The sequence below is a fragment of the Dermacentor andersoni genome, chromosome 4 (assembly GCF_023375885.2).
Source record: "Dermacentor andersoni chromosome 4, qqDerAnde1_hic_scaffold, whole genome shotgun sequence".
In the NCBI taxonomy this organism is placed as follows: Eukaryota; Metazoa; Arthropoda; class Arachnida; order Ixodida; family Ixodidae; genus Dermacentor; species Dermacentor andersoni.
Genome location: NC_092817.1, coordinates 69,356,102 through 69,628,626, shown reverse-complemented (window position 1 = coordinate 69,628,626; position 272,525 = coordinate 69,356,102). Strand labels below are relative to the sequence as shown.

The window sequence follows — 272,525 nt, the reverse complement described above, 5'->3', positions numbered from 1 at the left end:
AGTGAAAGCAACATTAACATCATATCTACTTGCAACTTTTTTAAGCCTGTGCGACACTGAATGAATGTACGGAATAGCCACTACTCTTTTTTTGCTATTACTGCTTTCTGTAATCACGTCCGTCCCCCTCGAAACCTACTTCTTTAGGCGCTCAGCCACAGTGCCCACTGCTACACTAGGATAACCTGCCTCTAATAGGCGCCGGACCTGCGCATTAAGACTGGCGCTCATGTTGTGCATGCAGGATCTGGTGAGAGAAGACTTAAGGCATGACATGGCAATTCCGTTTTAGCACAGTTGCTACATTCCGGTAGCACAGTTGCTACATGACGTTTCGCCAATGAGCTAGAGGTCCCGGGTTCAATCCTGACCACGGCAGCCGCTATCGGATATGGGCAGAAAGCAGAAACCTTCGTGTACCGAGCGTTGGGTGCATGTTCAAGAAACCCAGGCGGTCAAAATCAACTCGGAGTCCATCACTACGGCGTGCTTCATAATCAGATCGTGGTTCTGATACGTAAAGTCTCAGCTTACTTTTCTTTTATATATAGACAGCTTCGAACCGTATTAGTCGAACGTATTCGGAACAGTTGACCCCTCCTCACGTCGAAAAGAAAGAAGTTAGAAGTGAGAGGCACGTATTATTCCTATTTTTATAAACACGTTGTGTGTGCGAACCTACGAAAAAATACAAGAGCATAAGAAAGCCTGACTACGCCTTTTTGTTCTCAGGCGACCTTCCGGTCGTTTTCAAGCATTATACTCAGCCTTCATCGTGTTTTGACAGCAAATTAGCCTGCATTGTTTTTGCCTTCGATGCTGTCTCCGCAAACACGTCTTTTCCACCGGCTTCGTCAGAATGGGACCAGTCTTAAGATGGCCGCTGTGCGCTTAGCTCTGTAATCAATCGTCTACGGCGAGTATTGAAACGCAGCCTACATCAACACAAGCGCGAGTCTTAGTGTCTCAAGGTTCACATGACTTCAGTACTGACAAAACGGAGTTGTGTTTCCCACGTATGTGCGCGAATCTCGACACAAAAAGGCGGCAATTTTGCATATAGTAGGTCAGAATGCAGATCCTATTACGAGCCACAGAAAAGGCGCACTCTAGCGACACATGAGCGCCCGCCTACACAGAGTCACCGACAAAGGGATCTCCAACCGTGAGAGACCGGGTGACTTCATTCGAATAGTGTGCGGCTGCTCGAAAAAAAAGTACAAGGAAAAGGCAGAAGAAGAGGGAATGAAAGTATAGCAGTTTCGGTTAAATCCGGGAAAGTCGGAAATTTTCGAGCGTTCAGATTCACTTTTCACGGTCGTTGACAATGCGTGTTTCACGGGGTACTCAGCCCAAAAGGGGAGAGAGAAGGCAAGAGAGGGGGGAGGGTCATGCGCAACCAGTGCCATTGCGCAAACAAAGCCAAGCAAAACAAAAAGAGAGAAGGAGTGACATAGAGGTAAGTATCACGGGAGCGAAAGGAGCGAGCCCCCACATTTACGCTTGCACGCATTTTCAGTCGTCTCTGTTCAACGACTTTCTTCCTTTCTCTCGTTATTTATTGCTTTGTTTATTTCCTCGATTCTTTCTTTCTTTCGTGCAGTTATATTTTGGGGCCCTGAAGCTCAATTCTGCCTACTTCGTTGACGTGGAAAGTGAGAAAGGCGTGAGTGGTAGGGGAAAGAGAGTAAAATGATGTCACTGTATGTGCGCGTTCTCTCTCCTTTTTTTTTTTTTTCTCGCTTCCTTCGGTCGTGATTTTCGAGGGGACAACAAGGATACGCTTGAAAGAAGAAAGCGCTGAAATGCCCTTCAATGCGTTTTTTTCCCTCTCTCTTCTTTTCCCTTTGTTATGCACGCGGAGCGCTGACTGTGTGTGACCGGATGGTGCATCGTCATTACTATACGTGCCAAGTTCAGGGCGATAGCGCTCCACTGCCCCTTGAGTTCGCGAAAGTAGGCGCACACCAGCGGAAGTGGAACGATTTGGCCACTTCCGGTCGAGTGGACCCTGCGGTTCCGCTGAATGCCCCCGTGGTCTCTCCTTCTTCGTGAGTCATCGTGCGTGCGACTGGGAAATGCAAGAAATTTGATGTCCTCCAGCAGTGTTACTCGGAAGTGAAGCTTCATGTACTTTTTTTTCTTTTTTTCTGAGAACGTTACTCCTTCCATGCCATGCCTTCTAAGAGCAAAACGCAAGTGGCACATTGCGAATAAACAGCTTACAGACACAGGGACCAAGAAAGGAGAAAAACACCTCGCTGGTGTCTCATGAGCGTAGCACTAGTGTCATGAGGCTAGTGTTCCGCTAGTGACGCACTAGTGTCACGTTCGACTGGTCTTTCGGGAACTCTGTCGCAGCACTGCATGCGTGCGTCCGCGTGCCATTGCCCACGCACGCATGCATTAGCTGCTAAGCCCAAGTTGGGGAATAGAAGTCATTTCATGGTGGAGGCCACACGTGCAAATGACCAAATCTCCATATTTAGACCTCGAGATTGCTTCGAGACTTCTCTTGCAGTCAAGAGACGTGAACTTACATGCTACGGGCGACCTCAGGTGATGCAAAGCGGAAACCCTTGCAGGGAGAGGCCGCTGCAACTGTGGGTTTATGCTCCTTATCGGGAACTTGCATAAAGCCGTCAACGGTGTGCTGCGATTAGGTGACACTCCGGCTGGCATTGTGATGGACGGGACCAGGCCATCCAGGACCAGAATCACGGCCAGGCTTTACTAGCCAGCCGTATGCCCAGCCGCCTTTCTTTTTGTACGTTTTCTTCTGTCCCTCCAGCCTTCCTTTCGACATTCCGACTTACTGTAGCGCGGTGCTTTGCAAGCGATGCGACTATGTGGCCAGCTCCGGCCGTAAGGTATACAGGTATAGGCACTTGTCTAGAATGGGCTCCCGATGGCCAAAGCAGCAGCTAGAGCACGAGGCCACCAGCAGGGAGAGAAGAAGCACAAGATATCTTGTAAATGTAACCACACGTGCTTACGTCCAGCCGGTCTTGCATCAGGTGTTACCGCAAGATGTCGCCAGCGCCTTCCCGAGCACGTGACGCTACACAAATGTCTTGACCTCTGTACATAAGTGCGCTTAATTATGACCCACTCGCCTGCAATACTGTGAATTATGTGTTTTCACGGATAATTTATTTATTTATTCAAAGATGCCTTGCAGTCCCCTAGATGCATTCTTTAAGGGGGAAGTGCAATTAAAGATTATAACTTTCTATAATTAGCATGCATATGTGAATATATATACAAAATATACAGGGAATAAAATGGGCTAATGTACAGTAATATGGTATCATAATATGTACAAAAAACAAACCGAACACTTTTGAATGCAACAGCTCATTCAACAATAAAATTTCACACAGTAAAATATAATCAATAAATTTACCGAGTGAGCGGGATATCATAACGCTGTAACAAATGATTATTTAACTCCTAGTTGCACATAACACGAAACGCAATGATAAAATTAACACGTTAGGATATGTAGAGTTTGAAAAATGCGTTGTTAGAAGAAACCAGAAATTTTCTCGGTCACTCTCCTGTGCTATGGTGTTAGGAAGGTCGTTGCAAAGGTGAATGGCTCTTGGAAGAGCGAGTAGATAAATGAATTAGTCCTGCCGTAGATGCGCATAAAATCGAACTGACTGTACAACCGTTGTGACCTGCAATGAGTTCCAAAAGGCAGAGCTGATGGCGCTGCATTATGGACCTACTTATAAAATAATGATAGCATGGCTATAATATGACGACAATCATGCAAGGGCAGTTGGGAAAGGTCAAGTTTAAATTGTGTAATGCTCTTGTTATAGCCATAACAACGTGGAATAAAACGCGCAGCCCTATTCTAAATAGATTCGAGTTTTTCGATCAAATATTTCTGGTAGGGAGACAACACGGGTGCACATGAGGTCGAACAAGTGTTAGGTAAGCTAGTAAGCACGTTACTGCAAGAGAATCTATTTTAGGAGCAGATAATTCCAAAATCAAACAGCAATGGGGTACAATGTCAAACGCTTTTGAAAAGTCTAGAAAAAGTGCTATCAGTTTGTAGATCTTCCATGTTAGTATGTAAATCAGTTATTCATTCGAATAATTGCGTCTCACATGAGAAGTTTCTCCGAAATCAGCGTTGATTAGAAAAGAAAAATTTGTTGGCTTCCAGGTGGCTGTAGACATTTGATGCAATTACATGTTCTAGCATTTTACAGCATATAGATGCTAATGATATTGGACGGTAGTTTTCCAGTGCGTATTTATTACCTGACTTAATTATGCGCATTACCTTTGCTATCTTCCAGGCTGAGGGCAGCGCGCCAGTCTGTTATGATTGCCAGAAGAAGTGAGACATCATTTTACTAGATACTATGATGGTGCTTTTCATAATTTTAGAGTTAATGTCTTCAACGCCACAGGATGTGGTTAGCTTGAGGTTATTTATCAGACATGCGACACCTTCAACTGTTATTTCGACACGTGACATATATCGGCATTTTAGTTCCGATACATCCGGCAGATAAGGATGATCTTCTGTGGTGAATATAAAAGAAAAATTACTGTTGAAAGTAGAAGCACCGTGAATATCTGGAAGGGAAGTGTTGTTATTGTTGTGCAAAGAAATGATATTGTTGTCCTGATCTGGGTTCATAATCGGCCAGGACCTTCCGGGGTTAGATTTCAGAAGTGATGGTAAGTCATAAATGAAGTATTTGTTTTCAAGCACTTCTATTTATTTATGGAAGTGCGCGTGCTTTTACACGCTTGTACATGCTTGTACGTTTTCTTCGGTGGATTCCTGGACTAGTGAGCATAATTTTATATGAGGCGCTGCTTGACTGCATTCAGTGTTCTGCGGCGCTTTCTGTGATTTCGTTATATTTTGCATGCGACGAAGAGTATCCGATGCCACCCAAAGGTGCTAACCTCACCAATAATATCACGGTATTAATTTTTCTTTTCAATACACCGAGTTTTAAATCGGCCGCTGAAGGCCGTACTCACCGTTCGACTTGTATTTCACCCTAACTGTGACAGTTAAGTGCAGCCGCTTTGATTCATCAGTTACTCAGCATACTTACCCAGCATGATTCCGTACAGTGCACGCATGGCCAGTTATGCGTTTTTCGCACGCTACAACACCGTCGTTGAGAGCTGCATTCCCCCCATATAGCAGTGCAGGTGAGTGCAGTCATGCTTCTTCAGCCAAGTACGAGATGTCAGGGAAACAGTGGCTGTGACAAGCTGACCCAACTGCATATGGACGAATACTCAAGCGTTTACGAGGCCACACTTTAGCCGCGCTAAATGACCACAGGGGATCGCTGCAGCAATACACAAGTTATCGCCGTATGCTGCGCATACTAGTTTGCTTTCCTCTTTTTCGTGCAGCTTTATTGGAATCCAGAATGACGTAAGCCTCAACGAAGGAATAGCTCCTGCAGGCCTCGCCCCGTCGCCGCTCTCGAGTTGTATAGTGTACAGTCAACCGCACTGTTGTGCTCGTAGGTGCGGGAATATGCCAGAATATTCCACCCATCACGTTGCGGGCAACCAAGAATGCGTTTGCAGGGTCGTATGTTATGCAGTGAACAGGCTCAGTTTATGTGAGAACACTGCAGCAATTGTTTGTACGCGTGCGTCCTGTGCGGGCGCCTATCCCTTGCTATGGTGGGGCTAACCCAATTTTGCCTTGTGTGCGCGTGCGGTTGTTAACATTATACAAGAGGTGCTGCTTTCATGAAAATTTGTTGCGATGAATAAAATGGCCGTACCAGAGCTTTTCTGCAGCCTTTATAAGACCATTTCTGTAGGGGCTGGTATGCACCGAAACTGGACCTTCCGCCGCACAGTGGGCCCTATTTCTTTTCGCTTTGCTCGCTGTTCGTATTTTTACACATCACGTAAATATTAGAACTACACAATACTGCTTGAGCAGCCACCCTTGAAGGCTAGTGTAAGGTGTGTGCCATAATTTGCTAACATTAGAGTTGACAACGCAGTTTGAATTGCAACATGACAACCATTAGCAAAGGGAGAGAGAGAGAGAAAGGCAGGGAGGTTAACCAGAGGTAGGTCCGGTTGGCTACCCTGCACGGGGGGAGGGTTAAGGGGGATAAAAAGAGAAAGAGAGTAGAATGGGGAGATAGAGAGAAAGAGAGACGAGCACGAACAAAGCGCGTACACTGTAGAGGGGTAGGGGGCGGCGTTCTTAAAGTCTATCGTGAAGCCCTGTAAACCGCAGGAACTTTAATAACGCTAGTCAGGCCTTCAACGTGGATGTTCTTTCGGAGCACTCACCTAAAGCTTTGAGTTCTGATAGTGAACGATTGTCCAACTGGTCCAGTACTCTGCACATCACTTGTCTCTGGGCACTATATCGCGGGCAGACACAGATAGTATGTGCGAGCGTCTCATCGCTGTTGCATGTGTCGCACGTGGGGCTGTTGGCCATTCCAATAAGGAAAGCATACGAGTGCGCAAAGGCAACGCCTAGCCACCATTAGCAAAAGTTTATTAACGTTGTCCCAGTATTCCTGTCTTATAGTGCAGACACTGTCTGTCAGTTTTTAATGCTTCACTTGCGTTTAGCTCTGTAGTACCTGTGTGATAATAGCTCTTTCAGGCATTGACGTCCTACGATGGTTTCGGTATATGCACTGCCTGAAGAGATAAACCCGGTCACGAATGCGGTGCCTTCAACACTTTTGACAAAACTGTACATCATGTTCAACATGTGTGTCATGCAAAGCCGGATCTGTCAGGTCGCTTGAGAATGAAAGGAAAAATATTTCGGGGCGTGAACCCGGTTCATTAAACTTCGTCTTGTCAAGAGAGCGAAGCAGTCCTATGCAGCGACGATGCTCAGACACGTCTCGATTTACCGACTCCCGCTGAAGCTCGAGATACAAAGAAAAAACGTATACATAAAAAACCACACCTAAAGAAAAGCACATACGCGACTGTTGTAAACACGCGTGTGGCGAACATATTAAGACGCGCTTTCTCGGAGCCGCTCTATCTGCATGGGCGCCGGCGACGACAGAAGAGGAAACGGCGTTGCACGCCGTTGTCGCGTCCCACGTCGAGCGCGGCATCTGCTCGCGCGCCGCAGCCCAGCCCACGCCCAAACCATCACCGACGTCACGCCGAGGCGAGCAAGCGCGCTGCAGAACACAATCCGAGCAACCACCGGCACCGCTGGCCCATGGTGCTGCTGGTGGTGACAGGGCCGCTCCCTCAATCGTGTCGCCACCGAAAAAGAAAGAGTGAAACGCCGAAGCCAGCAGTGGCGTATGAAGAGAGCGCAAGGGGCCATCGAGCCGGCCGAGCCCCAGCATGGATCAACTAAGAGAGAGAGAGAGAGAAGAAAGAATGGTGCGTGGACGTTACCGCAATAAGCCTCCGCTGCACACGCGCAGCGGGACGAGATACGGTTCGCCTCGTGAGCACTTTCCCTCGCGCTCGGCAACATCTGGCTTTAATTGTGAGAATTTGCGGTCGCCTGTGTCTCGTACGCTCTCGTCTTGTGTCCAGTTCACTTCTGAGCGCGCGCGCGGCTTGGCTATATTCGTGTGTATCGAGCGTGGTCGTGCGGGGTTCGTTCTCCATTGTCAGAGCGGGGAGAGCAGTGGAGGGGTGGGGGGAGGGGGGTAAGCGTACAACGCGTGCTCCGGTAGGCCTCGTCCGGCAGCGGGGATGCGTGCGTGCGTGAGCTCGGTGGCCAAGCTGGCCGTAGAGCACGGCGGCGGAAGCGAGACCGTCGTACTCCAGCGTGAATGCATGGTTGACTCCGTTAAAATAGGACCGCCGCAACGTAATCGCCGCGACGCCCGGCGGCTGCCTGCCTTACCGACTGGGTGGGCAGGTGTGCCGCAGCCTTCCGCTCTTGCCTTCTTTCCCTCGCACTTTTTTATACGTATATATGCGTGTGTGTGTGTGTGTGTGTGTGTGCCTCTTTTCAATTTCGATTATTATTCGAGCAGTTGAATACGCACGACTTTCGCGCTGCTTGTAGAACGCGTGGAAAAACGCCGCTTTTCGCTTCCACATTGAAACAGTGATATATTTAGAACTGCTTACTTTGCTGGAAGCCGGTTCACGCTTCGTGTTCCCCACCCCTTCTTTTTTTTCGAGTTTATGAATAACGCTCTGCGGAAACGGCAAATGGTAACGTCGATGTTACTGTGATCCTTTAGTGACAGATGACTCGGCGCTTATACGCTGAGCTGATGAAACTTCACCCGGAACGATACATGCGCGTTATATTCGCCAACCTGCTCCTCAATCTCTTATTATACTTGCCACAGCCAGGAAACAAAAGAAGCACTGATATATCGTTTCGCTCTCGCTACATTGTCTAGCCAAGGAGGGATCGTGCGGCATATGTTTACGGAAGGTGCAGCAGTGTATAGCATTGATTTCCCACATACCAGTATGGCAAGCTTATCAAGGCAGCTTTCGTGCACCATAAACAGCAACGTCGTTTTTTTTATTTTGTGTAGTTTGAGGCTGCTAGTAGATATTGTTATGTTCATTGTTTGTGCGTACGCACAAACACCAAACATGAGTACGTGCGTACTCCTCACAACATTCCTTTAATCACAAATGTCTGAAATAAAGAGCTAAATGAATTCACGAAAGATTCGTCAGCGCTATGCATATGTTGGAAATGCTTGGCCTGAAGAATTTGGCTACAGAGGGGACTAATAATGAGCGATTAACATTTCGCGCAGTAAGTTGCAATTGAGATGTGAAATGATATGTTGCGCCCATAGGCCTGAAGACAGCCGAACGGTGCAAATCGATGGCTCTTGGAAACTAATAACTACTGTCCAGCAAACAACTTCTACTAGGACAGGTTCATTTAATAAAAGCGATGAAGTGAGCAGGACGTTCCAAGCCGTTTTATTAGATGGAACGAAAACTGCACGTTTGCTAAAAGTAAGCTGGAATGGCAGGGGAAATACGACTACACGATAGTTAAGATTAGTTTCTAATTTATCCTAATAGATAACCCATTCATGAGCAGCTCGTTAAAAATTGCAGTGTTGGACGCTGTATCCCCCACAGTAAACATTCGCAGTGGGCTCGCCAAGAATCTGTGCATTTGTGACCGTCTCACATGACAGTAAATTTTGGGAGCACATCCGTAATGTCCCAGCTTAAGTGAGAGTATCCCATACAAACCCGCGGATCGGATCATGGGCTTCCAGGTCGGCGCGGGTTCGCGTGGAGGCGAATGATTGTGAGCGCGTCAGTGAGTATGAGCAAGTCTGAGGTAAATACCAGACGCGAGAAACGTTAATCTCATTGTTATTATTTGCGACTGCAGAAAGGCGGGCACGTATGTCGTATTTCTAGAGCAAATAAATTGGCAAAGATTGTTGAAAATAGAATAGAAATAGAATAAAAATAGAAGACCAGACTTGCAGTTCCCGATTTTTCGATTTTACAGCTTCCGAGTTCATTCTTTAATTCCTCTAAAATAAAGATATGTCCATCTTTATGGCTAATAAGAATCACCAAGCCTGAGCAGGCGCCTTCAATTTCAATGATGTCACGGTGAACTCAGGAGGTGGCCACCGGTCTCTTGCTTATGCGTCTTTTCTAGCTTACCAAGCTTTCTCTCACAGTATGAATTACTTTTGTGTTTTGTTTTTCTCGGTATTGTAGAATAGTGATCGATGCTAATGCATCTCAAATAATTTTTCCCTTTAGTGTGCTTTAAGATAAAGAGTACCTATTACCTTTCAAATGAAATAATCATGAATGTGTGCTTTATGAAGGTTTCAGTAGAGTGTATAGGGAGAGCTCGGCAGTCGGAGGTGCTCGTGAGCGGTTTCGATTGCGCTACAAGTTGGTGTACGCCCTTTGCACCTGCGATGCAGCTTTGAGCCGTTAGATAACGGGCACGTGCCTACGTTGCTGTTGCTCGGTGCACTCGGGATTGTTCACCTATCGAGAGAAAGGGCCCATCTTCTCCGCAAGTGGATATGCCACGCTTGTTAGCCTTCGTGGCTTCCTTTTCTTATTGGTGCCTTCTATTTCTATGGGAATCGCAGGCTGAGAACGGCAGCGATATCCGGTTGTTCAAAGATTTAAAAAAAAGGAAGAAGAAAGTGTTGTACAGCTTGCCTCATTGCACAGGCAGAAAATGAGTGAGAGAGAGAAACAAAGGATAAGTCTGTAGTATAAGCTGCACAAGCACGCCGAAATAACCGAAAGCACAACACGAGAGTCCCCCTTTTGGTTCGTAGCTTATAAGTTAGCCCTATGACGTATCGCAGTCCCCCTTTTGGTTGGTAGCTTATCGTTGGTGACGTATAGCAGCCATTACTCAGAGGTAAAAAAATGATTGAGTACCACAACTACGCTTTCGAGCACCCCTCCTGCAGTACCACACACATCATCAGAGAGCGCGGAAATACAGACGCATCGTGGCACCATCCTGTTTTGTTTTACGGGTTTGCACGACAAATGACCATCTCTCGGATGACCTACATCCCCGACTGACAGCTTGGTGGCACACAGAACAGAGCACCAGTACGAGGAACAATGTCACAGTGCAACATGTGTTAAAGGCGTTTCATACACATTACGGGGCGTCCTTCGCCCCTGTCATCATGTTATGTTAAGTACTTCTGGAACTTACGGCATCGAATCGGCAAAACACTTCATAAAGATGTACAATAGTAGCAGTTCATGATTAAACTATTACTACACCATCCCGCATATCGCAGGGGACTTGCGGACCTATATTGCGCGGCCGGATGTTTCGGCTTGGCAGATCCGCACTTCTGAGCAGTAGATCTGTTGCGTACGTTCGCGCCAGGGTTTTTCTTTTTTCCATACGTTCTTGTCCCCATCTCTATTTATAGCAGTTATTTCGCCTATAAGAAAAGAAGACGGTCTCAAAGGGCACAACGAGATAATACAAGTCCAAGGTGATAGCAGCTGCCACACGAAACTAGCTGGAGCCAGTTCGGACAGATAAGGTATCGATGAGTCGCACTTCTCAATGACTCGTTCCATTGCTGTCGACCGCATCGGCCGCAAAGCATAGATAACTCTTGCTGGTTCAAAGTACACGCACTGAGTTGGAGGCCCAAAGGACGTAACCGAAGGTGGCTGCGGGCTTCGATGTTTTTCTTTGTGGACAGAGTGGCCCACGAGTGGGTGTATAACGGGGGCAGCAACATAAGACAGATGGATTGTATGCTTATATACAGAATGAGTGAATAGATTTATTGCTTCTTTTGCTTAGCCTTAATTTGCATATAAGCATTAGCTCGAGTCCTTGCACAGGTAACGAAAGCGCAGCTTACGACCACGGTCATACGGACGCTGAGTCCGCGGTGTAGTGTCTTGGATCTTGCCTTTGTGGTTGAAAGTGACACTACCATATGTATTAATTAAATGGGCTCTTTTGTACAGAGGCATATTGATGTCAATGCTGCAACCCAACTTTAGCTTTCGTGGGATAAAAGCAGCGAAATATCACAACATCCATAGGGTCTGAACTTGTAGCCCTCCGTAGCTCAGCGCTTCATGTACATCCACAGTTACTAAATCACTGGTCTATATTCTGTGACTCAAAGGAAGCCCTGCAATCACTCTCATCAGCTTTGTGTCGCGGCCCAAACGAACAACTGGTGGCAAAGATACGATAACGCTACCATCAAGCGGTGGACAAAGGCCTCGACATAGTACTATTTCAGTGGCTGCCTGGGCACTGCAGAATCACTGGCAGTAAAGGTGCCGACAAAGCGGCCCGTGAGGCACATGAAGAATGGGAAAGCACCTGAATACCATTGTCGAGCCCGGATGCAGAGAGGAATCTCAGTGGTCTTGCCCATGTTATCAGTCTAAGAAAACGGAATACAGGTGTAGACCAGAAATCATGAAACTGCACCTATATGCCATGGACCCACGTAGGACATTACAACTTTTACCCTGTTGTACTCGACAAGAAGAAGCGTTACTGGGCCGCGTGCAACTAAGAATTTCTTACATGATTGCCTACTCATTCCTAATTGGAATGCCAGACAATGCCAGTTGCAGTACATATGGTGTAGAGGGAACGATCGAATATCTCCTGTGTGTGTGATTGCTCATCAAACGAATATGAGAGGATTGCACTTCGGAAAGCTTTAGGGCACTTAGATGACAGGCCTTTCACAGAAGAGATCTTGGGACTGTGGCCTCGTGCGCTTTTCTATGTACGAAGCTACAAAAGCGCTGCTGCGTTTCTTGAAATGCACCAGCCTATATATGTTATGTCCACCGGTGATTCACTCAACGACGAAACTTTGATTGTGTGTGTACCAGTGCAATTTGTGAAATCCTCAATTCCTTCTCATCTTTCAATTCCTTTTCCCCAGTGCAGGGTTGCCTGCCGGACATAGCTAGGTTCACCTCTCTCTCTCTCTCTCTCTGTCTCTCTCTTTGTTTTTTCTTTTTGCACCTGTATTCGTTGTTTCTTGACGATGCAATGACGTGTTTTTTTCGCACGATACCTCTGTCAGCGTGAAAAATAAAGAATTTTTTCGGGAAGTATCCCATAAGAATTTTGGCATTACCAAACACACACCCGATTTACACGATGTAGTTATTTTCTTTCTAGTATAATTCAAAGAAAATATCATGGAAAATAATAAACACGCTAGAAAAACGCCTATTTTCATGCTATATTTGATCTTCCCGGTTGAAATTGTTCATTATGCATTTTGAACGGCTTCACGCAAACATATATGTTTCTCTCTCTTCCACCTTTCTGAAGAATAGGCAGGCGTTGTGCCGCTTCTGGTGGCAATTGCCAGCCTGCTCCTCGCTGTTCCCTTTCCTCCCATGTCCTTATATATATTTTCAAAACAAATAATAATAATAATAATAATAATAATAATAATAATAATAATAATAATAATAAAAATAATCAGAGGACTATGACGGACTTCGAATATCGTCATAGCGGAATGTTTGCAAGAAGAGTCGGTAAACAGAAAGAAACACGCGTTCGAGTACTTTTTACACTGCACATGATTGAATAATGGAATGGTGCGTATAGCCATTTCGATGAATATGCGACGTTGAAGAATCTCTAGCCTGAAAGCATTACTGAACAGAGATGAAAATAGCAGCCACCTATAAAACCGGTGCATTTCGCGCGCGCTATAGCTTGAAGGCTTCTTTCGACGCTTATCGCGCATGAGAATAAAGTTGTTTTTGAGCCTTTATATCTTATATTTGTTGCTTGCTCTGATTCTACGGCTCCTACCAAGGTCTGAAATGTAGTTCGACATTGATATGAGGATTAGCGGGTAACCTGCTCTTTAAAAGCAGGTCTACAGCAGAAAAAGTATGCCATCGCGTTGCAGTACGTGTCGCAGACCCCGCCACGAGCAGTGTCGCGTCACTTGTTTGTATTTAATCAGTAATACTTCGCACTTTAATATACAAAAAATTAGGCCTGCGAGATGTCAGAGTGCCATTTCTTTTTCTATACGTTCTCTACTCTTGTAGTTATTTTTGCCGCCTAGCACTTTCTTTTTCCTCGTGGTTTACAATAACCCACGCCTGGCGCATTGGAAGCGTTGTTCCCTATAAAATTAGGCGAAGCGAGCGGTAGCATGTAGGTTGCGTACACTACCTTTGATTCGCTACGAGTTTAGCTCCATACACATCATTCCTGATAGGATATAGTGTTGTTTGTAAAGGATTGAACAGGGGGAATTGAGTGCCAAGGCTTGCTGCTGCGTTAGTTGGTTCACGGTATATGGGAAAACTACACAAGCGCAAAGAAAGAATACGGAGAAGATTGAACAACACTTGTGTTGTTCGGTGCTTGCGTTGTTCAGTCTCGTCCGCGTCCGTTCTTGCGCTCATTAAGTTTCACTGTAGAGTATTGAATATGATTGCGCAAGATTGCCATGGTAAAACAGCTATTTGCTGAGCGTGAACCTCATTTCCAATATTGTGCACACTTACGTCTTACAGCGGAGCTGTCTATGGCTAGGACCTGGCGGATCGCGTCCGCGCGTAGACCAACAAATTTTCATACGTGGCCCTATCCCGAAGATAGTGCAATACCGGGCCGACCCGCGGCGGAGGTGAAGCAGGCGTTAAGCACTCCCTATTACTATTTATTATTATTATTTTCTTATTTTTATTATTTGCAAATATTGTTGCCTCTCTTTCGAAACCTAGCAGGAGTGGGTACAAATTTTAGAACATACTAGTAAAGAACAAATCAACAGGTGATATGATTGGGCGTCGTATAGCAGGAGTGGGTCCCATCCCGGAGATAGTGCAATGCCGGGCCGACCCGTGGCGGAGGTGAAGCAGGCGTTAAGCATAATCCATACGTGAACTGATGCCGAAGGTAGTGCAATGCCGGGCCGACCCGCGGCGAAGGTGCAGTTCGCCATAGGGGACCCACATATACAGCTTCGCTCGTCATCCATCTTCACAGAGTGGAAGGGCACCGTTCGTTTTTTTTTTTTTTTTGTGAGCTATATACAAACAGAGCGAAGATCGCTAACGACTAAAGTGTAAGTGCGCTACTGAAAATCATTCTGAACATTGTGGAACATATACTTGAAATTTCAATCCAAGTAAAAAGTTCATTATGCTTGTCAATTTTATATAGTGCCATGGGTGAGCCGAACCCCGCCATAAGCTGGCGGAAAGCAACGATAATACTGAGGACCAGCGCACGGGGCTTCCTAAACTTGCTCGAGGTAGTGGAGGGGATGGGGGAACGCTTTCGCGTATGAACACCGACGCAAAGGGCAGTTTCTGCGAATCGTGATCAACCCCGCGTCGAATACTAATTTGTGATTAGCAGTCATGTATGTATTAACGCGATAGCGTTAAGTGTCCCGTGTCGCAGAAACTCAGTTGTCGACGTCGGACGTCGTTTAGCGAAAAACCATTCCAAACCACAGCCACGCAGCCCCGCCGCGTGGCGCAGAGGCGTTACTAAACTAACTGAATTCCTCAAAGTAAAACGCACCAGAAAAATCGTAAAGTGCGACTTAAACACAAGCTACAGACGTGATAGCGTCGGAGCATAATTTGAATATACGAGAAAACATAATTCTGTTATGCGGAAACTCATTTTCCAGCGTTTCTACCATTCATAGAGCGGAACGGCGCGCTCGGTTCCTTGGAGCAACGCCATTGCGCTCGCCTCCGCGCATCTGCAAGAAAGCTGCGGTTGCCAGGAAGCGTGACAAGCTGTCAGGGATCTTTGAATGCTATCAGCGTTCTACTCTTAAAGGCGAAGCTTAAGCGTACTCCGAATTTTTGGCTATAACGACGATAAACTGTGACACGGCGTTTAATCACGAACCATTCTTCGTTGTTAAAACGTTCGGCTGAATTCCTCTCACGATTACTGTAAACGGTGATGCCTTTAGCATTGAATCAATACAGCGACCCTACGTATTGCCGCCGTCGAAAGAGTTATGTACGAGGCTAGTACTGCAGCGGGACTCCTCTTTCGCGCTTCGATGATGATGATGGTGATTTATTGACATCCCCTTTGAAATGGGGCGGTGACAAATAGTCACCTAGCCTAGCTGCTTGATTTAATCAGGTAAGCTATACATGTTTTTCATCCTAGCATCCCCAGTGTAGGGTAGCAAACCGGAGACTGATATTTGGTTAACCTGCCTGCCTTTCCTCTTCATCTCTCTCTCTCTCTCATCCTAGGATTTTTGATGCAACTCCTTAATGTCTTCTTTCTCCCTCAATGCTTCTCTATCTACCTTATGGCGCTACCGATGCCGGTAAATTATCCAGTCATATCAATCTCTTCCCTACTTTTTTTTTTCACCAATCCGCTAAACCTCGACTGCTGACCGGTTGATGCTTCCGTCAACTGTAAATCCAAGTACTTCCGCAAGGTGTACGTTGCGTGCTGGTCTCGCTGGCTCTCCCTTCGCATGCTATTACGATGTGCTCACTAGTCTCGGGATTTTTTTCTGCAGCATGCACATGCCTCGTCTAATTGCGACTCTCTGCTGTGGTATCTTTTTTGTCCTTAAGCGACCAGCTGGAGCTTCAAATAGCAAGACACTTCCGTTCGTGCTATCGTACAAATTTTCCTAATTTCTTCCTTCCCTATGAACACTCGGCGACCCGCCGTGGTTGCTTAGTGGCTATGGTGTTGGGCTGCTAAGCACAAGGTCGCGGAATCGAATACCGGCCACGGCGGCCGCATTTCGATGGGGGCGAAATGCCAAAACACCCGTGTACTTAGATTTAGGTGCACGTTAAAGAACCCCAGGTGTTCTAAATTTCCGGAGTCCCCCACTACGGCGTGCCTCATAATCATAAAGTGCTTTCGGCACGTAAAACCCCATAGTTTTTTTTTAACACTCGGCGCCATCTAGCGCTACCGCCGCGAAGCTTGCGCGTGTCCTCCAAAATGCATGGCGCACCGATGTGTGCGAACGCTTAGAAACGCGTCATGCACCAACCGGCTTATTCACTCGCGCTTCTTCCTGTCGCTGATGTCGCTGTCGCTGAGTGGCGCTGCCGAGAAGCCCCCGCTGGCTTCTGAGACGAGAACGCGAACGCTGCGAATTGTTTCCTCGCTTACCGCACACCCAGTGTCCCATACACAATAACCAAAGTTGACGAGAATTACGTTGAAGAGCGGCACACACACCTGGTGCATTCACGACGCAGTTCACTAAAGTGTTGGCTTGAAAAACGTTCATTGAAAAGCGGGACATAGCCATTGAATTTAGCATCGGGTTGCTGTCCTTGAGGAACCCTTGTGACGTGGGTTCGAGTCCGCGCAGCATCAGAGAAATGTAAGGGATGTTTTTCATCATTGTAAAAGCGGCACATTCCCAGTGGCACATTTTAGTTACCCAAGTTGGTGCCGATGCTGTTGCTGCTACAGGTTCGTTGTAAAGCGGTAATTACCCAGTCCCACATCTACAGTGAGCAATGTCGGCGTGAAAATTTTGCTGAAGAGCGGCAGAAATATACACACTGCCCCATATTCAGTGACCCAAGTTGATCCGACAGTTGGTGTTGAACCCTGTTCCCTCCTCCCGATGCGCTGCCTATTCGGCCCAGGGACCCAGGTAGGCGGGAAAAGTTACATACATACATACATACATACACACATACATACATACATACATGCATACATACATACATACATACATACATACATACATACATACATACATACATACATACATACATACATACATACATACATACATACATACATACATACATACATACATACATAGCCCCCGGAAAGTGCGTGAAGTACCGTAAGAATGCTAACGCATTAAAAACGTGAGCATATTCGGCAATCTCAGCGTAACTCGTATACAAGTATGCATTTTCGCATTTTAATGTCTAATTGGCGCTCGGTGCCGCAAATGCAGCTAATATATATGAGGCATAACTTCTACATGAAGCAGTGTTAAATTTATAGAAACCAGAAATATCAAAATGCGAATCCAAATTACATGTTACGGCATGCAGAACACGACACATGGCACTGAAGCTAAGTTTATGTTGGCGCTGCAAACTTTAGTAACATCGAGGCTATCACTCAGGTGCATCGAAAAACAACCAAAGCAAGGCAGCACACACAACTCTTTCGGGGCTGCGCTTAGATATTTCGGCTACTTTTTCGACAGGGTGAAGACCCCCCCGCCTACCTATCAAGCAATGAACCCGTCCACCTTTATAAAGGTTATCGTATTTCAAGTTCAGCTCCAGTTTCCAGTCTCTGCTGACGCAACGCACAGAAAAAACAAGCATGTAACGACGCCGCGCCACGCAGCGACACCCGCAGAGAGCGCGCGCGCTCACGCACGACGGGACGCACCGCCGTAAGAAGCAACGAGCGGCCGTATAGTCAAACCCCACAACTAGTTCGAGAGAAGATACGCAAGAATATGCCCGCGAAAACCAGAAGGTGGCAGCAGCAAGGAGCACGCCGTAATGGCCGGGAACTGCTTCTACATGCTCAGCTGCTGCCGACGCCGGTTGGTCGTCGTCGTCGATAAGAGCAAATATTTTCGCCCTGATTGAGGTCAAGGCCGCGTTACAGTAACCTTGATACCTTTCCTTCTCCCTTTTTTTTTTTTTATTTCTCCACTGCGTGTCTCTGCTGCAAACGCTCGCCTTCGAAGGACGGCGGCGACGCGGTTTCGTAAGGTGTCGTCGCCTCTCTCTTTCGGCTCGGCCTCCATCTCACTCTCCGCCTCAAGGCCGCGCGGCCGGGACGGTCCGTTTCTCGGAACACGTTACGACGACGCCCCAAAGCGGCAACTCGCTGGTCGGGCCGCCACAGTCTTGTCCCCCCCCCCTCACCCCTTCCCCGTTCGTTTCTTGATCTTAGTGCCGCGATCCGCCGAGGAATTGCTCGATATGCGTTTTGTCGCACTAGTACCGTGCACTGCTAGAAGCAAGTGCTGATGGCAGCTAATTGGACCAAGGACGGTTGGGAATTCCCGGGCCGGGGACTGATTTTGAGTAGCATATCGTAGAGAGATAAATTTCATTCCACGTATGAAAAGTAATATGAAAGGATCAGAAAAAATGATTATAACGAAGAAGAGAACAGAAACGACTGCCAGAATGTACAAGCAACTCCTTAAACAGCCAATTAACTTATCATACTCTGTTGCGCAAAGAGGGGGCGCAATATACTAATTTTCAACTATGGTAGAAAAATCCATGCAGCTGCTGCCTAAACCTAGAATGTTCTATCGATGGGGAAATGTTGAAACACGTTCGAAATATTAATAATTGCAAGAACTTAAACGCGAACTGGACAGTTCAACTAGTGCGTGTAGAGTGAGAGAGAGAAAAACATAAATACCATTGTTTTGTTTGTGGATCTTACGCAAATATATCATATGTACTCTTGTACAAGGAACGGCATATCGCACACTGAAGTTCTAATCAAGCATTCCAACATCAAACCCTTACTTCAAGCGCGGTCTGACTTGTTGCCGTTTCGATTTGGCATTTTACGTTAACAGCACGTTCTTGGAATGCTCTCGCTCACATGCAATGGGAAAACAAGTGCGATGGAGAGGTCGGCCGGACGAGCTTTGTATGCTAATACGCGAGAAGTGTTCAAACCTGTCAACTAGGCTTGCGAATATGGTTTCTCATGAACATGCATACGCCAGCATTGTCTTACATGGCATTGCACCGATTTACTGAAACAGTCCGAGGTTTCCGTGTGGCGCCACTGTGGGGAGGCGGCAAGGGCGCGAGCGCGTCGCGTAATAGGCACCAAAAGAGCCGAGTGCATCATCGAGGAAGCACGCGACCGGACTTGAAGAGCGGTTGCCGCGCCGCGTATGACGAAGGTGTTGGCCTGGCGCCTTCGCAGTCTGGCGGCCTCGAGCGTACGGCGAATTAGACTGAGCGAATTGAGAACACTAGAGAGCTTGTGTTTTTTTCTTCATATCTGCTTTCTTTTTCTCTCTTATATTTATTTTCTTCGCTGCTACTGCTAGCTGGGAGTACGCAGGTGCGCCGGCCATTTCCACGTAAGAATCCCAGAAACGATAGCGGTGCGCTCGTGCCTTGAGAGTCCCGCGCAAGTCTAAAGGACCAATCGTAATCGCTCGCGCACTCGAAAACGTGATTAAACGCATGTATCTGTGGATCGCGCACACTTTCAGTATTTTTGTTCACATGGCAAAGGTATCACGAAATATCTGGCAGGGCGCTTGCGGGAGCCCGGGCTGCGTATGGCCTGCGTGTTGGCGCATAACGTGCTGTCAGCTGGCTAACAAATCTCGGGGATACAAGTTAGCGTGAAAAGAAGTTGTCATCGTCACAATACGGCGACCAGTTCTCCTACTGGTGACCGTATGTTGATTTCAAATAAATGAAGAAAAAGAAGAAGAAAGAAAGAAAGGAATCAAGTTCAGATGTAGGTTCGCAGTGCCACCACAGGTTTCCATGAGCCACCCAGTCAGTTTGAGATTAGGGACTTGACCTTGCTGTTATTTTGTGGCCCAGTTTAGGCGACTACAGCAAAGCGCAGGACGAGCTCACACCTGCTGTATCGGCCAATAACCGGAAATGCGGCACGAAGGTGGTTGTGCTATTGGTTACAGTGATGTGAACTCGCATGTGTGATTGGCTGCTTTGCAACTCCTTTGTACAAATGAGGGCTTAAAAAGTCATGTTTGGTTGTGTGGAAAGAGAGCGGAGCTTCGGGTTTGGACTCGGACAGACGCCTCGGCGTTTGAATAAAACGTCACTTCGTCGGACAACGGCTCTTCCTTCGCGCTGACACCGTTCACTCGAATCATCGAGGGGCGCCGACTTCGGACCTTCAACACCTTCCCTCCTTGACTAGCGTTGAAGCTACCAGAGGACAAAGGGAAAGGAAATTACCTCACCCATTGCACTTACCTTATGCCGAAGAATAGAAGGCACAGTCAAAAGCGCGTATGGAACGATAAAAAAAAATCAATTAAAGCAATGATCGGTTAGGAGACGACGGAAAATATCGTGTATTAAGGCGCTATCGGTCACGCGACTAGTGAGTGAGTGAGTGAATAAACTGTTATTGGATCCAACAAAACGCGATAAAACGCGCACCTGGTTAATTCCAGGACGGGACTGACAGGTCTAGCCTGCCGGCCCGATAACCGGCTTGCTTGACGGCCAGGATTTGGTCTTCGAAGACGGGACTTCTCAGAAGCGCGTCCCACTTTTCCTTGGTGAACTTTGGGTCCAACAACCCGCACTTCCAGGGCATGTGAGACAATGTAGCAGCCTCACCACAGGCCACGCAAGAACAATTCGGGTAAATCTAAGGAAATACGCTGTTAAGGGACGCCGGATTTGGGTAGGAGAAGTAGTTTGCAAGAGTCTGAGCGTGACTGCCTGCGGCCTGCTTAGTTTGGAACGAGGCGGCAGAAAAACCCTTGTCTTTAAGTAAAAAAATGTAGTGTTTTCACTGTGCGTGATGGGAGTGTCTCTGTGTCCGGGGAAAGAGTCGCCCGATCCGAGGGTAGCGCGGTCGGTAAAGCCAGGCGCAGCCTCGTGGGCAGACTCATTGAGGTTCAGAGGAACACTCTCAATCGCCCCGACGTGGGCAGGGAACCAAAGGATGGAGTGTATGGAGCTGTCGCCGTGTTTGGCGCCTTTCAGAATTTGAACTACTTACCGGGCTACCCGGCCTTCCTGGAATGCCCTGATGGCCGCTTTCGAATTGCTATACACCCTGTCTCGCCGATCGTCTTGCATGGCGAGTGCAATAGCCCCTTGGTCGGCCACCTCGGGGTCCGTCGTCCGGACCGAGGCTCATTTGATGACTTTGCCCAGCGTGTCCACGACGGAAACCGCAAAAGCCCTGCCGTCTCGGTACACGGCGGCGTCCACGAAGCTTGCTTCGATCTTGTCTTTGTATATTTGCTTCCGTATATTCGATGCTCTTGCCGTGTGACGACCTGCGTTGTGAACGGGATGAACGTTGCGGGGCAACGGGGCGACGACAATCTTCTACCCTATTTCTGTGAGGATTTGGGTGTTGTCAGCCAAGTTCTTGGTGGGGGCTAGTCCGATCTCCTCGAGGATACGCCTGCCGGCCGGCGTGGTGGACAGCCGAGTTAGCTGGGCCCGTTCCTGAGCCTCGGCTCAGGCTGGAGGAGACTCCACGGAGGAGACTCCATGGTGTATTGTATGCAGAGCCGGAGGAGGTTGTCGGTATGCGTTCTGACGGGCAGCCCGAGGGCTGTCTTGATGAATTTTCTAACGAGGGCATTGAGCTTGTCTCGCTCAGCTCTGAGCCAGTTGTACATGGCCACCATGTAGGGGAAGTGACACAGCACAAAGGCGTTGATGAGCCGAAGCAGGTTGTCCTCCTTGAGGCCACGATGTCTGTTTGTGACCCTACGTATGAGGCGAAAATGGTTATCGGTCTTCGCAATGTTCTTGCGCAACGCAGTGCCGTTGCCGGTACCCGATTCGATAAACGCACCCAGGGCTACCGATGGTGTCGACCCTGGGTATTGGGTCGCCGCTCCGAGTGAACAAGTGAATCTCACTTTTCGAGACCGGCTTCCAGCCCTTGGGTCTGCCCCCTCTTTGTTTTCTCTAAAGCAGAAACTCGGATTTGGTCGGTGAGCACCTGAGTCCGGTTGGTAGCAGGTGCTGCTCCGTGATGTCTATGACCTCTTTCCACTTGCCCTTCGCTACCGCCGGTGCAGCAGATCGTGATGTTGTCGGCGTATATGGTGTGTTTGATACCTTTAACTTGGGCCATGGAGGAATCGAAGGCCTAGTTGCGGTGGTGAAACCTGATCGAAAGCAGGTGTAATAATCCGAAATCGTAGTACAAAATGATGCCTGCGGCCTGGCCCAATTTGAAGGAAGTTTTCACAACAACAGGCTGCACAACCTAGACTCTTCTCTACGTCATTGCATTCCAGCTAGACTCTGCCGCCGCGAAGCTACCCTGCTTTGTCGAATATGGCTAGGGGTGGCGTTCATAAAGTCTCTTGCTTTCCGAATCGGATGGGCCGACGACGCCTCGTGTGATGACTGCGGTAACGAGGAGACTCTTCAGCCCCTTCTCTGTGACTGTCATCGCTATAATTTACGGAGACGATCACTCGCAACCGCGATAGCGTGCTTTGACCGAAGACCTCTAACAGAGGAACTTACTTTAAAATGCCGTCATCACAAGCCATCGCAGCAGAGGGCGACGAGGGCATTGTTGCAGTTTTTAAAGGGAAGCTGAAGAGTCTGTCGAATTCAATAAGACGCTCATATACGGATGCGGGAACCTTATAAACCATGTAGGTAAAATTTGGGGGTTTTTTTTTTCAATTAGGAGCGACGTAATCGTCGGTTGAAATTGCGCTGTAGCACCGCCCCCCGTCGAATGCCGCGCGCTGCTGCTGACGCTGACGATGCGAGCGCAGACCGGAAACCGCGGTGTTGTGACGTCAACTCTAGTGTTTCGTTCCTTCGCAGCGTCCGCGACCGTGCCTGACCGCGCTTGTTTCTGCGTGCGTGCCATCGTAATCTGCTTCGATCGAGACTGCATTCGTTTGTTGGTGCGTCTTCGTGTATGTAGAGTGGTAGTCAACGTGCGGGGTAGTCAACGTGAGTGGTAATCAACGTGAGTGGTAGTCAACGTGGTAGTCAACAGATGAAGGTCACTACACGTACTGCATGAACCGGGAAACTTTTCACGCGTTTAAACCGTCTTTGTAGATTGCCGACAGCTTTGGACAGCGCACAAATGCCGACGATCGCATCCCCGCTTACGTTCCACGAGGAGGCATGCAGGAACACAACACTACAGTTGTTTGACCGGAAACGAGCTCACTAGATCGGCGAAAGATCGGCGAGATCACTAGATCGCTTTGCAAAAAACATACTCACCAAAGAGCATTTCCAACACGAGGAAATCCCAAGACTTCGCTTTCGTTCTCGTCGAAAGCACTGCTCGCACCAGCATCGTTTGCTTCTTCGAGAGGCCGGCTCTTCGCAATCGGCTCGTACATGTAGGGAGTAACGCCGAACTCCTCAGAAAAACGCAGTCTCTCTAAATTTTCCATTACCGTCTCAGAAAAACAGCACCAAACTACCTGGCACCGCGCTTCATGTGTAGCGGCAGCGGTCGGTTACTAGAGTTGACGTCACGAGGCGCCCGACCAGTCACAGGCGGAAACGAGACGCGCGAGCTGGGCGTGTCCGCTGCTGCACTTTTCGTCGAAATAAAATATATTTGCGCTTTCTTTCGCTCAATTTCGATACGATATTCGAATTCGGAGGGTTGAAAACCATTATGTACAGATGTTCGCTCATTTTTTCTGGAAAACCTTTCAGCTTCCCTATAAGGGCAACATAATTGGACAAGCGGCTGCAGCCTGAACAGATGTCGAAAGTGCTGCAAGTGTTACTGTGCTGTGCGGTGACAGTATGCGGTGACAGTGACCGATTGTGATTGTGTGTCTATACTCCTTTCTTTCTTTATCTCTACTTTCTTATCACTTTACCTCCCTTCCCCTCTTTCCCCAGCGTTGGGTAGCAAACCGGATCTTCCCCTCTGGTTAACCTCCCTGCCTTTCCCCTTTCCTCTGTCTCCTTCTCTCTTTTTTCAACTTGGGCCAGCTACCTCGAGAAACCAACCATGCAGGTGTTGAAGAGGGTGGGCGGAATGACCGAGCCTTGCGACGTGCCCCGCGGTCCCAGGACGTCGAAGACAAATTCGCCGATCCGCAGCTTCGCTTTCCTCCCCGTCAGGAACGAACGGACGTAGTAATACAGTCTGGGGCCCAGCTCGAGGTCCGCGACGGAGGCCAGGATGTATTCGTGGCGAAGGTTGTCAAACGCCTTCTCGAGGTCTAGTCCGAGTAGGGCCCTAGTGACCCTGGTACTGCCGTCGATGATTTGATGTTAGATCATCTTCATGGCGTACCCGTGACGCGATGCCAGCACGGAAGTAATCATGTTGTGAGTATACACGTTGTTGTCTTCAAGATATCTGCTTAGTCTGTTGAGGACGACGTGCTCCGCCACCTTCCCGGTTTTTTGGATTGATGAAGTAGTCTAGAATATTGCTAAACCCTAATGCCGTCTTAAACGAGTCAAAATGAGGGCATGACTTTTACAAGCTCCAATCAGGTGCCGAATGTCGAAAGTTTTAGATCTCTTGAGCAACCGAAACAACCTAAAATCTCCGTCTGCAAGACCAAATATTTTACTATCAACATGTCGAAAAATGCAACTTTGCAAATTCAATAAAACGAGGTATGCTGTATGCAAGTAATTATTAGCTTGAAGTGGTAGCAGCACTGTGATATTCTGCTCACGGCCTCGTCGCCCTCTGGACACATTAGAATAAAGTGTCAATTTGACGATTTGATGTCGCACTTCAACTGGAAAGTGTTACTTATCGGAACACATGTGCCGCCAACCAAAAAAATCAACGAAACACGAAATCTGAGTAAAGCTGAAGCCTCACACCGCAGCCTATCATTCGCATTTACAGCCTCTACTACGTTCACAACATTGCGATGTTCGATTTTAGTGACTACTTTTACAGACTGCTTGGAAATTGAACGTATTCTCTGATCCCGTGGTCCGTAAACTTTTGGGGTTGACTGTACGATGCATGCAACGACACGAGCTGCACAGGTTTGAAACGCGCTTAGCAAGCAAGCACCATTTCCTTTATACCTGCCGTATCGTTCGCACTGTGATTCGACAAGTGAGACTTGTCCGATTTGTGGTTCTTTCACTGCGAATGCAGGCAAAGTTTACAGAGAGGCTTGTCGCTGATGTTCGAATAACATTTCCTCGCGCATTGTTTCGGAATGTTCACGAGCGAATTTCGCGCTTTGTTTGCCCACTGAGAACGTATACCGAGGCTGTCATTCTGAGCAATCGGAAATGATTGTGTGCTGTCTTTTTGAGAGCACAACAGCGGGAACGCTGCAGGGTGCCAAGTTTAACACTGCTTCGAAGCACGCTTTCGCCATTCTCTAATAAAGCTAAGAATGAAGGATGTTAGGTATAGTTAATTCCCAGAAATAACAATAGGAAAACGTACACACCATATAAGCAGTTAGAAAACCAAGGCAATAAATTCAAATAAAAGAGATTTGAGGCAACATCTGGAAATTGGTCACGGAGCTTTATGGATGCAAGCCATATTTTTTACTCAGTGAGCGGTGCTTATAACGAAAACGCTGGTCCGGCCATAGGCTCATAGTGCCATTTTTATAATAACGTAGTGGCTATTGCACTAGGGCGGATTCTGCCCGCGTTCTTAAGGGTTAACAGTCCTGTGAGCTTCATTTTCCGACTGCGAGGCTACTGGAACTGCGACGCTATACTATAACACGACCCATTTGGTAGAGTGCTTTCTGTTAACCTAGATTAACTTATAGAACCGCGTATATCAGTAGCAGGGCCATTTCCTAAGGGAGTAGAAGTTATGCACAAGCACAACGTTAAGAAAACGAGCGCTGACAAAGATGCCGGCGTTATACAGTCCTATAGAGGCGTTGGTCCGAGTCACTTTAATGCCTTTGATACACTCCTTGCATGGCACCAGAAAGTTCGCGCTCGCAAGCTTCTTCCTGGCGCCCTAGGAGCCAAAGAATCACCGCAATGCAGCCACAAGACGAGGGAAGAGAAACCGCTGCGCGAGACCTTCCCCTTCCTTACTCTTTCGCAATGCATTAGCCAGCACTGTACTACAAGCTCCCCCCCCCCCCCCCCCCCCCATTTTCTTTACACCGGAGCGATATCACAGCGCATGTACGGCGCACTGGTGAATCCCGGCAGCTGATCACGCTTGCGGTTGACCAAGAGGGTGAACGCGAGATCGCGCGAGCCAATCGGACGCCTGCGGACCGTAAACGGGGGTAGGGGGAACCCACAGAAACGTACAGCGTGTCGAGAGATATAAAAGGAGTGAGCGGGAAGAAGCAAAGGCGGGAAAAAAAGAAGATGCCGAGACGTGGCGTGCCATCGAGGTGGAGCGCGCGGCCGCTCGCTCGCTCGCCTGCTGTCGGCGCCCGACGCCGTCTTCCACCGAGGGGAGCTTTCTCTCCCTTTGTGCGCCGCACCGCGGCCTAGACGGGGCCACGACGACTTTCAGGCGTCGCCTCTTTTACACGTGAAAGGAATGTAAATATGGAACCGAGACTGTTCCTTCCCCGTCCTCCTCACTCGGCCTCCCGCCGCTCTTCTGCTCTCGGGACAGGGCGTGTCTGTCTGTACACACCGTGCGCAGAGCGTCGAGCCATTGTGCCGGTGGTGGTCGTGGCGGAAGGCTCAGCGCGAATCTCGGAGCGAAAATTACGAAAACAGAGAGAGAGAGAAAGGGCATGGGCGTACTGAGGCTCCCCGCTTGTCTGGCATCGCGGATGAAATAGTGTCCCCTATTCTTTCGCCTCGCCCGCATAACGCAGCCGGAGGTCGGCCGCTTTTACTCTGTAGGCATGCAGATCATCTGAAACACTCCTCTCTCTAGCAACGTCAGCCCTCCGCATCTTTCGGTCCTTCCTTCCATCGTCGGAACTCGAGGAACAGGTGGCGGCGTCGGCATCATGCGATGCCGTCTTCTCTCGGCGGCGGCGGCGGCGGCAGCTCACTCTCCTTCTATCCACTCCTGCCTACTTTGCTTCGGCCGCGTGCGTCTTGTGGAAGACGCGGAGAAAAAAAAAGAGAGAGCCTCCTGGCCAGGTCTTCCCCCCGCTGTGCGTCGTCGCCGTTGTGTGCCGCCGCTTCCATCGGAGGGGTGTTGAGTAACTCAGGAAAGCGCGACTTGTAAGCGACGCGTGCAAAGAATGTGCCAGTTCCACTCCCTTCACCCCTCTGATGGCGACCTCCGCCTTCTCTCCACGAGTCTTCCTTGTGTCTTGCCCAGTTGCCGCCTCCCTGCTTCCTCCCCCTCCCCCCCGCACACGCGAGCGCGGCGTACTCGTTCTTTGCCGCCCTGTCGGCTGTAAATACGCGCACTCGGCCTCTCAGCGCGAAGCATGCAGTCGTACGCGTATGCTGATCTGCCCTGCCTCGGATGCCGTCAGTGGGCTGCGGCGCTGGCGTGCTGTTATTAGGCGACATTCGGGAGTTGTTTGTCACAGGCATTCCTTCCATGTTCTACCTACCCCCTCAGTCGGTACCCCCCAACTCCTGTCGCGGAGCCATCTTTCTTGCTCCACCTTATTCGGAGTTGAATGCGTCTTTAGACCCGCATGTATGTATATAGGCTTGAGGTCATTTACAAGGCGGCGCATCTGCAGGTGTTCCTAGCGGCGGCGCGTTCGGGTGGAAGTTACGGAACGACCTATAATGAACCGATGTTTTATGCTTGTTTTCGTTCTTTTTGTGTAGCTTGCGGCTGAGGGACAGCTCGATATATATAAGCAAAAGTAAGAAAACTGAGGGGACCGATTATTATTATTATTATTATTATTATTATTATTATTATTATTATTATTAGTAGTAGTAGTAGTAGTAGTAATAGTAGTAGTAGTAGTAGTAGTAGTAGTAGTAGTAGTAGTAGTAGTAGTAGTTATTGTTAGTATTACTCAAATTACAAAAAACGAGCAATATATGACAATAAGGGCAGCATAGGCGAACTTGTCTGTACTCCTAATTGAATTAAAGAAACGATAAATAAATGAAATTAAAGTGGATGAAAAGAACAACTGGCTGCAGGTGTGCTACGAACCAGCATCTTCGCATTCCTGGGGCGTTTTCGCAACCACTTTCTAGGCATCTGGTTATATAGATTTACCTTTGAATTTTGATGATAAATGTCTACCCGCCGTGGTTTGACGGCGGGTAGTGATTTGACTGCCGATTTTCTCGCAATACGTTTCAGTAATTCTTAGTAATGAGCTAACACTCTCCCTATCTTCAGCAAATAGGGCAACCGTCATCGGCATAAGCCAGAACACATACTTTACACGATTGTATCTTAAACCCCCTGATTTCTATACTATTAACTATTTTTCTGCAGAGCGACTGCAAAAATAAAGCAAAATCAATAAGCAAAAACGTTTTGGTCTCTGGCATGGCCATTGGAATGCCACGCCCGGTGTTTTTGAAGATATCCAGTGGTTCACAACACCTATACTTACCTGGGGGTACCTTTGGATAAGTATCATGAGAACGAGTTACTCTGGTTCGAAAAAACGGATGAAATTCGTGCGATGGCGGAAGCATGGGGTGGCCGTGAATTGTCTATTTTTGCACGTGCCACTATTTCTAACGTTTTTCTCGCTGCGAAAATTATGTATCGTCTGCAGGCAATGTGTTGCACACGTAAGCACATTCTAAAATTTCACGGAATCTTTTCTTGTATAATTGGCTGAGAAGAGGCGAGGAGCATGCTCAAGTGGATAGAGTTTCGATGGGGCCGAGCCAGCGCAGTGAAAGGAGGGTGGTGCCGAAGTCTGTGATTGGTCCGCTTCCCCTTAGCTTTCGGTGGCTGGTCGGAAATCGCGGCGGCGTGCAACGGAACGTTCAAAATGCTGCCAGAACGGATCTTCAGCAAAGAAGATTGGCAAATTGATGTGGTATACGTGCCGAAACGGCTCGATAACGTTGTACTGCCACGAAAAATGTTTACTATGCGCAAATAAATGCATTCTCCCCGGCCGCTCCGAGTAGCTATGCCGGAACATTCGGTGGGCAGCCTTCTTCTATTTCTTTCGGAACGGAGCAGTCTTGGCTATTCAGAGAGAACATTCAGTTTTGTTCGGCATATCAATGCGCCTTTAACGCGTACACGTCCCTTTGACGTGGTGAATTTTCGGGGTTTTGTGACGTCGCGTGACAGACAGGTAAAGTGGGCGTAACCCGGAAACGTTTGACAAATAGCAATTCGTCAAACCACGCCGTTTTTCGCTAATGGTGAGAAAGACGTCGAATCAGAAATAATTATTTTTCTTTCGTTCGGTCTAATCATGCATGATCAGTGCGCGCAAATCATATCAGATAGGGCGTTCTTGCGGTTTTCGTGACGTCGCGTGACAAACAGGCGCAGTGGATGGTGGCTCGAAAATTGTTTGACCAATCGTGGAGTGCTGATGGCAGAATTGGAATAAGAATGTTTGGAATAGCTTTACGTTGTAGCGCCCATACATCTACAATGAAACTTCGTCCTCCACATAGCCGGCCCCGACGACCTGGAGGGAGCCGAACCCATAGCTCTGGCGCTTGACTTCTGTCCAAGAGTAGAAGCGTAGAAGATCGCGCGATATCATTTCAACGCTGTCATGCAGAGCTTTCGATGTGTACGAAGGGCTTAAGTCGTTGCAGTGCGATTGTCGCGGCACACGTGTTGCAATTGATACGGACGGACGGACGGGCAAAGGCCCGGTTTCCTAGTTCGTAAGTGGTGTCGCAATAAGAAGGACTGGAATGCACTGCAAGGTTTGATTTACTGCAAGTCTAAAACACCATTTATCATCGGTAAAGACTAAGAGTGGTCTTGTATTTAAGTAAATACGGGGCGAATGTTGATATCATAGTAAGATGAGTGTCATAGTGGTGTGTACTCTAGCAAACATGCTAGATGATGATTATCTAAGAGAAGCCAAATTTTCATTCGCGGTTCATGTACGATTGAATAAGAGACCCCCTGACTCCCACATTCGCGTTGTAGACCTCATGCATGCAAAGCAGCGCAGTGAGAGCGAAGAGAAAAACATTTGGCATAGAGTCCCTTCAGCTAACAAGCAATTGTCAGTGAGGCAAATTAATTGTAATATCAAATAACTGTCTTCGCGATTGAGAATAAATTCGAGGTTAACTCTCAACTAGTTGTAAAAACTCCACAGCTCCGCATGCAATCTCCTGGCTACCACCTATGGGGCTGTTATGATCGACCTGTCGGGTCTGAGAGTCGTTCAGGCGGGCTTCCCCACGCCGACATGATTGCCCTCTTCTCCGAATCGACGACACGCTCTCCGAGTTGACACAAAAGAATGCAAGGCAAACCAAAAAGTCAACAAGGCGCCCTTCCGCTCTCCGAGCTAAACAAGAGGTTGTAGGGCAAACCAAAAAGGCAACAAGGCGCACCCCCCCCCCCTCCCTCCGCTCTCCACAAGCTGACACAAAAGGGTGGACGCCTAAAAGCACTACAACTCCACAGGCTCCGGAAGAAGACGGCGGCGACAACGGGACCGCCAGTGGTTATTTAAGGCCGAGCTGGCCCACGTGTAGAGATACCGCTCGAGACTTAGATGAGAGTCACATCCATGTACTAATGAAGTGAATACAACATTTACTACTTTTTTCATCCTCACTATGCCCGGCTTTGTCGTCATTTCCTGATTCCTGCGGTAAAGGCCCACCTCACCCGGTCGAGAACATATCAGGGCATCGATACTTGCTCCTTGACTTCCTTTAAGAAAGATTGCGCTGCCGTTCTACATTCTTCGGACGTTTGCTCGTGAGTAGTGGACCAGTAAAGCATAATAAAATTCACGTTCTGCTTTTTTTGGGGTCATTTTAAAGAAAGGCTATCTGTTCAGTCTTAAGTGCGCTCCGCTTCGAAAAACTATTGCGAAGTTCACGGGTATAGCGACATGCGCACCGATAAAGTGCCATCTAGCACCAAATAGAAATTTTGAAGTAGTTACCCACTCGGGTCTTACCTCCTCCTGTCGTACATATCTCCGCCCTAGCGTGTTAAGCCTGCGAGTACTGCGCTCGTTATTACCCGGGGAATTAAAGATGACGCCATAGCTGACACTTTCGGATTGGCCCAGGCCATAGAGCTATAAGTGCAGCTGTAGGAATTGCTGTGTGGTTTGATTTATCATCGGCCCAATGATTAAACTCACCAGACAACACTGCAAGCACTAGTAGTTCACTTGATGCGTCGGCGGACAGACATTTTCATTTTTCTTCTTCTTTTATTACGATACGAATTATGCAAGCGCTCGAGGAGAATTCACGCCGTCGACGCCGCCGCCGACGTTGTCGTCCTGCCTGGCTGACGTCGTACGCGCGGATCGTGCGCGGCAGGTGAGATGGCCTCTAGAGACGCGGAGCGTGTTTGGCTGCGAAAAGGATGACGCGAAGTGGACACACCATCAGCGGTTCGCTAAATCGCCTCAGGGATGGAGTCAGGACAGGCGTTCTGCCTTGCGCGGCGGGCGCGAGATGCGTGCGCAACCCCACTTTAAGCACACTATATTGTTCTTGCTGAGCTGTTGCGTGTGGTCTCAGCAGAAAACGTCAGTATTTTCCACACAATAGACAGCGAAGAGACGCAATGATTACTAGACGAGAAAAACGTTCGAGTAGCACGTGGTGGTGGAACAGGCAAACTAAGCCCAGTGTCTTAAGTTCCTTAGTATCGGCGGTTAATCGCACGAACGTGCTGTAATACTTTAACATTACCTTAATACCTTCATGCCTTAACTTTAATACCTTAACTTAATACCTTAAGACCTTAGCGTTAGTGAGCTCACAATGAGACATCCGCGACGCATGGGTAATTAGCACTGACGTCTTCAGGCAGTCGCTTGCCGTCTAATTTATATAAACAGCAATATACGTAAACAGCAAAACGCGAAAACGTCCCGCCAGCGTGCCAGAGTTGTAAACTGTTTCAATCAATGGCTACATTGCCTTCAGAAAGGGTAGCGCACGTACTGATTAAGCTGTCGGCTTTTAATAAAGAGCTCGCGCTCACTCTCTCAACTTCATCTTTCTGCGTGGCCATGACTCTGGTTCCCTAAATGTGTGCAGGCTGCTGTTAGAAATCTTCTTTCGTTGCCAAATTCGTTTCGAAAGAAGTGTGGTTACCCTCCGTTGGTGTTTTAGTGTCTATGGCGTGGCGCTGCTAAGCACGAGGTCGTGGGTTCGATACCCGGTCGCGACGGCCGCATTTTCGCACAATTTTGGTGCAAGAAAAACGTAATAACGCTCGTGCACCTTGTATAGCGTGCACCTGAAGGAACCCTGAGTAGTAGAAATAAATGCGGAGTCTCCCGCTACGGCATGCCCCACAATTATTCCAAACGCGTAGACACACAGGCGAGTCGACATCATGCACAGTCTAGCGCAGGTGGAACGCACAGATCAACAAAAAGACGGATACATGGCTCAGATCGTGGTTGTGCCACGTAATACACCATACCTTTTTTAATTTTATTTTCCGAGCAGGTGCGCTAAAAAGATTTCGAATAAACAGTGCTGCTCAGGCACAACGCGACACCGAGGTAGCAGCTGCCAATGACACGTGCGGAATTGATTTCTGCGTTAAAAGTAGAAAGGAACACATCTACTCTTCGGTATGCATTAGTTCAATTTTGGATCCCCGCATCTATGCTCCTCTGTATTGTATGGCTGGCTTCCTGTCACCATGACTGCGCCGACGCGCATTGCAGTTGACATTGACGTCACAACAGCACGTGCGTGATGAGCGTACGCCATAGCGTGGTCTTCGTGCCCTACTTGCCACCATTCACCACATGTGTACTCGAAAAATAACAGCTCCTGGTAAGTGTATACGTAATTGAAGAAACCTACGTCGAAAAACACAACAAATCTATTTTCGACGGGTGTGTGTATGTAGAGTGAGAAACAGGGAGAAAGAGTTCTTATCATTTATTCAAATTTTCTGGTAAATTAGGACCGGTATTCAGGAAGCTTCCCTTTGGTAAGTGCAGTCCAGAATCGACCAACATCGTGGTGGTCATCTCGTCCTCATGCCGATTGCTATCCTGAGTGGAGGGCGCAGCAACGCCGGCGAATATATGGAAACGATCCTACGGAAGAAAACTTCTTTGCTAAGGGCGGAGGGAACAGCAGACAGCAAAAATTGTTACGCGAATAGTGGCTGAATTCCCGACGCTTGGTACGTACAGTGTCGTAGTAAATATCCGCTGAAACAACCACCAGAAGAGAAAAAAAGAGCAAAGGAAAAGAAAGGCATGGAATTTGACTAGACCTTCTTCAGTTTGCTACCCTACACTTGTGCAGGAGGATAGAGAAGTGTGAGGGAAAATTATTGTTGGTAACAGCACAAGTTTTTTTCAGGGATACAGTTGTCGTCGTCGTCGTTGTCGTAGTTGTCGTTGTCATTGCTACCTTCGCAGTAGAAATTCTCACCAAAACAAACTCTGCTAGCGGAGTGAAATAAACAGCATGCACACTTGCTCGTCTTATTCTGTGCTCGTGCAGCACAACTCAATGGATTGATTCACGATTTCTGAATATAAGGGAATTAACCTAAAGGCCCGTTGTCTCGTAGACAACGGGCCTTTAGCGTAGACAAGGCTAGTATATAGTAGCGTAGACAAGGCTAGTATATATATCCTCAGACATATTTAACCTGGAAGTAGTTTTGCCCTCCACCTATAAAAATTTAGGTGGGATGATCTCGCAGGTCACCACGCTATAAGGTACAGTTTCTAATTATGGGCATTCTTCTCGATTGGGCCTGACATTAAATGTTGCTATAGGTTTGTTTGCTTGACGTTGGAGGGCTGCGGTGAAAGGTTGAGAATCTTGATTAAGCGGCGGCCACATGACACGTACGTGTTTTTAATATATTTTCGTCGCGATGTCAACGCGTCGGTTTTGTCAGCGTCATGCCGACGCGCCGATGGCTGTTGATTTAATAGCGTTTTGTTTGACAGCGGCTTGTAACCACATTAGGCGCCATTCAAATGTGACTCGCGCACATTGACGACGCACACATTGACGATGCGGCGTCGCTGCTCTGAAGATATGCTTGAAATATGCTCTATATGGTTGCCTCTCCAAACAAAGAAAGAGGAGAGCTGTAGGCTGTAGCTCTTGTTGCGTACTTCCCGTTGACCTTTCGCAAACGACGTCTTGCTGGTTAAGCAACAAAGTAGCCTAACCGGCCAGCCGAATGTAAAACAAGGAAGAACAAACGGCAGACTTCGTCTCGACGCTCAAGTGAAATTTGCCTGGCTCCCGAAAGAGCGCCCATAAACAAGCGCGGCCACTTGCTCGCCGGCAGCCTTTGTGACAAGAGGAGTCGACTTCAGAGGGCGTTGCGTTCGCTACCTCCCCGACCCTCACCCGCTTCAAAACAAATCCTAAAAAGACCACACTCGACGACCAGGCTCGGCCAGGGCTCGTTAAAATTCGACGACACGCCGGCTCCCTGCTGGCTGTCTTCGGAGTCACGCGCGCCGTTCCGTCTCGGTCGCACCCACTGCCGTGACAGCGACGCACGCGAAGTCACCAAAGCGGCCAAGCCAAGCCCCAGGCTTGCGAGTACACTAGAGGAGAAGACGGCGCGTTTCTACTGCTCACTGCGGCTTAGTGTCTCGGGAAGAGGTGGAGCGGGAGAGGAGATATGAAGGGGGAGTGATACTGTGTTGTTGCAAACGGCGGCACGAAGAACTTCCTCCAGTGTAGATCACTGTCACGGCCCAGCCCGGCGATGGCAGCACTCAGTGGTGTAAGCTGCTAACTTCTTAGAATGCAGAGGGGCTTTAGCGCGAGATACGGTGGCGGCGCAACAGGCGGCGGCAGTGCCAGTACACGGCAACGCAACGGCAGTTCATCCCTGCGCCGAAACACCGCGCTGTCGTGAATCAGGAGGCCAAGCTAAGCACCGCACCTCCCCCCCCCCCCTCTTCCCTTGCTTCCTCTCCCTTCGGCGTTGCACGGTGGCTAGAGAACCGGTCGACCTAGCTTGGGCGTGTAGTCTCGTTGGTTCCCTTTTATTTTTCTGTGCCTCGATGCGTCCACTCGTGCTCCGATAAGAGCGAAAGAGCTTGCAGAAATGAAGGGCTACGTGCATGAGAATGTGGTGCACGCGATCTCGTCGCCGTGAGTTATAGCGGTACTAGAAAAGCGGACATTAAACAAACCTGACAGTTTCAAAGAGCCTGCTGGCGAAAAGGAAAAAAAAAAAGTATTTCGGAAAGCCCCTTGTGAGTGCCAAATCGCGCAAGACTTAGGCCCGGGCTGGATGAAAACAGAGTAATATCTATAGTAAGGTGTGCTGCGGTTGTATTAGCGCGAAACAAACATAGGAGATGCTTGAGAGTAATATAGGCTTTGATTGGCAGGGTTTTGTTGAGCTGGGATTTGATGGGCCGTGAGTCGATCTTTCAATGTGTCATGTTTTGCTTCCAAATAAAATAGAGAGAGAGAGAGAGAGAACGACACCGCAGGAGCCTTAAAGGTACACTGAAGTAAATTATTATGTTGAGCGGTATCAGTAATTTACACTTATGCAATAGCAAGGCGGTCACCCTTGCTGCCAGGGTAGCCTTGCATGGTAAGCCAGAACAGGCACGAACATTAAACAGGAGTAAAATATGAAATTCGCACTAACATCGATGGAATTCATGGTCACCCTTTGTCATCAGAGAAAAGAGATCGTTGTGAATCGTAGCAAGAACAGTTAAAAGGTTCTGCTTTCTTTATTACCCCTATTACGCAATGTATAGCATGCTAATGCGTGAAGGGACACGGCAAGCAAACCGCATTGGCTTGCTGCATTGGAAAGCTACAACTGCCTGCCCCAATGAGTGCGAGTCCACAAGCGAATAACGTTACGTTCTTTCGTTAAAAGTCCGGGGACCCTTAAGCACTTCTTATGAGTTGTGAATGCGAAGGCATTAATGTCTGACTGAACGCTGCTGAGCGATCCTTCGAGTTGTCAACTTCTCCCGAGCAAGCGAGCGCGTTGAGATGCTTGGTAACAAGTTTTGGTTCAACCAACATAATGTCATAAAGCAGAGTGCAGATACGGTCCAGCGCCTCCTGCTATCTAGGAGGCGCTGGTTTAGCTTAGTGGGTAAGACACACAGCTTCAAAGCGTGGGGTCGTAGGTTCGAAACTCGCTAAAGCTAACGTTTTTCCTTTTGAATTTATTCTGTCTTTGTTCTGTTATACATTGATTTCATTACAGCGATTACCGAGGCGAAGTAAAACAAGCGAGAGCTTGCGCTTACAATGAACGCACGGATAACACAGGTTTCAGAGAGCGAGGATGACGTGGCGTCGCGGGTACGGAATCTCCCCTCACGCAACACCTGGTGCGCCAGCGCGGCAGCAAGTGTTCCCTTTCACCCGGCCTGCTCCGTCGAGGCGCGCACGTGGCGCGGCGTCGCTGCCAATGCGAATTTAGGAGCCGTTTCGCCGCTACACGCAGCGGCTTTTTTGTTCAATGAGCCATTTCATACTTTCACATCAATACGCTTTTGTGGTTCAAAGGCGGTAGAAATACCACAGCTACTTCACATCGATATGCTGTACAGCAGAAAATAATTGTATATTCGTACATGTATCATGCCAACTGCTGCCTGGTGGAGTCGTTGGTCGGCGGTGCGGCGAAAGCAGTCGTCCTTATATCAAACCGACAAACCGCCGTGGTTGCTTAGTGGCTTTGGCGTGTCGCTGCTAAGCACGAAGTCACCGTAACGAATCCCGGCTGCGGCGGCCTCATTTCGACGGGGCCGAAATACAAACACGCTCGTGTATCGTACATTGAGGACAAGTTAACGAACCCGTGGCGGTCCAAATTAGTTCGGAGTCCCCGCTACTGCGTGCCTCATGATGATATCGTGGTTTTGACTCGTAAAACCCCAGAACCTAATTTTAATTTTTATGCGAAATTGACTGCCGTGGGTGATTAAGCGTGGAAAGAAATCTTCCGTGACGAATACTGGCCTGGGCATTGTTGCGTTCTCCAGGGTAGCGTACCTCACCGCTGCCGACCAGTTGTTGCGACGCCTGGTTCTTCAACCTCGACCGGCGTTGTTATTGGGTAGCGTGGCATTGTCGGCAGGCTGCAGGCGTCCAGCAGACCATGGCGATCAGGCAGGGACGAGACGACTTCTAGTGCGAAACTTGCACGGTTTATTCAATGGCTGGTGAAAATTGAGAAGAAGAGAATGAATGAAAAAGTACATTGCGGGGCCCTTTAAGTAGGCCAACTAAAGTCGTAGGCGGTATCGTGCTCACGCCAACATCACGTGAGAGGCACTGAGTCTGGTTGTGAACGGGCAATTGATCTGTTCTCCCAGTTGACGTCTTCACGGAAGTTCTCCTCTAGAGCTTGACAGTTCGTGGAAAAGATCCCTCTAAAGTCGCACACACACAAATGGGCCTGTAAGCACTGCGGGGCGCCAGCCATACCGGCAACAGCTCGAGACAACCACAACAAATTGGGAATTCACCCATCGTTTCGATGAGGCGTGGTGGTCGAGTATCCTTTTTGTACGGGGTGCTACACGCCAACCGTAACAGCATGCGCGGATTGAGCACAGCGCACATCCCTTGTAGAGGCACAGGCGACGCTCGCACTTTCTCTCGCTAGTATAGCACGCACCGATGTATACCCCGAAGCATCGAATCAATAAAAGCAGTAAATGCTTGTTACATATTGTTTAAGCAATTTTGCTGAATGTTACCAAAATATGCACACTTGCGTTCGCCCGCTCGTCTGCAAAACTTTTAACTTCCATACGTGTTCTGTATCTAAGTACCTTTATTTATTTACGTGACTGCGCATGTTTAAATCCTGTGGCTTCCTTCTGTGGCTTGCTATAGTAGTCCTTCCTGGACCCGTGTGCAGAATGTTGTATGTGTTCACGCTCTCTGACTGTATTCAGTGTCTTTCTGTGCTTTTTGTTATCTCATTTTGCTTGCCATGCGACCAGTAGTAGCCGTTGCCATCTTAAGGCGTTAAGAACTCCTTTGAAGTTACACACAAAAAAGAAAGAAAGGTGAAATGTTTTCTTCTGATTAACAATGACCAAATGTGTAAGTGAGGAGCGGTGGCAGCCGAGGCACAAGTGTGGTTCCTTGCATGCTAGAATAATCTATCCTCCAAAACTACAATATAGCGTCGAGCTTCATCGTCCTAACTGGAGCTAGTTAAATTGGCATTGCTTATAGAAGCGTAGCACTCGGTATTGAGAAGGAATGTCACAGCAGTGGACAATGGCCGTAGGAGGTAGCTTTCTTCGGACCTAAATCGCGGTGACGATTTGTTTTCTTACAAGGACAGTAAAAGTGTTAATTTTGGTTTCTGCTGCTTACGTCGCGAAAACAGCGGATGTATAAGTACTATAAGTACTCAAAGAGCATATCGTAATATATTATCTATGACCACCCAGTTATATTGTTCTGGAGTCACGGAACAGCTAGTGCAAGAGACGCATCAACAGGTCGATCGCATTGGTAAACGAATCAATATTTATTCAAGCAATTGAAAGGAAAAACGTTCTCCCCATAATCTTAGTCAAGGAGGCCCACAGCGCAAAGCCGTAAGTCAGTTTCTATTTAATTGTGGGGTGGCGGATTTACCGCGGTGGCTTCCACAGCACTACTCTCTATATGCGGATGACGTTTGTATTTAGGTCCCGGGGTTCATGCGGCAACCTCGTTAAATCTACGCTGCAGGAAGGTTGTGGACAAATTCGTTGAAAGATAGAGGACTGGAACTGTCTCACAGTAAGACGGCTGCGCTACCTTTCCCACGAAACCTAAGGCACTTGCAGCTGCGCCTTGAGGGACAACCTTCGAACCTAGTAAAACAACACAAATTTATGAGCGTTACGTTGTACAAAGAGCTTTCTTCGCATTCTCACTAAAATGCCCTTGAGGAACAAATAAACTCAATAATAAATATTCTTCGTCACGTTAGAGGCATGACAGGTTGAGGGTCGGTTTCATCACAACTGAGAGTACATAATACACTTATAATGCAAAAGATAGCATATTCTTCACTTGTACTGCATGCAATCTGCCGTTCATCTGTAGAGAGACTTCAGCGATTAATAGTTAGGAGCCTTAGAGTATGCTTAGGCGTTCCTTGAGCAACCTCGAGTTCCTTAGTAATTGCAGGGGCCAATCACCCTGCATTTCCTATAATGAGGAAGGCTGAAACCTGTCGGTACTTCTTTCGCGTTTCAGTACAGCACAAAAGGCCCCCACTAGCAATAGCACTTATTGAGAGACAGGGCTTACATCAATACGGTGACTGAGGTGAATAAAAATATACTACCACAACATCAATGTTGGATCTCAGGCGTTTCCTACTCTCCATAGCAATTCTTCGCACCGAAAATTCAACTTTCAGCTGAAGAAATTATTCGCCAACGAGGCATGTTCATGCTAGCAGCCCAGCAACTAGCGTTATACTAGGTATACTTTCAATACCCTGGTTATATTCAAGCGTACACAGATGGTTCTTGTCGAATAGATTCTTCTACAGCCGCCTTTCTCATTGCAGAATGGAACCGAATACAGACGTTTAAGCGGTCTCACACGACATCATCAACTGCAGCAGAGCTTTTTGAAATACAGTCTGAGTTACCATACGCCAATTTAATGCGAAAAAGGAAATAATAAGTCATCCTTTGTGACTCGCAGGTAGTTTTGTCATCACCTCTTAGTGACACCAGCAATTCACAAAACATGGCTTTAGTTTGCGAGACTCTAAAGGAACTCACAAAAGCAAGTGAAGAGCACCGCACAATAATTTCCCAATGTATACCTGGCCGCTACAATATCCGTGGGAATGTTGCAGCAGACAAGGCAGCTGGACAAGCGCAAGTTAACAACGTCAGATCTCTTCTCCCGTAACACGAGGCGAATAGCGACACATACTAAGACAGATCTCAGCCCGTGGTTGCAGAGCGACATGGTTTGATCAGAATTCGAAATCTTCAGATTTATTTCACATTGACCCTTCGCTTAAATTTAAAATCTCGTCCACATTAGATATAAGCAGGACCTTTGAAACGCTGATTCATCGTCTACGGATTGGTACAACATATACAAAACACCATTCTACATAATATTTCAAGAGCTGATGGTCCGCAATGCACTTGTGGACACGTGGTTGAGCTTATACAAAAAGGTCTACTAGAATGTCCGCGACACGACACCCAGAGACCACGTTCAGCACGGAATTTAATGCATTAGACAGCAGGCCCTTCATCCTTATGAAAATCTTAGGTCCATGGTGAACATATTCATTGGAAAGACGAGCGTTAATGGCGCTCCATTGATTTCTGGGAGCGAACAATATTCTCACCAACTATTCAGTAGGGTATTCATATGTGATAAGCTCACTGTATGTGTTTACTTTGGCCTGACTTTAGCCCCTTCATTGCCTGGATTCATGTGCTTTCGCGTGCCGTGACTTTAGTGTAGTTATGCTATTGGACTATGTGTTATCTTTAGTGTACTTATGTGATTGGACTTAGTGCCACTGCGTTTCTGGGTTGACTTTCAGTTTTAGTGATTAGAAGTCGTTTCCTTTTCATATCTGTGGACTTTATCATTTGCGCCTCTCTATCTGAAAAGGAGCAGCCTGCGTCAATTAAAGGCGCCAACATCTCCCTGAGCATCATATAATAAGATATTTAAGAAAATGTCAGCTGATTTTTTTTCTTTGCCCGTCTGCGTAATCAAACCCCCGAAAATCTTGCTTTGAGTTTTGGTCTGCAATTCCTGTTTGCAGAGGCGTGTCATACGATAATAATTATAACCGTTTAAGCTAATGCTCGTAACGAGGGGAGAAAAGTATGCGCAGCAGAATGCGAAACGCGGAATAGTGCATAATTTGAACAGTGCAATATTGTGCCGCATGTAATACCAAAATTCAGTACAATAAGCTGACGCCACAGTAGACAAAAATTACCCATGATGTTTACAGTGAACGGTTCTCTATAACAAAGCAGGCTCATTCCAGGGACGTCACGCAGTCTTGTTTACACAGCGCTTAAACTGTCACTTGAAATAAGAATGAATTACTTTAAGAACCAAAAAAGTAGCGCAAACACGCCCTACATACAAGAACACAATCCGTGTTTTCAGTCGCACGAGACACTATTCAGGCGTGTGTTTTTTTTTTTGCTATATACAGGGTGTTCGCACACGTTGCTGTCATGAAATTGTGCTACCTTCATTAATGGATGACGCCCGGAGCTAGCTCGCGCGTGGCCAATTCACATACGCCGTCATCTACTTAAAAGGAAATGAATGCGACAAGCCTAGAGGGCTTACAAATCGAATCGCGGTGTTTAAGTGACATAGCTCTCGCTGCTGCTGCACCAAAGCGAACAGTTCTCCCCGCGAGCAACGGGGAAACGAAAAAATCAAACACATATTATCGAAAGTAAATAATAATAACTCACGAGGCGTAATTCAAGTAAGTGAGGTTTCAGCTGAGACTTCCAGATGTATTACAGTACATGAATCAATGAGCATCTGCACTTATTTACATCATGAAATGACAAAGCTCCGCGCCTCCATTCCCTGGATCTAAAGCTTCGGCTTCCGAATGGCTTACCAAGGCGTGAAGCCCGTTTATGACGCCTGTTAAAGCGCGCGCGCGCGCGCGTGTGTGTGTGTGTATGTATGTATGTATGTATGTATGTATGTATGTATGTATGTATGTATGTATGTATGTATGTATGTATGTATGTATGTATGTATGTATGTATGTATGTATGTATGTATGTATGTATGTATGTATGTATGTATGTATGTATGTATGCGTGTGTGCACGTGCGCGCGTGCACGCGTGTGTACGTGTGTACGTGTGTTATTGCTCCATCCTGCAGTGCAGAGTAGCAAACCGGAACTCCATTTTCCATAGAGGCACGACGAATGCGGCAAGGAGCTCAAGTTGTGAGAGCCAAGAGCGCCAAAGGGGGAGGGAGCAATGCTATATGGAACAAGACGTAAGCAGGCGCAGCAATAGTCACGACCCCCTAAACTTGCAGGATGGCAGCTGCACAGTCAGCTGCATGTCAGCTGACTCCACTTTCCCACCCTCCTCATCAGATCCCCATTTTCATCATTACAATCACTACTACTGAAACAACCATAATCACCATTCACTATTATTGCCGCCACGCTCACGTTGCATTCTAAAGTACCGTGCAGTTTGCCATTCTGACACTGATGCTTCGGACGCGAGAAAATTTCGTTTATTCAATTATTGTTTTCGCGAACTGCGTGCTCTGAAAACATTTGTGGCTAGATGTAGGTGCTGTGATGATTGGTGAGCGGTTTGACAAATACCTCTTTCTAATACTCATATGAGGATAATAATGGGAACCAAAGGGATCGATTTTCAGTCTAGTAACGACGGTGCTAGGCCGACGGATAGTGAAATCATGGAAAGCAGAGGTGAAATGAGGGGGTCATTTAAAACAACAACAAATATGTACTGTCAATATTTGAAGAGGAAAGTGGAAGTGGTCATAACTGGGGTATTTTTAATTAAAGAAAAGAAAACAAAAGCTGGAGCCGAAGCTTGACGCCGGCGGAAGCCAAACCTAGTTATGACTTCCGCATGACGCGTGCGCTGCTGTTCAAACTACGTCGATGGCTTTCCCCTCCGTCCGTTCTCATCGTAATTAATAGACATCTGAGGGTTTGAAGGCATTGCTTTGCCTTATGACCGCGTTTAAAGACGTGGTAAGACTCCTGAGAGAGAGAGAGAGAGAGAGAGAGAACGTAGTATTTATTCTTTGTGTGTTAGAATATTTTACGTTGAAGTTGTATAATTTTGAACGGTAATTGTACGTTTCATATCTCTATTGAAAGCTGTACCACCTGCTGCTTGGTCTTCTAACAAGCACGATGTACTTAGATTGACCAGCAAACACGATCTGTCAAAAAATGTATTTGAAATAAACTCTGATTTGATTTGATAAGAAAGGCAGAGAGGTCGGCTTGAGGCACAATCCTCTGGCCAGCTACACTGCGACTGGGGAAGGGGAAACGGGAAAGAAAGGGGGACAAGATGAATGACAACGACTACAGAGGAACTGGATTTGCAGTCACATCAATGGCCCAATATAATGTGGTAAAGCGCACCGAGCCCTTATATCGTCTACGAAGACGACACCCCTCCCCCCCCCCCCCCCCTTTATAGACTACCGTTCTATTATCTCAGTGCAGTTTGATTCTGCGCGAATATGTGTATACCGCATACCATACATTGAGTGACGGATCACTGTGTATAACGCACGGAGGCATTGTTCTCTTGAGGCTCCAGTTATTGCGTATACCATTCTATATATATATATATATATATATATATATATATATATATATATATATATATATATATATATATATATATATATTTATATATATATATATATATATATATATATATATATATATATATATATATATATATATATATCGTTTTCAGTTTTTTATCTTCTTCACTCGCTATCATTTTCAGAGGAACATTTCTCCCCTTTTAAGCAGGAATTCGATGAGCACTTCTTTCTTGTATGATTGTATTGTGTTCGCATATACATCACGTTCTCACTAGATAATAAATATCGGTATAGTTGGGCTCTTTTTATGTCGTCCGGGATTTAGCTGGTTGCGTTACATGCACTACGGCCTTTGTATTATACGCTCGAAGGACTACCGATACTGAAATCATCAGATAGCGCAAGCAAGCCCTCCACGGTGGAAAAACACGGCCATCACACGGCTATTTCGACACTCGATCCGATAACAGCCCCAGGTCTCATTCAGCACAAGCGTAAAAGACAACAAGACTCAAGGACGGGCGCGTGCCAGCCACACCTGGCTACACGCGGCGAAGTGTGGACATTATATGAGCAGGTGAAATACATGCATCGTGCTGCCATCTGTCGGTTGTAGAAAAAACTAGCGATTAGGCTGTGTTCGGTTTGAAACTCTCAGTTTGCCCACCCCATTATGCTGCACCTGTGCTGTAGAACAATCGCTGAAGATGTGACGTACAGATATGCACTTCATTTTGACGATTAGATATTTGCACATATTCAGCGTGCTTTGTAACGTCAATGTTTGTTACGTCAAAGCGCGTCCAGTGCTATTTGTGGACCGATGCCAATCGTAAACAAGCAAACACATTACGTTCGCACTAGGTGCAGGTAATACACAGATTGTTTCCGTTTCATTTCTTTTTTTTTTAAACGTAGCACTCAGTGCATGTCGGCAGAAGAGAAGACGAAGAAATTCAGCACTTCGTCAGAGTGGTGCCCGTAGTTCCATCTAACGACGAAAGCAGCAACTGTCGGGATCGTTTAAGGGCGCGGCATTTGAACGTCTGCTCTTTGCGCTACCTTAATGTACACATGCCTGCTACCCCATAAAGCGATGCCCTACTCTTAGTCACTTGTGTGAAACGCACAGGCAGAGAAAATTCAGAAATTAAGAAAATATGTGTCAATGGGAACCACAATACACACTTAGATGTGGCTTATATAACGTTATATTACTAAGAGGGAGTACAGTTACCTCAGCCCTGCGCTGCAAACAAAAGTTCAAGAACTACTCTATGCTAATAAAGAGATTCGGCCACACACACACACACACAAAAAAGAAGCTTATTACTTCCTCCTTATCAACCATACTCTTGAGACTTTATTTCTTCAATTGGAATACTTCACGCCCTGTTCTGTCTTAGTGTAGAAGCTTTTACTTCCATTTCGGGCACAGGAAAAAAAAGCACATGTCAGCAAACAACTTCTCTCTCTATTTAAGGCAAAGAAGAAAAGTCGAAGTATGCTCCAGTTAAATTTTTTCAGTGCTTTTGCCGCACATCTGCCTGAAATCTTAAGAATACAGCAAACACTCGAATACAATAAAGCGCAATGCCACAGATATGTGTTACGAAGCTAAGAGGGAAGCGTCCTGGCTACGAAATCTCAAGAAGCAGAAGCCGAAGCAAAGAACTTGGTGAAGGGTATGGTCTAAACAGAAAATTGAAAGCGTCTTTCATTCCATGAGACAACCCCTATATATACCAACAACATGTAGTACTTCATGTGGCTGAATGTTGTATGAAAATTACAAAGAGATGCAATTTTCGTTTGGAGGAACTCATACAAAAGAGATTTAACCTGATAGGAGTCAGCGCAACAAGAAGACAAGACACATCGCCTCGAACTCAACGACCAAACCTCTGCCGTCCAGAGGGCCCGCTATCAGGGCCCGAGGGCCCGTCAAGCTGTACTTTGCGTTTCCTACATGGGACTAGCCGGGTGTCGCTTGGTCTCCCCTGCATCTTCTCTGGACCGAATAAAGTTATTTCACTCACTCGCTCGCTCGCTCGCTCGCTCGCTCACTCACTCACTCACTCACTCACTCACTCACTCACTCACTCACTCACTCACTCACTCACTCACTCACTCACTCACTCACTCACTCACTCACTCACTCACTCACTCACTCACTCACTCACTCACTCACTCACTCACAAGGCACATCGAAGAGGACAGGACAAGCGTTGTACTGCGCTGCTGAAGCAAACGAGTTATTGTGATTACGAAAATACATCGTTATGAATAGACAACGTATTAGGTATGCAGGACAGAACATCGAGTAGCAACTAATGACTTATAAAGCGGTAATTGCAATGTGCGACACTTAAGACGCAAGTTATTCCCGCGACAAAGAAACACCTGAACGCCGAGTTTCATGCAAGGTCGGTGTGGTGCATGAGACGCCGTTATCCTGCGTTTGGTCACGCGTTGGCTAAACAGTGGTTCCACATCAGTGATCGCTTGTCAGAAGATGCGAAATTACGGAAGTCATGAACAGGCAGCAATTTGACAGTGCATTGTGCGCCGAGTGAATTCCAACCTTTCTTTAACGTAACGCAAATTTTTGGATCGTTGCCGGTATCAGCCACCCCGGAACACCAGAGAGAGAGAGAGAGAGAGAGAGAGAGAGAGACAATAAGCGAAATGCAAGAAGGTTAACAAGACGCACGTCTTGTTTGGTACACTGCACTCGGGTAAGGGGTTAAAGTACAAAAAGAGAGAAGGAAGCTTGGTTGCATGCACACACGAAGGACGGTAGACTTAAAGGACGGTGCACTGTTGGGCTAAATGTTGAAGCATTATGAACATTACACTGAACGGTAAATTTGCAGGAAAAGGAAAGATGCAAATGATAGGGCAGACGCTCACCTACAAGGGAGCATCGGTCCAGTCTGCACTGCATCTCTTCTTTTCCTGCACGTTTTCCGCTAAACGCAATGTTCACAGTTCATACAATGCCCACAAATGGTCGCAGATACCTGTAGTCTTGATGTGTTGCTGCAAGGTTCCCGTTGCGTTCCAAGGATCGACACTACCCAAAACAGCCTTATGTATAGCTGGTTTAATGTCTGGAGAGGTCCACGCGGGAAGTTGTACCCTGAATAAAGGAATTAAAGATGTTCAATAGCCTCTTATCGCCCGCAAGAATCACACATATAGGCGTATCGCCCATTTACATGAGGAGCGAGTAACCCTTTGCAACTGCTACCCCGAGCCAGAAGCGGCACAATGATGTCGCATCAGAGCACACTTTTTTTTGTGTGGTAGCTTCAGTGTTAACAAAAGAAAAAAAAACCAGTGCACACAGACGACTGTCCGATAGGCTAGGTGAAGTGTGTGTCACAGACTCACTCGGGGAATAACATTTTCTTGCAGCGTCTGTTCTGAATAGGGGAGTTGGAACCGTTTGGAATAGAACTGAGGTGAAACAGCGCGAAAAAGACGAGGACACAAGGAAACAAATACCACAGACAAGCGCTGGGGATGAGGGCTAGTTGGTATGAACCAACTAGCCCTCATCAAGATCTGACTAATGCGTTTGGGATACTTCACAAGCGGACCGGGTAGCCTCGTTGGCGAAATCATTTCAATAAGTGCCGATGAATCTTGGCAATCGTTGAAGTATAATGTTGTGAACTTTATCGAAAGCCTGGTGCTGGTAACCTGGCTTATGTACTATCGTCATTTTCATGAAAGCGAACACGCGATCGCGGGGCGAATAGCCTTGTCGTTCACATGCTGCGCGGCGCCGTGGCGAAATGTGCAAACAAAAGGAGAGAGCGGTGCCGTTCCTTCTACGGCTTGCACCCCTTGTTGCGTGTTTCCTTCTTTCTATGCTGATACAGCACGCAAGTGGAGCAGAACGGGGAAAATGTGGTAGGGAGATCATGCTACTTGTCATGCTAACCGCTTACGCCGATTGCTTCCGACGATGCGAAAGGCACTCTGCGTGTATATCAGATGTGAATGAAACGGGTCTTAGTCGCAGGCATGATGCAAAAAAAAATAGGATTATGAAAAAAAAAATGTTTGGTGCTGGGGTGCAAGCAGAAAAAGAAAAGGAACGGCGTTCTTCTTTCCTTCAGTTTTTGCATCTCGTCGCGGCGCCGCGCCACATGTGGCCGACGGGGCTATTTGTCATGAGCTCACGTGTTCCCCTTCATAAAGATGACGACAGTACTAACTTGTCAAGGGTCCTATGATGTATAGCAAATTACAAATCCAGAATTGCTATTTTATAGTGGCAAAATGTGACAAATTTGCGAGGTTGCTCTTGCAGGGCGTACTTGTCTGCAGCAGTACGGAAGGCAGCAATATATCGGTCGGCGTTGACGTGATATGGGACAGATTGAAACAGATTGTGGTTAGCGTAGCTGTAACGACCACGGCACATGTAGAGCTCGCGTGCGACACCAACCTATCGGTATATAGATGCGTATTTGGTCCACATATCTCTCATTTGGTGATAACAGCGCCGTCAAGCTTGGAGACAGGAAAAGTTAAACGGTCTTGCTGCCGGTGTATAAATCCTCATGGGAGGCAATTTTGATGGGTGAAGGTAACTGATGAAAATATAACTTAGCGTGGTGGCTGATTAGGCCAGTTGATGATATCAGTAGTTGCGTCTTTTCGCTCACGCGAAGCAGAACGTACGTAAACCCGTTACATCGCCTGAAAACAGCTCCCATCCGTGACAGCCGTGTTACCGCAAAACTTTCAATAGACCAGGCAACTGTAACATATCGAGTTGAGTGATTTATTTATCCTGTAAGTTGTCTGCAGCTTGACTGATGCACGCTTCGCCCCCCCCCCCCCCTGCTTTATTATAATATTATTGAGCTAGCTCACGTGTACGTTGATCTCAATGTCGCAAAACAATGTCCTTTTTCTTCTTTCTTTCGTTTTTTTTTTGAAGCAGGACAACAACAGCAATTTCAGCAAATATTTCCAAGATGTGAAATTCCTGAGGATTTACCAACGCGTGATGAGTGCAGACGTGGAAGCATCGGCTCCGTTTCTTTTTCCATGCTCCGCTCTCCAATTTTGAGAGTGCAACGAAAAGAAGCATACCGCTGGATCCGCGAAGCGACGGTGAATCTACTGACACCAAGATTCGAGGTGGGGCTTGTCTTTACACAATTTTACGGAACGTTTTCTGCTCCTTAGTGAGGAGTAGGGCCTTTGTTGGGCCTAGTAAGCCCACCTGACCGCAGCCATGGCGGATACAAACATGGAAGATGAAGATTTTACTGGAAATGAAGGAAACAATGGTCAGGACGACTACGGCTGGCAAGTAGTGGCTGGCCGAAGATCACGAGCTAGCACAAAGGCTGTGGATGAGGAGAGCACATTGCCACGTAATCAGCGAGAGCATGGAGTCAAGGGAACCGCCGTCGGTGGAATGGTCAAAAATCGGATTATCAAAGCTTCGAGGATGCCTCAACTGCCCGAGGAGCACAGAAAGATCATTATACGACCTCGAGGAGGGCTAAATTTGAACAAGGTGAGCACTACCACGATTGGTACCGCAGTCATTGAGGCGTCCGGCCTAACGGAAGAGGAGGCCCGTGAAGATGTTGTCTGCCTGAACTTCACTCAAAATATCATCGTAGTCAGCACACCTAAGCCCGAACATGCTGCGAAGTACGTTAGAATCAAGTATTTCAAGATTATGGAAGCGGAATACGAGGCAAATGCATACCAAGCGGCACCACATGCCACATGCAAAGGCGTCATCCGAAGAGTGGAGATCAGAGACTCGCAAGCTATGATAGCAAGAAACATCGTGCATGACTTGAACCCCCTTGCGCTGGCTGCCAAGCGCATCAAGACGTCGGGATAGGTCATTGTACTTTTCGATGGACTCAAAGTGCCCAATTTTGTCAGGTACGGATCCACACTAGTGAGATGCTATACCTCTACAAGAAGCAATTCGACGTCTGTTTCACCTGCGGAAGGGTCGGGCACCGCTCTGATGTGTGTCCAACACCTAACTTTGTTCAGTGCAGGGGATGTGGAACTCGCAACCCAGGAGATGAACATGTGTGTGTACCTAAGTGTAAATTTTGTGAAGGTAATCACCCTACCGGCGACAAGTTTTGTAAGCAAAGATTTCAAATCCCTTACGTCGTACGACTTCGTTGAAGAGAGCGCAACAGGACTCGGTCGTCAACAAGAGTGCAGTCGGAAGCGCAACAGCTGGCGCCCAACCATCGCCCTGAGGACAGGGAGCACTCACGCTCCAGGAGCCGCACCAGATCCAGGCATCGTTCACTATCCAGGGAGAGAAGGCGCTCCAAGTCAAGGGAAGCGCAGGTGCGCTTCGGGCAAAGGGACTCAATACCTGGCGAGAAGAAGACGCCAGGAACCACTTGGGCTGACAAAGTAAAAGGTATGGCGAAAGTTGCTGGGGGCGCCTCGGCTGCTGTGGGTGATGACAATGATGCCAGAATAGAGCAATTAATTAAAGAAGTAACTTCTTTAAGAAAAGCTAATGAAGAATTGACCAGGCAGGTAGTAGAGCTTCGCAAAAAAGAGCAGTCGAGCCCTGCTAGAGTAGAGATAGACCTGTAAGCAAAAGCAGCGATCCAGGAGAATCCAGCTCTCCTGCCCCTAAAAAGAGGGCGGTGAGTTCCGAGGATGAGTCAGTCTTCTCAGCCCTCAGTGAAATAAAAGATGCAATTAAAGTGATAAGAGAGACAGTGGAAACGACCAACTTTAAAGTGGACAAATTGTGGAGATGGAGGCTAACGGCGGAGAAAAGACTTAGGAAAATTGAGGCGCGAAGGGATGACGACGATGAGTATCTGCCATCGGAGGCGGATAGTATAAAGTCCATTCCTGGATTGTCGGGGGCCATCACAAAGAGGAAAGTAGCGGGTAATAAAAAGCCAGCCTTACCTAATAACAATGGACAGTAATCATGGATTTAACGTGTGGCAGTGGAATTGTCGCGGGTTCAAACACAAAAACGCAGCACTGCGACAGGTGATCAGGTCATCTGAGGCCAGGCCAAAAGTAATTATGCTGCAGGAAACCTTAGAGAACGAAATTATGCTTACTGGGTACAAAGTTATATGTAGAGACAAAGAAACGGGGAGGGGGTTGGTGACCCTCATTGACAAAAAGTTGCCATACATTGAGCATGATATTCATCTTAGACATTCCAGGTTTGAATTTATTCTAGTTGAGATAGTACTTAAAAGGAACAGAGGTAAGACGCAAAGCATTTTCTGTTTGAATATTTACAGCAGTCCTAACGACATGAGACAGAGGTTTAGAGCACTCTTCAACAAGGTGCTTTCGGTTGTCAAAAACTCCCCGCTCATTATTGGAGGGGACTTTAATGCTCCCTATCACACATGTGGATACACTTGGAACACAAAGAAGGGAGAGGAGCTATGGAGTTTTGCCATGGTTTTGGGGATATGCTTGATTGCTGATCCGGCGTATCCCACCCGTTGTGGCACGTCCACAAGCAGGGATTCCACACCAGATCTTACTTTTGTAAACAACTCAAGAGGAGCCAATTGGGAAAATTCAAACATGGATCTCGGGAGCGATCATTATATCACACACATAACCATACGCATACCGAGACAGGAAACTAGAATCTTCAAATTCACTGATTGGGATCAGTTCAGAAAAATCAGGGCGAACAGAAGGAAAGTGGGGCCTCTAGATGCCGAGCAGGATCCCCTTCAGACGTGGGTCATCCATCTCAGAGAGGACGTCAAAGAGGCCACTAAAGAAATCAGGACAGAGGAAAATATTGAGGCTATGGACAACAGGCTGGCGCATCTGATTGAGGTTAAACAGTCTATATTACAGAGATGGAAAACGCAGAGACTTAACAGAAGGCTAAGGAAAAAAATAGCCCAATTAAACAGAGAAATTGATGATCACTTGAAGACCCTCGTGAAGCAACAGTGGGATGAGATCTGTAATTCGGCTGATGGTAGACTCAAACACGGAGGTAGCTGGAACCTCCTCAAGCACTTGCTCAACGAGAATGAAACAAGGATAAGCAAGAGAACAGCTATATCTAAGTTGGTTCATCAAGAAAGCCAAGATAAAACACAGAAGGATATCATGGATAGTCTCGCAGCCAAATATCTCCCACTTAAATAACGACACGAAGAAGACGAAAGCCCCGAATATACGGGAGGCATATGTGAAGAACTTCACCGGGACATCACTGAGAGTGAAGTGAGGGAGGCTCTTCACAGTCTTTTATTTACTTATTTATTTATTTATTTATTATTATTATTACCCTCAGGGCTTACAAGAAGCATTATAGAGGGGAGGGGCATTAGAATATCAGTACATATAAAATAAATACAAGGAGAAGTGAAGAACAGTTATACCGCAAATAATATACAGCAACAACAAGTAAATAAGCACAAAAGTAACAAGGCAAAAATAAACACTTAAAAATCAAGTAACAAGAATATAAAAAACGATAACATGGAATAATAGCAATGAAAGAAAACTATAGCAATAGGTGACAACGTGATAGTGACGCAGTTTTGAAGTAGGCTTATAATTCGTTTGATAGTGCTCTGCGAAAACGGTCTGTATCAGTGATAGCGACTAGTGACGCAGGCAGGTGGTTCCACTCAAGACATGTTCTCGGCAAGAACGAGTGTGAGTAGGTAACTGTGCGCTGCGCAGGTACATGAACTTTGAAGCGATGATCGATACGTGCGGAGACGTAAGATGCTGGTGTAATGTACCGGGACTTGAGCTCGTGGTTATGATAGTAGATTTTATGAAAGAGCGAAAGACGAGATAATTTTCTTCGGGAAGAGAGAAGGGGAATGCCAAGAGCAAGTTTCATGTTAGTAACGCTAGAAGTACGGTGATAATGGTTAACAATGAAGCGGACCGATCGATTTTGGGCACTTTCAAGGATATTTATTAGAGTAGCATGGCCAGGGTCCCATATCGAGCATGCGTATTCGAGGTTAGGCCTGACATAAGTGACGAAGAGTTGTTGTTAAAGTTTCGGTGGAGCTAAAGAAAAGTTACATCTGAGATAGCCTAGCATGCGGTTAGCTTTCGACGTGATGTATTCGATGTGTCTTTTCCATGAAAGATTGTTAGCAATATACACACCGAGATATTTGTAAAAAAGTACTGGGTCAAGGGGAGTATCATTAAGTATGTAGGCGGGGCAAGCTGACTGGTTACGGGAAATTCTCATTGTTTTGCATTTAGAAGTGTTTAGTTCCATTAGCCAATGCTTGCACCATGCTGCAGTGTTACTGAGATCATCCTGGAGTTTCAAAGTATCGTTAGTGTTTTCAATCTTGCGGTATATAACACAGTCGTCAGCAAATAGACAAATGGAACTTGCAATTTGGTTAGGAAGATCGTTGATATAAATTAAGAAAAGTAAGGGTGCCAAAACAGAGCCTTGAGGTACCCCTGAACCGACCGGTACTTCAGGAGAATCATTATCATTAATGCTTACATATTGTGTACGGTTAGAAAGGAACTCTCGAATCCAGTTGAAGACCAGGGGATCAATATTTAGCTGGCCGAGTTTTAGTAGGAGTAAGTGGTGGTTAACTCTGTCGAAGGCTTTTGCAAAATCTAAAAATATACAGTCTACTATAAAGCCAGCGTCTAGGAAAGTATGGAGATCGCTACAAAATGTTAATAACTGCGTTTCGCATGAGAAGGACTTACGGAACCCATGTTGACTGTTATGGAAAAACTGGTTTGATTCCAAAAAGTTGACAAGATGAGAGAAAATTATGTGTTCAAATATTTTGCATGGTACTGATGTCAAGGAAATAGGTCTGTAGTTGTACGGGTTATGGGTGTCGCCTGACTTATGAAGTGGAATCACCTTTCCTTTTTTCCAGTCTCTGGGCAAGGAGCTATTGTTCAGAGATTTTGTAAAAATCAAGTTTAATATAATGGAACTATATTCGGTAGTACCTTGCAAGAATTTGGACGTAATGCTATCACTACCGCATGAAGAGGATCTTTTTAGCTTGTTAATAATAGAGCAGATACCAGATGAGTCGAGTAAAATCGGTTCCATTGGAAAGAAACTAGGTGCTATGAATGGTGGAGAGCTGCCAGAGTGAGTGGGGCAAAATGAATGGGTGAAAGCGATGTTCAGTGTAGACGCGCAATAACGGCTTGGGATTATCTCACCTAATTCATTAGTAAGGGTTATACCTTGACTATCGCGGTTTTTCACGACGTTCCAAAAGCGTCTCGGATTCGTTCTGAGTAATGATGGAAGCGGGGTGTTATAGAAATTAAATTTAGTTTCTTTTAAAGCATTGGAGTAGAGTTTTGCTGCGATGGCATAAGCGGACCACTTGTCAGTAGTTGACGATTTTTTTGCAGCACGGAAAAGTCTGCCTTTTTTGTTAGATAGTCTTTTAAGGTGTCTGGTGTACCACGGCGCGTTAGATGATTGATAAACCTTTCTTAAGGGAATGTATTTATTTATTAGATGCAATGCTTTACCTTTACATGATGCCCACTAATAGATCGGCGGCTAGTAGATCGGCGGCTAGCCCTGACGGAATAACTAACAAGATATTAAGAAATCTAGATGATGAATCAATTTCTTATTTAACTGAACACTTCAATGAATGTTGGAAAAAAGGGGTATACTCATACCCAAACCAGGAAAACCCCCACATATAAATAATCTGCGGCCTATATCCCTTACATCATGCATCGCCAAGGTTGCGGAGCACGCGATACATAACAGGATAACCGAACATATTGAAAACAAGGAGCTCTTTAGACACAACCTAATTGGCTTTAGACAGGCGTTGTCCACACAGGACGCTATGCTTTTGCTTAAGAAAGCAATCTTTGATAACCCTACTCGCGACGTGAGAGGGATCCTCGCACTGGACCTCTCCAAGGCCTTCGACAGGGTCACGCATAAACACATACTGACGGAAATTTCGTCTCTCAACCTGGGCCAGCGGTTTCATGATTACACCAGATCTTTCCTCGCGGATCGCAAGGCACACCTCCGATTAGGCATGGTCACAGGAGGACCCTACGATCTAGGCACCTGCGGCACCCCGCAGGGCTCGGTCCTGTCCCCACTCTTATTTAATATAGCCATGCACAAGCTCTCCACTCGCCTCGCTGCAATCCCAAACGTTGGTCACGCCATTTATGCGGATGATATCACGATCTGGGCACCGGGCGGATCGCTAGCCATGCTCGAACACTCGTTACAGAGCGCGTTGGAGGCTACTGAAGACTTTCTTTCAAACACGGGCCTTGAACTCTCCCCCGCTAAATCAGAGCTATTGTTATACCGCCAGTCCAGACAGGGGGTCAGAAACCTTGCGCCTCTGGAAACTCTGCCGATAGAAATTCGAGCTAAAAATGGGCATCCTATACCGAGGATGGACTCGGTGAAAATTCTAGGTCTCCTCATTAATGCCAAGGGCTGTAACTCGACGGCCCTCAACAGGCTCACTGGACAGGCTAGTAATGTCCTAAGACTTGTAGCCCGCGTCTCAAATCGAAGAGGCGGTCTCAAAGAGGACAATTTGCTCAGAGCCTATCAAGCATTCTTCTTGAGTCATGTTATCTACATCGCACCGTACCTTAATTGGGGTAAAGCGGAAAAGGCCAAGCTCGACTCCCTAATCAGAACCGGCCTCAAGCGCGTGCTCGGCCTTCCGCAGTCCACAAGCACTGAGAAGATGCTGGAGCTAGGACTCCATAACACCATCGATGAGCTAATAGAAGCTCACACAGCGGCTCAGATAATGAGACTTTCATCCACTAAGCCAGGGATTAAGATTTTAGAAGAAGCAGGAATCCAACCCAGACATGAACCGGCGACCAAGGTTAGCTTGACCCGGGAAACCAGAGCTCGCATCATGGTTGAGCCCGTTCCGCGAAACATCCACCCAGTGCATAACGAGGGTAGGAGATTGGCGAGAGCCAAGTCCATCCTTAAAAAGATAAATCAGAAGAAACTAGATGCCCTCTTTGTCGATGCTGCCAGATATGACAGTGGGGATAAGTTCGCTGTCTCGGTGGTAGACGCGGCAGGCAACCTGGTCAATGCAGCCTCTGTTTATACGAAGTTTGCCCATGTGGCGGAGGAAGCGGCGATCGCTCTGGCTTTTCACAGCTCAAAAGTTCCCACTATCATCTTCTCGGACTCGCGCACGGCGGTGAGATCCTTCTCGTCCGCTATCGTATCGGAACAGGCGAACAGTATTTTGCTTAAAGCACTTCAAAAGACTAGGGCGAGCAGCGAAACATACCACATCTCGTGGTTCCCAGCCCATCTAGATAGCTCAGTTAACCCGCTTGGATGTAATCCTAACGAGCAGGCCCACCGGAGAGCGCGTGATTTCACGTACCGCGCTGTCGCGGGTAGCCAGGCTCGTAACGAGGTCAACATCCACAAAGATCCATTATGTACTTTCCATGAAATTGTTTCCCATTATCGACTGGGCAGGAGGACATTTCCACCCCCTCACCCTAAATTGAACAAACCTCAGGCTAGCACACTCAGACTTCTGCAAACCCGTTCGTATCCCTCTCCTCGGTCTCTTAACAGGATAGATCCTGCCCACTCACAGTCGTGCCCCAAATGTGGTCATGACTCATGCTCTTTTGAACACATGCTCTGGCTGTGCCCAGCCCTTAACGCCTCTCCACCCATCACGAAAGAACAATGGCAGGAATCGCTCAAGAGCAGCAATCTCCACATGCAACTCCAGGCTGTCCAGAGGGCCCACGACATTGCGGCGGAACTTCATCTCCCGGTCCCATCGTGGGTGGCGCCACCGACTTGATCTTCGGGAGCCTTCAGTTTTAGCTCCCCAAGATCTCAGTCCCTCAGGACTCAAATAAAGTTCTTGTCATGTCATGTCACTCAGAGGAATGGAGGGTGGCCAATACTATCCTCATACCAAAGCCAGGAAAACAACTCACTCTGGACAACCTCCGTCCTATTTCCTTAACGTCATGTCTAGGCAAAGCTATGGAACATGTCATCCTAAATCGACTCACTAAATACGTTGAGCAGAACGACATCCTCCCATACAACTTGATCGGCTTTCGTCCCGGGCTGTCAACTCAGGATGCTGTGCTGCTGATCAAACACCAACTTATACAGGCCAGCCCAGCGCATACGAAAGCTCTTTTGGGATTGGATGTGGAAAAAGCTTTTGATCGTATAAAGCATAAGGCAATACTTGGCGTCCTCTCGGAGATGGGGTTAGGTAAGAGACTTTTTAACATGATTAAGGACTTTTTTAGAAATCGAACTGCACAACTCATGCTGGGTGAGCTTAAATCAGAAGCTAAGAATTTGGGAAATAGGGGCACTCCACAAGGGGCTGTGCTCTCACCCATGCTATCTAATTTAGCAATATCAAAGGTTGCAAGAAATCTGGAGAAAATTGAGGGTATACATTATGTGGTATATGCCGACGACATAACCATATGGAGTGCCAAGGGACAGACAGAGACCAGATTACAGGAAAGTTTATATGTTGTAGAGAACACACTGAAAGACATGGGGTTGAAATGCTCGGCAGCCAAATCAGAACTCTTAGCCATTAAACATCGCTGAAAAGGTTGCAAACCAAGAGGTTACATTCCGGAAGATGAGTCAAGAGTGTGCTTATACACTCATGAAGGATCCGCAGTCAGGCTAGTTGAAACAATCAAGGTTCTTGGGTATCACATAGACGGAAACAATGCCAACTATAGAACAACACATCTCGAATAAAACAGATGAAGTCATTAGGTTACTAAGGAGAATCACCAATAGACACAGAGGCTTAGGAGAAGACAGCGCTTTGAGGCTAATACACGCCTTTGCTCTCTGTCACTTCACTTATGTGGCTGGATTATTCAAATGTAAGCAGGCAGAACTTAACAAACTTAATGTGATGCTCAGGAAGCTCGTTAAAGTAGCCCTAGGGATACCCTGTAACGCTGCAACTGACAAATTCATGAGTCTAGGGGTGCACAACACAATGGAAGACATCGCGGAGGCCCAACAGCTAGCGCAACACAAAAGATTGACAAAATCACGAGTTGGCAGGAACATATTACAGGCAATAGTTGTAGAACTGAATACATCAAGGAGCCTAATAGAGGCTGAAGTAGAACTAAGGACTGACGTTACGAACAAGATCAGAACCAACCCTCTCCCCAGAAACATGCATCCAGAATATAATGTCGAAAGGAGAAAGGCAAGAGCTAAAGAACTCTTGCAGGAAATAGAACAGCAGAACCAATTGGCAGCTATAGTTGATGCAGCCTGAGTGAAAGGTAACGAAGCATATACGGCCATTGTCTCAAATTATCAAGGGAAGGTGCAAGATGCTATCACTATTTTTACCAAGGACCCCATGGTGGCGGAACAAGTGGCAGTTGCTCTAGCCATCAGGTGTAATAAGTGGGCCTGCATTTATAGTGATTCGAAATCCGCTATAAAGTGTTTTGATAAAGGCTACGTAGCATGGTGTTGCAGCTAAACTTTTCGAAAACATTGGGATTATGAGAACTGAAATTCGATGGTTTCCTGCGCATATGGGAAAAGTGGACTAGACTCGGATAAACCTCAATGAGGTTGCTCATGACTTGGCACGAGGACTTGCTAACCGTGACAGTCACAACCGAGCCGTTCACCATCAAGCCAGGGAATCTAGAGATCATTTAATAACATACAATGACATTACCAAACACTACTATTTAGGACGCAGGCTATTCCAATTGCCACATTCAAAACTGAACAGGGCTCAGGCAGTCTCACTGCGCTTATTGCAAACAGGTACATATCCCACACCATACACCATTAATAAAATATATCCAGAGAGGGAGATTAAGATGGACTGCAACGATTGTAATGGCATCATTGGAATCAGACATATGCTGGCGGGATGTCCCGCAACTCTCCCTAACCTCGTTGAAGAATGGACACAGTGGGAGAAAAGGATTCAAGGCCAATTGTTTCAGGACCAACTAAGGGCCGTCCAGAGGACCCATGATGTCGCTGAAAGGCTTGGCCTGACAGTGCCAACGTGGGAGCGGCCCACCTTGGCTTAAGAAGTCGAGCCTCCGGACCTCATTACCATAAATGTTTTCACACACACACACACACACACACACACACACACACACACACACACACACACACACACACACACACACACACACACATACACACACACACACACACACACACCAACGCGTGATGTTCCCTGAGGCGATCGTTTACGTATCTGGTCGGATTACACTTCACCCACTTTACGGCAAGAAAATCACCCGCCGTGGTTGCTCAGGAGTTTTGGTGTTGCGCTGCTTAGGCCATGACGTCGCAGGTTCAGATTCCGGCCATGGCGGCCGCATTTCGATGGGGGCGAAATGCAAAAAGCACCTGTGTACTTAGCTTTAGATGCACGTTAAAGAAGCCCAGGTGGTCAAAATTAATCGGGATTCTCCCACAATGGGCGAGCCTCATAATCAGATTCATAATCATAATCAGGTTAGTCTCCCGATCCTGAGAGATTGACCGTCACAGAGGGGTCACTTATTGATGACAGGGTCATTGTCAAGGACTCCCAGGGAAAGGTCGTCAACGCCAAGTTCACAATTTGCCACGTGGTTCCCTCGTATTGTGGGACGCTGGAGACAAGGGGAGATTTGGCAAAAAGAAATTTGGGTGGGCTGCAAAAAAGTGGGAGTACAGCAAAAAGGTGGAACGTTGGGGCCGGGATAGAATGTGAACGGTTCCACGTTTATGATTGGCCAGTGATTTCCCTCGATGAGTGAAAGAGAGAAATAAACGGCATAAAAAGCGGATCTAGACTGCTGTGAAGGGAGGCTCGGACATGCAAAGACCAGAGCATGTAGTGTGCTCCGAGAGTTGAAACTGTGTTTGTAAAACTTGATGATGTACTTTCGTTTATAAACCTTTTTCTTGTATCTTAAACGTAACTCGGGCCCTTTCTTTCTCCCGGCACCTGTCACGGCATCATACATGGTAACTTGGTGGCCGAAAAGGACCCCGACTTCACAACAGCGCGCAAAACCCCATAATTTAATTTAACTGCAAGGTATGGGAACCGTGTATGCTGCCGCCGACGCACGTTCAACAAGTTAAACGGCGCACCAAATTTGTTGACGCATTCGTTCACAGGTGGTTGTTCTTCGTTGTTTGTTTGTTCTTGCTGCTTTTCTTGCATGGTACCCACGTATACGTAGCTGTCACCGCCATAATTCGCCAGTTGGTAGGCTTCGACATTGTGTCAACAAATAGCTCATGCGCATTGAAACCGACGAGGCTCCGGCACCTCGAAGCAACGGGACTTTCGCTGCATAATCCTAGCGATTACACTGCTTGGACGCGGGAATCGCATTATCGATCGCTCCTGGACTTCATTAGATCCGCAAATCTTTTTTTCATTCATTTAATCATCCTTATATTCGCCCGCATCCCATACCCCTGTATGCCCTAAGGGATTAACCGTGGCATTAAAAAAGAATTTAACCTTAAAGAAGTTTTAATGAATTACTCTTCTTGTACGGTGTTACTTCAGGGACAACTCAGATCAACCACATATTCTCGCATCCTGATATAGCGTGTTGTTCAAGAAGGAAAAATAAAAGAAATGACATAGCGCTTGTGTTGTTCTCCTCCAAAGATGAGTTACTTGTCGCGCTATATGCCCGCCGGATTAGCTCAGTGGCTATGGCATTGTGCTGTTCAGCAAAGGTCCCTGGTTTGATTCCCGGCCTCGGCAGCCGCATTGCGATGGGTTCGAAATGCCAGAACTCCTCCCCTTCCTACCCCCACCCACACACACATACACACACAGACACAAGAGGTCAAAACGAATCCGGAGCACTCCACTACGGCATCCATTATAATCCACTGCACATTTTCGGGACCCCAAAACCCACACAATTTAATTTACTGGGTTAGTACGTATTGCAATATCATAAACCAACTCGACCATCACGAATTTTTGTGGATTTCACCGCCAGCCCGTGCTCAGGAAAAATAAGTTGCGCATGTCCAACGCACACTTAGGAATCCACGTGAAGCTATGCTTTCGTGAAGCGGTTAATAACAAATGTGGTGGGTATGATTGTGTTTTACTTTCATGCTACGTAACGTCTAATTTCATGCAATTTTCGTTCGTACACCGCACAGGTCATAACGGTTATCTCATGCAATGTTCATGCACTACGCCGTTCACATGCTACGCCTAAATGCAAATATTAGTTAATGCGGGTGCATGGCATGCACAAGGTGATAGGTCGACGCCGCAATATCACGAGGACGAAAACAATGTATGATGCGTGTCCGACGAGAGAGTGACGAGAGATGTATCCGTAGAGAAGCACGACGCATGTAAATACATCAATGTACAAGGGGAAGTGTTTGCCCGCGGCGAAGCGTAAAGACACGAATCACGAAACCCTTGTTTGTGTCGGGCTCCAGACGGCCTTGAACAAAAGTACTGTCGTATGAGACGAGCAAAAGCACATCAGACTGGCTGCGATGGGCGGAGTATTCGCAGGCCGCTTCGATTGTTTCCTGCCATAGATGAAACGCGAAACTTTCCGAGTCTGTGGCGCAAAATGCTAAATTCGCTGCCGCGTCTTCGCACACTGGATGCAAGGGCTAATCTTTCGTGCACACTCGGTGAATATTAGACTAATCCATGTACGGCCCATCATTTTCTTGCTGGCTGAATCGACATACTTTCACATCCCGTAGACACTAGCACCATACAATCAAGTTATAGTTCAGGCCGAGCTCTCTGCCTTTCTGTAAATCTCTCTCTCTTTCTCTTTCTTATAGTAATTATTGTTGGAAACCGTATAATGGCGACAATTTCATCGATATATTGCATGACTAAAATGACGTGCTTCCATGCGGGGTTTCTCAGGCCGCCCACTTCGCTACACTTAACTTCCACTTCCTTCCTGTTAAAACTTAAAGGTGTCCTGAACCACTCTTTATCGAAGTCTAAAAATGCACTTGAAGTTAAAATATAATATTTCAGAGATACTCTGCAATGCTTTACCATACTTTGAACACATCCATGACCCACTGCACTTTGTGAAGGCAAATGGCCAGAGAGAGAAAGGAAGGACAGGAAAGGCAGGGAGGTCAACAAAGATAAACCGAGGAATCGTATCTCCTTTTCAGATAGCGATACCGAAGACTTGCTTACGCACTTTTCCTCTAATAGAGAGCATGACCCATTGCACTTTGTGAAGGCAAATGGTCAGAGAGAGAAAGCAAGGACAGGAAAGGCAGGGAGGTCAACCAGATGAGCACTCGGTTTGCTACCCTACACTGTGGGTGGGGAAAGGGGAATAGAAAGAGGGAAAAGGGAGAGAGTAACTACTGAATGCGTGTGGGAGGGACACTATACAGAGGGACACTCTAAACGGTCTCTTAAGCAGGTGCACTTCAAGTATTGCACTAGCGCACGAATCGCTCTTCGTGCCATTGACGGGTGTGGCCACGGTCCGAATATCTTTGACTCAGTGAACGGTCTTGTGTCCAGTCGGTGCAAAGTCGCCCGCAGAGAGAGGCGTTGTACATCGTAGCGAGGGCAGCTACACAAAAGGTGCTCGATGGTTTCCTCGCACCCACAGGAGTCGCACATAGGGCTCTCGGCCATTCCCAAACGATAGGAGTATGCGTTCGTGAACGCGACTCCCAGCCACAAACGGCACAGCAAGGTTGTTTCGCCGCGGGAAAGGCTAGATGGCAGTTGTAGCCATAGCATGGGGTCCAGTTTACGTAATCGGCAATTGAAGGCACTTGAAATCCAGAGATCTTGTGAAAGCTGTTTAGCATAAGATGCTGAGGTGACAATGAATTTTGAACATAAATCGGACTCATTTACCGCGATATTTATATACATTCGCGTGGATGACGGGATCGCTGCCCCGAGGAGCCGGAGGAAACTAGAGACGCATGAGGTTTCGACGGGACCACCAGCACCTTAGAGCGGTGGTCTCAACGATTTGCATTGAGAAGGCTATGGCGGAGCTGGGCGTGTCCACAACGCACCGCCTACTGAACGTCACCGTGGCGCGCAGTTCAAGTTTGGTTTTGGATTTTCACGTAGACACCACTACTCCCGATTTCGGCACCGAAGACGTGCACGACATGGCTTGAGCGCGCTTATATGCACCAGTTTGGCCGCGCTACGTGGTGCTGACCGGCTTTGTCCACCATGAGCTTGACTGACGGATAGTAGCCACAGACGACTTGCGCAATTTGAACCGCTACCAATAGCTCAATACGAAGCGAAGTCTGCCAAGGCGTCTAAACAGTGGGTGGACAGTTGGGCTAGTTTCGGCATTGGCAATAAAACTGTCATTTTTCTGATAGGCAACGGAAAATTCATAAGTTTTGCATGTCTCGCTCTATCTCTTAGATTAAAGGAAAGTGATGTAATTAAGTGCAGGAATAAACTGCTAGTTTGCCTATCTGCTTTTGTGACGTCCTATATTCGTATTTGGTCACGTGATACGTTGCGCTAACGGGCGGCGCTCTCGCTGTTATCGCATTGGCGGCCATTCTGTTCGTATGCGCTATTAAAAAAAATGAACGTCATATCCGCTAACCAAATAATAACCCGTTACTTGTCACAAAAAGCCCTACCTTAGTAAGTGCACGTAGTAAAGTTATAATTAATACTTTCGCTATATATACCTGATGAAGCTAGGAAAAAACACTAACTTAGTTAAAACACGTTGGGGGGCTAGTTGGTTAGAATCCATGGTAGAGTGTATAAGCGCGACTGTACGAGGACGTAGGAAGAAACAGACACACAGACACCAGCGCTTCACTTTCAACTACTGATTTTATTTTCGAACGCGTCGATAAATGTATACCGTACGAGCGGAAACAAAAGTAACAGCAAAAAAGAACATTCAGTGGTGAATTTCGATAAACCGTACACGTGTACAAGGCATGCGGAAAGCATGTACTGCAGTGGTCACAAAGATAAACCGAGGAATCGTATCTCCTTTTCAGATAGCGATACCGAATACTTCCTTACGCACTTTTCCTCTAATTTTGCAATCTCGTAGGCCTCCACAATCTCCCTCGTCATCCTTCTATGAGCCCTATAAAGAATGGAAGTACTTTCAAACATGGGCTTGCAGGAACAATCTCGGCAGTGAATGCCCAAATGACCCGAGATTACCCTAGTGACGTTATATCGATGCTCTTTAATCCCTGACTGATGCATCTGCCGGTCTGACCAACATACGTTCTTCCGCATGATAGTGGAATGACATAAACAACGTTATGAGTACAGGTTACAAATTGTTTGCGATGTTGAGTAGAACATGCGTGCCTTTTGTTGAAAGTGAAGCGCTGTGTATGTGTATCTGTTTCTTCGTACGTCCTCGTACAGTCGCGCTTATACACTCTACCATGAACTAACTTAGTATATTTCTCGGCAGTGCAGTTGTTAACGCAAATGAAATATAATTACCAAAAATACGACGGAGCCCATTCAATTTATAAGTGCCGCTTGCATTGTCATATTAAGTCGACGGAGTTGTAAAAACGTAAGGTAAAATAATACATATAAAAAAAAAGATAAACGGCGTCCTCTCGCTATCAAGCGGAATTACTGGCAAACGTAACGATTATCGAGGCATTACGGCACAACGACTCCGTGTAACAGAGAGAGAGAGAGATAGAGGAAAGGGGAAAGGCAGGGAGGTTAACCAGAGGGGCAGATCCGGTTTGTTACCCTACGCTGGGGAAAGAGGGGAGAGGGAGGTAAAGTAATAACAAAGTAGATATAAAGAAAGAAAGGAGCACAGACATACGATTACAGTTGGTCACTGTCGCTGCACACTGTCACCGCACAGCACAGTAGCACGTGCAGCACTATGAACATCTGTTCATGCTACCGCCGCTTGTCCAATTCTGTAGCCCTTAAATACTGCAACAGTGCCCTCGTCGCCCTCTACTGCGATGGCTTGTGATGGCGGCATTATAATGTAACTTCCTCTGTTAGAGGTCTTCGGTCAAATCGCCCTATCGCGTTTGCGAGCGATCGTCTCTGTAAATTATAGCGAGGACAGTCACAGAGAAGGTGCTGAAGAGTCTCCTCCTTACCACAGTTATCACACGAGGCGTCGTCGGCCCATCTGATTTGGAAAGCAAAAGACTTGGTGAACGCCACCCCTAGCCATATTCGACAAAGCTGGGTAGCTTCGCGACGGCAGAGTCCAGCTGGAATGCAAAGGCGTAGAGAAGAGTCTGGGTTGTGCAGCCGGTTGTCTTGAAAACTTCCCGCATTCCACAAGGAAAACGTGATATCTCGGCTGAGCATTCGAAGCGTTCTTGCGGCATCTGTCCTTGATAACGGTATCGGCTCCTCTTCGTCACCTTGAAGAGCCGACCGAGCAGCGTTATCGGCGTGTTCGTTTCCTATGACGCCGCAGTGACTTGGAAGCCACTGAAATGTCACGTGGTGTCCTTTCTTAGTCAAGGTATGGATTAGTTCTCTAATCTCGTATACCAGTTGCTCGTGTGGTCCACGCCGCAGGGCTGATAGCAAAGACTGCAGTGCTGCCTTCGAGTCACTGAATATTGACCATCTTCGAGGTTGTTCTTGGCTGACGAGGCGAAGTGCAGCCCGAAGAGCTGCAAGTTCCGCAGCCATCGGTGTCGTTGGGTGACATGTCTTGAAACTGATGATGGTGGCTTTCGCTGGGAAAACCACGGCTCCAGAGGAACACTGGAGAGTTGCCGATCCATCAGTATAAATATGTACATGGTCGGCGTACCTCTCGTGCAAAAGGAGTAGAGTTAGTTGTAAGAGCAGGTGATGACAGCTCAGGTTTTTTCCTGATTCCTGGTATGGTGAGGTGCACTGCAGGTCGAGCCAAATACCATGGAGGAATCGATGGCTTAGTTGCGGGGGTGAAACCTGATGGAAGGCAGGTGTAATAATCCGAAATCGTGGTACAAAATGATGCCTGCGGCCTTTCTGACGGTAGTGTTGCCAGATGGTGGGAACGGGCACGGACAACGTGCCTAATGTGCACTCTCAACACTTCCACCGCGATGTGTGTTTGTATGGGTTGGTCTCGGGCGATTGCAATAGTCGCTACTGTCGATGTGCATTTTGGCAAACCAAGACAAACCCTGAGAGCCCTAGCTTGAATAGCCTGTAGAGCACGAAGATTTGTCTGGTAAGTGTTGGTCAGTACGGGCAAACTGTATGTCAAGAAGCCCATAAAAAGAGCCCTGTACAATTCCAACATTGCATGCACTGACATTCCCCAAGTCTTTCCGCCCAGAAACTTGAAAAGCTGGGAAATTCCTGTCAGACGCTGTTTCAAGTACGTCACGTGTGGGCTCCATGAGAGATCTCTATCAGTGATTATTCCAAGAAATCTGTGAGTCTTCTCGTAAGAAATTATCTGGCCATTTATTGAAATGGCGTAGGGTGCCATTGGTTTGCGAGTGAATGCCATCTGTGCACATTTGTCTGACAAAATTTCAAGACCTTGGTTGCGGAGGTATATAGCTGTCAGAGTAGCAGCTTCTTGAAGTCTTGCACGTCCCTGAGGACGTGCCACATCTGAAGTCCATATACATATGTCGTCTGCGTACACTGATATCTTGATCGCTGCTGGCAGATGATCAACGAGACCAATGAGTGTGCGGTTAAATACGGTAGGGCTTCGTACACCGCCTTGAGGAACACCTCGGTAGGTGTGTCGTGCGGACTTATCATCGCCGGTACACATGAAGAAAGATGTCATAAAAAGGTAATGAGAAATCCATTGGAATACTCGACCACCTAGGCCAACCATCTCAAGAGCATCGAGGATAGCCTCGTGAGATACGTTATCGTATGCCCCCTTGACATCCAAGAACAAAGCTGCAGATAATATTTTGCGTGACTTTTGATGCTGGGCATACGAAGCGAGATCAACAACACTGTCTACCGATGAGCGATCTTGGAGAAAACCAGCCATGCAATTTGGTAACAGGTTGTAGCGTTCCAGGTACCACTCCAAACGGGCAAGGATCTTTTCCATTATCTTTCCCACACAGCTAGCCAGCGCTATTGGGCGGTATGAGGTGAGTTCAAGTGGCGACTTCTCCTTGCTTCAGGACAGGGACCAAGCGGCTTGTCTTCCATGCTTCGGGTGCGATGCCATCTTGCCAAGATACGTTGTACAGATGTAACAGTTCTCTCCGTGCGCCATCACTCAGGTTGTTCAAGGCGCGGTAGGATATTCCATCTGGTCGCGGGGATGAAGAACGCCTGCATAGAGCAAGAGCCACTTCTAGTTATTCCATTATGAAAGGAAGATCCATGCGGCAGTCACGTGAAACAGGGATGTGACTGGGGCCTGGAAAGTCTGGACCGGCTGCTTGGCCAGCGATCCTTGCACAAAAGTATTCGGCAACATCAGCATCCAGTTGCCTCTGGAAGAGCGCCAGTGCTTTGAATGGGAAGCGTTGTTCAGGGAGGGAACGCAGACCACGTATGGTTCTCCAGGTGTGGGAAAGTGGCTTTCGGGGGTCTAGTGACTGGCAAAACATTGTCCGACGTCGAGATGCCAACCTATGCATGCGACGTTGAATTTTCTTTTGTAGTCGTCTGGCTGTCCTAAGGTCTTCGACGGATTTTGTACGCCGGTAACGCCGCTCCGCACGACGACGGAGCGCACGAAGTCGCTCCAACTCTATATCAAGTTCCGTGGGCTTCGACGAAACCGTGACCGTGCGCGTGGCGTCTCGTATTGCAGACTTGTTTCCTCTAATTCATAGGACAAGCCCTCCCGACAAGCATCTTCAATGGAGGAAGTAAAATTACTCCAATCAATTAATCGAATGGTGTTCCGTGGGAAGGACCTGGACATCCCTTTGATGACAAGGTACGTGGGAATGTGATTACTTCCGTGTGTCTCGATATCCGAAAACCATTTAACACATCTTTAACACACAGAGCTGGAGACGAAAGATAGGTCAAGACAGCTGCCATATTCCACGCCTAGTATAAACGTTGGGCTGCCGTCATTCAGGAGTGAAAGGCCATGGTTGCAGGTGAAGCTTGCATGTCTTTGCCGTTTTGCATTTGTCCTTGTGCTTCCCCATGCCATATGGTGCGCATTAAGCTATCCGATAATGACATATGGAGCAGGGCACTCCGACAAGATGTTCGTTAATCTTTTGGGATCAAAATTACTTGAAGGCTATATATAAACGCCTACAAGTGTAAACATGAGTTTGCCCTTTTTAATTATTAGGCAAACATATTGATTGTTATCATGAGACGGAATTGGCTGGCAAACATAGGTCAGTTCTCGACGAATAAAAACGATGACTTTGCTGCATGCCTCAGTTGTTGCGGATATAACAGCTTCGTATCCCGATAATCTGACTGGTTTTGACACGTTAGGCTCACATATGACCATGATTGGGAACAAATTAGCATATATATACTGACGAAAGTCTGAAAGGCGTGACCTTAGTCCTCTTGCGTTCCACTGCATGATTGACGCTGCCTTGACTTCTTCTCGAAAGGATGGGCGATGGTTGGCCATGTCTCTACTCGAGAGACTCAAGCACTGGGCTTAAGGCGTCCAGTACTTTCAATGCATTTCGAGCAGACGTTACTCCATGGTTTGACAGGATCACTCGAATGGCATCTATGAGGGGACACAGCATTGAATTGACTTGGCGATCTGCTTCGGGCGTGTCATCAGCGGCAGGAGTAGGCTCCCGAGCGGCCATGACAATCTATGGTTCTGTGGGAACTTGCTGGCTCGGAAGCGCAGGCCATTCTTCCCGAGAAAGATTGTTTTCAGCTGACTTTCTTGTGCTGTTCAGCCCCTTTTTGGCCTGATTGGAGAAAGTCGGTGCTACAATGGAAGAACCCCTCTCCTTTCGTGTGTCTGCCTTTTTTGAGGAGGTTCGGTGACGCCGACGCGGGATCGTTTCAGCAGCCTCCCTGTGAGTCGAATTGTCTCGAACCATTTGCTTGAGAACAGCGACCTCTTTCTTGATGCGAGGGCAGTCCCTAGACGAGGCAGCATGGCAACCATTACAGTTGCCGCACTTTAGGACAGTAGCCCGGCACGTGTCCTCCGCGTGAGGTTCAGCACACCGGGGACACAGTAACGAGTTTGGACAGACCCCCTTGAAACGTCCAAGCCTAAAGCACTGATGAAATTGAAGAGGCTTTTGTACGAAGGGCCGAACAGGGTGTCGGAAGTGACCGACTTTGACGTGAGATGGTACAGCTCAGTGTCCTCGGTGTCACTGAGCACGCTGCCTCTCTTCCTCGTGAAGGACGGCCTTGATGACCTCTGGCCAGGAGGGCCTCTGGAAGGTTCCACGTTCATGGCCACAAGACCGGGAGCCGAGACACCAGGAAATTCCGAATATTTCGCCAGAAATGAGAGAACACAGATAGAAGCGTTCTACCAAGAAGGCACTTCGTCGTCGTCGTCGCCGTGTAACAGAGTACTAGATAACTCAATAAGGCAATGTACGATAAGCAAGAACAGACAGGACAACGCTCGTCCTGTCTTCTTCCTTATTTCGTCCGTGTTTTTAGCGGTTTCCTTCGAAACCGCTAAAAACACGGACAAAAGCCAGCACATGTTGCACCGGTGAGCACCTCTGTACATGAATAATTGACAGTGCTTTGCACCCTAATTTCTATAGCTTTCTGTCTGCATATACCGTATGTGTCTGCTACGACGTCGCACATACCTGTTAGACTAACAAAACGATCAATACTGCAGGTTATATAAATCTGGCATAATACTGTCACAATCACTGCTTAATAGGCCACCGCCACACGAGGTAATAGTGGCTTAGTAGTTACTTATTAAAAGCTATTGAGAAACAATTCTAGCTAGTAAAGGCAGCACTCACTAGCTTTACTAGCCCCTGGCTAGTGCAGAACTAGTAAAAAGGTAGCAAAATACATATTAATCTTTTAAACACCTGTATTTACTAGCTATGTTTACAAACTCCTGCCGCTTTCTGTAAACGTGCAAGTTTGAACGTATGCTCTACAGGTAAAGATTTTATTCTGTGCCCGCTTATCGCTTATGTTCCGGCAATGTTGGAAAACTGAGGAAAGGGCACAAGGCGTGCTGCGCGGCTGTGGGATGTTGCAGCTCGAGGAGAAACAGCAGGACGAAATTTTCCGTTTCCCAGCGAACGAGAGGTAAGCACACTTCTTCTGCAGTCGCTATGAAAGAAACAAGCTCTATCCTTATCAAAATAAAATATCTTCCACGGTTTCTGTCTAGTGAATATCGTTTTGGTTTGGCACAGGGTATTTTTCTGCGGTGTTGTAAGAAACTGAGGCCACATGTGGACAGTCGCTCATGACCCGATTGATGCTAGCAGACGCGCAGATGGAAATCTCGCTTCATTAGATGTTAGCGATTACTCTTCATTTTTTTCCAGGGATAGAAAACTTGCGATTTATATTTACAGAAGGTATTTGAATGCTTTCTGCGCAAAGGCAATGCGCTGGGGAAGACTCCGCCGACCAGATTTTGTTGTGACATTTTCAGCTTTAGAATGTTCATGAAAACGGCGCCCCCCCCCCCCCCCCCCGGAAGAATTGTATTACGTAGCAGCCATGCTTTGCGTTTTGAAATAAAATAGGAAGTTAGAGCTACCTGCGCGACGGCCAAGGTGCGCTTCACTTTTCAACCTGTGCCTAGAAGAGAATTTTTTTCATCGCTTTTTCGCACTTTCAACTTTGGTTTCGGCTTTACATGTTCTTTAATCATGACAACGCGATATTTGGCTCATTTTACATGTGTGACATAAGGCTTAATTACGTTAAAAAGGGAGGCCTGGTGGGGCTGACACGGAAGCAGATGTACAACGGCTACCGCTTCTGCTCGGATAACTTCACAGAAAGGAACTACGCCGACCGGGCCAAAACAAGGCTGTTGTGGTCGGCTGTGCCCACTATTGGAGTGGAAGAGCGGTCTCTGATCCATGATGGTTAGGTAAATAAGTTATTATTGGTTGCGAATATCCATGCTTCTGTAGTTCATTATTAAATGTGACGCATTTCTTGTCGAACAGCTGCAACTTTGACAGTACCTATCTATCTAGCCGTTTACGTCTTGGATCTTTCATGGTCGTTTCGTTAACTTGGTATGTACCAAAATTGGCCTTGAAGAAGACAAGTCCACTTGTCGAAACGTTGGCTCCTGCTTTCACCTTGTTCACGTTTCTCTCATCGTCTTGAAATTCCATCTCCCGCATTCCCCGTGTTTTCCCAAAATTGGCATAGTATGACAGGAGTGTATGACGAAAGAGAGAGAGAGAAAGAAAAGGATACATAGAAAGGCAGGGAGGTTAACCAGATGTAGTTCCGGTTGGCTACTCTGCCCGGGGGGAAGGGTGAAGGGGGGATAAAAAGAGGAAGAGAGCGGAAGGGGGAGAGAGAAAGAAACAGAGACGAGCACGACCAAACCGCGTACACTACAGAGCGGTAGGGGGCGGCGTTCTTACAATCTATCGTGAAGCCCCGTAGACCGCAGGAACATTAATAACGCGAGTAAGGCCTTCAACGCGGATGTTCTTTCAGAGCACTCACCTAAAGCTTTCTGTTCTGATAGTGGACGATTGTCCAACTGACCCAGTACCCTGCACAGCACTTGTCTCTGAGCGCAATGTCGCGGGTAGACACAGATATGTGCGAGCGCCTCATCGATGTTGCATGTGGCGCACGCGGGGCTCTTGGCCATTCTAATAAGGAAAACATACGAGTTCGTAAGTGCAACACCTAGCCACAGACGGTACAGCATGGTCTCTTCACGTCGTGGTAGCCCAGGCGGTAGGTGCACCCGTATGTCCGGAGACAATGAACGCAAACGACACACGGTGAAAGCGCTCGTGTCCCACAGAGGCAAAGTACATTCACGGGACATCAGACGCAGCCCAGCCGCAGCGTCTGTTCGCAAAAGCGGAATCAAGACACGTTGACCACTTTCATGTGCAGTTCGGGCGGCTTCGTCGGCGTGGTCATTCCCGCTGATGCTGCAATGTCCTGGAAGCCATCGAAAGATTATGTTGTGTCCCTTGTGATGGCTACGATGATACATTTGTCGAATTTCTGAGGCCAGTTGTTCATTGGGCCCGTGGCGCATTCGGCTTTGTGTGCACTGAAGGGCTGCCTTGGAGTCACTAATGTCCCCATTGTTGCGGTAGTTCATGATTAATGAAATCGAGTGCAGCATGGAGTGCCGCAAGTTCAGCCCTCGTTGATGTGGTCAAACATGAAGTTTTTAATTTGATTTCTTCAGTTTGCCGGGACGATGACTGCAGCGGCTGAGCTGTTGAGTTCTACCGAACCATCTGTGTAGACATGTTGCCGGAGTCTGTGTACGTGGTGAATGTGTTCCAAAGTTGCTTGTTTCAAAGCTTGCAACGGCGCTCCAACTTTCTTTCTGATTCCTGGAATTGTCAATTTCACTTGCGGCCGGTGCAGATACTACAATGGATCTGATAATCGTGTAGCGGGCGTAAATTCTGATGGGAAGTAGGACTAATTAATGTCTTATAACACTTCTTGCAAGAGTAGAATGTGGCCTCTTTGCTGGCAAGCAAGTAAAATGGTGTGAGGGAATCCGAGTCGGGTGTCTGATGTGTGCTCTCAGGACATCTGTATCTATATAGGCTGTCGAAGGAGTGTCTCCGGCAATGGCACTGTCGCAATCGATGACGAACATAAATGATTGGTAATGGCATGAATATCATGATATGTGTGTCATGTAGGTCATTAAAGGGCCGTTTATAGTCCGACGTAACGTCCGCGCGCGCACGCTACGTCACGTCGGCGAAAACGACCCCTCTATAGTCGGGCGCACCGGCGCAGCCAACGTAACCGGCGGCTTCCAACGCGCCCCGACGCGCCCGGCGCCGATATGGCTCCTGAGCCATTCGCGCGTCGGAGTCGGCGCAACTCTCGCACCACAATGCAGTGCGCGCGCGAAGAAAAAGGCGCCAACACAACTCCGCAGACGGCTTTTGCGGACGGCGCGTGACTTGGTGAACGCTCTGCGCATGCTCCGAAGATAGCAGCCGACGGCGCGCGCGTTGAGGTATAGAGGGGATGGCATCTCGGCTGGCGCAGCGCAACTGACGTAGCGTGACTGACCACGAACGACGCTCGCCCGCGCGCCGATAACGTCGGACTATAACCGGGCCTTTACAGCCGCCTACGACTTCGTGCTCTCATGGTCGTTTCGTTAACTTGGTAAGGAAGGAAGGAAGGAAGGAAAAAGTGGAGAAGGAAAGGCAGGGAGGTTAACCAGTTTAGCTTAACCGGTTTGCTACCCTACACATGGGAGAAGGATGGGGGCGATGAAAGATGGGGAAGGGGAAGAAAGAGAGAGAGCACATAGCACAGCACACACACATCGTCCGTTAGAGTCCATCAATCAGGCATGGTACGTGATATCACTGTCACAGCCGCTTGTCCAATCCCGTCTCTTTCAAAAACCGAAGTAGTCCTTTCGTGGCCTTCACCTGCGATGTCTTCTGTCGGCGGCATGTGAAAATCGTGTCGAGGGACAATGGTCTAGTGTCAAGGTGCGCTAGAACGGATGCCAGGGATACTTGATAGGTAGCAAAATTAGTATAGTACGACAAGAGTGTATGAGGAATATGAATGATAGGCCATGACGTGAATGTCATGACATGCGCGTCATGTAGGTCATTAAACAGCAGCCTACATTTTGATATGTACCAAAATTGGCATACTGTGACAAGAGTGTATGACGAACACAAATAACAGATCATGACATGCGTGTCATGTAGGTCATGAAAGTGCCGCCTACAACATGCTTTCATGATCGTTTCGTTAACGTGGTATATACCAGAATCGGCATAGTATGAGAAGAGTGTGTGACGAACATAAATGATAGGTCACGACATGAATGTCACGTAGGTCATGAAACAGCCGCCTCCGTCTTAGTGCTCTCATGGTCGTTTCGTTACCTTGGTAGGCTCCCCGTACACTGCGAAGCAGTGTACGGGGAGCCCCGCTTCCCGCCCTGCTTCCCACGCCTTGTGGGAAGCGATATTAATTGCTTCCCACAGGGCGTGGGATCTGCCGGCTTTTTTATCGTACAGAAACCGGCGATCGCCTCTTTTCCACGTCGTCTGCTACAGCGACGGGTGCCATGTGACGTTACGCAACAAAATTTGCTCTGCTTGCGCCAAGAAACATCATTGCTATCGGCAAAGCCACGAATAATCTTAACCCAAAAAAAAAGAAGCATGCTGTGCCAGAAACGAGTGTACTAGGAAACTGGAATTGCTTTCGCTTGTTTATTGTGTCCACCTCGAAAGTTTCATGACAGATGACCTCCAGCCAATGACTAAACTCTTAGAATATATACGGCTCCTGTTCTATGCTTAGAATAGGTCGCATGAAGCTGAGCTTATGCAATTTGTAAAAGAAAATGCATAATGTGCGTGCAGTGTATTAGAGGACGGTATTAAAGAATTTACCGCCCTTCCACTACTGTGAAGAAGGGTGCAAGCGAAGCACGGGATCTGCGGCTTCTTGTTGTCGTAAGGCCTCGGCTTCACGTTCCCTCGCGGTGAGGTCGGCACGTCGACGACGAGCCCTTTCTCGAGCGAGTTCCCGGTGGCGCCACGTGCTATTCGGCCGAACTCACGACGAGCTGCCCGTACCCGCTGTCGTTTCTTCAACGCAGCCTGCTGCACCCCATCTGACTGCCGGGCCATGCGAGCGAACATGTGATCACACCCTTTCCCTCCACCGGAGGAGGAGGACGCCTGTGATTGGCTCGCGCCTTGCGCTGCGTCTACTTTATGCATATAAAACCCTGCTTTAAAGGGCACGTATGATGAACGGACAGTGGCTGAATCGGTTAGCGTGGTGGTCTCGCCACCCGACAAGCAATTTCTTTATTTTTTTTTTTTTTTTTTTGCGCGGCTTGACTTTTCTCGTACGGCAACACCGACACGAGTGAGGCAATAAAAGCTTCGCTTGAAAACCGTTCAAACGAGAACGGATGGATGGAAACAACTTTATTGAAAATGCGGCAATGTATAACGGCCATAGCTCTGATCAGGTTGCCCTGATGCACTGAATGCAGCCCGATTAGAGTTACACTAAAAATATTTCTCTGTGTCTCGAAGCTATACGCTTTCATTAATGCCTTTGTGCATCACTCCCCAACCCCGACTTATGATCGACCACCGATTGACACAGGCTTCACCTGCATTTACTGTTTCTCAACAAAAATCTTGGTCCTATTTGTCGCTAGTTGTCTTGACAGAGAGCTTTCATAAGGGAAAGGCAGTGAGGTTAGCCAGGCTGAGCCTGGTAGGCTACCCTGCACGAGGGAAGGGAGAGAAAATGTGATTTATGGCTATATGATCATAGATCAAACAAAGTATATTAGAAATTTTAAGGGACATCTGCAATGTTCGCGTGAGGAACCTCGTAATGATACCTTGTTAGCAATGCTACAGCTCTGAAGGAAGGTCTACTGGTCTTGCATATTGTATCGCGAAACAAAACTAAGTATGAAAATGAACTATATTGATTTTCAAATAGTTTCAAAAATGTTTTCACGCAGATGCGTTGCGCACATGTTGACGAGGAAATGCGCACGTGTTGACGGAAAGCTGTTAAAAACAAGACTTGCAACAGCGAAACAATCCGAGAAAAATTAACGCCAGCGGCATTGGTTTCCGTTCGCGCCTTCAGACGGAGGCATGCGCTCGTCGCACACAAAGACAAGCCGGAAGGAGTTTCCCCCTCGCGCACCAACCAGTCCATTGTCATGGCAGCATACTCGATTACTTCTCTTGATTTTTTTTTATAGTCTCAAGTGTGGCCCATCGAGCGCCAGCGGAAAATGTGGCAATCGCGACGCAATTCCCTTTTGCTTGGGGGAGCGAGACCAGATGCCAACGACACCGATAAGCAGGGCGGCCAAAGTTAAATTCCTGCGCGGCAAGCCGGGTGTGGCGAGAGACAGCTTCTGGACGTTCGTAGTCAACGAAATTCGAAAGCAGATTTTCGCGTACTCTATCCTGTTTATTAAACTGCGTGAATAAATATACACAGTAAAAGTATGAAGAAGCTCACTGATCAAACATCTTTAATTGATGCCAGCTATAGGCTAATAGGAGCCGCTTATGGGAATCGACTATTTTACGAAATAAAACGTCCAGAAAAGAGTGAGCAGCAAGCTTCTGTTGAAAAGAGCGTTTGAGAGGAAGGAGACTTCGCGCTCCGCTGGAAGGCGCAATTTGACGCGCACAACTGTGAAACTTCGTCGGAATGTTCACAGCAGCATATGCCATCCGCGGACTGTTTTTTCACTACATAGAGGGTTGGACGCCTTTAAAAAGCGGCACGCATCTAATCGACCAGTAGTTGCCCCACCTCGACCTTGCAAAATGCTGCCAGGCAGTAGAACGCGAAAAAGGTTTCGTTGATAGACAAAAGACAGCGACGTCCCAAGCATAGGTTTATGCCATTTATTTGATAAAAGTGGGTTGTCACAAAAGTGCAAAGCGCCACGTTGTTTGGCACAAACTGGTTCACATGAACGATTTACCCTAGTAGGTGACATGTTCTGCAGAAAGTAGGCGAAAAAGCACAACATAAAAAGGCGGAAATGCCTTTCTAGAAAACATGAAGCAAGCTTGAACTCTTAACAGCGACACACTTGACAAATCCTCTTTTTTCCCCTCCATCTAGACTTCTGCCGCTATTGTGGCCTAAATGAGGGATTGCTATGTTTTGAACATAGTGCTGCGTTTGCCACGTTATCGCTGCTGCATAGGCCCGCCCTGAGCGTCACCACAAGGATTTTCGTACTTCGTAGGGCGTCGGCAGAACATTTCCACAAACCCTGTTTGAGCAAGGCCCGCAAAGTGGCCAGGATGAAACAGCAAGCTAACAGGTCTCCGTTTCAATCAAATCTTCGAGACTACAATGGTAAATGGTTAAGAAATTACAGCATGCTACACTTAGAAAGTACGTACTCCAATGTGTTCATGTTTTTTTTTCCGACAAAGGGGCGAAACATGTCGTGATAAGCACTACACTTGCCTGCGTTACATCGGCGATTCACGTTTGCAAGCAACATTGCCAAGTGTGTCAGCATCAAAGAATATGGAAGCCTGGCCATTCGTCCTACAGCAGAACAGGTGCATGAATGTGAACACTTTAAAAGAGTATGAATGTCATTTGCTGCGTCTTCTAAATGAAACATGGTTTTAGGAAGTCGAAGATCGCAGGTAAAAGAAGTGACAATGGCCGGAGAAATAAGGACATCACTCAACGGCGCGTACAAATGTAGCAAAGAATGGGCGTAAAAGAGAACCCGCAAAGGCGAGCAGTTCAACAAAGCTACGTATGTGATGGACGCAGAATGCTTTTGCTCGTTTCAAAAAGTAATGTGAAAAAATGCAAGTATCGGGGCAAAGCCATCGAGTTCGATCCGCAAAGAAAGGAACCGTAAGCTTACAGTCTCTTGTCATTCCACTTAAGACATGCCCGGATACCGCAGCAGTGCCAACGAATGCTCATGGCATTCCAGTTGGCTGGAGCCCGCTGCTGGGGCTCACGGCTTCTTGTTCTTGGCGTACGCGTTGGCGTAGAAGGCGATGAACCACACGAAAAACAGCACCGCCTCCGCCATTTCGAGCCAGCTGAAGAGACGCACGTAGTTGCCGGTGGCGAACACGGTGCCGGTGGCGTGCACGAAGAGTAGGACGAACTGCAAGATCTGCATCATGGTCAGGTATTTCTTCCACCACAGAAAGCGACGGAAGGACGGACCAAGCGCAGCCAGGAAGTAGTAGGCGTACATGAAGACGTGCACGAGCGAGTTGAGGCACATGACGAACATGCTGTGCGACTGCGCGCCGAAGGTCACCGCCAGCCACATGTTCCACGAGACGATCAAGTGGTGCACGACGTGCAGGTTGCTAACCTGGTCGTTCTTCTTGCGGAGGACGAAGAACACGGTGTCGGCCAGCTCGCCAAGCTTGAACAGGTAGAGCCACCAGGAGAGGCGCACGATCTCCAGGTTCGCAGGGGTGACGCCCAGGTCCTGTTCCTGCAGGAAAGTGTAGCCCAGGTCCCAGTAGGCGAGCTTGGCGAACCGCACGACGAAGAAGGCGCTGAAGAGCGTGGTTAGCAGATTGTAGGCGAGGATGCAGAGCTTCAGGTCGAAAGGCTTGCGGTGTAACATGCAGCGGGGGCCGAACAGCTTGACGAAGTAGACATAGAAAGCCGTGATGAAGGCGACCGGCAATGGACTTCCGGTGAGTGGCCAGCCTTCGGCCCGCACATCTTTCTGGGGAAGCCAGGACAGAGCAGCTTCGTATGCGAGCGACAGCGTGAGTAGCGCCATGGCCCCGGCGTGATGGTGAACCGCGCTCGTCAAAGCAAAAAAACGGAATGAAGGTTAAACGGTCCAGCGCTCACTTATAAGGCATTGTGGATTCGTGGAAGTGCAACTCACGCCCACCTTTTCTCGCTTCCCAGTATCACCACGCTGCGACCGAAGCGACGCCAAAAGATAAAAAACGGCGAAATCACAATGTGCGCAGACTCGGCAAAACTGCGGCCACCGCGGCAACCACGAGCAAAAGGAGCGGGAGTGCAAGAGGGCGACGGAGAGTGGTTCGCGTGACGTCACCAAGAAGCACCGTGACACGTGGTCGGACCGTTTCCGCGGCGTATGATTTGTCTCGAGAATTATTACGCATTTTTTTTTTCTTCTTTACCTCTGATGGGTGCGGGCAAGGCTGTCACGGACCGTGCTTCCGGACAATCTGGGCGCTGGGCGACTCGACAGAATGCACTGGGCGGAACAGTGGGCACCCGAGACGCGCAAGGAATTACAAGGCAGGTTATTCGCTCCGCTAGTTATAAGGGACCAAGACGAAAAGAAGCCATCGAAAAGAAATGTGCCCGTGCACAAATGAGAAAATGGCGGGGGGGGGGGGGGGGGGAGGGGGGTGCCTGAGAGCCCGTAGCACAAAGACCGATTGATCGTCTTTCTCTTCCTTGTGCGACGCGGCTCGCTGCCGGAAAACGCATACGGTTGAGTGAGCCATACTCTTGAAGTCTAAGTGCGGGCGTAGCCTTGAAGGTCTGGAGTTACGTTTGACTGCAACAAGGGACTGCACCTTGTCAGCGTGGAACAACGGCGTTAAGGAGCGAGCTAGGCGGGGCGTTTGTGTAGCCTATTGTTTTCCATCTTGGTCGTTGGCATTCACACAGCTTGCCATGAAATTAGCATTAATAATGTCCCTGAAAGATTCGGTAACTGTAGCCATTCCGCTGTTCGGGATACTGCGTACCGTTTAAGGGAAGGTGCTAAAGCACGAGGTCGCGGGATCGAATCCCCACCATAGCGGCCGCACTTACGATGGGGTGCAACATACGAAAACACCGGTGTACTCAGAATTAGGTGCATGTTAAATAACCCCAGATGGTCCAAATTTCCGGAGTCTCCCACTACGATGTGCCTCATCATCAGATCGGGATCCTGGCACGTAAAACCCCATATGTTTATGTAATGGAAAGTGGAAATGTTTTTGAAATGTAAGAAAAAAAAGTGAGTTTTCGTGGCTTATCGGGATATTAAAGCAAGGCCCCAAGTCCGATTTATATCGGTAACGAAAGTTAGAATTTAAGATGGCCACAATCAAATTTTTTAGAGGCAATGATTTAGAGCACAAATAAAGGCGACAAAGTACGGGAGCGCAAAGAATAAAAAAAAAAAAAAGAAGAGCTGTGCTAAGGCAAGAGCTTGAAAGTTTTCATTGTAAAAATAAAACTTTATCCGGTGGTTTTGTACTACAAAACCACTATTTTAACGTATTAGCTTGTTCTCTCTACAGTTGCAAAACAGTGCTTCTGCAATTAAATATAGCATACCTGTGCAAGCCTGGTACAGCTTTCGTGTCAGGCGGAATTACATTGGTCACTTCAGCAGCTACGGTCCATGGTTTTGTTTGCATATTTATTAGAAATTAATTAAATTATGGGGTTTTACGCGCCAATTAAAACCACGATCTGATTATGAGGCTCGCCATAGTGGGGGACTACGGAAAATTTGAACCACCTGGGGTTTTTCAACGTGCACCTAAATCTAAGCACACTGGTGTTTTCAGATTTCGGCCCCGCCAAAATGCAGCCGCCGTGGCCGGGATTCGATCCCGCGACCTCATGCTCAGCAGCCTAACACCATAGCCACTAAGCAACCACTGCGGGTACGTGTTTCCTCAAGGAGTGGTGAGCATTTCAGCCGAAATGTTGCCTGAGCTAGCGCACGGACTTTCTTGGCAAACGAATCTGTGACTGCCGAGAGTTCTTTATCGTGCATATGGACGCTCCTGCATCAGACTTGCTTCGTTCCGCCAAGTCTCCCTGACGTGAAAGCATGAAAACCTTCGCGGTGTTTGTTCACTTTCCATAACCCAGGTTCCTAGCATCTGGACACAAAGCGCAGCAAAACTGGTAAGCTCAAATGCTTTCTAAAGATAATGTTACGATGTGATACTATCTAAAACATAGTATTATGATGCCATCGATGCTATCTTATCTAATAACTGTTGCATTGAGTACATCGTACTGCACAGAAATGCGAATGCTTCAGGACTGTGTGAATATATGTTTCGCATAGATTGTTGTATTATTACTGTTTGGTGGACGTACTGCTTTTCATTCATTGAAGCATAGATATTTGGTTTCATCGTATGTATATCTAAGATAGAATTAGATAAACAGTCGAGTAGAAATGAACTGGCTTTAGAAATCCCTCTAGCATTGTCATTGAGTCGCATATTGTTCTTTCATATTCTTAAGGGACTTGCAGAAGCAGAGGTTTATGGAAGCTCTCGCGCATAATCTTGGGCGAGTTGCAAGCCTAAAGAGAACAGTTCGTTTGGCAATCAAAATGTCGCATGTGAAGAAGTTTACGCGCCTAGGAGCATAAAATCATGACATCGTTTCCACTTTTGGGCGTGACGTCGCACGCTTGATTTTTCAAACTAATGTAGGTATCTTGGAAAAAATTATGGTGCATTGGCCGCTAAGACGACTCTATCAATACGCGGAGTTTCATTTACTTGTAATAATTAGTTAGTTCATAGGGAAGTTGTAAACGTTACAGAATGCCCGTCTGCAGTTAATACATAACCGTCTGGTTACAGAAAACGGCCGTAACTCGTTTTTTATCAAAATTATCCCGAAACAAATTATATGACAATTAGCCGCTAAAACAACCCTAAAATTACGCCGAGTTTCTTCTGTTTTTCATAATTATGTAGTTCACAGTGAAGTTGTAAATATTGTGGAATTCCCGTGTGCTATGCGGCGGTACTTGCACATGTCACTACTTCATAAATGAATAACAATAAATCACTCCAGAGTCAAGAGATGTATTCGTTGTCTGTGTCCTACAAGAAAAACAACAAAAACAATAACAACAACAATAGTAATAATAGTATACATAGACGCGTGGATGAGGTAAAACACACCCCAGTTTCGCTGCTTGTCTTTCTTCACAGAGTGGAAGGGCTGATGGAATTTCTTCTTTTGTTCTTATTGTTGCTCACAAGAGATTGCTTTAGAGCGAGTAAAAAAATTATAAATATAGATTGAACCAACATTATACAGAAAGTCTAGTAGAGCTCTGTAATGAAAGCCTCTCCACTTCCCTTCATGAAGTCTAACTGCACTTTCAGGCAAAGCATAGAGAAAGAAATTCATCAAGAGGGGACACTCTTCAAAAACTGGCAACAGGCAACACGTCACGCCTAGTTTCAACACCATCCGTTAGTTGACGCGAGCATCAGAAAAAAAGAATGTGAAATAAACTTCCAGACAACGTTTTATTTTTTTTATTCCTTCCCACTAAAAGTGAAATAGTTTTGCGTGTAAATGAACTTATGCTTTGCAACTTTTTGTTGCGTTGCCTAGCAACAAGCTAGCGGCACACCAGAAGCTCGTGCATACGTCATGCGCCAGACAAGCCGCAGGAGTGAGCGAGGCCGGCAGCGCATGTGAAGCTCGCGTGCTCGGCGACCCGTCTCTTTTGGATGTAGCCCGTTTTTTGGGCTCCCGGCGTTCTCTTGTGTTCCGTCTGCATTTCGACACGGCACCGCTGCACTCCTGGACTACAGCAAGGTGAGGAATGTTGTTTGACAGTCTGCGACGCACTTCAAGCACATTTAGGCTTACTGCACAAAACTGTACCTATATAGTGACGCAGTTATCGAAAAACAGCTCCGCAGTCCAAGCCTAGTTAATATGAGTTAATTACTCGTACTGGGAGATGTTTGCGACGCTTTCTATGAGCCCAAGCATAATTATAACCTATTTCGGTAGTTTTTGGGCACGCTCGCCGCACCTGGCTTTCTGACGAAAAGCACCTTGGCCGTGTGACGCAGCTTCGCGTGTACTGAATCTTACCGGGACCAGTTTTGGCGCTTTCTCTGACCCAAGACATTATTGTAACTAATTTCACTACTTTTCGGGGTACTTTTCAAGCACAGTGGCCGCGCTCGGCGTAGTGGCGCAGTTAACAAAAAGCAGCTCGGCTGTGTGCCGCAGTGTCGCGTGTATTGAATCTTACTGGTAGAAGTTCGTGACGCATTCTCTGACCCGAAAAAGTATTGTAATTTATTTGGTAACTTTTTGGGATATCTTGAGGCTTGCTCGCCGCTCCTGGGGTTGTGAAGCTGTTAGCAAAAAAGCAAGCCGGCCATAGGGAGTTAGTTTTGCGTGTACTGAATTTTAGTGGGACAAGTTTGGGACGCATTTTATAGCCCTGCAACAACATGTACCTTATTTCGGTACTCACGCTTCTCGAAAACGCGACGAGCGATTGCCGAGAGTGATAACACGGGAGTGTTGCATGCGCTGGCAGGACGCGTAAAAGATAACACGGAGGAGCTCAAGAACATGACATTTATGTATTCTGAGCGACTGAAAACAGGCTTTGCACCCACGAGTCTGACTTGAGTGCGATTAGAAGGCATTCTGCGAGCGTGTAACATGGTCTGGCTGAGCCTGTGTTGTAGCCACCTTTGTGTACTTAGCGTACCATCGTGTCGATTGTGGCCAAGTTGTTTTGGAAACGCGCAGTCACCCGTGTATTTGTGCACTTAAAGTGCAGGAAATAATGCCCGGGAAAGGAGGGGTGCTTGAAAACCGCATGTTCAGATTTTATGGCATTGTTTGGGAGGAGTCTTTGCTGCGCAATGTACGTAAAAGTGAATTTATCTGTAATGCCGCTCATTCACCACTTACGCACGTTTCGCCTCTACACGCAATACTCCTGTTAGGTCAATATACCGAAATGATACGTGCTTGTAATTTACTTTCGTTCAGCTGATGGCATCCGGTGGAGCATCGTACGGCAACGACTGCTGCTTACCTGGTGCCACAACTTTGGATGAATGCATAAGAAGCCCGGAACGAGCATTTCTATAGAGCAAAATAAACATTTCATTATTTCAGAAGACGTCTTTCGTTTTCTTTATGAAATTGCACCTGACAGATTCGGCGCAGTCTTGTAAAGGTCAATCGCAATCATTTCTACTTAATAATGAAACGATTCCACGCCAAGGCCAGGCAAGGTTCAGCAGAAGCGAAAAAAAAAAAATGAGTGCCGCGCCGAGCAGCGGAGCCGGCGCGGCGTGTACCAACTGGTGTTCAAAACGCTCGCGCCCAAAACCGAAACCGGAAAGAGTCAATAACATCCGCTTGGTGTGCTACAGTCAATTCGGCCGCTGGGCTCTATGGGAGTGTCCGCTCTTGTTGAAATTTCTTTCTCTATGGGCAAATTTACACCCTTTGGCTTGCCCCTTCTGCCACACAACAATAATCGTTATCTGCCTTGATGCGTTTCCTTTCTTTAACGCTGCGAGCCCGGTACTTTCCAGTAACGAACGGCACGCGCGTTATCAGTATAGAACAGTTTACACCCTTTGGAGTGCCCCTTCTGATAACGCGCGTGCCGTTCGTTACTGGAAAGTTCCGGGCTCGCAGCGTTAAAGAAAGAAAACGCATCAAGGCAGATGACGATTATCGTTGTGTGGCAGAAGAGGCAAGCCAAAGGGTGTAAACTGTTCTTAGAGTGTAGTGAGGGAGTCCGGATTAATTCTGACTACATGGGCATCCTTAACGTGCCCCCAATGCACGGGACACAGGCGTTTTTGCATTTAGCCCCCATCTAAATGGGAGCTAAAACACTATAGACGCTAAGCCACCCCGACAGGTACCATAAATGTAGTGTGTGTGTGTGTGTGTGCGTGTGTGTGTGCGTGTGTGTGTGTGCGTGCGTGCGTGCGTGCGCGCGCGCGCGTATTTCGTCCATCTTCTTTTCATCGGAGGGAGGATCACCTTCTCTCGGGGCAGTTCTGCATGAGTACGAAGTGCTCTTGAGGGGGAGCAATGCGGCAACAATGCGTGTCGAGAGGGCATTATGGCGACGCCCAAGTAGCTCGCGATAGGCGCTCGAATTTCGCACAAAGCTAGCATTTGGCTGTTCGTTAAGTCTCATACTATGATATCTGCAGCATAACACCAGCATTATCTGCCTGGTTTGTTCACAATAAAGCTGAAGGGCGCGTCCTCTGCGGTAACGGCGCGACTCAAAAAAATGTTGATTTTGCTGCAACGTAACTGCGGTGCTACCTGTCACAACTGTGGCAATTTAGGTAACTACTTTTCGTTAAAGAGGCACAAAAGGAGAATATTAATAGGAGTGGGGTTGAAAGATTAGGCTTACAAGTGCAATCACGAATTCCTCATTCGTAGCACGAACAGAACTTTAGTAAGCGAGAAAATGACTAATGTGTAGAATCGGAGTGGCGCCACCTACTTTGGACTATGGTACCTCTCGTGTGACGTCAGGACTGGCTGATACATGCACAGCGGCAGAGTAGGAGGTCACATGGGACATACATCAACTCGCACGTTTTGACGCGAGCGATTCAAATACGTATTGGCACACAGAAAACAATACTAGACTTCCGTACGAGTAATCTATCGATCTAGGTCGGCTTATTACATTACATTAGTGTTTCTTTAGGATTATCATCTAATATGTTTAAAAAATGATTTCGCGCTTTTTATTACTTGCAGTACTAAGGTCTTGTTGAATATTTTTTTTATGATATTAAAATCAAAATTCTTTTTAGCTAAGAGAGCGTTCCGAAGTAAAAAATCGGCAGTGGCTTAGCTCGGCTATGCCAAGATATTCGTAGCGAAAGCGAAGGCATAGCATGGTTAGCCTTGGTTAAACTTGATTGCAAGTCCAGGTTGGTGTGGTTGTCTATCTATGTTGCGGCGTTTAGCCAGTCGTTCGGCGCGCTGTTCGTCTGTTTCCTGGGCGATTCGTTTTCTCTTCATCTTGTTCCGATGTCGATTCTAGGCCTCCTCCTGTTTATCAGAATTTTCGCCGTCCACACTGCCGCCTCAACTGTGGTTGCGGCGCACGCGAGCTCTCCTTTTCAATCCTCCGACATGTTATCAGGCAGGCGACGCAGCTGGCGAAGCGAGCGGAGGCGAGCGCAATGATGAGAAACGCGGTGTGACGTCATACCAAACGGCGACGGTTGAAAGGCGCGGCGCTGGGCAGCGGCGGAACACCTGTGGCTCGGTGCTACTAGTGGCGCATGCGCAGTAGTGACTAGAGAGCTAGAGACAGAGAGAAATATCCGCGGCGAGGCGCGCGTTGTGACGCCATGTGCCTCCTCGGAGCACCGCTCCGGCGAAATCGAGTTCGCGGCCAGTAAAGCTTTCGATTTAAAATGCCGGCGATTATAGCCGTACCCTTGTACTTATAGAGCGTTGTCAGGAGGCAGCCTTTTTATAGGCGAGCCGCTTTTCTCCATGCGTTCAGCGAGCAACGACCGAATGGCGCACGCTCTCACTTTTGACGCAATGCAATCGGGCGAACGCGGCCTTCGCCGAACGCTGCTTTGGTGAAGCCGCGAAAGGGCGATTCGGTACACTAAAAGAGGTAGGACCGTTGCGCATGTGCGTGCCACGCCACTTTATGTCTACCGCTTGCCGGGGCCCTGCGGACGGGAGGAGATAAATATAAGCGAGCTGCTTCTGCGATCCCCCGGCGTCATTTTAGAAAGGCGAACAGGAAGCTTCCTGGTTCGACGTGGGAGCGGCACCAGCGGTGGCGTCATCAGAGTCTAAATAACACACACGCTGGTTGCGTGGGCCTGTATTACGGTGGATGTTACGAAAGCCAGAGCCAGTGTACATTCCATTACAACAATAGCTTGTGCAACTTGTAAGCACAGTGGGCGGCTTTTTTACGTAAGCAGGCGTAGGCAAGATTAACGAATGTGGTTTGAAGAGAGCTCTGTTCGTGTGTTTGCGCTTGTCCATATTTACCAACGTCGTGGCACTGCAGCAATAATCATGATGAGGTCCTATGTTTTTTCTTACTCCGATGATTTTCCGTGAATGGACAACCTATGGGTATGTACAGTCACTCAGAAGAGTTTACCGGAGAAGGATTTCACGTCAAAAGTGAACTTCTGTTCTTTTGAGCCATGGCGTTTCTAATTTTTTGGATCAGTGTATATGTCGCATGAAGCTGCTGCGTATTCACCTATGAATCCGGGGATATGTGTCCACGCTTCGCCAAAATCGTGCTTTTTCGCTAATTCCTGTCCCTTAACCTTTTGTGGCCGATATTTAACATAGCAACTAGTTTATCAACCCTTCGCCAGCGCATTTCTGCTGTCGCCGCGTCGGCACTGTAGTTGTTTGTTCCAACGAACCGCCACGCACTGAGGAGGCGAGGTTTTGTCATGATAATTGCTTTTTTTGTTCCGCGTTCATGGGCTTTTTGTTTCGCATATTTACCTCTAGGTGGGTGAATGGAGTAGAGGGCATGGACTCACAGGAAAAAATTTATCTAAGAAGGCAGGGGGGGGGGGGGGGCTGCCATTACGCTGTACACGCTGTATTCGCATTTTATTGTACAACGACATTTCTACGGCAACTGTCACTGGTTTTGTCCCTATTTAAGTATACTCATGATATCGTCTTTCTGATGTATGGTACAGGAGCAATACTGCTCACAGCGTACAAAGTGGTCGACTTGGGTAATGGCTTAGCAAGCGGCCTATTTCCGTCTTTGCCCTTTGTATATGTATCTGTTGTCATATCGAATAATAACAATAATTAGCACTTCGGAGTATAAGCTATACCAGCGTGACGTGGCCTTTTTCGTTCGATCCTTTGTGGCGCCGGTGAGTGGTTTTACTTTTTTCATCGTAAAGTTAACTTATGGCTTGTGTTAGGTTATGGCGAGTTTTCTTTCGTTTCTGTTGATTTTACTTTGGTTTCGTAGTAAGCTTCCTCTGCATTGGCAACAAGTTTTAGTGAATTGTGAAATTCCTATCTGATGCTGTAGTCAAATGCGCGAGGATGCCGATAACGTTATAAGATAACGTAACGTAAATGCTACTGGGGATGCGCTTAAGGAAAAGGAAGACATCTTGGACGGCAGTGCATAAATGCGGCTGGACTAAAAAAAAAAATTGAGGCTACATATCATAGCATAAAACTATAACATGCAGCCATGCATATATAAAGCAAATAAGACATAAGTTACCAGGAAGATGGAGGCTTAAAGTGGTCAGCAGTGATTAAACAAGAAATGAAGGTGCAGCCAACGTTTCTACAAGAAATTCTTTCATTCGTGAAGCCTATGAAACAACAATAAAACTATAAAAACTATCACACTACACACGAACCCTGGGAGGCCTGTTTGTCAGTAGAATCTTAAAACGGGGAGTGACGCAGAACTTGGGAAAGAGATGTAAATTTCTAACCGTGAACGAGTTGTGCTCGCTCAGGAGTGGACAGAATTTTTGAAAGTTAACTGTAATTTATATTTGCTTTGCTGAGGCAACCTCTATTCGATCAAATCAAAATAACGAAGTTATAGCGTGTTCAGTACAAAAAAAAAAAGAAGTGCCACGTGGTAGTACGATGAGCAAATTCATTCGCGGTCAAAAAAGCGACATGAAAGACGCCACATTTCGAGCTTTCATTACGCATGAAGCGTTCTTTACGGACAGATTGGTCTCGAATTCAGAGTCCCACGTTCATAAAAACAAAGGTCGCGATTCGTATGCCTCTTCAATCATTAATCCCACTTTCCCATTCCCTTTCCCCTCTTCTATTCTTGATGCGTTCCGAGTGCTTCCAAAACTGCGTCAGGCTTCCGGCGTTCTGTCGCGTACGTATGTGCCAATGAGGATAAGCCAGGTCATTAAAAACGAATCCATCTCGTCGGAGAGCGCGATAGAAAACTCATGAGGCGACGCTTTCCCCTGCTCCTCCACCACCCTTTCTCGTCAGCCCGAAATTCTGTCTGTCCTCTTGGTTTCCTGTTGCTCTTGGCACCTCCTCCCTTTTTCCCTTCGCGCGTCCCTCCCTCCCTCCCTCCCGCCTGGCCTGGCTGCCCGTGCTTCCCTCCGAACGAGGCGCTAGAGCAGAAACCGATGGAGACACGTGGCCAACTGTGCTCGAGCCACCGCGCTCCTTTCAAACGAAAGATGGCGAGTCGCTGGTGCCCATTTCTCGTTATTTGTGAGTAGTCGGCAGCCGTCCCTTTGCTCCGCTATAAATATCCAAGTTGCCGTGGAGAGAGCGCCGTCGCACCGCCGACTTTGATGTTTCATGGGCTTTTATGGCTATTCTTTCAATTTTGCTTTTCCGGAATTGAACTAGCGTTTCGCTTTCTGTTTTTTGTCTTTCAGTGTAAGACGCTTTACTGTGTAGTAGAAAGCCATCCTATGCTCCACGCGCCGGATACGTCGCATTTTATTGCCGAAGAGAGGTTGTTGCACTGTCAGCGCAAGTGGCTTTAGGGTAAAAGACCGCGAGGACCAATAAGGTATTTGGGCGTTGACTGATTGATTGTTTTATTATGAGAATGTCTCAGCGGACGCTTTCAGGGTAATCAGTGCGACAAGGGGGATAAAGGAGTTTTGTGCCGGTGCTTAGTTTGCTGGCATTTTTCGTAAAAGCAAAGAGAATAAATATGCGAATGTCTTCGAGTGCACAAGTCTGTTTTGTCTGCAAGTAAAATGCTGCTAAAATCCTTAGTAAGAAGGGGGTGAGAGCTAGTAGAGACTTTCGTTCTTCATTAGGTGGAAGGAAGGAATGGAGAAAAATAAATCATTCGAAATATAAGAACAAAAGAAAAAATACTATGCAGGCACCTTAGCAATTCTTATGACGTGTAAATGCGAGAGCATTGCTTGTCGCTCAGTTCAGTGCTGCTGCGTGATGTTTCCGAGAGTAATGCTGCTGCTTATGAGGTCGCAACAACGGAAGACGACAAACCAGCCACATTGCTATCTCTCAGATGAGCTTTATTTTCGGAGTTTTCATTAAAGTTTTTTTGAGCAAATTGGCATTCTTTGTTCTTTCTGGATGACACCACTTTTCAGCATGATGACACCACTTCACCGGGCGATGAAAGTATACTTTTCCAAGTGGCACCATGGTATCGACACTGCATTTCTTCATCGGTTTCGTATAGGCGAAATCCACCTCATACTCTGGCGGGACGCCGTAGCCGGCGTCCGACGGGTACCTGAAGCGCGTTGCCTCTTATTCGTCATCGTGGCTCATGAGCTCCGGCGACGGTGTCCGCGGGTCCAAGTTGATCGACAGCACTTGTGAGCGGAGTAGTAGGTCGATGCGTACCCTACTTCGTGCACTGTGCGTGGCACGTTTTCGAACGCCAAGTCGATTCCGGTGCCTAGCGAAGTAGCGGCTCGGCACGCATCGCGCCCATGAACGTTGGCATGTACGCGCGTCCTGCTTGAAGTCGCCTGCGACGAACAAGGATGGGCCGCAGCGTAAAACCGAAGGCTGATTCCTGAACACGAACGCTCCCGCGTCCGTTTGGGACAGATTTGGCGCCACGTATGCGCACACAACCACGAATCCCGTTTCGGCTAACTGCGTTGTCGGGGGCTCGTTGCCTCGCTGCAGTCACTGCAGCTCACCGTGTTCGCTCTGCAGCAGCTCGCTCTGCCTTTAGCGTTGTCGGGGGCTTGGGTGGTGAACGTTGTTTCGCTGCAGCAGCTCGCCTCACACGTTTCGCTGCGTTGCGATGGTCTCGTACTTCGTCGGCAGTGAAATGGCGCTTCGGGCCACGCTTTGCTGTCTCGCCTGATGAGTGCAGACGCGAGGGATTCAACTAGCGCCGACAGTAGCGCCACTTCTATCATGCGACATCTAGAGAATCGCCCGCCAGGCAAAGCTCAATCACATGTACAGACTCGAAGATATTCATCACTGTCGCCTGTTGCAACGGTGACGCAACGCAATGCATTGGTTAGCACGCTCGTCTGCGGAGCGGTAGCAGTGGGGCCGAGTGTCGAATCCTCACCGTGGCCACTTTTTTTTTTTTAGTTAGGTGGAGAAGACGTAATTTATGTGCCGTTTTTCTGTGACAGCATTCTGGTGACGCCGGAGTGGCACAGTGAGCGAAGTAATACTTTCGCATTAAAGAAGACAGGCAAAGCAGGTTGTTCATGATGTGTGAAAAACCAGACTGTACATAGTACATACGAAGGTTGGGCACACGAATCCATACGTCGTCACGCTAATATGTTGGATGTGAGTAAGGCTCCTAAACATGCGCTACATGTATGCAACAATGATGACGAAGTTATGAATCAGACGGGCCATATTTTAGGTCAACAAATTTTCTATCTCAGATAGTTAATACATGATTACTGTAGCCTACTGCCTGCGATCACAGACATTACTGAAAGAAGGCGAGACGAGCTGTGCGTCGTCGGGCCTCCTTTCTGTTACTATCGCAACGCGTACACTGTACGCTACAGCAAGCAGCTTTTAAGAATGACACTGTCCTTTCCTTTTTCGACGTACGAATTTCTATAAGAAGTACAGCAGCATGCTTCACACTCTTGTACCTTTTTGTTTTTCTTTCGTTGCACTCAGTAGGTCTTCGCTAACAGTATAGTAACGTCAAGGCAAAACCCTTCAACAGAAAGCTCTTCGGAATAAAAACAGCTTAGCGAGAAAAACGGGAGAGTAAGACGTTTGGGACGAAAACTTTCGCAGACAGCCTTCTAAGCTGCCGAAAGTGGGTGAGAAATTCGAATCTGCCTTACACGACAGACGCATGCGTCGTCCCCGAAATTGCTTCTGCACGACGAGAACAACGCTAGCAGGCTCGCTGTACCGTTCGTTGCTCGCCATTATCTCAGCGAGATATGCCGCGTCTGGAGTATACTGGGGCCACGAGGCGCCTTCACACAAGGTACGGCTTAACAAACACGAATGGCTTTTCTCATTCGCCGGGTGCAGCGCCACCTACGTTTCTTAGCTTGCAGCTTCTAAAAAAAATAATGCAAAAAGAAAGGAAGTTGCAGCTCTGGCGCACCCGTCATCTTCTATCTGTTTCCGACTTCCTTCCCGCGGCCGCGAAATAGATTTGTACGCCGCTAGAAAGTTCTCTTTGAAGAGGCGGGCGCTTTGCAGAATAGATAGATGGATGGCGTGAGGACTGCCGTCGCTGGCGGTTACCCCCTCGAGACCCGAGTCACGTTCGCGAAGGGGCGCGCACGATGCTGCTATGAATGGACGCAGCTGGCTAGAGTCGCGCGCCGAGCCCACCACTGTCGTCCGAGGACGAATGCACCCCACCGTGTTCTTCCCTCGCCTTGCGTCCCGAATAGCGTCTCTCGCCTTCTTTCTCGACGGCTCTGTCGCTTTGTTTTGTCTCTAGTCCGTCCTTGCCCTTCGCCTCGCAGATTCCGGAAAGACGAGATTGCCTTGGTCGATATGTGGAAGCCGCCGTGCTTGCGGTTCGCTGAGGCACCATCTCCTTCCAGCCATCTCAGTTCTCCCTATTACCGTTTCTTTGGCTCGCCTTGTGTTTCTTACGTATGGTTATCACCTCACGGAGTTGTAACTTCCTGCCGCTGAAAGTAATACTTCCTGCGAGTAATGGCGAGCACATCACTTAAGATGGCGGTTTAAACAGTGGGTATCGAGGGCGTGCTTCGGTACAAAACCCGAGCTCTGCGGAGGGCCGACGCAACGGGTGGAAGAATGGCCGAAAGCCGATGTCAACAGCGGGACTACGAGTGCGGCGACACCGACGCGAACACAAGGATTGTTGGTGTGGACCAATAATAGTAGATTTTAGAATGTTGGATCAAAATGGTAGGGAGCGTGAGTATAGGCTTAGCCCTTTGTATCCCTGCGGCAATTAATGTTGCCATAATGTACAAGAATGCTGCGAATCTCGCGCGTGTCGCTGAGCTTTCAAATTCCACTTGCGCTTTTCGCAGCACTTCGATGTTTCAAAATTAATAGAGGTCACTAACTGCCCTGACAGCAACGCTGCCAGAAACAGAAAGATGGCGTCCTCCTCCAGGCACTCGACTTAGTATCTACCGGAACTTTCTTCCAACTTGTAATGAAGTATGAAATAATGAAGTAATGAAGAAGCATTTTCTTTGTCCCCCCTGACATGGTGGTGCGTCCACATATGTTAGCGCCAGGAATGTGAGGTTCCCGACTTTCACGTGTAGCATTGTGAGGCTGTCTTTTTGGTCCCGCCATATTGCAAAACGCGTCGAGCTGTAATAGTGATTTTGATTTTCAGTGCAATACAGTATCGTTAGGGCAAGTAAACCGAAGATAACAGCCGAAGTTGTGTTTCGCATCTTTCTAAATTAGCTTGGGTCCCATAAATAATCTATATCGATATATATATATATATATATATATATATATATATATATATATATATATATATATATATATTGTAAGCACTATTAACGTACTTCGTCGTTTTCATTTGTACATAGCCATCATCATCTTCCCTCTTCTTCGATTTCTTCGCGCGTGAGCTGCGGGCGTTGCCTTTTTTGGAATAAACAGCGCTGGACAACTTGATCGGTCTCAGTATTATAAAGTGGTGGAGGTACGTCAAGATCCCGACGTCCTCTCGCGTTCCCGTCCTCCCTGGAGCTCCGTTCCGGTCGCCGCCTGCACCCAGCTACCCCTACAACAATGGACACTTCCAACCCCGGCCCTTCCGGCGCCTCTAACCCTACCACACCGACGACCCCGCCTGCGGCGCCCTCTTGGACTGTGACGAGCCCTCAGCGCGATCCCCCTGTCTTTGCGGGACTCCGCGGTGATGACGTAGACGATTGGATCGACCACTACGACCGCGTGAGTTCTTGCAACAAGTGGAACGACACCCAGAAATTGAGGCACGTCGCCTTCTACTTGACCGGAGTTGCAAAGACGTGGTATTTCAACCACGAATCCGACATCGCGGATTGGTCCACGTTTACCTCGAAGCTGCGGCAAATCTTCGCTTCCTCGTCTGGCCGTGCAGAAGTCGCCAAACAGAAGCTGGGAACGCGGCGCCAACTTCCCCAAGAGTCTTACACCTCATACATAGAGGATGTCTTGGCTCTGTGCCGCCGTGCGAATCCTAGCATGACGGAAGCCGAACGCGTTCGCCACATCTTAAAAGGCATTGGGCCTGTCGCATTCAACGCCTTAATCGTGCAAAATCCGGCTTCTGTCCAAGACATCACTTCAACGTGTCAACGCCTCGACGAGCTGCAGTCTATTCGTCTTCCACATGACTGCAGCGATCCTCAGGTTCCCCATTCTCCAGATCTACGTGCTCTTATCCGCACCATCATCCGCGAAGAGCTTCAACTACAAGACCTCAGGCGTCCACCTGCTGCCTGCGCCCCAACCCCCGCCTTCGACTTGCGCGAGGTCGTAAAGCAGGAGTTGACAGCGATGACTACACCCATGACGCATCTTGCTCCGGTAGCGAGCTCCACACCTACCTACGCGGATGTTGTTTCGCTACCCACCCCTACCGTGCCTTCCGTGCCTACTGGCGCTTCCTATGACCATTTGGCTTCGATGGGAACCAGAGCACTTGCTGCGCCATCGTACCCTCAGTGGCGTCCACCTCGTCCAGTTTGTTTTTACTGCGGTATACGCGGCCATATATCTCGCTTCTGTCGCCGGCGCCAGCAGGATGAAAGGCGAGGCTATGCTGAGCACGAAAGAGACCGCACTCGCCGATCAGACGACTACTATCCCGGACCGTACTCGTCCCCGCAACAGCGTTCTCCGTCTCCACCAGCTGCTCCCAATCTGCCTCATAGTTCCCGTTCGGCCAGACGTCGTTCCCCATCCTCTTACCGGCGCTCTACATCACCGCTTCGCCCCACTTCCCATTTTGTCGACCAGCACTCGGAAAACTAACTGTTGCAGTTTTTGGAGGGGAAACTGCTTCTTATCGGTCTTCAAAAATTCCTCCTGTTCGCCCGGCCAACATGCTTTCTGTGACTGTCGAAGGTGTTCCCGCGTCAGCTCTCATCGATACCGGTGCCGCCGTTTCTGTTCTTCGGAGTGATCTGTGTTCGCGGCTCCGTAAAGTAAAAACGCCTTATCTTGGACCTATTTTGCGTGGTGCTAATAATGCATTCATTCACCCTGACGGACAGTGTACTGCTCGTGTTCTCATCGACGGCATACGCCACCACATCGAGTTTATCATCCTTCCAACGTGTATCCATGAACTTATACTGGGTTGGGACTTCCTACATTCTGCTTCAGTCGTCATTTCATGTAGAGAGGAAGTTGTCCACATCACGGATACAGAGCTTGAACCTGTTGCGGACTCTTCACTTTCATGCGTGAACTTGACCATCACTGCCGACTACGTCCTGCGTCCTGGTCACGAAGACGTTGTAGCCGTAACATCCAGTCAGATCGCCGACGGAGACGCCCTAGTCGCCCCTTCTTCCCGCTGTACTTCTCGCGGAATTCTCATTGCCACCTGTCTCGTCCGGTTTTCACGCGGCCGCGCCCTTCTGTCTGCTTGCAACACGACCCCAGATCCTGTGATGCTGCCCAAAGGGATGACTGTGGCAACCCTCGCCGACACTCAACCTATCTCTCTAGTCGCGCTTTGCCCTTCTTCATCGCCAGCCCCAACCTCAGGTTTGGATGATTCTTTCCCTCCTCCAGCCGTTCTTGGTTCTGACCTAACAGCCGCGCAGTCCGAAGCCCTAATGGTGGTCTTGGCAAAACACAAAGCCTGTTTCGATAGCTGTTCCCCTGTGTTGAGCCAAACTCCTGCGGCTACACACCGCATCGAAACCGATGGTTCCGCTATTATACGACGACGCCCCTATCGTGTATCGCCGTCCGAACGAAAGGTCATTGAACAACAGGTTGCTGACATGCTTGCGCGGAAGATAATACGACCTTCATCTAGCCCATGGGCGTCTCCCGTGGTCCTGGTAAAGAAAAAAGATGGCTCAGTTCGCTTTTGCGTGGATTATCGAGCGCTCAATAAGATCACACGCAAGGACGTATATCCAATACCTCGAATTGACGACGCTTTGGACACACTACAAGGGGCGGAGTATTTCTCCAGCCTTGATCTTCGGTCAGGATATTGGCAAATTCCGATGAACGAGACTGACAAAGAAAAGACCGCATTCGCTACACCAGATGGCCTTTATGAATTTAACGTGATGCCTTTTGGCCTTTGTAATGCTCCTGCCACATTTGAGCGCATGATAGACAACGTCCTTCGTGGTCTAAAATGGAAGACATGCCTCTGTTATCTGGACGATATTGTCATCTTTTCGTCTGACTTCAGCCAACATCTTCATCGATTAGACGAAGTTCTCAAGTGCCTTGCGAATGCTGGTCTCCAAATCAATACAAAAAAATGCAAATTTGCAAGCAAAACAATAAAAGTATTGGGTCACGTCGTCTCAAAAGCTGGCATCCAGCCTGACCCCGAAAAGATTAGTGCCGTTCTTCAGTTTCCTCGCCCCCAGCAACAGAAAGATCTACGTAGTTTCCTCGGCTTGGCGTCATATTTTCGTAGATTTATACGGAACTTCGCAGCAATAGCAGCTCCTCTACACAAGCTACTGGTTACCGGTGCCTCTTTCACGTGGACTAGCGACTGCGAGTCGGCTTTTCAAGCTCTTAAGCGGCATCTTACTTCTGGACCAGTGCTTCGCCACTTCGATAATCGTGCCCCCACCATACTCCATATTGACGCAAGCGCACAAGGTATTGGCGCAGTACTTCTGCAACGTAATACAGAATCCAAAGAGCAAGTCATAGCATATGCCAGCCGAACACTTTCTCCAGCTGAGCGGAACTACACCATTACAGAGCAAGAGTGCCTGGCTATCGTTTGGTCGATTCAGAAATTTCGGCCTTACCTTTACGGCCGCCACTTCACCATCGTCACCGACCATCATGCTCTGTGTTGGCTGTCATCAATGAAAAACATGTCAGGACGCTTAGGACGTTGGATACTGCGATTGCAGGAATATGACTTCACTATAACATACAAGTCTGGAAAACGCCATCATGATGCAGACGCATTGTCTCGCTGCCCACTCTCACTCTCCCCCGGTAACGCGCCGTCGTCTTCCCAACCATGTCGTTCCGATGCTACGCTTGCCTCCCACCAGCTCTCGATAACGCCCCTGGACCAAGTTACGCTTTCATCACGCTCTGATTTCGTCTCGCTTCAGCGGGCCGACTCCTACTGTCGAGCTCTCATGGATCGCCTTAGTGGGTTCACCGAACCACCCAACAGCCGCTTGCGACGCCAACTTCGACAATTCCGCCTTCAAGGTGGCGTGTTACACCGCTACGTTTACCACCCAACAGGTCACCGGTGGGTCCCAGTTCTACCTCGCTGCCTTCGCTTGCGGGTATTAGAGGCACTTCACGACGATGTATCGGCTGGCCACTTAGGCTTCCACAAGACTTACGACCGCATAAAGACCCGCTGCTTCTGGCCTGGCCTATCCACAACGGTGGCCAAATACATTGCCTCTTGTGCGTCATGTCAGCACCGCAAACGCTCGACATCCCCTCCTGCCGGTTTACTACAACCTCTCCCTTGCCCGGACGCACCTTTTGAATTTGTTGGCATTGATTTATATGGTCCCTTGCCGTTGACACCCTCCGGTCACCGTTGGATTGTCACTTTGGTCGACCATTTAACAAGATATGCCGAGACTGCCCCTCTGCGATCCGGCACCGCTTCTGAGGTCGCCGACTTTTTCTTGCGCGCCATCGTCTTGCGCCACGGGGCTCCTCGCGTTCTTCTCAGTGACCGTGGCAAGGCGTTCATTTCACAAGTTCTCGAGGAAGTTCTTCGAGCCACTAATACCGTCCACAAATCTACTTCTACTTATCATCCGCAAACCAATGGCCTTACTGAGCGCTTCCACCGTACGCTGTCTGACATGATTGCCATGTACATCCGTCCTGACCACACTGACTGGGATAAAATTCTTCCTTTTGTGACATTCGCATATAATACTGCTATTCAACGGACTACCGGCTACAGCCCTTTCTTCCTTGTGTATGGACGATCTCCTTCCACCATATTCGACAGAGAACTATTTTTCGCACCTTCTTCGCCTGACGCGTCGCTTCCAGAAGATTTTGCTGCCCGAGTTGCACATTGCCGTCAAATCGCCCGGCAAAGCACAGAAGCTACCCAAGCTGAGCGCAAGCGTTACTGCGACAACAAACGCCGTGACCTACGTTTTCACCCAGGCGACCAAGTCCTGCTTTGGACTCCAGTCCGCACCCCAGGCCTCTGTGAGAAGTTCCTTCCACGCTACATTGGTCCATACACCGTTGTGCAGCAAACATCTGCAGTGAACTATCTCGTCCGCCCAGTACACTCTGTCACTGACCGGCGCCGCCGGAATGCCGAAATTGTTCACGTGTCGCGGATGAAGCCCTTCACTCCCCGTTTAGATAATCTCTAATCTGCGGCCAGGCCGGCCGCTTCCATGACGGGGGGAAGTTAGTGTAAGCACTATTAACGTACTTCGTCGTTTTCATTTGTACATAGCCATCATCATCTTCCCTCTTCTTCGATTTCTTCGCGCGGGAGCTGCGGGCGTTGCCTTTTTTGGAATAAACAGCGCTGGACAACTTGATCGGTCTCGGTATTATAATATATATATATACGCAGGAAAGAGACGACGAACTTTTTGGAAGACTTCTTTTACTTAACGTTTTCGGCTGGTGGACCAGCCTTCGTCAGAGTACTGTACTCTGACGAAGGCTGGTCCACCAGCCGAAAACGTTAAGTAAAAGAAGTTTTCCAAAAAGTTCGTCGTCTCTTTCCTGCGTATGTTACGTCGGGTCCTTCGTGCTGAACTTTGAAGAAAACCCCTATATATATATATATGTGTGTGTGTGTGTGTGTGTGTGTGTGTGTGTGTGTGTGTGTGTGTGTGTGTGTGTGTGTGTGTGTGTGTGTGTGTGTGTGTGTGTGTGTGTGTGTGCGCGCGCGCGCGCGCGCGCACCGGCAGCCTAGCTAGAAATTTCATTCAGGGAGAGATCCGATAAGCCCCCCCCCCCCCCCCCCCCCCCTCCATCGGTATATGCCCCTGATGTATTAGTGTGTTTGCTTTTTAGGGCAGGACCTTATCCTTTTGCAGGTGTAGATTATATGTATAACGTGAACGAGAATAAAAAAAGCTATATATTTACGCACGCGGAACAAGGCTTCACTGCAAAAAGTGCGAGGTGTATTTTTGCTTTGAGGAAGATGGACCAGAAAACTAACCCGGCGTGGTTGCTTAGAGGCTATGGTGTTGGGCTGCTACGCGCGAGATATTTGGATCGAATCCCGTCCGCGGCGGCGGCATTTCGCTGAGGGCGAAATGCCGGTGTACCTAGGTTTAGGTGCACACTAAAAATCCCAGGTGGTCCAAACTTCCGGAGTCCCCTCCCCCTACGGTGTGCCTCATAATAATATCGTGGTTTTGGCACGTACAACCCTATAATCTAATTTTTACACCAACAGACTGGTTCAATATTAGAATAGAGGCTTGGGCGAGTTGGTCGTAGTTCATAACGGCGGTATTAGCGTAGCGCACTAAGGTAGGAAAGGAAGAACAGAGACAAGTAAAAAGGACCAAGCCCACTGGGCGTGTTTAGGTCTCCCTCGCTATGCACCAACGGCTGTAACCATTGTCATTGCCAGGGGCCACCCGATCACGAGGTACCTCACCGCCGACTCTCAGTACACAGTCGCCTATTTTACCGTTTGGCTTCCCTGCCAGTGCAGAGACGACGAGCAACCCTTAGTTGTCTAGTTACATATCACCACGCCACTCTTCCGAAGAACTTTTCGCCTGCGGCTTTACAAATGTCTTCTTTCTTGTGTTTCGCACGGCCTGTTGTGCATCGCATCATTCTAGGCATAACAAAAAGGGGCGCGATGTCCGCCTTCGCTTTGAATCAAATGTGCTTATCGTTGCTGCAATAGGAGCGTTGTCTTACACATTTACACTGACGGCTAGGTTATAGCTGCGAGCTGCTCAGATGCTGTTGTTAAATCGGTAATGATCAAGTTCGTAGTGTCCCACATGACGATATCGGCTGCGGCTGAGCTTGCCGCTCTCCTTTCCACGATTAATTATGTCATTGAAACACCACCGAGAAAATTGGCTGTCTTTTGTGATTCAGAGCCTGCTGTCAAGCATACGTCAGATTCTACGAGCAGTTGGTGTTTGGGATCCGGTAGGCTCACCATCATGTCTTATTTTGTTATAGCGCAAGCTTGACACGGACAAAAGAAGGCACATCTGACACACACAGCGCTACTTTCAGCAACAGATTTATTTCTCGTTCTCGTCGCTATGTATACACCCTCGACCCGTCATACAGCACGGGTAACATTTTTGGAAAAATAAGCAAAAAAATATAAACTGGGAACCACACGTAGGCAGTTTCTTGGCTCACATATTCACAGACATGTACACCTTCAACGCGAACAAAAATAATTCAGCTCTTTTGAAGATAATGAAAAAAGCTTGTGAAAAGGGGAATCGCGAAGATGTGCTTCAGCGGAGCACTGAAAAAATCATGCCAACACCTAATGCACGATAGCTTCGAACGGCAAGCCTCGCGTTTAAGCTGCGCTGGTTACCCGAGCCACGTGCTTGCGTCAGTCGCAGAAGGACTGCTTAAGAAGGCACAGCAAAGCAGTTCGGAGCAGGTGCACGTGTCGAGCACTGACATGAACAAAAGAAAGGTTGCCGTCATCCCCTAGATACACGGGTTCTCCCATAGAATAAAGAAGATTGCTGGAAGGAGCGGCATCAACGTTGTGTTTTCGGCCCCTAATAAATTGATAAGCCTCTGTAAAAGCACAAGGCACAGAAAGAATCCCACGTAGCGCATGCGAAAAAGAACATAAAAACAAATTCGTTGATTGCATCGCCGGTGTGGTATAGCGTATTCTTCTCGGGTGTGGACAATCCTACATCGGTCAAACAGGCAGATGCATAAATGACAGGCTACGAGAGCACAGTAACAAAGTTAACAACGTGGCCGCTGACGGCTTTCTTGCCATCCATTGCCAGAGTTGCAAGTGCAAACCAAGATTTAAAGAAGCAGTCATCGTGAGTAGAAGCAGGTGTGAAATGACGCGCTGGATAATAGAAGCCAGGCACATATTAACATGCGGCGACGCATGCGTCAGTAAACCTTCCATTTCATTATCTTCAAAAGAGCTGAATTATCTTTGTTCGCGTTGAACGTGTACATGTCTGTGAGATGTGAGCCAAGAAACTGCCTACGTATGGTTCCCAGTTTATGTGTTCTTGTTTATTTTTCCAAAAATGTTACACGTGCTGTATGACGGGTCGAGGGTGTATATATAGCGACGAGAACGAGAAATAAATCTGTGTTTGAAAGTAGCGCTGTGTGTGTCAGATGTGCCTTCTGTTGTCCGTGTCAAGCTTGCGCTATAACAAAATAAGATATGCCGTACCAACAAGCCCCTATTGCTATCCTCATCACTGCCATGCTTTCGAAAGGGCCACGACATCGTTTTCAAAGATCATTGCGACATATTTGGGAATTACCTCACTTACGGTGACGCGTGGTCCGCCTACGGCACAACCCAAAGTGTTTCGGATACTTCTGTCTAGAAGAGATCTTGCAAAAAAAATTGAATTTGTTGCTCGTACTGCCACTCTAGCTGACTGGAATTCCTCCCGTCTCTCAAACCGTCACCTACGAATTCTCGACCTTTCCATGAAGCTCCATCTAGGGCAAGGCCTCTCCCGCTGCGATGCAAGATTATTATGTCGCTTGTGTCAGGGTGTGGTATTCATTCAAGAGGTATTCGTTCCTCATTGGGATGAGTGACTCATCAGGTGCGAACTTCGAACGCCTTCACAGCATGTGTCCATGTTGTGGCACCAGTGTCTTCTACTCGGAACTACGCCAGATCACTTGGATTCTAGACAATTTATTGTGACAAACGTGCCTGAATCAAGGCCACATGTCCGACAGCCCAGTAAGCAATGCTTGAATATGTAAACAAAGAAAGACTCTCTAAGACTGTTTAAAACTAGCCCCTTGTCCGACAGCACCTAATACCTTCGTATAAGTCCGTGCTGAGATAGGTTATTTCAAAATTTTTTCTTCAGATTTTCTGCCATCTACTAAGCAACATTTATTTCCTTTACCTTTTTTTCACCATCCATTGAATTGCAGCCACGCAAACTTCTATAAAATACGCCGACGTGTCAACAAAATGTCCGCCAGCACATTCTTGTGCCAACTGGGGACGAAGAACAGGAGCGATGCTGCATTAGAAGCCAGGTTCCACTATTTAAACGTCAGCAAAACTCCTGCTTCTGTGTGTGCGTGAACGTATTCTAAAAAGAATGCTAGAGCTGACGAGCTGCGACAGTTGCTTTGGTTCTTCACAGTCACTGCGCCATAAGCATTCAAGCAGAGACACGAGAGTATCGGTGCGCTTTAGGGGCCACAACTACACTCGCTCTCAAACCATCTGGAAACTTCGCTCTACCTAAAATAATAAAGCACGAAACATTGTGCTTTAGAGAGCGAATGACGAAATGAAGGCATACGCATAGAAGCGTATGAGCTTACATAGACTGGCGATATCCCAAGTTGTCAATTCCTCTCTTGCCAGATGTGCGATTTCGTCAATAACTTTTTTGACGTGCAGCGACGTAAAATTGTATAAAGCATGACTATTCATCAGTTATATTTTAATTCACATTCCTGCGTATCCCTAACTGGCTTGTTTTCTTTAATATCATACCTAGAGAAGTTAGAAGGTAGGCTAGAAAGTTAGAAGGATAGCCGACCCTATGTGCGGCTATCCCTAATTAACCCTAACTCGGCTATCCCAAAATTCTATATATGCTGCTCGACAAGGAAAAACGAGAAACAAGCACAAAATGTCAACATGCATTCGACACACGAACACAAGTCAGAAGCACACAAATAGAAATGCTATGTGGGCACAAGCACCGATAATACGATCAAATACTGAATTCCCTCCGTCACCAACCTGCACCTAGCGAGTCAATTTATAACCAACAACAATGACAAAGACGACGACCGTAATAATAATAATAATAATAATAATAATAATAATAATAATAATAATAATAGTTGTTGTCGTTGTTGTGTTGTTACGAACAACAACAATAACAATAAGCCTGAGTGTTATACTGTGACGCCTATTCATGCATCCAAAAGCGCTTGTGCATTGCAGAGGTTGCTTTTCTTGCCATTCTTGCCAAACAGGCTGCTCCTTAATAGCGCAAGTTTTGCGCTTCTAAGCTCGAGGTGACGGGATCAAATCCCGGTCACGGTGGCCCCCATTTCGATAGGGGTGAGCTGCAAAAATTCCTTTGTTCCGTGCATTGGGGGCACGTTAAATATCCCCAGCTGGTTAAAATTTATCCGGAGTCCCCCGCTACGGCGTGCCTCATGATAAAATCACGATTTTGGCACGTAAAACCCCAACCGTTGATTTTAATGGCACCAGCTCGTTTGGGATAGGCTCACTTTCGAGTGACTTACAGCCCTGTAGCTCCATGCACCGTGGGCCTGTTACCCTCGTGAGAGTTGTTTTTGGGGAAGTAGCGAATGTAAAGAGACCAACTAATTTGATTGCGCGTAAAGGTTATCTTGCTCGCTGTTGTTGCTCCCAACTCCCCGCCGCTGCACCATTGAAGCCGGCACGCTGAAGAGACGCGCGCGGCCCGATTAATGTTGTTCCGGCTGTTGTGGACGTGATACCGCGGTGCGCGCGTGAGCTTGAACGGTATCTTTCCGGCTCGCCGGCCAGCAGCGGCCGTACAGTGCGCGGAAGCGAGGACGGGAGCAAATGGCAACGCGTGCGCACGTTTTCTTCATGACCCAGACCAGGCTCTCCCATCGCTTTCTTGCCGTTGGCTTCCTCATGTAAGGTGTGCCGCCCCTCACAAGCACCACTAGCGGGCGACGTATACGATACGTCGGGGTAAATAGACGAGAGAGCGGTCAACTTCACGTGGAGTGGCGAGGCCACATATAACCGTTTAAATGCAGAGAGCGGTGAGGGAGGACGCCAGTTATAGCTGAGCTCATCAGTGAAAAAAGGAAACAAGGATCCATTTGGGGACTTGCGCAAGTAGCGTGGGCTGCTGTGTGATCATCACTTGCATAACGCCTAAACGTGGCTCAAGTGCGGTAGCTTTCAGGCACACCTGTTACATCGGACCTATTCGTAACCTCTGCTACACGCGTGGCGGGATGTGACGCCGCACACTTTCCGTAACGTTTCATATCGTTTCTTCAGGGACAGCTCTGCAGACGGTAAATGGAAGGCTATTAGCTGGCTCTGGTCCTTACATAAAGTGCATATTGGGCACTCTACTTGCTAAGGTGCATGATCTATGTATGATGTTTATGCTGGAATAGTTAGTGATGTAAGTTTACACTGTCGCAGCCTTTCCTTTCATTAGTTTAGCATTACTTTATTTAATATGCTCTGCTGAAGAACGGAAAGAAATGAAATAGTTGTAATATTTTCGAACTGGATATTTACACACACACAAACACATGAAGTGTGCGTGCGTGTGCCATGTGCAATGCTGAAGTGCAATGATGAATAACGCCATACTTACCATAATAATAAGCCACAAATCGGCTCGGCAGTTTATGAGGAAGCTTTAGCTCGGAAGCTTCTATGTACTTACCTAGGAAGGAACTTGTATCGAACTTGGTGAGATTGGTTGTATTTAAGAGAAAAACTACATCACTATTTTACCCACTGCATCAGTTAAGAGAGCGGTGCATCATACACCGCACTCAAGCATACTACAAGTTATTTCTTATTTTTCAAATCATACGGAATCACATACAATCAATCCTGAGGGAGTACAGGGGATGTTAATTGTAATGTTTAATGGAAATGTACAAAATAACAAGGTAAATATAAGTGAAAGTGGACGAGAGGATAACATGCTGCAGGTCTATCATTTAACCCACCGTGGTTGCTTAGTGGCTATGGTGCCGGTCTGCTAGACACGTTCTGCGCAACACTAGTAAGTTTCGCACAGCCTGTATCAATTCAAGATCAATCCATCTTTTCTGTGCAGCAACAGATTGAAGATGCTTGCAATTTACCTCATGCCCAATTGGATATTCCGTTCTCTCTAAAAGAACTGCAGCATTCTCTTTCGAAGACACGCAAAAGAACAGCGACTGGTCCTGCCAACATCTCTTATTGCACCTTGGAAAACCTTGGCCCAACAGGCACGTCCACTATCCTACACGTCTTCAACAAGATGTGGGAGAAAGCACATGTTCTTGTGGGTTGGAGGATCGCTAACTTGGTCCCACTGCTAAAGCTTGGCAAAACGCCATTGTCTCTTGACGCCTTCCATACTGTTAGTTTAACTACCTGTGTTTCAAAGGTGATGGGAAAAAATGATCGATATTAGACTGCAATGGTGGATAGAATCCGGCAGTTGTCTACGAGATCAAATATTCAGAAAACGTAGATGTATAATGGACTGCATCTTTGACTTGGTAACGTTTGCTGAACACGAGATTAGCTGTGGGAATATCACCGTTGCTGTGTTTATTGATGTTAAGGAGCCCTGTGACTCGGTCAGTCACCTTCATGTTCTACTCGGACTCTCAACGCTCGGAGTGCATTGCCGGGTTCTCAAGTGGATTGCTAACTTCTTGAAAGACAGAAAGATATACTTAAATAGAAATGACGGGCAAAGCGATACATACACCATAAACAAAGCAGCTCCGCAAGCAAGTGTATTAAGTCCACTTCTCTTCAATACAGCAATAGCTGGTTTACCAGCAGCACTTCCAGCAGACATAAACATATCTATTTATGCTTATAACATTTGCATATGGACATCGAACAAGTCTCTAGAGGTTGTCAAGCATTGGCTGCAGGAAGCTTTGAACACAATACGTGATCATTTAGGAGAACGGGGCACGTAGATATCTTACGCTAAATCAGCGGTTTTGCTTTTCACAAGAAAAACGATTAGAAAATTTGGACTTTCAGCAGACGGCCATGAGATCTAGCTGGTTCGGAAACATCATTTTATCGGCGTGATTTTAGACCACCAGCTTCGATGGACTCATCATTTGACCGCCCTGGAGGACCAAATTAGTTGTGTGATAAATGTTTTCCACAGTATCGCAGGCACGAAGGGGGTGGAACAGCTGCATCCATGCTTCACGTCCACTCAGCACTTGTCCGTCAGAGAATCGCTTACTCCGCCCCTGCATTGCACAAATTATCTGTGACGTCCATCCACCGGCTACAGCTGTTGCAGGCTCGGAGTTTACGAGTGTGTCTAGGAGTCCCGCAAACTACACCTAGTCACCTCACAATTGCAGAAGCGCGGGAACCACATTTCACCGTAATTCGCAGCCTGGAAACATGCCGAGATCTCTTCAGAATTTCTACCCAGCATTCTGCGCACCCATTTCTCGCTCTGAAAGACAACCGTCCGGGTGCACAGATTCACAACTTCCACGGTCAGTTTTTTGGCACTCTGGCCTCTGCTAACCACCGTGGCTTCTGCAGGTGCCGAAAATAGAAACTTCAATCAAAGGGCCTAAAAATAAGAGCGACGTTTACACATTAGCAGCGAGACAATTAGCGTTACATCAGCTACTTGACAAGTACCAGGAATCTGTTCACGTCTATACGGACGGTTCTGTAATCAAAGAAAGTGCGACTGCAGCTTATGTTATACCACCCTTAGAGGTAGAGTACGCTTGTCGACTAGGACGCACGTCGTCACCAACAATAGCGGAATTAGTGACAATTCTCCAAGCCACTCATTTTATCAAGACATATGAGACACCAACCAAGTGGGCAATGAGCACGGACTCCTTATCGGCTTTAGCATGCCTTGAGAATACTGATGACAGCCAACCACACGCACGAATAACATACGCAGTACTGAACAGTTTAACTCAGGCTAATGAATGAAAACATGAAGTGATATTACAGTGGGTCCCGGGACATGCTGGTATAGCAGGCAACGAATTAGCGGACCCGTTGGCAAAATCGGCCTATAAAGATGCAGAAATTCAATTCATCCCTTTATCATCAATGGACACGAAACGCATATTGAGAGTACTAAAGGAGGACTTGTGTATGTCAACCTGGTTTAATTAAAATATTAAGGAATCAATTGTTTAAGAAGTGGACCCTCAACTGAAATACCAGCTGGATGTACAACTTTCTAAAAGTACCGAGACACTAATTCATCGACTGCGCCTTGGGATATCATACACCAAACATTTCCTATATCGCATAAAACAGGCTTCTTCCCCGGCTTGCTCCCGGGGCCACGACGATGAGGATGTTCGCCATCTACTCCTCTAATGCCCCATATACGCGACGCAAAGACGGCAACTAAAGCAATAGATACACTCCATTGATCCTCACCGACCTTTCTCGCTCACAAAATTGCTGGGCCCATGGCTACCGAAAATAGCACAACGAAAAGCATTGAACGCACTTGAAAATATTGCCAACAGGCAGGCATCCTTAACAAGTACTAGATATCGCACTGAATAGTCACACAATGTTACTGTACTTGCTTCTATTATTTGTAATTATTAGCGCTTGTATATTAGGTGTTATATTTTCTATTTGTATTCTATGTACGCATTATTTTAACTCTGTGTAATTTCTCATCTCTTCATATGCTCATCGCAGTCTACATCATGGCCGCTTGTGTGTGTTTGTGACTTTGTTTAAAAACTTATTGTGGTGTAACTTGCATTAGCCTTTAATTTGATATGTTCATGGGTGTATAGGGCTGTGTCCTGTGGATTTCTGACCCTATGACGTGGTTCTTTTTTTCATTTTGTTACATATATTTTTATATTGTTTCCGCTATGCAGAAAGGAGTAGCCATCACTTTTATAAGGCGACTACTTCTATTTCTTTTATTTTCATTTCAATAAGAAGAAAGCACGAGGTCACGGGATTGAATCTCGGGCGCGGCGGCCGCATTTCGATGGTGATGAAATACGAAAACATCAGTGTACTTAAATTTAAGTGCACGTTAAAGAACCCCAGGTAGTTGAAAATATTCCAGAGTCCTCCACTACGGTGTGCCTGATAATCCATCGTTGTTTTGGCACGTGAAACCTCCTAATTTAATTTTTTTATGCCTATCATTTCGAACGACTGCGACTGACGAAAATCGAGCCCTTTGATTCCCGCTGTTCTCGCTAATTTGTGATTAGGGCTTGCGCGAAATCCTCATATCATAGCAATTTTATGTAAACTGTAAACTGATATGTTGAATTTCACTCCCCCATACCACTACCCACGAGTAGGGTAGCAAACTAGACAAAGTCTGGCTAACCTCGCTGCCTTTTCTTCCTCCCTTCTCTATTCTCTCTCTTGTCCACTTGAGATATTCTAGCAGGTGCAGTTTACAAAACTACAATATCTGTTTTCGGTGCAGTGTTACGAATTGAGAGTGGAGCGCTACCACTGAGCGCTACCATTGCCATGCCCGTGGCCAGTGGAAAGGGAGTGAAGCGTAGAGGTGGCAGAACAGGTGAATGCCCGCGCAATGGCGCCGGCCCATTCCTGAATCCCCATAAGTACCGATATGATATATCGATATTCTGCTCATTCCTGATGTGACCTCACACCCGTAAGTGTCGGGCTAAACACTCTTTTTCTTCTTAAATCTTTTTGTTCCTGGTTGACGCTCAACACTTTGAGACGGGTGTGGGGTGGAAGGCTTGAAAAAGCGGCCCGTCGGCTTCGTCAAGGTGGCCGCCAAGTCTTGAGCCTCTCCTCGAGTTTGCATTTTGAAGACTACTAACAGTGCTTGCTGCTTTGTGCGCATGGATGACGAACACATGGGAATGCAGCTTGCTTGACAGCTTGAACAGATGGAGCCGTATCACAAGACCCCAAGCGATGGGTGCCATACGAGGAGAGACTGAAATGGTTTCTGAGTGTCAATCTGGTTCCCGATAGCGACAAGGCATACGCGTTCTCAGCATCGTCGGCCCGCAAACGTGTGGGATGTTGAAATACGCGGCCGTGCCTGATTTACCGTCGGCGAAAAGTTTCGATGAGCTAAACAGCATCTTGGGCGCCCACTTGGCTGAGGAGGCGTGCATAATGAGGGGTCCAAGTTCTACCGGAGGGCATAGCACGAAGGCGAGACCGTGTTCGAGTATGTTGAGGACCTTCTCAAGTGCTCCCAGAACTGCCAAATTAGAACCAATTTAGACGAAACGATGCGGGATCCCTTTGTCTGCGTACTTCTTTGTGAGGACGTTCAGCGAGGGCTCTTCACCTAAGACGACAAGCTCACGCTCCCGAAATCAGTCGATCGTGCCTTGGCTATGGAAGCCGCATGGAAGAATGCAAGAACGCCCAGACCCCAGCCGTGAAGCCAGTGGGCACACGGCTGCACCAAATGCAAGAAGGGGCACCCACTCATCTGTTCAAGATTCAAGCGACGGCTAGTAAGATGCCGCAGGTTTGTTTCCGCTGTGCGTCTCCTAACCAAACTCACTCAGTATGCCCTCAATCAAGGCTACTTCCTATAGTTGTGCAACCTAACAGCAGTCTCGTGACAAGCAAAAGCTAAAAGGAAACGTGAAAACGCTAAAGATTGTCAAGCAGCAGCCGACTACTGGCACTGCAGATCGAGTGGCTTCCGCAAGCCGTAAGCCTATTTTCTCTCGACTGACTATATAAATGATGGACATGTTATAAATGAAACGTGACACGGGAGTTGCAGTCTCAATCGTGCCTTACGAGCACTTCTTCCAGCAGTTTCCATCGGCCATACCCATAGCTGATCCGATTCAAATCGGATCAGCGGCCCAGATTCTTAAAAGCAACAAATGCACACTTCGTATTGCAAGCGGATGTAGAAGCAGAGATAGAAAACCAGTTGAACGAGGAATCATTACAGATATCACTACAGCGGACTATGCCACACTTGCCATGCCCGTGATAAAAATAGATTGCAGCATACGTAGATGTGGTGATTATAGGGCAATTATACACGCCTCGCTTTACGTCTCACGTTATCCACTAGATAGATATGTTGGCAGCATTGGTTGGAGGCTGGTTAACATCCCTGCCTTCTCTCTTTATTTCCTCCTCCTGCACGAAGATAGATCGGGACCGGGCATATTAAACACGTGTATCGGAGGAGTGAAAACGTATTTGGTTCTGAACACGCAGAAAGGGCCATTTGCAGTCGACCGCCTTTTGTAATTGCGTCAGCGCCAGATAGGGATAGAGAGAGAGAAAAGCAAAGGAAAGACAGGGAGGTTAGCCAGAGATTATCTCCGGTTGGCTACCCTGTGCCGGGGGAGGGGCAAAGTATGCGATAGGTGAGAGAAAGGAAAAGAATGAAAAAAAAAACAACAACACAGTAATGGACACAGTGGTGAAGGGCTTGACCGGTCTGTGTTGTTACCTCGTTGACATTTTAGTCCCTGGAAAAACGACTGACGAACATTTGGTAAACATGTGAGCGCTATTGAAACGTCTCGTAAAGCATGGTGTCAGAGTAAAGAAAAAAAATTTGTTTTTTTGAAAACGAGCTCTGCCGCTACACAAGATGAGCGCGGAATCGTTCTTTGCATCACAAGACGAAATTCAAGCAGTTATCAGGGCTGGCACAGCGACAACAAATCAGTAATTGCAGTCCTTCTTGGGCGTCGTGAACGAGTTTGCGCCTCAGTTAGCAACCCTTGATCCCTTTACAACCCTTTACATGCTTCTGCGGGAGGATGCTACTTGGTCCTGGGGCTACCACTACAGAGCAGCGTTTGGGCAAGTAAAAAAGATGCTCTCATCACCACCAGTCCTTGCCCACTAGCTACGACCCAGATCGACCACTTCAGCTGTTTATGCGGTGCATCGAAAAAAGGAGTAATTGCGGCACTATTTCACGTTTTCGAGGACGGTAGGTCGAGGTCGCATGCTTGTGCTTTGCGCACGCTATCAGAAGCTGAGAAGAAATATGACCAGCTGGAAAAAGAATCGTTGGCCATAATTTTCCGTATAAAGAAATTTGACTTCTACATTTATGGCTGAACATCCACTCTGGTCACAGACCATAAACATTTACAACAAGTTTCGGGACCTTCTAAGTAGATTCGTCCTTTTTCAATAATGCCAGCGGTGTTGTGCGCGTACAATTACGACCTCCTCTTTAACATATTTAAGAAATCTAGCGATAACATGGAAGCAGATTTTCGCTCCCTGCTGTCGCTGCTATGTGTCAACCACGAAACCCAAGAAAAGGAAGAGACATTGTATTCTTTGCGACTTTCAGTATCGAGTAAAGCGATCGCACTCACCACGAAACATGACAATGTTATCGTGCAAGGAGTTCATAAGCGTCGTTTGACCAACATTTATTGGTAATGACAGGCACACACCTTATTTCGCCAGACGCAGTGAACTGACGGTGCATATCAGAGGTGAATCTTACTAGGAATGCGAGTGGTCAACCCGGAAAAACTTTCAGCGTGCAGTTCTGGACGAATTACACAAGGGTCACCCGGGCGTAGTGCGCAGCAAGGCGTTGGCACAAAGTTACGTCTTGTGACCAGCAATTCAAGCGAACCTTGGACGCATAATTCAACCATGTGTAAGTTGGCCACAATAGCACAGAGTTCTTGTCAAAACGCTATTAACTCGTGGTCCTGACCCTCAAAGCCATGGCAGCGTGTCTACGTAATTTTGATGGACCATTTTAACACACGTTTCTTATAGTGGTTGATACCACACCAAGCGGTCATAAGTGTTTGTGAAGCGCAGGACTACTGTGGAAGCCATGATGAAATGCTTGCTAGATGGTTTGGTGGGCTTTGGCTCCCCAGAGACAACTGTGTCAGATAAAAGTCCACAGATTCACACCGCAAGACTTTAAACAGTTCGTCCAGGAGATGGGCGTCCGACACGCCCAGACCACACTCTACAACCCAAGTGCAAACGGCGAAGAATGCCTTGTATAAGGACGGTACGACCCAACCACTGTAAGTTACAGAAATTGTTGATCGCCTATCGGAACACTCCCCGCTCAACCATGCACGAAACGCAGGTCAACTTGTTGTTGGGGTAACGCTTGCGTGCCCGTCTAAATGGACTAAAATCTGTGGTTGGCTAGAGGGTAGCTTAGAAGTAGCATAGACAGACGGTGAGTCGACCGTGTTGTGCCCGAGAAGTGAGCACTGGTGATCAATTGCTCGCACGCAATTACACGGCACAGCCCAAGCGGGTGGCAGCATTTGCGATTGCCCAGACAGGACCAGTGCCTTTCGGGGTCCGTGCCTCGACCTCTTCAGGATGCTTAGAATGGCAGTGCTAAAAGTACCAGCTGCTCGAAATCACGACTGTTCCTGCTGGAAACGCTGATGACGATGGCGTCGATTTCTTGGTGTTACCACAAGGCAACAACGGTTGGGGGTCTGCACATTCATCACAACCAACTGAGGTTTCCGCTTCACCGTAGACGTCGCAGATTGACACCGCATGGACAGACTAGCATTGACGCTACCCGCTTCGTGATCGTCGACCACCTGATAGATTACAAGTAGGAACGTGAACTATGACTGTCGCGTAATAAAGGTGGAAGAAGCGCTGTGTCGGCGATAGCGAGCCTGACAATCACATCGCATCTAATGCGCATGTCTGACTAAGCGCTTAAGCTCGCGTGCTCAGCACAATATGCTGCTCTTTCCTGGTGTGGCCTTGCGCCCGTAAGTTCTGGACAATAAACGCTGTTTTTTTTTTTTTTTTTGTTGAAACTTTGCCTGCTCCGTTCCTGGCTGACACGCAAGATGTTTCGAGGAAGAAACGCTTTAGAATAACTTCCCGCTTTGTCTCAGAAACACCGGCCCTGCACTTGCACGCACGGTCCCAGATGTACACAATCGTCGGCCTGTACGCTTCCTCTTCACAAGCTGATAGAGCGTGACTGAAGCAAGAACACAAATAAAAAATCACCGCCCCTTTCAGTCGGTGAAGATGGTCGAACAACGAAGCGAGTCTTGCACCAACTAAGTCAAGCTTCGCAAGCAGTCTATATCGTAAATGTTTTGTTTCACGATTCTTTCACCTCATTTTCACTCTTGTGTGCTTCGCGTAGTGAGCATTCTTTAGAAGTGATTTTTCTGTGGTTCCCCCAGAATATTTTTCTTTTTGTATTTTGTTTTTTGCCCTTGAGGCACGCCTACGACGACGAGCCCGTTCCCGAGCCAACTCTCGCTGACGCTCGCGGTAGGCAGCTTCTTCCTCAGGAGCACGCACTACTCGTGGTCTTCCCATAGTTGCAGCTGGGGTTCAATGTGCGGAGCCACTAATCCAAAGCTCCGTATATTGGGAGCGAGGTCCACCATTGGAGGTGCGAACGCTGCAATTGTTTTGAAGATTGGCTGTATTGGTTTGACGATTGACTTCTTTGTGTTCATTAATGAGGTTACACACACCTTCGGCTGCGACGGAGAGAACGACGTCAGTGACGATATGCCCGCAGTCTGCCGTTGCCACTTGGGTTCGATGTACCGAGTTTGCTCGGTGGCATGGTTAGCAGCATCGGCCAGGCACTGCGCGCCTCTGGCGATTCTTCAAAATTAAGTTGCTTCAAAATTCAATCTGTCCGTCACGTAAGACAATGAATGGCTCATACCCCCTTAAGCAATGGCTCATACCCCCGTAAACGTTGCCTCTCCATTACCACGATAGAAGTGAAAAAAGTCTACACTGGAATGACGAGCGGCAACGGAGCCAGTTGGGGAACAAGACGACGATGCTTGAGCCATTGCTGAGGATGATAGTTTTAGCGAAATTCGACAACGACGGCACAGGGTCCGCATAAACAGCTTCGCTGTAAAACACGCGCTACAAGACAAGCGCTGTCTAAAAGCGCTCTCGATGTTCTTCCTGTCATCCTTTCCGTCGCGCCCTATCAGTTTATATCGAAATCAAGCAATTAGTCCTCGCCGAGGTGCTATTATACACTTCCTCACATTTTGCCATCGGCGTGCATATGTATGACACGTTTTGTTCACCAGAAGGGCTCGGTGCTAGCGTTTATCACTGGTCTGTCTCGTGGGCTACACCAAGGAAACTAAAATAAACAAATCAAATAAAAAATAAGAATAATAATTAAAAACCGGAGCTCTACAACTTAACGAGAGTTCAATTAATATAACTGTATACACAACTCCCCAATAAAACTCATACTTTAGTGCATATAGCGACGGTAATTTTAAGCACGCTAGTTTCTGAACTATTATTCAAATGTATGATTTGGCAGCGAAACGCGTCGATGACACTTGAATGACAAGTGGCTGTTGCTTTCAAGTAATCGAAAACGTACGTGTAACATGAGAACAATTTCGCATGAAAAGAGTGTTATCGTTAGGAGCAAAGAATGTCACACGGAAATGTAATTCGCAGTCCAATTTATGCACGAATCTGTGAAGAGAGAGAAACAGTAAGGACAGGAAAGGCAGGGGGGTCAACCAGACGAGCACACGGTTTGCTACCCTACACTGGGGTGGAGGTAAGGGGAATAGGAAGAGGGGAAGAGGGAGAGAGGGAGAACCACTGCAAAATTAATGAACTGGCTTTGTGCCTCATTCGGTTTCAATTGCGCAAAGAACTGTGTAGGAATTTATTTTAATAATTATAAAGTTAATTTAATTAAATTGCTAGCTGCAAATAACATTCCTGAGGTTTGTCATGGATCGAATTTCCTGTCAAATAAAAAGGCTGCTTTTTTCCTATATGAAGTACCGTTCTGATCGTTCCGTTAAGTCAAGACAGGCGTAGAGAAGCTGCTCACTAATCCACGTGTTGAAGACTATTGGGTCAGTAATAAATGAAGGTTGGAGCATGAATGCCCGTCACAATCAAAGTCAATATTTTGTCAGAAGTCCTAGAATAACAATTGGGAAAACTGCTGCCATGGAATGGTTGTAGTGCGTTTCATACCAACGCAACCTGTTATTGCTCACGCACTGTCATTTAGCATTATTAAACCTAGACACTGTGGATGAATTTTCGACTCATCCCGCAAGCAGCGCTCACCGATAAGCTCCGATTATCTGTGTGCTTTATGGGGGTTGGGGGAAGTGGAGAAAACGTGCTCATACGCAGAAAGAAAATAAAAAGAATACGGAAAGACAAGCGGACGTTTGACGTGAGATATTTGTATGGCACGGAATTTCTCTTCATGTACGCACTAAATGAAAAAAAAAAAGTAAAGCCATAAACGGTGCCCTTGGGAATTAGTGAGCACAGAAGAGCGAGAGGCTCATCGTTATAAAGTTTACACAAAAAATAAAAATAAAGGCAGGGAGAGACATGGAGAAGCGAGAGAGAGAGAGAAGTCTGGAGCGAGACAGAAGGCCTTGAGGCTCAAATGGGGGCTGTTCCACAGAAAGTAAACGCGTCGGCAGTTCCTTTGCGCTATGTTCGTTACAACCTCCGGCTTTCGTGGAGGATAATTAAAGCATAATGAGCCTCGAATACTTAGAGGTGGGGAAAGCACCCTGGCGGAACAAACATTTAAAAAAACAAAGAAAGAATGTAACCTCCTGCAACACCCTGATATTGACTCTGCGAGGGCTGCAAAAATATAGAGCATGAGGAAAATTCGCGCTTGAATGGGAATAAATCCGAAAGCTAAACATGAAGGACTCATGCATTCTGTTGTTATTCTTATTGCGCGAGGACAAAAAAAAAAAGGGGGGGGGGTCAGGACCAGGAGACAAATTAGTGTCAGGGCAAAATTTGTTGAAGAACAGACAACACCTGCCGAGGCTCTGCGAGTTAGTCGGAATCTCTGAAACGGGTGTTTTGATTTGCTCTTAGAAAGTCGGGAAACATTTGTTTTCGGGTGGTTTCTTCTTATGGCTTAGGCAGCAGTATTGCATAAGCTCATTATATAGCGTTGAGTCGCCGAGAAGTCGGTGTTTTCTTGGAAATTCCGTTCGTGCTTTACAGGCGATTTTTGATTTCCTCTTTCAGTCTACTTTCAAGGCTCCGCGTATCGTTATGTCGTCTGGAAATGCAGATTCGCAGGCCTTCAACTATCGAAAGATGGATTCCTTAAATTTGACATGCAAAATATTTTCTTCATTGTTTATATTTAAAACCGCACAGTATTCGTTAATACAGTGCAGCTTTTAAATGTACATTGTAAAGACTAAAAAGAACTACGTATGCTTGGGAACTAAGGACGGGAATCAAGCCCCCCCGTCTGCAGGTCTCGTAATAAAGCAACAGAATACAGTAGAACATTTTTCTGTATAACGCGCATGCAGGTAAGTTTTGGCTGTTATGAATAAACAGAGCTGTCTCATTTTTATTCCGCCGATGTCTATGCATTCTTTTTGTTTGCATTATCCTCCAAGCGTTTCTTGTCAGACCCTAACACAGCAACGTACAGACAGTGCCGATGCATTACCGCTTTCTTGCATTACCGATAATGCATTACCTACAGTGGACTAATGATTATTTATTTTATAAGTCTTATGTTGATTGAAACGACCTAAGAATAGAGGTTCTTCTCAATTTTCGACGTCGTTCAAGCTTAAATTATTTTGTGCGCTAAATACGCGGTATTATATTTAATACATCTAACATATCACAGACAAACGCAGGTATAATGGTTCAAACAGTATTTGTAACAAAAGAGGAACTCTAAGGCGAAGGTGTATATATATATATATATATATATATATATATATATATAGGCTGGCGGATCGCAATAAGCACGGTGACGTTTACTCGGCCTTCTGATGCTATAATGTCTCCCGTTGCTGATGTAAAACTATTTCTTCCTACAGAGACCATTTGTCGAACTACATGATTTAGCCCGACAGAGAATGATTGTCTCTGTGGCAATTGACATAATATGACACTGTTTACTTGTCATCCTAGTGGTCACAAGTTGGGTCGTCGGCCACCCCTATACGGAACGCGTAGGTGTTGGTGAAGGTCACGCCCATTCATATAGAGCTAACACGACAAGGCCGCATCTATTCAGGGCAATCTTGATGTAAACCGAATGCTTAAGGCAGGATCCTGGAAAGTAGCCGGGCATTTCTCAAGGGCAGTTCATTCCTATCAGATGTGGTGAATTGGTATGCAAATATGCGGAGCTTTCTCGCAGTGTCGGTACCGCAAAGCGGAACTGATAGATGGCGTCCTGAGCATGGGATAAATGAGTAGCTTCATCTGAACGTTCATTTCCTATAATGGCACAGTGACTAGGCAACCATTAGATATGCAAGGGCCGGCAAGAAAGCCTGGGTAGAGGGGGGAAGAGGTTCCCTTCTTTTTTGTCAGCATAGAGAAATTGAAGAAAAATAACTATTAATATTTCCTCTTCAAGTAATACTTGCCATTATCTGCTATGCAGCGTACGATTCTAGAAGCAATGACGACCACAAGAAAATGACAGCAGCTCTCAAGTGTCCGCATTGTATACTTTCAGCTTCGTTTTGAAGATGTAATGTAGGTTTGAAACATAGCGGAATACAGGACATCCTCTGGACTATGGTCCAGGATTGGCCTCTGTGACTCTGCGAAGCACCTGAAACTGCTAACCTGGTGGCAAAGCCTTTGCACTAATGGGCCGCTGACACCTATAGCTTCTTGGCTGCTGCAGATACATTCGTCATCTGCCAGTTGTGAACGAAACCGGTCTTTGTCTGAGAACGTTCATAACAAGCTTCGCAACGAACTCGCAAGTAAACTTGTTCAAAAAGTTGTCTACGTATAATCAAATTTGATTGCAGAAGCAGCCGCAGCCTATTTAATGCAACTGTGTCCAGCGACAATGGCTCCGATACTGAATGACCTTTCCCGCATTTATCAGATCAGCAATCTTTCGTAGAACAGAACGAGGCATTCGTTCCATTGTCTTCGAGTTCCCATTGCGATCATCTCATGTATTTAAGGATGATTATATTTAGAGCACACCTTTTAAAGCCGCCCCACATTTAGCATTTTCCCGACGTTTCGTCACCCGGCGTCTCTCCGCGTCGACGCTGAGGGTGGCGCGCTCAAGAGATATCCGGGCTGTGTTTCAATACTCGCTGTAGGAGGCATAGTAGGCGGCTAAGAGGGCAGCAGCCATCTTAAGTCTCGTTCAAATTCTCTTTATTTCTTTATTTATTCTTTATTCAAGAATTACCCCGCATTGCCCGAAGGCGTTATAGCAGGGGGGTTACAGCAGGGGAAAAAACAAATCTTCATTCGTACAGCACACTTGCTCTTCACACAGCTGATTCCACTCCACAATAGTTCTGACAAAAAAGGAATCCGCAAACAAGTACGTCCTGGCACGGTATTCGCGGATTTTAAGTGAATGGTCATTACGCCTAGAAATATAATGTGGTTCTTTCAAGTAGCTTTTACTGCTAATTCCAGTCTTATTATTAAATATGAGGTATAAAAACTTCAGTCTCAACTTTTTCCGTCTAGAGGAAAGCAGTTCCCAATTTATTTCAAGTTTCATTTTAGTACAACTTTCTTTCCGCCCATACCGCCCCAGGACGAACCTAGCAGCTCGGTTTTGAATTCTTTCCAGCTTATCAATCAAGTTTTCTTGCGTGGGGTCCCAGACGGCACAGGCGTATTTCAAAATTGGTCTAACACATGTTAGGTAAGCAGGTTTCTTTAGGTTCGGCTGTGAACATTTCAAGTTCCTCTGAATAAAATTGAGACGTCAACGAAGATGTCAACGAAGACGTCAAAGTAGATAGCTTAGCAAAGACAGCATCGAAGTCAACAACAATGCAGGCTACTTTCCTGTCCAAACAAGATGGCGGTTGAGCAGGACGCTTGGTAACTCGACAGGAAAGTGCGTACAAGAAAACGCAGTAAGGCTTTCCTGTGCCCTCATTCTAAGTCACATATTGTTTTTCATAGGTTCGAAGGCGCAAATACATAAAATACAGAAATAATGTGGGCTTTGCTCAACTTTTCCTTGTCGCCGCGAGGTGGCGTCACGTCGCAGAGGCGTCTTCCATAAGTCTTCCAGACGGCTCTGAACGCATTCCATTACATGGCCTCGAAGCTGGCTTGGCCGTCTCATTAGCTGTTTACGTACACTGTCTCCGATGCTGGCCATAATTGGAACACACCCCAGATCTCGCCACCGCCGCCGCCGCCACCGCCGCCGCCGCCGGAAGCGGCTCGATGAGCGCAGACCAATCAGAGCTGGTTTACGTGCCGCTCGTGTGGCTGGACGCTCTCTCTGGTGGCGTTCATGCGACGACGCCGAGAGATGCAACGTCAGAAAACGCCGGTAAAAACGCTGATTGTAGGGAGGTCTTTAGGTGCCCGTTCCTGCGGCGAACGTCGGCATTGGCGTCCTTCTCCGTAACTGAGCGAACGAACACAGCGAAAGATGAGAGCGAATGCGGAGCGCAGCGGGGGATTGAAAAGGCCGTGAGAGCGAAAAGAGCGCGCGGAGGAAAGCGGAGGAGGAGGGCATGGCGCAAGCGTGAGTATTTACAGCATAGGATAATCTGGGACAAGCGGCTACAGTAGAGCAGTGGAGTCTTACAGATTGAGCAGCCTTTATTCGTCAAGGTTTGTCCCTTGCCATTTGATGTACAATACGAGCTTCCTGTTGCATCCTCGGGCAACCATTCGAAGTCACTTTGTGTGAACCAGGACAGTTGGGACACTTCAAGGAAGGCGCATCACAATCGATGGTGTCAAAATTTTCGCCGAAACGCTGGCAGGTCACTTCATTTCATAGTCTTTTACTAGTATTTCTGACAATAGCAGCTGATTTAAGACCGTAACAAAAAATATATACACCTGACTTCTGTACACTGTTCGGTTTATTTATGTTGGCGTGCTGTACTTGTTATGCGCCTTGTCTGCCAGTATTCGGGGGCGCAGTCCTCGTCAAGCCTGATGAATGACTTTTTGTCTGTACCCACCAAGTGTCTTTGATACTGAAATAAATGATTGATGGATGGATTGATTGATTTCAGCACACATTGCTCACATGGCCTGCATTGAGTCAATTTTTTTTGGAACTGAAGAGGCTTCGGAACGAATGGTTAGGCACGGTGTTAGAGTACAGCACTGCCTTGCCAGATGCAACGACAGGCTTCAGGCGTGGCCGCTCACCGACTGACAATTTAGTCGACCATCTGTCACCTAAATTTAGCCCCAAAACGTATGTACACGTCTTCGCGCTTCTTTATTCCTCGACGTCAGAGGGGTCGTTTTACAACATCACACATGAAGCTATCCTCGCTTCTCTCGAAGTGCAGCGGTAGGACGTTGCAGTTGATATACAGCTACCGCTGTCCGTAGTGTTTTCGCTAAGCACAATTTGACAGGGAGTAATATATTTATAATGTTACAACGGCGCAGTAACCAGCAATAATTATCTCACTTGTTATTTCTTGACGGGGCTGTGGAACCCAAAACATGTAAATCGTTTCTTAATTGCTTTGCGGCGGACTTTGCATCGTTGCATCGGATAATAAAACATCGCTTGCACGTGCTATTGAGCGCAACAAATAAGTGCTATATTGCCGCAATAGCCAACAAGCGTCTCTGTGCGTCACTTCAATGAGTGTTCGCTTGAGGAAACGGTTTCTTGAGGTACATTGAAGTTAATACAAGGGTAGGTTTTGTATATCTTTCGACGCACACCACGGAACCTCACCACCACATCGAAACCTACTCTTCCCACGAAACTGGATGTTTGTTTTCTAGTTGGCCGTCTGGCATGCACAGGTAGCTACAACACAGCACAGGAAAAATACAAAGTACACAAGCGGGCCTAAAGGCATCCGGCACCTGACAAAATGCAGCCTGCAAGATACCAGGCGTGCTTGCTGCTGTTAACAAGAGGAGAACCACATAAAAAAGGAGCATGGTACGTGCTTGATGGATACAATCGATCCTAAGTGCGGAGTTAATAAAAGTTGCACTGAAAGAGGAGCGACATAAGACTCGGAGACAATCCGTGACCTTCGCTTGGAGGCCAGATTAGGTGCCAAATTCAGACTTCCCAAGTTGAATGAAGAGTAGGGTGCACATGCCTATCCTCAGATGACGACACCTTAGGCGTAACACGTGCTCCTTTCGGCTGCTGGGAATCTTTCTGTCCGCATCAGCAGAGAAACTCGCCGAGGGCAAAGGAGGCGACTGGTGACGGTGGGGGAGACTCGGACACACGCCCTTGAACCCCAGCGCCTTGCTGCGGTAGCGAAGGCAGCCCGTTGCCACATACCGATGGGAGGCAGCGGGGATCGCGGCGTTGCGTCGAACGGCCGCCGCGAGTCGCCGCCATCGCCGGGAGCGCGCAGTGCGCATGCTCGCGGCGACAGAGAGCGCCGTCGTGCCACACTCCCCCCACCACTTCCCCTCGTGCACATCGGGGCGTTGCGGATCAATAGGGGTGTCCCCTCTCTCCCTTAGCTCGCGCGCGCGCCGCAGTGCCCGGCGGCCGCAGCAGGCAAAACGGCAGGCCAACATGGCGGCGGCCCAAGGAGGCTCCCTTGCGCGCCGGGGGATACGGTCGAGCAGCCTATAGCGTGCAGCAGGCCCCGGCGAGCGGCCGGCTACGCGCGGCCCCGCTCCGTGGTGCTGCCCGCGTGCTCCGAGCCGGCGGCCGGATACTCCGGGGCATGTGCCATGTCGACGGGTTCCAACCGAGAGCCCGCAGGAGCCGCTCAGCCGCAGCCAGGCTCGGCAGCGGTCGACTCGCACCACTTCCAGTACGTCGGACCCTACCGGCTAGAGAAAACGCTCGGCAAGGGACAAACCGGTGAGCCTCGGCCGTGAACGGCGTTCCTGCCATCACCCCGAGTCTGATTGTTGCTTGGGGGCGCTTGCATGTAGCGTTCGTTTGAGCCTCAAACTAGACACGAAGCCTCTAGTCAACCCGATTGCACGTTCAGCGAGAGGCAGATGGGTCTCCGCACGGAGTTCGTCCCAGAAGGCGCCACGCGGTGGCAGTCGACACGCAGTGCCGGTCGGACGGCCCGTGCCTTCGCGACGTCGTCGCACGAGGTTGCGTTTGTACAGGGCTTCGAGTTTGTCAATTCTTCCCCAGATTTATGTGGATTTTTCCGATCATAGACTTCCGCATATGTCGTCCAACAGTCATCGGCTGTTCTGCATCGTGAAGATACGGTCGTATGGAAGTCATGGCGCGTCAATTGATCAGCACCGTTTAACCTAATCACTGGCTCGTGGTGGCTCCATTTATCTAAGCAGGCGCAATGTTCACGCTGTGGCGTATTAATGAACCGAGCATATTGCATTGGTTTAATTTGCTCAGTCATTCTCTTTTGGTGTATGTTTGCTGCGTCACGTTTCGCAGAAACAGCCTGTAGTGCAGCAGCGCTGTCATGCATATGTGCGCATTCCCTTTCTCTCTTTCTTTCACGTGGTCATTCAGAAAGTCTGGAGTAACTTATGTTACCCATAGACGTTTTCAGTTTAAGCTCCCTTTGCAATGGCCTCCAATAATTATTACCATAACCGCATTACATTCACGACAGTTTGGAAACAATGAATCTATTAGATACAACACTCATGAAAGAGATGTACACTATTAATTAGATCTGATTCAGTGAAACGGTTCGGTTTGGCTTCATTCGTTCTACCTAAAGAGAAGGTAGGAGGAAGAATTATGATATCAAGGCCTGGCTATTACACGCGTACTAAGGATATAAGTAAATTCCGATGACAAACATACTTTGTTACGTAGTTTGTTACCCCATACATTGCTTTTTGTTTCCATGACCATTTCAATGCGTCCTATACTGTACTAAATATACTACGGTTCTCGCAAGTTTTTTGTTTCAAAACAATCAATTCCAGTTTTATCGATTTGTGCCGACTTCCGGCGTTTGACTGGAAGCGTACCTCCGAATACAAAAAAAGAAAGAACTCATCAACTGCAGCAACTTATGGGAGCACATATATTGAATATTGAACTTCTGAACATTCATGACAAACTTACTCATTGAGCTTGTGGAATAGCCGACGCGTAATATTCATGCACTCTTTCATGGTAGACTGCACATCATTGCTAGTGTCAGTAAGGTTTCTGGGTAGTAGCTTTCTTTTGTCTCTCTTTCCCTTCTTTCTTTCTTTTCTTTCTTTTTATTTAGTTACCGAGGCCGTTTGTATGAACGATAAATATCGTTTGCGCTGCTGTCGCAATACATTTAGTGAACGGTCTGCGCTGAAAGTTAACCGATATATTTCACAAACTGCTATAGTCGTGTTATTGTGTCAACCTCCTATAGACACCACTGACCACTAGCTTTTGAAGCTACACAGGGTTTATGTAGTTGCTTACGTTTAGATGTTGCCAACTGCTCTTAAATTACTTCCGGCAAAGACAGTTTTCATGACAGGTTTGCACTGTTTGTATGTCGATGGTTGGTAAAGCGTTATTATTACCTTGATCACTACACTCAGTTGCAGGTATGACAATTCTTACGGTTCAGAACTTTTTGAGGACACCGACACATTTCTGAGGCTACGTGTTCTGCCGTTGATGGCTCTTTCAAGATTTCTGCTTGTATGTCGCAACAGCCATCCTCCCTAGTTCTCTCTTTTTTGTCGTTGCTGGTTATTCGCCTTCACATTCATTGCGTTTCTGCGTTTAAGATTTCCTTTTTTTCTAGTTTATCAAGAGGCAGCAAAGGTAACGACGATCGCAAAATTCTGCAAGTGCCCTCCTGTAAAGCGTGCTTCACCTACAAAACTACCGACATGAGGCAAAACCATCTCTAACGAGCAAACGATGTGCGGATAAGGGCGCCGTGAGGAAGGAAAGCAAGATTTACCCGTGTGTGCATGTGCATTTGAATACATCGCTTGAAGATATAATTCTTAAACACATTCAACAAAAGGTAATCACGTAATTTTTTTTTTCACTGCATATTAAGTTCACTGAACAAGGACATTTTTGCACGATTTATCACTTGCGGCTAGAGCGTGATGGCTGCAACGCTTAGAACTTCAGAACTTTCTGTGTTGCTTTGAAACTTTACCTGCAGGAAGAAATTTCATTCATGACATGCCACTTGAGTTATGTTAGACTCCGAGAATGTCTTAAGTGGTAAACGTGGTAACTGAATCACGACGCAAAAGTAAGTTTATGCCAAATATACACTCGTTTTATTCACCCGCATTGGTTTCACGAAAACGGCTGTAAATTTGATGTTGTGTAGACGTAACTGGACAATATCGCGATATTGTGAATAGTCAATTTTCTTAAAATAAAATAATTCCATATGTTTTTGTATACGTATTAGGTGCAGTGCAGTACTAAAACCGATGTAAAGATGCCTTAAACTCTTGCGTTTGCACAGCGCTCGTTCTTTTAGGTACATGCAATGTTTGCTATAGAAGGCGGTTTACTCCGAAAAAAAGGACAGGAAAATAGTCACAACAATCAAAATATAGTAGCCATTCAGATATCTTTCTAAAAGGCGCTGAAGTTGCTACATCGTGTTCTGAGAACCAAAATGTGCTTGACCATAATATCATTCAATATGGAAACAAGTATTCGCTTTGACAATGCAGGAATAGTACGAGCTCAAGTACACACGAACTCCTCTTACAGAAAAAAATAAATACAAGCAAAAAATGATCACTCTAGTTTAAGGGGGATTTAACACTTAGAAATTCGACTTCCTTGGCAGACGCCTTTTCCTTTTCTTCAATTTTTAAAAATAATATTCTCGTTTCTTCATTTGGAAAATAACCCCCAATATTTAACTGTCGCGAAATTGTGGATACAAATTTCTCGTGAATATGTAAAAAGAAATTTTGGGATTTTATGTGCATAACCCCGACCTCATTGTGAGGCGCGCTATGCTAGGAACCCCTGGATTAATTTTGGCCACCTGGTGTTCTTTAAACTGCATCTACATTTAAGTACACGAGCATTCTTCGCATTTCGTCTCTATCGAAATGTGGACGCGCGCCTGGCGGGTATGGAACCCGCGGCCTCAGTTCAGCAATATTTGCCTTGTACAAGCTTCAGTATGTCCGCAGGGGTTTGTTTGACGAGGGAGTGCTTAGCGATTGAGCCTTCACCCTGTAAAAAAAAAAAAAAAGACAGAAATCGAGCCCATGAAGTAATTTAAATGCACGCTGCTTCGGCACTGTTAGCTTGTAAATTTACTGGACAACTTGCTGCATGAATGTAGCGTTAAAAAGGAAGTCGTGTGAAACAAAAACGAGAAAAAAAAAAGTCAAAGCCCTCTACCAAAGAGGTTGCGTCAAATATAGTTCTTTTGTTACATTATCCCAACAATATCTCAAAGAATCTTTTTTTTTTCAGGCCTTTCAATTCTACCGGTAGCGAAATTCTCCTAAACCAAAGTTTAAAATTTAGATCTTTCGGGACACCCGGAGAACCCGATACCAGCTAAACAGTCTAAAGTATTCTATATAGCATAGTGATATAGGAGCCCCAAAACCAAATGCACAAAACCCAGAGCCCGTTATCAGGTCTTTCGAAATCTACTCCGAAACGAGTACGTCCGCAACTCCTCCGGTTTTCGGCTTCTTGCGAAACAAGTCGCCCACGAGAGACTCAGTGAAGCGCGTGGTATGCGAAATAACAAAGAAAGAAGAAGAGTAGAAAAAGACATCCATTATTCATTCAACGTCGCATCAGGCACGAACTACATGTTTTCGCAGTTAGTGGGGAGTACCAAAAAAAAAAAAAAATGAAAAAGGAAGGAAAAAGAAAGGAAAGATAAACCGAGAGATGCATACCCGCGGAGAGGCTCGTGCGCGCGAGCTCAGCATTCGCTAATTCCGGCTCGCCGGCATCGAGAAGCGACCATTTGACGACGCGGGCGCAGCGAGCGGCAGTGAGAAGCGAACGAGCTCGAGAACGCTAGCGACGTCGCCAACGACGCCAATTTAATTTCGCGAGTCGCACTTTCGCCTCATATGCGCGTCACCCAGCGCGGGAAAGAAAAGAAAAAAACCCGCTTCGGGTGCAGCTAGTGCGGTGTGCCCGTGCCACTATACACGACACGGGCCGCCTCGGCTAGCTCTGCGGCGTTGCTTGTGATCGTTACGCCGAGCCTCGCCTCCACCCCCTGCTGGCTCTCGCGCCGGATCCTCTGTTAGTCTTCGCTTCCGTCGACGCCACTGTGACGACGCCACCGAGAGCGTGCGCGAGCGTTGTCCGACGACGCCGGCAACGGTCGACGTGCAGCGGCGCTGCCCGTCGAGCCTTTATTTTTTTTTTCTCCTTTTTCGTTCTTTTTTTTTTACTTGTCCTTGTTTGCTTTTGTGCTTCGGTCTGTTTTGTTAGCTTTGCGCGGCGACGCGTTTCCTGGCAACTGGATAGGCACGTACGTCGATTGAGAGAGGCAGCGAGCCGGCCGGGGCAAAGCTCGCAGTAAAAGGCCCGGGGCTGGCCCGCGTAGAGGGAAGACCTGCCAAGAGCATTTGGGCTGTCGAATGCAGGTGCGTGCGTGAGCCGGTATTCCTTCGTCGGATGAGATGAAGAGCGGGACTTATGGCTTTGTCTGGGGTTATCATTGTTCGCCTCCTCAAAGATGCAACAGATGAAAAAAGAAGAGGCGAAGTGCTCTCGGGCAATAGTAATAAAGAAAAAAGATGGTGGATCGTTGTGCGGGCGTTGAGAAGGCGCTTTTTGCGAAGCGGCTTTCCTTCTTTCATTCTTCTTTGCATTTCATGCCAAACCATTGCCAACGAAGAATAGGTGTGAAATAAGTTAACTCACTCTAATGCAAGTGTCAGCACAAATATTGCCGTTCTGCGCCATTGTACGTTCCCGCCTTCAATCGAATGTCTAAAGTGGCCTGTTTTTAATGAGTGCCAACTGACATAGAAATTATTTATTTTTATACGAGTGTTAATGCTTACGAGACAACAAATCCCCTTTTTTTTATATACCCTCTTCATGGCCTCGAGCACAGCGCCATAACATCCCTCTCCTCCCTCCCTCCTTCCCTCGCTTACGTTTCAATGTTTCAAAAACAGCCATTTCTTCCCTGGCGCTCAGGGTACATCACTTACTTGTCGCCTTTTCTGTGAACGACACTCGGAAGCCACCAAGCTACCAATACAAATGATATAAATATCCTTGTCAATGCAGCGCAGGCCTTTAAACTTATAGGGGAGTTACTGGTCCGCGGGTGCCAAATGATATCCAATTGTACCAAACCAGAAAATGCCAGAAGAACGATGTAACAAGCTAAGTATTTGACGATAATATTCATTCGTCACTCACCCAAAAGCAGTTCGTATAGTTAACAGTTGCAGGAAACTAACAGCAAAATGAGCCATGTTTTCATTTATATTTAAACAGGCTAGAAGCGTTTATAGAGCCGCGTAAGGTAATGCTTCCCGATGCATCCACTTCCGGGAAAATGAGGTGCCAAAGGAAAATTTATGCTCATACATAAATTACAGGCAATACTATACAAATCTGTTTTACGCGAGAACTACGCTATCCAGAAGCAGTGGAAGGCAATACGCTAACACACCCTCCTCTGCGTGTACACGTTGGTACATTCACAAAAGAGTCAACATGGCACCCGTATGACCGCGACCCACGGGGAGGCCGTGGACTCTGTGCCGGCTGCAGGCTTTCTTTTATGCAGATTGGATTCACGCTTGCCGCACGGTCAAACTTTCCATTCTCGCTTCGCGTTGCGATGGACGCGTGCGAGCGCGCCCACAGGCTTTTTTGCTCGCTCGGCGGAGCGGCGTTCCTCGGCGCATAAAACATTCACAAAAGTAGCGAGTAATGCCTCCGTCGCATATCCTCCGAATACAGGGCGTCCCACGCTTTTGCTTCGTCTTCACTTTGTTCGTCGTCTGCTTCCACATTTCTTGTGAACGGAAGAAAGAAAAAGGAAGACAGAAAAATACGTAAGATGCAGAAGGATGTGACTAGTGCCGGAAAATTCGCAGGTGTGCGATGGCTTTGGTAGGGATAAAACATTGCCCCTTTTTCTTTCCCGTTTTATTTCTTTACTCAGCGCTAAGCATGTAGAACGCTCACTTCCTGCTCCTGTGCTTAGGCTTGCCAGGTCGGTTTGGCTGTCTCTTCGTAGGGGGATGCTTCCCGTAAATATCCCCGAAGGTAACAACATTGTCCTGCGCGTTGATGTCGACTTGGGCGCCCGCCAGTGGCAACGCGAATTTCGCGCTACGCGATTACGTCTCCGCACTTGGGTTCGGCGAAAGCAGCCGTAAATTGATAGGGGACTGTGGCTTACAATTCCACGTCGGGAGTGATTCGTTCTAGCACATTCACGGGCTCTATTTCCTGCCGGCGAATCCCCGTTTACGGCTTGTGCGCTTTCCGCAACCTTTCACGGAATAAATTTGTGAGGATCCGTCCGAGAGGCAAATGGACGCGCTGTACACCGAAACGTCGAGAATCGGACAATTCGGTGGCACCTGTTCGCTTGCGTAAAGTTCTTTCGCATATGGCTGCAAGTTGGCGGAGAGTGCTTTAATATATATACGGTTTCTTTTTTATTTATTTGGAGCCTGGTATTTCAAGCATAAAATTATATTTGCAAGAAGCTCTGCAATGAAAACAGACGTTTATGTTTAGCAAATAGCCGCATGTACATACTGGCGTCATCAAGGCTACCATATTGTTGTACGTCAAGCACAGTAAAGAGCTACGCGTTATCTTAGTTCGCTTATCTCCAGCAGCACACTGTAAGTTGTTAACAAAACAAAAATATGGCGTACGTGACGTCATGTGAACGCTCCACTATAGGTGAGATGGAGTCACCGCAGGCGTACTGCTTCTAAGCTCTCCAGTTGTACCACATTTAGAATCAAACCTACCTGCGATCACAACTAAAACGTGGTGTGGGGGAATTTTCGGTGGCTAGCTTTCTGGCATGTGGTATTTCCCTAAGAGCCACGTAAATATTTAATTTACAAGATGAAAGTAACTTCCGGAGGTTGTGATCATGGTAACATTTAGAAACAGTAAAAGCTAAGTTGTTAGGATATAAGATACGCCTCAGGGAATACCTCGGAATAAATTTCGACCTACCTAGGGTTTTTATGCGCACAGGCACCCAAAGCCAGATGCACGTGTTTTTTCCCATTCCGCCTTCATCAAAACACAGCCGCCATGACTGGGAGTCGAACTAATGTCCTCGTGCTTAGCAGAACAACGTCATAGTCACTGAGCCATCGCGCCGGGTGAGGAACTTTAACAAACACACCCAGACAGAGTACATCGACAAGCGTTTTTTTAAAAAATATTTTATGATGGATCTTGCGCGATTAAACGTCAAGAAGCAGCAAGCTATGGGTATGTGCGAGTGAAACACATGATTAGAAATATGAAAGAAGGACAAGCTTTTGTGTTAGGACACGTAGAAGGTCCGCTCTGATACAAAAGCAATTAATAGCGGTAGCAAATAAAACGTCTTTGTTTGAGTACTGCTTAATGCGCGAATGAAAGACATGATTAGAGTAACAATGCCAGGAAAACATTTACCTGAAAGAAACTTTAAAAGACAGCCCGTGCGTAAAATTAATTAGTAGTAGTAGTAGTAGTAGTAGTAGTAGTAGTAGTATTAAAGACGCCTTGATGTGTAGGGGACCAAGAGGTCTCCTCTTAAGAGCAATTAAAATAATGTATTCAGTGCTTCTTCTAACATGGCTTTCGCGTAATTTTCTCGTGGTCAATCGAAGGCAAACATACCCAAGCCCCACTATTGTGAATTTGCATAAATTTACAACCAAGAACAAAAAATTAACGGTCATTACAACACTTTAGAACGAAGTTTGTAGCTCACGAAAGAAGTAGCTAACATGTCAACCAAATTATTCCCGCTAACTAGAGCGCAGCGTAATTAGCAAAGGCTGGGTAAGTGAAACTAGTCGGTGCTCTTCAGGAATATGCTAACCATATTGCCTCGGATCGGCCGATTAGTCTGCCAACTCGCAGGATTCTCGTCACCCAGTAGAGAACACGAAGCAGAGCAGCAGTTCACGACATTACTTAATTTGTGGAGCTTAATTTCGACGCACTTTCGTAGTTTCGAGACATCTGTTGAGCTTTCTAGAATAATATTTGGTAAATGAGAGTTGACACATTACTTAATGACGACTTTGAGCCGCTAAATTGTGCGAATAAAGGCGAGACGACAGGAACATTATTTCTGTCACGCCTTCTTAGCGCCATTGCACGCAGAGAGCCTCATTAACGCTGATTACGACAGTGTCTAACGCATTACTGGACATAAGATGTATTGAAAATCATTTTTTAAATAGACTGACCTAAATTCTGTGCATATTGTTTCACGGCATATACGATAGAGTTAAAGCTGGTAACAGAATATGTTAAGGATGAAACTGTTGTTGATAATTATAACAGCATAATCTACGCTGTGGCAGTAAAGCTTATTCTGATCTTGTGTGTGCTTAGACAGTAAAATATTACTGGCGTGAAATTTGATGGGGGGCAGTAACAGAAGTCCTAATAACAATATAAACCGAAGTGTCTTCGTCAATAAAAAAAAGTAGTCTACAAGTTTCTATAAAAACGCGTTTTCTTTTCCAATCAATCAATCAATCAATCAATCAATCAATCAATCAATCAATCAATCAATCAATCAATCAATCAATCAATCAATCAATCAATCAATCAATCAATCAATCAATCAATCGAAAATTATCTCTTGGAGTACATGGAGCGCTAAGGGCGCATTTTTGTATTGTATTATTTTCAACATCACTACTTAAAACTGGTATAACAATTGCTTGAAGATACCCTTGCTCAGAAAAGTTCTAGGACTATAGCTTTTATTCTTGCTTTTTATGATATTCTACCCCAATCTCTATGATATTATACCTGCCCAATTTCGGGCAGGAAGAATTAGCAAGACTGCACTCAACACCATCACGAACGAAGACACCCCTGAAACGTATATTGTCTGGACCCCGTGACACGAATCCTTGGTGGTAAACCAAGCGGCTCACGCCGCCGCCAGGGAACATGTACGCCGGGCAATCCCACCAGCACATCGTCTACCGTCATACCAGGATGAAAGGATACAAAGAAAATGGTACAACATTCTAGAACATTACAAGAACATGAGGGAACATCTACCACCACCACACTGCGAGCTTAACAGAGAAGAAGCCATCAAACTACGCTGACTTCAGATGGGCAATTAACTCCATGGCACTCTACTGCACGCCATGTATCCCTCAACATATACAAGAGACTGCAATTCTGCAATGTGCCAAACACCCTTTACCACATGGTCTGGTAATGCAAAAATAACCTGCGGACGACGCCGGTCCAGGCAAACAGAAGGCCGGTGGGAGGCCCAGATGAGGACCTGAGGACCAGCTACGGCTGGTGAACAGGTCCAGTCTATCAGCACAGAGTCACGGCTACCTGGAATAGGGTGGCCGCCCACTTTCGGCCATCAACAGCTTGGATTCCGAAATAAAGTTTATTCACTCGCTATGATATTCTAACTGAAGAAATGGGTGTTATTTTGATCATGCTACAGTTCTCAGCATAGATATTATCTTGTTATCTTGGAGGGGTTTCTACGTAAACTCGCTATTTTACGAGCGGCCTTCAGTATTGTTCGGCTGGTTGACGTATTTAGTAAGGCCTCATAATATTTGACATGATGGACGCAAATACCGAGCAGAGCGTTAAAATTAACTTCTGCTTTGGTCTAGGAAATTCTTGTGGTGGGACATGGAGCATGATTCAGCAATTATATGGTGACGAGGCATCACCGTGAAGCATCACCGCGAAGCCGTGCCTTTGAATGATACCAAAGTTTTCGGGAGGGCACAGATCCGGTGCTATAAATGATCCCAGAGTCGGCCGCCCATTCGTGTAACATACAGCTGCATATGTGTGACGTGTGAGGTGCTTACAGCAAGAAAATGGCCACGTTACTGTGCATATGATATCAGAAGATCTGAAATTGAACAGGAATATCTGTGACCAGGGGAGGTATTAAACAGTCCACCTAGTGGACATGTCCATTTCGTCTGCTGCTGAAGTTCTGATTGTTGAAGTTCTGTTTGCTGATTGCTGAAGGTCTGCTGCTGAAGTTCTGCTGCTGAAGTTCTGATTGGCTGGGCTGCGCGTCCGCAGTAGCGAGGCGCCACAGCCAATCAGCACTTCAGCAGCAGGCGAAATGGACATGTCCACTAGGTGTACTTCTACAGAATACCTCCCTTACTCTTACAGAATACCTATTACAGAGTGCAGAAATCGTCCCTCACAGTGACAGACGAACAAAAAGATACCGGATGAGCAATTGCTGCTGAACTCTTTCGAAAGAGCCAGATGTGATCCCACATTTGTGTCAAGCGTTATTGCTGGAGATGAAAAGTGAGGCTACCAATATGACCCCCAAATGAAGCGGCAGAGTGCCGAATGACGAGGTGACGATGCAATTCTTTATATGAAAGTAAAGCGACCACCACCGAAAACAAAATCAACATTGATCGTTTTTTTATGCTAGAGGTTTCGCACGCGGTGAATATGCCTCACAGACAAACAATAAGCCAAAACGTCAACACTGACGTGCTAAAATGTTTGCACCTAGCGATTCGGGCGCGCCCAATCTGGTTGGTCGCTTTTGTTGCATGACAATGCAAATCCCCGTACTGCTGTATAAGTCCAGAAATATTTAGCCAAATACTATAATACGACTATAGTAGATTCCCCATATTCACCGTGCGTATCGCCGTGCGATTTCTTTCTGTTTCCTTGTGTGAAATCGCCGCTGGAAGGGAAGTGCCAAGTAAGTACGGCAGCAATTCGAACAGCGGTGACTAATGTGCTAAAGAGCATCCCGGATGAAGCTATCGCTGCTTGATTTCATGACCTACAGAAACTGTGGCAGCTGCATGTAGATAGTCGAGGGAAACACTTCTACAGCCCTTGGAGCCATTAGTTCAAACTGTCAATAAATTATTATTTTTTTTGCGAGCTATACATAAAATTTTATACTTGGTAACTTTGAATGCTACTCTTGTTCGTTTACTAGGAGTGAGAAAGAAATACAGTGAACTGTCCCTTGAGTGAATTTCAAGGGACCCAAGGATATAGTTCGCTTAACTGAAAGTTCACTAAACTGAATATTCACTATAGATTATGGAACAGCATAGGGCACAGCAGACATGGAGTCAAAAGTGTGAAATTTAATTTATGGAATTATGTATATCAATGCATACGAAGTGTGTAACAATTACTTTGCTGCATATCTCATTTTGAAAAAAAAAAAAAGAATATGTAATTTTCATTTGCACTGGTGCTCTTAAAGCGCAAGTAAATAAGCTGTCCAGAGAGTTTATGTTTTGTACCCTTCCTCTGGCACAGCTTGTTGCTGAGGCACGAGGTTTTGCAACTTTCCAAGACGTCCTACAGCCTCGATTATGGAATTACAGGATTGTAATATGCCTCTGCCATTGCATCTTCCTCGTCACACTATTCTTCTTCGGGACGATCACTGGAAACAATTTCCGTAGCTGATAGTTCAGCATGGATAACCAGCTCACTGTGCCACTGCACATAGTCACTGCTGAATGGGTAGTTTGGGGGCGGGGGACTTCGGTTACACCAGCGCTGGAGAGCGCAAAACTTCGTTGAATTGATTGCAAAAAATGAGCCCGGGTCCACTGATCAAGTTCACTCAACTGAAATACTAGTTTAACTGAAACATTTTTTGCATTGAGTGCATAGGAAAACTGCCTGGAATTTTTCAAAAGTCCGTTATTCTAAAATATTCGTTAAAGTGATGTTCGTACAACTGCGAGTTTACTGTACTTGTTGAAGTACGTCTGTTACAGGCTGGAAACATTACGCCTTATTTGAAGTGAGTCTCTACGCTTAGATGGATGTTATACCCAACGACTTCGACAATTATTTTGTACTGTCCAGCGATTTTCCGACCACTTGACAGTGCGTTCATTCCCACGAAATGTGAAATGGATTATTACTTTTCGCACAAGAGAAATAGCACGAAGGAAGAGAAATGCACGAAGCTCAACCAGTTCAAGTTTTTTTTTCCTGGCAAGCTTTCGCTGCAAAATACCTGCATTTGCGAAAAACCAAGAATAAATATTATTTGGTGGCTGATTTGAGTCTCAGATTTGTGTGTGATTTTCTGCGCCACCGCCAGAGTGTACGTGAATGTAAGCAGCAGGCGTGTGTTTGCGAAAGCACGCGCATGCGTGGTTGTCTGCTCGTCTGCGCGCGTGCGTGCACGTATGTCCTCAACACAAGTCGTACAACGCGGAAGAGCGAACCAAGGTGTTTGCCTGTCCGATATTGTTTTTCAGGTTTTTTAGTAATTATTCAGCGTGGTTTAGGCACGTAGGCCTGGCCCATCATGTTGATAGGAATTCCTTTTCCCCTAATTTTATTGTATTAACGGACGCCGAGTGGACAATCTCGCCAACAGCGCGGAACTGGTTTGACGTGATACACTGACGAGAATGACGAGAGGCAGAAAGAATGATACATGAAACGAGTCGCCACAGATACTACTCCTGTATGCAGTATGAATCTGATCCAGAATTTCCTGTGGAGCACAGTTGCTGGCTCGAAACGTATCACGAATATGTAGTTCTCATCAAAGGCTATTTCCCTTACAAGCCCTGACAGCAACGGTAGGGAAAGTTGGGTGAATTGTTAGAAGTCCATATTTGACAAGCAGCAGCGCTAACTGGACGAAGACGATAAAGATAGGATCACAAGACAAGCTCACACTCTCAAGTAAAAGAGTAAAAGTTTATTAAAAAAGAAAAAAAAAGACGATAATATACTATTTGCTTCTTTTATTTTTGTGCTGTACTTCGTGTTTTTTTCGACTAAGCTTTTAATTGAGAGTCGGCGCTGATGTTTTGATCCGCTTTTGTTCGTCGTCGTCCAGGTAGCGCTGGTGCTTGTGAAATATGAGTTATGCAAGATTTTTGTGTACTTTAAGCAGCCGTTTCATAACTATCATTACAATAATTTTTTGTTAAAAGCTATCTCCTTGCAATAAGACAGAAGACTGGGAACTCTGGAGATATTTCTCTCTCTGTCCCAGCTATGCGTAAAACGATGTGTATCTTGCCTACGAAAAATCTCGCCACGATCGCAGATATCGAACACGCCGTCAAATTTGGTTAGCCTCAGGTCGTGAGGCGAACCAAATTTGACGGCGTGTTCGTTATCTGCGATCGTGGCGAGATTTTTCGTAGACAAGATACGCAAGTTTTTTTCACGCCATTGGCTTGCACCTATTGTTCTAGCGTATATGGGGTGCCTAGCTGAGAAGGTGGCATCAGTGGCTATTCGTTTTGACATTCTTTCAGTCGTTTTGCAAGCCGCCCTGACACTATTAAGAAAAGCTCTTCCGTCGCGTTGTGCTGCACGAGAAACAGCCATCTTTCTGTTTCCACTGACATTCATCACGAACACTGCAAGTGTCGTCACGCAGATTGAAATGCCGCGAAGAAATTGACGTTCTCATTTTGGTTTTGTAAATCCACGCGGATTTGAGAAAAAAAGTTCTTTCGCTGCTGCCACGTCTGCGCTGGCGGTTGTCCCGCAAGCGCATAGAATTAGCCTCGACAGTCGCCCATTTAAATTTATTCGCAGTAGGCGTCCGCACGTTAATTAGTTTCTGGCGTGCAAACTTGCGCGCGGTAACACACACGTGTGTGACATTGCTGTCGTTGATAATGATTGAGCGGCCATCACTTTGACGGATCACATAGCAGCGACGTTGAGCAATGATGTACAGCAACACATATGAATATGCATTAGCGTACGCGCTGCGATGGTGAAATGTTGCTCACTGCTGGCTCATGCCTTGCGCGTTTATCTGACATGATTATTTATCGAGAGCGTCTTAGCGTCAGACATAAGTGGCCCCGTTGACCTCTCATTTCTCATGGTGTTCGAGGGTGAACGTATTCTGGGGCATTTGCATGTAAGACCGGACGTGACGCTGCTTTTAATTTTCGGCTCACGTGAGGCGCTTTGCACGAAATCCTTATGCGGATCATGAACTGCATGGTCTTATGAGCAGGCAAGATACTCTGACGCTGGACGTAGATCTCAAAGTATCTACATAGAGAGAGCTCTCCGTGAGATCGCGAACATTTCTTTTTTTCATCGCTACCTTGAACTCGTATATGTGAAACAATATTTTTTTTTTTAAATAAGTGCGATAAATGTTATGCGTGTTTTACGTGTAAGGGGTTTGGGCACGGCAGGTACACTACATATTGATCGCACTGCGCAACCACTCCTTGTCCGTTGGAGCCGAGTAGTTATGTTTGAGCAGTAGCTTATTCTGTAAGAATGTCGTGGGATTTCTGCTGCCATGTTCATCATTGCCAATAAACTGAAATTCTACAGAACGACATAAGGAAAGAAACATGTTATAATAATTTCATGACGGTAAGTCTGATATTAAATTAGTGCCGGTGAGTTATTAGTGCGCTTCGCAGGCAGGAATATATCGGGAAACGTCGTGGTTGCTTAGTGGTTTTGGTGTTGTTGCGCTGCTAAGCACGAGGTCGTGACATCAAACCCCGGCCACGTCGGCCGCATATCGATGGCGGCCAAATGCAATGACACCCGTGTACACAGATTTAGGCGCATGTTAAGAAACCTCAGGTTGTCCAAATCTCCGGTGCCCCCCACTATGGTGTGCCTCATAATTAGATCGTGGTTTTGGCACGTAAAATACCATAATTTAATTAATTTAATATATCGGGAAGACTGAGCAATACGCAATATCTCAAGCAAAAAAAGTAATGATTAAAAATATATAAGAAAATAAGGAAAGGAAGGAGAAATAACTTTGCACAGCGATACATAAAAAAAATATGAAACGAATGGGCCAATGACGCATTCTTCCTTGGTAAGGCGAACTTCTCCACATCGTTTGTTCACTACTTTTTCTGGGTTCTAGTGTCCAAGAGTGGCGTTATTATTATTATTTTTTTTGCCAACATCCCAAAGAATAGGTGGAGCGCCGCGAATCGATTTAAAGACGTCCAATTTCTCTGTCGCTCTCTCAGGGTTCCTGTCCTTTTTTTATTATTATTATACAAGACCATGGAATTGCGATGACCATCAACATATGAAACTCGAAGAAATAATGAAAACAGGTCTTCGTTCGGACCTGCCCGTTTGATTGCTGACATCGTATATCGCACAGAAGTTCCCTGTAAGGTGAAAAAAAAAGTGGATTACGAGGGTATGGTTCCAGCAAGCTTTGGGCGATTTTAGAGCCAGACAATTCAATTATTATGGTTATTAAAAAAACTTTGCGTCCACGTAGGACGGCTTTATATCAGATGGCATCGAAATAAGACGCACGTTAGAGAAGTGCTTTCAGCGCAGGGAGGACGATGAGAGAGAATACCGAAGTGTGGTAACGCAATCGATCGTTCCATTTTTTTCGAATAGCAAGTTATAAAGATAGGCGACCTGTCCATAACGGTGAAAACTCATTACTGGAGCAATAAAGGCCGAAAGCGTACCCTTCTTTCTTTCTCATTCTTACATAATAGCCTACCGGTTTAAGTGAGAACTTCCTATTGAAGGTGTCTTTGCTTGCGAACTCGTTGGTGGATCCTTACACAGCCTTTATCACAAAGGAGGCCTCAAGTGCAGCTAGACATGCACGCTCACAAGAATTTACGAGACGTAGCATTACCACGTTCCCGTCACCTTCGCTTCACTTTTGCTTCAAAATTCAATTCTATGGGTTTTACGTGCCGAAACCACTATCTGATTATACGGCATGCCATAGCGTAGTGCTTGAGAATAATTTTGTCCTCGAGCGCTTTAAAGTGCGCCCAATATGCGCGGGACACGAGCGTTCTTGCATTCCGCCTCTATCGCAATGCGGCCGCCGCGGCCGGAGTTGAACCTGTGACCTCGAGCTCAGCAGTGCAATGTCATAGCCACTGGGCCAGCGGGGCAGGTATTTTACTTCAAACCCGAAAGTATGACAACGGTATAGCTGTAAGGAACTAATAAAGGTTCCTATGCGCAGCTCCAATTTTTTTCCTTCAGATGTTCGAACCCCTCTCACGAGGATAGCGAGGTTAATTCGTGCTCTAGCAAGAAAATACAGCGCTCGAGGCTATTATATACAACGAGCAATGGACAGTGTAGGTGAGGTTCGCGAATAAAACACTGTAATCTCTCAGCCGTCCGATGAGAGGCTGTTGTTGACCGCATAAAAATATAGCGCATTGGCTGGTGTTGACCTATAGTAGAATGAAAATGAAAAAAATAACACTAGGGATCTCATCCCCGTATTAAACACGCTCCGAGTATACGTAAGTTGATGTCAAAGGGAAAAAAATTTTACCTCGGAATACGTAACAATGAAAATATAGGAAGCCAACTGAATAAACGAATAAAATTAAAACAAGACCACTGGTTTCGTACAATTCAACCTCACAACCTTGTGGCTGGCGCATCATACCCGTGGTCGCTTTTGCGCCACTAAACCCTACATACCAACCAAACACAAGTCAAACACGTTGACAGGAACACTGTGAAGCACCGTAATGTACCATCTGAAATCAAATGAACACTATTGAACTATGCGGGTGATCATTTTTAAGTTTTACGGAATTTTCAAATATCGCCTGTTGCAGGTAACACAATTCTAATTTTGAACTAGATTATTCAAAGAGGCCAACTTTACTTACCAGAGAAATCGAAATACATATTCAACTGTATAAAAACTGCTAATTAACTCTTAATTATTTACTTTAGGCACAAATTGCAGTTTACGAATTGTTGCCGGGGAGTTTACAAGGCAATCGGAATGAATTTCCAGAATCACACCAGTTTGTATAAATGCGCCATCAAACTCGCGTTAAATTGCACTGCTGTTCCACTTACTTTCTAACGAAACGCTCTTTTAGGCACTCAAGCCTAAGAGTAACTGGAACACTCATGTATTTCTTACTATAATTTGGGTTAGAATATATTGAAACTGGCGTCATCCCGGAGATTCATTTCAAGTGGATACGTCTAGAAACTCACGGGTTACAATTCGTAAATTGCCGTGTGTGCCTAAAGTAATTATTTTTATAATATTTAGCGAATGTCTCTTACTTCAATATGTGTTTCAATTAATGTCTGCCTCTTCGAATAATTCAGCCCAAGGACAAAAATGATTGTGTCTGCCACAGGTGATCATTAAAAATTCCGGAAAACTTAGAAATGATCGCCCCGTATACGTACCAGATCGCGTGCCTTCTTCCTTAGATCGCTTGCATTCTTCTACTATACAGGGAAGAGCGGTGGAGAGGCTGACTTTATTGAAAGGAGCCAGAGAGGGAGAGAGGAGGAAATACATTAAGGTTGACCAAGTTCCACCTGATTTGCTACCCTTCAGTGGAAGCTGGAAGAAAAGGAGGAAAAAGCAAGGCAGAAAGAAAGCGTGTAGAAGTGATGCACACGAACATACGACAGCATTCACCGCGCAATTAAAGGCAGTCCAGTCCATTCCAGCCGTTATTAAAAAGTGCAGCAGTTCTCTGGTGAATTTCTGTGCGGATACTGGTCGAGTTCATGGCCCTAATATCACTTATTCTGCGAACGCTCTGTTGTCGAGACAGCTTAAAACAGCACGCCGAGTCTGCATTTGATCATTAAAAGAGGGGCAGTAGATGAAGAGATGTACTGAGGTCTCGTCACAATCGGAAAAGTCGCACGAGACACTGTCAATGAGGGACAGTGCTTCATGGATAGTGAGGTGTTAGCCATAGACACTGATTCGAAAAGACATACAGAGAGCACGTACATGCACAGACACATCTCCCCAGCTTTAAGGCTATACGAGGAGTGTTTGAACCTTGCGTGTAGCCAGAAGCGTATGGCTAGTAGAGAACGTGTGCGGGTGACGTTCGTGACAGCAGCGTGTCTCGCACAATGCAGCGATGGCTACTCGGTAGACTGTTGCATGCGTCACTTCATTACATAATTCACGCGAACACGCCTAGATAAGGTATACTTGCTTGAAATTTTCTGTTGATTTCGCTGGGGGAAGTTTACCGAACGGAGCACTTACGCAAGCATTCTCGGCGAAAAAAAAAATTTTCCCCCTCACTATATATTTTTTTTTACTCGAACAAGCAACGTCTTTAGCATAAGCTTATTGTGCATCCATGCATTCAATACCAAATTCGGTGCAGTCACCACTTGGAAGCACGACATTGATGAGACTGAAATCTGGTTACATCGACAAAACAGCAATTAATGTTGAAGATGATGGTTAGGCAAAGCGTGTCAGCATAATAAATAGTGGGGAGATGCAGCCCTAAAAGGCTGAATCTTACCGTAAAAGGCCGCCTGGTATAAAGCGGGCTGAGCTGACAAGAGAGCGAAATGCTGACATCGTGATTGCGCTCACAATGGCGCAAATTGACTGATTAAGTTAAAGAGGCGTCGAGCAGGAAAATATTAAATCGTTGCGCGACAAAGAACTCCTAGGAAACAAACCGTGCTGCTTATCTGGCCGAAGTGTGTCGTAATGCCGGCGCTACGTACGGTTCCGCAGAGATGTCGAAAGTTGGAAGAACGGACCGCAACTATATAGCAATCACTCTTTCGCAACGCCTTTTCTTTCTCGACACAGGCAATCTGTTTTGTAAGGCGGGACGCACTGAGCATAGCAACTGCTGACGTAGCCGGAAGGCACGAGAATCGAAGCAATGCTCGGCAAAATAGCAAACTTATTGCAAAAGGCGCGTTTCACAGCCAAGCTGCCTATGGCTACCCTCCGGAAAAATCGTGGCGGCGAACAGAAAACGCCTTGTGGCAAAGCTAGCTTTCTCGCGAATGCTCTAAAGCTCTCAATCTAACGTAGGTATGTTAAAAAAAATAATGCTAAAATTGGCCGCTAAGACAACTCTATCGCTACGCCGAGTTTCATTTACTTGTCATAATTAGCTAGTTCACAGTGAAGTTGTAAACGTTACAGAATTCCCGTCTGCTGTCGATACATGGGTATCTACGGAGGGAGTATGGTTACAGAAAACGGCTTAACTCTTGCTTTTTTGAAACTGTCCAGAAACAAATTGTATGAGAATTAGCCGCTGAGAGGACTGTGACATTACGCCATGTTATACTTACTTTTCGTAATTATGCAGTTCGCAGAGAAGTTGTAAATATTGTGAAATCCCTGTCTGCTGTCACTACATGTGCTTCTACGAGAGGAAAACGGACAGCTCCATCTTTGTCCGCTAGAATAAAACTCTAGTCCTCTCAAGTTTGATTCAGCAAATTAACCAGCAAGTATGCTCAACCGCAAACTACAAACGAACGTGTTTTGTTTCGTGCACTCCTTTGGACTGCGCCCCGGTCAATGCATATCGTCGCTCGCGTCGACGCTCTCTTTAACGGCCACCTGCGTCTAAACGGCGCTACGTCGCAGCTGCGTGTACAGCACCTGCGCCTCCAGAGCGGCGTCGCAAGAGCTCTTCAGCGGTAGCTGTGTGCATGTATGACGTAGTGCGCACCTGACATTTCTTTGTATTTCGCATAACTGACACATACATAATTATATGCATAGTTACATACCAACCAAACTCTGTGCCAGCATAATTTATACCATCATAGCAGCTTCGCTGGTCAACCACCTTCACAGAGTGGAATGGCCCCTCAATTTTTTTTATTCTATATTGTCTTCTAAGTACCTGAAGACGACACAGAAGACGTTTACATGCGATGTTTGTGTTAGCAGATTAGTAACTTGTTTAGAAGCAAATTTTCTATATGAATCAAGTCTTTTAAGGCACGTTGAAGCTCTGTGATTGCTTCTTTGTAAATATTTTTTATAAAAGTAACACTTACAGTGAGGAACAAGCTGGTAGGGGTTATATCTTTCTGTCCGTGGGCTGATACTTCTGGCTCTGTCCTTAAAGTCAAAACACAATGAAGAACGTCACCTTTATGTATGGAATTTCGCTGGTGTTTTTGTTTGTTTGGGTAGTGTTACACGTTGCCGCGTTGTCTCGTCGTCTGCATCAAGATGCTTTGCACGCATTTGAGTTCATACTCCTCAATACCCGGCGTTTTTCATGGGCACACGTCGATATCCGCTTGCGAAACGCATTCAAACCGCCGTCTGCCCCTCTATCGCAACCGATCGAAGTTGGCGGTGCCGCAGCGTCTCTCTTCCGTTGGCCGCCACATTCGGACCCAGCCGAACCGCACGAGCACGCCATAGGAATACATAGCGCGCGTGCCTCAGGCTAGCATTGTTTGTCCAGTCGTGCGTATGTTTTGTAAGGGTAGGGGCGGAATACGTGGCGAGTTTCGTTTGAAGTAGGGAGGGGGAAGTGCTGGTAGGTTTTGGTTGTGGGTGGTCTATTTATGGGGAGGACCGAAGAAACGCCCCAGCCACAATAGTGGGCTGCACTGTCCGCGATCACCTCGCGGATAGCCGCGGGCTAGGACACCCCGCCGACACGGGGTTTCGAGTTCGTTTGGCAGGGACGCCGCGAGTCGTCCCGCCGTGCATCGGCCACTCGAACCTCGCAAACTGACGGGGCCGGGAGAACCGCGACGCGACGCCCCGCCAAGGCGAGGTGGAAACGCCGCCACCGCCTCGTTCGTGTGCAGACCGGGTGGCGTTAGAGCACCCACGCAGCCGCACAGTCGCCGGGAGCGTCCCGCGCCCGCCTTTGGCAGAAGACGGCTTCCTCTCTTTTCCCCGGGGAAAAGCGCAGCACGGGGGAAGCTCGGAAGCGACTCGCGAAAACGAGGATAGCGGAGAGCCTCGTTGTGTTTCACCCGAGCAATACTGTGCAACGAGGCGTACGGTTGAATGCTTAAGACAGCTCGCTCGTACGTAGCTCGTGGAAATGGTGTCAAACTAGGACGGCCATAGAAAAAGTGGCCTGCATGTGCGTGGACGCATACGCCGATACTGCGACGTTTGTACGCTCCTTTATGGCTCTCGGCGCTTCCATTACCACCAGTGTTAGCTGGCACCAGTTCTGCCACGCGCTTACAAAGCCTCGACAACCCCTCGCGCACTCACACGTTGTGGTGGCGCTAATGGGGAAACGACGCTGTAACGTTGCGCCCGAAATTGCCTTACGAAAACTACTGCGGTCATGAATGTAGCTGTAGGAAACACGCATAGAGTTTGCGCGAAGCTGCACTGCACTGATATGCTGTGCAGCGTCTGAGACTCTTCTCTCCCTGTCCTCCCGTCGGGACCGGCAAGAGTGGTGGTTTCCACTGTGCTGCGCGGAATTAGGGACGCGCAGTATAAGCCCGCAGCCTCTTTTGCGCCCTGTCCTTCTTCTTCGTGGCCTCCTCTTTCCCTCGAGTTCGGACTCTAGTTGAAGACACTTCTTTCTCTAGCAACCAGCGCCTCCCTTTGCTCTTGCAGGGATAGCGGTATTCCCCAGGGAAATGCCTTCGAGGAAAAGGGGAGGCAAACGGAGAATCAAAACAAAGGGACACCCTAGTAGACGGAGGGGACAGGATGAAGGAAGAGCTCCGAGGCTTCCCAACAACCATCATGCCGCCGCCCTGATCACCAGACAATGGGAAAATACGGCGCCTCTACTGCCATGGGCTGTTTTTGGCGAACCTCCCTCGGTCCGTATAGGAAAGGGGATAGGCGAAGAGAATGGCGCCACACGAGAGCCCTCCGCTTTGGTGGCTGTCTGTCGTTTTGCGACGCCGTCTTCTCGTCTTTATACAGCATGTACGCTGCGAGGGCGTGAACCCGGCCTGTTTTTGTTTCGTTGGAGTTGCTTCGACGCTTGACGTGCGACTGTCACGTAGCACCCTGTTGGGTGGCGCCATTAACCGACCGGGACACGAGAAGGCACTGAGCGAGAATGCGCATGGCGGGGCGCTACGCGGTGGTTCAAAGAGCGCTACTGTTTTATCAAATACGAACATCGATGGCATGCCTTGGAAAATCGCTGGTGCTGCTAAGGCGAAAGTGGCAGTTTTATTCAGGTACAAGAGGGAGTAGAATCCCTTTGAACATGTTCCTTTTTTTTCGCGTTTGACTATGCTTCTGCTTCCTTAAGTGCGTTATTTATATTCCGAGCGCGGGAAGTGTACGCTGTCAGCAAGTTAATAATAAGAAACGTCGCAGTGATATGATGCATGCGATGTCCGTATCCTACGCTGATCACGACCTGATGATGCACGGCGCAGCATAACAGAACAAACGACCGAGTAGACGGACAAGGAAAAGCCTGCTTCGAGTCCTTAACACTTACCGCAGGATAATCAAGTTACACGTGTCTCGAACACTATGTACGCACGCTTCTACTGTGCGTGGATGGACAAACATACCGATCAAAGATGCCCCTTTCTCTCCGCACAAGCCCTTGTCTTCGGAAATTAAGAGAAATAGAAAGCAGGCTGGTGTTGCACTTGCGCAGCATTTTATGTAAATAATCGTTCTTTTTTTACATTATTATGTATCCTGTCGTGCGCTCGACTTCGTGCAACAACAGCCGTTTTATCATGCGTTGTCCTCTTCTCAATATTATTAGTACGAGCTCCTCGCTCCGAATACGCGGTTCCATCTTATTACAAGTTCCATACGTAATTAAGCAACCTGCAATATTAACTGAACAAGGAAAAAGAAGGTTCTTAAAATGTTCAACCGCTTATAGACGTCCAATTAAAAGACTTATACAATTATATTCCAACTTGGTGCAATACTCTCGCCTAAATTTGCCATCAGAAGAAATAAGTTATCTGGGGCTGCTGAGCATGAGGTCGCGGTATCGAAACCCGGCCCCGGCGGCCGCATTTCGATGGAACGAAATGCGAAAACACCCGTGTGCTTAGATTTAGGAGCACGTTAAAGAACCCCAGGGGGTCGAAATTTCCGGAGTCCTCCACTACGACGTGCCTCATAATCAGAAAGTGGTTTTGGCACGTAAAACCCCATAATTTAATTAATTAATTTAAGTAAATTATCTGGTATACTGTTTTTTTCCTTTACAGCACTAATGTGCGAGCACCGCACAGCCCCAGAATCAAGGCTAATTCGTCCATTTCAAGTTTTCTCAGTTCTTGAGTCAAAAGAACCTCATCAGCGTGCTCGTAACTAAGCAACCCGATTCGCGCACATAGGAACGTAGTGGTTGGGCGTCAATTTGATCGCTCTCGGCCGCCGTCTAACGAACATGCGCAGCCAACTTACAGCCGGTAATTCTTGCCCCAAGGACTCGAGAGGCCGCGAATTCACGCCAATCAAGTCAGCCGGGATCAATGCACGTGGCCGTTAAGCCGGGCTAACGATAGAACCGATCGATACCCCGACCAGTGGGGCGTTGTGGAGGCCGTCATGTGGACGCCTCGCTGCTCTCTGCTTGGCGGTCAGGGAAAGCGACGCCCAACACAGTTCGCGGATCAGCTCGGGCTTGAGGCGCAGGCTGGGCGGTAGGAAAACAGAAATGAAAAGAGGGGCACGGGGAGAGGAGAGGAGCTGGAGTTATCAATCGCCCGCTGCTCGGGTTAAGCCGCGGATGCCGAAATGGAAAGCCCTGCTGCAGCGTTCTATTTCCTCGGGGAAGGTTGCCAGCAATCAGCCTTTATCTTCACCTCACTCGGCTCTGCACCGCAGAACGGGTAAAGCCTGGAGATCTGTGTCGAAACCCCGCAGCACCAGAGGCCTCTGTGAGCGTTGAAGGCGTTGCACGTTTGTCACTAGGGAGCGGAAGTAGACGCAAAGGCGCCTGTGCAGGGCGGAATCTCGTTAGCCTCGCTGGCACAGTGCGCAACTTCTCCAGAAAATGAACACTTCTGGAGCCAACGCGCAACGGCGGTGCACCGTAGCCTACTCTTGCTTTCACGCGGCATGCTTGCGCGCTTCACCGCTTTCCCAGTGCGAGCGCACACACACACAAACGCACGAACGCACAAACAAACGCAGACGCAACCATTTACAAGGACACACATAACACGCGGTAAACAGGGGCACGGTGAATTACTATTACAGCGAAGCTTTTGCGTCTCCATTCCTTTTCTTGCTGCTGTGTTTATTCACTTAAATTGCGAGCGTTTTTTAGTAGTGCGAGCAAAGTAGTGTCAACGACACCTAACGCCACTGTGAACAAGCGCCGCTTGACCATTTTATCACTTATGTTTCCCCTGCTCCATTTCTATCCAGGCTCTCTCTTGTGTGTTTAGTTTCTAAAGCAATGATTCCTGCCAACTACGGAGGATTGACCCAGAATAAGGCGGTTCTATGCAAGTGTGCGTTTTTAAATAATGTTATAACCAAAATTAAACTTAAAGCCGCTGTTGAAACGGTGCTTCAGTGTTTCGTCCACTTTCTTTCGTGCTTAGCTTCTTCTTTTTTTCTTTTTTTGATGAAGATGACAGCCGCTGCTCTCATCTTCATCTGCTTCTTTGTTCCTTAGAAGTAATTTTCGTTCGTTCCACTGAATGTGAAGCTGCTTACGTTTTCCCAAACAGACGCCTCGGGAGGTTCGCAGAGGCTTTGCCGCCAATTTTTGACATACAAGGACTGTGCCACGAGCCGCTTCAATGGTACATTTGATGGGTTAGCGCATTGCTGTTTTATTGCGATAACAATTATATAAATACTCCAAGCGCATTTCTGCCATCACCGTCACCGTGAGGTTCTGTATAAACTCCAAGGGCGATACACTGTCGCGGCATGCCCTACGCTGTATGTGCGAGTGGAGCTGACGATCACGGCTCAATCCCGGCCACACGAAATAGACAAAATGAGGAGGAAGCGCGCCATCTTCCGTCGCACGCAGGGCACCCAACGTTGCAAGGCACCGGCAGGAGGGGAGGGAGGGGGTGGGTTGGCGTTTTACTCTGGCTGCAACTGCGCATATGGCGGCTGCGTGCTGTCGCGTGGCCGTATCTAGAGAGCGATCTGCGTTGGGGGCAGGGTCTAGGTGCGTCGGCGGCTCGTGGCTTTGTGCGTGCTGTGTGTTCTCGACGCTCACTTCGCGTTGAAGTGAGCGTCGCTCGCAGCTTCGTCGCAACTTCGCTCGCAGCTGCTGCCGCGTTTCCTCACGCCAGCGTATTCACAGTGAGTGTCCGCGGTCATCGAGTGACTTATGGGGCGCTATAACGTAAAGCTATTACAAACTTTTCTATCCCAATTCTACAATAATTCCTCCAAGATTGGTAAAAAAAATTTTGAGCCACCGCTCACTGCGCCTGTCTATCAAGCGACGTCACGAAAACCGGGAAAACGCTCCATCTGATATATGTGCGCACAAATTATGCATAATTAGACCGAGCGACAAAAAAATAATGAGTTCTGATTCGACACCTCTATCGCCATTAGCGTAAAAGGCGTAACCTGACCCATTGGCATTGCTCAAACGTTTTAGGACTGCGCCCACTTTACCTGTCTGTCACGCGACGTCACAAAACCGCAAAAACTCACCGCGTCAAAGTGACGTGTGCGCGTTAAAGACGCATTAATATGCCGAAGAAAACAAAGTTTTTTCTGAATACCCGAAGAGTGCCCCGTTCCGAAAGGAATAGAAGATGGGTGCCCACCGATCGCTGTGCCGCTAGCTACTCGGAGCTGCCGGGGAGGATGTATTTCCTTGCTTATATTAAAACATCTTGCGTATATTAAAACATTTTGCGTGACAGTATAACCCTATCGGGACCATCTGTACGTACATGATATCGCTCTGCCAAAGGGTCCGTTTTAGTGGTATTTTCCCCTTCTGTTGCATGCCACTGCTGTTTTTGAGCAGCGGCCGCAAGCTAAGGGGAAGCGGACCAATCGCAGACACCAGCACCACCCTCCTCATCCGGCTATCTAATTTCACTATGCTGGCTCAGCCCACTCGAAGCTCTCTTCACTTGAGCGTTGTCCTCTCCTATTCTCAGCCAATTAGATAAGAAAACTGTTCCATGTAGGCAACACCATTCGCCTTGAAAGCAAAAGAAAGTGTCATCCCATAAACGAGAAGCGCGTTTGATTGGGCTTTTCAAATAACGCTGCCGGTTACCGCCCTATGCTTGGGTCGGTGTTTACGTAAATTTGACGTCAGAAGATTGGAAAAAACACATTGCAATGGTTTTACGTTATAGGGCCCGTGTTCATGTTTCTTGTGCGTGTGTGGCACCATGCTTGTTAATTTAGTTAATATGCCTATGTTTGCAAGTTTATGCGGACGATAAAACTACTGTCCTTCGTCCACTGATTTGCTATTGCAATCGATGCTTCGCCTTTCGGGCGAAACTGCGACATTTTTTACACATAGGCCAATGTTTTTAATCGCGTAGTTACCACAAAGGTGTGCGATCTTTTCAATATTTTCATGCAGGCTACACGAAGACCTGCGTGGGTGTGTCGAACTCACAGCCCTGTGTAAATACCGCAAATGTAATCACGCAATGTGTATCCCGCACGTCTATCACGGTAAATGATAGATGTGCGGTAGATGGGTGCTCAACCGCTCGAAAGTGTTGCCTTGACACTTGAGGCGATTATTATCATAATAAAGAGGCGTGGGCTCACGCAGACCGTATTCGCTAAAATATGCTGACAGCTGAAAAAAATAGCGAAGCAATCAATACAAAAAAAAGAAGCTATTCATCATACTCATGCGTGAAAGAAAACGTGCCTCGATGCTCCATCACACTCGCTTGAAGAATCCTTGGCAGTTATGGATAAGATGAGCCAGCTAAATGCGAAGTTTCATAGTGGCGTTGCTTCTGAGCTAGCTCTTTCACGATATGCAAATTACTTAGCGCTACAATGAGCGACACGAAGGGAAGACGTGAAGGCGTGATTGCGCACGTCCCGCGTGCTGTTGAGTGCTAAGTGTACATATTGACAACGCAAGCATTATATTCTGGGTCTAAAAAATATCGTCTCTGTCCTGAATTACGCCTCTACGGAGGCTGGAACACAGCTATAGAATATTTGCATTAATGGACATGCATTTGCGGAGAGAAATGCAGAGTGTTTTTTTTTTACTCTTCTTTTTATAGCCATCATCAGTATGACCAAAAAGTAAGATGTTCGCCCGTGACCCCCGTCCGTGCTGCTGCAACAAAAAATAGTATTGGGGCTTAATTAGAAAATGGTGTACAAAAAAAGAAAAACAAGTCCTGACGACAGAATGCAGCACAATAAGCATATTGCCTTGCGTTCGAGTGATGCTTGCCCGATTTCCCGCCAGAGGAAAAAGAGGAAGCGTGTGGTCCGCGTGAGCGCACGAAGCGCGTCCGCCGCAGCATTCCAGGACGGCATCACGTATCGAGGGGGGCTTCCAGCAGCTGTAACCGCCGCCCAGTCCCTTCGGAAGGTCATCGGGAACCTGGCAATGGGCGACGACAGTCGTAGCAACGCTAAGAAGAAGCCCGTAGTCGCCGAGCGGGTTTTGGGCACCGTCAAGTGGTTCAACGTCAAGAACGGCTACGGCTTCATCAACCGCAACGACACTCGCGAGGACATCTTCGTCCACCAGACCGCCATCACACGCAACAACCCGCAGAAGCTGCTGCGCAGCGTCGGCGAAGGTGAGACGGTCGAGTTTGACGTCGTCGTCGGAGACAAGGGCCGCGAGGCGGCCAACGTCACCGGGCCCGACGGTGAGCCCGTGCAGGGGAGCCCCTACGCGGCCGACAAGCGCCGCTTCCGACCGCGCTGGTTCCCTCGGCGTGCCCAGCGAAGGCGCGGGCCGGCTGCGCGGGGCGGCCGCGACGACGAGCTGCGCGAAGAAGCCTGCAACCTCGACTCGCCGCGACCGCTGCAGCAGCAGCAGATCCAGCAGGACCCGGCACCTCAAAGGTGGCTGGCTAATGGCATCGGAAGGCCTTACCCATGGCGATATAACCGCCGCTTTCGAGGGGTACCGCGGGGCCCTCCACAAGCGCCACCGCCACCCCAGCGCTTCCTCGCCGATCAGCCGAGGTCGGCGTACATAGAGGAAGACGAAGTGTTCGACGAGCCTCCGCCCCGGCGCCCTCCGCGGCGGTTCTACGGCCGTTACTTCCGTAGACGACGCGGCCGTTCTCGGAGCAACACAGAAGCGTCAGGGCAGGACGGCTACGGTAGAGGTGGTGGCGGAGGAGGAGGTGGTGGCGAAAGTGGCGGCCGGAGCCAAGACGACTCGCGAGACAGGGGGAGCACCGGATCGTGGCGACGTCGCCCTCCGATGTACCGGCCGCCAAAGAACCGGCGCCGATCGACGTCACCGTCCAAGAAGGCCGCGGCCCGTCGAAGGCGCAACAACGAGGTCAGCAGCAGCGGAGACTTGGCGGAGAGCGTGCAAAGCGCGCAGAGAGAAGAGTCCATCGGGCCTGACGAAGCCGAAGACTCGGCACTAATGGCTCCACCACCACTGTCACCGCCGCCTCCGCCGCCGCCGCCGCCACCACCACCACCACCACCACCACCACCACCACCACCACCACCACCACTGTCACCGCCGCCTCCGCCACCACCGCCGCCGCCGCCGCCGCCGCCGCCGCCGCCGCCGCCGCCGCCATCCCCACCACCACTACCGCCTCGACCGCATGAAGATTCTCCTATGAATGAACCGGAGCCACAGCCGGAGACAGAGCCCGAAGCCCGACCGAAGACACAGACAGAGGAACAGGAAGACCCGAAAGCAGCTGACGATCAAGAGTTCAACACCACGAAGACGGCAACAGATGTCGAGGAAAAGAAAGAGGAGGAGCCGGTTGCTGACCTGCCAAATGATCCAATAGCTGCTGAAGAATGAGCATCGCTGCCACCTTGAAGCCAGAGTGACACAAACGAAGAACGAACAAAAAAAAAGAATGAAATGAGGAAAGTGCACATCCAGAGACTGGCATTTTTTCTTTTGTCTTTTGTTGAACGGGGGACGTTTTTCTTTACCACTGTATTGAACATAGGCAGGACCATTGTTTATGCTTTCTCTTTTTCACCATTTCAGACGTTGCACTGAAATTAGGCAGGAAGTGGCCACCATGCATGTCTGAAAATTGTTAACAACACGAAAGCGATGCAAAAAAGGCGCGAGCCCAGGTGAGGGCACATAAGACAGCACCAAGAGGAGGGGACATTGCGATGTCCTGAAGGAAGAAGGTGCACCGGTCACAGAGCAAGACGCCATCGTCACTTATTTGTTTTTGTGTGCAATAAAGTTGTGTAACGCGCGTGTTTGCTTCAATATCGGGCTTGTTAGCGTATTTGCACGGCTGGAATAAGCCCGCAAACGAGCTTCTAGCACCGGTTCAAGACGTGAGCGCTTTCATATAATGGGCATCATTTCGGCGGTCACCACAGGTTTTGTTATTTTATATACGCTGTTGTCTGAAACGTGTGTCGCGGCTTGCGTACCGTGAAGTTTACGTTCACGAATATATCGTTTTAATAGACAAGCAATTTTGAACGCTTCGTGCATTCCGGCGGCGTATGACTGCTAAAGATATGCCGTTCAGCGCCTGCGGATATTAGAGGCAAGAAAAATCGTGCAACTTTTGGCATTGCTGACAGATAATGCAAATGTGTAAGCGTTTTATATTATGGTGTGCCCTTTGTTAATAAAATTGGCGCTTAGGTTATAAGCATCATACAAAATTCATATATGATTACCGAAGTGTTACGCACATTTCGTGCAATTCAAGACAGACCAGGAAAGTGCTGACTGATGGCTGTCGCGGCCTGTGCGTTGCCATTGCCCCATGCATAACGGGAGGACGTCGTGTGTTATGCCACATGCAGCTGTTACCTTAAGATTTGTTCCCTGGCTGTAGCACTTGAGTCTTGCGGTATTGCCTTTTTGGCTAGAAGATCGTTGGCGTCATGGGTCGTAGCTGGAATCTCATTTTGACACCCCGACCATAGTTCACATTTTTTTTTTTGATGAACGTACATTCACTCTCTATGCTTTGGCTTAAGCCTCATCTGACTACTTCTATTTGTCCTGTTCTATAGATGACCTAAGCCGCAGCTTCCGCACAAACCTGTTTTGATGCTGATCTTTCACATTTCATTTGTCCCACGCCGTGTCCTGAAACCGATTATAAAGTCCGCTCACAAGACGCTCCCCTTTGCTTTTGATATCTATTCAACGCGTCCATTGGCTACCGCTATTCTCCTCGTGCTTGCGAATCGGCACGCTTTCCGGCGCTGACAATACGCTTAGGACAGTTACTGCATTACCGTTGTTGTTTTTCTGGCACTTAATGGCGCATTACGAGCTATTGTTGTTGTGATAATGATGATGATGATGACCTTGATGTATTTGGCGCATACCCACTCATGGCGATTAGCCCAGAGTCGGACAAATTTACGTATGTGTTAAGGTAATAAATTATAAAATATTAATTTTTGATGAATAAATTAAAGCGAAGAAAACTCAAAACGATTCACTAGACAGTCATTAAAAAAAGTGTATCTAGTATAAAAGAGGTAATAAAGGAGGAATGAAATGAATGATACGGTCAACAATGAAATCAGTTTTATTCAATAATGAATTTTTCTACGGAAATGCATACATTCCTGTGTGAGTGCCTACGCACAGACGCTCCGAAAGTCAGCAGCACCGGAGTGTTCAATGGCAGGCCGAGCTGTCGCACTGTAATTTCCTAAGTCTCTTTTCTCAGGGAGGAAAAACGACGGCATTCCAGTAAATAGTGTTCAAGCGTTTCTAATGCGTTGCAAAAATGGCACAAAGGGCAAATTGCCAGACCAGATCGGCGCATGTACGAATTTAGAAGTGGTACTCGACAACGCAGTCTCGTTAATGTCACTTCCGTTTGTCTGCATTTGCGAAATTTCCGGCCCCAAGGAAACTGCACGTGGTGTAGTTCCGAGGATGATGCAAGATTTGATTCTGATGTTAAAAGGATATATCTTTTAAACATGACAGACGTGATTAAAGCCGTCGTTGCAAGAAGGGTAAGCACAGGGCCGCTGATAGAAGCCTTGGCTAAGCTGACTGCCTATTGTAGACTAGTTTGCTTGTAAGTCCTCTGTCACTCGCTCATACCCACTATGGGGGATTGACCAAGATGCGGATGGAATTAGAAGGCGATTAGTAATTCCAAGAAAACTACAGAGATAAGTGGAAAAGAATTAAAAGAATAGAAAATAATAAAGAAATATCAATGTAACTAAACTTTTTTTGAAACAAGTATAATTTCTTCAACAGCTGAGGAAGCATTCTTGCGACATTGCTGGAGAGAGGAGGCTCCGACAGAAAGAATTTCAGGAATTGCAAAATTCACTCCAATTTTTTCAATGTTGCTTCTAAAATGCTTTTCCTTGCATGTGTAAATCGGCAGCAAAATAAGAACAAATGGTCAATTGTCTGAACTTCTTCGCCTTCTCGTTCCCATTTAGTGGCACTTACCCAACACGGGTTGGCTGGTTGGTGTGATAACATCCTGTTCTTCGTCTCCTAGCGTCATATTATCTTATGTGTTTTTGTTCCCTTGCCGTTGTATCCTAAGCAATCGTTAGCTAATGGAAAGGGTGACAGATATTGGACGCTTGAAACTAAGGGTTGTGATAGCCGCATATACTGTATGCCAACTGCCTCGTGTAAACAAAAACACCGTTTTCTAGAAACAGCGCAGATCTGGGTGGGCTGACAATCCATGGTAGCAAACCAGCGGAGGGACGAAGAAATGGACATTAACAGGCCAAGAACAAAGCTGTTAAATTTCAGCAAATTCTGAAACAAAGATTTGGTTGGACTTTGTTGCTATAGTCCATCGGCGCCGTCCTGCCATTTTTTTGTGTGCCCGCGTCTTCGTGGCCGCCCTGGTTTTCCAGAAAATTTATTCTAGCGAGCGCTTCATAACAACAGTGTGCGAAGCAAAAGGAATTGCGTTCGTTCCCCATGTATCAATTCTGACGTTAAACATAGTGAGCGAAGCCTCGCACTTCTCATATAGTTGCCTATTGCTGAAACGTGCTTAAACAATGTGGTCACGTAATACTTACCCCTGGTCACTGTAAACTCAAACTTTCTTTTACCAATAAATTTTCTGATTACGTTGACATGGGGCTCAAGCGCTCGCGATACCGAATATACAGGTGGCCTAAATGGCCGCGCATGCGAAGTGTGGAGAATCTACCCTGAAATCGAAATCTGGATACACATTCACAAAGAAATAAAATAATATAAAGAAAGAAAGCTCGTACACTAGAACTATTCGTAAGAGCTGATTCCAACTAAATGTGATGACGGACATGAAATTCAAGCTGGCCGGCTGATGGGAAATATCATTTGTAAAGCTGGTACAGCGCAACATAAAAAGCAAGAAACGAGCCGAGCCAGCCAGATGAAAGCACAGTGGGCTCTGTTCGTTCTCTGGCCGGCTCGACTTGTTTCTTCCTTTTTATGTTGCGCTGTACCAGTTTTAGAAGGCAATACGGGCTCGCCCAATCCTCAACATAAATGAAATAGCACTTGCGAACCAAAGGCTTTCTGAAGTCGGCCCTACGAGTACTAGTACAAACCTCAGCGCCAAATACAGGCAACTACAGCGTAAGCTGAAACAGAATCGGCTTCTGCACATGACGATGATAAATTAGGGACTTCCGACAACCAGGAAATGCCAAACAAAACATTACGGACGCATACATTAGACACTTCTAGAAGTGGACGTTTTTAGGACGCTGTCATTTTTGCTTTAGTATATGTACTCGATTGCAATCGTGTGGACTACGCTACCGCCGTTATAGAACGCTGTAGCCCAGTGATGAATATTCTTTGGGACCGTATGTCCAATGAAAGTATACTCGGTTCAACGCTACCCAGTACGGCACCGCATTGCACTGCAGTTATAGCACACTGCAACTGCCTTTTTCAGTATCGAGCGCGCTCGCGAAGTGACGAATTGCTCGCTCTGCTTTCCCGTCCGATTCGTCGTGTACGTTGGAGAAGAAGAAACAAAGGAACGGTTGTGAAAGCACAGCCTGTCAGGGGAGGAATGGCTGCAGATTGGAGCGAAGTGAAGGAGGTTGTAGTGCTGTCCGGAAGGGAGGAAGTGTTCGCTCTCCCTCGATCGACTCAGTTCCCTGGCGCACTTTCTTCACCGCCACGAAGCAACGGCCTCGGGCGCAGTGTATAGCTACACCTTCTTCTCGCGCTCTTCACTTGCTTGTGCGTTCTTGCCGGCTTCGTTCGCCTCCCTGTCGATGAGGGCGATGGGAACAATCTCTAATTTATCAGCGGCTGCGGGAACAGCAGCAAGTATAGGGGCACGCGAGCAAAATGAACCGCTCCTCCTGTTCAATCCAGCTGAGGCAGTCGCGCCGCACTTGGCGGACTCCGCGAGACTGATCGAAGCACTGGGCGGGGGGGAACGAACGCGTCGGGGGTTTCCTCTTCTCATCTCCTCGCCGTCCAAGCCAAGCAAAACGCTTGGCGCGGTTTTCGATTCACCGTCTCAACAGAGTTGAGCAGCGCCGCGAAGGCTGTGGTTTAACGATGCTTTGGAGAACGTATAATGTCGAGTTTCAACAACGTTGCTGCTTCGTGCGCGTAACCGCCCCCGAGTCCAGAGGCGCGTGCGCCATATCTCTTCAATGTCAAGTCGCGTGCGTATAGCCGCTGCTTCGGCGTCTGCTCGTAGTTCCCTACAGCGGGCGGCATGATCGATGCCTTTACACGCACGCAGCGCAGGAAGACGTGGCGGCCGCGTTCGCTCATCCCGCTGATTGGTTGATCCAAGCTCCGCGGCTTTCGCGCTACTGCACAGCTTTAGTGTGGCCATGCGGCGTGGCGGGGCATATACCACGTTGGCTCGTGCGACGCGTCGGTTCGCGGAAGGAAAACCGGGGCCTTCGATCTCGTGCGAGAAAAGGCGGCAGCCGCGCCCAGGCTGCTTGCCTGCTCCCGATCCTCCACGCCTCTATCACAGCTTTTGTGTATAAAGCGTGCCTAGCAACTTGCGCCGGTGGGCGTGCGCGCACACGTCTTGGGCGTGTAAAAGAGGCGAACTCCCTCCATTGTGATCGTCGTTGCCGCGCAGCGTGTCTCGTCGGGGTGCGGTGGCGGTCGTTATATGTCCGTGATGGCTGCGGTTGTTGTTTCTGTTATGGTTGCTTCTACGGATTTTGTTGTTCCATGCACTCCTGACAAAAGTGGCTGGTATCCCGACAGCGTAGGTAGCTTTCCTTCTTTTACTTTTAGTTTTATATTGCTGACATACCTGCGCCTCAGGGCTCTCGTCATTACTTTTTTATGCCTGCGAAGGGGTAGAAACGAAATATAAGAAGTAAAGTAGGCAAGCCAGCGAAACTCAAGTCGCCACGAAGACGGCGCTGTGCGCGTTGGTTCAAAGGAACGTTAGGCGTGTAACTCGAGTACGTAATGCTGCCGTTCTTCTTCACTTCACAACCTAGGGCACGTGAATTAACTGAGCTAGTTGCCTGGCGCCAGCCTAGTGGCAAATTAAGCAGAAAGTTTGGTTAACGTTTCATCTTATCTGCTCCCATAGCCTCGAAGTAAGCGCAGCTATCGGCTAAATGTTCTGACTGACGTTCCTTTCAGGACACTCCAGGACGGCTATGCGTTGCTACCTGGATAAAAAGAAAATTAAAGAAATGCGCCTGATTTGCTCCAATTTAATTTCTGCTTTGCGTCCCAAGAATTTTGCGCCGTTAAGAAACAGCAACGGGAAAGCTTGCATATCTTCTTTACGCCTTGAACATCATTTATAACACCGTAAATGGCGGCGTTCATTGGACAGTGATTCAGCAAGGAGTGTATTTTCTCACTGTGCGTAGTAAAAAAATATTCGAGTTAAAGTTTACTTAATAACTACGCTACTTTTTAATTTAGTGTTGATCTAAAACGCATTTATTGAGTTGACTTAAATAATTCCTGTTTTTCTTCGTGTAGTCAGCAAAGTTTCCGCGCAGGCATGCAGTCGCTATTGCCTTTCATTTTTATGCCTGGCTCGTCAGTTTGTGCGACATAAGAACCTATTCGACACGACACTCCGCTGTCGAAGCACAGGAATCGTGTAACCGACAAACGCCGCCGCCACCGCCGCCATGACTGCACCAAATCGAGGCGCGCAGGGCCCGCTGAGATCCTATTTAATTCCAACCATCCCTTCGTATGCAATCCCGAGGTCAATCAACCGCTGGAAGACGGGGCACCGTCGCAAACGCCGTTCTCTTAATCGATCGGGAGGCGCCCCTATATAACTCGGGAATGCAGGAAGTGGGGGCGAAGGGGAAGGAAAATGCATTAAGACAAAGGTGGCGAGGAGGCACAGAGAGAGAGAGAAGACGCTGAGGCCTCGGGCTTAATACCGTGTCTTGTAATCTTCTTCATCCTATCTTTTGCTGAATCGTTTCCTTTTCCTGCTCAGATCTTCACCGGTGCCAACGTAGGTGACGTAATGCGTCCAGTTGCAGCATGGTTTGAAAAGAAACAGGTTGAAACTTACCGAAAGACAATACAACGTTTTCAGCACCAAACATATTGTGAAACCCTAGCCATGTTTTTTCTTACCTGCCAAGGGAGAGAACTCGCCGAGGTATACGCCGTATTCCAGCGAGCTCCATCTATCTATGCCCAGTGGTTCCTCGCTTTTCCAACGCGCTTTTTACGCTTCCCGCTTGCTTCCTCCGGCTTTCAACTCTTCGCTCTTGATATCTAGCAGGCGAACCAGCTTTCCTAATCCTGTCTAGTGCGGATGCCGGGGTATCCGATCGGATATACAGAATAGGAAGAGATAAAAAAAAGGAAGCGGGAAATGCGCGTTCTGTTCCAGGTTCTTACTTTTTACGCTCGCGAGAGGCGCTCAGTCACGTTGGAGCTCATACCAGCATTCAGCAGAAACGCCTCCGCCGCCGTCAACAACAGCAAGAAGAAAAATACAGATACGACGCTCGCAAAACCTGCGCCTTTTCAAAGAAGCTGCGAAGTGGAAAGCTCGAACAGCCAAAAGTGAACAGGGATGTATAGGGACTGCGGAGCGGCAAGCCGTTTTGAGAATGAAAAGCGGCCTTCCGCGATCCCTTGCTTCCCGCCTTCCTTGCCTCACTCGTACTTCGCTGTTGTTTTTGGCTTGATTCGAAACCGTCTCCAGGGAAACGTACAACGCCCTCCCCGTACACTGCCGCCTTCGTGGCTCCCAGCGTTTGCTCGTGTCGGGAGATCCTGTTTTCCTAACACGTTGCGCGGACCCGCCGCGCCGTCTCTGCCCGTCCGCCGCCACCGCCGCCGCAGCCAAAGTAGCCCTGATGGGCTCGTCCATTCCGCTTAGCCGATCGCACCCTGACTGCGCCGGGGTGTGGCACCCCCTGCTCTACGCGACCCGGGGCCCGGTAAATCCCCGGCACCCCTACGGAGGGTTCTCCCGTTGTTCCTGTTGTTCCATTCTCCATGAGATGCGGCTGGCCACGAAAAGCTGGCTTCCGGCGTCGGCCTTTAGGAGGCAGGGCACTGCACTGAGCACCCTACCCTTTCTCCCGTTCTTCCTTGCCAAAAATTTGGGTTCGAGGGGAGTGAGAAAGGCCTAAGTGTTTCACAGTGAAGGATAGGTAGAATTCTTCCAATGAATAGTTTTTTTCTTTCGTTTTCTGCTGTGTACAGTGACGATGTGCCTAAATCAGTCATAAAGCAGTCTTGCTCGAAAGCTGTCTCAAGTTCCCAACCCTTCGTTTTTTCTCGCTTGCTCAGTAACGTCAAAGTGCCTTTTATCGGTGGGTGTGATTGATTGACGGGGTTGCACGTTCCAGAGCTATAACTGTGCTAGAAGAAGCGCCACATGAAAGGTGTATCGAACAATATTTAGAGCGTGGGGTTCGAAGCAGGTGCCGAAGTTCGATATGCAATGTTTTTGTCATATTTTCTTTTCTTTTCTTTAACCTCCTTCTTCTGCTTAAAGCTGCTGCTGTCAATCGAAGCCGAGACGTTGTGTTCACTGGAAGAAAGCGCCATGATCTCCGAGGCGCCTGTGTTGCATCAACGAAAACAAAAGCCTCTATTGGAATGTCTTTCTTTCTTTCTTCTTCTTCTTTTTCTTTTATTTATTCATTTATTTCTTCTCTTTCTACGAGCTAAGCAGACCACGCTCGCCAGCAGATCGGCAAGATCAACGATGACAAAGATACGCAATGGAAAGACATCACGTATATCGCGTATGTCTTGCCAAGGCAACAAGAATGCAGTGCCCAGAAAAAAAAAAAAAGAAGTGTAAACACTAGAGATTCCGAAACGAATGGCACCTCGGAAAATAGAGAGAGAATGAAATGGGAAACGCAGGGAAGTTAACCAGAATAGAATCTTCTAATTTGTTGCTTTGAATTATTGGGTTTTACGTGCCAAAACCACGATATGACTATGAAGCACGCCATAGGGGGAAACTCTGGATTGTTATTCACCACCTGGGGTTATTTAACGCGCAAGTAAACCTAAGTACACGGGTGCTTCTGCATTTCGCCCCATTGAAATGCGGTCGCCAGGGCCGGGATTTGATCCCGCGACATCGTGCTTAAAAACGCTACACCAAAGGCCCTAAGCAAACACGGCGGTTAATTTGCTTCCTTACACTGGACGAAGGTTAGGGGCATCTGAGAAAACTTTCAAGAGGACCCTGAAACACCCTTGTTCGTTCTTCGCCTTTGTTTCAGGATTCGTATTCGTTAAGATTCTCTAACGTAAGATATTTTCCTTAGTAGCTGGCATTCACGAATCCGCAGTTCATGGTAACTTAAAAGATTTTAAATACTGTGAGAATTTTTCTAAATGTTCCTGATGCTGCAAAATCTTTTTATGTTCTAAAAAGATTTTGAAGATTTTAATGAAAGCTGGAGATGTCAGCCTGACCAAATGCTTGGCGACATGCTACCGCAGATTATTAGAGTGATAGCAAGACGATCAAAGTCGGCAATGACCAATCGGCACTTACAGTAGAGAAGTTTTGTCAATACGTGCCGATGTGGTGGTGGTGGTAGTGGTGGTGAGTTGTAGCAACAGGCAGGTTTAGCCTGGCATTCAAGACTGGAAATTGCTCCGCCCCTAGTGTATCATAAAATAAATGTGGTGTTTCAACGAGTGCGTCGCGATCACGTGGTTACTCAATGTCCCTGTGGCGTCACAATGGATGTCGTCGTCTCGCTGGATAAGAAACCACCGTTGGCAGGTTTCCTGTAAACGGTAAACACAGTACACTCGCAGGCCGATAGAAAATGAAAAAAGAAAACGAAAGAACGAACAAGCATGACGATTTAATAATTGCTGTGACTTTAAGTGACAGGATGCTCTGTCTTCTAATATATTTGCTGTTGCGGTGCGCTGCAAATTAATTTAGACTACGTGGAGTTTATTAACCCGCTCCTAAATTTAAGTACGTGGGAGTTTCTACAGTGCGCTCTCATCTAAATAAAAGCGCTATCTAAATATTGTCCACTGCGGCCGATTTTCTAGTTCACACTCACGAGTACGACACTGATCCACGTGATCCTGGTTTGTGATGATAGGAAAGGGCGAAAAAATGAATCAGTACAGCTGAAAATATCGGTAGCTTAATAATAGTGGAGACGTTTTATGTCACAGCCACACCGCGCTTTGAGGCTCCCTTCTGTGCAAAAGACCACAGAAAGTGCGAGCAGTAATCTTATTTGTGTGTCTAAAGAGCATGCCAGGCTAACATCTCCAGCATATCATTAAACTTTTTATCTCTCTATATATAATTGGGAACAAATTTCTGAAAGTCGATTACATCTGAGACAAAATAAAATTCGGCAGTATGTTACACTCCTGTAACACGTGAAGGGGAAAGCCTGGTGCACACATGACATCGCATTAAATTATACCATCGGAGGGTTTAGACTTCTTTCAAGACAAAACGAGCCACAGTGTGAAGCAAACGTATAGCGCTGTACATCGACCTGCTCAACGACACAAGCGAGCACCTAATGCACTACCTAAAGGTTCTTTCTTTCTTTCTTTCTTTCTTTCTTTCTTTCGTTCGTTCGTTTGTTCTTACTTTCGTTCTTTCTTTGCTTCCTTCGTTCTTCCTTTCTTTCTTTTCTTCATTCATATTCAGCCATTACATCTTTGCTTGCTTACGTGGATGTGAGCCTTTCCTGATTATATTTTTTACATCACTGGACTAGACGCCACTTTTTTCGGGTATGGATCATTGCAAGGGGCCACTTATGGCTTTCGCCTTGTCATTATCATCCGACGAATGCTCGCTTGCTCGTGAACAGTACAGGGCGAATCGGAAACATTACCTGGAAAGCAAAGAAATAATGTACAGCATACAACAAGTAACCTGGAGTCCTCTTCACTAAGCTTTTCGTACATAAAGAGCGCTTGTGATTGTGTGAGGGTATTTGCTAAATATATGTTCATCTACTATAATTATCCGGCGCCTGTTTTTGCAATATATTGCACAAAGTGCTTTGCGAATACTGGTACTGCCCTTTGTGAGACAAACTTACGTACGCTAGAATTGTTCGGAAATTGCAGATGCCTGCCGATCATGCTCGAAGGCACACTATCGGCTAGAGTGGCCGGCCAATGGTCAAAAGCGCTTGCGAACAAAAAGCTTTGAGTTCAGCCCCTGATTTCGCATGACGCAGACAGAAAAGAAAGCACGAGGCTTTTACTTACCACGCCTAATGCACAGCTTTTTGTATTGGCTAAAAACATAACAGAGATATGGAATTCACCATTGTTTTACAGGGTGAAATTTCAGAACTTATCAATTTACCTGTATTGAATTATGCCTGTGATAGGAAACAGGAAAGTATTACCATTGCAAAAAAAATAAATAAATAAACTAGTGCTTTCGTGCAATTAGACCCTGTGCCGGGCTTCACGTAAACACGGCACTTCAAGGCCGCGATATGTCACAGTTCGGGGAATAACGCCAAGTCAAATGTGCACTAAGAAATGCAAGGAGTCGTTTTATAATGTAAAATGAGTGGCATGATTGACCTGTGGTATTTTGTTTGGTAAATTATTTGCATTTACTACCCTACGTTCAACAACAACAACAACAACACAACAACAAAAAATTACAGCTTCGCCCGACCGCCGGAGCGCTGACCCCGATAGCAAGATTTAGTGTGGCGCTTGAACTTCTCGGACGGTGTTCTAACTACGCGCGGGTCCGACTAACACGGACGCGACATAGGCGAGTGCGCCAAAATTTCTGAGTCCCCTTGAAAGCTCTAACACGCCCGGTGGGGGCCTGTAGTGACACCGCATGGGCGCCACTATGCTCTCCGCAAAGAACCGCGCCAATAAAGTTACATCACTTCCATGTTTGAGCACTGACATGGTTTTGAAATTTTTGTTATTTATTAGCCGGAGAAAATTTAAGGTTAAAGACATGGTACTGTGAATGCTATTTTTCATTAAATTTGTGTGTGGGCTGCCATTCTCGAAATTCTGAGGAATAATTTAGTCAAGGGCGTAAGACCTGGTATGAAGCAACTTTAGTGATTGAAAAGTGTAGCAATATATCCCGCACATACGACAAGAATAAGGATATATCATATATATGCCTAAATATATGCGGAGCGCCACGGCGTGACCAACGGCGAAAATGCTTAGGGTGTCCATAGAATTGCTACCGCAATAAAATGAAATTTCGACATCAGCGTCATCATAGTGACTATCAGGCTAATTATTTATGTTCCGTTTCAGGATAAACGCCTCGCGTAGGGATTTGCGATTACCTCTGTCTTGCTTCAGCCGTCTCCGTGTTGTGCCGTGCGTTAGACGATTAGTTGGCGTGTCCACGTGTGTGATTTGTTTTTGTGTTTACCCCATTCCCTTTCTCTTATCCTTTGCCGTGTCGCATGGACTAAGGTGTCAGGTCTGTCGCTTGGCTAACCTCTAAAGATACTGTTAAACTTTCTCTCTCTCTCTCCATCTCGTGCCTGCAAATTTTCTAATTTCATCACACCACCTAATCATACACCTCTCTCGAGTGCGTTCCCTTTTCCATAGGTGCCCATTCTGTCGCTCTTGCAGAGAACCAGTCAACTGCTCTACAGGATACGAGACCTGCCCGAATCCATTAAAATGACAGGTGTAACCTTGAGAGGAAGGACTACGACTGTATATGAATCAGAGAGCAAACGCGAAGAAATAATATTCTAGTCCAGATGTACAATCGCTCGTTGCGCAGTCCTTATAGAGTATTGTTAAGTTGTAGTAAAATTTACTACGAACACAAATTGGAGCAAAAAAAATATGAGAAGTTCGAACGTCGAAGCAATAACCACCACACTGACTTAGAAGTTACGTCTTTTATCATGAGCTAAGAGATCGGTGGTTCAATTCTCACCCACGACGTTCGCGTTCGTATGAGGCTAGAAGAAAGAAAAAAACTTTCGTGCTGAAATTTTAGCGCATGATTCACATGTCCAGGTGGTTGAAATGAACTGTCACGTCTCCCCTGAACATCCTTCACGGGGAACGTACACTTAAGATATATGAATAGGGGTAAATGCAAACTTCAGAACAAACCAGATAATTCTAACAATGTCTCCAGAAGCATGCAGGCCATCATGTGCATAATTTCATTGATATGCTGCACTCAATTTGCTCTCGATGCATCCATGAAGTGGCGCCGCGTGCTCCTAGGTATCATGGCATACCTTACATAGCCTCTATTGATACAGCTGTTTGGCTTCCGCCCGTAGGAGATGTGTATGTCCTGGCGTAGCAATCCGATAATAAAAATTTGCATAATGATTAAGAACATGCTGATGATCCTATGCGTCTCCTCCTGCCTGTGTCGGTTACTGCGAGACACAGATTTTATGGCTTAACAGCACATATATCTGGTTGTGTATGAAAGTAGAACATCATGCCACACTGCGTACGCGCCATTGGTATGTAAACAACCAAAGCCCGTGCGACCGAGTTTAATGGTGTAACGTTAGCGAGGGGTTCTCTTAGTCCTGCATTAGCTTGACTCATGTCGCAGTAGCGTAGAGCTTGAAATCTGAGGTTTCCTAGTTAATAAGCATGCCACACAGAGCATCATCTCGAAGATGTATGTGGAAAATCTTTACTAACATACTGTTTTAGTTAGCTCGTGATGAGGAGTATAACTGTATCGTTCCTTCAAGATAATGCCCTTGTGGGGCATTAGGTTTACTCTTCATAATGATCATACAGATGACACTTGGCTTTCTCGCAATTCTGAGAACAGTGCTAGAGCCCTTTTCACCATCAAGATATACCTTTATTCGGCATGATGAACGCCAGTAGTGATTGCAGTGTCTCGTCGCCGAGTTGCGATACATTTCAAGGTAGAACTCGTGAGAAATCACAAATGAAAACGAGCGCGGCTATCGCCTGTACGTGACCTCTTCAGCTACATGCTGCGGCAATTAACTTGGAAATTCTCGTACACGTTCTCCCGTGCGAAAGAGAGAGAGAGAGAGAGAGCTCTTTATTGAGGCACACAGAGAGGGAAACGGTTATTTAACATATTTAAAAAAGGCAACCAAGGCGCCTAGATTAAATAGCTTGTCCTTATGGGAAGACATGATTCTTTTTTTTTTTTTTTTGCAAGCGGGTTTAGTACGACTGACATTCTGCTCTGCATAGGAAGGGGGAAGCCTGAGATTTAAAGTGTCCAAAGGGCAGTAGATAGCACCTTTCCTAAGTTCAGCAGAGCAACTTACTTTTGCTTTACTTTTACACCACGAGCTATTTCTTGATCCTATGCAAGCAATTTAATAAGAGGGAGAAAAAAACGAAGAAAGGCAAGAGTGTGAGCCGGGGGAACATCCGGTTGGCCACCCTATAAGTCGTTAAAGTAAGTTCCAAGCTCACTGTTTCCTGTCAACATAAAGCGATCCGGCATCGCGACCTGGTCTTCGTCTTATTGATTGTTGTGCTGTAGAAAAGCTAGGTTCAACCTCCACAGAAGAATATGAGTCCGTGTGTATTTGCCCCATTGGTAACGGTTGGTAAACAAGATTATCGTTCTTTGCAAACACCAATTAAAGCTTTGCAGGCACGAGATCGAGAGAGAGAGAGAGATGGAGAGACAATGATTAAACCGATTCCCGGAGCAAGTGCAATCCGCACACTTCTTTCTTTTGGCGGCATTTATGAAAACGTCTGAGGAAATGCTGCCTTTAGTACGCTTTCGGTCACAATGAGGAGGTTATAAAGTAACAGAAGTATGAGGTTACACAGTAAATTAGTCACAGATGTGCACCACAGCTTTTTAACGTGAATTAATGTCGCTCCAGCCGGTCTTTTCTGACGGCAATGCCCAAGTGCGTTTAACCAGCCGCATTGCATACCTCAATATTCAGAAAACAATTTAAAATTTCACTGCAACAAAAATGAAAGCTTTATGAAGTGGCAGGCCCATTTTTCAAACTATAGTTAGATATAACTTGACCACGGAGACAAGCTTGACACATTACATACAATAATGTTTTCCGCCATGCTCTGGATAATGACATGTCCGATTCTCCCACAGTTGAGCAGCAAAGAGTGCGCCGAATCAACCAAATAGCTTTGGGCATGTTCACGGAGGATTGAATGACTCAGGCTCAAGAATTGCAGGCTCGGTTAAAAATGCACCGAAGCCTCACGATACGCGGCGCCTGGTAAACTGTCGCTGAAAAGGGCGGCGTGTTAACCGCCGTTCCTTTCAACATGACCGACCGGCGCAAACAGCCCCAACCACCGACAACGGGCTTCCTTCTCTCCATCAAGTTTCTGGCAACGCCCTCGAATTTTCCCATTCTCTCGCTTTTCCCGTCGCACTCGCGCGCGTATCTCGAAGGCAAACAGTGGGGAGTGCGCGGCTTCAAAGAAAACTGAATAGAAAAGCGTGTTCTCGTGGGAAGTCCCGTGTGTAGGCGCCGAGTAAACACCGCTAACCCGGCGCCATACGTCTTCGACCTAGAACCCTGAGAAGTTGAACGAACAACGCAGCGGCCGTGGCCAGGGAGCGCGCGAGCGTTGTTCAAAGCTCTATATGCCAAAAACACCGCTTTTCCTTCTCCGTCTGTGCAAGCAAAACGGTTTTCTCTCTTCTCACCCGACTCTGAAATTCTCTTTCCTTCGGGAGGAAAAAAAAAGGAAGAGAAGCGGGAAACACGCAAGATCGAAAAAAAGGACGAGCAGAAAATTTCAGGCAGCGCGAGCGGCGGCCCGGGGTGCGCGGAAAAGCATATGGCGTGTAAACCATAAAGCTATCTTCTTGCCTCCCGAAAAGAGCAACAGCCCTCGAGGGGCTGCGACGAGCACGAGGCTGTCGCTTTGATAAAATGGAAAGGGGGTGCGTACGAATGAAGTAAGGACGTAAAAACGAAACACTTGCATAAAGCAGGGAGGATGGAAAAAGACGGAAGAGAGAGAAAAAACTTGAAGAAGAGTGACAGAGAGAGAAAGATAGAGAACGTGCAAGAAGGGCAGCGTCTCCTCTCTCCCGCACAAGCGCCGGGGCTTCTCCTCCTTTGCCCGGCAGAATAGCCACGCCGAAATATCGATCGACAGCCACCCAGTCGCAACGCGGGCGTGCACGCGGCCACAGCGCAGCACTTCGCCTCGCCGCTCGCTGCCCCCCTGTCTCTTATACTACACAGACCGGCGAACTTTGGCGTGGTGACTTCGATTCTACCGAGCTCAGCTGGCGCGTTTAACTTCCTTCTCTATTGCTCCCGTCGCTCGCTGGCTCGTTCAATGCCGCGTCTCTCTATCAGCCTTCACTACGCGCCGGCTTTTGTTTGAATGAAGTGCCACCGGCGGGAGGCGCGTACTCTATAGACACACGCCCGCCTTTTTCCATCCAAATGTGCGCGCTCTCGCTTCCTCGCGCGGTCCTTGGCCTGCCCGCGCTCGCTCGCTCGTCACCGTACAGGTCCTTCGCGTTGGCGTGACCACTGACGTCGGTAGTGCTGTTAAAACGTGTCCGCTAAAGAAAAAAAAATTAAAATATAAAAGAAAGCACGACCCAATTCGGTCGGCAATAGGACCGGAAATAGAGCAGTGGCATACAGAGGTCGTTCTCGAGCGCGCTATAATGATGTCTGGGGCGAGTAGCTCAAAGGAGAAAGCGTCAATGGGAAGTGAACGCCGTCTATATATATACGAGAAAAATATATCAAAATAAAGAATTACATTTTGTCGGTTTTCATCGTTGTCTGTCTCTTTTATTATTTATTGATCGTTTCGGGCAATGGCGACTCGACGGCGATATGCTATGTCTCAGCTTGACGAAGAAAACCAACCGCTACTAGTTGGTGCTGCGTTAAAGCGAATACAATAGCACACCCCTTGCCATACTGGAACATTCTTGAGCGTGTATTCACGTGGTTTAATATAACTAATTTGCATGAAAGCTTAAAGGCATGCAGGCAGTCTCAGAGAGGCAATCAAACATCTGCTCAGTAGTCAAGGCAAAAAAAAAAAAAAAAAGATTGAAAGGTCGAAGGCCTCGCCCTGTTAATAACTACGTTTTCGCTTTGGAGCGGCTTGACATAGTGCTCGTTCACGATAGCTGGAATCTAGCAACAAAAATATCGAGAAGAAGGCAAGTGGCGCGCGTTTGCACAGCTAGTGTAAACAACCACTGTGAGAACAATAGCAACGCAGACAGTGATGATTGCGCACCTTTACCCACCTGCAGCTGGCTTTGTCTCTGACGGTACTTCCGTCACCCAGGGGTGAATTCCCAAGCTTTTGTTTGAATAAGAAGCCGGGCCTTTTCCCAAGAATCCACCACCATCAGGACGCCTTTTGTCTTTCCGCTTCACCGGATTAATAAGCAAGAGCTCCTCGCGCGCTTTCAAATTGAGAATCAAAGGATTTGGCGATGGAAGGGAAAAGACAATGAGGAAAAACTAATTTCTGCTCCAACTACATTTATCAAATTTATTATTAAGCGGTCAGTGTTTTCTTCTAAGCTTATTCCGTTCGGTATGAGCAGCACATTTTGTATAACTATGGTCAATGTCACTTTGATTAGTGCGTCAGAGCTAATTGATATCTAATGATAAATATCGAGTTCGAGTAGATTGACAAATTACAGTTATATAATTGCAGATAAGTATATGTTATCGTAAGAACACGCTTGATATGCAAGAAACCACAGTGATACTAAAGAGAGATTGGGATGCCTTGAAATCTCCGCTTGAGCTCCCATTGATGTTATAAGTTTTGGCAGCCTCTTGTTAAGCCTGATTAAACGGTAAATAATAAAGAAAATGGCTCTATTAATTCGACAATAAACGAGAACTCCAACATGACAACTTTTACTTCTTTTTTGGAAAGCAGTTAAGGAGGCCCGAATCCAGAAAACTACTTGAGGTCCTGTCATCATCGTAATGTCGGCTAGGAAATGAATGAAAGAAAATTTTAGCCCGTGTTCGCTCTGCTTATTCACAATCTCTTTCTACCTTAAAAGGCCAGGGACGATTTTGACTACATCGATTTACTGCTTTTTGTTTTGCTCTTACTGCTACACGAAAAATTATGGTTATTATACATTTCGGGCTAGTAGGCGTCAACAGATCTGTAAGGTTGAAAACCGTTAAGTGTATACGATTTGGACCAAAATGTAGCTTTCATCGATTTATGATACATAATACGGAAATAGCGCGATAACAAAAGGCAGCGACATAGTAGGAGACACTAAATAGCTCGATGCTGCACCTCGTGATCTGGAACAACCTTCTTTTCCTTGAGCTAGGACGGGAAAATGTTAACATCGTATGTGACTAATGAAAATTTAATCTTGGTATCAGGCTTGATGTGTGATGTAGAAAATGTCACACATTTTAGAGAAGTTATAACTTCAACCGTCATCTTTTTGGAGCGGTGAAAGGCAGAGTTAACCGCCGTCGGCAGCAATCACCTTCCATTACTACCTTAGCGCGCCAATCCTCTTTTGCCGAAATGAGGGATAAGCAACTGTAGCTAGGCAGCAATAGTATCAGTTCCCGAGGGATCGTATGCTGCAGAAATAAAACTAGGAGGCCAGAATCCGTAAAATACCAAAGGCGGCGACAACAGCGACGACAACATCAACAAAGTAATGGGAGGCTACGGAAGAGAGTGGAGCGTTAAGGAAATCGCCTTTCGCTGATCGAAATGGCAACAGGGAGCCATTAGGAGGCCGTTTTTTCCCGCTTCGCCGTGGTAGACAGAGGGAATGGGGAAAGGTGGCGGAACGAGGGGGAAACGAGCGGGCGGAACTGCTGATTGGAGAAATTTCCAGTGCGACCAGCGCGTCAGACGCACATTCCAGCGTCGGCCCCCCGCGCGCACGCGGTGTAACGCTAGGCTATTGTTGGGAGACTTTGGCACGGCAAGCTCTCCCGTATACTGCGTACCGTCTTATTGCAGCGAGGCACGCATCGCGTCCATGCTCTTCGCTCGGTCGCCTATGCTGCCGGCTGGTGTAGGGTGGGGTGAGCATGTAGCGGCATGGGGCGCTAGGTTCCAGAACCACCGACTCTCGCGTGTGAGACCGGAGCGCGCGGAGAGGTAGGTGGTCGAGTAGCTAGGTGGCCGACCGGCCGTTTGGTTGGCCGGCTCTTCGATCGTCGGCTACCGCGCGGTCTGCCATCTACCGGAAGCGGACGACCGGAAGTGGGGTTCGTTACGGGCGATGCTTATCGGGCTCTTTGTGTGTCAGCTCCGGGCTAAACTCGTATCGTTTGCGCGACTGTAACTGCCCACCCACCGGTGCACGCGCGTTGGGAAGGGAGACGTGGAGAGAGAGAGAGAGAGAACACGCGCGCGAAGGGATTTCTTCTCTATTTGCGAGCCTAGCGCTTCCCTGCGAGTTCCCGCCCGTTGCCTCTGACTCGTTTTGGGCCTTGATAAAATTCATTAGAGCCGTCGGCGGTCCCCGACCGCGTGTTCCCTGTCACCGTGTTGACTGTCCCGGCCGTCGGCACCACCGCCTGCGCTGGGATTAAGCTGGCACGCCCCAAGGCAGAGAAGGCCTGCTGTGGTTGCGGCTCTCGTAGAGTTTCGCGTGGGCTTGCTTCCCTGCATGGCGCCTCTCTCTCTATCTGTCGACCTGCCCATCACGTTACACCTACGTGTACTCGGGGGAAGTGCTAGACGAGGTTGCTCATCTCAGGATTCTCGTTCACGAGCCTGGACAGCTTTCCATTACTTCGTATCCCCCTTTCCCTGCTGCTATACTGTATCTTCTTGTTTTCTTTCTATTGACTTAATCCTTAGCTTTCCGCAAATACGTGCGAGCTTTTGAAGTTAGAGTCGTACCGTTGGGAAGATACTTTAGTGTCAGGTTAGTGAGTCATCCCCAGTTTGCGGTCAACGTCGAACGGAATATTGACACTGTGCGTAAGTCTGTTTCTAAATATTCGGGGATGAAAAGACCGTTTTTCTTATTTTTGCTCGTTATGAACTCAAGGCAGCTTGATAATGCAGAAGGGGAGCATAGTATCTCGCTTTGTGAATGTGCTTACATACACGAAAGACCTTTAGTTTAACTTTGATATTTTCGCAGAAGAACGACTCTGCACTGTAATGAGGCAGCGAATGATTTTGCCGCTACTTTTACCGTTACTTTAGTAGTGTTTCTTATCGCGCATACCAGTTAAGTGAAGTCACACGAATGTAATATCATTGTGACATTAACATAGTCACGTCTACACAAATACACGTGCGAATTCTACCCGCACTATAAGCTAACAACGGTGCACTCAATTAGTTTCCTTAACATAATTACGGCCTTGATATTTCTTAGCAGTTCATAGTGGGCAATAAAAAAATATAGAGACACAGTTGGAGCTTTCGGAAGCATCAAGCAATCTTTAGTAGTGCTGTTGCAGGCGGTGAGAGGAAGGTCAATCAAACAAACTCATATGTCCGAGATTTAGCCTGCTAAGAAATGCTCTTACAAAATTCGTTAAAACCGTCTGCTGAGTCGACGTCTGCTGGAGCACAAAATACAACATGTAGCGCGTGGTGCAACTAATAAACGTGATAATAACGGTGCTGAGATTTACAAAAACCGAAGAAAAGACACAAATGCGAATTTCTTTGAAACTCTATCTGAACTGTGCAAGGAAAAAAAACAAGAAAAACAAATCAAGACAGAACAAGAAACTTTGTAAGATCACGGCTCAGCATATTCTGCGCATGCACTCGTAGTCACTGCTTTGAAGCTATGCCAGGTCTGTCATAACAAAAAGAAATCCTCCCATAGCAGCACTGAAGAAGGATAAATATCGACGATGTGGCATTGCCATCTCGGTAACACGATATCGTAGGCAGCGCAGAGACCGGCAATCCTAGGGACGGAGCTCTCTGGCGGCACGAGGAACGCGCCTTGTAAACGAGGAGCGGAAGTAGTCATAAAAAGAAGCTCGCATACGCGACCGTTCGTCTCTCAGAGTACGGCGGGTCGATCGCCTTTCGGCTGTTTACGAGCACGAGAGCAGGATGGGTGGCTGGAGCGGGCACGTCGCCCTCAGCTCCGCTTCTAGCAGATAGGCGGCACTCATGCTGGCACCGCTGCCTCCTTGGCGGCTGCACTTCTTGCTAATACTGTACATTTTGTTAACAGCGTTGTTGATTTAAATACGCCGCGGCGTTTCTGGCGTCCTTGTCTTTTTGAAGGTTATACAAGCTTATACTCTTCACTAATATCATGCAGGTTTTTCAGCAGTGTTTCCTTGCTGCAGTCAACACGTAGCAGTGTAACTGCAAACTCTAGCGTGTTTTTTTACCAACTGGTGGCTGAACTTTCGCACCCATTCGCGCGTACACGCCGTTCAAGATTGGCTGGCGTGCTTGCTCGTTGGCTGTCACAGTTACCGAGCCAAGAAACACACGAAACCCTCTCAAACGTTCACAGCTCTGAAAATTAAACCATATGTAGGCTAAAGGGGGGGGTCTAGCTTTCGAACTGCTGCATTGGTTCTAGTGAGACAGAGTAAATGCACTCGGTGGCATTCCATCTACAATCACGCGCCCTTCGTCGTTGCCCGAATTGACTGACAAGAGAGATTGGGAGCAAACTTTCTTCGAAATCTTCGGAATTGAGCGAAGCAGGCCAAAGGTTGCGCAACTTGCTATCGGGACAGAAAGAAAGAAAGAAAGAAAGAAAGAAAGAAAGAAAGAAAGAAAGGGAAGAAAGGAAATGACTGTGCGGTTAAGTTGGGAACGATACAAAATTATCACTGAGCACGAATGCAAAAGAAAATAAGTAGGGCGTACGTAATAATCATGCAAGCGTGTCTACATAGCACTGTAAACTTACCAGATAATTAAACGTTGAACAGCCATTAATGCTCCGAACTTCTACATTTATTTACCCTATGAAATTACGAAAAACGGTACAGTAGAATGCTAATTTACTTCCGCCACGGGTATCATAAAACGTATATGAATGAGAATAATTTCATAGATTAGCCGAAATGCATATACGGGGCACTTGAGTTGGATCTTCATAACTCGTCACCTGCGAGCTCGAAATCGGTGACGTCATGCTATGACTTTGTCGTCTTATTTATTGTTCTTTCCCTCTTTTTATCTTTTTTTATCTTTTTTACCAAGGGGTCCAAGCTAACACAGCAGGTGACAAGGTCGCAAAATTAGAATGCTGAACTTTGCTTGTTAAACAGTTTTTTAACTGCATGAAATTAATTGAGAGAACTGATTTGAACTGGACAGTTTACGGGTATGCTGGCGTATCCTTTGGTGCTCCATGCATCGCGCTGCCGTTTTCACCAAATCTAAGGGAAATCATTAAATAAAACAGCAAACAAACCAAAGAATCGTTAGGTAATGACTGCGAAAATATTTAGCTGATGGCTACACTCTCGTTAAGCGTATTTGTTTCCCAACAGCACCGAAAGAAAATAAATGAGGAAATCAGTAACGACTACAAATATACTAAAAAATATAAGCGCAATATGACGTATGTCCTTTTTTTCTATCTCATAAAACAGAAGTAGGCGCTTCTTATGCAACGAAAGCGTAAGCTGCACTGTACTCGACTCGCCTCAGTATTTTGCGCGCGGCGTTAGAGGAGACCTTTATTCGCAGCGCATGGTTTACGGCGTGATTTGTTATTCGCTCGAGCCGCGGCCGCGTCTCCCACCAAACAGGAAGCGGAGGGACCGTGATGCAAAAAACAAAATGAAGAAAAAAAAGGAATGATACAAGCAGGACGCCACTGCGGGATAGGGGACCACTGATATGGAGAGAGGTCGGCCTCCTTGAAATGAGCTCTGCTTCTTGACGGAGGAGCACCACCCCCCGCTGGTTGTTGGTGGGTGCGCGCTTTATGAGGCCATAGAGCGGTCATCTCGCGAGCTGCATGCAAATGTTGGGCGCATCTTAAGCGCGCGCGTGCGCGTTGCTCCTGGGTATATCGACGTCGCAATATTACGCGCTGCGTTGTAATTCTTCCGTCCTGCCGGTTTGCTTCGCGCTGAGAATCATCCGGTAGACAGAGCAAGTCGGGGTGGGGGATCAATAAAAGGCAGACAAGGCGCATAAACAGGCGCGTAAAAGCTTTTTAAGGGGAACAGCGAGAAAATTGAAGGAGAGAAAAACCCATCTGATGAGAGGTCGCGTTTCTTACGATGACGTAAATAAAGAGGAAAGAAATGTCAGGAGCCGTGGCAGTTTGGCTTGCCAAGTCTGCTATGAAAATAAAAGCGAAAAAAATGAAATCAATGAAAACTCGAACAATTGTACACTGCTGATGAATGATTTTCCGGCACAGAATTCTGGATTTTCTGTAACCGATGTCGTTGGCATAGTAGTTATCGCCTTTTGACGATGACTGGCCGACCATCGCTCGCTATCTCGCTTACTTACCTTGATAATCGGTCGTTACTGCAGAAAATTATTCCATTCGTTGGGGCCGATGTAAATCGCTCACCGCTGGGGAACGTGTGCAACAGAGCGAAACACACCTGTAATCTTCTAAATGTAGAACTTGTGCGTTAGTCGCCTGTGTAATTTTTTTTTTGACAATAAGAAAAGGACTGCGGAGGCAGAACGTTAGTATACTTTTTTGGCGACGTCGGAAGGCGCGTGCATTAGAAAACACAGGAAATCGTGAACGTAAGGCACACTCCTTAGGACAGTCTGGCTACTTGCGAAAATAGCGCTTGTTATTGTAGTCACAATTGATGACGCCTGATTTCAAACAATCGCTTTGCGAGATCGTACGCTGTCGTCCGGGGCAACTGTCGCTTGGAAGTGAGTGCGTGCCTATAGGTAATCACTGGACATTGCCTTAGTAAATATTTTATCTAATTAGTTAGCAATGGTAGAATATGCTTAGAAGGTAGAAATTAGTAGGAACTCTTGAACGAAGCCGCTAGAGTACTGCAGCATGATGTGTCTAAACTAGTTGATTGATTCGTTGAGAACAAGATGTTTATCAATAAATGGAAGACTAAAATGATGTGTTTTCACAGCCCATGCAAAGTAGTTGCGAATGTTTCCCCTGTTTATCTCGACACCAGTGACTGTGATGCACACTCACGTCCTCCGGTAACTCTTGGAAGAAACACAAGATACCTACCTTTACACTTCAACAACACGCTGTCAGGGAATGTCCACGTTGAAGAGCTCGCAATATGTGTAGTATGTGCTCATTTGTATGCCCTCAAATATTTGTGTGAAGCAACTGTTCGTAAAATGGTTTACGAATCCCTTGGTAAATCGATCATAGCGTACGGAATAACAATTTACGGTTTTGCCTTTTGTAGTAGACTTAAGGTAATTAACAGCATCCTAAAACAATTGCCTATAGCCTCTCCTATGGCACGCTTGGTCATGGGGAGGATGTCTTGTTGAGCATGTACCGGTCGGACATGTTTGTCGAGCAACAAGTTCTGTTTGACACCAAGTGCAAACATTGTTTTCCAACTAATTTCAATAATTGAACGTGAAATCTCGCTGCTTACGTTAGATAGAAATACACGTTGTGTTTCGTGTGTACAAAAACTATAGCAAGGGGAGTCGTGCTTTCTACGTGCAGGATTATTTTAATAATTTGAAGGATAATGAGATCACAGGATCATTTAGGCAAATAAAATCGTTCTTAAGGTCATGGGTGATATGTAATGCCCAGATTTGATAAACCTATCCTTAAGGATATTCTAAGCATGCATACAGATGACAGAGCACTTTAAGAACACAGCTATATGCTATGTATCTTTGTCGCGTTTTGTTACTTATCGAAACCTGTTTGTGCTAACCTGCATGGGAAGTTATTTTTGCTATAAATATGTCTGTTTAATCTACCTCATAGACACAGTATGTACATGCCTTTTCAATATCACAGTGACCAACCTTTTCTTGTGTTCCAATATTATTTTATTTCCTTTTATATATTTTTTTACGGTTTTATTAATCTGTTGTGTACACGTATTAGTACTACCTGCCGACTGCCCAGCCTCGCATACAAGCAGTGTTGCTTGTGCGGGCTGGATATGTAACTGTGACGTGAATGCATCATGTAATCAATATTATTACTTGTATTTTGGCACTCGCAGCGCATTGAATGAGAAATGGAGAAGCGATTTCGGTTAGCACATATCATTTACCACGTCGCTCGTTGCACATGCGGAATGTTCACGGCTTGAGGATCTGTCACGTGGTTTGAAGAACAAAATGACGTATTTAACGACGAACTACAGCCTACTTCACGGTATTCTTCGAACGGTGATAAATTTTCAGGGCCACTATTTGACAGGATTGAAAGAAGGAGCAGCGGGCTTCTCAGACAGGGTTCGCTGCTTCGCTAAACGGTGCGTTTCGCAAGCCAGCTGACCGGGAAATAAATTCGTAGTTTTCTTCAAAAGAGGCAACCAAATATACTAAACAGGAAGAAAACAAAGATGGCGTTTAAGGGAAGGCGATCACAAGAACAGCAACGAAGAGGATAGGTGCTAGTACACGCGTCTTTATTACATATATTGCGCGCTATAGGGAGGGAGCCATGCCAAGCATACCTCGCTATATGTGTGTTTCATCGACGCCCCGCACCGGGGCCATGATAAAAAGAACAAAAGAGACCAAAAAAATGACCAAAACCCTGAAGGGCCATTCTAACCTCGCTACATGCCATATGCCCCAGCCTGTCCACATAACGGAGTACAAGCTACGTGACCCGACGAGGCAGGAGCGCACCGACGCGGAGGGCTGAGGGTTCGTGAGGCGTTGCGACACGTCGCCTGATAGCAGGGCATGCTCCTTTTATCACTGACGGCTGCTTCTTTCTTTTCTCTCTCTCTCTCTCTCTCTCTCTCTCTCTCTCTCGTTTTGCAGCTGGGTGACGTTTCTTTGTTTTCTCGTCTTTCACCGCCAGTTACCGACCCTGAGGAGTAAAAACGCCAGGCAGAGACGCAGTAACAAAAAAGAAAAGAAAAAAGAAAGAAACAAGAGGAGCGACCAAATAACACTACCGTGTTCGGGTCGCGGGAATCTCCTGTAGAGCTCGGGATCCTCTCGGACTCAAAGCGACCGGGAGCCGACGGTGGGGAAGCGGAGCAGAGGGAAGAAGAAGAGCCAACAGCACGCGCGCCCGAGGACGCGGCGTTTTGACAGACGTCGCAAGCGGGACAACAGCTGGCCTCTTCCTTCTCTTGCCGTCCGATCCATTTTTCCCCCTGAAGAGGAAAAGATGAAGGCAATCGCGAACCTTTAGCTGCCGAGGTGACAGAAACGGCGAGATGTGCCTGTGTGTGTGTGTTTGTGTACGTGTGGGCATTTGCCGAGAGTGTCGATGGGCAGCCTATCTCCGAGAAGGCACCCTGAGACCGGTGTAGAATGGCAGGTATAATTAGACGGAGTTCAGGGCCGTTGCCACTGCCTTTTTATTCCCATCGATTTTCTCGCTTATCTGCTCTTTTCTTATCATTGCTCCCCCTGCCGTTGCTCTAGGTGGTGATGGTGTAAGCGCAGTTTCTATTTGGAACGTTGTTGATTAGACTGCTTGTGTTTATACTCCCGATTGATTCGTATGTGTATTATATCGGAGCGAACATTCGTGGGAAACATGGCTGCCTATCTTTTGTTTATTTATTTTCCTAATACATAGCGCTTCGAATTACTTTCGCTAGTGCGCTAACCTGATATGAATAAAGTTCAGCAAAACGCCTTCCTGCCTTGTGGAGTCGCTAAAAGAAGTTACAACAGCAAGGAGAGAAATATTAATTTACACATATTCGTCGTCTCCTGTTTGCAAAGCATCTAACCTCAGAATATTTCGTAAACGTTCCTTGATTATGAGACTGACTGTATGAATTGCTAGAGTAGGCTTTCTCTACTGAAGCCTATTAGAAGAATAAAGCACACCAACCAATTTCTGTCTGTGAGCCTACATTTATGTGGGTGCGCAGCCGCTAAATGGCTCCTAGTTTTCTACCATCGACTCCCAGGTTTGCGTCGCGTAACTAATGGGCGTCATATGTTCGCTTATGCGAACTGCTGTCGGTGTCCAAGAGACTGGCTGTTTCTGCGCCTGTCGGTAGATGGCGCTCAAGCGGTGTGGCGAAGGCGTGGCATGTACCTAAATGTAGCTGCATTTGTGAATGCAGCATCATTATGAAACACGGATGCGTCACAAAGGAAGATGATAGGCAAACAGCGAGGAATGCACAGGTTGGCTGCTGGTAAATAATTGCGGTCTCATGTTTGAAACGGCATCCACTTCGACGTCTCGTCCCTAGCGCAGATTAAGTTCCCAACTCATGTTAGAGAGAGAGAAAATGATAAATGAAAGGTAGGGAGGTTAACCAGGACTGAGCCCGGTTGGCTACCCTACACTGGGGAGAGGGAAAGGGGGACGGAAAGATTAAAAAAAAAAAGGAGAGAAAGTCCACTGGAGATATCAGTCGGTCACTCAGTCCGGATCACAGACGTTGACTCAATCCGGTCGCTTTCAAATATCGCAGCAGCGCTTTTGTGGCCTTTTGTAGCTGTGATATGCGAGGCCATGATCCCAAGATCTTGTTCAAGGTGAACGGCTTTCCATCTAGCTGATTGAGAGCTGTGCAGAGGTCTTGCCTTTCATTTTCATAAGATGGGCAGTAGCACAGTAGGTGTTCTATGGTTTCCTCGACACCGCAGGCATTGCACTCGGCGCTATCAGCCATTCCAATCAGAAATGCATAAGCATTTGTGAATGCGACGCCCAAACGTAAGCGGCACAGCACTGTTTCCTCATTTCGCGGAAGACCTGGTAACAGCCGCAGTTGCATATAGGGATCGAGGGAAAGCAAGCGATGGTGAGTGAATTCAGATGTGCGCCACGTCTCCAATGTCAAAGAGTGCGCTAGCTTGCCTAAGTGTTGGGCTGCGTCGGTCCGCGATAAAGGTATTGAAACAAGGGTTGCTCCCTCGTGAGCTTTTCTAGCAGCTTCGTCAGCGAGGTCGTTGCCGGAGATACCGCAATGACCAGGCAGCCACTGAAACACGACGTCGTGTCCTTTCGCGATCATGTGATGGTGCATTTCTCGTATCTCCGACACGAGTTGTTCACATGACCCGCGACGAAGAGATGCCAGAAGACATTGTAAGGCCGCCTTCGAATCGCAGAATATAGCCCACCGATTAGCCGGTTGGTTATTAATATAATCAACGGCACCTCGGAGGGCAACAAGCTCCGAACTAGTCGATGTTGTCAAGTGAGAAATCTTGTATTGGATGCTTAGTGAACGGGATGGTATAACCACTGCGCTGGTGGAGCTGGTCTGAGTGGAAGAGCCATCCATATATATATGTACTCGATCAAAGTAGAAAGTGTGCAAACAATCCAGAGCTGCTTGCTTCAAGGCCAAGGTAGGCAGGTCGGTCTTTTTTCTTATCCCTGGAATCGTAAGGCGCACTTGAGGTTGTTTTAAACACCACAAAGCTGAGGTTGAACGTGCAGAGGGTGTGAAACCCGATGGTAAGGAGGCACGATGGATGTTGACCTTGTTGGAGAAGGACGCCTGTGGTCGTCGTTCTGGCAGGCACGCAAGAAAGCTTGACTGCATCCGTGAAACATGACGAACATGGGTTCTAAGCGTTTCGGTGCTAATATAAGTTGTGATCGGATGGTCTTGAGCGATTATAATGGTTCCAGTTGTCGAGGCGCTGCGCGGAAGGCCTAGGCAAACACGTAGTGCCTGTGCCTGCACGCTCTGAAGTGCTCGAAGATTTGACTTGCATGTTTTAGCAAGCACGGGGGAGCTATAGCGTAGGAATCCGATGAACAGTGCTCGATATAACTGTAGCATGGAGCCCACTGACGATCCCCATGTTTTGCCGGCGATGAACTTGAAGACGTGAACAATAGATGTGAGCTTCTTCTTTAAGTGGGCAACATGAGGGCTCCAAGTGAGGTCCCGGTCTACAATGACGCCCAAAAACCGGTGATTTCTCTTGTAGGAGATAGGCTGACCATTGATGCATACTGGATAAGGAGTCATCGTTTTTCGCGTAAAAGCGACTAATGAACATTTTTCTGTTGAGATGGTAAGGCCTTGTGTGTGAAGGTAGTCAGATGCCTGTGTTGCTGCTTTCTGTAGCCATGCGCGAACCTGCAGACGAGTGACCGCTGATGTCCAGATGCAGATGTCGTCGGCGTAGATTGAAACACTCACTGTTTCCGGTAGGGATTCGGCCAGCCCAAGAAGCGCGAGGTTGAAAAGAATAGGGCTTAGAACACCGCCCTGGGGAACGCCTCGGCATGTGTAGTGGTCGGTAGTCGGACCATCTTCCGTTCGTACGAACAAGGACCTTTGTGTCAAGTAGTTACTGACCCATCGATATACTCGCCCTCCTAGTTCAATTGTCAGAAGTGCGTCTAGAATGGTTTGATGGGAAACGTTGTCGTAAGCGCCTTTCACGTCAAGAAAGAGCGCTACTGATAATCGCTTCCGAGATTTTTGTTGTTCCACAGATGATACGAGATCGATGACACTGTCAATCGATGAACGACCGCGTCGAAATCCCGCCATAGAGTCAGGGTAAATTTTATGATGTTCAAGGTACCATTCGAGACGCATGAGGATCATACGTTCCATAAGCTTCCCGACGCAGCTGGCAAGAGCTATAGGCCGATAGGATGCCAATTCGAGCGGTGACTTTCCTGCTTTTAAAAGCGGTACCAGGCGCCTGCGTTTCCATTCCTGTGGGACGACACCATCTTGCCATGAAGTATTAAAAAGGCTGAGGAGTTCTCTTCGTGCTTCTCTGCCTAGGTGGCGCAAAGCAGTATATGTTATGCCATCGGGTCCTGGTGAAGACGAACACCTACATAGCGCCATAGCAGCTTCTAACTCTTCCATAGAGAATGGAGCGTCCATACTTGCATCTCGTGGGCCGGGGATGTTGCCTAGAGCCATGTCAGGGACTAAAACTGTGCCGCCGGCGACGTTCGCACAAAATTCCTCTGCGACGTCTATCTCGCGGCGGTTTTGATAGAGAGCAAGGGCGTTGAATGGGTGTCGTTGCTGGGGACTTGAGCAAAGACCCCGTAGGGTACGCCACACACAGGACAATGGCTTGCGGGGGTCTAGTGAGTCGCAAAAACATTTCCATCTTTGATCCGCTAGCTTATCCATTCGGCGTTTGATCTTCTTTTGCATGCGCCGAGCTTCTCTGAGGTCAAGAATTGACTTCGTGCGCCTGTACCTCCTTTCAGCTCGGCGACGTAGTGCACGAAGCCTTTCCAATTCAATGTCATTATCTGTACGCTTTGATGGATGTGTGAAGCAGCGTGTGCAATCTTGCATAGCGTCAGCAATTATGTCTTCTAATCTGCGTGCAATATGTGTCTTGCATGTGTCTTCTACGCGATCTTGAAAGACTGACCAGTCGATTTGGCGAGAGACAACCGGTAATGCGGCGTCTAGTCCATCGATTCTCACATAGGTCGGAATATGATCACTGCCATGGGTTTCAACATCAGTGAACCACTGCACGCTCAAAGTCAGGCAACGTGACACCAAAGTCAAGTCAAGGCAGCTACTGTATGTAGTTCCTCGCAGAAATGTCGGGCTTCCGTCATTTAGAAGACAGGTTGTGGCCTGATGCAAAGGATACTAGTGACCTGCCCCTCGAATTTATCCTGGAGCTTCCCCATATATGGTGGTGAGCGTTGAAGTCCCCTGTTATTATCCAAGGACCGGGAGTATCAGCCATAATATCTTCCAGTCGTTTTCTATCAAACTGACTTGTTGGGGAAAGGTAGACGCCAATAAGAGTAAAAGACAGCTTCTTCTTTTTCACAGTAACACAGACGTATTGGTTACCGTCGTGTGGCGCTACGTGTTGGGAAAAATACGTAAGGTCCTTGCGAATGTAAACCAGAACCTTACTACCACGGACACACGTGTTTGAAAGAAAAGATTCATATCCCGATAGTCTTATGCAGGCTGATAAGTTCGGTTCACAGATGACCAGTATAGGAAAATGGTTTGCAAATACGAACTGTCGGAAATCCGAAATACGAGACCTCAGGCCTCTCGCATTCCATTGGAATATGGAGGCACGTCTCACATCATCCCGGAACGATCTTTGTTGTTGTCGATGAGCCATGGTTCTGCTGTAAAGTTCTCAAGCACTGGACTTCTGAAGGCTCGCCAGAACCGGACTGATGGCATCCAGCACTTGCAATGCACTTCGAGCTGTTGGTGTCTGTAGCTTGTCCAGTAGAACACGAATAGCACTCACCAGAGAGCTGATCATAACAACAATTTGTTGATCTTGGTCCGCCAATTTATCAGGAACAGACGAAGTGTCCCCTACTGTAGAAGTATCATTTCGCTCAGTAGGGGCATGTAGCTTCGGCAGTGCAGGCCACGCGTCAGCAGCCGTGCTGTTCGATGTACCCTTGTCCTTTGAGCTGACTGCGTTTGGCCTGGGCGGAAGAGTGGGTGGTAATATACGTGTGTGGCGTTCTGCAGAGGCTTTGGAGGCTCTTGATCGACGTCGGCGACGTGATCGTCGTCGCTTAATAGATGCTGCTGCTTCTCGGTGAGACGAGTGGTCTCTAACCATTTGCTTCAATATTTGCATTTCCTTTCGAATCAAAGGGCATTCCTTCGAAGATGCATCGTGAGGGCCGCTGCAGTTTGTGCACTTCAGCACACTGGCCTCGCACGTGTTTGTGGTGTGGGGCCCAGTGCAGCGAGAACAGATGGTAGTGTTATTGCACACACTACTCACATGGCCAAGCTTCTTGCAATTCCAGCACTGCAGCGGTTTTGGTATAAAGGGGCGAACTGCGTGTCGGAAGTGGCCCACTTTTACGTGCGATGGGAGGGATTCGCCCTTAAATATGATCTTCACACACCGTGACGTGCCGAGACGAAACGCGTTTGTGATGATGGTGTTTTCCGTAGCTGGCTTGATTAAGATTGACAGATCGGAGTCGACGATGGTCTCGTCAACATCGTAAATTACGCCAGTACGGACTTGTTTGCCGAGCGGAATATAAGGGCGGACTTTGATCCCGCCAAGTTCCGTGACCTTGCGCAAGGAATCCAACGCAGCCGCGTGTTCTACGTCAATAGCTAGCACGTTCTTACGGGTGTTCACCCTGATGTCTTTGATTTCGTTTGGAAGCAGCTCCTCTAGATGAGAAGACACGGCTTGCCTGTTGAGGCGTCTCAGGTTGTCACTGGCGAGAACTGGCGAGAACAGGATGGTGAGCTCCTCGGTATCCCGCGAAGATCTCACGGAGGACTCACTCGAATTCGATGATGCGCTGAGAAATCTTCGCTTTGCTTTACGACTCCGCACCAGCTCGAAGGTGTCGTCGCAAGAATCTTCACCGCTGACATAGTACTGCATGGTGTCGTCGCTGTCAGTGTCGCTCTCGGTGCCGTTGCGCTTCCTGGAGGCAGCCGCCGCGGGCACTGCCGAGCCCGGCGGACGCGCGTGAGGCTCCATCTCCATCGCAGTTAAGGAGGAAATAGCAGTCCACTAGCAAAGTCTAAGAAATTCACAAAATGAGTAGAGCTGGAAGAGCCGGCGTTCTGCCTGAAAGACACTTCGTCTTCTTCCTCACCCAACTCATGTTAGAGTTTCTCATTCCTCAATGCTGTAACTCAATTTCACATTGTCAGTGAGAAACTCGCCAGGTGTTCAGCGATTATAGCACGATTCAAGCGCTTGACACCCTGTGTGACTATTTAATAACAGAACAACATTTATTAAATAGGGCCAAAATGTGTATCCTGTAGTTGGGATGGTTCGCATCCTTCACAACAGCGTAGGAATTTCTTCTTCTTCAAGGAAATTAGGTGTATGTTTTTTTCAAGACGCGCGCACTTACCTCATAACAAGGGAATAAGGAATTACTGTGCAGTAGCATCCATCTACTTAATTGTTTTCAAGTCGTAGACGCCATTATATCAATTAGTCAAAACGCTTCTTCTGAGAAAGGCTGCGCTCTTTAAGGCGCACCGTCATACCAAATCATTTAATGGCGCTTGTGGTACCTCATACAGAAGCTCAGAAGTCCGTAGAAAAAAATGTTCTTTTGTTCGGTTAAGTGGCCGGGGACGCCTTGCTACGTACAAATGGACTCACTAAGAAGAAATGGCTCCATTCCAAGTTCAGGGCCCTGAAGCACTAGCCCGGAGGCAAGGATGAACATCTCCGGGGCGAGAGTGCGATATTTCATCCGCAACGTCGCGCGACAGTCAGGGGCCTCTCGCCGACGGGTGCTTTCGAATGCAGTTGCTCGGGTGAGTAAACAAAGAGGCGAGGGCAATTGCAGAAAGCCATCGAAGAGGACTCGGCAAGGACAAGGAAAGCGGGAATTTTTATAGCACCAATACGAGGGAATGTAGGAAAGCACTACAAAACGGTACAGCCTCTCAGGCAGCAAGCCATTCGCCGCAGACGGCGGCCGTGGGGGATTTCCCCTCGAACCTTTCCCCGGCTTGTCTTTTATTTATGAGTGGAATTACACGTATGAGCCTGACCATTTGTCAGATTCATGCGTTCTATGGGCCCGCTACACGTTGAAGGGAGCGGGCGGGGGGGAGGGGATGAAAGGGAGGAAGGAGGGTTCGGAGGGGACGCGAGCCGAGGCGTGGTCGACGCCCACAGCTTCAACGGCCACGTGACCCAGCAGAATCGCGTTCACCATTGCGCACCGCCACTTAGTGCATGCCTCGTATGGTCGCCGCTCCTTTAAACCTTCGCAGGCTGCATGACAAATGGCCATGCATGAAGCGACGAGGAGGGAAGGTGCAAAGCGTCTGGTCTTTTCGCGGCACGCCGGCTACTCTATGTGACGTGAATGGAAATGCGTAATGCGCTCGTTGACGCAAACTGCCTGTGTTTTCGAATGCCGCAAAGTGAACGCCCGCGACGAATGTTGCGATAGGTGATGAATAACAATGTAGAAAAGATGACTTCGTTGCATCATATTTCACGGATTGTTACGTTACTCACGTCGAGTGTCAATGTGTCCTTACATATATATGACGAAAAATGGAGAAATAAGAAATAAATACAGGTTGACATCGTACACAAGATTCGCATCAGCCTGATAGCGTCAAAATGATCTAGCGTGATGAATGGTGTCGATCTGTTCGGCTTCTGCTTCGAAATTTAGGGTAAAAATTGTTACGAATACGAGGCACAATCTACGTGTAGCGTAGAGCGAGACGCAGCGCTCGCTGAGGTTCAGTTTTAACAAACCCGCTTGAAGCCTGAGATCAAGAAACGCCGGAGTGTGATGTTCTAGCCGCTGTGAAAAGTAATGGCATCACTCACAAAAAAAAAAAAAAAAAAAGGTATAGACACAGAGGACCGAAACAGTCGGGATGGGCAGAACAAATGCAGCTGTTTTCTTTATTTGTTTGTTTTTTTGTTAGTTTGTTTGTTTTTACTCACAAAAAAATCCATAACATTTTTAGCGACATTTTACATCCAATTCAACTCGTTTCTAATTATATGCGCCTTCGAGTGGCCAATATCATGGCATTAAAAGGGTGGGGAGGGGGGCTTCGTGGGAGCCAACGACAAACTTGAAAAAGATCGGAAAAAAATGAAGCAAAAAAGTATTACTAGATGCAGCACTAAGCCTGTCTGTGGGATACCGGTGGCTGAATTTCCCAGATCAAAGTAAAAATGCCACGTGCATAATCCGCATGATTCGCCTGGATTATTCTGAACTTAGCTGAATATAATAGCCATTCTTATGCAAAATATCCGGGCAAAGTACGTTATCACTTCGTTTGCTTTCATTGTTGCGTTGTCTTTAGATATTCTGGGGGTGCTTTAATAGCTGGTTCATGTTTAGTACGCGGAACTTGATCTAGTTAGTAGAAGCCAGGGTAACGTGTCACAGTGATTGCCGTTTTGATTAGTCGCCTAGCAATCAGAATCGGAGTCTGCAGCAATCTTCCAGTAGCCGGAACGAAGGTCGATGAAAGAAAAATATTTTACACCGAGAAGACAGTCGAGGGCATCATCGATGCGTAAAATAGGGTAAACATCTTTTTTTAGTTATCTTGTTCAGATGCCAGTAGTCCACACAGAAACGCCAGGTGCTAGCCTTGTTGTTAACTAGGACTGCCGGAGGCACCCACCGGCGGCACGATGGCTCAATTATTCCTCCAGAGAGCATCTTTTCGACTTCCGTTTAAATCGCCTGTTGCTCATGTAAGGACACTCAGTAAATCGGATGGGCGCCGCCAGCGTCAAATATGTTTCTAAATGGAGGTCTGGCCTAAAGGGCGACCATTCAAGTAAACAATGTTACTGAGCGAGGCTACTAATGAACGTAACTGGTCGGCGTGCTGAGGCGCGAGATCAGGAGAGATCATGCTTGGGAAGTCGGGTAAAGCAGCCGGCGAAGACGCCGAAGAGACACTGTGGGAGGACAGTTCAGGAGTCAAGACCGATAGGTGGTAGTCTTCTCAAGATGACAGCGTGCCTAAGGCTATGTCTTGCGGTACAACGTGGCCGTATGGCCCGAAGTTTTGAAGAGGAAGGCACGTAGAATTGCTCGCAACATTGTAGACAGTGTATAGAAGCGCAATGTAATGGGCCAGGGGGACGTCCGAAAGAGGAGAGACGATGTAATCGCCGTCAAGCACAGGTGGGGTTGGCGAAAGAAGGACGCACGTCATAGCTTTGGGGGGGGGGGGGGGGGGGTGAAATGAATGTTTTCGGAAGAACACAATCTGCTTGGAAATTCCTTAGGAGAGCCAGAATGGCAAGGCAAATGTAGCTGCTCAAGTTCCGCGCCACAGTTAATCAACCCTGAATGCGATAATAGAAAATCTAGACCCAAGATGAGATCGTGCAGGCATTTTTTAAGGACAGTGAAAAGAACAGAGGTCGGACAGCCGGTGACACTGACACCAGCAGCGCACATTCCTTTGACGGCCGGCGTTCTTCCGTCGGCGACCCGCAAAAATTATGACGTGGCAGGTGTAAGGACTTTAGTCAGGCGTATACGAAGATGGTCACTCATAACAGAGATGTGCGCGCCGGTATCAATCAAAGCCGTTACAGGGACGCCATCTAAATACATCTGAAGTAAATTTATATCCGTTGGCAGGGCCACCAGAGGAATTTTAGTCCGGGTCGTTGTAGCAGCGTCACCCCTCGGAGCTGCACCCGCCAATTTTCTGACGAGTGCCGGTACATGGGCAACGGAGAACGGCGAAGAGAAGCTGCATGAAGCAGGAAGCGTCGTGGTTAAGGTGAATGACTGCCGTGTAGCTGGCGCCACCTGAGTATGTTGGTATGGCTCTGTAGGTTTTTCCGGTGGCGGGCGACTACCTGGTGAGCGGCAGTAAGGTTGGAACGCAGATCGAAATGAGGGCGTCCAAGTGTTGCGGCAGTGACAGGAAATGTGGCCAACACGTCAGCAGTTGAAACAAATAGGCTGTCATCTGGTGTTCGCTATTCCATGGAGTTACGAAAGGGCCGTGAGAAGTACTTGTACCGCGGAACCGGGACTGTAGCAAAGACGTCGGATCGGTTGATGGAGCAAACGAAGGGAACACCAAGGTTCACCAGCTCTTCGTTAACGACGGACTACATTAGGGAAATCGTCGGTAAAAAATCATTAGGGACCTACGTCTGGGAGCCAACTGACCATGCAACCTCTATCTCTCGGTGAACGATGCGCACCATGCTTTCGGACGTGGTCGGCTGAGGCGCGGAAGGTCTTCGCACGATGATGTAGCGGCTGTATTTAGAAGCCGGGTATACTGATGCACAATTTTACAGGCTTTGGCTTCTTCGAAACGCCGCCGTTCCCTTAAGATGTCGTCGATTCTGATAAAGTTGTCGTATACAAGAAGTTTAAAGATGTCATTTGCTACGCCCTTCAGTACATGGTTTACCTTTTTTACTTCAGGCATTCGCTCGTCCACCTTAGGGCGAAGGGCAAGGATATCCTGGATATATGTCACGTATGACTCAGTTGACGTCTGGGAGCGAGTACCAAGTTCCTTCTTCGCGGCTCATTGTTGTGCACCTGTCCTCCCGAAAAGGTCGCATAGCTTTTTCTTGCATTGCTCCCAACTTGTTAACTCCTCTTTACGTGTCTGAAACCAAACCCTTGCTGTGCCTTTCGAGTAGAAGAACGCGCTGACTAGCATAAGGGTCTGATCACACCTGTTATTTTCGGTGACATGCTCGTACATCCGGAGCCAATCTTCGACGTCAAGGTTGTCGGTACCCGTAAATGTGACAGGGTGGCGAGGCTGAGCCAAGGTGACAGTTGGCATGGTGGCCACCGTCGTGGTCGCAGTTGCAACCTTTTCGTCAGTCGGCATGGGGGTAGTGGCCAGGCTACGTCCACTTCGGAGCAGCGTCTTGCATTATATGTATTCCGCCTTTCTACCAAAATGTGGCGCAAGGATAAGAAAAACAGGGAAATCTATTTACAAGGTATATACAGAAAAGAGGCAGAGCAGGCAAGTGCCTAACGTCGTCGTCTTCAGCCTAAGCTCGTGCTCTCCTTGCACCTTGCTTTCAGCGTAGTAACAATATATACACAATGGTAATTGAATGGCGTCTATTCCTATGACCCCGCCATATCATACGGACGGCTTTCGTATGCGCGTCCAGATTTTCTGAAAACAGCGGTTGTGAACCGCAGGAAAGAATCGGCATCTCCGCATACTATTACTTATTGTGGCAGTGCACGCTTTACAGGGGCAAAGTTTGTGGACGCCGCTGCGAAGCGTTTTAGGGTTGACACGACACCATCGCTGATCTTGCGGACACTCTGCATTTGCGGACATTCTTATGCGATCACTTACGTGCATTCCAAGTGTAACAAAGAAATACTACCATTCGACATCAACAAAGCGAGGTACACAGTTACCCCCCAAATTGTAAGAATGCCCTAGTAAAAGAAAGGGAGCCAAACCATTGTATATGGTATGGTATATGTATTTATATGTGTATACTGAAACCTGCCCATTAAAGGTGACGCAATGTTGCATAATGGCGTAATATTTTTGCATGATTTGCATTACTTCCTTAGTTCCGTTGCCAGATCTTAAAAAAATTTCCTGACCCTCTAGTTCTTTCTCTCATGTCAAGTTTTCTTTTTTTTTTCATTTGCTTTTTTTTGCGAGTGTGTGCGTGGACGCTGTCCTTTCTTCCCGTCGACTTTTGTTGATGCGCGTCCTTTTTTCATCAAGAGATCACGTGCGCCGATCCCGGAGTTAGTGCAGTCTATGATGAAATATCGTAAATATTCAAATAAATTGGCTCTAGTTGAGCCCGTACCATTAAGTTCACCTAGTCTGCAACTAGATATTGCTTCTTTTTTTGTTGAGTCTTAGACTTGATGCCTTTTGCGACTCGCTACGACGTACTGGGGGCACAAAAGGGCCGTTTTTAGGCTAGGTACCCAGCTCCCACGTGCTCCAAACGCACGGGAAATCCCCAAAGAAGATCTTGCCTTCAAAAATTGTATGTTCGCTTGCCCTCAGGTCGACTGTATTGAAGAATAATTCCGCGTAAGAGCACAACTTCGCATGATAAAACAATCGTGAAATGAGCTGGACAGTGATAAGTGAAACAACAGGAATTCTACAGTAGTAGAGAAACCAAGGAAGGGCCGAAATATTTAATGCATATCCTGCGAAATAGCCACAGCCATAGGTGTATAGCGTGCATCGACTGCACAAGTGCGATTTGGCTGAACGTGCTAAGACATGTAAAACAATGAAAGGAAACTTGCCTAACACAGTGAACGCCACTGTAAATGCGCGTAGTAAACAGTTACACGAGCTGCTTACCCACCGTTAAATTTTACAGTGCTGTAGGGAAAATATCAAAAAACAACACAATGTAAATCGTAAAAGTGCCTCAGTACAATGCACTGAACTGCGGCATCTCTTTCTCTTGTTCTACCACATATTTTTTTTTAGCAAGACTCTATCTTCTAGATGTCAGTTCAGGTAGCGTGTATCTATGGCAGTTCGTTCTCGTGGGAATGTTTCTCGGAAAGTTGTATTGTACTTCGTACTACCGGCTTCGCTTTATTTAGCTCCCATGGGCGCTAACTTATCGCACTCTCGTGTATCCTAGCACACGGTGCAGCGGCTGTCTCTTGAGACACTGTTGCTATTAGCCCTCGTGCACCTCCGAGGCCATGGCTCAACGTGGAGGGAATTTTCAAGCGCCACCACAGCATCTATTACGTTCGCGGGATGAACGAGTGACTTAGTGATGCTCTGGATTAGCTGTTTTTTTTTTTTTTTAGTTTTATACGTATGTACATTTTTTCTGATATTTCACTTGATTTTGTACTTTAAACTGATGTAACTGTAATATGTTTGCTTCCCTGTAATATATAACCACTGTTAGATTCTAACGTCCCAAACTGAAACAGAAGTGACGTGAACTGCTGCAGTATTGGGCTCCGGATTCATTTCGACATGATCGGGGTCGTTAACGGTCACCCAGAAGTCGGTCCACAAGCAATTTTGCGTCCTGCGTGCATGTGACTGAGGTCAACGAAGCCGTAAATTAAAACCTTGACCACGTGCGTGCATAAAAAAGCGCCACGAAAGCGAGTAAAAGAAAAAAGAACATTACGCAGATCTTACTCACTCTAGGAATCGATACTACTGCGAAGAATTTTGCAGGTAGCTCGCTATCCAGCATCGTTCGGGATTCTGCAAAGCGTCACCAGACGGACGAGCACGTTTGCGTAAGACGAGCAGTTTGGTCGTGTGACGCGAGCGTGTGTGTGACGACAGCAGTGAGACGACGGCGATAGTATGACGGCGACGGTGGTAGGCGCGACCAATAATTTATTTTATGCCGGCGAAACGACGTTGCCGCTTGTTGCGTTACTCGACCTGGGCCTAACCCGAGGGCGGTACAAACAGGGAGTAAAAGCTCCGCGCTACCGCTCTCACGTGTCGCACGAGAAGGACATTTGTAGGATTGATTATTCGCGCGTTCCATTTCTCCTTATGTGACGCGCGCGCATGCACGCGCTCTCTCTTTATCCAAGGAAATTCTTGTTATGTCACGTGATGCACCGCCTATTGTCTCATAACACTCATAGACGGTGGTACCAGCGAAGAATGCGCACGTCTGGGAGCCTAATACGTTAAGTATAATGCCTTTAGGCTGGGGGTGCCTGATTCTATCTCACCGTCGATCCCGTAATTTCTTTTTTTCTTTGAAAAGGCTCCAAACGAGGCGAAACAGGAGCCTACTTACTGCAAAACTTTCCAGCATTAGGCAAAGAAAGAGTCGCATTAAAGGAAGAGCAACCCCTTCGTGTTGCTATTCAGTTGGAACATAAAGCAACAACTTAAGTTACCCGCTTAAGGGCCTCATTTTCTATATCTTCTTTTCTATTCCTTTTTAATTGTTCCGATGACCACACTATGGCGCAGTGTTACTGTGGTTGCCAGGAAAAGAATATATAAGTGTTATTTCTCGACGGTAAAAGTAAATGAAAGGTCTTCTATAATAAAATGATTATATTACTTCTTTCTGGTACAATTGCATTATTCGTTGTTACGACCGGCAGCTCCACCTATAGATGCAGACAATCCATCCTTGTACCCGCCACAGAAGGCGAAAACATCGCTTGGACCAACGTCCTAACAGAACTTGTTTCATAGTGGCCATGCGCGCCGACTGTGAATGATAAGGGTATTTACAGCAGAAAAGAGAACAAATTGCATTGATGCTCTCACTTGAAATGGCTGCGAATAAAACTACCTTACTTTTGTTTTCTGTGGCAGCCTATGCCGAATGCTCTACTGAGAACTCATCGTATACGTGCCAAAACGCAGAAACAGAACATTCAGCTCGCTTTATCATTGCACCCACAGAACAAATTTTTTGACGTCGCAAAAGAGCCGAAGGAGTAAGAACTATTTTTGGTCACAGACTAGATTAGCTTAAATCCCGGGACAACAAGGAGCGTTAGACACCCCGCTCCGATTGTAAAACTAATCCTACCGCGACCACTGTAGCGGTAATTTATACAACGAATGTCGGAATGCTTTCCCTAACTGTACCGGCGGAAAAGCCGGTACAGTTAAGTGTACGGTACGGTAAGTGCTGCTTTCGTTTTTTTTATTTATTTTATTTTACTGTTATGTTCTCGCGCATCACGTGTTCTTCGTCCCGGAGTGGCTTGACCCAGCACCGTCAGGGCAACGCTCCTAAAGCCAGCGGCGTGGCCTCTCGACCGTGTCGAGACGAATCTGCGTAATTCGCGTACTCGGAAGCGGCGCACGCTCGCCGGGCGATCTGCTTATTATCAGAAATTAACGGTAGCAGAAGCGAAGCTGCCCTCCGGGTGGGAAGCGCGAAGGTAATCGTTCGGCTGGAACTGCTCCTTTCTCGGGCACGCTGCCTTTGCCCCCTCTCCTTCAGGAGAAATATGGCGTGAAAATAGAAAGTAGAAAAAGAGCCTAGATAAACTTCGCGAGAGCGGTCGCGTGCGCCTGACTTGTGGTTGAAGGAGGTTGCGGGGGCAGGCGTGGGGCTGCTTCTGACTTTTCGTCACGCTTGGTCGAGAAAAGCGTGATCACGCGGAAGGGAATTGCCCGAGCAGGCGTTAATCTGCTTGCTGAAGAACCTGGATTATGAAAGAAATGTGAGCAGAAGAGTAGTTAAACACGAAGTAGTGCTGTAACGCAAAACGTCCGTGCCGTAAATAAAAAAAGGGGAGAAACTCGAGGGAAGGAAGAGGGGAGGGGGTGTATTTACAAAAGTTTTCAGTTTATAAGAAATCTTCGCCGTTAGATGGCTGCTATTGCTAATCTTATGTGCTGTACCGTGGTTGACCGGCACCTGCTCTTACGAGCTGCTCTGCCGTACAAAGTGCTTTTGAATACGCGCCCTGCCAGTGCCGCGTGAACTTCCCTACTGAAGAACGCATTAGCAGGTTTTGATCTGACTGTTTCTGCGGGATGGCTAGTAATATCTGAACGAATTAAAATATAACTGAAAGTTCAACTAATCTGGAGACTTCGTGCGCGTAATAAGGTTGGAGAAGAATGCACAGTCGGACATCCGTTCCCTAAACAAGCTTACATCCCCTTCCCCTTCAACCCGATCCCTGCCCTCAGGAGGAAGATAAATAACGAAGAAAAACAACCTCACTACCATTAAGAGTCTCAATAACGTCAATTTCGGGTACCATTATGCGCTTCCATTCCTTGAGAAAATACCGTGTTCTATAGTACTGGCAGGCAAACCGTTCAAATTGATAGAATTTTTTTTTCTGCCCCGCTGCCGCAACGAGCATACCAGGTACACCAGTAACGGAAGATTCGACGGCAAAATTCGGTTACAAGTAAGAGCTTCATTAGCGCGTAGTGGCAGAATGCGAATCCATTTAAGAAATGGTGCTTCCTCACCGACTGCTAAGCCTTGCCGAATTATGAAAAAGTAACGTAATAGAAACTTTCGTTTTTTTTTTTTTGCCTAAAGCGCCAGCGAAAACTTGAGCGCAAGGCATTTGAGATGATGGCAAGGCACTTACTTAAGCAAGTCGTGTTCTCCACTCGCTTATTTGAACTCATTCACTCTCTCACGCAACAAAAAAAAAAAAAAAAGAATGAAATGCCGATCTGGAAGGCTTACCGACATCATCAGGCTTGTCCCGGAAGAGATAAAGAAAACCATGCATGAAAGATTACAACCTCCACGTTCCCGTTTGACACGTGCATGACTCAAAGTGTTGACGCCGTGCGTACTATGTGTATCATGGAGCTTCCACGTAGCGTGCACTTACTAAATTCACGGAATGGTACTGTATATATATATATATATATATATATATATATATATATATATATATATATATATATATATATATATATATATATATATATATATATAGAGAGAGAGAGAGAGAGAGAGATCGGCTGTTTCAACAGCAAGAAGAAATCAAAAAGAGACGAAGCATCCGTAAAAGTAAGTTCTAGTTTTAGTGCCAGACCGTTAAGCTTATGGCGACTCTGCGGGTTTCCGTTCATCTAGGAACCTAAATCTGCTAACATTCCTCAGAAGTGTACGAAAGTTCATTCCCCCCCACCCGCCCCGACATCTTGCATATCACGTTTTGATGTGTTTAGCGGCTTTTACCGACTTAGAAAGTTTTAAGTCATTCTTGAATACTCTGGTCTGGTCACAGGTAACAATTTTTATGCTTCTCTAGAAGCTCAGCCGCCACCAAATCAACAGTGAATTTTTCAGTTGATTCACGTCGGCTTCGGCATTGGAGAGCCAGCTCATTTTGCAAAAGAATCAACGTGTAGCACCAGGTTCCTTTCCTGCTATTTCTGGGTCAGCTTTTTTCTTCTTTGTTTTTCTGAATACAAAGCGTTTTAGAAACCACACTGTGATGGCAGGAAGCTGCAAACTGTATCCTTAAAAAATGCAAAGACAGTCGAACTTTTAACTCGATGCACCGAAACGAATAGGCCCGTAATGAAAGAAAAAATAAGCGTAGTAAGGGAACCAATATCGGCTGCGGTACTTTCCGCGGTCACTAATTGCCTGGGATGAGCTTTGTTGTTGTTTTGTCTGTAAACAAAACTTGTCGCTTGCCGCACAGTGATAAGAGAAAGTAAAGCGCACACTTTCACTCTGCCTTCGTTTGAGTTCGTTCAGCTAGGTTCAGGCCGGCGCGTGGCGTGCCACTTCACTTTGCTTCGTTAATTGGGAAGGAGCGAGAAACGAGTAAACGATAGCGTGGTTCATTCCTGGGATGCGGGATTGAAAAAACGAAAAGACAAAAAAGAAAGGAAGAAAGAAGGAGAGATGTGTTTTTCCACGATGGCGCTAATATTAATTTGCTGTTTGCGTTCGGATCGTGAAACAGAAAACGCTGATTAACTCGCTCCTGCATTGGGAGGCTCGTAATAACCGCGGCTTTTTCGATGCTGTACGTGCATTACCATGCATAAATGTTTCACAGACATTTCGGTCTCTCGATTTCTTACCTATGTAAAATGAATGGATCGGTTCTACAGAATATGTGTTTAGCTCGCACACGTTTAAAGAGTAACGGTCGGAACGTCGTCCGAGGAGTGAAAAAAAAGAACGTACTGGCTCTACACGATTACGAATAACGCTCTCAATAGTCAGCAAAATTGCGAACCTATTTATGAAGTTTAACGCTCAAAACTAACACTGCATCTATGACAGACATCGCCGTGGAAAACGCCGGTTTATTATCGGCCAATTGCGCTTCTTCTGACCCTCGGTGTTGCGGCGGCTTCGCGGTGAACACTGCTGTCTGCGTGCACGCATCTGTTGTTATTCCTTTCCTTTACCTCTAGCTGCCCGCGTCTGCATCCCCAGTGTAGGATAGCAAACCACTTGTAACCTGTTTAATTTCCCTGCCTTTCGCTCTTTCTGGTGTTCTCTAACGTGCACTAGAAGCACGGAACACAAGCGTTTTCGCATTCCGTCCACATAGGGACGCAGGTGACGCAACAGGGAGTCTACCCCACGACCTCGCGCCCAGAGGTACAACGAACGGGGAACTTGGTTGGACCGAAAATGGGTATGCCGAACAGGCGAATATTGCAGCTTGATGGGGCATACTTACATTGAACGCGTGATGACATTGAGTTAAGGGCTACACAGGTTCCTTTTTACAGGGCCCATAAAGAGAGTGACACCTTTATACCAGCTTTTTGCTTAGCAGAGAAGTTCTCGCTCAGGAAATCAGCAAGCTCATTAGACAGAGGGCGCGGTACACACGTGGTATGAAAACGGCCGTGCGGTGACGTCGTAGCAGCGCTGTTTGGTATCACTTCCGGTCAGTGCACTTCCCCTAATGCTTCCCTCGCGCTGATGGCTGCATCCACTCTGTTGAGTTGGCTTCCTCTCTCCAGCTAGGTTCTGTCTACTGGCAACACAACGACGCCAACGACGCCAGGATATAAGGCAGCACAACAGGAAACGCGTTTGCTTCTCATCCGTTGGGCAACCATGCCACGCAGTGAAACCGTGGAGGCTGGGCAAGCCTTACGCTGGGTGAGGGGAAAAAGAGGACGACGGGGGTGGACGAAGCCCTCGTGTGTCGCGCAGCACTGGCCGCGCAGTTCCTACCCCGAGCTCCTTTTTACGTCCTTGCTCCATTTTCTGTCCCTGAATATAGCAGCCTGGTCGTATTGATCGGACTGCGTGGTGTGCGTGCGTTCGCGCGTCCGAGTCATTGCTAAAGGGAAGCCCGAGATATGGCGAGAAGGGTGGGTGGGGATAAGCTTGGAGCAGGACGCCCTAACGAGGCCCGCTTGTTATATGCCGAGTGCTCTTCTCGTCTCGACGCACATAAACAACGGGAGGCGGTGGCATCGCCGCGAGCAGGTCTTTTTCCGCGCGATTCTCGGGAGCAAGTGAACTGAGTTCACGCGCCACCCACTCTGTTGAGGGGTCCAGAATTCTATTCGGTGGAACAGGAAGCGCTTTCAAGGTCCGAATCATTCGGGGAAGAATTTCGTCACTGAGGGCTTCACTGGATAGGTGCTGCGGGTTCCGGTTTTGAAGGGAAATCTTTGTTTACACAATGTGCACCAATGCTGCGCCATCAATCTCATATTTGAGTTTTTCTAGGCCACAGAAGATCCCAGGAAGCGGACGAAATAACTAGGCGACTATGAATGCACTAGATAACATCAGCTGTACTTGGATACACTCGTAGTAAAAATTAAAGGTAGCGAGTCTTGAAAAATATAACAAATACTTTCGCCAGCATCTAATTAGCAACGCTGTCCACGTGAGCATATTTTTCATGGTAAAGTGAACTAAGCGTTAAACAAGAAGGACAGAGATGTAGAATGGACACCATGAGCGATTACTTGCAACTTGTGTTGTCTATTCTACGTCAATGTCCTTTTTGTTTAGCGCGACCTTAACTTTACAATGAAACCGTACCAAGTCGCCCAAATGTCAACCTTGCAAGATCATATTTACTTCGTAATCACCATTGAGAACAGGGAGAAGGCGGGTGATGGAAGTTCAAGACGATGAGCAAAACGAGAACAAGGTTAAAGCAGGTGCCAACGTTGCGACAAGTGGACTTGTTTTCTTCAAGGCGGCATATGGCGACATATGTCGCCTTGAATAAGACAAGTCCACTTGTCGTAACATTGTCTTCTGCTTTCACATTGTTCTCGTTTCGCTCATTGTAGTCCCTATTGATATCTTAAGGAGCGCTCAAAAGTGACCGGAATTTCTTGCCAGAGCAAGTAAAGAGCCGCTCAGAAAAATGTTCCTGTGACATTCGCAAAGTACCAACCAGCTAACTCCAGGAGCCAAGAAAGGCACTCAATGTTAAGCTTCTTAAAGAATATTTGTGGCTTGTCACGTGAGCTCGAACGCTTGCATACTGTTTTAGGAGCTTCATGAACAAGTACATTATATGTATACAGGCGAGAAAAATTAACTCCTGCAATGTAGCCACGTCTTCTGTCTGTGAGACATAGAGCTGTCCAATGGAGGGCCCTAAAACTGACCGAATGCGGGAAGCTTTTTATCCGTAAGCGCGGTTTGTCATTGGCCTGCCAACCTTACCAATCGTATGCTCGCTATCACTGACTAGCTCACTAGCACTAACTAGCGTCGACTGTAATCCTGGGCTGTGAACGGCCGTGATCGCCTGTATGCACTGTGCCGCTCTCCCTATTTCATTTTTATATCTCGACCTTTCCTTTCCCCACTTCTGACTGTAGGATGTTAAACCTGATTTGTCGTTCTGCTTAGCCCAACCTGCCTTTCTCATTTTTTTCCAACTCCGTCTCCCTCACTCGTTATTTATTTGTCGCACGCTATCACAATTTTTCTCTTTCTTTGCATTATGTGTGAGGTTGTTTCTGCGATCCAATGCGACACAGACACAACGATGATGTGAAAATCTGCAGTTAAGACTCATAAAAAATACCGTAAATATACAAAAAGAACAACTAATAACAACAAGAAAGAAAATGGCTGGCTACTTACTGTATGTCCCTTTTCAGCTGGCACAATTACCATCGACAACGACGAATTTGGAAATAACAATGTTTCACACTGCTTATTCGTCGTCGGAACGCCTTACCATTATAGGCAGCCATATATGCGCCCAAATGTGACAGAACCGCGTAATATCTTCTTCCAGCGCATAAAATTCATGTAAACTAAAAAACTAGAGTGTTGAGTTAGGAAAATGCATTGTGTTAGCGCGTCAAACAGGTATTGATCTATAAGCAAACGCTGCCCCAAGGGATCTCGTAATAATTGGCTGGCACGCTACATCATGGGGGTCAGAGGGAAACCGAGACCACTTGCCAGTGCTCTCTATAGAAACAGCGCCCTAGTAACGCGAGCGCAGAAGCACAGAGAGAAATGGACGGTGTCCGTCCGTCCGTATTTCTCTCTTCCATTCTTTCCTTCTTTTTCTCTTTCCTTTTTTACCCTCTCTCTCTTTCTCTTTCTTTGTTTCCTTCCGTGTTCTCATCGCTTAAGCGTTATGCTTCCAACGTTAGACCAACCATAGCGCAAAAGTCTTTTCTCCTGGCCAGTGCTGGGTATGTGCCGCTATACAGTAAACCTCTTTGGCGCCAACTTCAGTCACGGTGTATGTTGCCAGTGGGTATGTGCCGCTCTTCGATGACGAACAAAAAAAAAAAATCTTTTGAAATTTTACAATGATAGGCGCAATCGAACCTGCCTCACATATATTCAAACAGTCCTGTCTGAATATATGTTCGCGCACACGCACACCATGCGCGAACTTCGCTGCGGCGCCGTCCGAAGGCGCCGCGTGTCCAGAGGGCCGCGCGAAAGAGGAGCCCGATGCATACACGCCTCATGCATGACGGGTTTCGGCGGTGGCAGCAGGGGGTGCCTTTACATCACTTCAGTGCTAATTGCATTAACGTCGAAATCCATCGCGAGATGGGCTCTCCTAGAATTTGTTGTAACCTTTTTTTCCCTTTTTCTCTTATCTTAGCCCTGCTGTGTCATTCATTATTTTTTTTTACTTTGCTCCAGCTTTCAACACGTTACACTACCGATAGTGCGATGGGGCTATGCTAGGCTGATTGTAAGAAACGAGATTGTAGAATGGAGTAACGACACAGTCATCAGCCTCACTCCTCGAAAAATTGCAGTTTCTGCACATGCAGATTGACTGTTTATTTATTTTCTGGTTGTGAAACTGTTGTCATCCTTCATCTTCATATCAGGAGAGAGAAAGAGCATTAGGTACAAAACGAAATTAGAGTAGAATAGACCGACTAAACACTAGGAAATCTGTCAGTTACTCGCTCGTTGCCTGATGACCAGGGGAGCATCATATTTTATAACCCTACGTGTTTCACTGCATCGGAGCCATTTTGCGTTATATCACGTAATTGCCCATGACAAACTGTGATGGGATGGGCTGGGCTTAATGATGCAAGGGCCAAGTACGGCCAAAGAGCACTAAACAAGCGATATGGCGAACCGTCGTTTGAAACGTCGTCGTGGCTGCGCAAAGGTCAGTGAAGTTCACAAAACACGCAGATGTTTACTCGAGCGTCAGAGAAGACCTTGGTCAACAAGAGCCTCGAAAGCCTTACGTGCAGGAAAGAAAAATGTACAGAAAGAGACAGAGAAAGGGAACTGCGGCTTGACAATTGCAGCACCTCATTTTCAACATTCTTCGTTTTTATTTCCAGGCAAAAAAACAAACCGAGATATAAGATAAGGCCAGCACGATTAATATTGCTCACGTATTACACACACAGAATCATTTTTCTTCCGGCCACGCTTCTCCTTTCTCTATACTTCCGCTCGAAAGCTTTGTACAAATAAAACCGAAAGATGTACCCAAGAATAGCTGTAATCACGGATTAGAAATGTGAGCAGCCGGAAACTTAGGAGCGCCTGGTGGCAGCGCGTCGCGGCAGCGACAGTAGCGCGTGGCAAATTGGATGAGCGGAGGTAATCCTCTTCTTCTTTGCTCAAGTTTATCCTCGTGCTTTCCCCGAAGTTCACGACGCTTGGCTGCATCCCGGGGCTCCTGAAAAGGCGCGCGCGGCCGACGGTCGCCGCGGAGACGAAAGGAGAGTCGCGATAACAAGAAAATGTCATCTCGGCGGCTGCAGCGGCACGGCCCTGGCAACATTAATCAGGCGCATATCAGATTTTATCCGCTCGCGAGACGCTTCCCCCCCTTGCCTACCGGCTAGCTAGGCAAATGTAATTGGTCGCAAAGAAGGATGCGAAAGCCGGCTCGAGGCAGCTCGCAGCAGTGGTCATTAAGGGGAATCCAGAGAGGCTCCCGATGATGTGCCCGCGCCGTAGAAACCACCGCGCGCGAACCGGTGTATGTTTGAAAGCCCTGCGTACCTGATTTGGTTGCGGCTGTGCGTGTATGTGTACACGGCGGGCTCATTTATTGCTGTATTGATTGAATGAGCATTAGTACAATCCTTCTGTGCAATATTAGTATATTAGTGTGGTCCTTCTTTACAATATCATACACAACTTTGCATATCGTTTTTATCAGAATAAACTTCAGCCTTCTACGAGGTTTATTTTGTTAAACACAAGGAGAAAGGAATGTACCAGCGACGCGCCTCTCTTCTTGTTATACGATGCTGAAATGCGATATCATGATGATTGCTGCTTTTGTAGGTGTGCGTGTGTGCTTTAGCAAATGCGTTAGGAGGAATAAAAATTAAAAAAAGAACGCCATTAGAGGAGCGTTGCACTTTCATGGTGCTTGCTATACATTCGGAAATGTGCGCTGTGAAAGTGAACAGTTTTTAGTTAGCGCCGCATGTGCCGTGGTGGCCCAGTTTCTATGGCGTTGCGCTGTTGAGCCTGACGTCATGGGCTCGATTCCGGCCCTGACGATTATAGTCCTATGGGCGCAAAATGCGAAAACGCTCTTATACCTGCATTGCGAGTACGTTCCTCATGTGATCAGATGGATGGATGCTATGAACATACCTTTTGAAACGGGGTGGTGGGTTGCACCACTAAGATCTTTTTTTTTTTCTCTTATTTTGCCTAATGTCCTACCTATCTTTAAACACGCAAAAATATTACCAGCATGAAGCTTTCTGAAGCATTATCGGGGACTTGCCTTTTTACGCCTCCGTTGTCTGTGGTATCCGTACTTTTCGGCCACCAAGCCTCCAATCGCATTTCCAATGCAGATCAAAGTTAATCCGGAGTGCTCCACTGAAACGCGCCTCATAGTCAGACCTTGTTTATGGCGCTTAAAACGCCAGAATTAAATTAATTTTAATGGTCCGCTGTGTCTGCGTTGTAACCGTATGCTTCACTCTAAATTTCATGAAAGAAATCTCTATCTACTGAATGAAATCATGCTTCTTCATATATTATATGCACATGAAAGCAACGAATGCACTGTATATATACACCATGGTAAGAAGACGAAATGACGCCAAAGGCCTAAATACGGTTGTCAATGTAAACGTTCCTGAAGGGAACACTGGTGAACTGTTTTCTCGTTATGTTCTGGACCTCAATACGTGCATCCAAATTCTGATTTACACCAGCTATGAGTGTCACGCAAGCAGTTTCCGGCCAATGAATATCCGTTTTTGCAGTATCCTGTGTTTTATTTAGCAATGCTAGACATTTAGTCGCTCTGAGAAAATGATTATACAACGACATGAAAAATGGAATACAATATACCTATCTAAATATTCAGTTCTTTCACAAGTGTCCCAGAATATACGGCCGGAAATAAACGAAGCCCTTGTTGCTCTTTCGTAATCCCTATGAATTTGATTTGAAGCACACAAACAGTGTTTTTTCGCTCTGTCAAATAAGAGCTTGTTTGAGAGCCCAGATGAAGCAGTTTTATTTCTTCGCAGTAATAATTTTTTTTCATCAAATTTTGCTTTCTCAGCATAGGAGCGGCCGTGCTGAATGACACTGTGGTTGCAGCTAGGCATTTCTGTGGGTACGAAGTGTCATTATAAGTTGTCACATTCTGTAGTTCTTAATTTCGCTGATATAACGCTGATAATGCCTAATAAATGTATATAACTGCGACCGAAATAGCTACGAAACACTAACGCGAAAGGTCTAAGAGGGAATGTTTCCTGCCATCTAGACAGCTCCAAAAGAGAAGAAACCAGAGCGACCATGTGAAGATTTCTAGCATAGTACAGACTTGTGGATGGCAATCATGCTAGCTACCTTCAAGCTAAATGGCAGCGGAACAACAGCTGACAGTTTACGCGAACAGCGATACGCTCAGGCTATAGCTCCTCCTGGATACGTCGGCGCGTACTTCGGCGTACATTTGCAGTTCGTTCGTGGAGAACGTCGTTTCTGCGTCATTTCTGCATTCTGCAAATATGCATTCCTCAAACGCCGACAGACAATGAAGGGCGGCGGCCACTCCTCTTTCATGGCAAAGAGCGGCAACGTTCAGGCCCACCGACGCGGCGTGTCCAAGCATTAGGTGTGAAAAGACAAAAAGCTACATATATCTCTCCGACGACGACGTCAGCGTTCATCTTCCAGCATTCCAGCACTGTTGGAGTAGGGAGCGAACCGTATACGCGCTATGCGGCGCCCTCTCGCCCGTGAGCCGCTGCTGAGCCGGAAAGCACGCGACCAGCATTAAATTTGTCCCTGTATATGGCGGGCGGAGGCGCGCCACCACTGTCCCTCCCCCCCAACCTGTGTGTGTCCACACAGAGAGGGGACGCTCGCGTGATCCCGAGCCTAGTAGGGTTCGCAATTAGCGGTAGGGCAGCAGAAATCTCCCCGGCTCGCTTCGTTCGCTGCCCGCCGGGTCCGGCCATTCGTAACGAGGTTAGGGGCCGCTCTTTCTCCTTCGTGGCTTCGAGTGTGTACATTCCCTTCGCGTGCGTATGTGCTTACGTGTGTGTAGGAAGAACTTGAGGGAGAGAGAGAGAGAAAGAGAGAGAGGAGCAAACGCGACGACGGTCGGGATTCGGTCGCGGCGTCTGCCTGCGACGTTCCGTCGTGCTCCGAACCCTCCCAACAGAGAGGTGCTGACGAGTCTTAAGCCTAATGAGCGAAAAATGGGGAGGAAGAAGAACGGAGGATGAAGACGAGGGGGGAGGAGGAAGCGATGGAGAGAAACGCCTCGCAGCTTTCCTACTTAGTCGTACCCTCGGCGAAACCTCTGCGTTCTCCCCGCGCCTTCTCCTGACCTGCCTTGCTCGGAATCAATTAGTGGTTCATCTGCCGGAGCAAGAGAGGCTGGCTCCTAATACTACGACTGCGTAGCACGGGATCCAATGCATCGGGAACGAAGCATCTAATATGCAGGCCGGAACGTGTGCGCACCCGGTGCCGAGAGATAGAGACCAGAGTGGAGAAGGGAAAGGGTTGTTGAAGAGGGGTGGAAGGGTTTGGTGGGGAAGGAAGACTAGTTGGGTGCGCGCGCGCGACGTTATAATTGAGGCACCTGCCGGTTGAGTGCCACGGGTGGCACTCGACGCGTAGAAGCGAAGAGCAGCGGCAGAGCGAGCAAGAGCTATATGCAGGCGGCGCCTGAAGGAGGGAAAGGGAAAGGGAGGGGAATCTCGCATGGCCCGACATCAGCGGGAATCCGCGGCGTTCATTAAAAGTAATTAGAAGTCGAGACGTAGATCTCGACAGCTCGAGCAGTCTCCCTTTAACAAGCACCGCAGCGCCTCAAGACGACGTTTTCCGCGCCGCCCATTTCGTAATGTCGCCACGCAGTCGTGTCCGCGTTTCTTCTTTAGTGTTTTCTTTTCAATTCGTCTTATCTTTCTTGAGATTAGCAATATGAGGCTGGCGTATAAAGCGGGGCCGAAAGGAAAGTTCTATGCTGAATTTCTCCGGCCATCACTTTGAGTTCTCTTCTGCGTGTCCATCTTTAATGTCTATTCGCTGCTACTGCCTCCTTGAGCGTGCGGTAACCGGAAAGCGTACTCCGTATTTTATTATTACGATTATTTTTCGGTCTTAGATTTCTCGGCGTAATTCAATGGAAAGATGGCACCGCGGTTGCTGACATATTGTCACAGTCGGTAATGTGGGAAGAAGAGGACGCCGCTGGTGGTCTTGGAGACGACGAAGAAGAGTTTAGTATTATCGCTGCTCTACCCTTGTTGGCTCAGTCAATAAGGCCCATCTGTAAATAGACGCACGCTTCTTCCTTCCCGTAACATCATCAATAAAAAAATAACGTTGATACTATCCTCTAGAGCTCGTACTTTCGCTAAACAGGGAGGGGGGTGGTAGTAAGAAGGACAGAAAATGTGATGGCTAATACCGGATTTCGTACGACCTGTGGGAACAAAAATATGCACATGTAGCGAAAACACAAAATGCAAAAAAAAAAATTAACGCATTTTTACCGACAGGAAATCAATCTGTTCAAAAAGTACAACCTAGCGGATGCTACATCGGAGGTTGTGTTCGCGTGCTTTGAGTGAACTTTACGAAGAACCACTCCTCTACAGTAATTAAGAGACAGATAAACAAAATTACGACAGAGCTCACGTCACGACGTCTGTCAACGGTAATGCGGATAGCATTCGAGCAATGCAGCTACAGACCACATTCCTGAAGTGACTTTTATTTAACACGTGTAGTGCCACATACTCCGATATCGTCCCAGTTTGCTATGGCACTCGCTTGCCAAGGTCACCTAAGAGCATGGCGGCATGACGACGATTGTATGACGCCTACGCAGGGACGATAGAATGACGAACAAAAAATGATATTGATGGAATGATTAAGGCAGTATAACGGCAACAAAATGACGACAATGGGATGACGATACTGCAGTGATGACCATGGTGCAACGACATCGTGACGACAGTGTCATGATGACAACGATATGACGACGACAGCATGACAAGAGTCGGATATTTAAGTTACAGTGACAATGACGCAATGACCCCGACGACATCAGATCGATGATATAACAACGATTCCATTACCACGGCCCTATGACGATAACGCATTGGCGACGGTGGCGTGACAACGGCAGGAGGGCAATAGGATGATGACGAGTGTATAATGACAATGGAGTAACGATGACTGTATCATGAAACCTGTATGAAGACGTTAGGGTGACGACGACGGCACGACGAGAGTTGGATTACGACGCTGGTGTGACGGCGATGAAATAATTACAACGACATGAGGACAACGGTCTGAGAATGGATGCACGATAGCGACTTTCCCATGATGCCGGCGTGACAAAGGCGACATAATCACGATTGGGTGACGACAGTATAATTTCGACAGAATGACGAAGAAACATTGACGTCGATGGAATGACTAAGTTGTGATGACGACGGTGTGATGTCGGTGGTGTCGGTATGATGACCACAATGCGATGACGTCAATGAAATGATGACAATAATAAAACGACGGCTTGACGCAGACTGTGTGACGACGACGGCTGGATGATGACGGCGTGACGAGAGTCGGATGACAACACTGAAATGACAATTCAACGACCTCGACAGCATTACGACTACGAACCCATACTTAGTGGCCTAAGCCATTAGACATCTGGGGTCACTGGGTGTTGGGTAGAAGGCGTGACGGAGACGGCGTGACAAGAGTAAGGTCATGAAGCTGGAATGACGACGATGGAACAATTACGACGGCATCACGACCAGCAGCACCGACCTATAGTCGGATACAACTTTAGAAAAAAGGGGGCGTTTACTCCTCCAAGGCGAAGGCACACGAGCATCCACCAATGGGCGCGCACTCTGGACAAACGTCATGAGCCAGACGGCCGGTGACCCTGCCGACGGAGAAGATGGCCGCCCGCGCTTCGAACTGGGCGAGGTCACGTCAGCTGTGTGCTTCAGCCCCTCGTCACAGTGAATTCCAGAACTGTTTGTGATGGTCTATCATGCCGGAAATATTACTGCGAGCTTACGATGCGCCATTTGTGCCACGTGCATTTATTCTGAGCCGTGATCCGGCGAAGGAACACTGCAGCGAGCATCGCTGGCGCTGCGCTACGCTTTGCCTGTAAACAGGATCCCGCGGCGACCGCTACGAACACACATCCGGCGTGCTTGTTCCATGTTGTTTTATTTCGCTCCCGAGTGAAGCTACGGCGAGAAAGTTTTCCAAAGACTGCTGCCTACGGTAGCGGCGGGTGTGTTCGTATACTGTGTCGCTGCGTTTTTCGTCGGACGGGGTGAAGTGATGGAGCAAAACCATTCTCAGGAGAAATCAGAAAGGTGTGCGCGCAACACAAACTATTTGCAGAAGAAGCCTTCAACGCAAAGATTTGTCGCCGTCAACTTAGCGTGAACTATCAATAAAGAAGTTTAGCTTTTCCGGTATTCCGGTAAAACGCAGGCGGACGTTGGGGCGTTGGGGCGGAGGCGTAAACGTGAGCGTTCTGCATGGTGCAGCCGCCTGGTGGCGCAGTGCTCAAACAGACCAGAAACAGTTAATATTGCATTAACCGAGCGTATTCTTCTTCGCTGCTAGTGTAAATTTTCGGCACTGGCGTAATCGTTTTGCCCCGTCCGCCTGCGTTTTACCGGAATACCGGACAAGCTAAACCTCTCTATTGTCAGCAGTGAGATAGTCTAGCGTCTAGCGACGGTGTTCGAGCGTTGTGTAGCACCGTCGATTGATTGCTGTCCACCAGTTCTCACTGCACGCGCAAGCTCTAGAATGCGTGCTGTGAAATTGTGAAAACACAAAACCAAAAAAATATAAATTTTATGCTATTTAAAACCAAGAGTATTTGTTTAAAACGATGAATGAAGCATTGTTCCACCTTCCTGCCTCGACCGTATTCTCGCCCCAGGTTTGTAATAATTGCGATAAATGCATTGTTTTATATAAGTACTTTTTCAATAGCAACTGATTCATTTTAAGCTTGAAAAACGAGTAGTAGATACGCCGTGTACACGTGAACAAGCGCAAAAGCGTTGCAGAGCTGCTGTTTCTATTTTTGTCACTTGCAATGCAGCTAAAGAGCAGACGACGGGCAGCGTTGCGGAAGGCACGGGGTTATTTTTCTGCCGCTATCCGGCATGTGATGTAGCACATGAGAGCTCTAATAAACCAGTCATCAAAATACAAAAGTATTTATTTATACCGAGAATTACGCGTTTCAGAAGCACGATGTTTCGAGCGGGACTATTTTAGTCGCGGAGGTAATCGGCTGTCCTGCTTCGGTCATCTGGGCGGGGCCTCCCCTTTTTTCTAAGGTTGTATCCGACTGTAGTGATCCAAACAAATACACAACTTGGGCCACGGGCTCGGCGTAAGAGAGAGAGAGAAACGAAGAGGAAAAGGTAGGGAGGTTATCCAAGGACGTGCTCGGTTTGCTACCCTACACTTGGGTAGGGGGAAAGGACAAGAACGAGAACAGACAGACAGACAGACAGACAGACAGACAGACAGACAGACAGACAGACAGACAGACAGACAGACAGACGGGCGGACGGGTTAGAACCGTTCGTCTTATCATCTGGTGTGCTGATGTGTGGCAATATGTTATGTAAACGATCGTAAAGGAAGGTGCTGAAATGGTCCTAGAGTCCCTTCGTTGTGTTTACCTAAAACGATATGATGACGTTGTTCTACTACGCCGAGAAAAAACAACTGCGTCTCACGCCATGCTGCACGAGACAAGTGCTAGCAAACGGCTGCTTTTATTGCGTTTTCCTAAGACTAAAGAAGTCTTCTACGCCTTTGGTTCGCTGTTGTCGTGGGGAAAAAAAGAAGACAAGTACGCTTCGTTGTATCTACCAATACTACGAACGTAACTCTCATAGTAAAGCTGCCTTTACGGGTAACATCTTACCGTTTCATCTCTAATCCACGATGCAAACACGAACGAAGCATTTGGCTCGAGTCAACTTATGATTGCTCGCGAGGCGGTAGTTTGTCGTCGCTCGAAACATGCCGTAATTTCCGTGCCTCCGGACAGGCACGCAACCACGGGCCCCCCCGTGGGGCCAATCTTCAGGCGTCCAAGATTACGTCCGCGGGGGGCAAATGGACGGCTGGTGTACCCGAACGCACGTATAGGAAAAGAATATGAATGAAGAACACAAGTAGGCAGAAAAAAAGAAAAAAAAGAGAGAAACTGCGATTATGAGAGACAGAGTGGTGCCAAGCTGAGCCTTAATGCCCTGCCTGCGCTTCCGTTCCTCTCTGTCATACGGCGCTCCTCGCAGTTTGTGGCGCGTAGACGCAGCACAGTCTCGAAAATCTTGTTAGCCCAAAGGTTCGTAGGGGGCTTCCCCTCCCTCGCCTCTTCTCAAGCGCTGCTTCTGCCTCCGCTTTCTTGGGACGCTAGGTGGCAGAAGCGGCAGCGGCGGTCATTCGCTCACAGTCGATCGACTGAAATGCGGCGAAACGGGCGACGTCGAGCGTGACGCACTTGTGACGTCACCGAGAACGAGCGCGCCCCTTGGATCGAGACGAAGAAAAGGCAGAACACTAAGGCCATAGGGAAAAGAGGGGGAGGGCACGGAGCGTCCCTTCTACGCACGAACGACGTCTCCTCCTCCGCGCCTGTATTTTCGGCAGGCCGAGTACATAGCTGGAGGCCCCCAGTCTGCCCGGTGGAGTTGTCTTGCACGATCACGACGTGCAAAGAAGAATGAAGACTCTATAGGTGGTGCCAGCGGGGAACTCGAAAGGCGCCGCGGACGCAGGTGTGCGTTTTCTGCGGTGTCTATAAATAAGCGAACTCCTACATTGTGGGCGCCGGCCCTGATCAGCGCTCGGTCTATGTGATAGACTATGGAGAGGCGAACGAATAAAAGAGAAAAGATGATACCCTCGTCGCGTCCTCTTGGCGGCGAGAAACGTGAGGATGTTGCGACCCGATCAGTTTTCATTGTTACTTGAAAAACTTAAGGCTTTTGCAACATGCGTCAGCCTTTAGCTGCGTCACGTGAAAGGATGTACACACAAACTTAACGGCTATATGGGGCTGCTTTCCTTGCCTTGCTTTTTCTTTTTTTTTTTTTGGTATTCCTTCAGCGATGGTCGAAGGGCATAGGGTATAAGATGTCGGTGCATGTTTAGAAATGTCGGTCTAACTGCGAGAACATTTTTTTATGACGTTGTTTCGCTGGAACTGATCTTTTGTGCGTGTGTGTGGGGGGGGGGGGGGGGGGGGGGAGTTGCTCGCAGATGAGCTATCTGGGTAAACATGAGGCTTATCGGTATGCCAAGTAAACGAGATAACAGACATTGGAACAAGGCAAGAGCGGCATAAAATGGTTGACCAAGAGTCCTTGAAGGGAAGAACTAGCGGATCAAGCGTGTATTTAAAGAAGGAAACACTAGCTTTCCTTCTTTCTTTCTCTCTCTTTCCTTTATTCGTTCCAGCTAGATACGAGAGCAAGAGAGGTAACAGGTCCAACCACGTAAAATGTAAGCGCGTCGCCGTACGTGTTTTCTACGGATGTTCCTGGAGAGCTCTCAGCTAACGCTGTCCGTGTTCTCTGATGTACCCCCCTTTGGCACGTTGTGTTTGTGTGTGTGTGGTAGAACTCGGTGCTTATCGTGTTTATTCGTTTTTCGTAGTTTGTTGTGATTTAGCTTGGGCGCATAAAAGAAACGATGGTCATCCCTGAAAAAGAAGAAAAAAAAAACACACATAGTCGTAGGAGACCGTCATTAGGAGCGATACGTTATCTGACCTTCAGAGTTCGCTGTCCACTGCATTAGTTTATGTGGATCTTCATTCCAAGCTTAAAAAGATGGTAACGCACCCTGATAATGTTTCGCAAAACGACATCCAGAAAAAAAAATACAAGATTTTGTTGCTGTCAATGCATCCGACTTTGAATTGAAATATGCACAAAACACTTCGCTATACGACTAACATATTGGTTACGTAAACTTCAAGCTTAGTGATGAAGTCAGGAAATTTAACATTTTCGCGAATTACTTCCTGCGAAAACTTTCGCAATCATGTATACATGGGACACACATGTAAGGGGAATCTATTTCAATCAATCCACTTACTTTTGTTTAATAAAAGCACGAAAAGTAGGGACAACTTAAAGCATATACTGCGAAATTTTGCATGCGGCAAATTATCTGTACAGCAAGCTATCTATGCAGTGGGGATGATATCAATGCGCAAGATCAGTTATCACAAAAAGGAAAATCCTTGCTCTTTCTAAACGGCATAAGTTTAGCACTTATTTGGCCACTTTAACTTATTTTCCTTTTGCCATGATAATGACGTCGAGCTCGACGTTCCTTGCGTGAACATTGCTTCTGACTTTGTTAAACTGGCTAAACCACACGCCGTTCGACGAGACAAAGATTCTTGGGCCATTGCCCATGCGTCGCAGGCTCAAGAAGCGACGCGGGCATTACTAGAATTTATGAAATCGAATGAACTAAGTGACCGATTGTAGGTGTGATGGACAGCCGCATGTGTTCGCACGGCTAGTGCCTCCCCCCCTCCCGTTTCTTTCTTTTCATCCCTTAACTCCCTTCTCCCGAGTAGGGTACGAAACCGGTTGCACGTCTGGTTGACCTACCTAACTTATGTTTCTCTCTCTCTCTCTTTCTCCTCATCTTAGACATGCTACACTTTTTTTTTTTTTTGCACTGAAGAAACTTCTTTGACGTGTTTGCCAGTTTAACCCGTTTTCACACAACAAGATGACTTATTTAAACGATGTTCAGCAGTATTTTCGCCCAGAGAAAAAGAGAGAGAAAAGTATACGATGACACGTTTCTTCTTTTGTCTATGCAGGGCTCGTGAAAATGGGGATCCACTGCGTAGCGGGCCGCAAAGTTGCCGTCAAGATCATCAATCGGGAAAAACTTAGCGAATCTGTTCTTCAAAAGGTATGGAACTCTGTAATATGCCCTTTTGTGCTCAACGAATTAACGCTTGTTTTCTAGAAGTCGTCGTGCACGCTCCACCGTGAGTGTGACAGAAGTATGAGCCATCCTTAATCGCTTTTCTTTTTCTTGTTTTTTTTTTAATTTCCAGGTTGAAAGAGAAATAGCTATTATGAAACTGATCGAGCACCCACACGTGCTTGGCCTCTACGATGTTTACGAAAACAAAAAATACTTGTAAGTACCATCTTATCCTAACGTGAAGAGCTTTCTTCCACTTCACTCTCAATGCATTTATAAACATGAGTTCTGAATGTCATTAACCTGATCGCTTAGCTTCGATAAATACCGTGTTTTGGCTGTTCCTTATACCTATTTCGGAAGAGCAAAATGGCATCTAAAATAAATGACTGAGATGGGCCTAGAAACTTTGCTCTGCATTCTTTTGTTTAGTTTGCTTGAATACGCAGTTTAAACGTCAAGCAGTACTTATCTCTTTGGTGGAAGCAAAAGAAAGAAAAGAAAGAAAAAAAAAGAACAAGAAGGAGAAATTGCTTGCGCGCCTTAATATTCGTCAGGTAGCACGAGTTTAATATGGCGTCTGGGACTGACAAGCTTTAAAAGTGAAAGCGTTATACTCCTGAAGTAAAACAGAATCACGTGTTAGGATAAGTACGTCAGGGTGAGCACAATAAAATGCGATAATAATGGTAGTATGATGATTGAATATGAACGTTCTTTGCTTCCTTTTCCTGCTGTAGGACTTCCCTCATGTACGCTAAAATCGATACTTCGAATATGAGTTATCTGTTTCACCGGCTTTAAATTTCTCGTGACTGTGTACGAAAAAAAAAAGAAGAAGAAAGAGCGGGCAGTGTTATGCCAGCCCCCCACCCCTCTTACGCACGCACACCCTTAAGTCTTAGCTGTAATAGTAGTAATAGTAGCAACTGTAGTAGTTAGCAGTAGTAGTATTATCCACGTAATGCATTATTAGTAATGTTATACACGTCATCTGAGTATATGAATTCACGGCGGTGAGAAACTTGACCAATGCAAATAGTGCTCCCGTGTGTATGTTGCGTAAACCGAGGTCAAATCGACGTTTGATTACATCTAAACGTATAGCTGAATGCGAACTTCGTCCCTGCAACAGGGAAGCAAAAGAACGTGTAAAATACGTGCAAAATCTATTATTTTGCTCGCAATATCCTTCGTCCTACAAATGAGAAAGAAGTCGGAAATGAAAACTGAAAATTGAAATCACTCTTTCGCCATAGCCAAACAATAGAGCGCTTCTACAAATTCATGGCGCGGAATTGCTGCCCCGCGTGATCAAAGCGAGGAGGTCACATTTCATACTTCCTCGGAAGCCGGAAACTAATCGCCCCTCCAGCAGCTTTTACGCAACACCCGTTTTCCTGGCATACGTTTAACGTATTGCACACGCAGACCCAACTGGAGGTAATTACAAAAAGGTACGCTCAAGGGATGTGCTTGTAGAGAATCTGAGAAAAGTCGTATAAAAGAGACCCGGATGTTGGACAAGTCGATTGTCGTAGCAGAACAGAGGACAACTTCCCGCATGGCTGAGCTCTGAAGACCACGCAGTACCGCCGCCAGCGACAGTGTTGTATCTTTCACCCGCGACGCGTAGAACCGGCAGGACCCGGTATCAAAGGCACCCGGCGGAGGGGCTTCACGGCCGAGCAAGCCGCGCCCCCATAACTAGGAGGCGCGCTTTGGTTCGCTTCGTTATCTGCTGCATCGATGCCGGACCGAACGCGGTCCTTCCGGGCGTGAAACTGTTCACGGCGCTACGACGCAGCCAAGGCACGGTTACGTATACGAGCCGTAGCGTGGCAGACGGCACCGGGCCGAAATTGAACTACGCGGTGACAGCTTTCCTTCGCGAAAGAAAAGGGCGAAACAAAATGTCGGGGTTCTCAGTAAGCCGTAGTAGAGTTATGAAACAACGCAGCCCGTCAGCTTATTGTCGGCGGAAAAAGCAGCCTGGCGAAAGCAGGAACTTGTGTTGTTGACTATTTTTGCTTCCGCGTTGCCTTTGCATGGTTGGATGTGGTATGTTTCAGGGGGGCCGCTTAACGACAAGAAAAAAAAGAAAGAAAAAAAATGAAAAGCTGATTTTTGGGTCCTATGAACGTAAGCGCAAGAGCGTAGCATATTGCAAGTTACAATTGTCTCGCGGTAGCGTAATTCAGGGACGGCGTTAACAAAGGACTTTCACTCACAAGGGCAGTTTGTGGTCAGTTGACTGCGGATCAAAATTTGCGTGAGAGGCCAGTTGGCATTGCTCTGCATGCATACTTTTGCAAACCGGCAGAGTGAGAGAAAAGTGCGCGGTGAAGTACGACTACACTTGGAACTTCATTACGTATGCCTGCATCCTTAACGGTTTCTCTATTTACTTTTTTTTTCTGTGTTAAAGCTATGCTGCGAAACCCAGTTTTCGATGCCTGCCGTTTGACCAGTCGGGGTCAACAGCAATGCCTGCGCTTGGGCTAACAAAGCGGTAGCCTAGGCCTCTAATAGAGAGAGAAAATAAGAAAAAGAAAGGCAGGGAGGAGGTTAACGAGGCTGTGCCACACTTAATATGTTGCACTCGGCGAGAGGAAAGCGGGAAGAAAACGAAAGCAAAAGGAAGGGAGAAGGAAACTGATAAGGAATGTGCGCACACACATAACGATCGACGCTTTCCAGGCAATGGTTACAAGCACCTTATACGTAACAGGAGTGCAACTATTACCATATGACGTTGCCGTTCTTGCTACTCCTTATTCAGGCCACCTGGAGCCACATCCACAGAATTCCTCTCACATTGCTTTTTGCTAATTATGCATCCCGGCATGAGAACCTTAGGCGACGTTAACCAATCGCGAAGTGCGCTCATGTTAGATAAATTCCGAAAATCGGTCCCCTGCTTGTACTTTACACTTCAGAGGGCGCTTTTTACGCCGGAGTATCCGTCTGCGTGGCTGTCGCACGCGTTAAATGGACACATCATTATACGTGCTCTCTGACGGAAGCACCGCAAAAGGTGACATCTGCAAACTGTGTCACCTTGATCTCTGCTGGAAATTTAATCATAGATCAAGCCTTTATTTTCTTCCCTTCCAACACAACCCCGTCACCGCAAAAGAAAAGAAAAAAGAAAGAAAAGAAGTTAAAAAAGAAAGACAAGGAAATTCCACCACAACATTGGCTCACAAGTGTTCGCGCTTGTACTAAGGGTTCGCCTCCATCTGCTCAGGTTTAGTTCGTAGCGAGCACGCAAGCGGTGAGCACACCGTAGGGGTTGGCGCTAGAATATAGGAAAGTGTTCCAGGACATACGACAAACGCTAGTGTCCACATCCGTGGTTTGGTTTTGTTGCAGCGAATACGGCCGCGGTCCCCTTCCCAATGACCCCCACACACTTTGCTGCCTGTGAGCATGAACACAATCCGCGCACTTGTTTTTTACTTACGATTTAAAACTTCGTTATTGTTTCAAGTTCAGGTACAAAGAAAGACATGCATATTTTGGCGCGTTTAGGAGGTTTATGTCTTACTCCTCATCTGCCGTTTTCCTAGGTACCTCATACTGGAACACGTGTCTGGTGGGGAACTATTTGACTACCTGGTCAAGAAGGGCCGCCTGACGCCAAAAGAAGCTCGGAGGTTTTTTCGACAAATAATCTCTGCGCTAGATTTCTGCCACAGCCATTCGATATGGTGAGTAGCTCGATGATAACTGAGCGTCGGTTAGCACGAGTGTGTTAACACCTGCATGTTGTCATTGGAAAACTTCATGTGGGAACATGGCACTCAACGCAGCAAGATCAACAACAAATCATTACACAACTATACTGCAGTGTGAAGCAGATGTAACCGACTGAAAGTAACATAAGTAAACGAGAAACGTAGGAAATGTAGTGTACGCGTTTTTAAAAATTGTGATGCAGATTATTTTATAAAGCTTTAAACACAGCTCGGCGAGCCCCTTTTCTTTCTTTCATTACTTTTTTTAATTGCATCTGTGCCACAGCTTATTGTCTGCGCAAATCACGCGCTCGCAATAATAGAACTATCATTTATTTATGCTTTAACTACGGCAGCTTAAAAAAACACGAAACAAAATATTTATATTAAGCTCTAATGTTTAACCACGCTTCCAAAATAGCAGACAGATCAGTATTATCTTGAATCAGACACAAACTCGACGGACGAGTGGCAATGCCGCTGTCATATTTCCTCCATGGGCCCACGTGACGTCCAATGCTTTTGTTTTGGTAATTATTTTTGGAACTTCTACCGGAGGCTAGATCTTTATCAGAAAAAAAAGATTAATTATATTCAATTGGGAAATGGGCAATGGCTCTACTTCGAAACTTTTCTATCCCTTGCCCACACAAAAGAAGCCAAGTGTTGAAAAATAATGTGAAATCTGGGAAGTCACACCGAGGCCGCAATTGCCTTGGTTTGTGCGAGAAATTCAAAAGAAGGGAAGCTCAGCTACTGCTTGGCCTATGTTTTCGGGGCCAATAATCAGTCTTCATTCGCTGAAAAACCAGTCTTTCAAAAAAGATTCACCGACGATTACGATACTCCTTGAAGCGAAATTTGAGGGCAGCTCTATACATGTTTTCATTTGGCGATATGCTGAGGCAAAGAATTTTAGAGAGACATGTAGCAGTGTCGGCAATCGTCGAAAATATGATCAGCGGGTCAAGTGCGTCTGCTTTTATACATGACGCGTCGAAGATGCCAGTATAATCGTTGGTGCCGCTTGGCTTCCAGAAAGTACTACACAACTCGCGTCGCGCATACAATCAGATTAGAAAATATCGCAAACCATGACAATCGAAACAAGCGCGAGCGAGACCAAACCAAGCAAACCAGACAAGCGCGAGCAATAGCTGACATGACCAGACGATAGTATGAAACGAGTGGTCCGGCTGAGGCCAGCTACAAGTACGCATCGAGCGGTTGGGCGTTTCCGCATGACACCAGTTTCGCGCGTGCACGTCACTGAAGGGCCCGCTCTCATTGGTCTCCGCCGTTAGCTGCTTGCGTTTTTCATCTGCCACTCCGCGTTCGCTCTTTAAGTTTTCGTTGGGCTCGTTCGCAAAGTTACGCCGCTCGCCGCAGAACTGGGCCATTAAAAGCTTCGCTATAAAAATAGTCTGCAAGACTAAATGGGTTGGATGTTTGTCTTTTGTGTTCCTGAAAACTGTAATATGTCTAGTGTAATACACGCACTATTGTCACGTTGTGGTGACGTAGAAAAAACAGTAGCAAAAGCTGTGAATCACGAAACTAACTCTTTAGTGGTCGAACCTGTGACCACAAGAACAAGTGACACTCAAATCACTACAATGGCGGCGAGCACAGTCGGCGATCATCCAAAAATATGATCTGCGGGTCAAGCACGCCGGCCATTATACACCACTCGTCGAAGGTTCCAGCGTAATCGATGGTGCCCGCCTGCCTCCCAGAAAGTACTACATAATTCGTGTCGCGCATACAGTCTGATTACACAAGGTTCGGCGAGAACATACACAACACAGAATCAACGATAACATTTGAGAAAGTTCCAATTGTGCAGGCGTGTCTTGCGCTGAGCGATAACCTCAAGTTCTTAGCGTTTGAAATGCAGTCCCCGAGAGAAGGATAGATAAATACACGTATCACTATTATATAATTTTTGTTTACTGACACAAGCAACTATTCCTATGGAATAGAACCTCTGAATAACGCGCTCACTCTTACCTTATTTTCCGATCACACTGTGTAGCCCGATTCACACCAATGTGTGTGGAACGGTGCTGTAGCCAGCCTGTTCCCCCAAAGATGAACAAGTGCACACTGTGCTGCGAGTTGATCGTTTCTTCGGCTATTAGAGGGTAGCACTTCGCTTCTTTTGGAAGTATACTGAAGTACGTCTTTCATAATGAATCCAGTGTTTTGTCCCACAAGCCTGGCATTTAGTAACGAGTCATTCGTAGAGATGAGCCTTAGCGCTTAATCTGAGCATTTTTGAAGCTCTCGATTCTAAGGCGACCTGTCCTATTTCAGCCACAGGGACCTCAAACCGGAGAATCTATTATTGGACGAGAAAAACAACATTAGGATAGCGGATTTTGGCATGGCTTCCCTACAAATGGAAGGGTCGATGCTGGAGACGTCCTGCGGGTCACCTCACTACGCCTGTCCAGAAGTCATACGGGTGAGTACTTGCAGCAGATTTTGGAGCGGCATGGTACACGTGTATGCGTTCGGTCACGTGGGGAAGAACAATAGAATATTCTTCACTGGTAAACCTCCAGTTTATTACATCAAGCTTACATGCACATGATTATGTAGTTTCAAGCTTTGATATCTTTCTCTGATTTTAAGTCCTCTTGAGAATTCCCTTCGCAAAAACATACTGTTGCAGGTGAAAAAATAAATAAACGACAAACAAAATTTAAAACTAAAAGACGAGTTATATACAAATACCCCCTCAGCACTAATTATTGGAGTACTTCATCAGTGATTGTCTCAGCCCCTTCTCCGGAACACGTTAATAAACCGTATCCCTCTAAATAAAGCTATATAAATATCCATTCTTTAAACGTATAATTGTTTCTTTTACTCCGATATTTAATTGGAATGATTTCTTACGCAGTTAATTTTCAATTCTGTTTGGCGCAGTCGAATACGACAGGGGCTAACCAAAACACCGACGTGGCACTGATTACAGCAGTACAGTTTAGAGAGAGAGACAAAAGGGAAGGAAAGACAAGGAGGTCAGCCAGTGTAAATACCGGCTGGCTACCCTGTGCTGGGGAAAGGGGTAAAGGGAATAAAAGGAGAAGGAAGAGAGAAAAAATGCAAGAAAAATGCACACAGTAACGCGATGTTACGCGCAACAATAGTCAAAGGCGGTCGCACTATTCACATGTCCTTAAGAACTTGAGCAGAGCCCATAAGGCCTTGAGTGCCGAAGTGCCTCTGGACCGTGTCTTAGAACCTTCTCTTCTGTGAAGGGGTGATTGTCCAGTTTTTCGAGCGCGGTCACGAGCACTTTTCTTTCCGCATTGTAACGTGGACAGTCAAAGAGGAGGTGCGCGATCGTCTCTTCGCAGCGACAGGTGTCGCAAGCAGGGCTGTCGGCCATTCCGATGCGGAAGGAATAGGAGTTCGTAAATGCCACGCCGAGCCATAGGCGGCACAGTACAATTTAGACTTCAGAACTGTGATCAGACAGAAAACACCGTGACCGAAGATCTTGTTTTGGTGGAAAGTGAGACTGCAATCTTTTAATTACTGGCAGAATATTGCATATACCAGGAAAATGTACTAGAATGCGTAATGTCGTTTACCAGTTATCCGGTAGGATTTACGTTCACGTAATTAGGCGTCACTCGTCATATTAAAGGCAACAGCACCTTTAGTATCAAACATTACAGTAATAATGCATCGCACAACTTCATTATTGTCAGCGTAGTGCCGTGCGAAGCAGGACAAGGGACACAGAAAAGCGCTTCGCGCTGCACCACACTTCCTCATGGAAAACCAACTATGTCAAACCATCACCCTTCTAATTATTGCACGTCAGAGGTAGTTCTTTTATTTTTCCCACTCAGGTTTCCATCGGTAACAGTGACCCTTCTCCTGAACAGTGAAAAAAGTTCTACGGCAAGCTATGTGATGAAGAAAAATTCATGAAAGGGATGGCTTCGTTGAACTATAGCTTTTTTGTGGCAGCTGCATGCTACACTTAGGCGGATTCTTACTGTCGTTTATTTTTTAATTCTGCAGATGCGCTTCTCTCTTCTCATCAGTAATGAAGAAGCACAGTAGTACAACATAAAAGAAACAATAATCAATAGCAATCCAAAATTCCAAACAGTAATAACAGGATGAGTCTATTGCTTTCTCAAGTCATAATTACGATAGCTACCAGATCCCCCAATATCCAAATCTCCTATCTGGAATTTGATTGTTGGATATAAGGATATGAGTATTCTACGTTGTTGCAATGGTGCCGTGCCAAGATTAATGCAGAAGTGCGAATACGTTTTGAATTATTAGTCTTGCTGATGTCATCGGTCGGTGGAATTATACTCTACAAGTAAAGGAAGCATTTAAAAAAAGAACATGGTAAATCACAGGAAAGATCTTCATTAATTGTTGTTATCTTTTGTGGGACTAAATAATTATTGGTATTGCTCTCCTTCATCTCCAGGGTGAAAAGTACGACGGCCGAAGAGCGGACGTGTGGAGTTGCGGGGTTATTCTTTATGCTTTACTTGTGGTGAGTAATAGTACTGACTGAGTCCGAATTTTGTGCTCCTCAAATAAACGAAGTTACCAGATTTATTTTACTAAGATAATATTTCAGAACTGACGAGCTGAGGTTGCGGAATAGGCAAATTACGTTTCATTCAATAGTACCCTAGAACAAGTCACATGCTGCGTACATAACCTCTCCAAACTGCTAGTTTGCGAAGCCTGATACTTCTGTTTTAATGCACCGCGGTAGTATCATGCCGATTTAGGCAATTGAGATGTTTGATGATGAGAGTTACACCCAGTGACTCAAGATATCTGGGGGGGGGGGGGGGGTTCTTGTGGCACTTTATGGATTCACTGCCACGCGTAAAATGCCTTTAATGTTATAGGTGCGCCACCGGAACCACCCTGAATAGCGTCTGTGCCTGACCTACTGCTACTATATCATTAGTTTTTCTAAAACCTGTCCAATCTGGTCCGGTCGTGTGTCCTTTCGTCTTCTTTTCTTTATTTTTCTTTATTTTTTTCTTTCTTTTTGAGAGAGATTGCGAGAGGACCACTGTAACTCACCGCATCGTTCAACTGGTTCATAGGAGGCCGGTGGCATTTGACACCACCTTCCCAGGAGGCTTCGAAGATGCCACAAACCAAGCCCCAGCTGCAAAAAGCATTGCGCGATGTAACTTAGTGGTTAGCGTTTTCGACTCAATTCGACACCCCTTGGCACCGATGTGCAAAAAATTGTTTGTCTATACAATCAGAATTCCTGAAGAATCGACACCCGGAGCCATGATATAACAAGACAATAACAAAAAAAAAACAAAAAAACTTTGCACATGTGTGCCAATTAGAGCAACTCGTACATACAAGGCAGCCAAGCTCTATACGGAAGTTCTCAGACCCTTCAGAAGTCCCGTATGTCTGTTTTGCTACTGCACCAATTTAGTCCAATACGTGGCAAAGTTTTTCGAAGTCCTGGGGAGTTCTACAACGAAAACCATTGTGGAGATCCTTTTAACGACTTCGCTGTGATATTCAAGGGGCAAAAGATCGCGAAGAAACGAAACATAATCTAACAGCGACGTTGTAAAGTGCTCAGTACGCGTCTAGCTCTAGCTGGGTGAGCTGGTTACGCGTGATTGTTTGTAGCAAATGCGAACACTTCAGCAAAACGTGATTCGAGACAAGGTTAGATTACATTACAAACGCGATAAATGACAAGGTTTTTACAAGTTGCAGTAGAAAAACTCCGTACGTTTGAATTCCATGGCTGCAAGCTAGTAAACATGTTCTTTTTTTTGTGTGACATTTTGGGATACAAGTACCTTTGTCTTCATACCCTACTCGAAAGCAACCTCGAGCTTGGCTTTGGCTTCAATCGATGAGCCATAGCTGATAAAACACAGCGGCATGCAGATCAATGTAGTACATGCAGCGTCGTTGTCTTCGATACGTTTATTTTGTTTTAGATCTATGTCGCACGTGCACAATGCACACGCATATGTACGTTCGACATATGACTAACTTCGTGTGTAAAGTGTTGCACCGACTATGAACCAAAATGAAAGAAGCGCCGCTATCTTGGCAGGTTCTATTCAGTACCGTGACTATGCCATTTGCTCACAGTGTTAAGCTTCAGCTTGCATACAACAAAACTGTAGTGTAAATGTATTCGACGTCGCACTAGGGAGGAACGAAGATACTAATGCACGCAGTAGAGAAAAAACGAAAGCAAAATGGCGGCGCTAGGAAAGGGTGTTAAAGATCGTAACACCAAAGAATCAAACCATAAATGATATCGACACGTCAATTTTAGATGCGAAGTACAGAAAAGCTGTTTCTAAAAGACATGATAAAATTTTGAACAGGCATAAACTGCGAAAAAGCGAGCGGCTATGATCACGCCAACAGAGAATGGAGCTTAGGAGGAGGTAAGAGAAAAGTAGAAGGCAGGGAGGTTAACCAGAATAACGTCCGGTTGGCTACCCTACACCGGGGGAATGGGAAAGGGGAAAACAAAGATCACAGGGAGAGAGAGGAAAGCACAGAAGAAGTTAACTGCTAGTTTTGGTGAAATGTATAATCAACTATGAAACATTATTAAATATGCAGAAAGCAAATAAAGAAAAAAAACGATAAGAGATACGAAAAAAAAAAATAAGGGCACCTTGCTGCCTCTCGGCACCAAAAATATGAACGTGTGTGAGTTGCTGGCTTCGTGTGTTTATAATTGAAGCTCTTACTTTAAAGAAATTACGCGATTAGATTGGCTTCTTTCTTTGAGCCGTAGTGTCAAATTTATCTGGTTGTAATTTGCAAACAGCGAAGGCGTTAAGTGTATGTCGGAAGTTGAGCATGAAATTTTGCACCTCAGCGCTTCTACGTAATGACGAGGACAGGTGTCGCCTTCGTTTTCAGACGAAATAAAGGCGTGCTCGCAGAGTATCTGACGCACAGTTGATCTTCGCAGGGTGCCTTACCATTTGACGACGACAATTTGCGCCAGCTGCTGGAGAAGGTGAAGCGTGGCGTGTTTCACATTCCGCACTTCGTTCCGCCCGAGTGCCAAGACCTGCTGCGGGGCATGATCGAGGTGAACCCCGAGAAGAGGCTTACGGTGAGTACGCGGGCCGGGCTACAGAAAGGGGTCATGCCTCGCGTATGCGCTCCCTCAAGAACACACTTTCCAAGAGTCCGCATTGCGCTTGTTGACAAGAGTCACGTTACATAACTATTATATAAACAAGAAAGAGGTTCGCAGCAGGATGGAGACTTGAAAGTGGAGATGTAGTCCCCCTTCAATGGCGCCACCGGCAGCTCTTTTTCGCATGATAGTAACAATAATAATAGAAATATTGTAAGATAGGAAGAAACAATGTCGCCGTACAAGAAGCAACAACACCTTCTTGCATGCAGCTCATAATGACGATAATAAAAGGCGAGGACAAGTTTAACCACACTATATGGTGTCTTCGTCAGCGGCCCGAAGACAAGTTCCTTTGCTGAAACGTTGGCTGTCTTGTTCGACCAGTGTGCATCGCATAAAGGTCACATGCAAAGCCCTACCACCTCTCATCTCGTTTCTCAAGCTTTTTATTTCTGTGAATTTTCTAGCTTAACCTATATTTTTAAGTCTCTATATTATTACCAGACCTATACAGTGATGTTTTGATTTGTCGCGGATGCCAGGCACGTAGTGTCATTCTTACGCCATTTTCGATACGATCGCCGGCCTTTTGCGGTGCGCTATGCGTCGTAATTTTGAGCTAATGACGACATCGAACAGCCCGCACTTTTTGTGACAGCTGTGAGATATTATGCAATACAAATTTCGCTACACATGCGCTATTTTTTACCAGTCGGATAATTGCTGCAACAGCTTAGAAATGCATACGTTTATCATGTTTTTTCGGGTAAGTTACCATGTATCCTATCACCCTCTCTTATCGTAACGGTGGGCAGGGCTCATTAGTTTTTTTTTTAAGCTTCTACAGCTCACTTAATAATAGGAGAGGGGATCATGGTGATGGCGCTGAAGTAGAATAATTGTTTAGGAAGTATATTCGAAGGTCATTCTAGAAGCCATGACAGGAAAATAACCTTATGTTTTATCCTGGATAACATATTTAGCACCAACGGACAAAAACAGAAGTGAGGCGGTGACAGCACAATCCGCTAACTTCAGCAATTTATTCACAGAATAAACACATTTGTGGCTGCGCTCTTTTGTTTGATGCTTGTGTGATTTTGGCCAGACATAGAGATAAAGATGTGTGCCAAATTATTGACGCGCACGATATATTATCGCAGTGGTGAAAGCTGTGTAAGCACTCTGTCTACCGAACTGTTAGATTAAGAAACGGTCTTCTTGCAACGCTCAGTTTGACGTATTGATCAGGTGTGCATCTACTGTGCAGTTCTTCCTAGGAATATGGTGTTCAAGTTAGCGCATTGGTGTTGTCAGCGTCTCCCTTCTGTCCTCGTCCGCTGGCGCTAAAGAGCTTATCCGGGTTTGAGTACTAACGTGCCCAACATACCGCAGCCTTACAAATTAATTAGCTTTCGTTCTAACCCGAGTTGATTCCTCGCGTAACATGTGCAAGCGAACTGTTCATGCTTTTTTTACGTAACGCTTCGAAATCCTAAACGAAATGTAAAGCGCGTTTGTACATTCAACTTAACATTCAATCAATTTTCGAGCATAACTGCACGTGCGCATCTTTCTTCTGGGCCCAATATTACACTAACACAATAGTCTTATCCGATGGAAGCTCAATGTAGTACAATATGTTTGGCACTCTTGGCATTTTCCCGTTCAGCTAAAAACGCAGCACTGTGTGCACGCGCACCCTGCCCGTCTCTGTATTTCAAGAAGTATACTGTGTGACTACAGTCTGAGCATCATCTGCGCTTCCTTCATGAGAAAGTTTATCTGTGCCGCTCACAAAAAATAACTACTAGGAGAAAAACAAACAATGAAAACAAAGTCACAAGTCCGACGAAGTACTCACAGCTGTCGAGAACACTCTCGTAAACAGACAACTCCTACAAAAAATTAATAATAAAAAAAACGGGTAGACAAAGAAACTTCAGTACTAGAAGCAAAATAAATATGGTTATCAAAGAGCAAGCTTCAAATAACAGTGCGAAACTGAGAGCTCCGGTGGGGCAGTGTTTTCATATATAAATGGACACTCTTGGCCCGTCTGGACGCACTTCGCATCGACTTACTGATGATCAAAAGCGGAATCAAAGCTCCTCCGTCCTATATGGAATGTGCTTTCATCGGTTCAAAAACTCGACGTATCGTGTTACAACGTCTAGCTCTGAAACGGAGACCAAAACGAGATGGGAAACGTACACAAGTAAAACAAAAAAAAGATGTATTGCTAATAAAGACAAAGTAAGAAGAAGGTTTACCGTACCAATACACACTCAACCCATCATTATGAGTGAGTTGTCGCGATGGCAAAGAGTTATTTTGTTACTCCGGCTTCATAGTACCTATCAAGTTCACGCTGCGAAAAACAAAGAGGCTTCCGCCGTAGCAGCTCACCGCTTTCTGAATGGGCACTCACGAGTTGTTTGTTTTGATTGCTCGCCGTAACATCTATACGAAGCCTCTGTTTTCATAGTGTGTGTGTGAGCTCTGAGCCACAGCAGGGCACGTCAAGGCTACTATGCATATTCTGAGGGCATCGACAAATATCTTGCGAGTGGGAGCAGACTAAACGAAAGGGCTTTATTTTTGCGCAGAGGCTCTTCACTGAGCACTCAACGACGGAAGCTTATCCCAGGTTTCTCTTCATAGTGCTACATTGTATATTTCAATGCGACAGGCGCTTGTAAGGTTCTTCAAGTTTAATTATATTGTTTTGCTGCGCCGTATCAAAGTTGTGTCTATCTCGTTTAGGTTGGGTTCATTCTCCGTACAGAAAGGGGAAAAATCAACAAAACAGCGCTCTGATGAATGCTCCAGGTTGTAGAAGCTGTACAAGCTTGTGAGACTTCCACTGGGAGCAGTGTAACGGACACAAAAAGAGAGAGAAAATAATATTTGACAACAGAAAGTTTACAAGGAGAGAACAAGCTGAACATAATATAAAGCCTATAGCAATAAAAAGCATATCGTGTATTTCTAAGCTCTGAAAGACGCAAACAAGAGGAACACGTGGCAGCGCTTCTAAAAACTGTCTTTCATTCAAAGCCAGATATAAATGACCGCACTCATTATTGAGCTCTACGTGCCTATCTTCCGCAGAATGAAAACAAAACTGGTTTGTCTCTCAAAAAAAAAGAAAAAAAAAGAAACGACCCGCTGTGATTGGTTAGTTGCTATAGTGTTGGGCTGCGAAGCATGAGCTCGCGGGATCAAATTCCGGCCACGACGTCCACATTCGGTGGGGGCGGAATGCGAAAACACCCGTGTGCGTTCAGTAACCCCTGGTGGTTCAAATTATTTCGGAGGCCCTCACTAGGGCGCGCTTCATAATCAGATCGTGCTTTGGCACGTAAAATCCTATAATTAATTTAATTTTAAACAACAAAACAGAGGAAGTGCTGACACGCGTACCTTCTTGTCCTGTGAGTTCTGCCTTTGTTACTACTTATTATCGGAATATAATAAGTATGTGAGCAGTGCATCTGTTTTCGTGTCGCGAAAGGACATATAAAATATTTTGAATTCAGCTAAATAATAGGCATGAGGAGGAAGATAAGGCGTAAATATATTTGTCTAATTTTCAAGAAACAAAAATTGTTATAAGTGCTTACGTGTGTCGCCTGTTGTTCTCTTACTAGACACGTTTTTGACAAAGTTACCCGAAAAATCTGCGGTTTACAAAGTGTGAAGAACATACTATGTATACCGCACACACACACACATGCACACGCACACACGTGCGCGCGCACACGCATACGAACGCACACACAAACGCGCGCATGCGCGCAAACGCACAGAAACACCGGCCATCGCAACCGGCAAGCGTGTTTCTCCCCATAAGGCTCTTTACTGTGGAGAAGCCAGTTCAGGAAAGGTGCGTCTAGCTCACGATTGCACGTTGACGCCGTGAGACGAGTTGTAACTCTAGTGGAGGTGGTGGGCGTGCCTTTAATTTCCTCCCCCCCTCTTTCGCCCTCTATGCAAAAGTGCAGCTTAAAGTAAGGAGAATCGTCTGGAACGATAACGTCAACGGTGACGTGACGATGACCGCATGACGGGCAGGACGGACGGAGACAAGAAAGCGAGTTGCGAGTTTTGAACCACTGTTGCAATAATACGGGCTTAAAGTATTGATAAAGCTCTTGCGAATTCGTAGTATTTGGTTACACGCAACATTTCGGTTTTGTGGAACACGAACAGTAATTTTCAACACTTTGATGACATATACGTAGAGATTCCATGGCAATTCAGACAACGGTGCCAATACTTTTTTCTTTCTTTCTTTTTTCTGTAAGAGGTGGACCATATTTTGAAAGGCACTCAAGAAACGCTTTGACGTCAATGTAAACAATGTCATTGGGTTTGCTTTTCTTGTAATCAGCGCGTTGCTTGCAGAGTAATCAATACTTTCAGACCTCATGCATCCTTGTTTCCTAATATTTTACTTTCTCGCAGAAATTCTTCGCAGCGGATTTTTCTCAGACACACAAATTTTTACTTCATTCCAGCGGACGCTTTATGCTGTTTGAGTGCAACTCCTGCAAGAAAAAATGGCAGCGCTAGTAGACGAAGCTGGCTGAAATGTGCCTTAAACAGGCGAGAGCGAAGAAAGTGTATTGTCGCAATAGTGTTGGCAATCGTGCCCACTAGCGCAGGCAGATCGTACTGCGCAGTTTCAGCAGCAGCAGTACTAGAGACAATATAGGAAACGCCGCGACGAACGAAGCGGAATTTCCTCATTACTCCTACTTCTCAGAATATCGCCATTCACCTTCAGGTGCCGGGCTCGAAATATAGAAGCAGAGAAAACGGCCGGAGAATTCTACGAAACTTGTCTCGGCCGGTCCGATCCGGAGTCGTTTTATGGTAGCGCCACGGTTCCGCCCTTGCGGACAGAGGCGAGAGTGGGGGATGCGACCGCTGCTACCCCGATACGCGATGTGAAAGCACCTCAACTTCCGCTCCCCGCGTAAGCCGCCAGCCTCCGGCGAGAGCGCACGAAACGGCGGCGTCGATATCGATCCGCAGACGGCGCCAACGAGGCGCCGGTATTGTGGCGCCATCCCTCGACGCTCCCTCGAAGAAGCAGCGGCCACCGTTTAGGAGAGGAGAAATCGAGAGAGGGCCAGGCGATGACGAGAGAGAGGGGCAGGCAACGTGAGAAAACCAGAATAACAGCGGCAAACGATTGCGGAAAATGGGAAAACGAAAGTCGACGGTATGTGGAGTGAGGAAATTCCATGACAGAGGGGAAGTGAGCAGGCAGCGAAAGAGAAGTCAGTGCCGGAAATGAAGGGAAGGCACATGGGAAGGCAGAAGGAACGTGTCGCAATGTGGTCAGACGAAAGGCGCAGACGGAGTCTGCGCTCTCGGTGGCGAGGGAAGCCTTTTTACCGGCTCTAAGAAGCCGACTCGAGGCGTTGCTTCTTTATTGATGCAAGAGGCGAGGCATCTGGTAGGGACGTACGCCCAGTTCCCGCAACCATTGCCTTGTCGTTTCAGCCGGGCGTCTTAATTCCATGGCGTGTTCACTCGTTATAACGATCTTTCACTTTTTTTTCCTGTTCACTTGTTTCTTTGCGGCCGTAAGCCTTAATGCTACGCATGTGCGATCACTGGTTAGGCCACTTAGATGTTTTCCCCTTTCCAGGATAACGTAGGTTGTGAAATGTTTGACGTTGCTCGTGTCACAAACGACCTGATATTTCTTGAAAAGAGTAGCGCCAGTCATTCAATTATGACTGCCGAAGATAAATATCCTACAGAAAGCGTTGGCACGCGCAGCATAGAGATAGCATGCGTGTCTGCCTGGCACTTGCAGAATAATTTTCGGCGTGGGCGTCGCTCGGTATTAGTCGCGTTGTAATTCAAGGTCAAATATCATCCGCATAACTGGCCTTTAAAACGGGGGGCTGGTGGTATACTTCCTTGTCGTGATTATGGTAGAGACACCGTGCGGTGTTAAAGGGGCCCTGAACCAACCCTCTAGCTTGGCGAAATAACATAGTCCAAGGGTAGCAAACTCTGCTGCGAACAACTCAGCCAAGTTTTGGTGTGGTAGGCGGGGCGTGGAGCTCGCAAGCGGATCGCGAAGTCACCTCTCTCTCAAACGCTCTTTTTGCAACAGAAGCCTGCCTTCTTACTATCTTAAGGAGGAGAGCTTACGCTTTATTTCGTAATAAAGCGGATTCCCATACGCGACTGCTATTGGTATACGCAGCGTAGGAACCGCCGCCGCCGTGGGCTGCCGCCACGGAGTGCCGCATCGAGTCCAGTGGCTAAGCGCACTGCGGCTCGCTGAGGACAACCGCATTTGGCGTATGTTTAGCGCGTCGTAGGGCCCCAAAGGCGGAAGTCGTGGCGTCTACGTTAAGATCCAAAATGAAATTCAACCTGCGCGCCACGGTGACAAATACAGGGCGGAACGTTGTGGGCACGCCCCACAGCGCCGTAGTCTTCGCAGTGCAAGGCATTGAGGAAGGAACGGAAGCATAGCAGAGGCCGCGTTTGATTGCCAATAACTCCGCTTCTGCTGAACGCATTGAAGTACTTTTTGCGGCAAAGTATATTTGAAATAGCCTATTTTCACTTCAAATGCCTTTCTCCACTTCGATGAAATGTTGTTCAGGGCTCCTATAAGCGGATGTGCTGGGTTGGTCAATCCGTCAGAAATAACTGTGGGGATGGTGGTGATGGTGATGGTGATGGTGGTGATGGTGGTGGTGGTGGTGGTGGTGGTGCTGGTGCTGGTGAGTTGTAGCAACAGGCGCGTTTATTTTGGTGATCAAGGCCGGCAATAGCTCTGCCCGAGAGTCTCATAGAATCACTGTGGTGTTTCACCACAGTGCATATTGCAGTGCATATTGTTGGCTATTGAGGCACAGACGTGCTACGTAGGTAATAAACATGTGCAGCAGGAACAGCCAACATATCCTCCTCATCCTCCTCTAATCTACATCGAAAAATAAGTACAAGGAACGTGAACATAAAGTACAATAACACACATGTGAAAATTTAATCAGCATCCTCACCCAGGAGGGATGCAAATGCATAGGAATGTCTGCCGCAGCTATTAAAATAGATAGCAAATAGTCTTTGTTATACGCTGTGATTCGTTTAAAGCGGAAAGCTGCTAAAGGAGCCATGGTAATGTGGGAAGGGCGTCGCGACAGTGCAGGAGCTCCTAAAGCATATAAGTGAACTCCGCATAAACGAAACTCGCTTAAACGGAAATTCCGGATAAAGGAACCAGTGTTGTCAACTTTCGTTGGCCGCCCATAGGCATAATGGTGATAAACTTGGGTTAAATCAAACGCATATTTTTATGAACTTCGATTAAATGAAACCTCGACCAAAACTGCAACCTACGTCGTTGGCGTACGGAACAGGATAAGTCGGAAAGCATGTCAAATGGTGATGCTATCAATAGTGAAGAAGCTTCAATCATCAGACAATATTATGAAAGTTAATGCAAATTAAAGATACCAAAGTTGCAACTGCTTCCCCATCAGGAGAACTTCGCTGGGCAAGTAAACATCACTGAGGAAGAAGAGAGAAATAGGCAATACACGTTGAATATTGCAGTCACACTCCCATTGCTGCTTCGTTAATCGTACCGCCAGGAATAAGAGACTTCAGAGGATGCCCTTGTTACCTGATCTGAGGAGACAGTTGAAAATATTATCGGTGATATTCGTGGCGAAGAGCATGATTCTAATGACAAAAACATAGACATTGCTGTTACAGTACGCGTTAGTTTTGTGACCCGATGGGAATAGATGCAGTTACATTGCAGAAGGGTTGGGAATCCTTCCGCGCATGAACGTAACCTTACGTAAAAGAAGCTACAATCTTAAAATCAGAGCACAGTGACCTTTTTTTTCAGCATATCAAAACACTCGGACGCTTTTCGAATGGTGGTATCATATATGGTTCAGCAAGACAGTCTTACCTCAGGCGACTTGACTCAGTTCATAACCTCGGACTACGAATGGCAAGTGGTGCCTACAGAACGTCACCTGTCCAGCGTTTATACATCGACTGCAATGAGCCTCCTTTACAGCAGCGCAGAGTGCTACTAACTTTTTCCTACATACGCAGAATCCGGTCCTCACCACAACACATATGCTACAACATCGTCACACAGTGCAGCTCACGCTTACATTATACAAATAAACCAAACATGATCAGGCCGCTTATCCTGCGATACGAGGATTACTGTCGGGATTATGAGATTCCTCAAGAAGTCCTCCAGGTTGCCAGAACGCCAGAACGTTTGCCCCCGTGGTATGATTTCATACCGTCATGTGACTGGACATTAACACATTTAAAGAAAAGAGACCCACCACGTGAACACATTATACGAGACTTCCGCGCTCTTCATGACAAGTATAAAAATTACATGAAATTTTTTACCGATGGCTCTAAAACGAAAAAACAAGTGGGTGTGGGGGCCGTAACAGAAAATGGGGAGCAAGTATTCGACTGCCTCAGCATGCCTCTGTCTACACAGCGGAAGTATACGCAATATGGATTCTATGCTGCACCGAGGAGTTCCGTGTGAGTTTCCAGCTTCGTGCTAAATTGAGCCCGGCCTCCGCCGATGTTGAATAATTTAGCCTTAAAGTACGCGCACTGTAGTCGGAACCACCAAAAAGAACTTTCTATAAGATCATCAAAAACGAATTAATTAAATTTTCGGGTTTACTTGGACGAAGGTAAGCCGCAGTGGGGAACTGGGGATTAATTTTGAGCACCTGTGGCTGCTTAAGGTGCACCTAAATCGAAGTAAACGAGCGTTCTTACAGTTCACCCAAATCGGAATGCAGCCGCTACGGTCTAAATCGAACCCACGTCCTCGAGCTCAGTAGTGCAATGTCATAGCAACTGAGCTACCTCGGTGGGCAATCCGTAATAGTAACAGCAGATTATGGACGTAAATAAATATGCACAGAAAGCCTCAACAGTCTATGAAGTTTCGTCACGGCAGATATGCTGCACGAGATAAGGTGAAGATGTTGACGGAAAAGCGCAAGAATTCATTAATTGCTAATGACATTATTGGGTGAAATATTTTAAAGGCAACGCGCTCCTCATGTTTCATCCTTCAGCGATGTGGTCCGGGTTGAACGATTGTGGAAGTTGTGTTTCCCTGTTGAAATATAAAAGGTAGTTGAGCGTTCCCTTTTCCTCTGGTGTCCGACCAGAAGGGTGCCATTGAGGTAAAATAGACTATATTTGTATGCTGTGATGTCAGTAAACTTTTTTATTTTGCTCTTATGCCATCGTGCTTGTACGGAATAAGCGACGAAAATAGCAGCAGTGCTTTCGCAGCAGTGCTGTTACTTGAGTTGAAAAGAAAATTAATAACTTGTATACATATTTGTTAAAAATGTGAAGAATGGTTTTATCATATGCGCAAGCATTTTAATCTGCATTTGTTGAGGTACGCTCACGAAACATTGAACTGATGTTTATGCTTTTTCTTCTCTAATGCTATCCTCTGGACGCAGCTAGCGGATGTGACGAAGCATCCTTGGGTGACCGCGTAAGTATTTACACTTAACAAACACGAAACCAAGAAGGTGGCGTAGCTTTGTTCACTATATCTTACTATGCACACTGAACAAAAAAAAAAAACGATGATACCACAGGCGTACTGTGAGCAAATATTTGCGGAAAGTAAAAAAAAAAAACAAAGACATGTGTAATTGATTTCGCGTAGCATTTTTTCCTGCGTGTACCAACAAGCAGTTCTAACGGATTAATCACAACAAAAGAAAACATTTGTAGGTCTAATACCCATAACAAATCTACTCCCATTGACCAAGGACAGATATCGTTCATCCTTCACCAGGCCATTGGTGAGTTGTTGCGGCGGATAATAAAGTGAAGTGTAATTGAGAATGAGTATAATTTTGTTTTAGCACTCCATACGGGACGATATAAAACCTACGAAACCCCATTGGTGACATCCGCTCATAAATTATGTGAGTGAGTTTAGGGAGAATATGCGAACATCTCGACGCATGGTTATGATATTTAGGCGAATGTCACATACTGTTGACCTATCACGTGTGGGTATTTGCCAGGGACAAATAGACCGTATGTTGCGGAACAAGCTTTTAAAGCCTGACACATTTTTTATCCCTATCAGCGCAAGCAAGACAGAGTTGGAGTTGGAGCTGCCCATGAAGGAAGTTGTACAGGTAAGTCGACTTACAATGTTTGCTGCTCTATTAAATCAACAAGGGAACATGTAGGGCTAAGGTGTATGTAAGTGGAAAGTCATCAAGTAACTGAGCAAGCATGGGCAACCGGGATAATACCGTAAATGATGTTGAGGCAGTTGGTCACATGCTTTCAGAACGTCGGCTTATTTACTTACTAATTTACTTGCTTTGTTAAATGATTCGTGTGAACATTACAGTGTACAATTAGAAATTAAGAACGTTTAGCAAAGTTGAGACTTGCAGAAAGTTTCGCTGTGCTCGACAGAATAAGTTGTCTTTGCAGTATCACTTATATCCAGTTAATCTAGGTGTTGTAGAAGGTTCATAAGGAATGCTGGCGATTTGAACCTAAGATCCCGTCCGATTCATGTGCGCCTATTTGTTAAAGTTGGTATTAGTTCATCGTGGCCGCTCAAGCAGAAGTTCCATTTCTACACACTGCTAAGAAGTTAGGGCACAAAGGTCGGAGGTCATGTGTATAAGAACTCGTATCAAATAGAAAAGCTTACTGGAGACATGTAAATGGCAGCACCATACAATATGCCACTTTAGAGTACGCCTCCACTGCTTCACTATTGTTTCATGAGCGGATACTTTGCACCTTACGAAAGCTTCTCACACGCGTAAATACGATAGCGCGTATTGATAGTTCGTTTCGCACAGAATCAGTCATTCTGCAATACACAAATACGAAGTGTTGAATGACTAAAAGGTGGTATTCGTACTAGTTCTTGCTTAACTTATTCGGCATAGGCAACACAAGATCATCAGGAAACTCTCTGGAAGATTGCATTAGTTGCTGTCTTTGGCCTCACTGTCATAGGCTTAAGACGTTCTCAACAAGATGCGAAGTGCTAAATGTGATAGAAGCCTTCATTGCCTATTAGTAGGTACATTTCACGTCGCAAATTTTCGTTGTTCCCCATTTACAATGCAGCGGATGAACGACACGTTAGAGGTGACCTCACGCGGTATCGCCTGCGTTGTTACAGCAGCTTTACGCCGTACAATATTTTCACGCGTGCGTTGTATTGCTCTTTCCTGTCGACCGTTTTCGCCCGGTTTATCACCATTATAATCTTTAATAATTGGCCATCAAAATATAGTCATTGGCATTTGTTACCGTCCTCCCACATACACTGATTATTTTGTCCCGGAACTTCATGATAGTATTAATGATATTTTCTCACGTTTTCCTTTATCTCCCATATTTTTATTCCGCGGCTTTAACTTTCCTAACATAATGTGGAACACAGAACCAGCTGCTATGTCGCCATTTTCCTCTCAAGCTCACGATGTTTTAGAACTATGCTCTACGTTTTCATTATCGCAGTTAACCACTCACGCTACTAAAATCACGCCTGTCTCAGCCAACACCTTTGATCTAATCCTTACAACTAGACCTCACCTTGTTTCTAGTATTTCTTATTTACCAGGTATAAGCGACCACTCGTTACTTTCCTTTTCTATTGATGCGCACGTTCCAAAAACCAGCAAAATACGCAAAACGATTCGTGACTATGCTAGAGCTAATTTTGAGGCAATCAACAATGAATTAGCGGATTTCACTAACACATTTATGACTAACTTTGATGAACGTTCTATTCAACATAACTGGGACATGTTTTCAACAAAAGTAAACAAATTAATTGAAAAATACATCCCTGTTCGTATTATCACGTCTAATCCTCGAACACCAGGGTATAACTCCCATATCAAACGGCTTTCTAATCGAAAGAAACGTCTGTATCGCTTGGCCAAATTATCATCTTCAATTTCACGCTGGACGGCCTATAAATCTGCATCTGTTACTTACATTGAAGCATTAAAGGAAGCTAAAGATAACTTCATGTCGAATACCTTACCCTAACTTCTGAATTCTAATGTTCGAAAGTTTTGGCGTATGAATAACCCCTGTCTTGACAACTCCATTGCCTTGGTAGACACAGCTGGCAACCCCGTCCCACCTAACCAATGTGCTACTATTCTTAATGACACCTTCTCCAGAAATTTCTTCGTAGTTACAAATACTAATCTTCCAGACACTTTTCATTACAGTTACCCATTCATGCCTCCCATTATTGTTGACACGGCTGGAATTACGAAACTCATCAATAACTTAGAGCACCATTCCTCCCCTGGTTGTGATTCTATTGATTGCAAATTTCTTAAATATACTTGTGTCTACAGCTCAATCATACTAACAAAAATATTTCAGCAATCACTTGACACATCAACTCTTCCAACCCAATGGAAAATTGGGAAGGTGATTCCAATCTTCAAATCGGGCAATAAAAGTTCACCATGTAATTATCGACCCATTTCCATTACTAGCACATGCTGCAAACCTTGTCGCCTTTCTTGAATCTAACTCCTTTTTCTCACCAGCTCAACATGGCTTCCGGAAATCATTTTCGTGTGAAACGCAGCTCATATCGTTTACTCATAAACTGCACCGCATTCTTGATCGTTTTTCGTTAGCTGACTGTATTTACTTAGATTTTTCTAAAGCATTCGACAAGGTCTCCCACATACTTCTTTTTCATAAACTTAGTCAACTTAATATTGATAATAGTCTTTATTTGTGGATCAAAAATTTCCTTTCAAATCGTTCCCAATTTGTTGTAGCCAACGAACTTTCCTCTAACCAATGTTCTGTTCAATCTGGAGTCGCACAAGCATCCGTATTAGGCCCCCTTCTTTTTCTCATTTTCATTAACGACCTTCCCTCTTTAGTTTCTTCTAATATTTATCTTTTCGCTGACGACTGCGTTATTTTCCGTGAAATAGTTACTGATAACGATGCTAACATTTTCCAGTCAGATTTAAATTCTATATCTAACTGGTGCAATACTTGGCTAATGGAATTAAATATTAACAAGTGTAAAGTGATGCGTATATCTCGCGCATACAGTAGTCCTGTTCCATATTGCCTAAACAGCTCTCCTTTAGCCGCGGTTTCCTCCTATAAGTATTTAGGCGTTCATATCACTTCTAATCTAAGTTGGTCTCTGCATATTGAGAAGATAATTAACAACGCTAACCGCATGCTAGGTTACTTACGCCGTAACTTTTCTGCAGCCCCTTCGTCTTTAAAGCTCTTATTACATAAAACACTCATTCGATCTAAATTAGAATACGCCACTCCAGTCTGGGATCCAAGCATTAACAATTTGGTTGCGTCACTAGAAATGGTGCAGAATCGCTCTACTCGCTTCATCTGTTCCTGTTATAACCGCACTGCTAGCATAACTTCTATGAAATCTGATATATCTCTTCCATCCCTAGCATCCCACCAAAAAAATTTTCGCTTGAACTTTTTCCATCGGCTTTGCTATCAACCTACCCTCCGTGACGAATTCATTCTTCAGCCACATTATATATCTAACCGTGTTGACCATCGCTTTATGGTTGGTGTCGAGCCATGTCCATACTAAAACCTTTCTGTACTCTTTTTTACCTCGAACTTCACAAGATTGGAATCAGCTTTCTTCCGACATTTTTTCCATTAATGATAATGTCCGATTTAAACATGCCTTAGCTAACATTGTATAATTAGGATTTACCATACCTTACCATGCTTTGTGATATTATGTTTATTATGTTCATTATTATATTGTTATTATTATGTTACTATGGACTGTGTTTATTCTCTACCCACTCCCCTCTGTAATGCTTCGGCCCTAAGGGTAAATAAATAAATAAAATAAATAAGTTATCTAGTTGCCGGTCGGCGAAGGAGGACCTACTGTAGCCAAATGTTTTTAATGTTGTCGCCGGTTCTCTAGCGAAAGAGAGTTGTTTAAGCGCGCGCGCTGTGAATGGTATTTACATTCTCGAATAGCGGGCGGCCTTGACCAGCGAGATCAGTTACGGCGACCGAGCGTTCTGTTCGCCTTTATCGTTGATTTGAGCGCTGCTTTTCTTGCTACTTACAAATTCGCCCTATGAAGGGTTATATGATTTACTGATATTTTTAAAAGATTTTGGTTCTTCAGCGTCAGTGCAACGTGACAAAATTTCTGGCTGCGAACCATTTCCGTATCCTTCGAGCAGCCGTATCAGCTGGCTGCTCGAAGAGAAATAACTCTCGGCGTAGCCTCGTCACGATGAGCAAAATTTGCAAGTTTGTCATAATGTGCTAGATAGCAGTTCAGTTCCTAATATCGCATAATATATTGGCAACCGCATTTTTTTATCTGTCGATGCACGTATGCTGACCGTTATAGAGGGCTGAAACAAACCAGTATTGCATGACTTTTGTTTCCTGCACCAATTAAATGGTGTCTATATTTGCTCCACATTATTTAATGCGCTGACAGGTGTCGGCTGGTGTAGTGCTCTTTATATACATTATGCAATAGTCTAGAAATACCCTTCTCCTCATCTTGTGTGCAAAAAAAGCAACTAGGTCATATGAATCTCATCATGAAGTCATCATCACATATTTGTAGCATTGTGTGTACTGTAACGTTAAGTGAAAGGCGATGCTGTGTTAGCAGGTTCTCTTTTGAAACATTTTAGGAAGTGGCTAGACTTTTTGACGAATGTCCACACTCATAGCCATCTTCATTTTCAGCTGTATTCTTTGTCGAAGTGTTTTTTCCCTTTTCTGCACTCTCTTTGCTTCTGGCATTTTCTCATATTTTTCTCAATTCCCATTCGGTATTTCTTGCTTCTGTTTATATATGCCGACTGCTAAACATTTACCGTTCCTCATAATGTGAATACGAGTTTACATATTGTCAGTAAACGCACTATACATTACGGCATGGCATTCATTAATTGATGAAGTAAATTTCTTGGGCCCTTTTTGACAGCATGACAATAAAGATGGCGTTCAGTATTTGCGGTAAATACAAAGTATTTAGGGATATAAGTAATGATGTGCATGAAGTACTTTTCCTGAATGAGTCACTTACCAAGCAAGTACTTACTATGAAAGTGTTACTACGCTTGTGATTTCTGAGGTATGTTGCTCGATCAATCAATAAGACTCCTTCATTGAACCCGCGTACTCGATTCATAAAACGAGAAAAGCGATGTTTGCTATCTAAAAATCACTTTACTAAACGCAAATCACAAATAAAAGTGCAGCATTATTTTGTACATATGGCTTGTATTTTCTTTACTTTTTGTTTACCTAATCATCGACTTGTCTCAGGTTACGTTCAGCATGTTTCTTTGAAGCAAAGTTTCAGCATGTTTCTTTGAAGCACCGAAAATGCCTGAGCGATCACAGAGCTGAGGCCTTATAACTTTTTTTTTCTGTTTTCGGCAGACCCACATCATTCCTTGCGTGGACGACATCGACCCGGACGTCCTGTCCAACATGACTTCTTTAGGTTGTTTTAAGGATAAAGAAAAGCTAGTCAAAGAGCTTCTCAGCACAACGTAAGTAGCGATTCTCGCTTTTTCCCACAAATGGTTGTGTGAGGCTATGTGACACGGCATACACACGAAGTCTGTGAACACGCACTCAACGTACACGAAAACAGCATCTCAGTGTCTTGCAAACATGCTTTATAAGTAATTGGATCACTTACACAGCGCCGACCAACTTTCATCTCAGCATATTTGTGTGTATAATGAGGTTATACATCTATGTGTGTGCGAATATTAGCAGCTCTTGAAATGGACTAAATGTTCCGTATCTTTATTCTGTAGGCGTAACTTGCCTGTATACGTGCTGTCGAATATTTCCTGAATATTTTTTTTAGTTAAGGAAGACTTAGCATTGACATCCATATGACTGAACAGCAAATTGCAACAAGGGAGCATAAAACACCTCGCTAGCCACGAAAAGTACAACCAGACGCATGCACAGAACCCAGAATGCAACTATTGATCCCTTCTAGATCAAGTGTATAAAAGAACTAAATGCAACGGCTATAAGTCTGCTGAGGAGCTAGAAACATTTATGTTCTAGTTGAAGCCGTCGCCATCCACAAGGCTCCTCAAAGAAACGTCATCAGCATGAACAATCGGATTTTTTTTTCATATGTGGAGTAGTGGGCCGTCAATGCGTTCATAGTTGCTGTTAGTTCGCCTATCGCTCATACTATAACAAAATATTGGACCCCAGCGACTCTTTTTTTCTATTAGTTCAATTACTGCAAACAACTTTTATGAGCAGCGAAATCTGTGCGATGTTCAGATACTCCCACATAACCTTCAGGACTCCCCGATGAAGCACGCTGCCTCGCAAACGGGCGCGTTAGCAGATACGACTATCACGATGCCGACGACGGCGGTAGGACGATGATGGCACGATAACGAAGATGACATCATGATGAGAACGACAACCACAACAAGGACGACGGTGGTTGCTTAATGATTGAAACGACTATGGCATGAGTGGGGCCGGCTGCACGAAGATTACGACAACAACTACCATGAAGATGATGACTAGGACAGTGTAACAATATCGACACTACGACAACCTGACGAAGCGTAGTCATTTTGCCGTTGTCGTGTCATTCGTCTTAATGCCTTCGTCGTAGTTGTCGTCATTATGTCGTTGGTGTGAAAGCGCAGTCGTCATCGTCCTTGCCATTGTGTTCTCGTTGTGGTGCTATTAACCACTTTGCATATAAAATGACTTCAAGATTCAAAAACTGCCCAGGCCTACGTACTTTTTCAGAGAAGGAACCAAGTCATTACGAAAGCAATACACAAGTTTGATCCATTTTCTAATCCGTAATTGCTGCTCGCAAGAAAAGGCGAAATTTCGAGTTGTGTCACTTTCCAAACCCGGTACTCTAATTAGGTAACAAAAATCTGCCAATATTTTCTCCGAATAGTACGAATCGTATCGACACATTAACCATAGTGTAATTAAATCTCTATTAGTTAGGATTTTTCAGTTTCTACAGAGCACAAAGCCTGCCAGAAGTCAAAAACCATCCAAAACATTTATGGCTACTTTGGTAGCATACCTATAATGCTCGATTCGTATTCCCAATCTCTTGGGGCAATTACCCCTAAGTCCGTATGTTATTTGGGTTCAACGATGTCTTCGTAAGTGCCCATGTTAGTTATGCTTTGGTCTTGTTATGGAAAAGTTATTGTCTTCGAATTTCAGCTTTATTAAGTTGTACTCGCTTCGAAGGTAGCGTGATGATCGTAGGACACGGGTAGCATCAAGTTCTGAATGGATACAGCCTTTGGGGAACCTGTTTGAACATACTTGGGTATAGCACCACAATAAATACAGTCTACAACTCCAGATTGTATTTCTGTGGACGTCATCGCACTTGTAAACTCAGACATCGGTATCCAAACTCTTACTGAGCTACAATTCTGTTTGGTTAGTTGAAATCGCAGTGAAATAACTTATCTCCTACTGATAGAATGCCGTGTACTTCATGAATGTGAACACATAGGCAACAAAATCTAGAGACTGAAGTGATCGTTCAGAGTGACTCAGTAGTTTAATCACAAAATATACCTGTACTGTAAGTGGCATTTTCGATAGCTGTAGTATAAGTAGTCGTTTCTTTAGCTGAAAATTTTATCGACCTACGGGAGGATATCTTCAAAGTACACACATTAATAAGTGAAAATAGCTTTGCAAATTCTAACTAAAAAGAATATATCAACTTAGTTAGTGAGAGGTGAGTTGTTAGAATGTTTGTGCTAAGGTTTGAGCCTATTCAGGACACGATCCGCAGTCTCGTTTCACTGCCATTGGTGCCATTATTCGAAGAATTGTTAAAAAATCTTTGTTTTCGCTTTTTTACCAGACTGCTATGTTTAAAAATTCACGCTGATTTCATTGCAGGCATAACACGGAGAAAGTAATTTACTTTTTGCTCCTTGATCGCAAACGAAGAAAACCATCGTACGAAGATGAGACTGAAATCATCATCCGCAACCGGTCTGAATCGGGTAAGGAAAACCGACGTAAGTCGTTGACTGCATTCTTTTCATATTATGACGCGAATTTCTGATAGGATTAAAGCAAAGTTAATTGTGGGAAGTGAAAACTCTTAGGAATGTTTACAGCCCGACACAATTACCTAGAACACAGTAACGGCGCACTGGGAGATGTGGCACTGGAGATCTCTGAGTAGAGACTGTTTTCTCCAGCGTTAGCTCTATGCCATTGGTAAATAGTTCTTATTCACGAATTTCATTGTGCAGAGAAGAGTGTCATTGTGGAGGACAATATGCTACGCGCAATGATAACACATGCTTTTACTTCGCAGCTTGGCAGGAGCTGAAACCCATTCGGTATGGGTAGTGTCGTTGATAGCGGGAAGCTGTGTGACTGCTGGGCTGTTTACAGAAAGGCGCGGTTAGTGTGCCCTCACGATTGTGCACCGCACAGTAATGCCTCGAGCCAGTTGACTACTGCACACTTTAATGGAAATCAGAGTGGGTTCTTACGATGTGCACTATTCGTGGGTGCTGGCATATCCTATTCTGTTTGGGGAAACAACATTCTGTTTCTATACTTACCTTCACGTTCAATACTTTTCGTAATCTCTAGGGTGTACGTTTCACTTGATCTGAGGCCGACTTCACAAAGCTCTTCGTTCGTAGTTTGTCTTTGCCGTTGGCCGGCCGCCTTCGCTAATAATATGTCCGGCATCCCAATTGGCTGGAATTTGCTTTGACGAACAATTCTAGCGCAAAAGCTTTTTGTGAATGCGGACCCCTGATTAGGTGCAGGAAGCGTGGAATTGCTTTTTTTATAGAAGGTACGGCACTCCACCGAGATGCAGTAGAACTCTAGCATTTTTTTGTTTGTTAATGGGAATGCAGTCATTGAGACGTGAGCAGTTGCCAGGACTCTTTAGTCCTTAGACTGTAAATGGCGCAACGACACTGCGGAACACTGCGCAATCTATGAAGCTGCAGACATTTTGTTACAACTACAGCACATAAATACAAAGAACACAAAAGCGTTGATAACAAACACATGCATGATATGGCAGAGTGTTCTTTTGAACTCGAATTAGAGCGAGCAGAAAAACTAAAAAAGCTTTGTGTGCGCTTCACCGCATATGCTGAATGAAGAAAACAGGCATGAATAACGTAGTTAGTTCTTTTAAACAAAACGAACATTTTGTAGAAGTAATACTGTCTTTTTCTACATTCTTCATAATTTAGGGATGACCGCACTTAAAAGCACAAAGTTGGTACGGCATTACTGCGAAAATTATAAGCGCTGACGTGGGGTAAAAGCAGCAATACATAGTTTTCTTTACAGAAGCAACGGTATTGGCAACTTCAGGAAACAGTAAAGAACTTACTATTGTGAAGTGAACTGACCGATTAGGAAAGATACTCATTTTGAGCATCGATAGAGTTGGGGCGTCGGGGTATCGTGCTTTAGCTGAATAATTTAGACATTAGCGAAAGCTACTGATATTTACAAGTGTCGGTATTATTTTTCTTCCTCTTTTCGGTGACATACATCGATACGACTCTTTCTTTTTCGGTAGTGGTCTCCAGAAATAATTTTGTGAACAAGCTGAAAGCTTTCACAGAAACCCACTAATCACTTGGAGCCAAACATTTTGATATAAGGCAGCTGACCCTACCGCGAACAATAACTTCAACTGAATGAATGGGGAGTCATACATGAGGAGACAATCACTCACATTCCACTGCCAATGCGATACGCATTCACAGCACAAATACGTCGCTTTCTCATTGGCTTGGTGGCTACATCTGGATGAGTAGGAACGATACACAGTAGAAATATTTGCTTGTTTTTGCAGACTACAAATCTTTCGGGATCAGTTTAGCAAATCAATGCTTCCGCTTCCGTTTATGCTGGTTGATATGGTGCTTAGAAAAAAAATGAGCTATTACTGCTACATTCTAAGAATTCAAGACTGACAGACATGAAAATGAATACGAAGTCAATTATGAAAACGTAAATCACCATGTGGCTATTATTATGCATGGATGCTTTCAGGGTAAATCTTGTGTGCGGGCAGTGAGGCAACATAGGTAATTTGTTGTGGTGTATCCTCCAGCCAAAAAGTGATATCGGCTCTTTTACACTATTTTCACTTCTCACAGTATTGGCATCATTTGTGGAAACAGCCAGACTGTCGTCACTGAAATTGAAAACCAGATTTAGCACTGATTTACTTAAATATAGCTTGCAAGGAGCATGTCCTTTGCGTTCTAATCATGTGAAATTGGAACTAGAACTGGAATATTTTCGAATAATGTCGTGTCCAGGTGTCAATGAAATTACAAGCACCATGACAGTTTTCTCGTGATGAATTAGTTTGAAAAATGTTGTTGGCGGTATTCACAATTTTTGCATGTACAAAATGTGCAAGCCGCTTGCATTCTTTGTCAAAAATGTGTTATTTCTTAAATTAAGATTAGGGAATTTTGCATGTTTGTCGCACCACGAGAATCTCAATCTAGTTACTTTTTGTGTTGCTCAGATGTGTAACTGTTTCAACAATCATCAGCTTAAGCAAGTAGGATGTGACCCACAGCAGTTCACAAGTTGGGGGCAGTGCTTGCTGTGATTGTATAATATCAACATAGACATGCTATCAAATTTCACATGTCCCCTTGTGCATCATCGACAATTACCCGTTGAACCTTCGTTGAGCTTTAAAGATAACGTATCTACATTTTGCTTACTTGTAGTATGTCCTTCTCTCTTTTAGAGCATGACTGAAAATAAAAGTCTCGAAATGTATACTTATTCTTCCATTGCTCAGCGTAATCATACATTACAAATATCTGTACCTACAATTTTCTCGTCTATTTGATATTACGAAATAAAACTAATTCGATTCCCTTGTCTGGTCGAACATACTGTGAATTTGCATTGTGTCATAAAGCCCGACAAGATTAGTGACCAAAAAAGTGTGTTGGTATTCACCAACGGTTACTGAACGTGGGTGTCTTGCTCTTACACTGTCCCGTGCACGACAGCTGATCCTCCGCGCAAGAGAGTGGACACGTGCCAAGTGAATGGAAGGTCGGGACCACGGTGAGTGTAGTTTGAATATAATTTACACACTTCACGATGGAAGACGAAAAGTGAATGCAACAGCACAGACTAAATGACGACGCTGTCGTTTCAGTAGTTTGATAGCCGTATTTCAGCTTGCGAAAGGAAGGAAGGAAAGAAGTAGAGTGTGCTTAAGTATTCCAGTATCGTGTGACTGTCGCGTAGTTTCTCGAAATCTTGGCAATCGCAGACATTCAAGCCGCTATTCAGTGTGGAACAATTGGTCGTCCAGCATGTGTGCGAGCATGTCTGTGTGTAAGTGTTCGCGTCCATAACTGCATACTTGTATGTAACAATGGTGCAGTCGGATTCTATGTCTGCAGTTCTCTAAGTTTTCAATTCTAGCCGTTAATCACCACTCACTCGCTAAGTTCGCGTGCTCCATACATCAAGAAGTAACCGCCCGGTCCATCAGTCCCGCTTATTAGCAAACTTATCTTGTTATTTACACGGACTGACTTGCAAAATTTATAAAGCTGGGTCAACATACAGCACTCAATATCTGAGCTGTGTAGACTCTAATTACAACTGCATTTTTTTCGCAGATATTCCTTTGATATGTTGAGCGATGGATCACCGATTACACCGCGGCGGTATCCGTACGGGTAAGCGCCCCCATATCTTCGGACGACTTTGATCAAGTTATCCCGAGTGTCGCAAAATACATACTTATCTGTTCGAACCAAATTATTTCAGAGGCTAAGAATTGGCAGACCGAGTTGAATATTTAAATGCATGATAGCTAACCAGGGGCCCTATAACGTAAATCTTTTCCAATATGTTTTTATTCCATTCTCCTAACGTCAAATTTGCGTAAACGCTGATGCAAGCATCGGGTGGTCACCCGCAGGTATTTTCTGAACAGACCAATTAAACGCTCTTCTCGTTCATAGGAGGTCACTTTTGTTTGCTTGAAAAACGAATAACATTACCTACACTGTGTGGCTTGTCTTATCTAATTGGCTGACAAGCGGCGAGGAGCACGCTCAAGTGGAGAGGGATTCGATGGGGCCGAGCCACTGCACTGAAAATCGATAACCGGATGAAGAGGGTGGTGCCGGCGTCTGCGATTGGTCCGCTTCCCCTTATTTCGCTTGCGGTGGCTGATCGAAAACTGCGGCGGCATGCAACGGAAGCTCAAGAATGACGCTAAAACAGATCTTCAGCAAAGAAGAGTTGGCAGAACGAGGTCGTAAACGTGCCGAAAGTGCTCGATAACTTTACAAGGCCACGCGAAGAGTTTGATTATACGCGAATAAACCCATGCTCTCCGGCAGGTGCGAGTAGCCAGTGCCTCTGCGATCGGCGACAGCCATCCTTTATTCCTTTCGGAACGGGGCAGCCTGCGGCTATTCAGAAGGAAATTCAGTTTTGTTCGGCATATTATAGCATCTTTAACGCGTACACGTCACTTTGACGCGGTGAGTTCTCGTGGTTTTTTGTGTTGCGTGACACGTAGGTGAAGTGGCTGCAGCCCGAAAACTTTTGACCAATAGCCGAAGGCTAATGGCAAAAAGGCGTCGAATCAGAAATAACTATTTTTTGTTCGGTCAAATCATGCATAATCAGTGTGCACACGTCATATCATACGGCAAGCTATCGCGATTTTCGTTACGTCGCGTGACAGATAGGTAAAGTGGGGGTGGTCCAAAAAAATTTTTGACCAATCGCGGAGGGCTGATTGCAAAATTGGAATAGAGAAGTTTGGAATAGTTTTACGTTACAGCGCCCCAGCTTTTCTAAGCTGCATCTGTTCCGGTGGTTACAAAGTGAAACAATGGGGCAAGATAAAAAAGGTCACACATGGATTGCATTGTTTCTTCTGTTATGGCACTTCTGTGTGACAAAGCACTTGGTCTGGTCTTGTTTCTACACATCCGTGTGGGACTGTAACTGTAGGGCGTTGCTGCCTTGATGGAAACAACAAAATAATGTTGTATCAATTACTCGGGGAACTCGTATCAATTACTCGGGAGAGCGGTGGTGTCAATCAAGCCATTCCATTTGTTCCCGCCAAGTGTTTAACGGATACGCATTCTTACGACCTTGACACTGGCGTAAAACGTATGCAAAGGTCTTGTGCTTACATAAAGTAATAATATAAGGCACTTTCTATTTGTGAAAATGGCATGTAGGACTTTCTGCGGTAGCTGCGGTAAATAAACGATGCACCGGTGTTGCGTTGTAGCGTGCAGCTTCTTCCGATGCTAGCTATGAAATTGCCGTAGGCTAATCTGTGGCCTAAGTTCCTGGAGCTAGTTGTTCGTGAGAAGAATCTATGCTTCGACGGTGCCCATGTTCTGGTCAATCGCAGCGACCACAGATCTATGGCGAAGGCATTGACCAATCAGTAACTGCACAGCTCGACGTGTTCGGCCACCGATTGATAGTGCGACGTCTAGCCTTCGCAGTGTTGCACGGCTTTATTGAGCTGGAACATATCACCGTCAGGCTTTGACACTGCGACGCTCTCTCTCCGGGCATACGGCACGGCAGAGTGACGCCCATACATCATCAATCTGTCAGTGCGTTACGCGAAGCGACAACGACCCGAATCGCGGCGAACGACAGTGGGAAACCGGTTGCTCGTGACAATGTCTTTGGCGGGAGCACGCACGATGCGGGTGAAGAACCCCGCGAAATTGGCGACCAGGTGTCTCCGGTTCTCGCGGCGTGTTGACAAACTCTCTAACGGCTGACAAGCAGGACGCCGAGCTACGAGGAGCCAATTTGCACTCGGCACCTGGCGTTATGGCTTCTTCACTAATGAAACTTTGCTCCCCGTACACACATAGTGTGTGCATGGTGTTTCTTTTCTCTTCATTCGTTAGCTCATCTTGATAGTACCTTTATTCAGCCAGCGCCGTTCTGCACACCACTGAGACTATATAGCATCGTCTCTATACCCCAAATTCATGTATAACGTATACCATGTGTCCAAGCTAACGTTATCCAAGCTTACCCGCCGTGGTTGCATTGTGACTATGGTGTTGAGCTGCTGAGCACGAGGTCGCGCGATCGAATCCCGACCTTGGCGGCCGCATTTCGATGGGGGCGAAATGCGAAAACACCCGTGTTCTAACATTTAGATGCATGTTGAAGAACCCCACCTGGTCAAAATTTCCGGACTCCCCCACTACGGCAGACCTCATCATCAGATCGTGCTTTTGGCACGTAAAACCCCTTAATTTTTTTATCCAAGCTGTTCAACGAGAAAATCAGTGCAAGATGCAAAGTTAAAGCTTGCGGTGTTCGGTCATCGGAGGTCTGATAACCGAATACCTTAAGTCGTAAAATTGTACCCTGCGGCGTGTTTATCTAATACCTTTTTTCTTCGTGGAAAAGCATGGCTAACGTTAGCTGGGACGCCTTGTATAGGACAGCGCGTTGAATGGTTCGCTATTTGGGGATTGAGATAAAGAAGCAAGTTCTTTTGAGTAATTTTACCTACATGGATTGTGAACAGCGCGGAATGTGACTGCAAGATCTTCAGACGGCTGGCGCCTGATCTCTATTCTTCACCGTTTGCGTGCCCTCAGCGGAAACAACAACAAGGTCACGTCTTGCGGGCAGGTGACGTTAGATGTCGCTAATGCTACTCGATGTTCAATCTACTGCATGGAAACTGTGGCGCATAGGGTTAAGCTTATGTGTTCGCAAATGTTGTTTATGTAACATATTTGCATTCGCGTAGACTTGGCTTCTGTGTGCAAATTTAGGCTAACGAACCGCACATCCGAATTGCGGAAAGGTCAGCCTTGCCCTGAAATGAGGCGTGCCAGAGAGGATGAGAAAAAAAGGAAAACAAACGGAAGACTAAATTCCCGTTACATCATAGAACTTGTCATTGTCTGGCAGAAGCAGGATAATTGTGTTTTATATAACATGATTACATTGCATAATCTTTCGGTTCCTTCTCCTCTTTCCCCACACTGCTTATCGATGTTGAGGTACCAGCCGCGCGCTATACAATTACGTTGCCGTCAGTAGGTTTCCCTCCTCTCTGTCAATGCATCTCTCTTTCACGTACGCAGATTGCATTCGGAAATAATAAAAAAATGCCAGCTGGTAACATTTATGAACTTTTACTACTGAAAAAAAAAATAAACACCACATGTGTAAACACTGTAATATTTTAGATGTCATAAAGGCATCATGATAGCACCTGCCCAGACAGGGAATTCAAGAAGGGAACTTTAGAGCTTAATTTTCTCCGTTAATAGGCCCTCGAAGTAATGCAGACAAGATTGAATCTAGTAGTCTGATTATCTCTGTCTCATGCTCGTTTAAGTCGCACCAAGGTCTTTTTAATAACCATTTTATTCCATGTCTCCCTCCGCGTGTCCAGTATGCGGCGGGGCAGCGCGTCGGGCTGTCTGCACCCCGGCAGCGGCATCCCGAGTCCGGCGGTGTCGCCGCTCAACTCGCCGAGACCCTCACCGCGAGGCGCCACCACCCCTGACGAGAGCCCGCTCAACACGCCGCCCGGATCACCCTCCCTCGGACAACCCTACTGGCGATCGCGCCTGCACACCATCAAAAACAGCTTCCTGGGAAGTCCGCGCTTCCACAGGAGAAAACTGCAGGGTCAGTATCTGACCGGCCCACACTGGGGACTTAGAGCGAGCAGTTACAGCGTGGGAAAAGGTGTAACATAGTTCACGTTTCACGAGTCACGTTGACATGCGCACAAGTAATGTGCAGGGATGTTTAGGATAAGGGAACAGATGTGAACTTTTGGAGTAATCCGCGGAAGGAAAAATAACTAGCCATGGCGCGAGTGTCTCACGGAGCACATATTTATTTGTATTTGCCATAAAGGCGATCTGTCTAACGTTTACTACAGCAGACGTGAAAAATCTAAACGCACTTTTCGTCTGATAGCCTTCTGGATAAATTTGTAACTTAGATGAGTTGTAACTTTTCAGTGCGCGTCTCTATGCCTTGTGTGTGTCGTCCGCTTTGCCTTTGTGCCGCGTGCTCACGCGCTGTTTTATGAATCACGCCGTGCCGCCAAGCCCGAGTGTCTACCACAGCCTACGACCGCGCTGTCAAAACATGACACAAGAATACGGGCTCTGTTCCAGCTGCAATGATCTGACAGATCTCTTCCTTCCTCCGAACGCCCACAAAGGAGCCTCAAAAAGTTGTTAATGGCAGGTATTCTGAAAAAAAAAAAAGAATCTGCAGATACAATGCACGTGTTGAAGTCTACGTGAAGTGACACTTTGTACAATGTTTGTGCGTTAGTTTAGCTATGTTCGCGCTTACGTTGGGGCGCATGCTTATGAAAGAATGGCCCTAGTTGTTTGAGTAATTCGTTTGTTTCTCATCGATTAGGTATTGTGTACATTCTTATTTTAAGTTTCAGCACTCTAGGTGGACACTTCCGTGGTTTCCTCTTCTTGTTATCCGTCACCCGAGTTAAAATGCGCTTCGCTCCCACGACACCTGTACTGTGTGTTCTACTTTAGGCTTTTAGATTTGCCCTGTTGCTCTTTCTTTCCTCTTTCCTCTCCTCCTTCCTATCTTCCCTTTCTGTGTTTCTGTAACCTCCCATCTGAAGAGTAGGCAGGCGTTGTGCCCCTTCCGGTGGAAGTTGCCAGCCTGCTGCTCAATTTCCCTTTCCTGTCAAATGTATATATGTTTTCAAAACAAATACAAATACATGGCACACACCCATTGCTAAACTACACTCACAACGCACACGTCGACACAACTGATGAATACATTTTAACGCTAACATGAGATAATGACTTAGAAAGAAAAGTAGGAAACGATTGGTTGTAAACTTCAACAGTTTTATTCTTACAGCAGAGCAGGGAGAATCAACAAATTCGCATGCGCACATCAGTGTCGTCTAGAGCGATTACAGTGAGTTTTTAACAGTTGCATCTCGTTGTCAAACAGAAAAACAGACGTATCACTAATGAAACTCTCTCTATATTCTATGTGATATGCCTCCAAAAGTTTTCTTGCTTACGTATCACCACTCCTGTCAATTATCTTAATCTCACGCAGTAGTGCCTGACACCTTCCGGCCAAGCAAACAATGCAATGTGCAGGTAAGTTCGCACAGCCTTTGTTCATTACAGACAATTCATGCTTCCGTGCCTTCGTCTGTCTTCGCCCGTGCGTCTCGTCTGTTTCAGTCACGTCCTGCTACGGCGCTGTTACTCGTTTTCTTCAGACATGTAGCAACTAGCACAAGTTAGCACGTGCCCGGTCATTGACACATCTCCCCGTATGGCCCACGTAGGTCTTCCCACATTTCAGCGGTATCTCGTGCATAACGTCCGTAGCACATTTCACGTACGGTCTGGTGTGGTTTATCTGGCATCCTGACTTTTTGTCAACGCGGCTTATGCGCGCACACAGTCCTGCCAACTTGTGTGGCGCCGCGAAAACAACAGGCACACCAAACCTACTTGAGACTTTCTTCACATTGCGGGAAAGTGTGTGGACGTGTGACACCGCTGTGGGTTCGCATCCTTTTTGGTCAGGGCTGGCATATGCTTTTTTCCCGTCACCTTCTGGAGCAGTGTTTTTGAGACCGCCCCTACGACCGAGCTCTGGTAGCTGGATGTGTGTAGCTTCGCCTGTTGGTTATCGAAGCTAGCCTGCATCACGTGGAGGCACGACTTCATGAGAGCAGACTTAAGGTAAAGTCGCTATTGCACTTTTAACTAACTCAGAATGCGCCGAATCGTACGGCAGGAACTCCTTCTGTGCACGAGGTCTATACTGCCAACAGGCGTGGTTTCTGTCGGAAACTAAAGACGGATCTAAACATTGAAGAGTACCATGCTAAGGGATTTCATGCATAAAAAGCGTGTCCTTCCCATGTAGCCTAAAAGCGCCTAACACTTCGTTAATGCACTAGTCAACGGCAAAATCATGGTTACATCAAAAAAAAAAAAAATCGACGTACCTAAAGGCTTTAAAGTAGGGACCTATCATCAAAGGAACTGTGCAGATCGCGGTCAACTGACGCCAAGAAAATGTCACAGAGCGCAGGGGCGATCCAGGATCCGATGCATATTCCTTGCCGTTGAACACATAGGTCTTCGTTAAAAAATAAACCAGGCCTTATATAAGATTCCAACAAAACTATAAAATTGTCAATAGACAAGAGCACTAGATTCTGAAAATCTAATGGACCATTACGGTCAATGCAATCCCTAACGGAGACACACATTTCCTGTTGAGACACTCAGTAAAACAAATCAACTACGTCTGCAGAAGAAGCGTATGCGATAGAGGCGTTTCCTTACAGGAAGTGAATTACATCTCTAGAGCTTTTAGTATTGAAAGGATCAGCCCCTTGCAATGATTTCTAATTCTTTAAAAGAAACTGGCTAACTAACGGCTGCCAAGAACCTCTCTCGCTTATGACGACACGGAACGGAATTCGTTCCTTGTGCGATTTTGCTGTGAAAAACACTCTTAATGAAACACCCTTACATTCACTCGTTGCATTGATTAACTTCGAAAAATTAAGTTCTTTACAAAGTGCTATTGCTTGTTCCTTTTCTTTGACCGGGAAAACGTTCTTTGCTGTAGTTTTGAACTGGGGGCAAAGTTCTTTGCAATAACCACTCTCTGCCTTGAGTCTGCTCTCATGAAGTCGTGCCTTCACGCGATGCAGGCTAGCTTTGATAACCAATTGATGACCTACACACAGCCAGCTACCAGAGCTCGGTCGTAGGGGCGGTCTTAAAAACACTGCTCCAGAAGGCGACGGGAAAAAAGCATATGCCAGCCCTGACCAAAAAGGATGCAAACCCACAGCGGTGTCACACGTCCACACATTTTCCCGCAATGTGAAGAAAGTCTCAAGTAGGTTTGGTGTGCCTGTTGTTTTCGCGACGCCACACAAGTTGGCTGGACTGTGTGCGCGCATAAGCCGCGTTGACAAAAAGAAAGGATGCCAGATAAACCACACCAGACCATACGTGAAATGTGCTACGGACGTTATGCACGAGATACCGCTGAAATGTGGGAAGACCTACGGGGGCCATACGGGGAGATGTGTCAATGACCGGGCACGTGCTAACTTGTGCTAGTTGCTACATGTCTGAAGAAAACGAGTAACAGCGCCGTAGCAGCACGTGACTGAAACAGACGAGACGCACGGGCGAAGACAGACGAAGGCACGGAAGCATGAATTGTCTGTAATGAACAAAGGCTGTGCGAACTTACCTGCGCATTGCATTGTTTGGTTGGCCGGCAGATGTCAGGCACTACTGCGTGAGATTAAGATAATTGACAGGAGTGGTGATACGTTAGCAAGAAAACTTTTGGGGGCATATCACATAGAAGATAGAGAGAGTTTCATTAGTGATACGTCTGTTTTTCTGTTTGACAACGAGATGCAACTGTTAAAAACTCACTGTAATCGCTCTAGACGACACTGATGTGCGCATGCGAATTTGTTGATTCTCCCTGCTCTGCTGTAAGAATAAAACAGCGGACGTTTAAAAAAAAAGTTTTATGGGGTTTTACGTGACAAAACCAAGGTATATGTAAACTGGTAGCGAAACTTCCATAGACTCCCACATGTCAAGAAAATGGTGCCTTGTTGCAACCGTCGCCATCTACGTATCGTGAGGACAACTAACAGCAGGTAAATAATAAAAATAAAAAGTGACGTCACAACCGGAAATGGTAGTGACGTCAAGATCTTATGCTGCTTGGCGCGAATGTTTGAATTTCTTTGGCGTCCGGCATTTCGACCGTTATCTTTTTTCTTAGGCTGAGGCGAGCTTGCGACTAACCTCGGCTGAAACGTCAGCGTGTGCTTTAACTATAGAAGGGGCGTATGTCTTAATATGAACAGAATTAGACTGTTATTGACGGCATTTGCTCCAGCAGCTTCCTTGAGAAAGTGAGTGAATAGGATGGAAATAAATGACACTACAACAGAGGTTTCAAAAGTAATTTCACTTTTTTTCGTCTATAATAAAGCAACCAATATAACTGACCAAACAAAACATGTTTAAATAGATGAAAAGTACTATGGCCAGCACACAGTCGTAATGTATAGCAACATATGTGGATCGTTTTCACAGAATTATTCGTAATTTCTTGCCGACACCATGTATTCATATGCAATGGTTATCAGACAAAACAAGATTGCCCCACATTATCATTTAGAAAACATTCGACTTACTAGTTCTGCTGCCCGTCGGACGCTCATAGCCTGTGTTACGGAGAGACGAACATAGCGCAACGTTTCTTCGCGGAGCGTTCTACAGTTAACGTCACGACGAGACAAGCGCGTCGGATGCTGCAGCGTGTACTTTCACGGTGAAAAAAAATCTGCACTCAGACCTTCCGCCAATGAATACCGCGCGCTAAGTCACGAAAAATTTGGAGTGAAGCGCGCAACACACTTTGAACAAACACGCAAGAAAAAAAGAAAGCTCTGATGAAACCGCCGCGTTCAAGTCAGCAACGCCATTCCGCACGACATAATAGCTTGTTTGCAAAGTCTTGCGCCAGAATCACTGGTTGGTAGGGGTCACCAAGAACGAACTAATAAGTTGTGAAATAGGAGAAAATTAACATTTGTTGGTTTAGTAGAGGAAAAATACTTGAAACGGAATATTTACTCGTTTGACAGTATTCTGACAAAAAATTTTCGAAATTTTTTTTTCAGATATGTTTTCTTGTTTCAGTGTTTGTCCTCCCCTCACCTAGTCGCGCTTCAATCATGCACCACTAACTGATATCTTTGGCGGTAGGTTTTGGCACGCTTTTCGTTCCAAGCTTCGCGACCTAATTAGATGGACCTTGTCAAAACCACGTTCTGATTATGAGGCGCGCCGTAGTGGGGACTCCGGAAATTTTACCACCTGGTGCACCTAAATCTAAACACACGGGTGTTTCCGCCCCCATCTAAATGTGGCCGCCGTGGCGGGGATTCGATCCCACTACCTCGTGCTTAGCAACCCAACGCCATAGCCACTAAGCAACCAGAGCGGTAAAAAAAACGTATCATTTCCTACCTTTTCTTCCTAAGCCTTTATTTCATGTTAGCGCAACAATGTATTCGTCAGGTCTCAACCAACTCGCCCAGCAATAAGTTCTTCTCGACGCAGCTGTTCTCAGTGATCACGTGAATGACTAGGCCAGGAAACGACGACGAACGTTAAACTGCGCGGAAGAGAGAAAGCGTCGCTTTATTACATTTAGTCTTCATACCACTTGCGTCACAGTAGCGCATCCACTCTGAACGATTGGTGAAGAAGCGACATACACTCGGTGGCACATGCCTACTGCCGAAGTTTTCAATTAAGAATTCGTGCTCCCGATCTCATAGTAGCACACTCATCCTAGTGGCCCAACTTGTCTACTCGGCAATGCAGCAGCCAGCAGATACCCAGTTTTCTCAGTTCTTCTTGCCGCACTCTTTTAGAGCATGATACACAGAACCTGACACAGGCAGGGGCTCGAACTGACACACGTTTTATTTCGGTCACATTAGCATTACGTTTATATAGGTAGGTAGATATCACAATGCCGCTTACCCCGAGACGTCACACACACGCATCGCCTTCGCTTTCTTTCACGGTGCCACGCGTTAGCTTTATTCCAACCCGGGTTAGAACTATGGTTTGTTTTCTCACGTATTCACCTTCACGTGCTGATCACACATGAATAACCTCGACACACTCCCTATTTTATCATGTATGTACATGTGTATACAAGGTGTCCCAATCATCATGCACCATGATTTAAAAATATGCAAATGCCACGTAGCTAGACAGCACCAACGTTATGTTGTTTGTTGCCGCTTGTAGATGTCGCTTGGGGTACCATATTGTGCCACAGGGGATGTGCCCGAACAGAAAAGTTCGCACTGGGTATGTGTGCAACTGTGTATGTGCAAAAACAGTGCTAAACGACAAGACGAAGAAAGGGACAAAGAGCACAGAGCTGACTAATAGCCAAGTGTCTTTATTCTTTCAATCAGCAGATATATACTTTACCACTATCTCGAAGCACAAATAGCAACAAAAATTCAGCATGCGCAGGGGCAGTCAATTGCAGTCAATGAGATAGAAAGGCTATGTCCTTCGGAAGGAGAGAAATGGAGGTTCATGATCTTGCGAAATTACCGCAAGGAAAACACGTTACTTGAAATAAGGGACAACACGAAGCGGTTCGTTGACGACAAAGGCAGAGGTTTGTTGTTGACTGTTGTGACTGTGTGGTTTATAAGATTCCTGTTTCATGCAAGCGCTTCTATATCGGTCAACCGGGGCGGTGCATTAATGACCGCATGCGTGAACACTCAAACAAGGTTCAAGAACAAGCTAGAGATAGTCAATTGCCACTGCGTTACATTGAATTCGGCTGCAAGCGGTCTTTTAAAGATGTGACCTGCTTGTCAAAATACCACGATGACCACGCAGGTCTTATTTCTGAAGCCTTTCACATGCATAATAGCGGCGAAGCATGTGTAAGCCGCCCCTCCATTTCTCTCCATCCGAAGGAGATAGCCTTCCTGCCTCATTGATTACGATTTATTGCCCCTGCGCATGCTGAATTTCTGTTCCTATTTGTGCTTCGAGATAGTGGTAGAGTATATATATGCTGACTGAAAGAATAAAGACACTTGGTTGTTAGCGCTGATGTCTGTGTCCCTCTCTTCCTCTTGTCGTTTAGCGCTGTTTTCCGCTCGTAGTCATGAACCAACCAGACGAAATTCGTTGTCTTCTGTGTATGGGCCGCTGGATATGGGTCCATTCTTCAGCCATCCCCTAAAATGTATGTGCTACTGTGATATAGGGGGCATCAATTCTTACATATATTGAGTATGTGATACAACACTCCCTCGACAAGCATCATGCATCGTCTTCGTCTTGCTAACGCAGACAGCTAACACCTACAGGCGAAGAAGGTGTGTTCATCTAATCCGCTACTACTGCTACCTCAGTAACTTATACAAGCCTCGCGTCATTCAGATTCCGACGCTGCATGGCTCTGGGTGATTTTTTTCTCTCTTCTACATATTGATCTATGATCAGTCGTTTTATGGGGGAACTGGTGAATAAGTCAGTCGGTGCTACTTAAAAAAAAAGCTGCCTTATACTTTGCAAGGTCAGTGAATTGACACGCATTGTTGACAATAGTTCACTGGTAGGATTTCATGTCCTGCAGCTGCATCCTCATTAAAACTTGTGGCGCACTCTGGATTAACTTTGCCCACTCGGGACACTTTATTGTACCGAAAAATTTCACCAAACCGTTGTTCTTGTTTTTCCTTGCTTGATCCCCCGGCCCTTCCACATCGCAATACGGCCTTTGCTGCGAAAAATCAAATCCAGGACATGAGTACCATCTTTATATATAAGAACGTCATGGCCTTTTAGCCTTCTTAGCACAATCGGGTAATAAGGTGTTGCGAAATGAAAAATTATTCTGCTCCCCTCAAAGGTTGGCATGTTAGCTCTGCTTACTCAGCTGTTTATTGCAGGGCTGCACAAAACACAGCACGCAGGCCACATGGGGAGCACGGGCATATTTAAAGCGGCCTGCGGCCGAGTTTAGACTGCTGTTGCATTCTTGTTCATTCATGTTCATTGCTTCGATTGCTTCTGCAATCGTAGCAACGCCACACGATGAGAAAAACGAAGATATTGTCGCCAAACAGAATGCATTACATGAGCCGTTGGCAGCATCAGGGACATCGACAAAAATGTAGTCATACCGTAGAATCTCTTGCGGGGAGCACGTAAGGAAGGTACAGAAATACCGAACGTATCCATCAAGTCACTAATCACAAGACCATCGCAGCATCCATCATTCAATGAAACATGCGCTTTCCCAATATGTTTCGATTAGGTTACACCAGACAGACTGCATTTCCACAAGCAAAAGATGCAACGTTTCCCACTAAGATTTTGCTCATGAGGGTCCCACAGAAGTTGGTTCTGGCCTTCACTGCTTTTGAGCTGTGTAGCTCAGGTTTGTTGCTACAAGAAGTTCTACGTCATCAAACGATGTCTGCCACCTTCCGTCTTGCGAAAAGTCACCACATTTATGGGACGCTCGCAGCGCCAGTGCGGGATTCCACTATACTTTTTGATGCGAAACATCCTTTCCATCACCATTTTCATGGACCAGTCATGGTGATGGGCAGCCTACCTCGCCGTTCTTGTTGGCCGATCCCTGCGATTGCGCAGTCTAAGATTATGTTTCATTGGGGTGACTCACTATGTGCACTGAGGATGTGCCTCTAGGTTTTACTTTACTTTCAATCCCATATCTTGCTATTACATGCACTGCCTTATATACTGCAAATGTAAATACCCCCTATAGCCTATAACCTCTACATCACCGTTCGCTAACTTACACTAACGTTATTCATACAACCATTCTAAACAAATCACAAATGCTTCGCATTAAGTAGACGTCAACAAGGGTTGAGTCTGCCAAATCTTTTTCGTTACTCAGTGGTTTTCGTGAGCACTATTCTTCTTTATTTAGGCGACGCTTTATTTGTGTGGTTGCACTTCCATCTAGTAGCGGTTCGAAGATCTTGCAAAGTGCTTCCTACAGCTTTTACTTCGGGAAAAAAAACAAAAACAATCGTTATCAATATTTGATCACTCATTTTTCCCCTCATCCAAAGTAACCGTGTGTAGTTCTTAAGTTTGTATAATCCAGTTTTGGTCGTTACTTTCAGTCCTAATAACATGCAAATTATTTACTTGAAGTGATGCTATTGTATTTGTAGTAGGAATGTACCAGTGATATTTCTCTTGTTTCCTTGCAGTCCCTTCCGCATCCGATGAAGTCAGCCTGACCCCCGATTCCTCTCCAGAGTAAGTGCCGCCCGAGTTGCCATTAGGAGTTACACAAAATTTATTTATTGTATTTATTCATTCAGAATACCCCTAAAGGCCCTCTCGCAGGAGGGTATTACATAGGGGGGGGGGGGGGGGGCGGTGCAGTAACGCATACAGATGTAACAAGTGAGTAATAAGTTGAAAACAAAATTGGGAACTGATAAACAATAATCACAAAAGATAATAATACAAGACCAATAAGATTATTGTGCTAGTAATAATAATCAGAAGTCTACAAGAAGAATACGTATCACAAACACACGAAAAATGGAGGGTAATCTGGGTCATAGAAAGCACTCAGACCATTAATGTATAACAAATCAGTAAACAATAAAACACGTAAACTTAAAAAAAAGGCAAAACACCGCAATAAAAATAGCAACAATAACCAAAAAGTTATGCATGTTACATAGAGGACAAGAACATCTTTTAACATCATTCTTAGCGGAAAAAATGGGGGGGGGGGGGACATGACACAAGAAAGGTTTACGCACTTTCATTAAGGATTAGAAGTTTCTGGAATTCATTTATGTCGGGGATGGTTGCGATGTGTGATGGCAAGCTATTCCACTCGGTTATGGTGCGCAGTATGAATGACACTTATTGGCAGGAAAACCTAATAGTAGGGAAAAGGTTAGCAGAAAAAAAACACGCATGACACCATTCTTGGCACTTAAAACCTCCATGCTAAGTTGTACTTGAATTATCTGTGTTTCCACGAAATGTGTAGAAAGCTTTATATTTGTACATTGTACAATGTCTTTTCGGGCATTTGCGCTCCGTAAGTTAACATCGAAATATCTTGGTCAGCTTCAAATATTTCCCGTAGCATTGCACATCAGACCTGCGGGAGTCCACAAGGTGGAGGAAGTTTCATGAAATTGAAATAATGCCACCCACCCAAGAGTAGTGCTGTTAAGAAAGCGTCGCAGTGCATGAAAAAAATTATCCTGGCCCGGGGATCTAACACGGGCCCAGCGCCTTTCCGGGGCACTAGCTCTACCATCAGAACTAACCAAAGGGTGAGTAGATCGCATAACGAGGCCGAAATAATCGACAACTTGATGAGTTGGGACACGGAATGGTGAAAATTAGTTCTAAAATTTTATTGAGAAGAGAGGGCTTGGTCTGTGTTTCCGCTCTTCGAATTGTCGGTTCATTCAAAAGTTGACCTCGAAAACTTGAAAATTCAACCTCGTTTTGCTATCTGCTAACCTCCTGGTTAGCTCAGATAGTAGAGTGACTTCCCCGGCAAGGCGTTGGTTCAAAGCTCTGCGCTCAGAAGGGGACGAATTTTTTCGTCAGTTACGAGGCTTTCTAAGAAACCAGCATGAATTTTCTTTGTAACTTCGTTCTTGCCTTCGATGCATGACAGTATTTCCCTTTCATTTGCCTGAACTTTTTCACAGGGTAAATTGTAATGGTGAACGCATTTTCCAGCATAATCTGTATAGGCATGGCATCCCAGATCAGAATGATCTAGAACTGCAAACTGTGAGGATATAACATGTGAAATTTGCATAAAAAGAATCTACTAATAAATAGCACTTTGTCAGAATCGACAAAATGGTTTTCCTCGGCCAGGCTCAGATCAGCATTGCAGCGTAACCAACATTCTATCTCTATGCTATGTTTCTTTTTTATGGTGCTAATGAAGAAAATAAAGCACTCGAAGTAAGCCGTCTTACTGGTTCTCAAAAGGAGGAGAGTCCTTCTGTCCCATGCGTTATCTGTTGCCTATAAACAGGACATCCGTTACTGTGAGACTTGGGATTGGCTGTCCCAGAGATAATTAGAATCATGCTTTCTTTAAAACTATTGAAGATATAACCTCATCCAGCGCTGTATTTTGTACCACTCTACGTCAGCGAGTACTTCACAAGATACTTCGAAAGCAGGCCAACTACGTCATTTACTAAAATCATCCTTAAGCTCACCGGATTCCTAAACGGCTCTCTTTATTCCTAGATAATAAAAAATAATAAATCAAAGTACATTGGGAGTGGGAGAGTGTAAGAGTGGGGTTAGAAATTAACATGCAGAAGTGACAAAGATAATGATGAATAGCGCGGCAAGGGAACAAGAGTTCAGGATCACCAGTCAGCCTATAGAGTCTGTAAGGAGCACGTTTACCTAGGTCAATTACTCACAGGGAACTCTTCTCATGAGATTTACAGAATAAAAAAGTTACAGAATAAAAATGGGTTGTAGCGCATGCGGCAGACATTGCCAGCTCCTGACAGGACGCTTACAATAGCCATTGAAAACGAAAGTGTACGATCAGTGTATTTTGCCGGTGCTGACATATGGGCCAGAAACTTGGAGACTGACAAAGATGCTTTAGAACAAGTTAAGAATCACGCCAAGAGCAATGGAACGAAGAATGCTAGGCATAACGTTAAGAAAAAGAAAGAGAGCGGTTTGGATCACAGAGCAAACGGGTATAGCCGATATTCTAATTGACATTAAAAGAAAAAAATGGAGCTGGGCAGGTCATGTAATGCGTAGTTTAGATAACCGCTGGACCATTAGGGTTACAGAACGGGTGCTAAGAGAAGGGAAGCGCAATCGAGGACGACGGAAAACTAGGTTGGGCGATGAAATTTGGAAATTCGCGGGCTCTAGTTGGAATCGGTTGGCGCAACACAGGAGTAATTGGAAATCGCAGGGAGAGGTCTTCGTCCTGCAGTAGACATAAAATAGGCTGATGATGATGAAAATGTGTGGATTGTACATCCAGGTCCAAATCTAGGCACAAATATGTCGATGTGTGTAATTACAGGCGAGTAAATGTACTTAATCTTGCTGGAAGTAATATAATTACCGACTTCAATGCCTCAACTAAAAAAAAGCGCATTGCGTTAGCTGTCTGAAAAGAAATGCAATAAGTCAGGTCGGAAGTTCCTGTGCTAGCCTTCTGCTTGCATTTGTTAGTTACTACACGTGAAGCCTGTGACTATCTTTGTTATTTTCTGCTGTGATTCAATGCAAAACACCTCTGTTTTCGCAGCCTCTCAAAACGATCCTGGTTCGGAGGATTAATGGCCAACGAGAGGGAAGAAAGCCACGTGATACTCGTCAAGGACCGTCCTTTGAGTTCTGTCAAGGCTGACCTCATCCACGCCTTCCTTTCGGTGCGTGACGCTGCGGGTTCCGCTTCTACGTTTGTTTGGTGGTCGCACAAGCAGAAGAAAGCTGACCAGAGCGCCGCTATTTTTTGCCAGTATTTTTGTCGTGAACAATGTCTGCGACTAAAACTGTAATTTGTCACAGCGAACAGTTAGAAGACAACTCTGGTTTTCCCTCGGTTGTAAGCAGCACATTCGGATCAGTGCAAGAAATGAAAAAAGTGGGATGGAGATACTGAGTGTCGGCCATCGTAAATTGTGCCTCACAGATACCTGGACCGTGGAGTTCGTAAAGTGAGCAAAACGTTGAATCGGGCTAGTTGGTAATCCATGCTTATTAGTCCTTTAGCGCAGAATCTACAAAAAACACACAGAGACATGAACGGTACTGGCGATAACTTCCAACTAACGTTTAATGACATATGTTCTGAACATATACAGCAAAACAGGCAAAAAGAAAAGGAAAAGCATAACTAATCCCTCGAAAACTCGTTCGTAAATTATGCACTGTGGAAGATTTTCTACCTACACTCTAAGAAAAGTTTAGACCCTTTAAAGTGTATATTTGCCACACAACGATAATCGTCATCTGCCTCGCCCGCATTTCCTTTCTTGAAAACGCTGCGCTCGTTACTTTCCTGTCGGGAATGCTATGTCATGGTCATAACGCGCAAGCCGCTCGTTGCTGGAAAGTACCGGACTCGCCGCGTTAAAGAAACGAAATGCGGACAAGACAGATGACGGTTGTCGTTGTGTGGCAAATATACGCCCCAAAGGGTTCAACTGTTTTTAGAGTGTAGGGAAGCATATTCAGATGTAAAGTCCTAACTGTTCTGCTCATGCAGCAATAACTTCGCAGTGATCACCGCAAACAGATAGTACTGACAGCGGCCTTGCAGGTGCTCACCGGCCACCGGCAGCGAGCGCAGGGTTCGCAAAATCCATCTTTATCGGTATGTTACCGTGGCTAAGAAGGTGACAGCAGAGCCAAAAAAAAAAGAACAGATAAGGAAATCGTTTGCTGTTCAATCTGGAAGCGTAACTTGGTTTTATTATCTCTTAGTTCTATGGGGGCACACGTTAAGTCCGTGATGTTGAATTAGACTATAAGCACTCGATGTGACATGCCCGTGTGTCGCGTCTGTGGTCTCACTATTCTGCATCTTCACTGTCGCTATTCTAGATGACGTCGTGTACGTATAGGTAGCATGCAAAAAAATGTTAACGTATTGATTACATGCGTTTTTTATGTACACTACTTTATCAAGCGAGATAAGTGTTCCCACGGAAGTTTTGATCTTACAACGACTGTTTAAATGCATAAGAGCGCTTAGTAGATGCTCCAGGGCTGGTATTTAGGGAGCTGATTTTTATTCGCGGTCTATAAACATTTACTTTGTCTCGTGGTAAAACGTGAGCAAATTTATCCACGCGTCAGTATTTCTGCAATGCCTATAAATAATTTATCAGTTTACATCATTCGCAAGAAAGTTTCAGGAAAAATGTTCATATGGATTCTGCTTGAATAGCCTTACATTTATTTTACAACCAGCAAGCACTTCGTTTTTTGTGGCTGCTTGGCCCATATCGACTGGTAGGGCTAGCATAACGTTTCCTTAAGCGTCAATATTATTACTCATACATTAGGCAATGACATCTCATGCCACTGTTCTTAATCTTTTGAACCACTTCATTATCGTAGAATTTAATTTCGGTGTTTATCTTCAATCACTCGAGCTCGGCCTACACACGAGTCGTGCAAGAAATTAAGGGCTTCTTAGCGGCTCATCGTCCTAAAATTTTGAAGCGTCAGCAACCATTAGTCGTATCTTTTGCGGAAGCCCATATATAAGTCCCTCATGCCTATAGTCAAGCTCAACATAGGCCCAATAAAACATCTTAAGCGCTAATTTATCTATCCAGTTTTCTGCTGAGAGAGGTCACATAAGTATTAGTATTGCTTTGCATGAAAGTGTCAAAATTCACACCTAATATCTGACAGTCGAAGTTGTTTTCTTTTCTGCTTTCTGCAATTTGTTCTCTTTCATGTTAATGGCAGATTGCTGACCTAAGCCACAGCGTCGTGTCACCGATGTCCTTCCGAGTGGAATACAAGCGGCCCGGGAGCACCACCATGTTCCAGAGGAACGTCCGCTTCCACGTCGACATCAGTATTGTAGGAGACGGGAGCCCCAATGGTGGAGCTTCGCACGACAGCAAGCCTTCTGTATACTGCATCAGCTTCACTCTCATATCGGGTAAGCTTGATGTACCGTTTGTACAATATTTGGCTGCTTGCTAAACAGAAATCAAGAGATTACGCTGCGCTTCAAGGCTATCCTAGCTTGTTTTTCTCACTAGTCTTTAGCCTCGTGAGCACGTTGCATCTAATTCAAGTACACCTACAAGGTAATCTACTGTCTCTTATATCTATTTTCTTTATATGAAATATAGAATGCCTAGTCACTTAAACATAGCAGTGATAAGCTCTTCGCTAACGTTGTACGGCGCCAGTGATAGAATATCTGAGCTTCAGGAATACGAAAATTCAATAGCTGATTACAAAGCCACGTTGATCACTTCATTTCGCACTCTTCTACGGTAAAGTTAGCGCTAATTGTTAACTGTAACAGCAAGTCAACTGATCCGGACATATCGTAAAGTTCCTCAGGATGCTCAACCGGATGAAGAACGTCACTAAGAAGTTGTGCAATAAAATGTTCATTTACAGTCTTTTAATATACGTCACCCGAATCTATACATTCTCCACTTTATAAAACCAGTAATAGGAACAACTCTTCCATGCTTGTCCGGGAAGCTGGGTGGACCCTTAATTTCGTAAAGTGAAAAAGTCCCCTTTGTCAAAAAGCCTTTTCCTTTTTTATCTTGTTGTTCTGTTAGGTTAACAGCACGACGTCTAAGAGCGATGTTTGGCTTGAATGAAGGATTTGTTATATCGCCTTCAGCATACAAACTTACATAATTGGTGCGGATTTTCAAGTGGTATTCAAAAGATGTCCTGATGCGTCAACAATCATACACCATCCTTTGTGCGCGATTAGATACTCGAAGCTTGAAAAACTATGTTTAAGCACTCTTCACTGAGATATTTCAGTGCGATAGGCTTTTGTGTTTAGCGCACCTTACCATACACATCTCCTCTGACAGTAAACAAGGTCGACACTATTCATATACTGTGATTTCACCCCGTATAGGAGTGTGGTAACTTGTTCTTCAGGCATCCAGATTTCTTGGGGACATTTGCTGGGCACTTTACGCCTTTAATTTTCAAATCTCTTGTTCTTGTCTTGGTACTACGAATAACGTCGACTATCTGATTGCCGGCCAAGGCCATGATGTGCCTTAAGAAATTGCGCTTTGCGGTGGTTGTGATAGAAGGGCATAAATTTCTCGTAGATGAATACATAAACACTCTTCTATTTAAGTACACATGCTTGTGGGCCCGGCCTGGGCTTTCCTCCAGACAGACGTTGTGCTTTCCTCTGTGGGAGGTGATCGATGTTCTTGCCCTAGAGCATCTGCCACGATGCAATTCTGAAGTTGCAACTGCCTATGCCATTTAATTGGCGTGCGATGATGATAACAATATACTGACATAGGATGCTGGCTCTCCCGTAATCTAGAGTAGATGTAAGCATGAAATGGCTAGCGGCTAAGCAGATTGGCTGGAGTAATTAAGACAATTACTCGCAACCATCTCACAACCATCACAACCTCCTGACAATCATTCGCGGCGCGCTGTACGCTGCCAGCCCGGTCACGCAGAGTGGCGCCATCTCTCGAAGGAGGTGGCGCCAAACTTGCACCATGAAACTCAAGGACCGCTGGCGCTGCAAAAAGCACAGGTAACCCTATCTCAGCGCCAAACGATGACAATAAAGTATGTGGGGCGCTGTATCTGCCTTTTGAACTTCATCGCCCGCCGTGGTTGCTCAGTGGCTATGGTGTTAGGCTGCTGAGCACGAGGTCGCGGGATCGAATCCCGGCCACGGCGCTCGCACTTCGATGGAGGCGAAATGCGAAAACACCCGTGTGTGTAGATTTAGGTGCACGTTAAAGAACCCCAGGTGGTCAAAATTTCCGGAGTCCTCCACTACGGCGTGTCTCATAATCAGAAAGTGGTTTTGGCACGTAAAACCCCATATTTTAATTTTTTTTTTAACGTCGGTATTGGAAACGACAAATTAAACTTCAGCGTACTAGAAGTTACAGCTTGAGTGATATTGTAAACAAACATTAGGAAGAAATCGGAAGCAATATTCCTTTGTAACTTGCTTGGGCAATAACTAGCGTATGTAATACGGTCCTGTACAACGGGTTGGGGGACAGAGACCGTATTTTCCTAAGTTTTGACTGGTAGCCCGGATGTGCTTGTTTCGTTCTCGCACCATTCTCGTCGCATTCTCGTCTTGAGAGGCCGGATAACGGCTCTGGCTTTTGGCTCGATTTCCTAAAGGTCTCTGACAACGGGAGCTCAAAGCATTTCATACTTAATAATTACGTATGGCATTGACCGATACTAGAAACTCAAACAGTGTGCACCGACATAGAGAGAAAAATTGGCCCGGTATTTCCCTTCCAAGACAATATTAAGAGTAATTCTCAATTCCACATCCCCGAAAGGAACTGTGACTCAGCGCATGTCCTACTATCTATTAAGAGACGAGTCAAAGAAGGGCTTTTCAACACATGTGATGGGACGTGTAACAACCATTGCAGCCTGGTAAAAACGTTTCCTTGGGCTAGTTGGTTTACCATCGCTGAGAACGCCGCCAGAGAACACGAGGAAAAAGTAAGAAAACCGGGGCGATCCCAAGGTGCAGTGACAACTGAAAGTTTATTTCTTAATCACGCTGCATAAATGCTGGCTCACAAGCAATAAGCCAAAGATACATACAAGGGTAAAGAGAAAAAGCAAGCACCACTGCGTGTTCATGCCAGATCTTTATCGAAAACAGACATCGTTTCCAGCAAGCAAAATATAGGGAACAATGGCACAAGATTCTCTCAACCTTTTTTTATCTCTGGAGCTTCATTACTTCTCTAGTCAGCCGATAAACAGATTTGCACAGAACGCTAATTTCTTGCTTTGTTTAGCTTATTGCTTGTCAGCCAGCACTTATTCTAGGCGATCAAAAGATAAACTTTCTGATGTTGGTGCACCTTGTGATTTTAGAGGTCTCCTTGCTTGTCCCTCATTTTCTCTGGCACCGTTTTGACTCGCAGCCTGTTGCGCCATCAGAACATAGAAGCCAGTCAGAACAAGTGCGCAAACTCCCTTCCGATTGTTACGGCTGCCCATCACGTCTAGTACGACACAGACTATCCCCTTCTTTTTGTTTATCACTTAAACCATGGACAGCCATAAATAAAATTGGTGACAATATAGCTGAGGCCATAAGAATTGTGCAAATCGGATCGCGAAATTTATTTAAAGAAATACACAGAGGGGGGGGGGGGGGGGTACCTGAGCTTGGCGGATTTTAAGCAACACTATACCATCGTGGTAGGTGCTTCAAGCGATGCATGATGGCCACCGTTCTATATAATAGGGAGCGTACATCTGTGTCCGACTCTGAGCGGTCGTTTGACATGTATAAAAGTGATCAGTTGCGTTCAAAAATACACGCTTTCTTTGTTCCTTTTTTTTTCTTTTTTCTTCTTTTTTTGCTGACTGTGATATCCCCTATCACAGTTTTGAAATTCGTTGCGGACCAAAACAGAGCACCCTGCCACAATTCTCGCTACAAGAATTTCTGAGTCGGGGTTACCGCTTGTTTAGAATGTTTACCCCATCATGCCACGGTAGCGGCACTTGCCGCTCATTAACGCGTGTTCTTCGCTGCTCAGGTCCAATCCGGAGGTTCAAGCGGATCTGCGAGCACATCCAAGCGCAGATCCTGGGCCGGCGGCCGGGCAGCCACTCGCCGCGCTTCAGCCGGCGGCCGCCCACCTCCGAGCTGAGCGACAGCTCGTCGTGCGGCTCCGAGTCGCTGTCGCCCACCCAGGTCGCGGACGACCTGGCGCACGTGCTCACCGCCACCGGCAGCCAGCCGCCCATGGCGCGCTGCAAGTCCGACCAGGACGCCGCCTGCGACATTTTCGAGCGGGAGGCCAAGGCGGCCGCCGCGGTCGCCGCCGCAGCGTGTCATCGCCGCGCGGTCATGGACGGCACGTCCATCGCCAACGGTCGCCGCCTCAGCTACGACCTCAAAGGTTCCAGGGACAAAGTCTGACGACCCTTCTCCGCGACCTCGGCCGTCGTCGATCGCTAAGAGGAGAAGCGGCAGTATGCACGTTGCCGCGCCCGCACGAGACAAAGTCACTGGGCGGACTTGACTGACGACGCAAGCGTGCCCGTCGTCGGCGGCATGCAAACAGACAAGTGGCAGCTTTCGCCGCGTCGGGGGAACGTCGTCGGATGCGGCGTCGCAACGCCGCCAGCAAGTGTCGTGCGCGGTGCCCTTAAGATACGTGTCGCCGCAACGCGCGGACTCGCTTTTTTATCGTTAGCCTTCGCTGGTTGCTTTCCTGCGCCGAATCTCACGCTTGTAACGAGCGGCACGTAACCTGCTCCGAATCTAATTGCGCAGCGTAATAGACAGATCCCTGGAAAACAGTTATTACTGTCAAAGAGGTCTCGTCGTTCTCTTGTAGGGCTTCAAGAGGCGATTAAGAAAGCTACGAAAATTTCCGTTCTGGATTCTGGAATAGGTAAGCCTTGCCTTACGTGAAAATTTGGAAATCGAAAAACAAAATAATGCCAGAACGAAATAGAGGCGACGACGCCATTACCTCTAAAGTGGGCAGGGACTCAACTTCTCTACTTCTCTTGACTTTTCCCTGCACAAAATAGTTCATATTTGTCCGAATGCCACGAATCAACGTCGTATACTGGCGTCGTCGGGTCACGTTTCTAGTGAAAAGTTAGAAAGGCGAAGTTTGCCGATAAATTCACCCACTAAAACGTATCCTTTTCTTGAAAAAAAAAGTACTCGAACGCGCTTCCGAAAGAGCAATCTACAAGTCGTAGTCAATTTGGTGTTTCTCTTGAGCGTACATTCAACAATAATAAAGCGCGATTTGATTGGAGCAAGAATGGGTGCCGTCTTTTACAGGCGTTTATTTTTTGTCAGTTCAGTGCGTGAGGAATGGTGGGCGCATGACGCGTGTGTATCGCGAAGGACGGAAAAAAAGAGAAAATGATTTCTTCTTAGCTTAGGATTGCTTGATTCCTTTCGCATAACTGCTGATGGCAAGATGACTTGGCGTTCCGGGCGGGCGGCTTTCAGTGACGTCAGCTGCGGCGAAACAGTGACGTTTGTCTTCGCGCGAACTCTGTCTCCCGTTTAGGACATTCACTTACAAAAAAAGTATATATTTTGGCCTAGCCTTCTTTGATGAGTGACGTGAGTTTTGTTGTAACCTTGTTGTTTCCTTCCAGAGTAAACTGAAGTCGACGACGCTGTAAGCAACGATTCGAGTTTCACTGGACGAGGTCATCGAAGAAAACGTGCCGAAATGCGTCAAACACTTCTTTTTTTCAACGGAGCATGGACTGTAATGAAGTGAATTGAACGTGTTTTCAAGCGTGAATGACACTGGGATGCGAAGCATGGTAAATGTGCCATGGCCACGTAGAAGTTATGTTAGAATTTTCTTCTAGGTAAACGTATGAGGCTACCATTCCATTTACCGGTTTACCCAATAAGAATTCCCCTTAGCGCTAGCGGAAAGCAAGAGTCATTTCGTTAATAGCAAGCACGGTTTCTAGCTCTGCAGGTAAAATGCGATACCTTAAAGTAGTACACGACTGCTTACAGGCTCAGCATAGTCCTGAAACACTTGCGGCACATGAATCGCTCGCGGACCTGTTCAGAAGATTAATGCCAAAGTTGCGTTTATTTGCAGGCTGCAGAGCCTGTATGTGCCCTGCTTGGAAATACTTTCTTCACGGGATCTGTGCAAATATTTCATCAGCTCTTCGCTGCTCGGTTCACTTAACGTCACGTGACGTACTTATTTCCTGATGCGGTATTTTAGAAGAGCACCGGAGTTGAAGGTTTCCCTCTAAGTATGTCTTAAAAAGTAAAAAAAAAAAAGTATTGTGGACGTGTGGTCAAAACTTTGTCATTGCAAAATCGAATACCCCTTTCCCCATAGACGTCGTAAATATTTGAAACATCTTTACCGTTTGGCCTGATGGCAGCGTCAGCTCAAAAACTGCTATCCACATTTGTGAACCATGTATCATGATAACTGTCACTGTGGCTTCAAATGCTTCTCGTGCTTCGTAGCGTGTTGCCGCTGTAACTGCGATGCTGACATCGTCATGAAAAAGGTGATATATGACGTCATCAAAACGTGAGCGCACTTGCTGCACTGATTTTGCTGCAGTTGTGCGGTGTATGTAGTTCGTTAGCAACCTTGGTTTTCAGCTGCTTCTTAGTGGGCCCTTACGGTAACCGCCAGTGGAGCATATTTTTGTAAGTATAACCTCCAGTACCCAATGATTTCTCGCGTTGAAAGGTGTAGAAAGCTTGAAGCTTTCCTTTATTATACCTAGTCGGTAGCCGTGGACATCAGGTGAAAGGCATCAGCAACTGAAATGGTAAGCACGACTGCATGACGATGAGCGAAGATTCACTAACATTATAACATGAAAGTGGTGCTTCTTCTGTAGAAATATATTGTATTGGTTTTACTTCTCTGATTCTCGGAAAAGGAGAGAAGATAATTTATTCAAGGAAACGAGTATCTTACGCCGCCTTTTATATCTACACTATAACGTAAGATAAAGCCTAAAGCAAGTACTCCAGAACTGGGACCCAGATTCACAAACTTCCTTTATGTAAAATTGCTTTAGCCAGCACGTCAGTACCGATCTATCATGACAGCAACGACAGTGTTCAAATAACCACTCATAATTACCTGAGTGAAGTTATGCGAATCTTCCCCAGAATCTCGAAATCTGTGCACGAACATATCTTAGTCAATCAGATGGGTTTGAAGCTTTAGGCGCATGAGGACAACGTAACGTTTCTTAAAACTCGCACTGTTTCTGTTATTTTTATTACAAAGAATCGGCTCCAAAAATAAGAAGGCAGCAACGCGAGCTTTGTACATCTGCTTTTTAGAACGTAGTCAGCATGCGCTTTTATTCATTTAAAATTCTGTGTCGAGGCTGACGTTTTAAACTCATTATTATTGTAATAGTGCGAAAAGTGGTGAGTTAAAAGGATCGAGTGAAATAACGTGGTCGGAGGTGACGTTAAGTAAAATTACCTGTTTTGTCTTTGTTCCCACGCATGTGAAGTTTTGAGGGCGACAAAGTAATGTGGCCATCTTTGGGTAGGTTAAAGCGACTGAGAAACCAAGAATGAGATGCAAACGTAGCGACCATACTCAGTACTAACCGCTACTGCTAACGTATACTTGAGGAAACAGCAATTTGAATTGTTTTTGTATATACGTATATATGCCTGTGTACATATATGTGTACAAAGCTTAGAAAACTGCGACATGGGTTTGGTTATTGTGATGCAAAGGGGCCTTCAAAAGAAAGGCAGTGGAGTTTTGCATTTGTTGGCGTTGATCTGTTCGTCGCAATCAATGGAGGGCTAAATCCTGCGAGCAGGAAAGTCGGTTTCAGGAACGCGTTTTGAATCTTTGGCGAAAGTACAGTTCGGTGAAAAGTGTTATGTTTTGACATTGCTGACAATAGTGTGAATTAGTGTGTGCAATATCTTAAGCAAGAGTAACTCATCCTGTATAAAAGTGTTTCTTCGATACAATGACGTTCGATGAAGTTAAAAGGACACGCGGTTGCCAGATATGACTTGTTTTCTCTCCTATAATTGTGTTGATTTCATCGCATGATTCAAACGACATAACAGTCAGAAGCCTGTTACGTTTCCTTTATGTTCACTACGCTTGTAGTGGTACGAAATTCAGCATAAGATTCCCAGAATGTGAAACTATCTTGAATAGTACGTACTGCCCTCATACATTGAAGACTCTGTGCTCCGTTTCACGATACCGGCATAACAGAGGCCAGACGCAGAAAAGAGCTGTTCTCGCCTCGCTTCTTTGCCTAACGCGTTTTCATAATAAAAAAAAGTCCCGTGCAAGCTAAGTTACCTAACTTAAATAACAAATGGTAGAAGTATCTTTATTATGCTTGTTTCGTTAAGCTAGTGATCCGATTGAAAATAAATGAAAGCGTGAAAATATTTCATTGTCATGCTAATGAATGGTTGGTTACTGTGTTTCTCTGCGACATTCATCTTTATTATTCATGGCTTTGGTGAAGTCTTAAACACCAGAGACATTGCCTACGGCTTACACAAGAGAAAATTTCCATTCGGTTTTGGAAACAAACTGCTACTTTCACGGGCCTAAAGAGCCTTTCTCGAAGAAAAAATGGAAGGACAGTACACTACTGTTGTCTTGCCTACGACGGCAAAAACTCCGTATTGCCATCATGAAATCAAATTGCTCGCGGGATTGTTACACAAGTGGGGTTCTTGTGTTTACGCATATTGTATGTGCAATATACACAGTTTCCACAATGCGTCAATTCGGTTATTCGACCGATTTCCCTAGAAATGCTGTCGCGGTGCTTTCCGAAGAAAAAAGAAAGGCATACCGCCTTGCGCGCTTTGCATTTGGCCTTGGTCGACACTCAAGCCCAATAGAAGTATGAAAGCTCGCCTCTCGCTTGTGAATTAGAGATCTGTGTTCCTTTGTCAATGAATATGTCCTTGTTTTTTTTTTTTTTTTCTAGAAGCCTTAAAAAAAGTATAGATGTAGTCCGCCAACTGCAGCTGTATAACGTATGCGCGTTCATTCTTTGTCAATGATTTCGTTTTTCTTGCGAGCGTATTTAGTGGCAAGAGAATGCTGTCTTCTCATATGTGTTGTTGCTCGAAGGAAAGAAACGAAACATTGCACCGAAGGTTGTATACTAGGTATACGAGTGTTTCTTATTAAACCTGTACATAAAGCTTAGCGTGTCAAATATGTCTTTCGCTTCGCTTTTCAGTGCCTCACCGACACGAAGGTGCTTGCTACTTATCTGATACAACTGCTTTAGATTTTGCAATAAAGAGTCAAAATTTATCTGATTAGAAGACAGCGCAGAAGAACGCACTGTTGGAGTGGAGCTGCCAGTGTGGTTGTGCGATGATAATCATGGCCTGTAGAAAAAGTTCTTATGCTACTAAAGTTCCTGAGAACAAAACCAGTCCAATAGTGATGGCGAACATAATATTGGCGAAGGCCCGCCGACTAATCAGAAAAAGTTCTTATGAAAACAACCTTTAAAAGTTCGGCCTCAGTTTCGAACTTACTTAGCATAATGGGGAATCCTTGGCGGCTTGACCACATGGCATATCTTTCCGGCACGAAGGTGATATCCATCGGAAAAGAAATTAATTTGCAGGCCTTTTATAGCCTCACTCTTAAAAAAAAACAATATAGTAAATTCCTTTACCATCGTCCGTTATGCTAACTAAATTTATTTTTTATTGCGTGGTTTGCGATCGTACTATTCAGAATGATGGCATAAACAACATAGAAAGCACAAGGTTGATGCAAGTTACGCCTGGATGCTACCAGCAAATGTCAATCAAGCAAGCTTTTTTTTCCCCTTCTTTACTTCTGTAAAAGTAGGAATTCGAAGTTAATGCGAATTTCTTTACGTGGCTTTGGTTACTCCTCGTCGCCTCTAATGAACAGTAAAGAGCAACGCACGTAAAAATCTCTTCATAAGCATACTCACACGGACATAAATTTCTAGAGAAAATGCACATAATAGGAGCAGTGGTGATGTTGACAGATGCCCACTTCTGCATACTTCTATACCTATTTAACGTAAACAACGGGGCGTGAAAATAAAGAATGTATACTGAGACACACAGTCATAAAATGTCCGCGCGCTATCTCATAATGAAACGTCCATAAAAATTATTAGTGTAGGGAACGTGTACAAGAACATGCATTAAGACAGTGATCTTACGCGTACCCCATGATTATGCTATTTTTATGCGAAGACCTTCAGGGTGAGATTCATCTTTGCAGCTTCTGGGTCAGGCATGCGCCCAAAGTATATTTTAGGGTGAGCGTACGACGAAATGGCACAATTAGACTTTCCCTCAGCGCACCTTCATCATATCATGAGCAGGCCAGAAAGGGACGTACATCCTCGCCCCAGTGGAGGCGAAGAGCGCTGCAAAACTAACAGTGCACCGAACTCTGTATAAAGCGCCACGAGGCAATAAAGTCATTACATTTATAAAATCTCTGCACGCTTAGTGCTGGTGGAGCAGTCAGCTCAATGAAGACGACAGTAACAAAAAGAAGTATTGGCAACTAGTGTGCAATCTACACAGACCCACGCAGCGATAGCGAAACGTACGATTCTTGCAAACTTCTTTTTTTTTTTTCTTGCATGAATGTTTGGGTGTCAGCACACTAAGCGTGGAATTTACGGTCACTGGGCGCAATTTACCTGGAGCCCAGATAGAAGCGCTGATGACGACTGCTGCAGTTCCAGTTGGAGGCCTCAGCACAGGAATTCCAAGTTCACTTCTATCTGAGATCCCAGCAAAAGGTAGGTATGAGAAACCACTAGTTGGTAACCAAATTGTTCCGGAGACGTGCTGCAGTAGTACGGGGCTACTGAGCACAGGGTCACCTGTTTAATTCGCTGCTCCTGTGGTCATATTATACGGAGGAGGAATGCAAAAAATGCTCCTGTACCGTGCTATGGGCGCACTATTAAGGGATCCCCAGCTACAGTGTCTCTCAAACCTCTTTTGTCGCTTGAGGACATTGAATGCCATGAATTAATTTAATTATTTAAGTAAGTAGGTAATTAATGACTCAATCAATCAATCAATCAATCAAATCTATCTGCGAAGCAAACATACTTCGCTCCATGATAGGAAAACAAGTGGGCCTATATTTACAAAAAGAGATTACGCTATAGAATTTTCGTAAGAGCAAATGTCAGCTAATAGTGATGATGGGTATATGATTATCGAAGGCGGTCGGCACTGAAAAACAGGTCTTACGAATTAAAGGCGTTAAAAGCGCCGTCCACAATTGGTTTTTGCCACGCTGATTCTCTTGTTATAACGCCAACTTTTATCATAAGTTTCCATGAATGGCGATTAATGAGCAGAACACACGTATGTAAGCGTTGGTTTTCGCATACGTACCCTGCCTACATTCGCAATACAGTTCATACGATTATACATGGGCCGAGGATAAAAAAATCCTAGGCCATGTACAAAGGAGACATTACAAATACGAGTGGAATAGTAGCCTTCCAGAGATTTATAGAACGGAGTAATATCCATTAATGGAGTAATTGAATAATGGAGTTGTTCCAATTGAAGTTATCGGAAATCATTGGTAATACTTTCTATCCTCTAATGTAAGCAGTCAGTGCTTAATTTCACTTTATTTTGAGTTACTTTTTGTCAGCTGACTTAGTGTTTTCTTTATTTTGTGTTTCTATGGGAGATGACTTTATGTTCGAGCGTGTTTTATATTATCACGGTGTATAGTGACAGTGAAGAACGACGCAGACGTCAAAACAACGAGTTAAAAATTTAACACTTTATTGGGCGAACTTGTGGCCAGCAAAACAAGTAACACTCAAGCATAACGATAGGTGCGAGAAAAGTCTGCGATCGTCAGAAATCTCGTCAGCGGTCAAACACGTCGGCTTTATACGTGATTCGTCGAAGGTCCCAGTGTAATCGCTGGTGCCCGCGTGACTTCCACAAAGCAGACTACCTAATTCGTGTCGCGCATGCAGTCAGATTACAAAAGGTTTGGTGACAATAACCAAAGAATAGAACTGTCGATAACATTCGAGAAACTTCCGATACACTCAGGCGCGTCCTGCGACGAGTGATAACGCTTAACATTTGTTA

At 46.4% G+C, this 272,525-nt stretch overlaps 3 protein-coding genes and 1 long non-coding RNA gene across 7 annotated transcripts; 3 read left to right on the top strand and 1 right to left on the bottom strand.

The window, feature by feature from the left end:
• Positions 1 to 76,144: 76,144 nt before the first annotated feature.
• LOC126536264 (very long chain fatty acid elongase 7-like) lies at positions 76,145 to 78,117 on the bottom strand. Its single transcript, XM_050183169.3, has one exon. It carries the CDS (start codon positions 78,042 to 78,044, stop codon positions 77,250 to 77,252), a length of 795 nt encoding a protein of 264 aa, XP_050039126.1. The 5' UTR covers positions 78,045 to 78,117; the 3' UTR covers positions 76,145 to 77,249.
• Positions 78,118 to 81,677: 3,560 nt separating this feature from the next.
• Positions 81,678 to 83,169, top strand: LOC129386351 (uncharacterized). The gene is made up of 2 exons (XR_008613761.2): positions 81,678 to 81,832; positions 83,039 to 83,169. It is a non-coding gene; the product is annotated as an uncharacterized lncRNA (long non-coding RNA).
• A 37,361-nt stretch (positions 83,170 to 120,530) lies between these two features.
• Positions 120,531 to 269,589, top strand: sff (sugar-free frosting). 4 transcript variants are annotated; one of them, XM_050183148.3, is made up of 18 exons: positions 120,531 to 120,927; positions 209,308 to 209,402; positions 209,551 to 209,636; positions 212,993 to 213,133; positions 215,477 to 215,627; positions 217,632 to 217,700; positions 220,149 to 220,295; positions 229,853 to 229,887; positions 230,497 to 230,548; positions 235,854 to 235,966; positions 238,356 to 238,462; positions 241,493 to 241,550; positions 242,117 to 242,176; positions 245,920 to 246,158; positions 255,358 to 255,406; positions 258,441 to 258,564; positions 260,618 to 260,816; positions 264,430 to 269,589. In XM_050183148.3, exons 1-18 carry the CDS (start codon positions 120,795 to 120,797, stop codon positions 264,813 to 264,815), a joined length of 2,244 nt encoding a protein of 747 aa, XP_050039105.1. In that variant the 5' UTR covers positions 120,531 to 120,794; the 3' UTR covers positions 264,816 to 269,589. The 4 variants fall into 4 exon arrangements, with proteins under 4 accessions (XP_050039105.1, XP_054929863.1, XP_050039104.1 ...); XM_050183147.3 differs by having other exon boundaries at positions 120,532 to 120,927; positions 238,356 to 238,477; XM_055073888.2 differs by lacking the exon at positions 242,117 to 242,176.
• Positions 147,895 to 150,318, top strand: LOC126536257 (uncharacterized). Its single transcript, XM_050183154.3, has one exon. The coding sequence runs from the start codon at positions 148,254 to 148,256 to the stop codon at positions 149,898 to 149,900; it is 1,647 nt and encodes a 548-aa protein (XP_050039111.2). The 5' UTR covers positions 147,895 to 148,253; the 3' UTR covers positions 149,901 to 150,318.
• Positions 269,590 to 272,525: the final 2,936 nt, after the last annotated feature.

Coding starts and splice junctions, on each gene's coding strand:
- LOC126536264 (XM_050183169.3), bottom strand. CDS start 78,044: ATGGCGCTACTCACGCTGTCGCTCGCATACGAAGCTGCTCTGTCCTGG.
- sff (XM_050183147.3), top strand. CDS start 120,795: ATGTCGACGGGTTCCAACCGAGAGCCCGCAGGAGCCGCTCAGCCGCAG. Junction 213,134..215,476: donor TGCCACAGCCATTCGATATG/GTGAGTAGCTCG, acceptor GTCCTATTTCAG/CCACAGGGACCTCAAACCGG. Junction 235,967..238,355: donor AAAGAGCTTCTCAGCACAAC/GTAAGTAGCGAT, acceptor ATTTCATTGCAG/GCATAACACGGAGAAAGTAA.
- LOC126536257 (XM_050183154.3), top strand. CDS start 148,254: ATGGTGTACAAAAAAAGAAAAACAAGTCCTGACGACAGAATGCAGCAC.